Source organism: Polypterus senegalus, chromosome 16, assembly GCF_016835505.1.
Source record: "Polypterus senegalus isolate Bchr_013 chromosome 16, ASM1683550v1, whole genome shotgun sequence".
NCBI lineage: Eukaryota > Metazoa > Chordata > Cladistia > Polypteriformes > Polypteridae > Polypterus > Polypterus senegalus.
Window position 1 is genome coordinate 86,049,842 of NC_053169.1, and position 288,358 is coordinate 86,338,199.

General features: G+C 42.1%; 3 protein-coding genes across 11 annotated transcripts; 1 reads left to right on the forward strand and 2 right to left on the reverse strand.

Moving 5' to 3' along the window:
• The first annotated feature begins 7,388 nt into the window (after positions 1-7,388).
• On the forward strand, positions 7,389-135,138 carry crip3 (cysteine-rich protein 3). 2 transcript variants are annotated; one of them, XM_039738331.1, is made up of 9 exons: positions 7,389-7,560; positions 33,629-33,723; positions 73,851-73,908; positions 84,509-84,649; positions 98,810-98,884; positions 106,096-106,190; positions 118,775-118,832; positions 120,707-120,788; positions 133,699-133,809. In XM_039738331.1, exons 1-8 carry the CDS (start codon positions 7,518-7,520, stop codon positions 120,769-120,771), a joined length of 630 nt encoding a protein of 209 aa, XP_039594265.1. In that variant the 5' UTR covers positions 7,389-7,517; the 3' UTR covers positions 120,772-120,788; positions 133,699-133,809. The 2 variants fall into 2 exon arrangements, with proteins under 2 accessions (XP_039594265.1, XP_039594264.1); XM_039738330.1 differs by lacking the exon at positions 118,775-118,832 and having other exon boundaries at positions 7,390-7,560; positions 133,699-135,138.
• A 2,231-nt stretch (positions 135,139-137,369) lies between these two features.
• LOC120516891 (solute carrier family 22 member 7-like) lies at positions 137,370-194,311 on the reverse strand. 2 transcript variants are annotated; one of them, XM_039738890.1, is made up of 10 exons: positions 193,884-194,311; positions 182,053-182,156; positions 176,583-176,737; positions 168,995-169,163; positions 165,161-165,284; positions 158,922-159,031; positions 150,644-150,858; positions 145,583-145,691; positions 142,452-142,658; positions 137,370-137,472 (listed from the first exon to the last, which is right to left on the reverse strand). In XM_039738890.1, exons 1-10 carry the CDS (start codon positions 194,274-194,276, stop codon positions 137,397-137,399), a joined length of 1,662 nt encoding a protein of 553 aa, XP_039594824.1. In that variant the 5' UTR covers positions 194,277-194,311; the 3' UTR covers positions 137,370-137,396. The 2 variants fall into 2 exon arrangements, with proteins under 2 accessions (XP_039594824.1, XP_039594825.1); XM_039738891.1 differs by lacking the exons at positions 137,370-137,472; positions 145,583-145,691 and having other exon boundaries at positions 142,501-142,658.
• Positions 194,312-202,883: 8,572 nt separating this feature from the next.
• Positions 202,884-284,768, reverse strand: LOC120516746 (solute carrier family 22 member 7-like). Of its 7 annotated transcripts, none has more exons than XM_039738646.1 (12): positions 284,617-284,768; positions 277,613-277,673; positions 276,452-276,845; positions 267,199-267,302; positions 262,662-262,816; positions 249,365-249,533; positions 245,020-245,143; positions 244,814-244,923; positions 238,337-238,551; positions 233,838-233,946; positions 231,106-231,312; positions 225,842-227,459 (listed from the first exon to the last, which is right to left on the reverse strand). In XM_039738646.1, the coding sequence occupies exons 3-12, from the start codon at positions 276,812-276,814 to the stop codon at positions 227,381-227,383; spliced, it is 1,635 nt and encodes a 544-aa protein (XP_039594580.1). In that variant the 5' UTR covers positions 276,815-276,845; positions 277,613-277,673; positions 284,617-284,768; the 3' UTR covers positions 225,842-227,380. The 7 variants fall into 7 exon arrangements, with proteins under 7 accessions (XP_039594578.1, XP_039594580.1, XP_039594583.1 ...); XM_039738649.1 differs by lacking the exon at positions 284,617-284,768 and adding an exon at positions 283,328-283,428; XM_039738647.1 differs by lacking the exon at positions 284,617-284,768 and adding an exon at positions 283,187-283,299.
• Positions 284,769-288,358: the final 3,590 nt, after the last annotated feature.

Sequence of the window (288,358 nt, forward strand, 5' to 3'; positions counted from 1 at the left end):
TTATTTTGGTAACACTTTAGTTTAGACACTGCAAACAAGCATTTATTACTCGCTTACTCTTATGTAACAAGACCTTAACAAATGCTTCTTTTAGTCTTAATTATGGTTAGAAAGCATCAGTAGATAGGTTATTCATCTCTGTATGGTGTGCCCTATTGACATGGTGGTACTTTTTTTCAGACAATTACAGTAGTTTCTAGGACCCCAGGGTTTTTACAGCTTACACAGCTAGTTAAGTATCAAAGATAAACTGTAAATGTGCAAACAGCGTAGGGCAGGGGTCTCTGGTCACTAATGAAGAAAAGAATGAAAACGTGCAGCCACAGTAGCTCTCCACGACTGGAGTTGGAGACCCCTGGATTGTTTGCAGAGTTCCAGAGCACAAAGCTGTTGTTGAGAATTTAATAATGTCACAGTCCCTGCGCCTGTTTCAATCCTGTAAATGCCAGACGTGATTCAATTCTGTTGGGCCTTTGAGCAGGGCCATAAAACTGCAATTACTCCATCCTGGATATGATGTTAAACCTGCATCCAGCCCTACAAGCAGGTCCTCCATCTTACAGAGAGTGGCAAGATTGGCACTCCAGCCACTGTAAAAAAAAACTCCTACTGTTCCATTCCATTTGAACCAGTGTGGTGCTGAGTGGTCCTAACTTTGGATCCTGAGCTGGTTTGTCATGTGGTGGGAGCGGCAATGCTCTGTATCAGTGCATGTTCTCAGCAGTCCCTGGAAAGAAGCTATAGGTGGGCCTGGGGACACCTATAAGTGCCTTCATGAGGGAAGGAATGAGAACTGTTTGCAGCTGTTATGAGAAGGATCATGGGTGAAACAGGTCCCTCCATGTAAGATGTGCCTTGTGTAAATGTCCTTAACAGCTGGAAGTGGGACATATACACATACAGTATACCTATACGCATATATACTCAGCAAAAAAAGAAACATCCTCTGACTTTCAACTGTTTTTCCTTTCAGTAAACTTAATGTGTAAATATTTGTATGAACACTAAAAGAGTCAACACCATAAGACATAAACTAAAAATGTTTTACAATGTGTCCCTGAATGAAAGGAGGCTCAATCTCAAAAGTACCAGTCAGTATCTGGTGTGGCCACCAGCTGCTTGAAGTACTGCAGTGCATCTCCTCCTCATGGACTGGACCAGATTTGTCAGTTCTTGCTGTGAGATGTTACCCCACTCTTCCACCAAGGCACCTGCAAGTTCCTGGACATTTCTGGGGGGAATGGCCCTAGCCCTCACCCTGCGATCCAACATGTCCCAGACGTGCTCAATTCCTTCGACGATAAACACGAATCCGTCCATCACCCCTGATGAGACAAAACCGTGACTCATCAGTGAAGAGCACTTTTTGCCACTCCTGTCTGGTCCAGCGAAGGTGGGTTTGTGCCCTTAGGCGGCGTTGTTGCTGGTGATGTCTGGTAAGGACCTGCCTTATAACAGGCCTACAAGCCCTCAGTCCAGCCTCTCTCAGCCTATTGCGGACAGTCTGAGCACTGATGGAGGGATTGTGTGTTCCTGGTGTGACTCGGGCAGTTGTTGTGGCCATCCTGTACCTGTCACGCAGGTGTGATATTCGGATGTACCGATCCTGTGCAGGTGTTGTTACACGTGGTCTTCCACTGCGAGGATGATCAGCTGTCCTTCCTGTCTCCTGTCTGTAGCGCTGTCTTAGGCGTCTCACAGTGTGGACATGGCAATTTATTGCCCTAGCCACATCACCAGTCCTCATGCCTCCCTGCAGCATGCCTAATGCACGTTCACGCAGATGAGCAGGGACCCTGGGCATCTTTCACAGTCGGTAGACAAGTCTCTTTAGTGTCCTGCGTTTTTAGAACTGTGACCTTAAATGTCTACTTTCTGTAAGCTGTTAAGGTCTTAACGACCATTCCACAGGTGCATGTTAATTAATTGATTATGGTTAATTGAACATGCATGGAAAACATTGTTTAAACCCTTTACAATGAAGATCTGTAAAGTTATTTGGATTTTTAAAACATTATTGTTGAAATACACAGTCCTGAAAAAGGGACGTTTCTTTTTTTGCTGAGTATATATACTAGCTGTCCCCCACGTCGCCACCCACGTAGTACTGAAACAGAACAGACTTTAAAAATCAAGAAAAAAATTTTAAGAAAATGTAATTCTGGCCAAAAGGAAGGTAGGTATGCTCCAGCGTCAAACACTAGCACTGTACCTGGTCGTGTTCAGCTGTGACAGGAGAGTTCAATCTCAGAGGACTCATAATTTATCAAACTTTTTTCAAGCATTTTAAGCTTTTAAAAAGCTTTTTTAGCTTCTTTTTTGAGCTTTAGTGACCCCAGCATAGTAACAATGCCAGTCTAAACTCCATCCTAGTGATATTCCAATAAGTGTCTTCCTGTGTTGAGTCAAAAATATAAAAACAACAGGAAACAAAGGAAAAAACATAACCATACTTGTAAAAAAAACCCAAAAAAACCCAACCCTCATGATGCCCATTTCACGCTATCCCATTCTATGTCAAGGTTTAAATATTCCAGGATACTTTAGTTTGCTGGAGAACACGGGGAAAAAGCAACCAAGGTTACGCAGTAGTATTAAATGATTAGCAGCAGCAGTGAAGGAATGCTGAGACTTCTAGAAATTTGAGTTTGTTGTGCAAGTCAGCTTAAAAAAGCAAGAACACACAGAAACACTAATCAATACAGGCAGTAATGAGCAATTAAGGGAAAAAAAAATGACTCCCTGTGCAGTGACCGCTTGGAAGAAAACAACAAAATGCCTTAACCAGACCCCAAAAATGATCCATCTTTGCCTTAATTCTGTTATCAGTATATTCACATTCCTCTGCTAATTTGCTTTGCCTTTCATCCAGTAGATTGTGAGCATTTTTTCCAGATTGGACTAAGATCATAATCTTAAATTTAGAATAATCAGGTATTGAATTGCAAATATTCAGTTTAGTTTATATTCAGCTTTTCATAAAGTGTGTGACCAGTGGAATAATCTCTTACACCTGTCATGCCCACTGAGTTAAGATACAGTTTATCACTGTCCATGTTTCCAGTTTGACAAACATGTTAGATGTTTACACGTACATCTTCATCTCATCCTGTCACGGTTTTCTAAATTCATTTTTTTTATTTTATTAGGGGGTTATCTGGAGCCAGAAAGTCCCATCAAAGGATGAAAACATCCACGAACTGGGCTTCTTCATGTACACAGTTGTCATACATGTGTGCTCTTCAGGCTCTAATGATGTAAACGATATCACTATGAGTTGAGAGGGGCGTTGCCGCTAACTTTATCTTCTCTTTGCCCCGTAGCTCCAAGAAGACGACCAAGGAGGATGCCTAGCGCCACCCACAGTGCCCAGAGCTGGCACAGCCTTTTCCTCCCTGGATGCCATAAAAACGGGCGGTTCACGGAAGGTGGTGTTGCATTTTGACCATGCCTTCATTGAGGACAGAGCTCCTGCTGTTGGAGCACTGTTTTAAAAGTTCTGTGAGGCTGTCTAGAGCCAACCTGCCTTCCCTGGGTCTGTTTGCCCGGTCACAATATCCTCAAACACACACACAATGAGTCCCTAAAGAGAACAAGCATGTGTTTGCATAGGAGTAGAAATTGATCATTGCCACACACGTGCGCTTAGCAGGCAGCCAACAACCTCAGAGGTGAGTGAACAATCACAAGACAAGGGGGTAATATCGGGTATTAATGCCTCTCTCCTTTTTCCACCAGAATTACCAAAGAAAAACAATAAATTAATTCACTCACCGACAGTCCTGGATTCCCAAAATGGCTCCTCTTCCATTACATCATGTTTTGCCTTGGTAGAGTTCTCTATTACTCTGCTTTCCCCTTTTGTATTATTAACATGTAGCCTTTGTCAGAATGCCTCAAATCTCCCTGACTTACCACATTTATAAAGTATTGTACCATATAACTTCTCCCCACCTTCCCTTCTACATCTATAACTTCAGGCAATTAGGTTTAGTAAAAGACAAGCAGGAGTTAAGTTACACTTTAAATAATGTATTATTGATAATATTCATAAATAACAACAATATGCAAAGTACATTTGAATATTGCCAACCACACAACCTGATAAATGCTGATGTGTAGTTTCAGGCGGCACACAGACTTGTTAGTTACTTAAAATGTCTCAAGTTAAGTCCTTGTTTGTGGTCAGCTCTCTTCAGATCAGGCCACATGCCTGTCTCAATATGGCTGCCTAGCTATGCTCTTCATTGTGTTGTCCTTTTCAGTTTATGGTGTGAGATGGTCTTTCATCAGTTTGGTAAGAGAGAGAGAGAGAGAGTGGGGTAAAGCAAGCAAATGTGTATGTTTTCTGTCCAACCCCTAGAGCCAATAGGGCATCATGGTACTTAAAGACTTTTGATACAAGCCAGTTCCAAACAGCCATACTTCAGACTGATGGGGGGATAGAACACCTTCACAGCTGCCACCAAAACCATATATTAAGGTAAAGCTTGGCAGTTAGGCAACCTGCCTTTCCTGTGGGGCTTGAGAGACAGTCATGCAGAGAAAAATTTACCAAACTTGTTTGAGGTACTTCCCCCAACCCTGTCGTAAAATTACAAATTCCTTAAAGGGGTAATGTGTTCATAAACCATCAAACCATTGCTGTTATTATCTATAATGTAACACTAATAATAATAATAATAATAATAATAATAATTCTTTTTATTTATACAGGGCTTTTCTCGCTACTCAAAGCACTCAGCAATTGCAGGTTAAGGGCCTTGCTCAAGGGCCCAACAGAGCAGAGTCCCTATTGACATTTACAGGATTCGAACTGGCAGCCTTCCGATTGCCAGTGTAGATCCCTAGCCTCTGCCAATATTACATTGCTTTGTCTAAGTTACAAATAAAGACATCCAAAATATTTATCAACTTGTATGCAAAATTTCACATGACAATGAATCACTTCCGCCTCCGACTCCCAAAGGTAACGTCACTTCCGGATGCTCCCTGATGACAACCCTACCTGATGATGTCACTTCCACCAACATCACTTCTGTTTGACGTCACTTTCGATCACCTCACAATGACGTCACTTCCGGCCACACAGTCATGATGTAATTTCCATCATTTACTCCCTTCTATAAATACTCACCTTCAACCGCTCTGTATTATCAACTGTTAGGGTTTTGATCACTTTTTGCAATACAAATTTTCTCAAGATCGCCGGACATTATACGAGGATAATTCTCCAAATCTTTCTTTGTGTCTCTTGTGAGACTGATTTCCTACACCATGCAAACTTCTAACAGAAGGATTTGAGATAACAGCTCTCCATAAACCATGGCCATTTGCTTTCCATCTTTAATTGTCTTCATTTTATTTCATTTCAGGTTCTTGGGGAGCAGAACCTTATCAGGAGCATCACTTGCAAGGAAGGAGCTAATACTGCATGGCACTAGTCAACTGCCAGGCACACTCACTTGAGCCAACACTCACTAAAACTGTCTCAATTTGGAGTCCTCATTAGAGCTATCCTCAGTATTTTTAAAATATTGGAGAAAAATCAGAGCACCCTGCACAAAATTAATTCAGACAAATCAGTCAAAAGACAGGGACTATACCTGGATGTGGCATCAGGCAATAGTAGGTCACATTCACTTGAACACACACACAGCAACTGAAACCGCGCCAATTTAGACTCACCATTTCATCTGCCCTCAGTGTTTTGAAGACATGGAACTGGAACAAAATCAAAGGAGACACAGAATTCTTCACTTCCACACCTTATTTGGCCCGGGATTTGAAGACTGCCTCCTGGAGCTGTAAGGCAAGATTTTTAATTAATATTACATAAAAATGTATAATTATAATTTTTCCAATTCAGTTCTGATTATTAGCAGTCATCACACCACAAGACACTAGAACTCTGCACAGGCATTCAAGACACAAACAAATCAGATATTATATTACAGAAACCTTTAATCTACGATCCTCTAAAATGAAAAAGTAAGAAAACAAATAGATAAAAAATAAAATAATGAAATCAACAAATAAATGACATTGTCATATAAACAATATGTGCTGTGTATGCATATGATATAATAAGACAGGTATGAAGATAAAATGCATAAGGCACATTAAGACACTGCATATATACACAGGCAGATAGATAGATAGATAGATAGATAGATAGATAGAACTGCAAGGCACTATATGATAGACAGACAGATAGATAGATATGAAAGGCACTATATTATAGATAGATAGATAGAACTACAAGGCACTATATGACAGACAGAAGACAGACAGACAGACAGACAGACAGACAGACAGATAGATAGATAGATAGATAGATAGATAGATAGATAGATAGATAGATAGATAGATAATTTGTTCCCAGAGGTAAATTTGGCACTATGTGATAGATAGATAGATAGATAGATAGAGTTGCAAGGCACTATGTGATAGACAAAAGACAAATAGATAGATAGAACTACAAGGCACTATATGACAGACAGACAGACAGACAGATAGATAGAATTGCAATGCACTATAAGATAGATAGATAGATAGATAGATAGATAGATAGATAGATAGATAGATAGATAGATAGATAGATAGATAGATAGATATCTTGGTGCAATGGATACCAATGACAGCGTAGTCGTCTGCTGTAAAGCCTGGGGTTCAGGTCACTCTTCGTCGTCTCTATGCTAGCCATGGGCTCACTGAGTGCTCCGGTTTCGTGTCACATCCCAAAATACGTTCGGGTCATTCGAACAGACAGCTCTAAATTTACCTTGTATAAGTGAGTGTGCACTTTAATGTACTGGTGTCCCGTTTGGAGTTGGTTTCTGCTGCTGGTCTCGGTTAGTCTCGACTCTAAAGTGGATAAAGCAGGTCCGAGATATGAAAGAAATGACCGGATGATTTATTTCAAAATACATATCATAAATGAGAATCTTAAGAACTAATAAATTTGAGACAAAAGAGACAGATTAGATGTATATCGCAATGAGTTTAAGAAAAGCGCTGCAGTTAGTCGCAGCCTTTGGCTAATTTTACGGTCTTGTCGAATTATGTCTTTGTATTTTGTAATGCAATTATCACATGCACATAGAAAAAAATCTTGAAAAAACAATTATATGATAATACAAAACACTTCACATTACTATTGTTTCTTTCAGATGTGAGATGTGTGATATAAAGTACTCGTTTACTGTGTCTGTGTGTTTAGCGTCATGTCCCCTGCCTGAAATCAGGGGTTATCTGAACTGCATTCATAATTTCCCAGCGGACCGATCGATTGATCTAAAATCTGCATGAACGAGCGGGTTGACCAATGAGAAGTTCCGTTTCTTGGGGGAGGCGGTACTGTGCCGTTCTTTAAAGTTGAATAAGTTTCATCCGCAGCTCAGCAACTAGAGCAGTCAGGCTAGAGTGGAGCTTGAGGTAGCCAGGCAGGCAGTGAAAAGAAGCTCTAAGAGGAATTAAATTTTAAAAAGTGAATTGCAACTGAAAACTCGAGCAGGATGACCTCCAAGTGTCCTAAGTGCGAACAGCCGGTTTATTTTGGTAAGAATCGAGTCCGTTTCATCATTACTTTACGAATGCATTATTCACAACTTTTTTTTTTCCAATTTAGGATAGCAGTTGTAATTTTCTTCTATTCCAGGTAACATTGCAGTAAATGTTCGTTTTCGGTACGAAGTGTCCTGTGAACATTTTGCAGACACTCAATTACTTGATCCAAATGCAAAGTTCTCGGGTTTCGCCACCCTCCGAGTGACATGCTTATGTAAAGCCCAGGCGTCTGTGGATTTCACCTGGTTTTCTTTGTTTTTAATTGCTGTTCAGGATGTAATTACAACCCCCGTAGGATGTGGGAAACGAGTAGCAGACAGCGCCGCGCGTACTTCGGCGGTCAGCCCGTCTCTGTCTCTCGCACTCGACTCGCTTGGGCGCAGCGGTTTAACTCGTAAGATTACCTACAGCTTGGAAATCTCAGTTCGAATTTCCACGATCGGGTGTATGGATCGCGTGTCCCATGTTTGTTCAAATATAATTCTTGAAGGCTGTTCGTTTGCAGGACAAATATTTTGGAATCCGCAAAAAAGTGGATTCGAGCAAACCGTGTCTTTCATTCATACACCCATCCATCCATTTTCAAAACCTCTGAATCGACTTTACGCTGAAGTGCAGGGCATCCTGGAAAAAAGTTCAGGTAAACCCGGAGAGAATGTACAAAGTTTACACAGACTGTGTATCTGAGGAAGAAACGCAACGGTACTCGGAATATTCGCAAGTAAGCCAAGTGGAAAGTCGTGTCGGTTTGCCTGAACGTTAGACAACGGGTGCGTTTTGTGCTTTCCTTATTTATGGCAAATGATCTCACGTTATTTCATTAACACCCGTTACTGTGCAATCGGTGGCTACCCTACCAGAAAAGCCACATATAAAGAATTCTATGCTGAAATAGCGGTGTGTCTGTCAATAATTATAGGCACAGTTAAATCCATATTACGCAGGTTTTTTGCACTTAACCTCCCGCAAGGTTCGGTTCATATTGTTCAAATTAATTTGATGTTGTCTGGTTTTGGTTAATTTGCAAATGTATTAAATTGTGTGACTGTAAATGTTCAGATAATATTTTGGGTGCCTTGTAGGCGGTTTTAATTATGAAGCCGCGAGGCAAGCTCTTTAGTTTCCCGTTCCACAGTTATGGGTGACGTTTTTTCCAGTCCATGGCGACTTATTGATGTCATTTCACCGTTTCCGTTATTAATATGTCATAATTAAATCCGTCAAGCAAAAACATTTGAGAGCCATTGCAAAATGTGCAGCCTTTTAAGAAAAATGAATATCCACGCAAACTTTCCTCTATAGCGGGAGGTTAATAGTGTACCAAATACCAAAAAAAAAGTAATTTTGAGAACTTGTGTATTAAAGGATATTATCTGCTTTATTTTCAAATCTTTTCCTTCTAAAGTTCCGTTGGGTCCGATAGATTGGCACACTAGTTGTTGTAGGGTCTTTTATTTTAACCTGCCTCCTTTGTATGGGCGCAGAGGCTCTTGAAGACCTGGTACTGACTTGAATGAGTTGTGTTTAGTGGAGTATTTAAGCGTTTGTGTAAAAGTGAAAGATGATCATACGCAAACAACGTCACTGGTAAACATTACATGTCATTTCAGATGACCTGCCTAATCCAGACTAGGGTCCTACAGGGTGGGAGCCTGTCTCAGGTAGCAGAGGGCAAAAGGCAGTAAGAAACCCCAGACAGGGTGCCAGTCCATTTCAGGGCACACACACCAGTTAATTGTTGCCTATTCACCTAAACCGCACGGCTTTGGACAGTAGAAGGAAACCCACGCAAACCTGAGGAGAACATGCAGACTCCATGCAGGGAGGACCCGGGTGGCAAGACAGCAGTGTTACCACCCTGCCAGTGTGCTGCCCTTTTGTAAACCTTCAACTTGCTAATCAAAGGAAATTAAATAAAGCAAACGGTTTCTAAAATCTTTTTTACCTTTAGAAGTGGAGAGTCTGTTATGAGAAGAGCATAGATGTTTTGGATTTTTTTGTTAGAGATGCCTCAGGTGTACACATTTAAAGTACGCTGTTAGAGTTTGTCAGTACACTGTACTTGCATTTTCAGGCACTATTAAATGGTTGTTTTTTATTTTGATTCCAAATTGTTAGGCAGTATCGTACCAACAATGTCTTTCCTGTTGCCTGCTGTTCACAAAATATGTATTAATATGGCTACAGATTATCGACTGCCAGAATACAGCGTGAGGGGCTTTTCTGCATGTGGCTGTAATGTCCTCACAAAGGAATTCTGTAACCTCCTTGCAGGCTTAGCTTAACCTGTGAATTGTGTAGGCCAGTATTGTAAAATTTAATTTTGTTGTGTCCAGCAGTTTGATCCCTCTTTTTAATAGTCTTTAGGGAAAATGTGTATGATGATATTTAAGAAATAAATAGATAAGTTTACCAATCAGTTGATTTCGAAAATTTCCTTTCCTGCATTTAAATCTGTAGAGTCTTTTTGGACGGATGCTGGCCAAATTCCCCCAAAGCAACAGGCAGTCTGTTCTCACTCTGCTCTCAAAATATCACAATAAAAATGTTTCAAAAGGTCTGCACCCAGTGGAAAGCTGGCTTAAAAATAGTGCAAGTACAGTATGAATGCATCTACGGTTATGCTCCAATTGTTTGTCTCTTAGGGTGCTTCTTGCATTTATATTCTTTTTTTTTTATATGTGATTGTAAACCCAGATCAAGTTCAATGGGAGCAAGCAGGGTTGAGTACTGTTTGCTTTCCTTTGCTTGGATCAGTCAGCTTTATACTGTCGTAGCTGTGCTGACTGTGTAAGATGAATTGAACTGTAAGTAATCAACACAGACCTCAGCGTTAACGTTTGCAGTACACCCTACAATGCATATGTCTCGGTTATATGCCTTTTGATATAGGATTTATAAAAACAGTATTAATGTTTGTGATGCGCCATCTGTTGGAATGACAGATGCAATACTTTTGTCTCTGATGTTTGTCATTTGATATAGGATTCATAAAAAACTATTAATGTTTGTGATGCACCATCTGTTGGAATGACAGAAACATAGAAACCGGATAGACGCATGGAAACCTATAATTTTATTTAGGTGGTCCCTGCTTAATTTCAGTGAGAGAAGCTAAATTGCACTACTTTGCAAAGTGTAAAACATAAATGCAAATCAAATGTAAACCTATGAATGTATAGTTCTGGATAGGTTTTACCTCATTAAATTGTGTAAATTGTGATGAGGAAAGTAAATTAATGACACATAAGGTAATTAACAGAGTTGTTTGGAATGGGACAATGAAAAAGGAGAAACTGAATGTTTTCAAAGGAATTTCTATTTAAAGTCTCCAGATTACACAGAATTATCCGCATGTCCAACTAAGTAAATATGCTACTAACAAAATGCTTTATTAAATGTATGCTTTAAAATAACCAAATGCAATGTTTTCTGCAAGATTAATATCAAATTAGCCGGAGCAGTACACAGTTTAAAATTGAGGAGTTGTTAGTATGACTACGTGATCTTAAATGGCGATATAATGGTAAACAAATATTTTTTATTTATTTTTTTCCTCCTCTTTGGTCGATCAGCTGCATCTCATGTGGTGCTTCGAAGATTTAAAACCCTTAACAGCAGCTGTCCTACTCTTTGTCTTTTATTTCCAGCCCCGAGCGTGGATAAATCGCTTGGCACAAAGTCTCGTTTTGCGGGACGTGAGTTCATGATATTTTTTAGTTTATAATTTAAAAAATGGAAAAGAATCTAAAAATCTAACAACCTCACATTAAAGTTCCATAAATTCTGAAAAGAATGATACCAAACATATATATGTGTAGGTTTTAAAATAGGCCTGATTTTAAAGTGTGACAAAAATTGTCACATAAAATCGTTGCACCTTTAGGCTTATGATTTTATAGATCTAGAGTAGATAATTCACAGTATGTAAGTTTGAGTTTATAAATAGAAGCAATGTGAAATGAATAATATAACTAAGAGAGAGGCTAGGAGCACACGCCGATACAGCAGGGCATTGCCACATCCACCACATGACATACCAACTCGGGATCCCAGATTAGGACCCAAGTGCAGCCCTGCGACGGGTGACACCTCAGAACCCCACCAGTTCAGATGGAATGGTTTTTTTTTGATGGCTGGAGTGCCAATTCTGCCACCAACCCTCAGGTTATTCCGACACGCAGGGCTGGGTGTAGAGCAACATCATACCCAGGACGAATATAAACCAAGCTACTAAATATTCATCACCGTCTGTAGAATGGATAGTATTTTGAAATGGTTATCAGTTTAGAACTAAGGATCAAGTAACACTGTTTTCAGAAATTCATTCACAGCGAGTATTAAACATCTATTAAATCCATCCATTATCCAACCCGCTATATCCTAACTAACACCATGGGGGGGTCTGCTGGAGCCAATCCCAGCCAACACCGGGCGCAAGGCAAGAAATAAACCCCGGGAAGGGCGCCAGCCCACCACAGGGCACACACACACATGGGGTGAACATACAAACTCCACGCAGGGAGGACCCGGGAAGCGAACCCCGTCTCCTAACTGTGAGGCAGCAGCGCTACTGCGCCACTGTGCCACCCTCTATTAAATCTCGATTATAAATATATTGTGATAAGAAGCCTGTATATGAAGTGTTAAACTGTTCAATGCTTGAAATTCCTATTTGAGGTCATTTTTAAGATGGTTAGCTAGTGTACTAAATAGACATTTTGTATAAGTGTGATTGATTTGGCAGTATAAAGTTTGACTAGGGAACCCAAGAAACATCTCTGTATGTTTTTAACATTCTGTTGATTTTAAAATGCCATATAATTCACTTTAGAGTGCTTAACAATATATGAGAGTATTTGTGTTTTTATTTTTTAGATTTTAATTGAATCCCAAAATACATTTTTAGGTATTTACCACTATAGGTGCTTGTTTATGTTTGAGTCGATGCAGTCTAATGGCAGCGTGGCGCTTGCTCTGTTGTTCGAGTGTAATTATAACTTTGTGTTGGCAGTTGGGTGTGGCAGCGGTTAGTGCTGCTGCTTCTTCTCAGATTCAGTCCTCCCTCCTGGGTGTCTGGCCATTGTCTGTCTGTGTGGAGTTTGCTTATTTCTTGTCTGTCTGTTTGTGTGTGGGATGATTTTTTTTTTTTTTTTGGGAAGCCTACATTTAAAAATGAAGTTGGATTAACACCTTGCTGGGGTTTCGTTCTTGTCTTATACTCAGTGCTGCTTGGATGGGCAGCAGCTCCTGTGAATCTTAGGCATTCAGTTGTGATAAGAATGGACTGATTTTGACCTAAAGTACACAAATGTTATCGTATGAGTGCTGTCTGTTTTTGTTTTCTAGAGAACATTTTTTTTCTATGAGAAAGTAGAATTTATTAAAAAGGTAAAAATCCAGGAGGTGTTTGCAGTCAAAGGAACAAGAAATAGGACAGAGAAAGCTTGATGGTTTTATCCCAAGGTTGTAAATACCCATCACAAGACCTTTTTCCTTGCTCTTTTTAAATGCAGTAATTGCTTAAATCTTACAACTATTTCTATTGAAATCCATCCATTATCCAACCTGCTGTATCCTAACAAAGGGTCACAGGGGTGTGCTGGAGCCAATCCCAGCCAACACAGGGCATAAGGCAGAAAACAACACTGGGTAGGGCGCCAGCCCACCGCAGGTCACACACACACTCAGCACAATTTAGAATCGCCAATACACCCAACCTGCATGTCTTTGGATTGTGGGAGGAAACCCACGCAGACACGGGGAGAACATGCAAACTCCACACAGGGAGGACCAGAAAGCAAACCAGGGTCTCCTAACTGCGAGGCAGCAGAGCTACCCACTGCACCACCGTGCCGCCCTCTTGAAAACCACTGCAAATATAAGAAATGTTAAAGTTTAATAAATGAAGTTTCTTATAAGTGCATCCCTACTCCTTGGATATAGGAAAAAAAAAACAGACCAATTTTTAATTTTAAACATTTGAATTTGCCCTATTTTTCTACTATGCTAGAATTTATAAGGAGTGTAAATTTATATATTTTATTCAACTGTATCTTTTGCAGTTGCAATAATACCAATTGGGGCGGCACGGTGGCGCAGTGGTAGTGCTGCTGCCTCGCAGTGAGGAGACCTGTGTATCCGTATCATTTTTGTTAGTAGAAAGCTTCATGACTGCTGCTGTTACAATTGTCTGCTAATGGTAATTCAAGCACTGGGTTTATAGGTGTTTTTTTTGTCTTTGTTTTTCATTGAAATGAAAATTTTGTGTAAATGAACAATACAATATATTTTTGTATAGCCCAAAATCACACAAGAAGTGCCGCAATGGTCTTTAACAGGCTCTGCCTCTTGACAGCCCCCCAGCCTTGACTCTCTAAGAAGACAAGAAAAAACTCCCAAAAAAACCTAGTAGGGAAAAAATGGAAGAAACCTCAGGAAAGGCAGTTCAGGTAGGTAGGTTGGGCGTGCAGTGGGTGTCAAAAAGAAGGGGGTCAATAGAATACAATACACCGAACAGAACAAATACTCAATACAGTATCAAAATAAAAATTTTAGAAGAATGTAGCAGAATTTAACAGTAGATGATATCACATAATATGATTTGCAATCGGGCGGCATGGTGGCGCAGTGGTAGCGCTGCTGCCTCGCAGTTAGGAGACCTGAGTTCGCTTCCCGGGTCCTCCCTGCGTGGAGTTTGCATGTTCTCCCCGTGTCTGCGTGAGTTTCCTCCCACAGTCCAAAGACATGCAGGTTAGGTGCATTGGCAATTCTAAATTGTGCTGGGTGTGTGTGCCCTGCGGTGGGCTGGCACCCTGCCCAGGATTTGTTTCCTGCCTTGTGCCCTGTGCTGGCTGGGATTGGCTCCAGCAGACCCCCGTGACCCTGTAGTTAGGATATAGCAGGTTGGCTAATGGATGGATGGGTGGATAATATCAATCGCATTCAAGTTTTGCAAGACAGGGGACTGAGAGAATGCTGAGCAGAATGATGGATCTCTGAGAACTGCTGTTGTCATCACTGGAAACATAAGTGCCTGTCGGGCATTCATTCTGCTTTACTCGGTGGTTGCCTTCAAAAGTGTAGCGTCTGCTGTCATTTTATTGTTTTGTCTAGAATTAAAAGGATTCTGGCTGTCGTGTGACTAACTTCTGAATGTGAATGATTTAAAAGCCAATTTTAAGGAATGTTGAAAGGTGACTTGCATTTCGTCTCATTGTTGCATGTCCGCACATTAAGATCTTCTTCACCTAAGACATATTATTAGCTTTTGGTGGCGTCTTGCAAAAAAAGTTTAGTTTAAAAAAAAAAAAAAACAACTTTTTGAAACTCTTTTTACATGTTTTCCAAAATTGATTTCCAGTCATATTGTGAAGAACACATTTTTTTTTATGAATTTTGCAACTGTGCTATAGTATATTATTTTTGACGTGTCAAATCGAGCAGCTCTTATGAATAGAGCGCACGCGTAATGCAGTGATTCATTCAAGAATCTGCATTTGCAGAGTGCATTGAATAAGTTGGACTGTTTTTTTAAAATACAAAAGCATCCAAATGAGCCCAAACTTTTGTATTCTACTGTGAGGAACATGGATAACATGGCATGACTGTGGACAGAGCTGCTGCATCACAGGCCCACCCACCACTTGGTTTATTTGATTATTTTCTTGTATTGATATCAGTTCTCCAGAGACTTGTGTGGCTTTCTCCATGTGCCATAAACACTTGATCGATTGGCGACTCGATTGTTGGATCAGTACTAAAATTTTGACTTCAGTTTTGATACCAGTTTTCAGACCCCTGTACCGGTACCAAAATGGTTCTGAAGCAAATGATCGGTAACTCCAAACCTCAACACCCCATCTTACTCCAACCTCCCAATTGCTCCCCTCCTTGGCGTGCCACGCCATCGTGACGTACTGCTTCCCTGTTGATAGCTGTAAAGTCCTGATCATGTTGAACCTGCTGTAGGTCTCAGTCAGTCATTTTCCAACCCGCTATATCCTAACACAGGGTCACAGGGGGTCTGCTGGAGCCAGTCCCAGCCAGCATAGGATGCAAGGCAGGAACAAACCCTGGGCAGGGCACACGCACACACCAAGCACAATTTAGGACCGCCAATGCACCTAACCTGCATGTCTTTGGACTGTGGGAGGAAACCCACGCAGACACGGGGAGGCAACATGCAAACTCCACGCAGGGAGGACTCAGGAAGTGAACTCGGGCGCTGTAGATGTGTGGGTCGTAAAAACAAAACTACACGCTTTGATGTGATCGAAGTCTATGAAACAGAATTTTCTCTCAGCTGTAATAGCAACTGTCGGTTGTTGATCGTAAATGTGACGTGTGCTTCTGGTACCAAAAATCATGAAATGCGAGACACATCTATACAGTTGTCTGAGTGACGCTCGGGACTAACGCTTTTAAGGATTGTTTTTACAGCCCGAGTCATGCTTGGGTCTAACGCTAAGGAGGCTAAATGGTTTGGGGGTAGTGGGAGAGTCCTGCCCACTAGATCAATAGCATCAGTACAAACATAGGGCTTTCCATGTTTTATGAATACACATCAGTCTACTTTATGTCGATAAAATAATAATTTAGCATCTTCTTTTGGGTTACTACAACTGCTTCAACCTGAGAATGATCCCTGGGTCAGTGACTTCAGCATGGTCTCCGTTAGAGAAGGGGATTATCACTGGAAGTACAATTTCGGTGCTTTTGTTCACCTTGGCCTTGAACATGTGTTTCTATACATGAATAGAATGTAGCTCAAAGTCATTATATGTTGTCAAAGAGAAAGTTATAAGAAAAGAAAAAACAATAAGGTTAGGTAAGAATATTAGTGAATAAGTGGGGGGATATATATATATTATATTGTGAGATATGGCCGGCTGTTCATCCCAGCCAATACCCCCACGCCGCTAGATGGAGCCTTTCCAGCAGCCTGGAGGTGCCCCGAATTCCAGCATGGCATCGTGGATATTGGAGTTTTCCTTCACAGCCCTGCTGGATACCATGGGGGCCACAAGGGGACACTGCAGAGAGGCTCAGAGACTTTTATGTGCTCTATAAACCCGGAAGTACGTCATTTCCTCTGTCCCTGTGACCAGGATGTACTTCCGGGATGAAAAAGAAGAGCTTTTGATCTGACCCGGAAGTGCTGAGGGTTCAGAAACACTTCCGGGTCATGGACTATAAAGGACTCTGGGAAATCCCAGACGGACAAGTTGAGTCGGGTGGCAGGCGACAGCGCGTCTGGGAGAGTGGAGGATTGTTTTTTGTATTGGTTTATTGATTATTATATGAGTATTGTGGAGTGGAGGGTGCTTTGTACACATTATTATTATAATAAATCCATTATTTGGACTTTTATCTGGTGTCTGGCTTCTGGTCTAAGGGTTCAAAGTGAAAACAGCGCCCCTATCTGTCACAATATATAATATAAAATCCAACGTATGTCCGTCCACTTTTCATGAGAGAACTACTTGATGGATTTAGATCGGGTTTAGATCTGGTTAATTTTGCGTCTTCTCTCCTCGCGCTAAGTATCATAGTTTGCTTGCAGGAGAGATTTATTTGCACGAATCTGAGAGAGACGCAGAGGACTGAGGGGAGGGTGGTGGCGCCCTGCTCACTCACACGCCAGCCTGGGGGGCGTAACTTACATCCGTTTAGCTAGCGAATGAGAGAACTACTTAACGGATTTAAATCGGGGTTTTTTTCTATACTTTGCTTGAACATTCCGGTTAATTTTGTGACTTTGCTCATCATGCTAAGAATCACAGTTCGCTTGCAGGAGGCTGTGAAACATGGTGGTGGTAGTATCATGGTTTAGGCCTGTTTTGCTGCATCTGGGCCAGGATGGCTTGCCGTCATTGATGGAACAATGAATTCTGAATTATATCGGAGAATTCTAAAGGAAAATGTCAGGACATCTGTCCATGAACTGAATCTCAAGAGAAGGTGGGTCATGCAGCGAGACAACGACCCTAAGCACACAAGTCGTTCTACCAAAGAATGGTTAAAGAAGAATAAAGTGAATGTTTTGGAATGGCCAAGTCAAAGTCCTGACCTTAATCCAATTGAAATATTGTGGAAGAACCTGAAGTGAGCAGTTTATGTGAGGAAACCCACCAACATCCCAGAGTTGAAGCTGTTCTGTACGGAGGAATGATCAGAAGTTACCGGAAACGTTTAGTTGCAGTTATTTGGGGTCACACCAGATACTGAAAGTAAAGGTTCACATACTTTTGCCACTCACAAATATGTAATATTATATCATTTTCCTCAATAAATAAATGACCAAGTATAATATTTTGGTCTCATTTGTTTAACTGGTTTCTCTTTATCTACTTTTAGGACTTGAGTGAAAATCTGATGATGTTTTAGGTCATATTTATGCAGAAATATAGAAAATTCTAAAGGGTTCACAAACTTTCAAGTGCAACTGTAGAATAAAAGTAAGGTCCGATGGCCAGGGGGGACAGAAAAAAAAAAAAACTCCAGATGGCTGGAGAAAAAAACAAAATCTGCAGGGGTTCCAGGCCACGAGACCGCCCAGCCCCCTCTAGCCATTCTACCTAACATAAATGACCTCTATCAGTCTTCATTGTATTCAGGGTTCTCATGGAAGAACTTGATGATGACGGTCACGTGGACTTCATCAATGTAAGGACATCACGGTGCTTTGATTAGGTGCTGGTGGCGCAGGTCGCCACCCCAGAAAACCGGAAAAAGAACAGAAGAGAAAGTATGGGTTAGTATGAATTTTGAATATGAATAGCATGAATGATAATGCTAATTAATTGAATATACAGAGCATCAGAATTAAACTAAAGAGAATTGCATTTAAAATGAGCATTTGGGATAATTATTATTATTTTTTTTAAGATTATTGCAAGGAAATAATTTGATATACAACATGCAACTTGCAGGTAGTTAAATATTTAAAACCTGGCATTCTGGCAGACTACAAATTAGGGCCTTTGTATTCGTATTTGAATTTGTCATATATTCAAACATTTAAGGGTTAAGATTTTTTTTTAATTGAATTTTTAAAACGCATGTCTTGCTACTGTAGTAGAGGTAGACGAGCTGCGCAACATTGCAAGCTTGAAATGGCAAAGTCCTTGTTGGTAAAACGTCTGTTTGTATTTTTGGTGGGGAAAACGTCTGTTGTCAGGTGAATGTACATAAATGAACTGCCTTGGATGCTAAGGTTCTCATAGGGAGCAAAATGTATATGGGCCACAATTTTAAACCCTCATTGCACAATTAAGCATTTTAAAACATGCTAGACTTGTCTTTAGTGTCAGATGACAACTCTACAAGGGTTAGAAGTCATCTCCTAATTCATCACTGAGAACAGAAGACAGACAGACCGTACTCCTTATATATGTCATGTGCCATAGCCGAGTATTGAGTCTTCTGTTTCCACAATTTAATTTAAAAATTCCATTTTGACTGCATTTTGCTTAATTCAATAATTTCCCAAATATTGGTTTGTGTTTCTATAAAATGTGATGCACCTGTTGGTAATGCTTGGTCTGTACGTCCGCATGAAACGGTTTGGCACTGCTGGATCTTTTTTTTTTTTGTTTCAATGTGGTGCAATTTTATGCTACAGGGAAATTGGTCAGTATAGTTCAGTTTCCATTTAAATATCTCCCATAGGGCATGGTGTACACATTTATGAAATTTGAAAAACTCCCATTTTAAAAAGCTGTCTTTAAATTGCGGAATTATTCTGTGAAGTCTGAATTGCTAATTCATTTATCTTTTCATACTTACCTTGGGAGATGTTTTGCTCTTAATGACAAAATGCTTTCCTAATTCAAGCTAATCAAACGCTGGCAGAGACTCTCCGTCACATTGGTGATTTGTGTGACTCTCTGCTATAACCTGGTTTGTCCTGATGCTTGAAGTCCTAGCAAGCAAATGTGACGATCTTTGTAACTGTAAAATTAAATGCAAGCAAGGAAAGCAAAGTTGTTTAACTTATCCAGAAATGAATGAATGAAAGCCAGAGACCCACCCCTGCCCACTTATACTTTTAATCGTTCTATAAGATGTTGTAAGACGCTAGGGGTTAATGTCACCCCTCTAACCCTAATGGACAGACACACTGGACACAGGGTAATAGCACTCGCCGTCGTTTTGAAATGGTTCAGAAAGATTTGATTTGAGATGTAACAAGATTTAAGCTTTGAACAGAACTTTTCTTAAGAATTTTTTCTTTTTTTTGCTATTTTAATGCTGCTTCTTCTTAAACAGTGCCTCCAAAGCACCCAAACATACCAAACAAAAATATTTATAAATCAAATCTCTCCTCCACACCTCCCAGCAAGCTCTGTCACACTCCTCCTGACTCCGGCTCGCTTGCTGGGTTCCCATCAGTCCTTTAAATAGTCCTTAACCCGGTAGTGCTTCTGTTCTTCCGACCACATGCTGGCTGGCACTTCCGGGTCTAATGAAGAACTGACATTTTCTTCAGCCTGGAAGTACTCATCCTCGTGATCACCTCTATGGAAAGGATGAGTCCCCAGGTCCTTCAACGGCACCCAACAGGGCTGAGAAACCGAACTCCAAGTCCCAGGATGCCCTGCAGGAATCCCGGGCACCCTACACTCCAGGGAAGCTGCCATCTAGCGTTTTGGGGGAGGCAGTGTCAGCAAGTAGCTGCCTTTCCCCCCTCCTTCCATTTCAGAGGCGTCCCAGCTGGGTTGAGCTGCTGGCCGTCCATCACAATGTGCATAAACCTACTCATTATTTATTTTACATTAAAAATAACTTGAAGACCAAGTATACAGATCAAATTCCACAACAATCAAAGCTCACTCGGAAGTCCCCTGAAGGGTCTGCTGTGCGACATTTTGCTAACTTGGTACTTAATGGTTTGAACCCTTCACAAGAGCAGACAGATCATATTGCCTCTGTTGCACTGCGGAAGCTTCCCAAGCTAAAGTTGATTTTCTTTTGCACAATTTAATTCTTGTGTTTTGGTTTTGCGAGTGGGCATGAAGTTACAAGATCCAGAGTTTCAATCCTGGTGGGAGACTACCTGCAGAGGCATTTCCTGACATAGTTTACAACTGTTTTTGGAGTGTTATAAAAATCACTTGCTATGGCTACACTTATTTTTAAAATCTAACCAGAGAAGAGAGTGGGCTGTTAGAAAACACAATGAAAAATGTGGTATTGTCTAGCTCAAGACTTTGCTTTGTCTTAAAGGTGTTTTAATACCTTGACTGCACTTGGGTGTTTATAGTCTATTGTTAAGTGTCTGCAGATAATGACTAATGAAACTGAGATGACATAACTTCTGTCTGTGTCTGGTTTGTGGCCATGGGAAGAAAGAGAAATCCAAATACACCTCTGTCCGTTCAACAATTTTTAACTTGCTTATTACATTCTTCTTAAATTTAAAAAAAATGCTAGACTCTTAACAATGGGGAATGGTGACTGGTGAGCCAAGTAGTAATTAAGTCATTAATGGAAAATCTGATTGGTAAGTAAAGTAATTTGATCATTCATTCCTTCATTTTGAAAAGCCAATTATTCCAATATAGGGTTGTAGTGGAAACTGGATGAAACTGAACTTGACGTCCCTGAACAAGCTAAGGTTAATGAGATCTGCAGTATGCACTCAGTCATAAGCACTGATTATTCATTTTAGTCTGCATGCAGTAACTTTTCATATTTGTGGTCAGCAATACAGGAGCGCCGCAGGGGACTGTACTTTCTCTGGTCCTGTTCAGCCAACATACATCGGACTTCCAATACAACTCGGAGTCCTGCCACGTGCAAAAGTTCGCTGACGACACTACTATTGTGGGCTGCATCAGGAGTGGGCAGGAGGAGGAGTATAGGAACCTAATCAAGGACTTTGTTAAATGGTGTAACTCAAACCACTTACACCTGAACACCAGCAAGACCAAGGAGCTGGTGGTGGATTTTAGGAGACCCAGGCCCCTCATGGACCCCGTGATCATCGGAGGTGACTGTGTGCAGAGGGTGCAGACCTATAAATACCTGGGAGTGCAGCTGGATGATAAATTGGACTGGACTGCCAATACTGATGCTCTGTGTAAGAGAGGACAGAACTGACTATACTTCATTAGAAGGTTGGTGTCCTTCAACATCTGCAATAAGATGCAGCAGATGTTCTATCAGATGGTTGTGGTGAGCTGGGGAGGCAGCATAAAGAAGAAGGACGTCTCACGCCTGGACAAAGTGGTGAGGAAGGCAGGCTCTATTGTAGGCATGGAGCTGGACAGTTTAACATCAGTGGCAGAGCGACGGGCGCTGAGCAGATTCCTGTCAATCATGGAGAATCCACTGAACAGGATCATCTCCAGACAGAGGAGCAGCTTCAGTGACAGACTGCTGTCACCGTCCTGCTCCACTGACAGACTGAGGAGACCCCAATTCCACCCGGGGGGGTAAATGCTAACATTATTCAAAGTTATTGTCAGTTATACCTGCATTGTTATCACTCTTTAGTTTAATATTGTTTTTGTATCAGTATGCTGCTGCTGAAGTATGTGAATTTCCCCTTGGGATGAATAAAGTATCTGTCTATCTAGAGGCTTTGGAGAAGAATTACCTGAGATCTGGCCTTCACAATATCCCCTGAGACATGTTGCATAGTTAAAGTTCACGATGCAGCTAAACATTTTTGGTTATGAACTGTTAATTACTGTAAATCTACTCAAGTGCAGCTTTTCATTTAGATAGGGAGCCTTTGCTTTAGCGAAATGTATAGTTACAGGATGTGTTTTCTTATGTTCTAGAAATAGTAAACCTAAGGCAGCAGCAAATTGATCAGACTTTCTATAGCGGTTATTAATTTGTTCAAGGTAGAGGTAGCAAGTAAAGTCCGATTTGGACGGAATTACTTTGTTTATATAACTAATGGTCCTAGAGGGCCGCAGGGGCTACAGGTTTTCCTTCCAACTAGTTTCCTAATTACAGTTAGTCCCCAGGTTACAGACATACGACTTACGAACGAGGCCACAGCTGCGACGCATGCACCTCAGTAACTGCCGCTCCGTCATCTTTGGCCTGGGGATTGTGCAAGCCGTGGCTGGAGGGGGGCGATTTCGCTACTTGCGCAGTGTAGTGTCCCTTGGGCGGCAAGCGATGACCCGTGGTCCATAGTCACCGGGGCCACAGCTATCGCTCATGTGCAGGATGATGGTTCACAGCCCGCCCACTATGCCGCCACAGCTACTGCTGCTGACTGGATTCAGGCTGGAGCAGAGCGGAGGGGGGTGTTTCACTGCCCGCCCAGCACACACAGCTGGTAATACTGCAAGCGCTGACCCAGTTGTGGCTGAACGGAGGCCATTGAGGGTGAACGGGGTGGCGGGGGTAGCACTGCAGTGTGCCTCGGATGGCTGCCTGTTGAATTGGGGTTGGGCGATTCACTATCCGCCTTTGGCTGCATCATGTTCGTTCTTGGTGGGCGGACGCTGCAGGTAGCATACTGTAGTAGAGGTGGGTGAGTGATGAACTGGCCCTCGCCGCCCCCATTCATTCTCGGTAGCAATCCTGCTTGTACTGTTACACACATAGCTGGAGGTTGACTCTTGTCAGTACAACAGACGTGTTGACGACGGGTGCCTTCCTGCTGTGATAGCAGGTACAGTGCTGTGCAGAAGAGCTCATCCTAACCTTTTGTCTTCACCCTTCAAGAATGTCTCTGAAACACAAATCTGATGCAAGTGCTGGTGATACAGTAAAGAAGAGAAAAACCATCACCATTGAAAATAAAGTACAAATAATAAAAAGGTCAGAGAGAGGTGAAACTCCATCATTCATTGGCAGAGCACTTGGTTACAGTCGGTCAACAATAGCATTTATTAAAATAATGTACCTGTTCCGACTTACATACAAATTCAACTTAAATACAAACCTAGAGTCCCTATCTTGTACGTAACCCGGGGACTTCTTGTAGAACACAGGCCTAGCTGATAATGATCCTTGGTATTAACTCTGTTCTTTTGTTAGTGCTTTCACTCTTCCATTCCATTCTTCTTGCTTTCAATTCCAAGACATTTTTAAGATCTGTTTGAGTCGGGTTAGTTGTAGTTTGGGTGATGTACAGTCGGTGCTTGAAGTGGGGCAGAGATACAGCAGTGCTTCATGATGAAGTTTCTGCCTAGTTAATATGGGTACTGTCTGCTTGGACCACATTAGCAGCCCTTCAGTTAAAGGGTCCCTCAATCATGGTCCAGGAGGGCCACAGTGGCTGCATGTTTTCATTCCAGCCAGTTTCTTAATTATGACTCTGTTCTTGCTTATAATGAAATTTGGTATTTAACTCTATGCCTTCATTCATGAAAGACAAGTTGACATTGTAGATCAGAGGTCCTCAATTACGGTGCTGGAGGTCCACAGTGGCTGCAGGTTTTCGCTTCAACTACACTCTTAATTAGACCCCCTATGTTTACTACGAAAGCAACATGCTTTTTGGGATTAATTTGAGTTGTCCTGCCTGTTACAATTCAGAACCCTTAATTGCCCATTTTAGTTTTGAGCAGCTGCCTTTAACTTTTAATTATTTCCAGACATTAGTTAATAATGAAATACAGAAAAAACGCTAAACTAGCAGCTCTCCGGGTCACGTGCTTCCTTTTAAACGTTTGAATATGCGCCATGATGTATTCGTGCTAAAAATCTGCTTTAAAGTAAATGAGAGGGGAATTGGAAGGACCGTTACGTTTTAAATCTGTTCTGGTCCACAAAACACGCGGCTAATGTTCTCGGAGGAGGAAAATCGACAGTACAATTGAAATTTCTTTTGGATGAGTGAAAGCACTAAGGTCTTGTTTATACTTCACACTCAGAATGTGTATGCGCACACATCATGACTGCCACGCGTTCCCAGCGTTCATTTTGACGTGTTCTCTGAGCATGTCCTCAGAAATGAACGTGACGCGCGCGTGAGTTGCAGTACCAGCAAAAAGTCGAGGGTGTAGTATGATTAAAGTCGGAACATGACGTCTGAGTCTCTGTTTATTATCTACATGTGACAGAAAGCTGCTTTGAGGCTCCTACGGGATCGGTGTGTGCGCTTTGATGTTTGATGAATGGTTCGATGTGTTGAAGCAAAATGCCGACATACAGATGCATTCGTGGTGCTTTTATATTCAAGTGTCGCATATTCCCGATCGTAGTGACACGATACATTTTAAAAGTCTTACATACCATCTTTTTTTTTTTTTCTTTTGCAACTTCACAACAGCAACATAATACACAGCTCTGTATTTGATCGACAGAGAAAAACATTGAAGACACAGTGAAAAGGTGTATTTTGTGATTTAAAGTGGAAATTTTGGCTTTAATCTTGAAATGTCCACTTTAACCTCGTAGTTTACTTTATCATTAAAGCAGACCGTCGTAAACGTCATCCCGGTTTTTAATCGCTACGAGCTTCTGGGTCTTCCTCCTGACCTGACAGCAGCGGCAAGCAGCAATAGATCACCACACAGAACACATTAAATGTATGATATTCTAACTCTCTGCACATTTAGAATCTTTAGATTTATACTTGATATCACTTTCATGATGAAATGCATTGAAGTATGTACGTTACATTTTACAGATAAATCGGTAATTTCGTTTAAATCATGAATACTGTTAATAATTACATGGGGGTGACACGGTGGCAGAGTGGTAGCACTGCTGTCTCGCAGGGAGTCACATCGCTGGTATTCCCTGCCTGCAGTTTATATGTTTTCCTGCTGGGTTTCCTCAGTGTGCTCCGGTTTCCTTCCAAAGATATACAGATTTGGTGACACTAAAATGACGCCAGTGTATGTGAGTGCTTGTATTCACCTTGCGATGAGCTGTGGCCCCATCCAGGGATTGTTTCTGCTTCGTGCCCAGGGCTAACTGGAATGGACACATCCCTGGATTGATGGATTTAATCATTAAATCATGAAGTGACACTGAAGCAAATCATAAAAGATCAGGGTCGCGCTATAAGTCCGTGTCTTGCACCCCAAAACACGAGGCTGAGTCTCAGTACTTTAAGAAAACCAACTTTATTCAGCTTGAAACAGGAACGACACACTTATTTATTGTAGCGTGATCTGCCACTCTGCTATACACAGACACAGCAGTCAGGCTGCATCACCCATCGATATCTTTTCTGTTTGCTTTGGCGGAGAGACATGGAATATCTTTGAGCCAGCTGTTGCCCCGGCAACAGATAAACAGTCTTCCATAGACGAGAAGATCGAACTTCACTATGCTCTTCAGCGTGTCGTCCAGTTAGGGGAGGTCCCAAGAGAGTTTACAAACCTCACATTTTCTTGAATGAGTGCCACATTAATAGGAATGTTTCTTGAACGAGCATCTCTGAGCCACATAACTACTTTTTCGACGTCTTCAAATGAAGCAGTTCACATACGTTTGCAACCCGAGATTTCTTTTTTTTTGCTCGGCCTTTCAAGAAAGTTGACAGTGTTGTTTGTGAAATTCCGAATTCATTGGCAACGTTTTTTTTTTTCAATCGAGAGCTGTTATCGTTTTTTCATGTCTGCTGTTTCTATAGGAGGGTGACAATGAGTTAAATTCCAATGGATGTTGACGAGCAATAAGCAAAAGGTTTCACTGAAAACCGCAGGAAACAAAAAGGGCCAAAAAAAAAACAGTACGAGGAAAGTCTGAAGAAAGAAAAAAAAAAAAATTTACAGTGTTTGTGTTTGGGGATCGTTGTGCACAACTGAGCTGCAGCCACAGCACTAACTGCTTTGTGGATGATTCATTCAGGCATTTCAAGGTCTTTTGGGCACTTCATTATAATGAAAGTATCTGCTGAATGTACTTCGTAGTAACACGATTTCTATAGACTCGCGTTATATGGGGAAACTGTCATAAAAATACTTTGTTGTAATGAAAATTTCGTTGTAACGATATTCATTATAACGAAATTTTACCTGTAATCCATTACTGTGGCTTTCCGTTTGTCTGTCCAGGATTTTAAATCACCTGTAGCTCACAAACTGTTTGACTTACTGACCTGAAATTTGGTACACATATACTATGTGACGTCTACTATCCACTTTTGGGGCGAGGATTGACCTTCAAGGTTATTCCTCTTTTTATTTTATTTTACTGTAAAATCAACACTCGGCAGCAGGGCGGCCGTGCAGTGCATGTGTACGGGTGCCGTTCTCATTCCCTACCACTTTCACCGTCACTTCCTCTATTTCTTCATATCTTAAATCATTCTTGAGGCAGATGGAAGACTCAAGTGCCAACTTAAGTGAAAAAATAAAGAATATATACTAAGTAATTGCAACACAAACACCGACTTAATTAGTTTTTAATGTGAAAAGATGCCGACGAAGGAAGAAAAGTGGGCTGCTAGGGTGGAGAAAAGAAGAGCTGCTCAGGAAGCAGCAAGCGCATCAACCTCGTAATGCTCAAGTCAAGCTTATTCACAATGCACTGTTACTGGTATTACATTTTTTAGTCCTTACTCTCTTCTTTTTAATATGGTCTCTACAAAGTATTTGTATGATAAAACACTATCATTGTAACGGTTTTACACATTTTATTTATAACACACCTTTATTTCAAGTCTTTTCTAAGTAGTATTTAAACAAAGAGTGACTTGTTTACACTTGGTTATAAAGGAAGCTGCTTAGTGCATCGTTGACTGAATACTCCGTCTGTAATCTGATACCATTTTGCTTCCTTTACATTGAATTTTGTAACTGTTTATATTGCTGAAAGATTGTTTGTTTGTTCTGCGTTATCCTGGTATTTTGTAATTAGTCTCTAAAAGTCACAGACTCTCAGTTGTTCTTGAATGCACTTCCTGATTATAATCGCCAAAGAAGCCGTATCAAAGAGAGGGAGACGCCACTTGTATGGTTTAATACAAAAATACTTTTTATTTAACTTGAAAACTTCAATGACTATTTAAAAGTACACTAACAATCATTTGAAGTATTTTACTTTGTTTTGACATTAATAAGTATTTGTTTGCTGCTGTCGAGGAAAGTCTTAATTTGTCTGCCCCTGTTTTGTTGCTTTACTTCAAAATCTTCTTTTTTATATATTTATTTTATTTTTTAGGTTAAAAAAAAAAAAAATCCTGTCATATTTAAAAGAAAAATGTCAGATATTTTTCAGCCACCTAAATCAGAAAAACCTGGGATGTTATGGAAAAGGCCTAAAATGCAGGAATGGATGTATATTGACAAACGAAATGAAGTTGAACAAGCAAAATGTGAAATATCTTGGGTTCCTACTGTCTGCAATGAAATAAAAGTCAAAGTAAATGTAAGAATCGCTGCATTGTGTTGTGTTTTTGTTACTTTATTTTCCATACCATCTCAAATTTTTCTGTTTTGGGGTTGTAATAAAGCCAACCAAAAATGTATAACTGCAAATTATAGTCCTTCAAGTCAACCATTGTTTGTGAAAGGATAAAAGGAGTTGTGCTTAAACCATCTGCTTTTCATTTCTTCAGATTAGAACTTTATTTTGTTAATAGTATAGTGATAATCCTACTAGGACTAAGTTGTACTTGTTCAGCTGCATTTTATAAAGTCTGAAGTTGCAAAACATTCTACAAATGAACTCCTGCAGATGCTTATCAAGCATGTCCTGCCATTTTCTAACCTGCTTAATTCATACCCGGGGCATGATGGAGCCTATCTCAAGTAGCATAGGGTGCAAGGCAGGGACAGACCCTCGACAGAACACCAGTCCATTGCGCAGTGAATACCCATTCGGGCCAACGTAGAGTCGCCAATTCACTTAACCTCAACGTCTTTAGACAGTGGGAGGAAACCGGAGCAGACACAAGGAGAACATGCAGACTCCACACAGGGAGGATCTGGGACGTGAACTCTGGTCTGGCGATGCAGCAGTGCCATCACTACACCATGTGCCACCCTGCTTATCGAGCAGGAATTCAATAAAGCAGTCAGTCCTGGAGACCCCAAGTGGCTGCAGGTTTTTGTCCACATTGTTTTATTTTTAATTGGATGTTTAGCCTCATTAAGCAGGCCGCCGTTTTCCAGTTTCTATGTTTTGGAGTCAATTCAGAAATGAAAACACTACATTTTTATCAGAATTTCCTAAACGTTTATGTATGTTAAACGGATTACAAACACTTTGAAAGTCCAATTCCTTCTGACTCACCGGTACAAGATAAACCCCACATATGATAAACTGTTTGACTCCTCTTGAGGTCTAGGTATGCAGGAAGTGCAGGTTTTGACCCCACCACCCCATTGTTGGCCCACTAAACCCAAAAAATGCCTCCTTTTTTAGTCCATTTTTTCACAATATTTTGTGCAGGAAATATCTTGTGATAAAGATATTAAACCAATTGACGTTGTTCAGGCCAAATTAACCAATCCCGTTGGTTCGCTCCTTCATACGATATGAGGGGTCAAAGTTAGTCCTTTTCACAAAACCTTGAAAAAGTGCTGGTGGGTAATATAGGTTCGAATCTGAGGTTGCTGATCACAAATACTGTATGATGTAGTTTTTGATATTTGGTTCTTTTATTGCTTTTCCTAGCCCTCTAAGAGCCACTCGCAGAAGGGTTAAAAAATGACCAGTTTCAAACATAAGCACGTGGGGTATCATTTTGGGCAATTTCATGGTCGGTGATTACGAATACGGTGTTACCTTTCATTTTAGATCCTTTACTAGGGATCTGGCCCTCTGTTGTTGGGGGGGGGAAATGGACAAATTTCTATTATAATCGAGAATATTTCGACTTTAAATATTTGAATTGAAAAACATGTTTTGAAATTTCAAATATTTGACGCAACTATTCTCGTATTTTACATACTTCTGCTTCATGAAGTAAATCTATTTTATTTCTTATAAACACCCTGAATTAGGGTGGCTTTTGCTAACTTTTTTTTCTTTTTGATTTTAACCTGATTGTAAGATTTTCATCATTTTTTTAATTTTGCTTATCCAGGTGTCTCGAACTCTGGTCCTGGAGGGCCGCAGTGGCTGCACGTTTTCATTCTAACCCTTTTCTTAATTGGTGACCTGTTTTTGTAGCTAATTAACTTCTTTTACATTCGTTATAATTGACTTGTTTTTTAGGATTTCTTCCTCTGAATTTCTTCACTTCTTTACTTAAATGGGACCCAAAGAGAAATGAAATGTGAAGTGAGTGAGAACACAACAGAAGACCATCTAAGTTAGGGCCTCAAAATCCAACCAGTTGCTTAATTAGGCGTTGATTCTTGTTGTTAATTAAACCCGTTCTTTAATTCCATGGCTTGTTGCTGCTCTCGTTGTGCAATAGCAGACATTTCTGAAATTGTTGATTGTCTCTTTTCTAAGAGCTCTGTGAAAATGTTTTGTGGACCTGAGCAGATCAACATTCCTGTGACCTTCACCTTTCTTTATTTTCAGATATTGTATGATGGACACAGTTTTCTGGTCGTGTTTTGGCTCATTTTGTATCTCCTTATTGTTTTGACGCTAATTAAGGAAAAAAGAAACAATTAAGGGGTTTGAGCCTTCAAGAGCAAGTCAATTAAAATGAATTCAAAAGAAGTTAATTAGCAGCAAAAACAAGGCACTAATTAAGGAAAGGGTTAGAATGAAAACCTGCCACCACTGCGGCCCTCCAGGACTGGAGTTTGAGACCACTTGAGTAATCCATTTTTTTAATAATAAGCATGTTAGTGGCTCTGAAGCAGAAGTAGTTGTGGACTTTCAGTATTCTGCGTCCTTTACCTGGGTGTCTGCTGCCCCTGTCATTTGATTGTCCATATTAGAATGCAAGGCGTATGTTTTTCAAATTAACAGGAAACCCAAAAAGAGAGGTAAGCATTAAAGCTGAGCAAAAGTGCAAAGATGTCTAAATGTCTTATAAATGTAAAAAAAAAACTACTACTGTGCTTTCCTTTTCTTTTGGATTAGAAGTTGATAGTTCTTGATGTTATATGTCGGGAACGTTTCTAGCAGTTAGGTCTGTAAAAATTAGTAGAAAATGAGCTTAAAAAACGAAGTGAGTGAGTGCCTTCTGTACACCATTACTGGTTAGCATTTGCATTGCAAAAGAAAAATAAATCCAAATGTTATTTGTCTATCCATCCATCCATTATCCAACCGGCTAAATCCTAACTACAGGATCATGGGGGTCTGCTAGAGCCAGTCCCAGCCAACACAGGGTGCAAGGCAGGAAGAAATCCCGGGCAGGGCGCCAGCCCACCTCGGGGCACACACGGGACAATTTAGGATCGCCAGTGCCACCTAACCTGCATGTCTTTGGACTGTGGGAGGAAACCCACGCAGACACGGGGAGAACATGCAAACTCCACGCAGGGAGGACCCTGGAAGTGAACCCGGGTCTCCTTACTGCGAGGCAGCAGCGCCACCACTGTGCCACCGTGCTGCCCAATGCTATTTGTATCTTTTATTAATGATTTCAAGCTATGGATTTAATTTTTATTAAAGCCAGCATGGAGGCTAGTGAAGTCGACCAGCGTGGTTGGCCTCCCAGTGTAGGGTCACATTTATATATTTTTATGTATAATGTGTAAGACACCATCAATCAAATATCATTTATGATTTGATTCACAGATGCATCTCTATATACATGCAGTATGTGTGTCTAGAGTTGTATGTTTTGTGAATCAATATCATAATCAATATGTCAGTGGTGTGTATACTTGTTTGGTTTTTAAAGTTGATTAAGCACAATTGTGATGACGTGCTTCATAATTTTAATCAAATACTTTATGGCCATCTCCTTGGTTTTGTTACCATTTCTTTTGAGAATACAAGTCTATACTCCAGTATACCTTGGTGAGAATGCTATGGAGATGATTTGCCATTTTTTTAAATTTCTCGGAGTGCCTTTTCACTGATGACCTGAAGTGAACACCACGACGATTGGTCAGGAAGATTCACCAACAACTTTACTTCCTGAGATGTCTTTGGGAAAGGTGTGCTTTGGAATCTCCCCTCGCTGGCTACATTACAGTCTGGTGTGGCAGCAGTTTAGCATGGCACCATGAAGCACCACAAGCCCTGCAGTGGGTGGTGAAGGCAGCACAGGGTATTACTGCCACATAGTAGAGCTATGATTCGAACAAATCTGAAGTATGCTGCCTTAGAATGACAAATGGTATTAAAAATGTCGCCTCTTCAGCACAGTCCCATTTCACCTCACCTCTATAGTTCTGGCAGACCATTAGCACACGCACAACTAGATTAGTGACAGTTTTTACCCAGTGTCCATAAGACGACTTACTCAATAGCTACTCAAACTGACAAATGATGTATAAATATTTTGTGTGAATGTATATAATCTCTCTCTTTTAAAATCCAACATCTGTATGTCTGTCCGCTTTTCAAAAGAGAACTACTTAACGTTTTTTTTTTCTATAATTTGCTTGAACATTCCTGTTGATTTTGCGACTTCTCTCATCGCGCTAAGTATCAAAGTTCGCTTGCGGTGCCAATTTATTTGCACGAATCTGAGAGACACACAGGATGCTGAGGGGAGCCAGGCAGGGCCCTCCTCACTCATGTGCCAGCCTCGGGGCGTATCTTACATCTGCTTAGCTTTCGAACGAGAGAACTACTTAACGGATTTAGATCAGTTTTTTTTTTTTTTGTAGAATTTGCTTGAACATTCCGGTTGATTTTGCGACTTCTCTCATCGCGCCATTCGCTAGCAGGAGAGATTTATTCATGCTAATCCAAGAGAGAGGCTGTGGGCCGAGGGGAAGGGGAAGCGTGACGTCGGGAGTGGGGAGCCGGGCAGGGCACTTCTCACTCACGTGCCAGCCTCCGTTTGAGTCGGTCTACCTCTGTGTTTTTGGAGTGTACCTTGCCTCCGCTTAGCTAGCGACACCTGCGTGTTTATTGATTTTTAAAGTTTGTCCTGTTTCACTACTATGCGGGTGGTGCTACGGGGGATGGCTAGTATATATTATATATATTTTTTAAATATGTTGTGTTTTTCATTATTTTTCCCTCCGATATTGCTTTTAGTGTGGTGTTTTTTTTTTTTTAAAGCTGTATTAAAGTCACTAGTCTGTGCAAGTAACACATGCAAGTGAAGACTTCATTAAACTCTGTATAGGGCAGTCCAGATCTAATTATGCAATTTTTATTACCCTATAACTTAAGTTAATTACATAATAAAATCCCAAGACCATCGAGAAGTGTGCGAACTGACGACATGAAGAATCATCTTCACGCCGAACTGGAATCGTCCCCACAAAAATCGGTCATCCAGACGATTTGGATCTGCATAATTAGATCTGGACCACCGTGTACATGTTAATTGATAAAGTGGATGGGAACAATTTTGAATAAAACAACTACTTTTCAGCTCAGTATGTCTCGCCAGCTGTTACTTTATTGAAAACCAAGATAATTGTGATCCGATAATTTTAGAGGTATTGTGTTTTTGCTACATTTAATCTGGAAAATCCATCCATCCATCTTTATTCATTTTCTTCTTTCAGGATAAACGAGAGAATTGACATATATTAGCAGAAATATGTGCAATGCAGAAATTGGCAGAGGACATGGAGCAGACAGCAGCCAGACGTGTTCTTTCTCACTCACACATATAAACATTAACGGGCCAATTTAGACCTGCCCATCTATAGGGCATATTGTGTTTAGGTTGTTGGTGGAATCTGGAGTCATTAGGGGGCTCTCATGCAAACCTGGTAAAACCTGCCAGTACTACATTACACCTTGGCAAGGAGTGAGGGAAAGTTCAAATTATTTGCACTTCACTCTCTTAAAAAGGCTTGTCAGTACACTGTTTAAAGAGCTGGGTACCCCTCACTAAAGAGTGTGTGAAATGTGGGTTCCCCTTCCAAAATTAAATCTTAATGTTCAATTTAAAAACACATGTTTTTTATTGCAAAAACTTTCAAGAAAAGCCTTGTGTCAGTGAGAGTTTAAATGGTCGCTTATTCAGTTTACGGTTACTGTTACAGTAAGCTTCTTAGCATTGAATGCTGCAATTTTACTGGGATTTTTATAACTCCCTTTACTTAAAACATTTTACCATTTTCTCTTAATTTAGCTGAAAAGGTGAGCTCTCTTGGAAAGAACTGGCATCGTTTCTGTCTGAAATGTGAGCGCTGTTGCAAAACTTTGTCTCCGGGAAGCCATGCAGAGGTAAGAATATATTTATCGATATTTGATTTCCAAAGTGAGTGTAGCAGTCATGTCGCAAGGTTGGCTTGCTTGTGATTTATGAGTTACTAGCTGTGCTATCTGCCTAGGACGGGTTGAAATCTAAGTAATGACTGTAGACCTCAGCGCTAACATTTTCAGTACAGTGTGTACATTCAGTTGCTGTGTCTCTGCTACATAGCGTTTGGCAGAGGATTCGTAAAAGCAGGCCTAATGTTTGTGATGCGCCATCTGTAGGAGTCCTAGCAACTAGTCGGACACAGACTCGTAGACATTCGTCCTTCTATTAAGGTGGAATTATTTAGTGCAATGTTATTAAAAAGCAACTTTACGCGTATTACGGAAGTGTATGTCGAGAATAAAGTGAACGTGCAGATTTTATTCTCGACGTTTCCACTTTTATCTTGACGTTTGTCGAGATTAAAGTCGACATGTTGACCTTATTCTCTTAGTTAATTTTGTCATTAAAGTAGAACCTTGTAAACTTCATCTTACAATCAATGTTTAATTTACTAGATTTTCTCAAACCCCATCATAACTAATGTAGCTCATTAAATGCTTTGTGTTAAGTGTTCCCCGACCCATGTTAATCGATACGTGCTTCTTAAACGGACTTTCTCTCGCACTGAGAGGAGGCGAAGGCAGCGATCGCCACAAAGAATGCATTGTGAGGGACGGCCGGTGGTTCAGTCCGGCCAGGACGTCCCTGAAAGAAAAGAATGGAGAAAGGCAGCCTTTTCAGGGCAATGTATCCACCAGGACGCTAGGTGGCAGCTCCCATAGGCGGCAACGGTTCCCTGGATTCCCTCAAAGCATCCTGGGACGTGGAGTTCGTTTCCTCAACCCTGTTGGGTGCCGTGGGTGCCAAGAACCTAGGGACTCCTACTGTTAAGACAACCCAGAAGTACTTCGGAGTCACGAGGACGGAAGCCCGCAGTACTTCCGGGCTACTTGAGGAAGGATGATGTGGCGTTTAACCCGGGAGGAATACTTCCGGGTCATGGACTATTTAAAGGACTGGTGAAGACCCAGCAAAGAGAGCCGGAGTTGGGTGGTAGAGTGACGGTGCTGCTGGGAGCAGTGGAAGATTGTGATTATTGATTATTGTTTATTATAATTGTGATTGGAGAATTGTGGTGAGTGTGGTGCTTTGTGCACTGTAATTGAAGCAAAATATTAAAATTCTTCTTGGTGCTTTTTACAAGTGTGTCTTGGATGTCTGTCTGGTGGGTTTCACGGGGCAACAGCGACCCGTAGCGTCCGCAACATTAACTTCATGATATTCCTGCTCTCTGAACATTTAGAATGCTAAGATAATACTTTTAAATAACTTTCATGATGAAATGCATTAAAACATTTATTAAACATGGGCAGTGGCATGGCGGTAGTGCTGCTCCCTCGCAGCAAGGCGTCCCCAGGTGTACATGCAGTGTAGAGAAGCTTTATGGCAGGTGTGACGAGACTCCAAAAAGCTGTATGTATGAATGAGTATTACACAGGGTTTGGTACGTCAGATAGAGACAACAGTTCTGCAGTAAAGAAAGCCCACTCAGTAGAACATCCATTGATTTCTGTGTTCGTGTCTCTAACCACCAGCTCACAAACCCAACATTTACACAATATGTAAGTTAAACCTGTGCGATACCCATTCATACATCCGGCTTTTTGGAGCCTCGTCACATATGCCATAAAGGTTCTCTACACTGAACGTACACCTGGGGACCCCTTACTGCGAGGGAGCAGCACTATCGCCACGCCACCGTGCATGTTTAATACCTGCTTTAATACATTTGATCATGAAAATGATATCAAGTATTTATTTTAGCATTCTAAATATTTAGAGAGCAGGAATATCATGAAGTGAATGTATTCTGTGTGGCGATCACTGCCTGCGCCTCCTTTCAGTGCAAGAGCAAAGCAGTTTAAGAAGCACACAGCGATTTAACATGGGTTGTGAACACTTAACACAAAGCATTTAATGTGCTACAGTAGTTATGATGGGATTTGAGAAAATCTAGCAAATTAAACACTGATTTTAAAATGACGTTTATGACATGGCAAAGAAACTAGAGAGAGAAAAAAACAAGGGTTTAAAGTGGAAATGTTAACTTTAATCTCAACATACACTTTTTTTTTCTTTACTGTGTCCTTATATATGTATTTTTTTTTTCGTGCATATTGTGTGGTAAATGTGGTGTATAGAATCTATGAACAAACTAACAAATTACACAGAAAATGGATCCATGAAGCCATTCAGTATTTTGGAAATGCCAATTACTTTGCATGTATCAATCTTTAATAGTCTGGTGTTTCACAGAGGATTCTTGAAAGTGCTACAAGAGAGTTGATATTTTATTCTGGGTGCATCTCTGAACAGAAAATAAATGAAATGCCAATCCTCTCAGTTGATTTCAAGTTAAGCCGTCCTTCATGATTGGACTAACAGTGTAAACTGATTTGCTAAACTACTGTAGCAAAGGCTTATGTTCTGTCCTCAGAAATATTTGTAATAAAAGTGGTTTTCCATAAGGTTGGCTTGCATTAATTTAAGTTTCTAAGTGCTCCCACTCTCCCTCTCTACTCTGATTTTATAGGTTGGGTGGAGGAGCTGTTTGAGCTCTAATTGCTTTGTAAATGTCTTCTGTCTAGCAGGCTTGCAACATGTGAAACGCGAAGATCCCTTAATTGTTGCCGTGCTTGAATTCCACTCCAGCCATCAGACGTTGGGATTTCTTTATAAAGTTACAGCTGGCAGGAGGATGTGAATGTTGAGTTTTACTCCAAGGAGGCCCCTCAGATGACAGAATGATTGTAATCTTGGCTTCTAGCAAAACAGAGCCAATGTTGTGGTTCTACCCGCCAGCTCGTGTGCTTTTGTAGCAAAGATTATATCGTATGTGTGGATTATACAAAGATACAAAGCTATAGTTTATATGTAGGGTGTTTAAAAAGTTGTAGATAATGGTTAACAATCATGCTATTATACTTTAGAAAACGGCACTTGAGACCAGAATGCAATACATTTTGTTAGGAAATGTAACTGCAGACTATTAACAAACAAGCGCCCATCAGTTCAGTGGAACTGCTTTTAAATAAAACACATTGTATGACCTATACAGGTTTTTCCTTCAGCTTTATGAAGCATAACTTATAAATGATGTTAAAATATATATGAAATATGTTGTTTTTATTGTCACTTTTTCATTTTCTACTTTTAATACTTTAAATTTCATCTGTTCATTTTTTTTTTTCTCTTTATAATGACAGGAAGCACCAGGACTCTAAAGACTTCCTAGTGCTTCCTGTCTTGCTATATGGTTGTGAGACATGGACGCTATCCAGTGACCTGAGACGGAGACTGGACTACTTTGGTACTGTGTCTCTCCGGAAAATCCTTGGGTGCCGCTGATGTGACTTTGTGTTGCTCACGGAGTCTCGATTGAGGCACACTACCTGCATTGTGAGGAAGCGTCAGTTATGGCACTACGGCCATGTGGCACATTTCCCAGAGGGTGATCCGGATCGTAAGCTCCTCATTGTTGGCGACCTGAGTGGCTGGACCAGGCCAAGGGGTCGCCCACATAACACCTGGCTGCAGCAGATGGAGGGTCATTTTCGGAGGGTAGGACTGGACTGCATGTCTGCCTGGGGGTTGCCAACCGGGATCCTTAGTTGTTTCTCCATGTAGTGGGTGTGGCAATTCACCGTACCAGTGCATGCTCCCCAACTTGACTTGACTTTATAACCTGCTTATCCATTTGGAGTCATGGGGTGGTGATTCCTATCCTGACAGCATTGGTTTGAAGGCACGAATAGTCCCTGAGTGGGGCACCTGACTATTACAACTAATAAGCGTGCAGTCTCTTAATCGGGGCGGAAAAATTAGTGTGGCCATTTAACTTAATATGCACTTCTTTGGGAGGAAAAGCTACGGTAATCTCAGGAAACCCTATTTAAGCACACTTAAATGTACAATACTCTAGTTAGCCACTGAACCCAAGACCTTTTTGCTTTCAGGCGGTCTATAGATTATATTCCTGTCTTCAGTTTCAGTCTTTTTTAGAATATAATAATAAGCACTTTATTAGTGTGTTTAAACCAGTGCAGTGGAGTTTGAGTTGGAAGCAATTATTGAATTTGTGGAGTTGGAGTCGGTAAAAATGTACCAACTCCGACTCGGCCTTAATGGAAATTGTAATATAATGTGTAAATTCCTGATTTCATATTCAGCAAAACAATTTTTTTTATTCTTCCGGTCTTTTGATAAAAAAATATAGCTTCTTTTTTTAAATTTTGTATGTTTAGTCTTATGTTTAATGTTCCTCTGGGTCTGTAAGCCACAACAGCATTGCTACAGCCTTTAAACCCAAACTTTAACAGGTTAGGGTGCTAAAAAGGTAGCTGGATCATTCATGTTGGCAGTAATGAAGTGCCTTGTTTCTTGTATAATGTGTGCTTTCAATCAAAATAGTAAATACTAGCCAACCCGCGGCATACCATACGCAGCATAATCAGGATGGTTTTTTAATGATTTTTAAGCACAGGGAGAAAATTTACATTTGAAAAATCGGTAATGTAATAAATCAGCAAGAAAAGCAACATTGTAACAATGCACGGAACGAACCAACACACAATCGTCCGTGACTGAAAACTGGTGGACTGTAATCGCGCCTTCTCTTGCCAGACGGAGGGATGGGGGTGCACGGTGCGGAGTGTGGAACGGGAGGAGAGGAGAAGGACGTCCTTTCAGCTCCCTCCATCATGCTAGTCATGCTGATTTCTCGTTCAGTATTTACCGCCCGCTCATGTGCCCACCTCCAACTCGTCACTTGAATCGTTGGCTGCTTTTCTAAATATAATCCACCAAGACACCGGACCACGGTAGTAGCAAAGTGGGAGAGGGGTGTGTACAAAGGTTAGGGACGTAACCAGCGGGAGCATATGAGTCTCACTTAGTGGGAATTCCACGGTTTGCAGCCCGAATGGGGTTCAACGGCTTACCCACGCCTCTCTGCACCGGGTAGACACACGCTCAATGTCATGCATAATTATTTATTGAATGCTAAACACTTCTGGAAAGACACGGTTGTCTAAAACGGGTTGGTGTGAGAATACAACAGTAAGTGAATGAAAAGATGGAACTCTGGAGAGAGCAAAATACAACACAATAGTGAACCCGCGACATGACATTAACGCCACATAATTATTTATTGATGGTTGAACACTTCTGGAAAGACACAGTTGTCTAAAAAGGGAGGGTTTGAAGATACAACAGAAAGTGAATGAAAAGATGGAACTCTGGAGAGAGCAACATATAATTGTCCGTGAGTGAAGAAGACGCATGTTTGTCGCGGATGCGAATTGCTGTATGTAGCATGTAAAACAGTTTGCTATGGTGCATGCGGTCGTGCGTCGTAACCGAAAACTCGGTTTTTAAAGACTGCTTACTTCATTGTGTTTTAACCTCAGTTGTAAAGGATTGTTTTAAGGATCCCATGGGATACCCCTCGCAAACCGTTTTACACGCTGCATATGGCGACTCACCTCCGCGAGAAACTTGCCTCTATGAACAGTGAAGGTGGCTCGGAGGTACATGAGGCCTCTACGACAGACGAATATAAATGACACCGTTCTTTCTGTGTCGTCGCGCCCGAGTTGGTGGGCATGGCTCTGCGAGTTGTCGTCGTATCCAATGGTCTTGGAGTTGGTGGGCGTGGCTCCTCCCTGCGTGCGCCATAGGTGTCTTACTTGTCGGCGGCTTAGTAAATCCACGCCCCTTCCGGTGTGCTTTCCATGGGTGTCTTGCCTTAGTGAATTATATATATAGATATTAGTCTAATTACAAATCGAGGTGTTGGCAGTACCATAAAATGAGGAGTCAGAGTTGGAATCAAAGGTTTAGTGTACCAACTCCACAGCCCTGATTTCAGCTGTCAATATCGCTTAATAACAAAGGACACTGAAGTCTAAATATTTGCAGTGTACAAAAAGAACATACACTCGGGGTCACTCAATTTCAAAATATTCCAGTTAGTATTGTATGTGATGGTCGGGGCCTTGGATTTTGGCCACAGCTGTAAGCTGATATACAGTCGTCATGTTTTCACAGAGTGACATTTTTGTTGTGACCTTATTACTTCTATTATCCAAAGATGGATCTTTTTTGGTTAATTATTAAGCCTCAAGGAAGCCCTGTATGCATGCCGTGTAGGTGAATACATTGGAATGGGCTGACACTATCTCTGAGTTTTCTGAAACTACATTATCCAGTTCTAAGTTATCCTGGCAGCAACAGTTTAAAGAGGAAGAGGTGTCTGTCTGTTACTGGCTACTCACACCAGGTCAATTCTGAGTTGCCAGTCCATAAACACCATGGCTATAGAATGTGTGAATAAAGTGTAGCGCCTGAAGGCCATCTCTGCAAACATGAACAGTGAAAATGTAACACTCCCAACCCCCCCATACACCTTTGACATTACACTTCAGTCAGAGTTTATCAGGATAGGCTGCAACTTGCTCTCCCTGTGCTAGCGAAACAACAGCTACAGATCAAAATTCATTTTATTTGCTGAATGCTGAGCTAGCTGGCAGTTTGTGTTCACTTAAATGTAGGCCATGCTAGGGCATCATTTGTGAACACACTATAATATTATTACACTGACTGTAGCACGGTATTATTATTACAGTCTGGCATTCAGGTTTGCTTGTAATGTGTTGTAAAAATGGGTGCCTTTTCTGGTTGATGAGCCTTAATGTGTCAAGCGTAGCTCTAATCTGGCTTGCGTTTCATTTTCCTTAGCCTCTATAAAGAATCATTTAAATAAAAGTATTAATGTCAAAGATGTTTACAAAGATGAAGAATTATACATTTTCCCTTTTTTTTTTTTTAATAACTGCTATTTCAATGATAAAGTGTAAAGTTGCAGCAATGTCTAAGGAAATGACAGCCTATGCAGGTCAGCCTGATTTGGATTTCTTTCAAGAAGAACTTTATAATACATAAAGATAAACTTGCAATGAAGCAAGAACATGAAGGGAAAATAAAGCACATACACAATATCAGTTTATCTATCTAATATATCAAAAAATCCTGCAACGAGATGAGACTTTTTTTTTTTTTTTTTGTTTAAAGAGATTTTTTCAAGTCCCACGAGAGTAGACTCGGCCATAAGATTTTTTAAAGTCCTGCCCTCCTCTCAATCATATTCAGCCACACACTCGGTACTCTCTCACCTGTTATTCGTGTGAATGCTTTTGACAGACAGTTTTGCTCTCTCAGCCCTTATAAATTTTAACGTTTTCCTCACTTTTAAGTTCCCAATTAAAGAGGACGTATTATGTCCAAATCTTATTGAAGAATTTTATCACAAAGGATTATCAACAGAAAAAATGAGTACATGGGCAATCCTAGCACCGAGAAACGATGAAGTCAAACGAATTAACGCTAAAAATGTTGATTGGGTACACTGCAGATTGGTTAAATGCTGTGGCAGGAGGACCAGAGGAGGGCTTGTGCCTCCTCCAGACCGCGAGGGGGCGTCCATCCTGGTTATGTTGGGGGCTTCAGGTAAAGGGCTTGGAAGCCCAGCCCTGTAGGGGACCCCGATGCCGGAATATCCCGTGTGGGACCCGGTCGGGGCTGGAGCCCGGCCAGGATGCCCAGGAGGACCAGAGGGGGGCTTGTGCCTCCTCCATACCGCAAGGGGGCGATCGCCCTGGTTGTATTGGGGTGCCCAGGTGCCTGAGGAACCCTGGAGCCCAGCACTTCCGCCACACCAGGAAGTGCTGGGGGGAAGACGACAGGGGACACCCGGACGGCTTCGGGTGCGCAGCCGGCACTTCCGCCACACTGGGTTGTGGCCAGGACTGATTGCCGGGAAGCAGCTGGAGCCCATCCGGGTTCCCATTTAAGGGGCCGCCTCCCTCCAGTCGGTAGTGGATGTCGGGTGGAAGTGGACAGAGCTGGAGAGAGGACGGGAGGCGGTCAAGAGAGAAAGGCACAAAGGACTGTGTGGCCTGGACAGTGGGGGAATCGGTGCAAGAAGCACTGGGGTTTGTGGTGCACGTGACTTTCATTTTGTACATAGTGTAAATAAACAAGTGTGTGGTGGAACTATGTTGTCCGTCTGCCTGTGTCCGGGTCCCAGTTCACAATGCGTATTAGTAGAATTTGTTGAAACGTTTGGTGGTGATCGTGCAGAAGATGAAAACCTCAACTAACAATATCCCGAAGAATATCTATAACCGTTAAAATCGTCCGGTCTTCTACTGCATGAATTACTGTAGAAAGAAGGATGTATCCAAAAAAGGTAATGTAGTACATTTAACATTCGAAAACAAAGGAGATCTTGATATGCCATTCGTATTAGAATGTTAACAGATTCCCATTAGAATAGCTTTTGCAAAGACAATTAACAAATCATTCGAAAAAGTAGTTTTATATAATAGAGATAAAGAAACGAAATTCAGTCATGGGCAGTTATACGTTGCATTGTCACGATGAAAGTCCAAACACAAAATCAAAATTCAGTCCATTATGGACGAAAATGCATTTCAAAAAAGTTTTGCAGTAAACGTGTAAGTTTAAAATGGTATTTGCATGTTAATTTCAAAGCCAAACGGAACAAAATCATATTACGCAACGAATAAATCTAACACAACATGAAACACAATTTACTTTCAAATTATTACATTTTACTATTTTTTAATATGCTTACTTACTCGCTGTAATGTAAAATAGTTCTATTATGCACATGTAACAACTCCCATGAAAATAAAAATCTGTTTAAATTGTACATCCGTATCTCCATATGCGAGTGGCAGAAACGCAAAGAGGCTAGCGAGTAGTGCAGGCCCGGGGGTTGGCGAGCAAAGTGACCCCCTAATTTTAAAAGAGAAAAATAGATGCAAGATATTTTTTCCCCATAATTATTAATTGTATTTTGTACTAATGGTTTACTGTACTTCCAAAGTTCAATTAAAATGTATCCTTTTTTTTTATAAAAACTTTATTTGCATTAGGAAAAAGTTACCAGAAGCTGACTGGAGCACTCCCTAAGGTTATTTAACCCTTTAATTATTATTGCTATTGAAAAATAAACCATATTAATCCTTTTGAAAGCTGTGAATATACTGTAATATGTGTTGGAAACATCAGGTTAACAGTCTGATGTGTATATATCCTATAGAATTGTATATTTAAATGAATACATATTTTAAACCTGAAGGATTCCGAACCTAATTATTGTTTCATGGTACATCCCTGCAGAGGAGGATTGGACTCCACAGTGCCAAGTAAACCACAAACACTTCTCTCTGTCTGGCCCTGCCTTGACTGATGTCGAGTGTGTTCTGCATCCATATGTTCACCACCCATTTAGTACAAAGCACTTATCTTTCTCTCGTCCTCGTGCTAATGGCCCCTTGCATCCTGCCGATTCTCTAAGGGTGTACTCGCACAAGACATGTTTGTTCCATATTGTGCCCAAGTACAATTGTCCCCCCTCCCTACTCCCCTCGTTGGCCTGCACTCACACTGCACTTAACATACTGGGCCTGGACACCCTTTCATCATGGCCATGCGACTTTGTGTAAAGCCAAAACAGGATCTGAACACGGAGTGACAGCCTGCATGTCAAACTGATTTGGCTTATTTTGTGGTTGTTTTGGAGTTGTGTAGGGCAAGGATCAGAGATTTATTAAGTGTGCAATGAAAATTTTGCTGTTAATCGTGCTGCACAGAGGCAAAATGATGCGATTTGTAGCTTTTCTTGCCAACTACAATTCACATCCATCTGCATGAATAAGGGGTGAATACAAATCCTGCTTTTAACTCCAATGGTTTCAAATGAAATGAGAATTGTGCTATCTGACTTGTCTCATCATTGGCTTTGTGTATGTTTTCCGTGCTTGGGCACATTTAGTGATCACACTGTTCCCGAATCCTACTGAACCGGCACACATCTTCCAAGCAGGCCAGGGTACAGTACAGTTGACCCGGCACAGAGCAATCACACGAGTCAAACAAACTAGACTTTGGGGGGCTTACATGCAGACAAACATACTCGGGCGTGGAACATTGCTAGTGTAAATACACACTTAGACACCTCCCCCCCATCTCTGCATTGATGGGGGCACATATTAGATTCACACCTTGTGGCATGGATCGTGGACTATCTTACAGACAGACCTCAATATGTGCGTCTTGTGAACTGCAGGTCTGACATTGTGGTCAGCAACACAGGAGCGCCACAGGGGACTGTACTTTCTCCAGTCCTGTTCAATCTATATACATCAGACTTCCAATATGACTCGGAGTCCTGCCACGTGCAAAAGTTCGCTGACGACACTGCTATTGTGGGCTGCATCAGGAGTGGGCAGGAGGAGGAGTACAGAAAGTTAATCAAGGACTTTGTTAAATGGTGCGACTCAAACCACTTACACCTTAACACCAGCAAGACCAAGGAACTGGTGGTGGATTTTAGGAGGCCCAGGCCCCTCATGGACCCTGTGATCATCAGAGGTGACTGTGTGCAGAGGGTGCAGACCTATAAATATCTGGGAGTGCAGCTGGATGACAAATTGGACTGGACTGCCAATACTGATGCTCTATGTAGGAAAGCTCAGAGCAGACTTTACTTTCTGAGAAGGTTGGCATCCTTCAACATCTGCAGTAAGATGCTGCAGATGTTCTACCAGACGGTTGTGGCGAGTGCCCTCTTCTACGTGGTGGTGTGCTGGGGTGGCAGCATAAAGATGAAAGACGCCTCACGCCTGGACAAACTTGTTAAGAAGGCAGGCTCCATTGTAGGATTAAAGTTGGACAGTTTAACATCTGTGGCAGAGCGACGGGCACTAGGCAAACTCCTGTCAATCATGAATAATTCACTGCATCCACTGAACAGTGTCATCTCCAGGCAGAGGAGTAGCTTCAGTGACAGACTATATGCGACTCTTCAATTCCACCCGGGGGAGTAAATGCGAACATTAATTTTATTTTAATTCTTTTCATTTTTTATTACTATTTAATTTAATATTGTTTCTTTGTATCAGTATACTGCTACTGGATTATGTGAATTTCCCCTTGGGATTAATAAAGTATCTATCTATCTATCTATCTATCTATCTATCTATCTATCTATCTATCTATCTATCTATCTATCTATTCTTAGTGCTTGCCCTCCAGCAATTTGAGTGAACATAGTCGTATCTCACTTAGGTAGCATTTTCCCTGTTATTCTTAAATGAAGTATAAGTTTGTGTGTGTGTGTGTTTTATTTTCACTATCATGGCATACATTTGCTTTCCATTGAAACTTGCATTAAGTGAAACATCCATCCATCCATTATCCAACCTGCTATATCCTAACTACAGGGTCACGGGGGGTCTGCTGGAGCCAATCCCAGCCAACACAGGGTGCAAGCTAGGATAAGTGAAAAATTATTTATAAGTGAAACATTACTTATAATTATTTTATTATCATTATTATTTATTACTTCTAAACAAAAAACTCATGTCCACCCCCCACAGTGGCTTACAATTACAGTTTGTGGGACACTAGAACAGAGCGGAAGCAAATGCCTCAAAACCTGCAGAATAAAACATTAAAAATATAGGTGTCAGAGCGGTTCTTTAGAGCGATCCTTTGGGGAATCTTTTTTGGTTCCTAAAAGACCCAACCACCTAAAGGATCCTGAAGGAACCTTTCATTTATTTAGATCTGTAGCAGTCTCCACACAGTAAATGACCACGACTAGATGGTAACAGATTTGTGAAATGCCAATGGTTCCCGATTTTAAAAGGAGTTTTGCTGTGTACAGTCACTCACAGCTAAGTTTCTTAATCTTTTGGTGTTCTGCTAGGTAGCTACCAAACATTAAAGATTTCATTTTTCACTACATACCAGGACGTTTTTCAAAGCACAGAGCACTAACTTCATGTGCAAATGAAATGAAATATCAAGCAAATGGTTCAACGGAAAAACTGCACAACCCAGTAAAGAACCATAAAGTGTTGTTAAAGAGCCAGCATTTTCAAGAGTGTTTGTCAAATCTGAAGCTAAAAATGTTTCAGAGTATTGATTCATAGCAAGAAAAATGTGTATCCGTATCATTTTTGTTAGTAGCAAGCTTCATGACTGCTGCTGTTACAATTGTCTGCTAATGGTAATTCAACCACTTGGATTATAGGTGCCCTGTGTGGAGTCTGCATGTTCTCCCCGTGTCTGCGTGGGTTTCCTCCCACAATCCAAAGACATGCAGGTTAGGTGGATTGACGATTCTAAATTGGCCCTAGTGTGTGCTTGGTGTGTTTGTGTGTGTCCTGTGGTGGGTTGGCACCCTGCCCAGGATTGGTTCCTGCCTTGTGCCCTGTGTTGGCTGGGATTGGCTCCAGCAGACCCCCGTGACCCTGTATTTTAAAGGGCGGCACGGTGGCGCAGTGGTAGCGCTGCTGCCTCGCAGTTAGGAGACCCGGGTTCGCTTCCCGGGTCCTCCCTGCGTGGAGTTTGCATGTTCTCCCCGTGTCTGCGTGGGTTTCCTCCGGCGCCCGGTTTCCTCCCACAATCCAAAGACATGCAGGTTAGGTGGATTGGCGATTCTAAATTGGCCCTAGTGTGTGCTTGGTGTGTGGGTGTGTTTGTGTGTGTCCTGCGGTGGGTTGGCACCCTGCCCAGGATTGGTTCCTGCCTTGTGCCCTGTGTTGGCTGGGATTGGCTCCAGCAGACCCCCGTGACCCTGTATTCGGATTCAGCGGGTTAGACAATGGATGGATGGATGGATGGATTATAGGTGGTTTTTTTTTGTCTTTGTTTTTCATTGAAATGAAAATTTTGTGTAAATGAACAATACAACACAATACAATTTATTTTAGTATAGCCCAAAATCACACAAGAAGTGCCACAATGGTCTTTAACAGGCTCTGCCTCTTGACAGCCCCCCAGCCTTGACTCTCTAAGAAGACAAGAAAAAACTCCCAAAAAAAACCCAGTAGGGAAAAAATGGAAGAAACCTCAGGAAAGGCAGTTCAGGTAGGTAGGTTGGGTGTCAAAAAGAAGGGGGTCAATAGAATACAACACACCAAACAGAACAAATCCTCAATACAGTATAAAAATAAAAATTTTAGAAGAATGTAGCAGAATTTAACAGTAGATGATATCACATAATATGATTTGCAATCGGGCGGCACGGTGGCGCAGTGGTAGCGCTGCTGCCTCGCAGTTAGGAGGCCCGGGTTCGCTTCCCTGGTCCTCCCTGCGTGGAGTTTGCATGTTCTCCCCGTGTCTGCGTGGGTTTCCTCCCACAGTCCAAAGACATGCAGGCCTTGGTGTGTTTGTGTGTGTCCTGCGTTGGGTTGGCACCCTGCCTGGGATTGCTTCCTGCCTTGTGCCTTGTGTTGGCTGGGATTGGCTCCAGCAGACCCCCGTGACCCTGTGTTCGGATTCAGCGGGTTGGAAAATGGATGGATGGATTTGCAATCTTATGAACTACTAAAATGACAGTGTTCAGCCTTATGGCCGAATTTTATCTGAGAAACCTTTAAAAGATCGAAGGCAAGAGGAGGTAAAATAGACACAATTGTTTGTTTTTAATGAACTGATTTAAAATAATGTATTATGCCAAGCAGGTTGCAACATAATTTTGCAGATCACACATTCTCAAACAGCATCGGAGAAGAAGCAGTGAAAGACGGACGATCTCCTGTAGTGACACGGCCACTTTGTAAGTCGGAAGTTCTAGAGAAGCACAAAAAAAATATCGGAGCTCTTCAAACGCGGCAGGAAGGCTGAATAGAGCAGTGGTGCAGTGGTAGGGTTTCTTGGCATGGATCAAGTTGCAGTTTTCACAGTGGTGGGAGGGATTTGGACTCCAGCAGCCACTTGAGCACTTGGACTAGAAAGCTGATATTTGCAAGCTAAATTACTTCATGTAGACTGAAATCCAAAAAGACTTCCACAGAAGTAGAAATATTATGTTCCAAAAGTCCATTTAACTCGTGCACAGCCGCTTTCGTTTTTAGTTCCTCCAATTAACAGCAGTTGTTAGACAGAATTTTAAGTTAAAATTGTATTTCCTCCTTTGTTTTGTTTTCCGTAAAAATGCTCATTTGTCTTTGTGCTTCAGCAGTCTATTTAAGATGATTTTGTTAGGGCTATAAAGACCATATATTTTGTATTCTAGATTTGTATTATGTTTTGATTGTTACATGTGACGTCAAAACTGGAAATTATAAGGAACTAGTGTGGTCCCACACTTGTGCCTCCTCCACACCGCGAGGGGGCGTCCGTCCTGGTTTTGTTGGGAGCCACGGGTCGAGGGCATGGAAGCACTACCCTGTAGGGGCCCGTGGATACCGCCAGGCGGCGCCCCGATGCCGGTTTATCCCATGCAGTCGCCGGCCGGAACTGGAGCCCGGCCAGGACGCCTTGGAGGACGTGAGGAGGGCTTGTGCCTCCTCCACACCACGAGGGGGCGTCCGTCCTGGTTCTGTTGGGGACCACGGGTCAAGGGCATGGAAGCCCAGCCCTGTAGGGACCCGTGGACACCGCCAGGCGGCGCCCCGATGCCGGTTTACCCTGTGTGGTCTTTGGCCGGGGATGGAGCCCGGCCGGGACACCTTGGAAGACCGGAGGAGAGCGTGTACCTCCTCCAGACTGAGTGGGGGCGTCCGTCCTGGTTAGGCAGGGGGCCTCGGGTACAGGGCATGGAAGCCCAGCCCTGTAGGGACCCGTGGCCACCGCCAGGCAGCGCCCCGGTGCCTAATTATCCCGGGAGCCCGGCACTTCCGCCACACCAGGAAGTGCCGGGGGGAAGACTTTGTGTGGCGCCCGGAGAGCCGCCAGGAAAGCAGCCGACACTTCCGCCACGCTGGGGCGTGGCTAAGGAGAAGAGGCCGGAAACACCTGGGGCTCATCCGGGGCATTATTTAAGGGGCCGCCTCCCTCCAGTCATTTGGTGGAAGTCGGGAGGCAGAAGACGGAGCTGGAGAAAGGACAGGAGGCGGCTAGAGGAAAGGCACAGTGACTGTGGGCCCTGGACTTTTGGGGGATTCGGTGCTGAAGGCACTGGGGTATCGTGAGTGCACGTAACTTAAGAACTTGTATATATATTGTAAATAAACAGTGTGTGGTGCAAAATATGTTGTCCGTCTGTCTGTGCCGGGGCCAGCGTTCACACTAGCCAACCCGCGGCGTACCATACGCCACATAATCAGGCCGGTTTTTTAATGATTTTTAAGCACAGGGAGAAAATTAACATTTGAAAAATCGGTAATGTAATAAATAAGCAAGAAAAGCAACATTGTAACAATGCACGGAACGAACCAACACACAGTCGTCCGGGACTGAAAACTGGCAGACCGCCATCGCTCATGTGCCCACCTCCAACTCGTCACTTGAGTCGTTTACAAAAGCTCTCTAAATAAATAAATAAATAAATAAATACACAAATAAACGTTCTCACACACTTTGGTCTGCACAAACAAAATATTCAAAAGAGAGAAAATTTGCCTATACGTTTGTTCTCCTCTCTTGCTTAATGAATCTTAGCCTGAAGAGGTCTATTAATTTTTTTTCCCATTTAAGACTAGGGGACTTTGCCCCCTGCTTGCTTTGCTCGCCAATGTTACACGCCGTTGTGAAGAGGAGGGCTGAACGCACACCAAAGAGACGTGATCGCTCCTCCAAAACCCCTCTTAAACAGTGATACATTGGGAAACAAGTAACGGTTGTTTTGTTTTTTGTTTTTAGTTTTTATTTTTTAACATCCTCTTTGCTTCATCAGCCGCTGGTTTGCTGTTGCTGTGCCACATGATCTGCATTTCGTGCGGTGCTTCGAACGTGTAAAAGCCTGTACAGCACCTGAATATTCGATTTCTTTTCGCTGTTCCGTTATTTCACCGAGTAATATTTTCGGTTTGTTTGCACTAATGCGATCTTTACTCTCATTTTTTGAGACTCTGAATTTTCCTACTTCCATTTTCTCTAACCTGCTCTACATGTGTATTACGTTGACTTACTTCTGAAGGTTGTAAGTATGACGTGACTTGACCGTCTCGCAGGAAGTGAGTGTGTCTCTCTGTCTCTGTTCAAAAGATCTCCCTTCAAAAGATCACGTCTCGTATCATTCCAAGGTTTTTTTTTTTATAATAGAGAGATGTCTCACCTAAAAGTTTTTCAATGCTGTATCTGTCCTGGTGTCTACATACACACCGGGAACTCCAGTTTCTGTATTACATCTTGCTTGAAGGGGCTCGAGTTGCCTCAAAAGCTCACATATTGTAATCTTTTTTTAGTTAGCCAATAAAAGGGGTCATTTTACTTGACTTCCCAATACATTTATAATGTTACTGCAACAGAATCCTCGTATCCATCCTTATACAGTAAATGTACAATGTGAAGATATTGGAGTGAGAGTGATATCTAGCTGGACATTTGCAAAACTGGATCTGTGTAGGAGGCCTTTTTTCCCACATCCATAAACGCCTTTCCTTTATCTTACTGACGTTCATTCAGTGTATACTTCTGTCCTTCTCCTCATCCTGGAGCAATATTGTTCTACTGTATTTTTGTCCATTTTCTATGTGTTTAAACACTGCTCGTCTTTTACTGGGTTTTCTTCTTCCTTTCTGCTTTGAGCCTTGTTTCCATTGAAGCTACAGCCATTTTATTTACAGCCAGTTTCCGACATCTACCCCCTGCCATTATTGTTTATTTTAGTTGCTTGTCTTTTTTTACAATTGGTCAAATACTGGTTTTAATTTAGGAACTAACATATTTACTACTTCTTCTTCTTCATTTTTTTTTAGCAAAATAGCACTAGGGGAAACTTTTGTTTTTACCAAATTCAAGTCTTTCTTTTTGACTAGTCATGTTAACATTGTGTTTCAAAGATAGCACAATTTATAAATTATTTTAAACATTTGTGTTTAATTTCATAGTAGGGTAGACTTTTGAATAGGAAGTGTAACGGTTGTTTGATGGGATTAACCACATACCACCTCGCTTGTTTTTCATGGTGGATTTCGGTCTATTAGAGCTATTAGAAGTTAACATTTGTCAGTCAGTCAGTCATTATCCAACCTGCTATATCCTAACACAGGGTCACAGGGGTCTGCTGGTGTCAATCCCAGCCAACACAGGGTGCAAGGCAGGAACAAACCCCGGGCAGGGCGCACACACACACACACACACACACACACACACACACACACACACACACACACACACCTGGGACAATTTTAGGATTGCCAATGCACCTAACCTGCATGTCTTTGGACTGTGGGAGGAAACCCACACAGACACGGGGAGAACATGCAAACTCCACACAGGGTGGACCCAGAAAGTGAACCCAGGTCTCCGAACTGCGAGGCAGCAGCGCTACCCACTGTGCCACCGTGCCGCGTAAGGGAGGACAGAAAAAACAAAAAAAACTCCAGACGACTGGAGGAAAAAAAAAAAACTAAATCTGCAGGGGTTCCATGCCACGAGACCACCCAACTCCCTGTAGGGATTCAACCTAACATAAAACACATCACTTCTGGCCCCAGCCCTGAGGATGTCACTTCCGGTTCCTGTCTGATGACATCACTTCCTGTTTCCTACTCTTAAACCACCATGTTTGCCTGTTTACATTGTTCTTGTTCTGGACTGAAACCTTCATCATTGAACCACAATACGGGTGGCTGCCCCCAAACCTCTTTCAGTGTTGTGTGGAACTTATTACAATGGGTAAAGTAAAAGAAGATCTGAAGGAAAAGGGCTTGACTGGTGAGGAGGTGCACAAGACCGAGCAAGGCAGGAAACAAACTCCGGACAGTGCGCCAGCCCACCACAGGGCACACACACGCACACACTAGGGACAATTTTAGGATCGCCAATGCACCGAACCTGCATGTCTTTGGACTTTGGGAGGAAACCCACGCAGACTCGGGGAGAACATGCAAACTCCATGCAGGGAGTTACCCAGGTCTCCTAACTGCGAGGCATCAGCGCTACCTACTGCGCCACCGTGCCGCCCCGATAACATTTGTACTTGGGCTTTTTTTATTCCTTTTTTTTATTTTATTGAAGGTGGGTATTGTCTTGTTGAGGATGTTTATATAGCATAAAATAATCAATTGTAACTTGGAGATAAGAAGATTGTATCATTTTTGTGTGCAAAGGTGGCATCGTTTTTTGTACGGTAAAGAAAACAGATTGTGTATCATTACTGTAAAGAAAAGCAAATGGGAGGCCCCCATTTTTTAGAGAAGTTTAGACTTTTTTTCAATGTGCCATTTTGAGTGGGCCTTTTACCCTGGCATATCTTTTTCAGTCTTGTAATCTTGTAGCCATATGCATGCAGCATTTATGCAAGCGACACCAAGCAATTCAGTAAAGTTGTGTGCCGACAAACAAGCACAGTGATTAAATGCATGCAGGCGAAAATCTTTAAGATTGTTATCTAATCTCTGTAAAACTAGAGCTCGGTGTGAATTTCATTTGCAAAAGATGTGTTGAGTTGCATCTTTTATGTACTTCGAAAAAGCTGCTTCAGTTCGCGTCTGCCTAAATTAAGTTGACATTCCCTGTCTTTTTCTTAGCCAAAACACTCATTTTTGTTTTCATTTTTTAACCATGGATATATGTCGGTGATGTTGAGAGAGGGCTGACTGTTGAAGTACATTTGTCAGTACGTTCACAGGATGTTTAGTAAAGAAAAAAAAGACTGAGGTGATGTTGCTTTAAAGGTCTGAGGACAAGGCCTGCCCTTCTGAAATATGTGTAGAAATCATGTGCCCTTCTGAAAATGGCATTTTGCAGTCAAACTATCCGTCTGCCAGAAAACTTCATAAATGTGGACTCCCGATTTGGTTTTTGGCACAGAAGCCCTTTATTAAACCCACAACTGTTCGTTATTGTGGTTGAAGTGATGTCAAAAACAGAAATTGGGCAGGAAGGGTAGAGTAATGTCTGAGTTATCCTTTGCTCTCCACAAAGAGATGACTATATATGCAGAATGTGGTGTACAACAAAAGATGTCTACAAGTCTGAACTATTGTTTTCTAATTGATGTACTCGGGGAAGTCTGAGGGAGTACGGGGTACATTTTTTCCTTAGAGGACAAGGTAAATGGCAGTGAATACAAACTCTCTAGTTCATCTTATGGTGAAGCATTTAAGCATTTCTGTACTGGGGAGCAGTACACTATAGAGTATTTCCCACAGAAATCTGATATAGCTGTGGGGGCATCTCGATTTTGGGAGGGGGGGAAAGGGGATCGGGCCCAGGAAAATGGCATTGGCTTGGTTATATGATCATTTCTGTTATATTTTAGTGTTTAGTAGCTGAAGTACCCAGTGTTTCCTGTATACTGTAAATAAGCCGGAAAATACTTCCTTGTGGAAATTCAACTTTGCTAAACCCGCCCAGGATGATACAAAAAAAGATGTACTCTTAGACGAAAGCATAATCCAGTGAGACGATGTAGAAAGTAGAAACCTTTTTGTGTGGTGATAATAACAAAAACAATATTTAGTTATATTGCACATTTCCATACAAATGATGTAGCTCAAAGTGCTTTAGATAGATAGATAGATACTTTATTAATCCCAAGGAGAAATTCACATACTTCAACAGCAGCATACTGATAAAAAATATTAAATTAAAGAGTGATAACAATGCAGGTATAACAGACAATAACTTTGTATAATGTTAGCGTTTACCCCCCGGGTGGAATTGAAGAGTCGCATAGTGTGGGGTCTCCTCAGTCTGTCAGTGGAGCAGGATGGTGACAGCAGTTTGTCGCTGAAGCTGCTCCTCTGTCTGGATTCTCCATGATTGACAGGAGTCTGCTCAGCGCCCGTCGCTCTGCCACGGATGTCAAACTGTCCAGCTCCGTGCCTACAATAGAGCCTGCCTTCCTCACCACTTTGTCCAGACGTGAGGTGTCCCTCTTCTTTATGCTGCCTCCCCAGCTCACCACCGCGTAGAAGAGGGCGCTCGTCACAACCGTCTGGTAGAACATCTGCAGCATCTTATTGCAGATGTTGAAGGACGCCAGCCTTCTAAGGAAGTATAGTCAGCTCTGTCCTTTCTTACACAGAGCATCAGTATTGGTAGTCCAGTCCAATTTATCATCCAGCTGCACTCCCAGGTGTTTATAGGTCTGTACCCTCTGCACACAGTCACCTCTGATGATCACAGGGTCCATGAGAGGCCTGGTCCTCCTAAAATCCACCACTAGCTCCTTGGTTTTGCTGGTGTTCAGGTGTAAGTGGTTTGAGTCGCACCATTTAACAAAGTCCTTGATTAGCTTCCTATACTCCTGCTCCTGCCCACTCCTGATGCAGCCTATGATAGCAGTGTTGTCAGCAAACTTCTGCACGTGGCAGGACTCCGAGTTGTATTAGAAGTCTGATGTATGTTGGCTCAACAGGACCAGAGAAAGTACAGTCCCCTCCGGCGCTCCTGTGTTGCTGATCACAACGTCAGACCTGCAGTTCCCGAGACGCACATACTGAGGTCTGTCTGTAAGATAGTCCACGATCCATGCCACCAGGTGTGAATCTACTCCCATCTCAGTCAGCTTGTCTCTAAGGAGCAGAGGTTGGATGGTGTTGAAGGTGCTAGAGAAGTCCAGAAACATAATTCTTACAGCACCACTGCCTCTGTCCAAGTGGGAGAGGGGTCGGTGTAGCATATAGATGATGGCATCCTCCGCTCCCACCTTCTCCTGGTATGCGAACTGCAGAGGGTCGAGGGCGTGGCGGACCTGTGGCCTCAGGTGGTGAAGCAGCAGCCGCGCCATGGTCTTCACCTCATGTGACGTCAGGGCGACAGGCTGGAAGTTATTAGGGTCACTAGGACGTGATACCTTTACAGGATGAAGAAAGAGAAAAAAGACAAAATATAAAAATAAAATTAGGCAATACCAATTAACATAAAATAAAAGTAAGGTCCGATGGCCATGGAGGACAGAAAAAACAAAAAACTCCAGACGGCTGGAGGAAAAAAAAAAAAACGAAATCTGCAGGGGTTCCGAGGCCGCGAGACCACCCAGCCCCCTCTAGGCATTCTACCTAACATTAATGACCTTAAATCAGTCCTCATGGTTAAGGACTGATTCAGGCTCCACATGGAAGAACTTGATGATGACGGTCATGTGGACCTCAGGTCTTTAATCCATCAATGTAGGGACATCACAGTGCTTTGATCGGGTGGTGGTGGTGCAGATCGCCACTACAGAAAACTGGAAAAGAACAGCAGAGAAAGTAGGGGTTAGTATGGAATTCAGAGCCGCCATGAATAATAATGGTAATTAAATGCATATACAGAATATCAGGGTTACACTAAAATAAAGCTATGAGAAAGCCATCCACTGGCCATAGCGTATTCTTGCTGTCTGATTGGAATTGTAGTCTCTGCGTTGGCACTGCTTTGTTTGTTTATCCCCACCCCCCAATTTATAACCTTTTTCCACAATAGGACCTACTGTATATCCTGTATTTTAAGTCCTTCCAGTAGCTTCAGCATCCCAGTGATGCCCTCCATCGGCCATAGCGTATTACATTTTTATACTCGTAATTCGTAAATATTTTTAAAATAACATGCTTAAGGTATGCTTATCATTACTAATTTGAATGGTGCTAATCTGGGTAATATTTAAAAAAAATAGCTGGTAAAGTTGAATTTATTTCCCCCCCCCCAACAAAAATTGAATTAAAAAATTAAATAATTAACAATAAATACACCCAAAAAGGAATTTTCAATTAAAAAAAACTTTCTCTAATAGATAAATATCAAAGTTATAGCTGTGCAAATGACATTTATTCCAACATTGCTGCATTCCTACATTGATGGATTAAAGGCCAGAAGTCCACGTGACCGTCACCCTCAAGTCCTTCCATGAGAACCCTGAACACAATAAGGACTGACGGAGGTAATTTATGTTGGCTAGAATGTCTAGAGGGGCCTGGGTGGTCTTGTGGCCTTGGAACCCATGCAGATTTTATTTTTTCTCCAGCCATCTGGAGTTTTGTTTTGTTTTTTCTGTCCTCCCTGGTCATCGGACCTTACTTTTATTCTATGCTAATTAGTGTTCCCTTATTTTAATTCTTATTTATTTTGTCTTTTTTTCTCTTTCTTTATCATGTAAAGCACTTTGAGTTACATTATTTATATGAAATGTGCTATAGAAATAAAGGTGGTTGTTGTTGTTTGCAGGTGAGCAGTGTTTTCTTTCTTGTTATTAACACAATATGTGCATATCCAATGTTTTAATGGGTGTTGGAGGAGCAACGTTAAGATTAAATGATGAAACAAAGCTGTTACCGGATTCTACTTATATTGTTGTGAATTAAGAGGCTCTCCGCCACAAACAAAGAGTTGGGGAATGCCCCCGTCCCCATATATTGTCCAGTGGACAAAGCAAAGAAAATAGATGAAAAAAAATGATCAAAATACTTCAAAAAAGAAATTGACAAATGGAAACAGAAAAATGGCGTTTTTATACAGAAAAAAGATGGCTGGAGGAAATGATGGGGAAGGAGATGACGTCATAACGGGTATCGAACTGGTGCGATGTTATTGGTGTGATGGAAGTGGCATCATCAACGGGCGACCGGTAAGTGACGTTTTCATCTGGGATTGAGTGTGAAAGTGACGCTAGGTGGCCATCATGGGAATCCGGGAAATTGGTGTGGTGAGTGTATTGGATTGTTTTGTCGTCTTTTGGTCTGATGAAAAAGAGAGAGAGGTGTTTAGTACCATAAATCAACCCTTCATCTCGCAATGTTTCACTCCCCTCAGGGCTTGTTGACTGCCTCCTAAGCACACGTGTGTTACAATATATACAATATAATTATACGTATCTTAAAGCAGTGCGTTTTAAATCTGAGGTCGTGTGTTATACCGTCATAGTTTCTGAACTGCCTACATTGGCAAAGAGCTCACACAGAGCTGTGATGTTGTGCAAATGACGACAAGTCAATATCAAATAAAACAGAAATGTTGACCGCCCTTACTAAAAGTATATATGCATGGTGGTGTTGGACTGTCCTGTTACTGCTTGTATAATCACAGTTCTATAATGGATAAGACTGATTTTGTAAAACCAGATGTGATGGATTATTTGCAGAGACCTCAGCATTTCCTCGTCGCCCAAATGACATTTGTGATGTTTTTACTGAACAAATCACTTGATGTGAGAGTCTGCAGAGTAATAAATCAATAGCTTAACTGATTTATCAGTGCAGGATTATTGTGAAGGAATTCTGCGTATGAAATAAACAGGTATGTTCATACAGGGCACAAGACAATATACAGATAATAACATACACTATATATATATATATATCTATGAAGGTTGATTTTACACAAACCGCTAAAAAAACGGGTGGCACGGTGGTACAGTGGGTAGCGCTGCCGCCTCACAGTTAGGAGACCCGGTTTGCTTCCCGGGTCCTCCCTGTGTGGAGTTTGCATGTTCTCCTTGTGTCTGCGTGGGTTTCCTCCCACAGTCCAAAGACCATGCAGGTTAGGTGCATTGGTGATTCTAAATTGTTCCTCGTGTGTGTGTGAGTGTGCGCCCTGCGGTGGGCTGGAGCCCTGCCCGGGGTTTGTTTCCCACCTTGCACCCTGTGTTGCCTGGGATTGGCACCAGCAGACCCCTGTGACCCTGTAGTTAGGATTTGGCAGAATGGATGGATGCATGCTAAAAAACCCAAGTAGGCCATGAGCATTGCCATTAAATAATCAAATAAATAGATTTCTCTGTGCGCAGTTTTCATGCCATAAAATTCCAAAAGCATTAAGTGCAGTGTGAGAAATGATTTCGGTATTCTCATTATTAATCTTGTTAATCTAAACGTAGAAGCAGTCTGCTGCTTATTTTGTATGCACAGGAAATTTTGCTGTAAACCACAGGGCATAAACGGACAGTCGATGGTTTGACAAGCCCAGCAACAAAGCAAACCATATCCCTGGTTGTAATGTTTATCAGATCTGAACTCTAAGAATGGTTCTAGATCAGCATCTGAAATCACATTTTCCAGAACCATAAGAAAATAACAAATAAGGGAATCTCTCATTAAGGAAGAGTGTTTCATCCCTCAAGTACAGTTTTGGCCATCAGCAGAATCTACTACAAAGCAACATGATGCTGTTCTGGTGGCTCTTGGTGGCTCAAGACCCTAATTAGGCTTTACTAACTTTTTTACTTTGTCGATTTACCTGTAGATTAAAATTTGCTCTGTAGTCCGTTATGAGATCCAGATTCGCTTCCCAGGTCATCCCTGCGTGGAGTTTGCATGCTCTTCCTGTGTCTGCTCCGGTTTCCTCCCACAGTCCAAGGACAGGCAGGTTAGGTGCATTGGCAATTCTAAATTGTCCCTTGTGTGGGTGTGTTTGTGTGTTTGTGCCCTGCGGTGGGCTGGCGCCCTGCCCGGGATTTGTTTCCTGCCTTGCGCCAGTGTTGGCTGGGATTGGCTCCAGCAGTCCCCCGTGACCCTGTAGTTAGGATATAGCGGGTTGGATAATGGATGGATGGATAGTTTAGCCTCTAAACAAAAATGAAATAGTTAAGTGATTGTTGAAATAATAAAACAAATACCATCAAAACTTTTTGATGAACACGACACTGCAAAATGCATTTTAAATCGTGATGCAAGTGTTCAGAGTCGATGCATTCATTAAGGCAAGAGTTGATAGTTTTTTTTTTTTTCTTCCTGCCTTATTTATCAGATTGCTTAGATACCCTTTTTGCACTTTTCCGTTTGAGATTATGGAGATCAGGAGCTTTCATCTTGGTTCATTGGGTGTACGGCTCTTACTGACATCTTAACAATTGCAGAGACACAGTTGACTTAATGACTTGTGTTTGAATAGTGGAAGGAAGTGAGTTTCCTTTTGAAGCTCATTTCAACATTGGATTTCTCTTGGAAAGTCAAGCAGCGTTTTCTTTTTTTTTTTGTCAGCTTAACTCTACTGGATTGATGCTCTTTTAATGCGTATTTGTTTTCTTTGTAGACAAGCAAAAATAATTGACACTCTGAAGTGCTGCCATGTTTTGCAGTCCATTACTTTAGTGAGTGTGTATTGAAAGATTAACCAGTGGGGAAGAGAGTGCTGAAAATTAATTCATTTTTCTTGTTTAATGTCAAATACTTAATCATCCTATGGAACGTCAGACTGCAAAGAAGATCCTTCCTGGTAGTACGACAGACGTTAGTAGAGTTTCAGAAATGTTTCACTTGTTGCATAATTTCAATGTGAGATCGCAATACATTTCACAGCTCCGGTTCAGACAGTACTATTAGAATACCAGTAGGAGATGACTGACTGCATTTTTCAAGATTTTTCTTCCTTAGTAATTTCATCCTGGCAGGGTATAAATGTTTTTACTTATTTTGGCCATTAGTGGCTTGTAAGACTGATACGTTCCTTATGCTGACCATAGTTTTTCTCACAATGACGCAAATAAAATATTCTATCATAAATCAAAGTCTCTGTATATTTTTTTTTTCTCTTTAGGAATACAATTTTTTTATATTAATTGAAAAAGGATCTAATAAAATGCATTAAAATTCCTATTAACACGGCAAAATGTAGGAGAAGCAAATTCCTTTTAAACCTCTGCCTATTTCAGAGCAAATTGGACATATTTTGTACTTTTTGAAACAGTTTAAAATTTATATGTAGATAAAATATTGCAGCATAGCCTCCCACCATGGAAGAGCAATTACTCTTTACTACTAAAACCCTTCACCTTTTCTAGAGCTATATGACCTGCATTCTTCTTTTGTCGGTTATTTGGAGGTCTAGAAGTACAGCAGAATTATACGAGAAGCATTTGCTCTACTGGAAAATTCATTTTTTTATTTTTTGGAATTTGCATATTTAGCTTTGGTTTTGTTATCATTCCTAGGCTTTGATGATCTCCCTTTTAAATATACATTTATCTGTTTATTGAAAGGGAAATTCATTTCATGTTAAAATGTAGGAATGACATATTTATTAATGAATACTTCACTTAACCAAAACTAAAATATAGTCTACAATACTGCACGTGTGGTGGTAGAGTAGTCTTGAAGGCTGTTAAATGTTTTGAACAGTTTAAAGCCACAGGTAAGTAAGGAAAAGTCAAGTGCCAACTGTGGTCTGTCTTGTTCATGCTGGCTTATTTTACACTCATACCCATACAATCAGATCGGGACTCAGACTATGGATGCTATATATATATATATAGTCACACATGTGCGATTAGGAGGCAGTCAAAGAGCCTAAAGGTGAGTGAAACATCGCGAGATAGAGGGTTGTCACGTGGTACTTACCTGAATCTCTTTTGCCCAACAGAAAACTGGAAGAAAAATAACTCCTCCACTTCCGGATTCCAAAATGGCCGCGACGACGTCACTTCCGGTCCACCATGATGACGTCACTTCCGGCTCCATCAATTCACCTCACTTCCGTCCCATCCTGCCGACTACGCCAATGTGATGAGGATTCTTCTTTAAAAGAATGTTACACAAACAAAATAAAGTTTTGGGGACGGTCCCCATATATTGTCGTCCAGACAATCAAAGAAAAGCACGATTCAAAGTCTCAAAATAAAACAATGAACTATTTTCCTGAGTCAAAATGGCGACTTTATAGAGGGAAGGATTATGGGACAGGAAATGGTTGGCAAGAAGTGACGTTGAAAACGGGAACCGGAAACAACGTCATCAGGATGGGACGGAAGTGAGGTGAATTGATGGAGCCGGAAGTGACGTCATCATGGTGGGCCGGAAGTGACGATGTCGCGGCCATTTTGGAATCCGGAAGTGGAGGAGTTATTTTTCTTCCAGTTTTCTGTATTGCAAAAGAGATTCAGGTAAGTACCACGTGACAACCCTCTATCTCGCGATGTTTCACTCACCTTTAGGCTCTTTGACTGCCTCCTAATCGCACATGTGTGACTATATATATATATATATATACACACATACATCCATTATCCAACCTGCTATATCCGAAGTACATGGTCACGGGGGTCTGCTGGAGCCAATCCCAGCCAACACAGGGCACAAGGCAGGAAACAAACCCCGGGCATGGTGCCAGCCCACCACAGGGCGCGCGCACACACACTAGGGACAATTTAAAATCACCAGTGCACCTAACCTGCATGTCTTTGGACTGTGGGAGGAAAACCACACAGACACGGGGAGACAACATGCAAACTCCACGCAGGGAGGACCTGGGAAGCAAACCCGGGTCTCCTAACTGCGAGGCAGCAGCGCTACCACTGCACCACCGTGCCGCCTACATACATACATATATATGTGTGTGTGTGTGTGTGTGTGTGTGTGTGTGTATGTATGTATGTATGCCTGCATTGAAATTGAACTCGGGTGTGATACACCACAGTTAGGTTATTTTTTAACAAGGGGGCAATTACTTTTTCACACAGGGCCATGTAGGTTTGGATTTTTTTTCTCCCTAAATAATAAAAACCATCATTTAAAAACTGCATTTTGTGTTTACATGTCTTATATTTGACTAATGGTTAAATGTGTTTGATGATCAGAAACATTTTGTGTGACAAACATGCAAAAGAATAAGAAATCAGCAAGGGGGCAAATAGTTTTTCACACCACTGAATGTTTTAATTCCAAAATAGTAAGAATAAAAGTAGCTGACTTGTCAAAACGGTTGTCGGGGTCGAACCCGTGAAGTTTTGATTACACATATTGTGTATATATATATATGTGTGCGTGTGTGTTTATATAATATATGTACTCTTTGCATTATTTGACAGTAAACTATACTATGATCTGCTTCTCGTAACTGAGAGGGCGTGGCAGATGTTTGCCGGCCCATACAATCAGATCGGGACTCAGACTACGGATGCTATGAATGTAATTACTCCAATCTCCAGGCTGTCAAACGAGCCACACGCCGTGGCGCAGCGTAAAGGGGCTTCATCTCTGACGCTGACGTCCAAGGTTCGATCCCTGCAAGGGGTGCAGTGGAGTGTGTACGCCTGATGAGCCCAAATAAGGGGCGAAACACGTGTCACGTACTCTTTGCATTATTTGACAGTAAACTATGTAACATATATATTATTTAATTCCAGGAGAAATGTTGTAATCACCTGCTTGTTTCTTCAAAACATGTCTGATGCTGCAGATTTAAAGATCTTGCATTACGTTATTAGAAACTGAGTGTGAAAAAGAATGAATAAATATCCTAAAAAGGGGGTTTTATCCCCAGTAGGTATCAAAGTGTTTTGGAAAAGTGAAGTGTGAATGGAGCCTGTGAGCTGTGAGTGTGTTTAGGTCTCAGACCTTGGAATGCAGGCAGGGTGGCTGGAACTGTTATGCAGGACTCCTAATAGACTTCTTCTTTCACTTCGTAATAATATTCTGACAACGAGGTCCTTACATTTCTGTCGTGAAGTAATTTCCCTGACATACTGAATGGTTTGCTGTTTTGTTTGTTTGCTATATTCAAAAATGCTATAGTGCACACGGCAGAGGTGTTTTTAATTTTTGTCTCCGGTTTAGAAGGATCTGCATTAATGCCAGTGCATTATTTATGTTTTATTTGTTTTTTTGTGAGCATAGTGGCAGAGAGGCTTACAAAGTTTAATAAGAATCAAATTTCACTATGGAAAAAATGTTTAAAGTAGAAACCAGCTGTACTGTATATGTACATTAAAAAATGAAACTGAAGAGAAGAATTGGATAATGGTAAAGACCTCTATATTTAAAACCATTAATGATTAAATTGCTATAAATCTGATTAAATATTTAAGTCTTGAAAGTATTAATAACCTTAGAGCCTTGTATACTGCGGTGGGCTGGCGTCCTGCCCGGGGTTTGTTTCCTGCCTTGCGCCCTGTGTTGGCTGGGATTGGCTCCAGCAGACCCCCGTGACCCTGTAGTTAGGATATAGTGGGTTGGATAATGGATGGATGTTGTATGATTGCAAATTTAAGTAATCAGTTTCCATGTTTGCTAGGACGGTACATCATCCATCCAGGTTCAAGTTACACTTCTAACATTTTCTATTCTCTTCCTTAGACTTAATTACACTCTCTCTGTTATATGTACTGTATACCGTGAATGTGTGTATGTGTGTGTGTATTAAATTTCTTTCTCTGCTTCCTCTCTTTTCCTCTCACTAGTTTTTCTTGTCGCTTCCCCTAAAAGTGTAACTTTAGCTCCTTATGTTTTCCAAATGTTTTGGATTTGGGTACAGCCATTGAAACTACATTGACTTGTGTTGCAAATAATATTCAAACTATCCTCTGATATTGGAAATGCTATCATTATGATATGCTTTTTAGGTTTAAGTGTAGTTTTGCATACTTGTTTGCACTCATTTAACTGTAATAACTGGACACCTTTCTTATTTGATTCACTTCTTTATCAAAATATTTGCAATATATGCAGAACTATGAAGACACTTTCTTATTTTTGTCACTTCTTGATTATGGTGACCTTCAGAGTCCGGGTGTCGGTACCAGCTCCTTTCCCTTTTTTATATGTTGTCATTAGGTGATGTTATTTGGAAACAATATTGAGTTTTATTCAAATTTGGATGAGTGTCCATTAAAATTAGTGGTGTTACAGTTACAATGCATCATTAATTAAATACTTTAGATTGCGGTGCCCAACTCTGATCCAGGAGGGCCACACTGGCTACAGGTTTTCATTCTAACCATTTTCTTAATTAGTGACAGTTTTTACTGTTAATGAACTTCATTTATTTGATTTGCTAGTTAAAGATTTAAATTGGGGTGAGCAATGTCCTGAAGTTTTTGTTCCAACCCAATTGCTTCATGAGAAGTCATCTACTGCTGATGAAGCACTTATTGCTTGAGTGACATTTTCCTGCTTTGTTTATTTGTCTCACTTATTAAGATTTTGAACCATTAATTACTTATTGTCGTCTTAAACAGTTGCATTCACTGTTTTAAATTGCTCCTTTTTAGCAAATCTTGATCTAGCTTGTTTGCATTTACACCTGTGTTTATTCGTATTTGGTTTGATAAAGAACTCGGAAAGAAACTAAAGAGAAAGTGACAAACTGAAAATTACTCCTCTGTTTTAACTTTAAATCATTTAGATAATATCGTTGGAAAGGGAGAAAAAAAAATCTAAGATTTAAGAATGACCGACCATTGCAGAAATGAAGCACTAGCAAGTCATGATATTAACTAAGATCTTTTATTAGCCAGGATTGTTTCCTAATTAAGAAACTGGTTGGGAAACAAAAACCTGCAGCCACAGCAGCCCGCCAGGACTGACGTTGCTCACCTTTTGGTTTGGATGGTTGGAATTTAGGAAGAGAATCTCTTTTGAGTGGATGCAGTTATACAAATAATAAAGCAATACTAGCTCCTCTTAATTGAAGGGGCTTGAGTACTTTCATGGACGAATTCAGTCAATATTTAAGACCAAATATGATTAAACACAGATGTAAATGCACACAAGTTAGATAAAGATTTGCTAAAAAGGAGCAATTCAAAACCGTGAATGCAGCTGTTTAAGACGACAATAAATAATTAATGGTTTAAAATCTTAAAACTTAGTGATGTCGATGTAGCATTAAATCTTTATACACCTAGTAAAACCTGCTTCTTCCTTTACCAACATTGCAAAGTTAAGACAATCTGTTAATACACAGTATCTTAAAACTACTTTTATTTTTTATTCTTCATCAAACAGTGTACACTTTTGCAATGCATTCTTGTCATCTGTGTATTTTCTTGTACAATGGTCATCATGCCTAGGATGTTACTAGTATTAGCGTTCAACTCCCATTCCTAAATAACTTCAGGGCTTTCAGTAATGTACTTGTGTTGTGGGGAACAGCCCGGACACAGACAGGTAGACCTGGTTAAATGCACCACCCACGTTTATTTACAAGTCAGTGACACACACACACACACAACACACAACCCAGTCCCAGAGAACAAATCACCCCAAAAGTCCAGGCCTCACAATGCCTCTTCTGTCTTCTGGTCCACCTCTACTCCTCTCCTCCGAGCTCTGTCCTCTTCCACCCGACTCCAGCCATCGAATGGAGGGAGGCGGCCGCTTTTATCAGGTGCATCCCGATAATCCCCAGTGTGGCAGAAGTACTGGCTGCGCACCCGGAAGCACTCCGGGTGTCCCTGGTCTTCTTCCCCCCCGCCCCAGCACTTCCGGGTGTCGCGGAAGTGTTGAGGGCTAGGGCTCCTGAGGCATTCAGACTGCCCATGGCAGTGACCACGGGCCCCTATAGGGTTGAGCTTCTAAGCTCTGTTCCCGTGGTCCCCAAAGCCACCAGGGTGGTCGCCCCCACGTGGTCTGGAGGAGGCGTAAGCCCTCCTCCGGTCCTCCTAGGCGTCCTGGCTGGATACCATCCCCAGCCACTCGCCACACTGTGCAAATTGCAATTTCGGTATGTAGGCTTGCTTAAAACTTCATAGATAATCAAACTAAGCAGATCCCAGAGCTATGGCTTCCCTAACTGTTTACTGCTAAAATTAGTGAGACCACATCAGTTTCGGCACTGAATTTAATCCTCACAACTCTAATCTGGTATTGTGCACCATTGTCAGCGGTGGTTTAGGCTGTTCAAAGTCATTAATAGCAATTGTATTAATCACTTTGATTGACTGCTGCTGAAACCTTCCCGTTTCCTTTCTCTTCTCCATATCCTGCCATGTCACTGGCTGACAGAGGCATTTTCTTCTGTTTATTTTGCCCAGAATGGATATGTTGTAAGTGATCATGGTATTTGTTAAGATTCTTTGTTTGCAGAGTGCCGCATTGAGTCTGGATAGATGGTGGACAGAGGAGAGGTGGAATTTGGGACGATCATTTTTGAATTTGCAAACCTTGGAATATATATAAAAAAAAATGTTTGGGTGCTTTCTGTGTATATCTGTGTGCACATTGCAAGTTATCTCTGTTGATCCATCCATCCATCCATTTTCTAACCCGCTGAATCCGAATACAGGGTCACGGGGGTCTGCTGGAGCCAATCCCAGCCAACACAGGGCACAAGGCAGGAACCAATCCTGGGCAGGGTGCCAACCCACCGCAGGACACACACCCACACACCAAGCACACACTAGGCCAATTTTTAGAATCGCCAATCCACTTAACCTGCATTTTTTTTTTTTGGATTGTGGGAGGAAACCCACGCAGACACGGGGAGAACATGCAAACTCCACGCGAACCCGGGTCTCCTAACTGTGAGGCAGCAGTGCTACCACTGCGCCACCGTGCCGCCCATTCTCTGTTGATTGTAAATATAATGTTTTTAAACTTGCTATAAACTGTTCTATAATGCATTCATCTTATAAAAAGATGTGCGACTTTATAGGTGTAAATGTAATTTGATCCAATTTTTAATATGTTCGTTTGCAGCATTGTTTACTCTTTCATTGAAAATTTATTTTGGCTTGTATTGTTTAAATAAACACGTGCTGCATTGTACACTATACAAAATAAAAACTAACTCGGTTCTCTAAACTTAAAGTGGAGTTAAACGCGTCCTATTTATGTTTGTGTGTGCTTGATATTTAATTGGCATGCTGTCCTTCCTTCTTGAAATTTTTGATCAGTTTCTTTTTGCTAAGGACTATGATCTGTCATTCAGTTTGTTGGCAGATGCCATTTAATTCAAGAGACTTAAGGAGTTCAGGATATAAGAGCTCCTGGTATGCATTTTGTCGCCGATATGTTTCGTAATCGTCCCTACAACTTGTACACCTACGTCATCCTCTCTTTATTCAGGCCTCTCTCCACTTTTTGATACCACTGCACTGGCTTTTTAAGGGAGTACATGATTAATGTTCTATTTTGGCTACTTGAAGTGTAATGCCGCGTCAAGTGACAATGTGTGTGAGAGCGTGTACTGCAAACTACATAAACAGTAATTCAGAATATAACTGAAGTTCTGTTTTGCCTAATATTTTTTTTTTTGGTGGGGGTGGGATATTCTTAATTTATCTACACATGATGGAATGTGCAGAGCACATATGGAAACAATTTGCCAAAAATAGAAATGCATAAAGGAAGTATTTAAGAAGAATTTGGCTAGACTTTCCTAAAATACTGTTTTCACTATCCAAGTTGAACTCGCCCAACTTTCCTTTTAATAAAGAAAAAAAAAAAAATAAAGGTGGAGGGCAAAAATTACCCTGAGGGTTCAGATATGTAACGTCTCTACTTTCATACTTGTGAAGAATTTTAACTCCGTCAATGCATGTGATTAATACTTGGCAACTGAAATTTAGGAGTAGATCTTCCTTAGTCACCTTTTAAAACAACAGTGAATTGTTTTGAAAGTCACCTCATAGATAGATAGATACTTTATTGATCCCAAGGGGAAATTCCCATACTCCAGCAGCAGCATTACTGATAAAGAACAATATTAACCCTTTGAGGGCTGAATATTTTTTTCCAAAAACCAGTTTCTAAAAAGCAACGGTTTCACACAGAAATCAACATGAAACGTCTGTTGCTGTATGCTGTGGCTGCCAGTTTGCGAAGAATGTGCCGCAGGTTTGCTGCCAGGCTGTCTTTGTCTGCAGCGGTCACGGTCGCAGTGCATTGCAATGTGGTTTCTACCTCTTATCATTGTTAAGTGGCAGTTCTACCTGGTGAACACTGTCAGTACCACGATTAGCTGGGGACCAATCAGCTGAAGCTGGAACCTCACATTCGTTTTCGATCACTTGTATCAAATCAGAGTCCGATAAGTCATAGTCCAGTTCAGAGATAATAGGCAAAACGTTGTCTGCGGAGCGTTTCGCTTTACACATTTGCTTTGATCTCTCACCAGATGTCCGTACCATTTTTGCCATTGTTTGCGCCTTGCTACTCGCCAAAGCGCAGGAACTCTCGGTTAGACCAATGAATCTAACATTCCTTCAGACAACTTGAGTCCAACTAAAACATAACAGGTGGTTTTGTCACAGTTTACAGTTTGACAAAAGTCGAAATCAGCCCTGAAAGAGTTAAATTAAAGAGTGATAACAATGCAGGTAAAACGGACAATAACTTTGTATAATGTTAACTTTTCCCCCCTCTGGGTGGAATTGAAGAGTTCGCATAGTGTGGGGTCTCCTCAGTCTGTCAGTGGAGCAGGACGGTGACAGCAGTCTGTCGCTGAAGCTGCTTCTCTGTCTGGAGGTGATCCTGTTAATAAACTAGCAATGCATATATTTATAATATGGCCTTGATTATACACTGTTATATGCTGTAGGCCAGGGGTGTCGAACTCCAGGCCTGGAGGGCCACACTGGCTACAGGTTTTCATTCTAACCCTTTTCCTAATTAGTGACCAGTTTTCACTGCCAATTAAGTTCTCCTTTCATTTTAATAGCCCTGTTTTTAAGGATTCAGTCCTCTGAATTGATTCCTTTCTTCATTAAATGACAGCCGAACAGAAATGAGATGTCAAACGAGCTAAAGGATGACCAGCTAAACTGGGGCTTCAAACTCTAACCAATTTCACTCCAACCAGTTTCTCACTAAGAAGGCAATTCTTACTGTTAATTTAACCCGTTATTTAATTCCATGGCTTGTTGCTGCTCTCATTCTGCCTCAGCAGACATTTCCAAAACTGTTGATTTTCTGTTTTGTTTCCCTAAGAACACTGTCAAGATGTTCTGGTGACTTGAGAGATCAACCTTTCAGAGACCTTAACCTTTCTTTAATTTCAGATATTGTGTGATGGGACCTTGTTTCATGTCTCATTATTGTTTGGCTACTAATTAAAGGGAAAAGAGAAAACCGAGGGGCCCAAGTCAAGTGAATTAAAACTAAGGCAAAAGAAGTTAATTAGCAGCAAAAACTGGTCACTAATGAAGAAGATGGTTAGAATGAAAACCTGCAGCCACAGAAACTTTCTGTTCTTGCAGTTTGCAGTGAGCATGTTCATATGTTATAGAAAAAGACTTAAAGCTTCTAAAAACGTGTCACTTCAAAATAATATTACTCAAGTAGAAGTAAAAAGTAGTCCACCAAAAACTTACTCAAGTAAGAGTAAAAAAAGTACTTGGTGAAAAGACTACTCAAGGACTGAGTAACTGTTTGAACATAATAAATGATTTATTTTTTAGAAATGTTGTAATAAGACAGACAAAAATATAAAATAACTAGCAGAATACCCGTGCTTCGCAGCAGAGAAGTAGTGTGTTAAAGAAGTTATGAAAAAGAAAAGGAAAAATTTAAAAAATAACGTAACATAATTGTCAATGTAATTGTTTTGTGACCGTTATGAGTGTTGCTGTCATATCTATATCTATATCTAATATATATATATATCTTTAAACTATGCCCAATTGGCACTAAGGGGCCTAAATTGTGCCAAGAAAACATCCCCCACACCACCACCACCAGCCTGCACAGTGGTAACAAGGCATGAATGGATCCATGTTCTCATTCTGTACTCCAAATTCTGACTCTACCATTTGGATGTCTCAACAGAAATCGAGACTCATCAGACCAGGCAACATTTTTCCAGTCTTCAACTGTCCAATTTTGGTGAGCTTGTGCAAATTGTAGCCTCTTTTTCCTATTTGTTGTGGAGATGAGTGGTACCTGGTGGGGTCTTCTGCTGTTGTAGCCCATCCGCCTCAAGGTTGTGCGTGTTGTGGCTTCACAAATGCTTTGCTGCATACCTCGGTTGTAACGAGTGGTTATTTCAGTCAAAGTTGCTCTTCTATCAGCTTGAATCAGTCGGCCCATTCTCCTCTGACCTCTAGCATCAACAAGGCAACAGGACTGCCGCATACTGGATGTTTTTCCCTTTTCACACCGTTCTTTGTAAACCCTAGAAATGGTTGTGAGTGAAAATCCCAATAACTGAGCAGATTGTGAAATACTCAGACCGGCCCGTCTGGCACCAACAACCATGCCACGCTTAAAATTGCTTAAATCGCAACCGTGCTTTGTTTCCGAAGTAGCTGCACTCATGAATATGCTTGTATGTGTCACTCGCTCGCTTCTTATTGTTTCACTGCCTTCTCAATTATATAATGCATGTTTTCTTCAGCGCTTTTTGGAGCTCTTCCTGGTTTTCTACGTATCTGCGTTGATAGTCAGTTCACGTGATTACGTGGGCGGCGTGATGATGTCACACAAAACTCCGGCCCCCACGGCTTTCGAGCTCAACTCCATTACAGTATATGGAGAAAAATAGCTTCCATTTATGACCATTACGTGTAGAATTTCGAAATGAAACCTGTCCAACTTTTGTAAGGAAGCTGTAAGGAATGAGCCTGCCAAATTTCAGCCTTCTACCTACATGGAAAGTTGGAGAATTAGTGATGAGTCAGTGAGTGAGTGAGTGAGTGAGTCAGTGAGGGCTTTGCCTTTTATTAGTATAGATGTGCAAATTCTGCTGTTTCCAAATAATAAAATAAAAAAATGATTAAAAATAAATCACATCTTTACAAAATAAAGATGCACAAATAACGCAAAGTTCCAAATCTCAGTTTTTCACAACAAAGCTTTTGAAGCCGAAAACTACAGTAGGTAACATGCATGTCTGAACAGTGCAAACTACATTCAGTGACAAGATAACCTGTACACTGACAGTATAATACCGCGTATGCAAAAAAGTTTCAAATCCATAAAGCCATGTCGCTCTCTGTGGGCGCAATTGCATGACCGTGGGGAGTTAATGAGGTAGTTGGAGGGAGTCGCACCTGCATGTGCGGGTCCGATCATTCTCAATTGATTTATTGGCTTCCTGCGGCGTGTGATTAAGGCCCACGGAGACGGGAGTGTATATATATACAGTATACGGGTCAGCACAAAAAAGAAGGGGGAGTCAAAGAAAAGGAGAAAAGACATGAAAGGCAGGCTTGGGAACGACGATCTGGTTCTTGCAGTGAAGCTGTGACCGTTTAGCAGTGAACAGGAACCCCGCATAACTAAAAAGTCTCTCACAGGCTGCAAGACACAGGAAGTCTGTGTGTGGTCATGTGACTGCATGGCTATGTCTGATTGGTGAAACAGTCATATGCAGTAGATCCACTGCCAATTTCTCTCTTGCAAAAATATAGTTTAATGTATAAATTGGAAAAAAGTAATGAGTCGAGTGTTGCCCAGTGTAGTGGAGTACATCACAAATGTACTCAAGTAAAAGTAAAAAGTATGGTGTAGTAAAACAACTCTTAGAAGTACAATTTTTTTAAAAAGTTACTCAAGTAAATGTAACAGAGTAAATGTAACTCGTTACTACCCACCCCTGGATATACCATACTGGCTTTCTCCCTTTCAAGCACTTCTTGTCACTTCATTGCCTGCTACTGTACTTGAGCTCAATATTCCCTCTCACTGGAGCTGCATGTGCGCTTTACCAATCCAGCCAGAGCAGGCAGTATCTTTCTTATAATGAAAGGAATACATGTGATCGGCGGTGTACCACAAAATGAGACGATGGGGACGTTGGCAATGACGTGACGCTCACAGACAGTCTCCTTTTAAAATAGGAAAGTCTCACAGCAGTGGTTTGTTTTTGCATTTTTTCCTTCTTAAAACGACATTGACATGGATAGATATGCTGTTTTTCAATGTAGGTGTAATCTTAAGACACAAATCAATAATCAGTATCATTTTTGGCTTGAAAAATTGATATATTTGGTAAGCTTTAAGGCTTTTTTTATCACAATATGAATGTGGGGTTCCATAGAGTGCCATTGTAAGGTGCAAGAGCAGACAAAGTATTTTTCAAATTTGTTAAAAAATGCTTCACTTTACAACAAATTTACTGTAGCAAAGTAATATATACAATGATTGTGAAGAAATAACTTTGACTTGAAAAAAACAGAACCCACCCTTTAAACACCTCCTAAATGGCTGATATTTATTAAAAACTAGGGGGCTTTGCCCTCTGCTCACTTCGCTCTCCAACCCTCTGGCCAGCGCTATGCGATTCTGCTGCTCGCGTATGGGAATGTGGATGTACAATTTAAACAGATTTTAATTTTAATGTCTCTCTATTAAATTAAACAACTTGTTTGGCTCTGAGATTTGTTAATTGTCTTTGCAAAAGCTTGTGAGAGTCAGCCAGACTACAGGCAGACAGACAGACACCGGCAGTCCTGTAAACACACGTTTATTTAACTCTACACTGATTAAAGTCCCGCACAGCACACAGTGCTCCAACACCAAGCACCCTTTTATCCTCTGGCCTCTCAATGATCCTTTGGGCCGCCTTCTCTCCTCACTCTGAAGCTTTGTCTTCTTCCTCCCGGCTCCCGCTCTCTGACTAAAGGAAGGTGGCCCCTTTTATATTCACCCGGATGTGTTCCAGGTGCTCCCTGATGTCCTTCCAGCGGCACTTCCTGATGTGGCGGAAGTGCCACATGAGCACCAGGAAACACTCCGGGCGTCCCTGGAAGTTCCTCCGACAGCATCGCCAGATCTGGCAGAAGTGCAGACATCCCGGGTTCTGTGATGCTCAGGAGCCCCCAGGTGGTGGCCACAGGCCCCAATGGAGTTGAGCCTCCATGCTCCATTCCCGTGGCTCCAATACTAACCAGGGCGGTTTCCCCCTCGTGGCCCGGGGGATATATAGTCCACCTCCTGGTCCTTCCAGGCGTCCAGGCTGGGCATGACCCCCAGGCCACTCGCCACAAGCTATTCTAAAGGGAAACTATTAACGTTTTAATGCAAATGACATATTAAGATCTCCTTTGTTGTCTAATGTTATCCCCTGAAGATGTACTACATTACCTTCTTTCTACAGTAATTTGTGCGGTTGAAGACTGGATGTCTACGGGATATTGTAAGTTGATGTTTTCATCTTCTGCACGATCACCACCAACTGTTTCAGCATACGAGTCTGTTGATATACATTTAACCATTTTGCCGTGTTGCAGATCTGCATTTTTGGCATAAATTCATTTGTCTTCCTCATTTCTATGTGCTAGGATTGCCCTTGTACTCATTTTTTTCTGTTGGTAACCCTTCGTGATGAAATTCTTCTTCAATAAGATTTGGACATAATACTACTTTTTTTTAATTGAGAACTTAAAGTGAGGAAAACGTTAAAATTTATTAGAGCAGAGAGAGCAGGAACTGTGTCTGACAAAAGCATTCACACGAATGACAGGTGAGAGTACCGAGGTCATGTTTGAAAATGGTTGCTAAGAGGGCATGAGTTTTAAAAATATCCGGGCAATATTCTCGTCTTGTGGAACTTGAAAAAGTCTTTTCCAAAAAGTCTCATATCCTAAAAAGTCTTGTCTCTTTTTTATATAATAGAGAGATGTTATTAAGCTTTTGGTTAAAATAACCCCACAGATCATACCATGGATATATGAATATGAATTTCAGAGGTAATATGTAGCTAGAGAAGTGGTAGTCCATTAGACCCTCTGTAGTGGACAGCCATACAATGTGTGTGTGTGTGCAGCAGTGCAGATCTCCAAACAATGAAATATGAGCAAGTTGAAAAGTATTTACTGTATATCATCATTTTAAATCTTATTTTCCTTATTGTAAGAATTATTGACTTGTCAAAAGTTTGTATGTATGATTATTTAGCTTACTTTAAGAACTCTTGTCAAGTAAATTTTGCTTACACCATTGGCAGATTTTTTTACTAGATAAAAGCAAAACACCCCGCATTTAAAGTTTCTGTGTCTAGTTTTTGCATAGGCATTTTTTATAGTGACGCATGAAGATTAATTTATTAAACTTCACTGAAAAAGTCAAAGGGATTCTTTCTAGTACTAGCTTCTTTGGGAGCCCTTACATTTTTATTAATATACCTTAAGTGTTTGTTTGTGACATCCTAATGCTTTAAATCACTGAATGGCAACAAATATGAACATGTTTATGAAGGGTGCACTTTTATTATGTAATTAGTCTCGCATAACTCGGAGTTCTAGGCACATAGTAAAGTGCGCTACATATTTTAGACTGCATTTCTAAAGGTGCTATATAGGAGTAAAGAGCGCTGAGGTCTGACAAAATCATTAGCTGAGTGAAAATAAAAGGTTATTAACAGTATATGATTAAGAATTGAAAAGTCTTTTCTTATTACAAAAGCATTTTAGTCTTTAATTCAATTGGTTTTTTTTTTCCTGGTTATTGCACATTACTAAGCTGCTCTTTTTCTTCTGGTACAGCATGATGGGATGCCATACTGTCACAAGCCATGCTACGCAACCCTTTTTGGACCTAAAGGTATGTGTACAAAGCAGCAAGTTCCTTATTACACTAAATATAAGAGTAACACTTTTAGTTCATACCAGGAGATCCTAATTTGTTGGTTAATTGTTTGCAAGTTTATTTTTTGGTTTGCTTGTTTCTTTTTTCCCCCGTTTTCTTTAAAGGTTACAGTGGAACCTCTGGTCATGAACGTCTCTGAACACGTACAAATCGGGTTATGACCGAAAAGTTTGCCAAACTTTTGCATCTGTTCACGACCACACACAAGCCAGTTTCTCTTCCGTTTCGTACGCGCCGATGATTTCCGCACGTGTTCAGTCTTTCCCTGTACGTTGTTCTCGGTCAGACGTGCGTCCATTCGCTGTAAACTCTTTGTACTCTATTTCGTGTGCTTTTGCATTCATTTTGCAATTAACCTGCCTGCGCCACCACCACCTACTCAAAGCTTCATGATGCACCAACAATGATGGACGGATTAAAAGGCAGAAGTCTACGTGACCATCATCATCATCAAGTCCTTCCGTGAGAATCCTAAATCCAAAGAGGACTGTTTCATTTATGTTAGGTAGAATACCCAGAGGGGACTGGGCGGTCTCATGGTCTGGAATCCCTACAGATTTTATTTTTTTTCTCCAGCCGTCTGGAGTTTTTTTTTGTTTTTTCTGTGCCCCCTGGCCATTGGACCTTACTCTTGTTCGATGTTAATGTTGATTTATTTTGTTTTATAATTGTGTCTTTCATTTTTCTATTCTTTAATATGTAAAGCACTTTGAGCTACTGTTTGTATGAAAATGTGCTATAGAAATAAATGTTGTTGTTGTAACCTTGGCCTCTAAGCAAGTGAAGAGTGGTAGTGTTGGTGAGAAGAAAGGTTCGAAGAAAATTTAATTCGGAATTAAAGACAGAAAATATTGAAAGTATGAGCGTGGCGTTTGTGTTACTGATCTTGCCACCGAGTACAAGAAGTCAAAATCTATGATTCTACAGCAGAAAGAGGCCATTAAAGCAGCTGATGTTGCAAAAGGAGTTTCAGTGTTGACCAAGCAGAGGCCTCAAGAGCTGGACGATATGTGAAAACTGTTGCTAGTGTGGCTGAACGAGAAGCAACTTGCAGGGGATAGCGTAGGTGAGGCGATGTTATGCGAGAAAGCCAGGAAGATTCATGGCGATTGGCCGCAAAATTATCCTTCTACGAGTGGCTAGTTCTTCCTCCTCACTTCTTTCATGCCAGAACTCAACTCATGCAAGGTTAGTTTTCTTGGTTGTTTGTGGTTAGGTTTGTATAAATTACGGATTTTTCAAATGTTCATTTTTTTCCAAGTGCTTAAAACTCATTAAAATAAAAAAGTGTTTACAGCGAGCGGTTCGTAAGGCTGTAGCGTGAACTCCTGCAATGTTAGTTTTCTCTGTTCAAGATTTTCTCAGTGTTGTTCAGTGTTTTTACACTTAGTTTACTATTATACTGTGCATTCTATGGTATAATTAAATATTTTTGTACTTAAAAATCTTTAAAAAAAAAATATATTTGCATACTGTACAGTTCGTACGGTCCGGAATTGATTAATTGTATTTACATACAATCCTATGGGGGAAATTATTTTGGGTCACGACCAAATCGGGTTGCAAGTTTTGGAGCGAATTACGGTCGTGACTCGAGGTTCCACTGTATGTGTAACATTCTGATACCTGCTGCAAAACAGTACGGACTGCTTACTATTAATAATATGTCAACGTACCATGCTTATACTTCTAAACTGCATGCTGACAAACACAATTGATGATTCGTTATGTTTAAGCCTTCACAAAGCACTTCTATTTAATTGTATTTAATCTCAGACTCTGTTTTGCACAATCCCGTGCTTCATTAAGTGTATTCTCCCTTTGCTGTTATCAATATGTACTTTAAAATCCTTGAAGTGTTTTATCGAGGTCTGACTCCCCCCTCTCTTTCCTCTGGCTCTTTTAATTATTTGAGGTTAGAAATTTTATTCCAAGGATAATTGTTTTAATCATTAAATTCTTAAACATCATTTTTTGGTTTGCTTTTACTTTTAATGTCACAGTAACTGCTCATCAGCTTCACTTCTCACATGGTGATATTCATATGTCATGTCTGACCCAGTCAGTAGGATTGTGTGGTGACCTCAATGATGTAAAGGGTGTAATGAAACTTGCTTAAAATCCACATTTACTCATTATAGCTGCATAATTTGAAGAGGGACCGACTCTCCCAGCTTAAAACTTCATTCTGTGTCACGGGTAACCCATTTTATGATAGCTAGAGGTGACGCTCTCTAATAGAGTTGTGAGATTAACGTATACTGTCTTTTGAATGTTCACAATTTTTTTTAAATTAGAAAAATCTGTGAACAGTAGACGCCGCAGGAGCCCTTATTTGTATGTTTGCATTTTAAATTAAGGTCCTTGAAACACAAAACACACGAAAGGACTTCACATTCCATTTCAATGCTTATTTCTCAGTTTCTCTATTTCCGCATTTAAAGAGCTTATTTGCTGTACATTGTTAAAACCATTTACAGTTTAGTTATTTCGTTTAAGACATTTTATAAACAAACAGAAGTTTGACATTATTCCTACTCTGTCTTACCAATGTTACAACTTCTGTGTTTTTGTTCTTTTAGATTTTTGTTATCAGGGATTCCACATAGCACACAAAGGGGCATTGATAAAGGGCCTGCCCTATTTTACAGTACATATTATCTAGATTTCTATACTAATTATCTTTTTACATTTGATATCTTTTGTTTTAATCCAGTCTTGTGGAATATTTATAGTTTCTAAAACTCCATGTACATTGAATAATCACCTCATTATGTGTAATTGTCCTTCTTGCATAGTCTGTGAAAGTGTCATACATGTAGCCTATGCAGTTTAAAACATGGGGTTAATTGTGGAGTGGTGGCTCGGAGGCTAGAGATCTGCACTGGCAATCGGAAGGTTGCCGGTTCGAATCCCGTAAATGCCAAAAGGGACTCTTAACCTGCAATTGCTGAACACTTTGAGTAGTGAGAAAAGCGCTATATAAATGTAAAGACTTAACTGTGCATTCATTTCATAGGGAGAATTAAAATAACTAAAGAATTATGAAGTATACAATTATGACATGCTGTGTGACAGATAGGGGGCGCTATCACTCCCTTGAACCCTCGGATCAAACGTCAGACACCAGTTAAAAGTCCAAAAGTTGAATTTATTACAATAATAAAGTGCACAAAGCACCCTCCTCTCCACAATACTCATTAATAAACAATTCCACAATGCAATAAACAATCCTCCACTCTCCCAGACACCCTGCCACCCAGCTCAACTCGTTTGTCTGGGATTTCCCAGAGTCCTTTATAGTCCTTGACCCGTGATTTCCTCTCACTTCCGGGTCAAATCAAAACTTTTCTTTTTCATCCCGGAAGCACGTCATTTCCTCTGTCCATGTGACTAGGATTATAGGGCAAATACAAGTCTCTGAGCCTCCCTGCAGCGTCCCCTTGCGGCCCCCATTGTATCCAGCAGGGCTGTGAAGGAAAACTCCAATATCCATCCTGCTGGAATTCGGGACACCTCCATGCTGCCGGAAGAGCTCCATCTAGTGGCCGGCCATAGTCCACAGCTGGCATAAGTATCAGAAACCATGGCTGAGGCTTTCATTGGTATATTGATAATGGGGACACAATCCAAAAAGCATCCAGACTAAAACCCTCCATTACAGAAATGGATCATTGATGAGAACATCCAATGCAAATACTGTTTCTGCAGAAAAGGGACGAGACTGCAACAAGTCTGCTAAAGGATCAACACTAGAGAAGAAAGAGACCTGTTATAATGCACAATTCTTTAAAAATTGCCACAGATGTGATATGAAACTTGACAGCCAAGAGTTCTGCTTCCTTCACCAAAAATGTAGGCAGTTGTAGTGAACTCAGTCTTAGTCAGGAAGTCCAGAATCCAGTTACAGAGAGAGGTGTTCAGTCCCAGCAGGCTCAGCTTTTCCGTCAGCTGCTGCGGAATGATGGTGTTGAATGCTGAGCTGAAGTCAATAAACAGCATTCAAAAATATGTGTCCTTATTGTCCAGATGAGCGAGAGCCAGATGGAGAGTGGTGGCTATTGCATCATCTGTTGAATGGTTCCAGTGATAAACAAACTACAGGGGGTCCAGTGAGGGGGCAGCAGGGTTTTGATGTGCCTCATGACAAGCTTCTCGAAGCACTTCATGATGATGGATACGAGTGCAACGGGACAGTAGTCATTGAGGTTGGATACTTGTGACTTTTTTGGCAAGGGGACTATGGTGGTGGTTTTGAAGCAGATTGGGACGATGGCGGTGCTCAGGGAGATGTTGAAGATGTCAGTAAAAACATCTGCCAGTAGGTCTCTGCACATTCCCTTAGTACTCTCCCAGGAATATTGTCTGGTCCTGCAGCCTTCCGTGGGTTGAGTGTTCGTAGAGTATTTCTCACATTGACCACAGTCAGATTTAATGCCTGGTCGCTAGGAGGAGAGGTGGTCTTCCTCATCACCACGTTGTTCTGTGCTTCAAACCGTGCATAGAAGTTTTTCAGCACATCTGGAAGGGAGGCGTCACTGTCACAGGTGGGTGGTCTTGTCCTGTAATTAGTGATAGCCTGGACGACTTTCCACATGCTCTGTGCGTCTTTGTCATGTTGGAAGAGTCCATGGATTCTCTGGGCGTGTGCGCGCTTTGCTGCTCTGATGGTGTGGGATAGTTTGTCCCTCGCTGTTGTCAGGGCAATTTCGTCACCTTCCCTGAAGGCAGAGTCCCGGGTCCTCAGTAGCACACGCACTTCCTCTGTAATCCACGATTTCTGGTTGGGGTGTGCAGTGATGCACTTATTGATGTAGCTGGTCACTCATGACGTGTTGCTGTTGGTTGCAGTCTCTCTAAACATGTCCCAGTCCGTTCACTCAAAAGAGTCTTGAAGAGCAGAGCTGGCTTCTGCTGGCCAAGTTCACACCTGCTTCAGAACCAGTTTGGTGCGTCTGACGGGCGGTCTGTATGCTGGAATTAACGTGACAGAGATGTGATCTGAGTTTCCGAAGTGGGGGCGGGGCTTCGCCCAGTACGTGGCAGGGATGTTTGTATAAATAAGATCCAGGGTGTTCATCCCTCTCGTTGCAAAGTCCACAAACTGATGGAATTTAGGGAGCACTGACTTGAGATTCGCATGATTGAAATCTCCAGTGACAATAGCCAGTCCATCCAGGTGTGTGTTCTGTATGTCTGTGATGGCGCTGTACAGTTCCCAAAGCGCTTCCTTAGCATTAGTGCGCTTGTAGGTAAACTCTGATTATGTGGATGGTGGTGAATTCCCAAGGCAAATAAAAGGTCTACATTTAGCAATCACAAACTCCACTTGTGGTGAGCAGTAGCTAGAAACCAGCACAGAGTTACTGCACCATTCCGTGTTGATATAAACACACAGTCCACCACCGCAAGTCTTACCGCACAGAGTAGCATTTTCTGTCGGCCTGAAACGTGGCTAGCCCATCTAGCTGAATGGCGGCGTCCGGAACTCTGTCGCTGAGCCACGTCTCCATGAAAACGGACGCAATAGTCTCTAAACACATGCTGGGTAGTTCGGTGGAGTCGAGTGCAGTCCAATTTATTGTCCAGGGATCAGACATTAGAAAGTAATATGGATGGGAGCGCCGGCTGGCTAGGGTTAGCTTTTAGCCTAGCACGGACTCCCACTCGCTTTCCGCTTCTTCACGCGCCACTTCCTTGTGCCTCCCCTTCGGCACGTGGCATCAGGCAACGCCGGGGGCTGAAGGTCCAGTTCAGACTGAGGTCGCACAGTTTGTCCCGCAAATCATTCTTCGTTTTTATACAGTATGAATATCGGTAGCAGAGAAGCGTCTCACGTTGATATACATGGACACCAGTTGTTCTGATGTCCATGTACTACTGAAGAGCTGAAAACAAAATGACAAATACTACATAAAAACACTATTTTGGTCCGGAGAGGCCGTTGTGAGCTGCTGCCGCGCCGCCTTCCTCTTCACACCCTAATTGCATGTGCACAGTTGTGAAGGATGGCCAGCCATTTATCCCGGCCAGTACCCCCAAGCTGCCAGGTGGAGCCCTCCTTGCAGCGTGGAGGTCCCCAGAAGACCAGCAGGGCATCATGGACATTGGAGTTTTTATGCAAAGCCCTGCTGGATGCCGTGGGGGCCACAGGAGGGAGCTGCAGGGAGGACCGAGGGCTTCTTCATGCCCTGTGACCCGGAGGTTCGTCACAGGAAGAGCGACGGACTTCTGGGTTGAAGAAAAGGACTATTTACCCTGACCCGGAAAGAAATAGGACTTGTGGACTGTTGGACAGAAACACTTCCGGGTCAGGAGATATAAAAGGACTGTGGGAGCTCCCAGATGGCGAGCTGAGCTGGGTGAAAGGGTGGCAACGCGTCTGGGAGCTGGAGGATTGGTTTATTTGAGAATTGTTGATTTATATGAGGATTGTGGTGGAGAGTGTGCTTTGTGCACTGTGGAAGAAAAATAAAGTCAACATTTGGACTTTTACCTGGTGTCTGGAGTCGTGGACAGGGGTTCAAGGGAGCGAGAGCGCCCCCTATCGTTCACACAGTATATATATATTTTTTTTTGCCAGTTTTCTACCATTGTATCCCCTTACATAACACTTTTTACATAATTCTGTATTGAGTGTAATTAAGTAATCAGCTTCATATTAGTTGCTTGTAGAATTTGTTTGTTGCTAGCATGGTGATGGAGTGGTAGTGCTGCTACCTTGCAAGACTGGGATTCATGCCCCAGATGCTCCCAGTATTGAGTTTGCATGTTCTTCCCCATGAGTCTCCTCTGGGTGCTACAACTTCTTCCTGCGGTCCGAAGACATACAGGTTAGGTGGATTGGTGATGCTAAATTGCATAGGTCTGTGTGTGTTCATCCTGTGTTGGACTGGAGTTCCTGCTTTGTGGCTGATGCTTGCTGAGATATGTTGCAGCTTCCCTGTGACCCTGCTCTGGACAAGTGGTTTTGGAAAACAAATAGATGGAAAGTAATGAGACATGAATTTTTCAGGTGTGAAAACTAAACTCTTCCAAGTTATATTGATGAGTATTGATGGATGGACTTGGCTGTTTGAATTCTTCAACTAATTTAGACCAGTCACACATTAATTACATTATAGCAGTTACTAATTCAGGCTCTTACCAGAGACGTTCTACACCCATTAAAATTCAGAAACCCCTTTTCAGAAGAGGTACACGGCTATTTTTAGTGAATTTGTACTGAATCACAGTTAGAATTGTGTTGTCAAAATGAAGACAGTGGTTAAATCTTCTTGAATATGATGCATAAAAATGTTAATGAAATGTTGTAGTTTTATATAAACGTTTGTGCCCAGTTACCGTATGTCTAGACGAAGGTTAACACTGCATTGGTAGCAGTCATATCAATGAACAGGCCTTGTCTGGATATTTTTTTTTCTGATTTGGACAGCTTGCTATTACTGGAGAAGTCATGATTTCTGCTTCATATTAGGGGAATTCTTGAGAATGGCAGTCTGAAGCACAGCCAAATCAAGCACAATGAGCAAATGTATATAAGAAAAATTACAAAAAATGTAAAATATTTGAGTAGCTTAGTAAAGCTGCTGACCTAAACAGAACCCAATACGTGCAGCTCATTTGCAAACACAATGTGCAGCAGAAAACGGGAGTGAACTACAATTCCAAATGTGTGAATTCCATTTTTCCTGGTTAAATTTACTTGTAAATGGGGAATGACTGGTTCATTTATTACACAGAGCATAGGATATGACAGAAATTTACTCCAGAATCTATTTATATCTCTATATATAATCTTCATTTGGATCTTGATCTTTGTTTGTCCGCGAATGAATTAGAAGAAGAAGCACTAGATGGCAGTAGAGACAGCTAAAACATAGGCATTGCATTAAGAATCTCCTCCAGGCTTATACTACTGAAGACTGTAGTACGCCATTAACACCTCAAAACACAGACATTCAAACTAAACAAATTGTTGTGCTTTAAATTAACTAAAGAGATCTTCATTTAGATCTTGATCTTTGTCCGCGAATTCCACGCATGCGTAGACCACCTTCCAGTTTAGTACGTTGTTGTTACTCACGGATGTCAACAATGTGCCGGAATAACGAAAGGGTTGGTGGACAGAGTTACGCTGGTTAGCTCCTTAGGCCTGGTTAGAGAATGAGATTGCCGAAGATAAAAGGTACGTGCCTACGTAACATATGAATGAAAGAAAGACACGTGGGTAAAATGAATGACAACGTAACAGCACGTTCCGGAAATTATTATTGTTACGTTGTAGCCGGCGAGTGCTGCGCGTCTCCCAGTTGTACCGTGGCTTGCTCACATGTCAGTGAAGTGATCTCTATTTATGCTTTAAACAGCCTGGATACCCATGTGTCCCTCTTTTATAACCATTGCTCCGTGTATATTGCCTTACTCTTTGGATTGCCACAAAGCAACCTGCGAGATTGGAGAAAGGTTGAGAAGAGATCGTGAGAGGAAACGACAGCGTCGTGAAAACGAGACGGACTGTGAACGGACAGAAGCAGAAATGCTCCCACACCACCACATAATTTACGATTCGGACAGTGATTCCGAGTAGGCCGTTCCTATTGAATCAATGTCCAAGGGTTTTCTTTTGTAATTTTGTTTCCCTTATAAAAAATCATAATGCTGTGCGACGAAGGGCCCAGTTCACGACTGGCAGCCGCGTTTAAACAGGGAGCCCTTCACAGACAACTTTAATACGCGCAACGTAGTTGGGCGCACATGGCTAGTATATTATAATTTAACAACTTTGTACCACTATGGAAAAATACACAGTATTACGGAAAGTCGGATAATTGCAGTAAAGAGTTTTTTCATTTAAATAATGGGTGACATTGGTGGTGCCGTCGGTAAAACTGCAGTCCCACAGATCGAGTTTTAAACTTTGTGTGAGGTTTGCATGGTTGTGTCATGAATGGGTTTTCCTCTGGGTATACTACCTCCACTTTGCAAAAGCTTAATTTAACCTGTGACACAATAATAGTCCACAGATATAAAAAAGGTTTGGGGCAGCCACCCGTATATTATGGTTTGGCTGCTAATGGTTATTTTTAGGTTAGGTAAAAATGGTGTCTTTAAAGGCCGTGACCGGAAGTGACGTCTTCTGGACTGGAACCGGAAGGGACGTCGGCTGGATCCCCGGTGCCGGAAAGAGGCATCTTCAGGACCGGAAGTGACGTCATCCATGGCGCTGGACATGACTTCCTCAATGGCACCTGTACCAAAGTGACGTCATCAATGGTGCTGGTACTCAGTAGGATTTGCTGAGGATTGTCTGCAGAGGACAGAAAGAAAAAGTTCTTGCAGATCGCCATCTCCTGGTCTGACGTGGTACTACTATTATTTAAACCCTCTAGCTGCCTCCCATGTGTGACACCTGTGTGAGTATAGGGTGTGCATAAGTGTACAGTGGACCTGAACTGGATTAAGTGAACCTCACAATGTTACTTTTTTAATAGTCACCCCCGATTCTCAGCTTCATATCTGTGTATAAAAAATGAAGAGTAATTTTTGTTCAGAATATTGTTAATTTTCTGCCATTTGATTCCAAAATTTTTGAAAACTATCCTTGCCGTGTTTGTGATTCAAAAGGTAAATAAATGTTCTGTCCGTCAGCTTCTCTGCATTTAAACTAGCAGCCCTCAACCACGTGGTTTGTCTGCTCTGTGTAATTTAAATGTGCAAGACTGAATTATGCTTTAACGTTCTGGCTGTACTATGAAATTGGAATAATGTTGCAAAGGGTTAGGGTTAAGATTGTGGAATTGAATCCACATCCTATAGCAGTGGTCCTCAAGTTCAGGCCTGGTGCCCCTTATGGCTACAGGTTTTTGTTTTTGAAATAAATTTCACAGCGATTCACTTCTAACCTTTTTCAATGCATCTCATTTTTTTAATTAACTACCTATTTTTCTCTTATTTTGTATCTAGAAAAGTGCAGTAGTGTAAGATTTACATTTACAGTATATGTATTTTTGCTGTATGTTTCATTAATTAACTCGTAGTTTGTCATTTTTAAAACTTTTTCTATGGCGCTTGCTCTTGTAATTGTGTCTGACTATTGACAGTCAGTGATGAGCTCTGCAGACACCAGTACAAGCAACACATAATGCTAAAAGGTAGCTATTTCACTATTTATTTATTACCACTTTTATGCTTATAAGTAATATCTTGAATATCCAGGACATTAAAAAAGAACAAAATATTAAAGAGAAAAGAATCAATTCTTACCCATCTAACACACATCAATTCTTTCTTCATTCTGTAAATACTGTAATTTGCATGTACAATTTTTGTAATTTCTGAAAAGAAAAAAACAACATGAGCAAGCTGTGAGTTCCCAGTTTAAGTAAGGTCCGTCTAAAAGCAGAAACTGGTTGAGATGAAGCCACGGGAGCCCCAGGACTGAACTTGAGAACGATTGTCCTATGGCATGCACCTTGTGGTATGTTGTTACATTAGTGTGACTACTTTATGAATATGCTTATAGTTTGAACCTTTTCCAATAATATCAACACAGGAGTCAATATTGGAGGTGCAGGATGCTACATTTACGACACTCCACCATCCACGCCTGTGAGCAAATCAATGGAAAGCCCCAGTGGTAACTCTCCTACTACACCTTGGACAGCTAATCAGACGGTAAAAACACAGCAGAAAGGTATGTAGCCATGATCACAATCTGTGCTTTATGAGCCTATGTTTTTGGGATTAATAAAGTATCTATCTATAGATAATCGGTGATGCAAAATGGAAACTTCTCATTCTCGTATTAATAAATTGAAGTACAGCAGAAATTAAGGTTTTGTTAACAAGTATTCAGTTCAGTTTATGGATGTTACACATTTTTCTATAGGTGTTTTACTTTTCCATCTACATCCTAAAGGCATATGTGCATAATTCAAGACTCCAGATGGGTCTTGTGTGAACCAGTGTGAATGTGTACACCCGAGTCCTGCAGGTTTGGTTCCTACCTTGCTTGTAATGTTGCTAGGATTGTCTCTGGTTTCTGGTGTCCCTATAACTAAGTGGGGCCATCAAACAGGTGTACAATCATTAATAAATACGAAGGGAGACCCAAAAATAACCGGAAATATTTTTCAAATGTGTTGTGTTTAATTTTCCGTACAAACTACAATTAGTCTCCTTCAAAGTACTCTCCATTGGCGGAAATACACTTATCTAACCGATTGTTCCATTGTTCGAAACATTTTTTAAATTCGTCTGAATTAATGCCCATTAATGCTCTGGTCGTTTCTTGTTTTACCTCTTTGACGTCAGCAAAATGCCTTCCTTTCAAGTCTTTCTTTTTTTCATCTGAGGGAACAAAGAAATCACACGGAGCCTAATCCGGTGAGTAGGGTGGGTGGTTCAGGGTTGTCATACCGTTTCAATAACAATAGTTTCTGCAACGCTTTTTTCAAGAAGAAAACAAATTTTCACTGCCGTGCGTTGCTCACGATAATCGGCCATCGTAAAAAAACGACGCTTGCACAAAACTACTTTTACAAAATTCACTGAACACAAGCACAACCTTCCACACTGATGGCACTTGGCAGACTGACTTGTAAGGAGTGTAACTAGATCGCCCTAGCAGCCCAACCACGTACTACAAGTATCAACCTAACAACAACAAAATTCAAGTTATTTTTGGGTCCCCTCTCGTATGTGTGAAACACTCAGTTTTTTAACACAGGTTTCAAACAGTATTTTGTCATTATTTGTTATTTGTATGCTTCCTTGTATTGGATTAAAATGTAATCCATGTGACTATCGGTGGATGGACACACGTTATGATAGCTATATGACACCACTCCTAGTTTCCACCCTTTTTTTTTTTTTTTTCTCCTGATATTTCTTCCGAAAGCCAATTTATAAATACTTTATTAGATCCCATTCTGTGGTTTCCAGCACCTCGGATGAAGACCTCAGGAAGTCTAATATGGCTGCCTTCAGAAAGAGGAGATTTGTTCTGGACTAACTGTTGCCATAAGATCATCTTTCAAGGGGATTTTGGTATATTTAACTGCAGTATAACTGAGGTCAAAGAATAGCAAAACAAAATAAATTTAGTGTTGAGTTAGGGCTATTGCTAAACATAGTGAGCAATCACAACACAAAGACTGAGGCTTTAGACTGCTAAGTTGCATCTATAACTTTCAAATTAACAGGTCTGAAGGACAGAAATCAAAGAAATGTCTATAATTAGGCATCGAAGAAACAAAGATAAAGTTCTGATGACTGAAAGATGTCAGAGTACAGTATATAGTCTATTACTATATGATGAAGTGGTTTCTTGATTATGCCTAGAAGTAAAGTAGTTCTCTGGAAGGCCCATAAAGTTCTCCACTACTACTTTGTACTTTGAGGGCCTGTGGGTTCATCTGTTCTCCAAATTTAGACCTAGAACAGCTCAAGCCAGGAAGGCAATGACTCCTTCAGTGACAACAGCTCGGGAAGTGGAGCTACAGCTTCTTCTTTTGTACCATTGCAGATCTCAAGTTAACTCGGGAGACCTCATTTGTGATGACTTGAAACAAGTTCTTGAGGCTGTTCACTAGGCCAGTGACTCATTTACTCTGTAACGGCTTCTTCCAGGATCTTTCGGCCCTAAATTTATTTTGACCTCTTTGTTTCTTCTGGTGCAGATGTGTCCTTTGCTGCTTATTCTGTTTCGATTCAGCAAAAATTACTCTAAATTGCACAGCTCCTATAGAAAGGTCCAGTGACTGTCCTATGCTGATACCACACCGTTAAATTGTGTATGATCTTCTGCTGCCACTGTTAATTTGCCTTTCATTTGGACTTGTTTGCACAGTATATACTTGCACATTGTTGCATTACTGTTATGATAGACAATTGGGCCATCCTTTTAAACATTAAGAAATTTAGCAAAACTGATTATCTGTAGTGGGGGAAAGGATATCGCTTTCTTACTAGAATCCCGTCTGTTAGTTAAGACATATTTTTATGTGGAAGTAAGTACTGTTTGTTGCTTCTTCTTCTTCTGCAAGTGTGCATAAGTGCAGTGTGATCACTTTCAGGTTGTGCTACACTAGAATTGAATCACTTAGCTGTGAAACACTAGATTTGAAACGATTGGTTACGGAGCTGACAATGCTGGCAGATTTTCCTATTTGCCGATGGTAAGAGATGGAAGAAAAATTGCATTGAGCATCACTTACTCACCAACTCCATAATGACCTTCCGTCTTACAAAAGCTAAGCAACTACATTTACATTTCAGAGGTTTTGAATTAATCCTTGGCATCTGTGCTAAATTATATGAATCTATTGACTTGGTCCAATCTGAAAATTTGTATATGCTTTATATCTTTTCAACATGTATCATAATCTGAACCCAACCTGAACACTATCCTTCTCAATCTAGACATCACTATATTTTAGTTCACTTTAGATTGCTTCCTTGGCTACAAATGTACTAAGCACATAGCTGTCCTTGCGCAGCTTCATCTTGTTTAACACTCACCTTCTACTGCTCATTGGAAATTCACCACTTCACTTTTTCAGGGAACAATCTTTTAAATGGAATATATTTTATTTCTGTTATCTCACACTCTGTTGCTGATCCTGGCATTTATTAATTGGTCCGTTAAAGAGGCAATATGGGTCTTTACTCTTCACAATAAAGTTTCTGGAATGGTCCAGTGATATTTTCATAATGAAAATGAAAACTAGAAACAAAAATATTGTTTTTTGTTTTACAAGAACATGAACTGAAATTAAGGCATACAGAGAAACTAAAACTAAATAAAAATGAGTGATTTGTGAATGAACTAAAACAAGAATGAAAACTGACAAAAAACGAAAAAAAAACAGCAATAGCATTTTCGTTCAGTCTGGTTCAGTCGTGTAAAGGGGTTGTTTGTAAGTCATCCTGAGTGTTCAGTTACGTTGCGCTGTTCACTATGCGGTGATCTTGTAACTTGGGCTTACTACGGTCACATGTCACAACTTCCGTAAAGAACTGTTGTTTGTCGAGTACATTTGGCTCGTCAGGTAGAAGCAGTAAGCACTTGTGGTTGATGAAGGCGAGTTTTGCACAGATGTTTGCAGGTAGAAAGTGAGAAAGTAACGTGTGGAAATACTTTAATTACACTGCAGATGATAATAAAAGAAAATGTAGCATGCAAGAAGAAGAAAAGAGTCTCGGAGTTTCAGTGCAGGGCCAGCTGGATCAGCACTTAGTGTAATTCCAGGACTGTACTCCATACAGGGACATGCGGTCTCACCTGTCATCATGAAAAGTAAAAAAAAAAAAAAAATTGGTCTACTGGTATGTGCTATAAAATTGTTTTCTGTGTGATTCCATCCATCCCGCTGAATCCGAATAGGGTCACGGGGGCTGCTGGAGCCAATCTCAGCCAACACAGGGCATTCCAATAATTTTTATCATTTGTATAGTCAAAATCACTGAATTGGCACATTTCCTGTTCAAATACAGGGGAGAAACGGGAGGTGCAGCAGTGATGAGCCTCGCCTCACCTCGGACTGCGCTCTCCCCGACATACGGGGTTGATACATACAATCTGGCGCGTGCCTGTTGCTGTCTCTTTGTTTGTCACCGATCCAATGTCTGCAGACATGTTTATTATACACCCTGACTTTCCACAGTATGGCTAATATCTTTAATGAATGTGTGTGAGATATTTAGTCTTGCTGATCGGATATAAAACCGCAGTGAAAAGGCGTAAGGTCAGGCAGACAGTACCGTGTAGCCCTGAAGGGGGCGCTTGTGAGCCCAACAGGTGCTTGTTGCTACTGTTCTTCTATTCAGAGGCTCTTGCATTTAAATATGTGTAGGCCAGTATTTGTGGTCTTGCAACAGAAAAATAAAAAAACAAAAATTTTAAACACAGAACTAAATAAAAATAGTTGACTCCACTGAAAACTGGAACAAAATAAAAATTAATTTTATAAACTAAAAACTAAAACTACAATTAATATAAGAACTGAAATATCACTGGAGTGGTTGGGGCTTTTTCTAAATGGCAGAAGATCACCAAACTTCAACTGCGACTTTTTACTTTTAGAGAAAGCATGTCCAGGCTCTGAATTATAAATTACTTGGACTAGTTTGAAAATTATGCTGCTCCACAGAAGAATTTTAACATCCACAGCACGCTGACACATCCAGAGCTAAAGCCAGTAAATTATTGGCACTTAGACCTCAGGAGATGTGACTTTCTTGCTTGAGCTTTGGCTCTCAAACTCAAATCAGCACTTCTTACCAACTAATCTAGTATAATTAGTAATTTAATATTATTTGTTCTTAGCTATACATTTAGCTATGCATTTAAACTCCATTCAACAGGGAGGCCACCAAGTCCATATGCTTTCTAACTTAAACTTGTCTAGAAATTGTCTGTAGGCCTCCCTCCATTTACTGCGCACAGTTTAATCTTTTCCCATGCTTTTCTGAACATCTCCCATGTTGATGGTTGAAATGTCTAGTAAAAAAATAAACAGGGAAAAATTTAAAATTTTTGTGGAGCATAGAAGAAAGTATACAGACAGTTTCTAATAAAGCTTAATTATCATGGAAAGGGGCTATCCAGTAGACATTCTCACGCTCCCAAATAGCTCCTTGATAGATTCCATGACCAACTTAGTTTAAGCAGGCTTTGATCACAATGGGTGAGGGTCAATATTGTCTCCTACCAGCCTTTTTTTTTTTTTTTTTTAAACAATCCATTATCTGTCTTCCTTTTTCAAATTGTAAACTCGGGTATTTTATCCAGAAAAAAATTATTCCTCAATGACCTTTGGCATGAACAGACTCATCCTGAAACAGGGAAAGGACGCTTCTAAACGTTCAAATTACCACCTGATTTCCATGATGAACTCCAATGCCAGGTTGCTTACAAAGTGGATAAGATTACTTACCAGACACTTGAAATCAGTCATAAAAAACGCCAAATCGTTCCTTCCAATCAGACCAATTTCATTTATAGCCACCTTGCATCTGCTGGTTCCATGTTAATGGTCTGACACAGTGTATGTTAATGCGATCAAGACCTCCCCTTCAGTCCTTATTTACAAATTTAGTTGTCTTTCAACCTTTTCAAATTTAAAAAGGTATCAAGCAAGACTGTCCACTATCTTCTACACCATTTGATCACTGTTGAGGCGAAAGGCTAAGTTGAAAGTTCTAAACCTTTCTAGAATCCTTTTCCTAGCCTAATCTCTGCTATTGATTTTCTTTTTATTTAAATCCAAATCTTGCACACATCAGAATGCATGCCACTGTTATTTATATACTGTCAGCAAAATGACAAGCACATGATGTCCCCTGCAAGTCATGCTGCCTCCAGTGGGTATTATTGCTAACAACAAAGTGCCTGCCTCCATGGAACCAGGTGGTACCTATGAGGCAAAGATATTTTTAAATGGCTAAGTGGGGATATCACAAAAGTAATGGTGTTTATTAACATTAAGAAGAACTAAACCAATATTAAAAGAGCTATGATCTTCTCTCTTCCAACCTGTCTGTAGTCCGTCTACACCACGTATTCGGCTTTGCATAAAGCTGGGCACAGAACTTTACCACCATACTAGATTTAGAGAGATGACATCTGATCTTCTCTCCTTTTACCCAGTGTGGAGCCGACCTGGACACAGACAGGCGGACATGTTTTTCACCACCACACGTATTTATTATATAATTATTTCTTTCAATCATTTTCGTATTTGTAGGATGTGTTGTGTTCAAGTTACATTCCGTGTTTGTCAATCGTTGTAAAGATGACAGGTTTCATTCATCGATTCGTTTCTTACTGCATCAATAAACAGCTCGTCTTCTTCTTTATCTGAGACCTGACACACTGCATGCACGGGTTTTTTACGCTGTCTTCCTTTAGCGGGACATTGACTTTTTCCACCGTGTGCTTTGTTTCCGCAGTAGCTGCATTTATGAATATGCTTATCAGACGCTTCATATTTTTTGCTGCCTTTTCAATTGTGTAATTCGGTTTTTGTTCAGCGCTCTTTGGAACTGTTGCTTTTTATCTGTGCACTGTGTCAGTTCACGTGAGCCGCTCGGTGTACATGCATCGAAGGTTCCCAGCAGTGCTGGTGCCATCTCGTGCTATGTCTGTGGCTGTATTTAATGTTACCTTAGTCCTGGCACTTAAAACTTTCTCTCGCAGTTTCGCTGAGTTTGTGTCAAACACCACCCTGACCATCTCATCTTCCTCTCCATAAGCACAGTCCTTCACCCGTGAATATTTACCCGTGGCAGTTTGCTATTGGATTGCCGCTGACGGACGGCCTTCTATGGGCAGGCACTAAATTACAAACGCCAGCGGCAGCCTGTCTATGAACTTAATGTAAAGTGTAGGTTTACATCGTGCTTTGTTTCCGAAGTAGCAGAACTCATGAATATGGTTGTATATGTCACTCGCTCGCTTCTTATTGTTTCGCTGCCTTCTCAATTATATAATGCATGTTTTCTTCAGCGCTTTTTTGAGCTCTTCCTGGTTTTCTATGTACTGCGTGATTACGTGGAAGGCGTGATGATGTCACACGAAACTCCGCCCCCACGGCGTTCAAGCTCATCTCCATTACAGTAAATGGAGAAAACTGCTTCCAGTTATGACCATTACGCGTAGAATTTCGAAATGAAACCTGCCCAACTTTTGTAAGGAAGCTGTAAGGAATGAACCTGCCAAATTTCAGCCTTCCACCCACACGGGAAGTTGGAGAATTAGTGATGAGTAGTGAGTGAGTGAGTGAGTGAGTGAGTGAGTGAGTGAATGAGTGAGGGCTTTGCCTTTTATTAGTATAGATATACAATTATGAGCTGTCACTCAGACACAGAATAAAGTGCACAAACCCCAAACACACAGTCCTGGCCACTCAATGCCTTTTCTTCGGGCCGCCTCCACAATCTCTACTCCTGCCTCGTCCTTCTTCCACCCGACTCCAGCCTCGAATGAAGGGAGACGGCCCCTTTTATACATGACCCGGATGAGCTCCAGGTGCTTCCAACACTCCCCCGTTGGCCACGCCCCAGCGTGGTGGAAGTGCCGGCTGTTCTCCCGGCAGCTCTCCGGGTATCGTCCTTATTCTTCCCCCCAGCACTTCCTGGTGTGGCGGAAGTGCTGAGGTAACAGGTCCCTAAGGCATTGGGGCGCCTCCTGGCGGTGACCACGGGCCCCTACAGGGGGGGCTTCCATGCCCTCAACCCGTGGCCCCCAGAGCAACCAGGAAGGCGGCCCCCACGTGATCCAGGGTGGGCTTTGACCCTCTTCCGGTCCCTCACGGCGTCCCGGCCGGGTCGTTGCCCCTGGCATCCCTGACACCAGGGATACTCACTGTTTCTTTTTAATATGTCATGCTTCTTAAAACATCAATTATTTGCCAACCTACTTGGTTTAAGTTTTTAACCATGTGTGTGGCTACTAATCCCAAGTTCCTGGTACTTTTCTCCATATGTTTTAATGATGCCCCCATATTGTCCTTCAGCTTTTGATACTCTAGACCCGGGGTCTTCAACTCCAGTCCTGGAGAGCTACTGTGGCTGCAGGTTTTCATTCTAACTCTTTATTTTAATTTGTGACCAGTCTTTGCTGCTAATTAACTATTTCCTTTTATTTTAATGGACTTTTCTTGAGTCTCTGACTGCAGAATTGATTCTTTCTTCCTTAAATGGCACTTAAACATATAAATTTGATGTGAAGTGAGCCAACAGATGGCCAACTAAGTTGGGGCCTCAAACTCCAACCAACTTCACTTCATTCAGTTTCTTAATTTGAAGCCAGTCCTCGTTGCTAATTAAACCCGTTATTTAATTCCATGGCACTCAATCTGCCATGGCAGACATTTCCAAAACTGTTGATTTTCTTTTTTAAGAGCGCTGTCAAAATGTTTTGTGGACCTGAGCAGATTAACATTACTGAGGCCTTCACATTTTTTTATTTTCAGTTATCGTGTGATGGATGCAGGTTGTTGTTTGAGTTGGTTCATTTTGCGTCTTAATATTGTTTGGTTGCTACTTAAGGAAAAAATAAATAATTAAGGGGCCTGAGTCTTTTAAAATTAAGGGAAAGAGTTAATTAGCAGCAAAATCTGGTCACTAATTAAGAAAAGGGTTATAATGAAAACCTGTAGCCACAGTAGCTCCCCAGGACTGGAGTTGGAGCCCCCTGCTCTAGACTGTATCGTGGCCCTCTATGTTCTTCTTACGTCTACAGCACTGCTCCCTTGATCCCCTTGGGAGGTAGGGCAGCCAAGTTGGCATTGGTCTTTCATTTTAAATCCCATATGTGTCTCTCTTAACCACCGGACGTCTTCTGTTTCCAACCTGCTGTATCTTGACATCTGTAGGGATTAACGGTTCATCTGGTTTCAGTAATTAGTGGCTCTCTGCTCTTCACCAACTTGCTTCTCATTCTTTTTTAGTTTCTGCCCTGGTGGTGTGACTGCCACTCTCTGTCTTCATTACCATAGCATCTTTCTTATTTTTCTGTGTTATCTATCTCTTCTCTTTCTCTTCCAGTCTTTGATTTTCAAATGCCATATCAGATACCTGTGGAAAAAATTTTAACTGCATGTTTAATGTGTCTTAATCTATAGGCACATGCACATTTTTAAAATTGTTTTGGACTGAATCCATTAGATACTCCCTACAGCAGTTATGAGTTTAAAATAGAAATGAACAGTGGCAGTAAATGTTTAGCTAAATGAGTGAATGAGTCAGACCAGCACTTCACCAAGGAATTTTAATAGGCTAGTGACCCTCTGTGCTTCTTAAAATATTTTCTTTACAGCCCTTCCTCTTCAGTAACACTACCAGTAAAAATGTCTGGCTAAGACAATGACATTTAAAAGAAAAATGAAAAGGAGATCGTTCCTCCCCCACACTGTGACTCTTCACGTTAAAACGTTTAAACGTTAACATTATACAAAGTTATTGTTTGTTATACCTGCATGTTTTATCACTTTTTAATATTGTTTTTATCAGTATGCTGCTGCTGGAGTATGTGAATTTCCCGTTGGGATTAATAAAGTATCCTGTCTGTCTGTCTGTCTGTCATATAGTACCTTGCAGCTCTATCATATCATATCATATAGTTCCTTGCGGTTCTATCTATCTATCTATCTATCTATCTATCTATCTATCTATCTATCTATCTATCTATCTATCTATCATATAGTGCCTTACATCTATCTATCTATCTATCTATCTATCTATCATATAGTGCCTTACATCTATCTATCTATCTATCTATCATATAGTGCCTTACATCTATCTATCTATCTATCATATAGTGCCTTACATCTATCTATCTATCATATAGTGCCTTACATCTATCTATCTATCTAATTTTTGCTTTATGTAGTTTTAGATTGTAGTCCATTTCATCATAATGGCAGAGTGGTGGCTCTGAGGCTAGGGATCTGCACTGGCAAGCAGAAGGTTGCCGGTTCGAAACCCGTAAATGCCAAAAGGGACTCTGCTCTATTGGGCCCTTGAGCAAGGCCCTTAACCTGCAATTACAGAGCGCTTTGAGTAGTGTGAGAAAAGCGCTGTATAAATGCAAAGAATTATTATTATTATTATTATTATAATTTAAACTTTCTCCTGCTCAGTATGCTTTCTGATTATGTGTTGTCTGTCTGTCAGTTTTTGTGTTTGCATTTTCTTTTTGTTTTTTTTTTTTTTCCTGGATTCCTTTAAACACTGCAAAAAATGCATATGTAAAAACTAGACAAAAAAATTTAAATGGAAGTTTTTTTTTGATTTTATTTAGCAAAAAAATCTGCCAATGAGGTTATCAAAATTTACTTGACAAGATTTCTTAAAGTATGACAAATAATCATAAATACAAATTTTTTGACAAGTCAATAATTCTTACAATAAGGAAAGCAAAATTTAATGCCATGATGTACAGTAAATACAGTAAAACCTTGGAATGCGAGTAACTTGGTCTGCGAGAGTTTTGCAAGGCGAGCTAAAATTTTGAATAAATTTTAACTTGATAAACGAGCGAGGTCTTGCATTACGAGTAGTACGTAAACACTTTGTCCGCCGGGTGTCACGTGAGGATTATGGGTAATCGTCTCCCATGCTCGTTCTCAGTCGGCGTGCCTCACTCATAGTCCAACATCCGTATGCGCGTATACTGTTTACTATAGCATTATGACCAGGTGTGTGTGTGTGTGTTGTAACGTGCGAGTCTCTGTCATGCACCCCAAAACACGAGGCTGAGTGTCAGTACTTTAACAACACCAGCTTTATTCAGCGTGAAACAGGAGCAGCACGGTTATTTATTGCAATGGGATCTCCTATATGCAGACACCGCAATCAGGCAGAGTCGTGGCCAGGTTAGTGGCTAAGTAATCCTGTGCTCTTGCGTTTATAATGTTCCTTGTTCCTTGCGTCACCCATCGATGGCAGGCGCTTCTAGCTTGACCGTGATCTTTTCTGATTCACTTTAACGGCGAACTGCTACAGTGCTGGGAACCTGTGGTTGCTTCAGGACGCTCTTCCGCATGTTGTCCTGTTGGGGGTTCTCAAAAGAGTTTAGAATCCCTAAAGTACATAAAGCATTTTTTAAAATTTTGTGTCCAAGTGTAGTGACTTTTCAGGCAAAAGCAACTGTCATTCGATAGGTTTCTTGTTAAAGTTGCATAAAAAGAAAAAGATTCCAGTGAGCCAACAGATAGCAGGGATTCCATTAGTTAGAGTGAAAGTCGTCCTACACGATAACCCTCTTCCTCCTCCTCCTCCTCCTCCTCTCCTCTCTCTCGTCTCGCTCACACCAGCCACGATTCTTTTCAAAGGTAAAGTGCAGGTTAATTTGTTTTATGTATTTTTACTTTATATTTTGTACTTATCATTTTTTTATAAATATTTGTGGGTTGTGAAACAAATTATCTGAGTTTCCATTATTATTTCTTACTAGCAACTTGGCGCGTGCTACGCTGTGCGTTGGATGACCACAGTTGAAGGACTCGATCGTAAGGACCTCTCGTCGGGTGTCTCATTGACACGCTTTTGCCTCTTTCTTTCGCGATCACGGCGTAATCTGTCTTCTCTCTCTGTAGGGGTTTCAGTTGCCTTTCGTTGTGCGGCAGAGACGCGTCGTTGAGCTAATCTGTGTGAATGCTGAGTGTCCGTTTCTTGCAAGCGACTGTCACGCCTTTGCCTCTTTGCTTCGTGATCATGTTGTAATGTGTCATCTCTCGCAGCAGCAGGTTTAGTTGCGTTTCGTTTCGCCATTGTTCCGTAAGGTCTCCTCCGTACAAGTGCACATGGGTAGCTGAAGACGGAAAGGCATAGTGGGCATAGTGAAACACACGAATTGGTGACCAGGGGAACCATCCGACTCAGACGCGGGGCTCGAAATACTCAAGTGAACATGTTATTTATACATTTAATTTTTTTTTTTGTTATGAACTTCCCCAAAAGAGTTGATCCCTGTAAATAGTTAATAGTATATGAACAATATAATCTGTTGTAGTACGGGCACACCTCATAACCTGCATACACCACGTGTTTGGCTGTAACGCCAGCAGCGCAGTGGACGCTGTAAGGGTAGGTTGTGGTTTCTGTTTCTTTCGTGATTTTTTTATTTCATTTTATTGATTATTTAATAGGCACGGGGAGAAGACGTTAATGTGACGCTCTGTCTATTTCTTTACTTTTGTTTTGAAAAGATTTTCGGGAACAGGAAAAATAAAAGCAAAGGGGAAAGAACGGAGGGGGGTAAGCAGGTATTCTGAGAGGGGACGGACTGGGGCTTTTCTACAGGGCGGCTATACAGCCAAAAGGAACGCGGACCCGGACACCGCGCTGGGCTTTTATTATATAGATGGGGAAATTCGCTTTGATATACGAGTGCTTTGGATTACAAGCACGTTTCCAGAATGAATTATACTCACAAACTGAGGTTCCACTGGTACTTCTTTTACTTGCTTAGATTTCATTTTTTGCAGTGAAAGCAACACAGAAAATTTGGTTATCCTCATTGCTGATGCTTGAAATATATTACTTAACACTCCCTTCTTTTATAGAATTTATCTGTTGTAATAATACAGGATTATTCATTGACTGTCCCTTAAAATGTTTGGGCCAATGCTTACAAACAGATTTAAAAGTATTAAGATTACAAGAAGAAGAAAACAACTGGTCTTCTGCTCCTGAAATGTATGCAAGACATTTCCAGCTTCATTATTATTATCAGATAAATGTTAACATTTAACTGCAGGAAATGTTTAGCTGTAACTGGATTTCTATTATAAAATTGAGGTTAGCTCTGAGTTAGTCAACTTGCTTTTGTGCTGTATTGTTGTGTTGTCTTCTCCATATCTGGTAAATCAACAAACACAGAGTAGTTTCACTACAGATATTAATTTAAATAAATCTTTTGCTCCACAAAATTCCTTGTCTACTCTTTTTTGTAATGCAACTTTCATTCTGCAAAATGCAGATGAAAAGAAAAAGAAGCTAGAAAAACTTAGGCATTGACACAAAATAAGAGTCTTTTAGTTAAAAGGCCTTTTTTAATCTTATTTTTAAGTTGTAGTCAAACAGTTAAGAATATCACATGTTAATCCTAAGTAAACAGAAATTGTATTTCAATCCTATGTTTGTAGAAAATGTAAATTTGTATTTTTCCACTCCTTGTTGTACCCACTTTTCTAGTTTCGGTTCATAGAGAGAACTTGCCTATTAAGAAAAGACAGCAGCTAGCTTCACATGAGATGCCAATGTATTGTAGACATTGAAATGCCCAACTGTGAGCCATTGTCTTAAAATTTAACAGAATACCATTGAACTGTGGAAGGCAAGCTCACTCAATAGAGGGATTTAATACACTTCAAAGCACTACATACTGTACAACTGGGAACTGAGTCGGGACTCGGAGATGGCAGCAATATGTCGAAATAAAATGTTTGCTCATTACTTCATCTTTGTAAGATTTATTTATTTATTGCTAGTGTCTAATGTTGAATCAATCAAGGTTATAACTGCATAGTCTTACATAATAACCTTGATTCCAGGGTTGTAGCAGGTGAACTCTGTTCTATTGTCTTAAATTTTCAACCTTGGCTGCCATTCCTCATTTGCTAAATTATGTAAGAAGGGCTTGTTTTCAACTGTCATCATTGATCTATATTTAAGCCTTGCATCACTTTAAGGGAGGAACATTGTTTTATCTTTGCAAAAAAAAAAAAAATCTGCTAAAATGACATACCACTGTTTATGGACCCTGCAAAGAGGCATTTGAATCCTATATTGATACAGCACATGTACAAATTAGTGAATCGAGAGAGTCGGTGTCATCAGGAGCTATTGATAAGTACAGCTGTGTGTCAGCAGCATAGCTGTGGTAGCTCACGTTGTGCCCTGAGATAATCTGACCTAGCGGAAGCATGTAGATTGAGAAGAGCAGCGGACCCAGGATAGAGCGAACAAGAGAGAGAACATTAAGAGAGGAACATTGTTTTATCTTTGCAAAAAAAAAAAAAATCTGCTAAAATGACATACCACTGTTTATGGACCCTGCAAAGAGGCATTTGAATCCTATATTGATACAGCACATGTACAAATTGTAGCATTGCACCATAAAACAGGAAGGCTGAAACGTAGCGTATATGTAAATTTATCAAAATGGATATCTGAAATCTCCTCAAATATAAATATATTGACTCTTGAAATTGTACTTCATTTAAACTGATAGTGTACTGTACTCATTTATTCATATTACTTGTTATCACAGATGACTTTTCTTAATAAAGGTGGAGAGATTACAGTGTACCATTACTAAAAGAAGCAATTATTTTTATTTTAGCTGCTTCTGTACGTGTTAAGACTTTCGCTGGGGAAACCTCACTTTGCCCTGGCTGTGGAAAGGTAGTCTATTTTGGTAAGTAATGTAATGATGCATTGTTCTAACAAATTAGTTTTGAAAGTAATTTACTATTTTCTTTAAAGTGTATATTTTCAACATTATAGACCATACTGGTAATACTTTTTCGTTTTCCAGAGTTTAAGCTTATAATGCCTATATAAAGTATTCACCTCCTTGGATGTTATTATATTTTATTATTATACAGCATTGAATCATAGTGGATGTAATTTTATTTTTCCGTGAACAGATCTCTACAAAGTGGTCTAAATTAATCTCTCTACTGTATTATAAAAAATATAACAACCATTTGGTACGAGATGTGATCTTTTGAAGAGAGATCTGTGAGAGACAGAGAGACACTTTCATGTCCCATGAGACGGACAGGTCACGTCATACTTACAACCTTTGAAAGCAAGTCCCATGATACACATGCAGAGAAAGGTTAGAGATAATGGAAGTAGGAAAATTCGAAAGTCTCAAAAAAATGAGAGTAAAGCTCACATTTGCGCAAACAAATGGAAAATATTACTCTGAAATAACCGAACAGCGAAAAGAGATCAAATAGTGTTTGAGGATGTCTGGGGGGGTGAAGAGAGACAAGGCAGTGACTTTAAAACATTTGAAGCGCCGCACAAAATGCAGATCACACCGCACAGGAGCAGCAGCAAGCCAACAGCTGATTGAGCAAAGAGGAGGGGAAAAAAACTGTTATTTGATTCCCATTGTATCACCATTTAAGAGGGGTTTCAGAGGAGTGACTGCATCTCCTTGGGGTGCATTCAGCACCCCTCTTCACAATGGTGCGTAGCACTGAGCTAGTTACAAATATAAAACACATAAGTATCCACCCCCTTTATTATGACGCACCTTAAGCCGGAGTTATACTTCACACGACGTGACGCATGCTGCAGCAGACACTCCGGCTACACAAGCGTTGTAGTGTTTATACTTGCGCGTGTACTTTACGTAAATCTGGAGGAATCCACTAGGTGGCAGTGCGAGATATTATCACGGTGAGAATATGTTCGGCTTCTCTGTGTTGTGAATTGCCTAGAACACCCATTAAATTCCGATGACACCTTACCGCAATATCTCTGAAAAGGATGTTTATTGATTAAATCTATCAATCCAGGGATGTGTCCATTCCAGCAAGCACTGAGCACGAGTGAGAAACAATCCCTGATTGAGGCCTCAGCTCATCGCAAGGTGAATACAAGCACACACATACACTAGCGTCATTTTAGCGGCACTAAATCCCCAAATCTGCATATCTTTGGAATGAAACCGGATCACAGTGTGGAATACAAGCAGGAAATACCAGCAACGTAACTCCCTGCGAGACAGCAGTGCTACTACTCCGCCACTGTGACACCCCCATGTGGGTAATTATTAACAGTATTCATTTAAACGAAATTATATGTAAAATGTAACATACACACTTTAATGCATTTCATCATGAAAGTGATAAGAAGTATAAATCTAAAGATTCTAAATGTGCAGAGAGTTGGAATATCATACATTTAATTTGTTCTGTGTGGTGATCTACTGTATTGCTGCTTGCCGCTGCTGTCAGATCCAAGAAACTCGTAGCGATTAAAACCTGGGATGATGTTTACGATGGTCTGCATTAATGATAAAGTAAACTACGAGGTTAAAGTGGACATTTCAAGATTAAAGCTGAAATTTCCACTTTAATCACAAAATACAAATTTTCACCGTGTCCTTTATTTTTTTCTCAGTGGCTCAAATATACGCTATACATTATGTTGCTGTTATGAAGTTGCAAAAAAAGAGACTTTTAATATCTATCATCACATCATTATGTCCTTACGATCGGGAATATGCGACGCTTGAATATAAAAGGACCACGAATGCATCTGTATGTTGGCATTTTGCTTCACCACATCGAACCATTCATCAAACATCGAAGCGCGCACATCAGTCTCATAGGATCTGCGAAGGTTTCAGTCATATGTAGACAGTAAACAGAGACTCTGACGTCACGTTCCAACTTTTAGCACACTGCGCCCTCCGACTTTTTGCTGTTACTGCAATTTGCGCACGCATCGCATTAATTTCTGAGGACCTGCTCAGAGGACGCGTGAAATGAACGCTGGGAATGCGTGGCAGCCATGATGTGGGCACGTACGCGTTCTGAGCGTGAAGTATAAACCGGCCCTTAAATCTTCACTGGTGTGGCCAATTGGCTTCAGATGTTATTTCAATGGAGGTCACCTGTCTGAGGTTTCACGTGATTGTAGCTTAAATGCACTTCTGTATCTGAAAAGTCCAAGTCGGTATCATGCCCTAAATACAATGAAAACCAAAGAACACACAGCTCTGTCAAAAGGTGATTGAAAAGTACAGGTCAGGGGATGGAGAAAAGAAAATAGGCATGTTACTGGAAAGCCCATGAAGTCCAGTTAAATCAGCCATTAAGAAATGGAAACAATTTGGTACAGCTTATTTATGGACAAGGTTAACCATAAAAACTATGTGATCATGCAAGAATAAGACTAATAGAGGCCACCAGGAGACCAATGAGACCCGAACAAATAAACTACAGCAGCTAAGACACTGTGCATACACCAACTGTCACCTGGGTGCTTCACTAGTCGCAGTGTTCAGGGTGAGTGGCAGTGAGAAAGCCACCGTTTTTTTCTTTACAAAACACTAGGGGGTTCCGCCCCCTGCTTGCTTCACTCGCCAATCCCCGGGTTTGGTTAACCGGATATTTAGTTTGGCAGTTAGATTATTTTCATGGGTATTGTTACATATGCAGTTTTCATTTTTACATTGAAACTTCAGTAAAAACAATATTTGGAATTAACTTTTCTTCAAGATCGCATTGAATTTTGATTCCATGTTTGGACTTACATCGTGACAATGCAATGTATAACTGCCTATGAGTGAATACCGTTTCTTTCTCTCTAATAAATAAACCGACTTTTTTGAATGTTTGTCCCTGTGATTTGTTAATTGTCATAGCAAAAGCTATTCTCACGGGAAACTGTAAACCTTTTAATACTAATGGCATATCAAGATCTCCTTTTGTGTCTAATGTTATTCGTGGAAGATGTACTACATTACCTTTCTTATTGCCTGTTAAAATTTTACATGTTAGAATTGTTCGACCAATTTTTAATATAACTAATCTTGTCCCATTGCATAGTCCATCACTCATGCATAAATTATGCAATAACATCATGATACATGCTCCTTTCAACAGTAATTCTGCCGGTGGAAGACCGGACGGTGTTAACGGTTATAGATATTCTTTATGGTATTGTAAATTGATGTTTTCATCTTCCGCACCATCACCACCACCTGCTTCAGGAAAATCTATTGATACGCATTTAACCAATTTGCCGTGTAACCGATCGATAATTTTCGCGTTAATTCATAATCTTTAACTGGCTCTGCATGTGTATCGCGCCAATGTTTTTGAACATCATTCCTTATTTTCTGAATTTGCACATAGATTATTATTCTTTTTTGCATTCTTTTCTCTCCAACGTTTTTGGGTCTCTTTTCGACACGCTGCTCTTTCTTCTTCACTTAGTCGTTGATGTGTCATCTACAACGTATAAAATTATTGTCCTGATAAAATTTATATGAGTTGAGAGCGCAGGAAGTGTGTCTGCCAAAAGCATTCACACAACTGAGAGGTTAGATGACCCGGACTTGCTTCTAAAGGTTGTAAATATGATGTGACTTGAAAGAACTTCATGGGACTTCATTCCAAAAAGTCTCTTCAAAAAGTCACGTCTTGTCGCAAGATATTTTTATTATAATAGAGAAAAAAACGCTAGTGTTTGCCTGAAGACACACAGGAGACTCGAAGTCCAAAGGAAGATGGTTGGCACAAGCCAAACATTGCACCCTATCAGAAGCTCCCCGTCTCCACAGTGAAGCATTGTTGTGGCAGCCTCTTGCTGCAGACCCATGAAGGCCTCTAAGAGACAAAGAGAGAGAGGAAAAAGAAATGAATGCAGCAAAATACAAAGAACTACTGGAGTAAAACCTGAGGCAGTCCGCAGGAAACCTGCACTTTAGGAGATTTTGTTTTACAACAAGACAACAACAACATTTACTTCTATAGCACATTTTCATAAAAAACAATGAAGCTCCATGCACTTTACAAGATGACAAAAAGAAAAAACAAAAAAGATTAGGCAGCAATAATATTAAAGAAGAAGTAACAAAGAAAAAGGTTCTGTCCGATGGCTGGGAGGACAGTAAGAAAGAAAGAAAAAAAAAAAACACTCCAGTTAGGATCGAGAAGAAAATAATAAAATTTTCAGGGGTCCCAAGGCCAAGAAGACCAGCCAGCCTCCACTGGGAATTCTATTTAACACAAATGGTTGTAAATCGGTCCTTTTTGTTGTCAGGCTTCACATGATAGTATCTCATGACAACAACCCCAAAAATAAAGCCAAAGTTGGACAGAAATTGCTTAAAACAACATTAATGTTGTGTAGTGACTGAGTCAGAGACCAGATCTCTAAGAAATTAAGAATTGTGGCTGGACTTGAATAAGGTTTTTCACACTTGACCCCCATGACACCTGACAGAACTTGAGCAGTTCTGAAATACGAATGGGGCCAATCTACACAGACAGCAGGCTGTCATGGCTGACAATGTTACTAAGCTACTAAATACTGACTTGAAGGGGGGGTTTGTGTTTTATATTTGTAATTCATTTAACTTGCTTTGCAGAGACCTGATCAACATCGAAAAAGGCAAATTAAATCCACTCTAATTCGGTGTAATAAGAGTAAAATGTTGGAACTTCCAAGAGGGTGAATATTTTTTTTTTAGGTGTTGTAAATCATTACATCTGTCTTGCATTACTGATCTGCTTGGATTTCATTATTTAATCAGAATCTTTTGTATCAATTGTGCTTTATGAATGTCTTCATTTCTCTCCATCTCCAATCAAATGATCCCACTAAATTAGCATTACAGTAATTCAGACTTACCTTGATAGAAAGGAGCCAGAGCACACTGTACAGTGTCCATAAGATCAGCAGACTGACGTTTACTGAATATATCAATGAATAAATGAATTTCAGATTTTAATATCTTGATTTCAGTGCAGTTTAATAACTGATTTTAATGCAGTGTTCTTTTATTTGTTGTAAATTAAGTCTTACAATTAACTATAAACACACATACAGTGCATTCGGAAAGTATTCACAGCGCATCACTTTTTCCACATTTTGTTATGTTACAGCCTTATTCCAAAATGGATTAAATTCATTTTTTCCTCAGAATTCTACACACAATACCCCATAATGACAACGTGAAAAAAGTTTACTTGAGATTTTTGCAAATGTATTAAAAATAAAAAAACTGAGAAATCACATGTACATAAGTATTCACAGCCTTTGCTCAATACTTTGTCGATGCACCTTTGGCAGCAATTACAGCCTCAAGTCTTTTTGAATATGATGCCACAAGCTTGGCACACCTATCCTTGGCCAGTTTCGCCCATTCCTCTTTGCAGCACCTCTCAAGCCTCATCAGGTTGGATGGGAAGCGTCGGTGCACAGCCATTTTAAGATCTCTCCAGAGATGTTCAATCGGATTCAAGTCTGGGCTCTGGCTTGGCCACTTAAGGACATTCACAGAGTTGTCCTGAAGCCACTCCTTTGATATCTTGGCTGTGTGCTTAGGGTTGTTGTCCTGCTGAAAGATGAACCGTCGCCCCAGTCTGAGGTCAAGAGCGCTCTGGAGCAGGTTTTCATCCAGGATGTCTCTGTACATTGCTGCAGTCATCTTTCCCTTTATCCTGACTAGTCTCCTAGTTCCTGCCACTGAAAAACATCCCCACAGCATGATGCTGCCACCACCATGCTTCACTGTAGGGATGGTATTGGCCTGGTGATGAGCGGTGCCTGGTTTTCTCCAAACGTGACGCCTGGCATTCACACCAAAGAGTTCAATCTTTGTCTCATCAGACCAGAGAATTTTGTTTCTCATGCTCTGAGAGTCCTTCAGGTGCCGTTTGGCAAACTCTAGGCGGGCTGCCATGTGCCTTTTACTAAGGAGTGGCTTCCGTCTGGCCACTCTACCATACAGGCTTGACTGGTGGATTGCTGCAGAGATGGTTGTCCTTCTGGAAGGTTCTCCTCTCTCCACAGAGGACCTCTGGAGCTCTGACAGAGTGACCATCGGGTTCTTGGTTACCTCCCTGACTAAGGCCCTTCTGCCCCGATCGCTCAGTTTAGATTGCTGGCCAGCTCTAGGAAGAGTCCTGGTGGTTCTGAATTTCTTCCACTAACGGATGATGGAGGCCACTGTGCTCATTGGGACCTTCAAAGCAGCAGAAATGTTTCTGTAACCTTCCCCAGATTTGTGCCTTGAGACAATCCTGTCTCGGAGGTCTACAGACAATTCCTTTGACTTCATGCTTGGTTTGTGCTCTGACATGAACTGTCAACAGTGGGACCTTCTATAGACAGGTTTGTGCCTTTCCAAATCATGTCCAGTCAACTGAATTTACCACAGGTGGACTCCAATGCAGAAACATCTCAAGGATGATCAGGGGAAACAGGATGCATCTGAGCTCAATTTGGAGCTTCATGGCAAAGGCTGTGAATACTTATGTACATGTGCTTTCTCAGTTTTTTTATTTTTAATAAATTTGCAAAAATCTCAAGTAAACGTTTTTCACGTTGACATTATGGGGTGTTGTGTGTAGAATTCTGAGGAAAAAAATGAATTTAATCCATTTTGGAATAAGGCTGTAACATAACAAAATGTGGAAAAAGTGATGCGCTGTGAATACTTTCCGGATGCACTGAAGGTGAACAATCATTGTCAGCCTTGCGTGTCATTTTTTCTCTTTACTGTGTGTCACCAATTTGTGTCATCTGTGCTCATCCACACACGTCACATCACAACTTAACTCGGTTGTAGTCTGATTGACTTGCCTATAGTCCAGGTCTGCACCAGGTGAAGTTACAGCTGTGAGTTACAACACAGAACATCCATCACACTCAACCTCCACCCTGCAATCCCACTACCCGCACCACTCGTCTCTTGGTAAAAGTGTTTACATGTAATTTTTGATACTTTAAAGTTAACCTAGTATACCAGCTGAAGTATGTATATTTCATACAAATAAAAAGCTCATTGTTCTAAGACTATATTTTTCTGCTGATTTCCATTTTGAAAAATAGTAAAGCCCTTTTGTTTCTGTCTTTGCTTTACTTTAAAAGCTGAGAAGGTGATGTCCTTGGGTAGAAATTGGCACAGGCCGTGTCTTCGCTGTGAGAGATGCAAAAAGACGCTCACTCCAGGAGGTCATGCAGAGGTACGCAGTGTCTGAAATAAAAACATTTTAACATATACCCTTAAAAATAAGCAACTCGGAAATGTTAGTTTGTGCTTTACATTTTATTGATACTTTTTAAAAATATAGCTTTATTTGTTTTTTTAATGCTTGTACAATTTTATAAATTATAGATGGGATGATGTTTTGCATTTAATATTTTAAAAATTAAAATTAGAGTGTACATTATGGAAAAAAGTCAGTCAGTCAGTCATTATCCAACCCGTTATATCCTAACACAAGGTCACGGTTGGGTCTGCTGGAGCCAATCCCAGCCAACATAGGGCACAAGGCAGGAACAAACCCCGGGCACGGTGCCAGCCCACCACAGGGCACACCCACACACCAAGCACACACTAGGGACAATTTAGGATCGCCAATCCACCTAACCTGCATGTCTTTGGACTGTGGGAGGAAACCCACGCAGACACGGGGAGACAACATGCAAACTCCACGCAGGGAGGACCCGGGAAGTGAACCCAGGCCTCCATACTGCAAGGCAGCAGCGCTACCCACTGCGCCACCGTGCTATGGAAAAAAGTAATATTTCACATTGTCACAAAAATGATTTTGCCAAAACTGATAGGTAAATGCATTTCCTGGAAGATTTTGGTCCTGAGCATGGTCATATGAGTAGATGTTGTGCTGTGGAATCCTGTAAGAATGTATAACCTTTTTTATTTGAGGTTTGCAGTGGCTGTGTTTTTACTTTAAAATTCAGGCGCGTCCATACCAGATTTTTCCATCGTGTGCAGACGTCTCTGCAGTAATCATTAACTTGCCTGACTAATGATATCTGCCCCTGGTTGCTACTGACAAGTGAAACAAACATAGGAAGCCTGGTTCCTGATATCTTGTCTTTCTCAACTGGCATTGCATCATTGTGATAAAATACAGCCATATTGAATTTCATTTCTATAAACAAACATGAGTGTCTTGCTCATTAAAACAGTTTATTTATAAACTACCTAAATGGAAACCGCAACGCCTCAAGCTTAAAATCAAATGATTTTGAGAAGTAAGATGAATAAGCCACAATAACATGTGTGAGAGATGGCCGGCAGCTTATCCCAGCCAACACATCCAGGCCTCTAGATGGAGTCCTCCCTGCAGCATGAAGGTGCCCCAGATTCCCGCAGGGCATCATGGGAGATGGAGTTTGACTTCACAGCCCTGCTGGGTGCCGTGGGTGCCATCGGGTGATGCTGCAGGGAGACACAGGGATTTCTATTTTCCCTATACCCTGGAAGTACTCCCAAGTCACGGGGACGGAAGAACAGAAGTACTTCCGGGCTGAAGGAAAATTATAAATCTTCAACTGACCCGGAAGTGCTAGTGAATCACATGGACAGAAGGACAGGAGCGCTTCTGGGTCAAGGACTATATAAAGGACAATGGGAAACTCCGCAAACTGAGCCGGAGTTGGGTGATAGTGTGGAATCTTCAATTCCACCCGGGGGAGTAAATGCTAACATTAATTTTATTTTAATTTTTTTCATTTTTATTACTATTTAATTTAATATTGTTTCTTTGTATCAGTATACTGCTGCTGGATTATGTGAATTTCCCCTTGGGATTAATAAAGTATCTATCTATCTATCTCTCTAGTGTGACGGAGCTGCTGGGAGGAGAGGTGGATTATTGTTGGTATTAATATTGTTATTGATTTATGATTGTTTATTGGGGTGATTGGTGCATTGTGGAACAATCTTTCTTTATTTAAGAAAAAAATTAAAAAATATTATACCTGCTGTCTTGAACGCGTTTTGTCTGCGTGGTTTGAGGAGCAACAGCACCCCCGAGTGTCACACATGGAAAGAATATGCAGAATGCACACACTGCACAACTCAAACTGCACATTGCAAATCTGAGAGTGGCACTAACTGCGCACAGTTGGGGTTAGAAATGATTTTCTACATACAAACCTGTTTTATTCCGGACTGCGTTTCTTTGCAAAAGGAATATCACACTGCAATGGGAGAAGCGCATGTAGGCTTTCTTGGTGTCTTTTTTTCACATTTAGCGCAGTACTCCACTGAGAAAACCTTGAAATGCAAGCTCCGTTTAAAGCTTTTTGGGTTGTTTGGTTTTAAAATAATTTTCTATGCTGATATTCCTATGCCTGCCTGAGGAAGGGTGACGGATAAGCACAAATATGAAGAAACCCTTCCACAGCTATTTATTTCTTGCCTTAGGATCAAGTTGGCAAATGCCTAGTCAGTGAAGTATACAAGTTGATTTCAAGGATGGAGGATCAGACTGAGGAAGTGGAAGACAAATGTTCATAAAATAAAGAATGACATAACGGCTTATATAAACATACGACATTAGAATAAGTACAGAGCAGGACTTTACCAGTTTGCACACAAATAAGTTAATACAGTACTTGCATCCTCAGTGCATATTCTATCACTTTCCTTTTATTTAAAGAATATGAGGGTATTTCTGTACCCTGAAAATAGGAGGCCATTAGTATAACATTTATAGTTGGACTGATTTTTCCACCCCTTTTAACCACATACTATCTGTATGTAACAGCTGTGTGTGTTTTTTAAATTAGTTGTCATCTCTTGATCAGGTAGTAGCAGCCTCAGCTTGGTCATAATCTGTACCAGAGGTGGGTAATGTCGGCCCTGAAGAGCTGCAGGGGCTACAGGTTTTCATTCCAACCCGTGTGCTTAATTAGAAACCAATCCTTGCCAATCCCAGACCTTATTTAATTTTATGGCTTGTTGCTCTGCAATGTAAGGTTCTTATGTCGTAGGATATCCTCCAAATGATTTGATGCCTAAAATGGATCATTTTCAGTCTGTCACATTTGCTTTTAAGTGTTTTATTAAATCAAACAGTGTATGATGAACACACACAGATGTAAATGGAAACAAACTAGACGGAGAACTATTGGCTGCTTTGTCATTTACATCTTAATGTTATTAAGGAGCCATTAAAACAGTTTAAGATTGAAATAAGCAATTAAGGGTGGGGAACCTTAACAAGCGAGACCACTAAAATGAAGCATCAGAATGTCACTTGGACAATACGTGCTTCAGCAGCAATAATTAACCTCTCATTAAGAAACCTGCAGCCAGTGCGGCCCCCCAGGACAGACTATGCCCGCCCCTGACTTATACCATCAACTAAATAATCATTTCTGTATGCGCACATTTAAGATATGTCTTCTAAATTTTTATTGGACACTTAATCTATATAAAAGTGTCCAGTATCAAATCTAAATTGTTAGAAAAGACGCCATTTTTTTTAAACTCTATGTACTGTATGTAGCATTTGGAAATGAAGACCTCTCAAGTTGAAAACTTGAGCGAGTGTTGTAATCCTCTCTAAACTGCATGGCACTGCTCACTTAGCAATTACATTTTTAATAAAACGTGTGTTTGGGTGATGGATATAAAGTAGAACTTAAGTGAAGGTTAATACAACAACATTTATTTATATGGCACATTTTCATACAAAAAGTAGCTCAAAGCGCTTTACATACTGAAGAAAAGAAAAATAAAAGACAAAATAAGAAATTAAAATAAGACAACATTAGTGAACATAGAAAAGGAGTAAGGTCCGATGGCCAGGGTGGACAGAAAAAAACTCCAGACAGCTGGAGAAAAAAAATAAAATCTGCAGGGGTTCCAGGCCTCTACCTAACATAAATGAAATAGTCCTGTATTAATCCTCATTCATCTAGTATGTAGTTAGTGCAGAGTCTGTTGTCTAATTAGGTTTGCAATAATTTTAAACCTGCACTTCTAACTGTGATATCCCTACGTTGATGGATTAAAGGCCAGAAGCCCACATGACCATCATCATCAAGTCCCTGGTCATCGGACCTTCCTTTTATTCTATGTTAATTAGTGTTCCCTAATTTTAATTATTTATTTTCTCTTTTTTCTCTTTCTTCATCATGTAAAGCACTTTGAGCTACATCATTTGTATGAAAATGTGCTATAGAAATAAATGTTGTTGTAGCCATTTACATTTTCCCATACAGACAGTGACTTGCCTCTTTGTCTTTCCTGATTTTACGTAGTTAGGTTTTCTAGTTTATAAGGTGTGTCGCACTCAACCTTTGGTGTTTTATGTTCTGATCTTATTGAGCTAGCTACGGTTTTTGTAAGTTTGGCGGTGCCCCTTAGCTTGCTCTGACTGTACCGTTCCAAAAACATGTTTAACATGAATAGTACAAACTTATGTCTTTCCTCTCTTCAGACCCACCTCACAGCCAGATGCATTTTATCTGCGGGTGCATGAAGGTGGGTGTTCTGTAACTTCAAAGCTTCTCCTACAAAGATGTACTGGGAATACCTACTGTATTTAGGCTGTATAAGTTTATAGACTCAATGGTTAACTTCACAGAATTGCTACAAAATAAATAATAAAGTGGTGAATATCTTCCAATAAAAAGACATGAATTCTGTACTGCCAAAAAAAAGTAAAAATTGTTAACAACACAAAATGTACTTTGATTGGGTGCAGAAATACAAGGAACGCTGAACCTCATAGTAAGACAGTGTAGCTGCCTAAACTTGTTCACTCCAAGCCTACTTTAGTAGAATAGCTAAGGCTTGTTATTTATGATAAATCCTAATACGTTATTACGTATTATGAAACACTGAAGTTGTCTTGGCTTAGAATGTCTTGGGTTATACAGCTTTATTTGTCTCTGCTTAATGTGTTTGTGTGTTTTTATATATAAAAAGATTCTTCATGATCCTATTAAGGAAGTGATTTGGTGGGTGTGGGCAGCACAAGGGTCATTAAACTTCCTGTTATTATCTTCTCAAACATCTTGTTTAATTATATTTCTCAGTAGTGCCTTTATTCTGCCGTGTTAGAAATTTCTAGTATTGTAGTTTTCCTTTCCCTCAATTCTCTCTAAAGGAAACTCTCTATTGATGGAAAATGTTGAATTTTGACTGGAACATGTTCTTCCTTTTATTTATTTTAATGAACCCAAAATTTTACGATTAAACACATGTCAGTGTAAACAGTGGCTGAAGTTGGGGGGACAAGAGGTGGCAGTACTCCCTGTTTTGCCCTCTTCATCCTCCTCCCGCAAATATGTTGTTGTAATTGCAATGCTGATATTACAGTTTGTAAGGAGACCAGAGGGGATTAAGCTGGGATCTCCCAGAAGGTCTGAAAGCGTGCTAATATAAATTAACTATTTCAGAGAGCTTCTGGGGTGCAGTTTGCTGGGATTCCCCTTGGAAATGTGAAAGCTTATTAATGGGACAAATTTCCACTCTAAATACGGGTTGGTAGTGGGATGTGTGTTATGGGAAGTGCCAGCACATACTCATTTGTACTCCGTACCGGCAGTTAAAGTATCAGCCCACTTCTAGCACTTGGTATAAAGAGAACCATATTAGCTGTTGTTTTTTCTTTATATCTCATGTTAAATTGTCAGCTGGTTGCTTAATAATAAGCTATGAAGTAATCTGAATCTGAACAGCAAATGATCTTGAAGTGTTTTTCACTAGCACTCTAACTTAGGAAGTGGCTGAAATTGGACCTAGTGGTCCCTCCAGCAGGTGAGTTTTACACCCCACCCCAGGTTAATTATGTATGTATGTATGTATGTATAATAAACGTCACAAAGTACAAAATAAAGATTTGGGGACCGTCCCCGTATATTGTCGTCAGACAATAAGAAAATGAAATGATTCAAAGCCTTGTAAAAAAGTACAATGAACTGTTTTCAAAATGGCGGTTATATAGGAAGCAAAACACATGTGGCAGGAAACGGTTTGCAATGTGGTGATGTGGCAACAGGATCCAGAAGTGAGGTGTTTTGTGGGGGCCGGAAGTGACATCATCGTGGCCATTTTGGAACCCGGAAGTTGCCGACCTGCACCGCGAGTTCGTGGACACGAGAGAGAGCATCTGCATTGGCTTGCAAGGAACCTCTACGATAAAGGTTGTAACTCCAAGAACCACCTAGTGATGCGGTTGTTCCAAGACTAACGATGAACATCCACTGCAGAGCTGCATGATCCGTCACCAGAGTAAACTCGCGTCCCAATAGGTAGTACCTTAAAGATGTGATAGCCCATTTGATCTCCAAGGCTTCTCGCTCAACCGCAGCATACTTGGTCTCCCGTTCCAACAATTTCCAGCTAAGGTACATAACGGGGTGTTCAGCACTGTTGACGCATTGGCTCAGCACGGCACCCAATCCTGTGGCCAATGCATCGGTCTGGATAGTAAAAGGAACAAAAAAATCAGGAGACTTTAATACAGGTGCTGACGTAAGGGCCAATTTTAAGTCACAGAACGCTTTGTCAACCGAATCGTCCCATACCACTTTTATTGGCGCACTTTTCTTTGTTAGATTAGATAAGGGCGAAGCAATTTCAGAGAAATGCGGTACAAAACGGCGATAGTAACCCGCCAACCCTAAAAATGCCTGTACCTGCCGCTTATTCATCGGACGGGGCCAATTCATGATGGCATCAATTTTATTACATTGCAGTTTAACAATATCCCCACCCACCACGTAGCCTAAATATTTGGCTTCTCTTAAACCGAAGAAACATTTCTTCGGATTAATACGAAGCCCTGCTGATGCTAGTGTGGAGAGCACTGTTTTAACCTGCGATACATGATCCTTCCATGTGCCGGAATAAATGACAACATCATCCAAGTAGGCGGCACTATAGGAATTGTGGGGCCGTAGCAGTGTGTCTACCAGACGTTGAAAAGTAGCTGGTGCCCCGTGCAAACCAAAAGGAAGGACCCTGCATTGCCATTGTCCACTGGGTGTACTAAAAGCATTTTTCTCTTTAGCGGAGTCTGTTAAGGGAACTTGCCAATACTCTTTAGTCATGTCAAGAGTAGTTGGGAATCGAGCGTTCCCTAACCGATCAAGTAAATCATCCACTCACGGCATGGGATACGCATCAAATTTAGAGACCTGATTAAGTCGTCGGAAGTCATTGCAGAACCTCCACGAGCCATCAGGTTTAGAAACTAAGACAATTGGACTAGACCAAGGGCTATAACTTTCTTCAATAACCCCTAGATCTAGCATTCGTCTAATTTCCAACTCCACTTCCGCTTTCTTTGCCTCCGGGAGCCTGTAAGGTCTCTCTCTGACAATCACTCCAGGGTCCGTAATGATGTCATGAACAATCAACGCAGTACGTCCTGGTATCTCGTCCACAACTTTAGGGACAGACAGGATCGCCCGTTCGAGATCTTGTCTTTGCTCAGGTGTCAAATCAGGACTAAAATTAAGATGTACACATGACGTGAAAAGCGAACTATGCTGTCCGGAGGAGGGATCAATGTCCCTGTCCTTCCACGGTTACAGCAGATTAATGTGATATACACGCTTCACTCAGTCAACGATTAGGTTGTTTAACCAAATAGTCCACGAGTCCTTTTCTTTCTTTATTTCATAGGGCCTTGCCAATGTGCTAACAATTTTGAATGGGAGGTTGGGACGAGCACCATTACACGATCACCCGGGACCGAACCCCCGAATGGTGGTGTTTCTATTATAATAACAAGACTGCGCTGCTTGTGCTTTTTCCAAATTGTCTTTTAGAATTGGTCTAATTTTCTCAAGTCTATCGTAATTGCGCGATATATTCAAGAATGTTTGAAGTAGGGAAGACCTCCTCTTCCCATCCTTCTTTTAACATATCCAAAAGCCCTCTGGGTAGTCTCCCATACAATAATTCAAAAGGAGAAAAACCTGTAGAGGCCTGCGGGACTTCCCAGTAAGCAAACAAAACAAGGGGAAGTAACTAATCCCAGTTTCTTCCATCCTCAGCAACTACCTTACGTAACATCTGTTTTAAGGTTTGATTAAAACGTTCTACCAGCCCGTCAGTTTGGGGATGATAGACTGACGTTTTCAGATGTTTTATACGGAGTAATTTAGCGATTTCCCTGAACGTCTCTGACGTGAAAGGAATCCCTTGGTCTGTTAAAACCTCTTTGGGGATCCCAACATGAGCGAATATCCCTACTAACTCCCGTGCGATGTTTTTAGTATTAGCTGAGCGCAATGGAACAGCTTCTGGAAAGCACAACTAATACCAGAATATATTTAAATCCTTTTAACGAGGGTTCCAAGGGTCCTACGAGATTGATTCTGACTCTTTCAAGTGGAATATCAATAAGGGGAAGGGGAACAAGAGGAGCTCGAGTCCTTCTTAGAATCTGGCGAAGTTGACACTCCGGACAAGAAGCGCAAAATCGCTGGACCTCTTCATTTATTCCCGGCCAATAAAATCTGAGTTTTATCCTCTCAAAAGTTTTTTCGGAGCCTAAATGGGCTCCTAGAAGGTGAGCATGTGCTAACTCGAACACTTTTCGCTGAAACGTGCGTGGGATTAACAACGATGCTCGCACTTCGCTCCCGTGATCTGCCACTCTATATAATAATTCAATTTTAATAACAAAGAACGGCGTCGGTGGCATGGGATCCAAAGTTTTATAACCCTCGGTGGATACTATAGCATTCCTGGCAAATTTTAAGGAATCATCGTTCCACTGTTCTCTTTTAAATGACGAAGGTGTTAAAAGGAATTGGGAAATTAAAGTTTGAATTGGGTCTTGCGTGACCTCAAGGGGAGGGGCTTCTGCCTCCACGTCCTCCACGTTAACTGTATTAGCTTTCTTCAGATTGGGTGCTAGTATCAGCCCGTGCTACTGTGGGACATGGCGTGGAGGCAGTCGGATCAATATTTTCCATTACTAAACCTACATGTTTCTTTGGTACAGTTAGGTTTTTGCCGCTGGTAATTTCACTCCAATCGCTACAAAGTATGACTGGAAACAGGGGATCCGGTAATACAGCCATAGCTTTGCTCGTCAGGATACTATTTACTGTCACTACACATCTGGCTGTCTTATAATACCAGATATCCCCATGAATACATTTAAGACTAGTTTTGATCTTAGTCCATTGTTGTGGTAAAACGAAACGGGCAGCAACAATAGAAATGTTGCTCCCAGAATCAAACATAGCCCTTACCTTTCTGCCATTTATAATAACTGCACCTGTATAAGGAAGAGACAAAGGGTTATTCACTGTGGCACAATACTTTTCTCCCTTCACCAACGAACAATCCATGGGCTCATATGTACAGATGTCCAATCTCCCCACACTTGAAACAGCAGGGGGGATTAGCTGGTCTGTCCCTTCTACGGACGGCAGGTTCGGGAGCTTGTCAGGGTGTCTCAGGAGCGAGAGAACCGTTCTGATCGCCCCAATTTTCAAGCCGCCCAATGACGCTCCGCGATCTTTATTAGAGTATCCATATCCTTGAAGGTATGCTTCCGGACCTGCTGGGCAATATGTTCAGGGAGGGCGTGCACAAAGGTCTCACACGCAAGTAGCTTGGCCATTTTATGGAAATCATTTATGTCAGGCCATAGCCAACGACAGACCTTTCCCCAGGCTTCGAAGCCCTGGGTTCTTAGTGGCCTCTCTGGGTCAAACTGCCACTCCCTCCATTCTCTTGCCTGCTGCCCCAGGGATGCGCGTAGCGTTGAATACTTCTGCTTTTAGAGCGTCATAATCAGCAGCCTGCTCCTCAGTTAAATCATAATAAGCCCTTTGCGCCGTACCTTTCAGGTAGGGAGCCAGTTGGTTCACCCACTCCGACCTCGGCCATGCGTTCCGCTTAGCGGTACGTTTGAAGATCAAAAAATAAGTTTCAGTGTCATCCGATTCCGTTAAAGTTGTCAGAGCAATGGGTGGTGACCAAGCGACCTCCGTCCGTATTCTTGCTGCAGCACGAGCCTCCGATTCTGCTAACTGGGTCCTCGTCTCTCCCATTTGAATTTTTAAAGTTTGTAGATCTCCCATTATGGTGGAGAGAACTGTATTTAGGTCCTGTTCCTCAAACATACTGGAACAAAGATCTTGCCGGCTACAATTGTGATCAAATAAACGTCACAAAGTACAAAATAAAGATTTGGGAACCGTCCCTGTATATTGTCGTCAGACAATAAGAAAATTAAATGATTCAAAGCCTTGGAGAGAGGAAAAAAAAAAAAAAAAGTACAATGAACTGTTTTCAAAATGGCGGTTATATAGGAAGCAAAACACATGTGACAGGAAACGGTTGGCAATGTGGTGATGTGGCAACAGGATCCGGAAGTGAGGTGTTTTTTGGGGGCCGGAAGTGACATCATCAGTGGTGGCGGAAGTGACGTTATCACAGCCATTTTGGAACCCGGAAGTTGCAGTATTATTTTCCTTCTTGTTTTCTGTTGATGAGAGAAAAGAGTTCAGGTAAGTACCACGTGACAACCCCTTATATTGCAATGTTTTACTCACCTTTAGGCTCTTTGACTGCCTCCTAATCACCCATGTGTGACAGTATGTATGTATGTCTGTCTGTCTGTCTGTCTGTCTGTATGTCTGTCCCGCGCTTCGCAGCAGAGAAGTAGTGTGTTAAAGAAGTTATGAAAAGGAAACATTTTAAAAATAACGTAACATGATTGTCAATGTAATAGTTTTGTTGCTGTCATCAAGGATTTGATTATCATTAATTCTTTCAATCAGGTTCATATTAGGAGGCTGTGTTGTGTTCAAGTTATATTCCGTGTTTGTCAACCATTGTAAAGATAACAGGTTTCATTCATCGAATGGTTCACTACCCAAATCAGTACTCGTGAATCTAAGATGTTGAACAGGCATTCCCGGTATTAAGTTGTGGATTTGCCTGCGAATATTTAGCAGTAGCGTGTCTATGAACGTAATTTAACCTTTCCCAGTCCTGCAAAGTCAGTTCATGTGAGCCACTCCGAGTACATGCATCGAAGCTTCTCAGCTGTGCTTGTGTTATCTCGTGCGATCTCGCAATGTCCACGGCTTTATTTAATGTTCGCTCAGACCCGGCACTTAAAAGTTGTATCTCGCGAATATCGTATTCGTCTTAGGCATGACAAACGCCAGCAGCAACGTGTCTATGAACCTAATTTAAAGTTAAGCTTTACACCTTGCTTTCCTAGTGATATGTGTACAAAGGCTTGTTCAGCGTCCGTGGGTTTCCGCAGTAGCTGCACTTATGAATATGCTAAGCACAGTCCTTCACCCACGAATATTTACCTTATATGGGCAGGCAGTCAATTACATGGGAGGTGTGATGATTCGGAACGCAACTCCGCCTCACACGGCGACCGAGCTGCAGGCTATGGCCGTATATGTGTATGTAAGTTGGATTCAGTTATGACCGTTACACGTAGAATTTTGAAATGAAACCTGCTTAACTTTTTTGTAAGTAAGCTGTAAGTAATGAGCCTTCCAAATTTCAGCCTTCTACCTACACGGGAAGTTGGAGAATTAGTGATGAGTCAGTCAGTCAGTCACTGAGGGCTTTGCCTTTTATTAGTATAGATATATAGAGAGATACATGCATTTTATTTATATATATCCATATATATATATATATATATATATATATATATATATATATATGTATGTATGAAATCCAACATCTATCTGTCTTCTTTTCATGAGAGAACAAAATTTGATCTTTTTTTTTTTTTTTTTTTTTTCTATAATTTGCTTGAACATTCTGGTTGATTTTGCAACTTTTCTCATCGCACGAAGTACCATAGTTCGCTTGTGGTACCGATTTATTTGTGCAAATCCAAGAGAGACGCAGCGCTCCGAGGGCAGGCGGAGCCCTCCTCACTCATGTGCCAGCCTCGAGGTGCACCTTACCTACGCTTAGCTAGCGAATGAGAGAACTATTTAACGGATTTAGATTGGGTTTTTTTCTATAATTTGCTTGAACATTCCGGTTCATTTTGCGACCTCTCTCATTGTGCTAAGTATCATAGTTCCCTTCCGGTCCCGATTTCTTCACACAAATCCGGGAGACGCACAGTGGGCTGAGGGGAGGGAGGCAAGGCCGCACCCTCCTCACTTACATTCCAGCCTCGGGGCGTTCCTTACCTCTGCTTAACTAGCGAATGAGAGAACTACTTAACGGATTTACTGTAGATTGTGTTTTTTATATTCTATAATTTGCTTGAAAAATCCGGTTGATTTTGCAACTTCTCACATCAGGCTAAGAATCATAGTTCGCTTGCAGGAGAGATTTATTTGCATAAATCCAAGACAGAGGCTGCGGGCCGAGGGGAGTGGGAAGTGTGACGTCAGGAAAGGCGCTCCTCACTGTCCTGTTTCACTTCTACACGGGTAGAGCTGCAGGGGATGGCTAGTACTTAATATAGGAGTGTTTTATTTGTGCTTGGCTAAGGATATGAGAGTATTTGTAGATTATATGATGTGTGGCATTGATTACTATGATATTTCACCTGGATCAAAATGAAAAAATAAAAACCCTGAAAGTCACCAGTTTAGTACACTAGTAGACTATACCATTTTAATTACAAAATGAGTGTTATATTCATTATAATATTATATTTTAATATAACTAAAAATAATGTGGGTAATACAAATACGAAACATTTTTGTTTTCATTATCAGTAGCAGTGTGTAAATATGTATAAACAGGTATTTGTAAAAAGAAAATGGAAGTACTTTACTACTGGTTTTTCTTTCCCCTCCTTTTTCTCTACAGCATGATGAAAAACCATATTGCCATGTTCCCTGCTATGGATATCTCTTTGGGCCGAAAGGTATTCACATTTTTTTTTTCTCCAAAAAACACTAGATTGCTTTTTTCACAGTAGTTTACAATTACAAAGACGTTATTTTTCACTCAAGTCAAACCATTCTGTACTGTTTCTGGATGAAAGCTTTAAACGTTTTGTACAGTACTGTATTTATGGAGTTTTTTTTTTTTTTGTCCTTTATTGTCCACAACAACAGTAATACTGATCTGTTAGACAGTTTCTTTAATTCAACCACGCATGCACTGCAGCGGTCCCAGACTGCATGTGACGAGAGTCGAGAGATGGCTGGTGCATTCAACAAGGAGAGACGGCACCACAAGTAGCTGCTGCAAAGTTAGGACAGTGGAGGATGGCTTTAAAGCTGTTAACGTTGGCCTGTCCAAAATGCAGGAAATGCCAGCATTGATAATGGATGGATAGTAAACAGAATGCTGGATGAGTTACTAAATGAACTGCTTCTAAATAAATGCCCCAATTATGTTATGCGGGTCTTAAGGAATGCCACCTATGGCAATGTGTACATGCAGGTCACGGAGAAGACATTTATTTTATACTTAACATTGACTTTAAATGAAATATTAAATGTTTATCTACACATTAAAATTAAACATGAGTAAATGAATGTTCTCAGTCCCTGCAAACTCAACTCAGTATTGATTACCAGTTGCTCCCAACAGCCAGCCTTCTTTTTATTGGGAATGTTACCTGCCTTGTCTGCACACAGTAGTCTGCTGCTGCCACCTATCTCTTTTTTTTCCCCGTGTGCTGTCTTTTAATGTTTTTCAGCAAAATGCAGGCAGTCCAGGGTAACAAAATAGTTTAAATGTAAAGAGTAGAGTGGTGATGCAGTATATGGAACCCCTTAAATCTTAGCCACACATATCCCTTCTTTAGGAGCCTTTTTAATTATAACTATAATAGATAAAAATGGGGTGGCGCAGTTGCAGTACTGCTGCTTCACAGTTAGGAGGCCCGGGTTCGATTCCCGGGTCCTCCCTGTGTGGAGTTTGCATGTTCTCCTCGTGTCTGCGTGGGTTTCCTCCCACAGTCCAACGACATGCAGGTTAGGTGGATTGGCGATTCTAAATTGTCCCAGTGTGTGTGCCATGTGGTGGGCTGGCGCCCTGCCCGGGGTTTGTTTCCTGCCTTGCACCCTGTGTTGGCTGGGATTGGCTCCGGCAGACCCCCATGACCCTGTAGTTAGGATATGGCGGGTTGGAGGATGGATGGATGGATAGATAAAGATGTACCAGATATATCCTGTTGTGAACTAATAATCATATTGTGAATTTTCTGTAGCATTATACTGCAGTGGAGAATCTGATGGATGTCACCAGTTTACCTTAACTCAATAGCAGAAAAATGCTCTTCAATATGACTGCCATTACATAGAAATAATTTATTATATTGTTTTTGTTTTTTAAGTTTATGGTTTAAGATGGCTAACTGCTTTTTACAGTTTTTTATGAATTTTGCCCAATAGGGAGTAAGTGATAATTATGACAAAAATGTTGTTATTTTTCTTCCTAAATGATTTTACAGTAGCGTATATGTGTGAGAAAATGGGTTCTGTTTGACTCAAAATCCTACTTGCATTGCTTGATGCTTTTCCATTTTATAGAGTTAGTCATTTAAATGTCCCCTTACTTCTTTCTTCTAATGTGATTTTTAGAATGACGTTGAGTTCTGCCAGCTCAAGACCTGCATTTAAAGTACTGCATTAGTGTTGGTTTCTTCTCTCGTGACCACACACAAGGAATGTTTTGTCTTTAGCACCGCTTCATTGCGTTTTAGTTAACATCCACCATACAATGTTAAGTAAAGGGCACACAATTCAAATGAAATAATGCATTCACATTCATTCTTTTCTGCTGCAGGTGTCAACATTGGAGAGGTTGGGTGTTATATTTATGATAACCACAATGAACAACTTCTTTTGTAATGGACACGATTGCCAAGGTATGTTACCAATGTTTCATTTTTCTATTGGATAATGATAATGTATCATTCTTCAAAATATATAATTTTAAAATCTCATGGAAAATGCAAGAATACACTAAGTTATTCATATTGTTTTTCTGGCTGTGCTGCTTTGCATCAGTAATACAGGCTAAATCTGGGTGCTGTAATGTGATTCAAATTAATGTATGTTAGGGGAGTGTGCTCAATGTTTGGAATTTAAATGGTTTTCCTCTTAAAACACAGGTATTTAAGAGGCCGATTGTTTGGCAGTTGGTTTCATGAAAGAAAGAAAATGTAAACCAAGTGCAGGTCCCATGTAACTAAATAGAAATATTTTGCTTTTGCATGCAGGAGCCCAAATGAAAAGTTCAGCTCTTAGAATGCTATATACCTGTTTATAGCTGAACTTGACTAAAGTTTCGTTAAACCAGTTTCTGTTTTTATTTGCCGCTGTATATAGTGCAATAGAGGATCAGCAATAAGGATCATAAATCTGATTCAGAAATATTTTACCTTGATTTTGTACTGGTGATGGATATATGAAATTGTACAGCATCCTAAACTGACTGTGAGATTCATTTAGAAAATTGGAAGTGACCATGAAGAGCCTGCACACTGCATTTCTAGTATTGCTGTTCAAAACTACCATTACCACCTTTTTCTTTCGGCTGCTCCCGTTAGGGGTCACCACAGCGGATCAACTTCTTCCATATCTTTCTGTCCTCTGCATCTTGTTCTGTTACACCCATCACCTACATGTCCTCTCTCACCACATCCATAAACCTTCTTTTAGGCCTTCCTCTTTTCCTCTTCCCTGGCAGCTCTATCCTTAGCATCCTTCTCCCAATATACTCAGCATCTCTCCTCTGCACATGTCCAAACCAATGCAATCTCGCCTCTCTGACTTTGACTCTCAACCATCCAACTTGAGCTGACCCTCTAATGTACTCATTTCTAATCCTGTCCATCCTCGTCACACCCAATGCCAATCTTAGCACCTTTAACTCTGCCACCTCCAGCTCTGTCTCCTGCTTTCTGGTCAGTGCCACCGTCTCCAATCCATATAACATAGCTGGTCTCACTACCGTCCTGTAGACCTTCCCTTTCACTCTTGCTGATACCCATCTGTCACAAATCACTCCTGACACTCTCTTCTCCACCCATTCCACCCTGTCTGCACTCTCTTTTTCACTTCTCTGCCACAATCTCCATTACTCTGTACCGTTGATCCCAAGTATTTAAACTCATCCACCTTCGCCAACTCTACTCCCTGCATCCTCACCATTCCACATGCCCTCCCTCCCTCTCATTAACACACATGTATTCCCTGTTGTTCCTACTGATCTTCATTCCTCTCCTTTCCAGAGCCTCTCCAGGGTCTCCTCAACCTGCTCCCTACTATCGCTACAGATCACAATGTCATCAGCAAACATCAAAGTCCACGAGGACTCCTGTCTAATCTCATCTGTCAACCTGTGCATCACCATTTCAAATAAGAAAGGACTCCGAGCCGATCCCTGATGTAATCCCACCTCTGTCACTCCTACCGCAGACCTCACCACGGTCACACTTCTCTCGTACATATCCTGTACAACTCTTACGTACTTGTCTGCCACTCCCGACTTCCTCATACAATACCACAACTCCTTTCGAGGCACCCTGTCATATGCTTTCTCCAGGTCCACAAAGACGCAATGCAACTCCTTCTGGCCTTCTCTAAACTTCTTCATCAACATCCTCAGAGCAAACATCACATCTGTGGTGCTCTTTCTACCATTAACTACCATTACCGTTGGCAGAAAAATGCTGAAATATTGAACAGTGCCTTTTGGTGTGACTGCTAGAGACTGTTTTCAATTTAACCATAAAGTGCAAATAAAAACTGTGCAGCTCGTGTGTTGTGTTTTTGGTGTATAAAAAAGTGACCCCTTTGTTTTTACACAGTAACCATTTTATTCCCTCCTGAAATTTTGGAATGAACACTCCATGCTAACTATTGTATGAAAGCTAATATATTTTTAAATTAATTTTTATAAATCTCAGAGTTGCAGTCCCACAGCTACACACATCATTATACATGGCACAGTTAATTCTAGTATCACAATGTTAAGTCACTTTGCTTTGTTTAATTTTCAGTGAAACATTTTTTTTCTTCGTTAGTCTGTCAGCAATTTCAAGAGTGGCTTAAAGCCTGGGCCTTGATTGCCTTGAGGTGGCTTTGACGAAATTCCTATCCGTGTCCCTGCCTCAGTGCCCTAGAGCTCAGGCTCAACATGCAGAAGCAGATTCCTGCTGTGTTTTACAAGAGCCATTTCAGCCAGTTGTCCAATAGCTGCTTATAACGCCCTCATTTCACACCAACCTGTCAAGAACCAACTTTCTCCACACTTGGAAAAGAACAGTTCCAGAATACAGATTTTTTTTTTTCCCGTTTTAAAGCAGCCTTGTACCACAATACAAAACAATACTGAAATATAAATTCACTTTGTACCTCAAAATAAACTGTTCAAAAAAATTAAAGAAACACTTTGAAAACGCATCAGATCTCAATGGGAAAAAAAATCCTGCTGGCTATCTCTACTGCTATGGACTGGTATGGTAATGTGTTAGGAACGAAAAGGATGGCACATCGTTTGATGGAAATGAAAATGATCAACCTACAGAGGGCTGAATTCAAAGAAATGAAAATGATGCGGCAGGCATGTCTATTTTTTCCCAAATTTCATTGCAGCAACTCCAAATCATACTCGGTAGTTTGTATGGCCCTCACGTGCTTGTATGCATGCCTGACAACATTGAGGTGCATGTTCGTAATGAAACGATGGACGGTGTTCTGTAGGATCTCCTCCCAGATCTGGACGAGGGCATCACTGAGATCCTGGACTGTCTGAGGTGCAGCCTGGTGGTGTCAGATGGATCGAAACATAATGTCACACCCAGAGGTGTTCTATTGGATTGAGGTCAGAAGAGTGAGCGTGGGAGCCAGACAATGGTATCAATTCCTTCATCCTCCAGGAACTGCCTGCATTCTCTTGTCACATGAGGCCGGGAATGTTTGTGCACCAGGAGGAACCCAGAACCCACTGCACCAGTATAGGGTCTGACAATGGGTCCAAGGATTTCATCCTGATACCTAATGCCAGTCAAGGTGCCGTTGGCTAGCCTGTAGAGGTCTGTGCGTACCTTCGTGGATATGCCTTCCCAGACCATCACTGACCCACCGCCAAACAGGTCATGCTGAACGATGTTACAGGCAGCATAACGTTCTCCATGACTTCCCCAGACCCTTTCACGTCTGTCACATGTGCTCAGGGGGAACCTGCTTTCATCTGTGAAAACCGCTGGGCGCTAGTGGTGGACCTGCCAATTCTGGTATTCTATGCCAAATGCCAGTTGAGCTCCACTGTGCCGGGCAGTGAGCACAGGGCCCACTAGAAGATGTCGGGCCCTCAGGCCCCCCTCATGAAGTCTGTTTCTGATTGTTTGGTCAGAGACATTCACACCAGTGCCCTGCTGGAGGTTATTTTGTAGGCTCTGGCAGTACTCGCCCTGTTCCTCCTTTCCCAAAGGAGCAGATACCGGTGGGTCTTGCTGATGGGTTAAGGGCCTTCTACGAGGGGCCCTGTCCATCTCTCTTAGAGTAACTGCCTGTCTCCTGGAATCTCCTCCATGCCCTTGAGACTGTGCAGGGAGACACAGCAAACCTTCTGGCAATGGCACGTATTGATGTGCCATCCTGGAGAAGTTGGACTATCTGTGCCAGCTCTGTAGGGTCCAGGTATTGCCTCATGCTACCAGTGGTGACACTGACCGTAGCCAAATGCAAAAGGAGTGACAAAACAGATGAGGAGGGAAAAATGTCAGTGGCCTCCACCTGTTAAACCATTCATTCCTGTTTTGGGGGTCGTCTCATTGTGGCCCCTCTAGTGCACCAAAGCAGCTGAAACTAATTAACAAGCCCCTTTGGTGCTTCACTGACCAGATCAATAAATCACAAGTTTCACTGACTTGATGCTATACTCGGATCAAAAAGTGTTCCTTTAATTTTTGTGAGCAGTATATTTTCTCTCAGTCTAAAATGAAAATGTTATGTTAGTTTCTTAAATGTAATGCCATTTCCAAAGTGTTAACTTGACGCCTGGAACATAATGGGGGAAAAAAGTAAAAGAATGTTGCTGGGTAACATGACTTGTTCTGTTTGAGAGTTAAAATTGTTACATATTAATTTAATGCACTAATTTGTGTGTTTATATTGTAAACATTCTTCATCCCAGAATGTTGAGTCTACTTTCAACTTTCCGTCTAGATCAAATTAATTTATAGATTGTTAGATATGAGGGACTTATTATGAATGAAAAAAATTCTCACTAAATATCATAAATCATTTTTGTGTGCTTATTTACTATTTATTCTATTCCTGGACCCAATTACAAGTCGGCAGAATGAGTGTGGCAGCATAGGATCAACAGTAGGAACTAAACCCGGACAGGGCAACACTATGGAGAACTCTCCCTCACTCATTCATCCAGGCCCATTTTATCTGTGTGGAGGTGTTTTTTCCCTGGGAATTTTTATTTTAGATTTTTGGAAGAATGATCACACTTTACATAGACAGTGAGATTCACACTTCCTATTATGGCACTGTTTAATATTATAAAGTTCATGCTAACCATTTTGTTAAATTCCTTGCACCTGTGAAGGTGATGGTGATAATAGCAGGCCTAAATCGGATTTCCTTTTCTCTAGCAACAACAGGAGGCCCTGGAGGATTCCTGGGCCAATTGTAATGTTATATATCCAGCATGTCCTCCAGAACCTGCATGCAGTGGGCTTCTGCACAGCACATTTTCAGCAGAACATGTCTAGCATACGTCCTTACCATTATACCTATCACCACAACTAAGAAGAGTCATGGCAGCTCAGTAGTTAATTTTACTAACTCCCACCATGTGGAGACCTCACTCCACTCCTACAGCACTTTCCATTAAGACATTCCAGGAAATGTGGCTATTAGCCGTATCTAAATAAACAAAACTGTAAGGGGTGATGGGAGTTTGAGAATTTTGCATATTCATGCTAGAACAAAAATGTGGCTTAATGTTTAACAACTTGGATGGTGTCTGCATTGTACTGCTTCTTTGATCATAAGCACGACTGATGGATGAATGATGGGCCGGGGGCTAAGGAGTGTAATTTCTCTAGTAAACTGAACACATCCTTCAGGTTCTGCTTTAATAAAAAAATCATCGCCCTAGTGTGCCCACAAAATATTTTCTCTCCGTCCATCTTTCAGTATTTTAAGGTGTATTATGCCCTGTCTGTACAAATGAATGCGAGTACATTTGGTTTATGAGTTCCTTATGTATGGTATGCTTAATCTATTTATGAATGGTCTCCTCCTTTATTGAAGCTGCGTGTTTGTCCCTCCTAAAATTATTCTAAGCTGCCTGCTGCCAACCAAACCAATCTGAATTGTCAAATGGTTTGCCATAACATCTTTGAGGCCATTAAGGTAGGCATTTTCCACAATGACCTCTTTCTTCATTAATGACTGTTACCTATTTCTTATCTAGCTTAGCCAACTTAGCCAAGTCTGAAAACCATGAAGTGTGCCATGAATGCCTTAGTCTTTGCCCTGTCAACTGTTCTTGCCACTGACTTTTATAACCATGTCCTAGGATTACTTTTGTGATAGACATCAACAATCTTGGTAGTTACATAGACATCAAAAATATTGGTAGCTGCATCAGTTAGTCAAGGCAGTAGGCGTTTTTGAAAAAGGGAGTTTAACATGCTTGGTGTGTTTGTGTGTGTTGGGAATGCCAATGGAAATGCCTTCAAGTGAGCCAATGTGTCTACCCTATTCTGCCTGTCCAGTTCATTTCACCAGCAAGTGGAAATGCACTCCATCTCTGGCCCTCTTGTCACTCGATTATCCTGAATATGTGGCATGGTGTCTGATGACACGACCAGGGTACTCTGGCAACAGCTATAAACAACATCCATAGGATCGGTCCATGACTAATACAGAAGATCAGTAATTTTAGGGTCTTGGCACAATGATGCCACTCTCCATCTAGGACTAGAAAGTACTGCTCTTTTAAGCAAAAAAATCAGTGTGGCACCTAAGCTGATTGAAGTTGACAAATGTGAACAATATTCTTTAAAAGCTTCGTCGTCTTTACCTCCAGTGAAGTCTCTTTCCATGTTTTCAAAACCAAGGTCATCCGACTCTGTCCTCCTTTTGCCTGTCACTTTTATTTCCCTGCTCTTGGCTCTCACTTTTTACCCTTGTGGGTGGTGAGCTCTTATGGCAGCTCTAGTGAGGAGTCCTAGGATCACTGTTGTGGAGGAGTTTCGCTTTTTTATTGTAAGAGCTTATATGGAGGAAAATATTTTATTTGCATAGGTTCTCACCTCCTGCCCATTTTTGTGAGGTTAATCCGCCTGGATTATGGGAATTCTGAAAAACAGTTTCAAGGATCTCGATAGTGTGCTAGGAAAGTTCACCATATTAAGGCTTATAACCATTGCCTTTTTATAAAACTGTAGTGGTCCGGTGCCGCTAAGATTCACACCGTCAATAGGACTGTGATTTATTTATTTTTTCAGTGGGGACACCCAGGAATCCCCCTGGCCTTGGCCTGATCTGCACACACTCAGAGACAGAGACACGAATCAAATAAATGAATGAACAATATATTAAATGGAAAACCCAATACAAACAACAACAATCAGACAGACCTTCTGTTTCCCCTGTGGCGATACTATTTTAACATAACAATGAACCACAACAATAAATACTCACGACAGTGTCCTTATAAATTAGTTTTGGTGTGAAGATGACAATCCCGGGAACAGCTTCCGTAACAAGGAAAGTAAACTGCCCTACCGGGTAGTCCTGAGCGGTGAGGTGTGAGAGTTGTCCAGGAGCGATCATTTTGAAGACTCGCAACGACTAATTCACCATTATAGACACGACAGTCAGGCACGAGACAGTCCATTTTCCTAATGGGAAACGAACCAGGGCACAATTGACTTTTCAGTAGACACGTCAGACAGGTTACACAAAAACACAGATCTCCCGTTGCTCCGCCGGAACCCCTTTTCAACCTCCCCGCTGGCCTTTCTCATCCCCAGCAGCCCCTGATCCCACTTGCCGTCATCCAATGAGGGCGATCCCCTTTGGGCTGCTGGGAAATGGAATTCTTCCCATGGTAGCACTGCTAAAAAACAAAACATAGCGGGAAGAATGATGGGATACTGCCAGTAAACAAAGTACAAGTCTTCATTGATTTATAAAGCCAAACTGCTTGTTCAGTCTTTTTTTTTTTAAATGTACTTATTACAGTTGCTATCAAAGTTATTCACCTTTAGGATGTTTTCACATTTTACTCTTTCTCTTACTTATTACTGAATCAGAGCGGATTCAATTTCGGCGTTTTTGACACCAATCAGCAGAAAAGACTTTTTAATATCAAGCAGATCTCCGCAAAGTGACCTACATTGATTACAAATATAAAATGCAAAATAGTTGATCGCATAACAATTCACTTTTTTTATTGTGACACACCTAAATTTTTATTGGTGCAGCCAATTTGTTTTAGAAGTCAAATCATTAGTTCAGTGGAGGTCACTGATCTGGGGTTTCGGTTGACCGTAGTATAAATGCACCTTATCTGGAAGGTCCCACTTGTGGCAAGTCAATGTGGTGGTCTAATCTACACAATGAAGTCAAAAGAACATTCCAAGTATCTTTGTAAAAAAGGTGATTGAGAAGCACAAATCAGGGGATGGAGACAAGAAAGTATCCAAGTTACTGAATATCCCTTAGAGTCCAGTTAAATCAGTCATTAAGAAACTCAGAGTATGACAAAGCTGTAAGTCTGCTAGAGCAGGGCTGTCCACAAAAACTGAGTGACCATGCAAGAAAACAACCAGTGAGAGAGGCCACCAAAAGACCTCTGAGAACTTTGAAGGCCAAAATGGGAGAGTCTGTGCAGACAAGAACGGTTCCCCTGATAAGTAACAAATGATTATGATACCTTGGGTGGACTGAAGTCTGCTGGAAAAGTATTTTATGGTCTGATGAGAATAAAATTGAGCTTTTTGACCATCACACTAACTGACGTGCAAGAAAACTTGATGAGAGAACATGCATATATTTACAGCAATTGACTCATCCACACACAACAATTGGGGAAATTGGGAAATGTAACCAAACCAGCTAAGTAACAACTCATAAACATAATTCATATCACCACGCTATATAATGTACATTGACATAACAAACATGTTTAACCTCAAAAGTGATGAATGTGATGTACAGACTCTATTGTAGTTGCCTTTTAAGAAGACCAATGCAGAGTATCTGGACTGAAGAACTTACTTGGGTTGTCCTCTTTTTATACTGGCTACGTGCTGACACTTCTCAGGATTAGAATCCAATGCAATCACTTGTCAATAATTGCATTAAGTAAAAACACAGATGTTATTCACTCCCTGCATACAGAAAGCTATGAATCTTGGGTGATACCTGAAGACTTTGCACATGGTCAAATGCAAAGGGAACAAGCTTTTAGGGACCCATGATGATGACTGACTTGTGAGTTGATTTAGGCTTCTCAGAGCCATTCTGTGTGCTGAGTTGGCCCTGGAATTAGAAAGACAGACTGCATAAAATCAGGTTTTACCCGTTCATATTCAGATTTTAACAACGATTGGCGTTCTGGTAACAGGTGCTTACCATAGAGAACTGGCCGCCAAGTCAGGAATATCTTGGCCAAGCTTCTTCTCCATCCTGCACATAAACTGACTAACAAAACCCTACATTCCATTTCTGTTTGGTGTAGCTGTATAGGCCAACAGAAAAAGCTGATCTCCAGCAGTACCCGGTTATTCTAACATAATCAGTGCACTCGCATTGCAATAAGGGCACCTAGTGAGAATGAAACTGCTTTTGTTAACTGTAAGCGGTTACATTCCGTTAATCTGTAATTGAGATGAGACTGACAAATGTCATGGCTTGGTGGCCAAGGTCAACCCATGATTTATTTATTTTGAGGCAAAGCAGCATTGACAGGCAAGTTACTGGTAGTTCTGTATTTGATGGCTGGTTTTTTGGAAAGATAACTGACTAAACTCTGTTTTTCATATGGCCTATACTATTTATTGTAACAGGAATAGTATCATTGCATTTGTCAGATGATAGTGGCTACCCGCTAAAACACTGGCTCTTTACGCCTTTCCAATTGCTTCACATGCTCGTTCGTACTTAGTTGCGGATCAAACCGTAGGACTCCTCAGATGCAGATGGCAGTGTCTAGATGAGTCTGGTGGAAGGCTGCTCTACCAGCCAACAAATGTCTGCAGCACCCTGATTGCATGTGATGTGCTACATAATATGGACCGCATAATAATCTTACACCCCCAGACCTCATTGATATGGAGCCAGATGACCCCAGTCCGTACCCATATGCTGAGGTGACTACCCTTCCTGCTGTGAGCCAGTGCGAGGATGTGATGCATCGTTTGAAAAGAGCAAATAGGTGCACAGGAATATTTTCTAATAAGATCTTTTAATGACTCGCTTATTTCTATTCGTACCCCCAACCAACTTCCCCAATATCCCAGCTCACTTCTTGAATGGGTATGAGTGTGTCTGTTTGTGTTGTGGAATTCCTCCTCCTCCAGACCACGAGGGACAAACGCCCTGTTGTGGGGACCATGGGAACAGAGGTTAGAAGCTCAACCCTATAGGGGCCTGTTGTCACGGCCAGGGGGCGCCCGAATGCCTGAGGAGCCCTAGCCCTCAGCACTTCCGCCACACCCGGAAGTGCTGGGGGGAAGAAGACTAGGGACATCCGGAGTGCTTCCGGGTGCACAGCTGGCACTTCCGCCACACCTGGGAGGGCCGACGGAAGGTTATCGGGAGGCACCTGGAGCTCGTCTGGGCGAGCATAAAAGGTGCCGCCTCCCGTTCATTCGGGGGATGGAGTCGGAAGTGTAGAAGGACAAGCTTGAAGGAGAGGAGTGGAGGCGGTGAAAAAGGCATTCGGTTGAGAGGCTTGGACTTTGGGGGTGTTTTGGGTTGTGTGCTGTGTGTTTCCACTGAAAAAGTATAATAAACGTGTGTTGGGTTTTGTACCTATGGTGTCTTCCTGTCTGTGACCGGGCTGCTTCCCACAGTGTCTGCAGCACTGTATCTGTGAGAACTTGGCCACTGCTGGACGCGCTCATGACACCTTGAGAAGGTGTTTGATCCGAGAATCCACTAGGACCAGTTACACTGTGGCTCTTTCACTAGCACCCGTGACCATCTCTTAGTGTGACATTCATGATAAAGGTTGTCATTAAAAATCTGTCAACAGTATATATTGCAGTAGTGCGGTTATATCACTCAAAGGCATATGCTAAGTGTTTTACCAGATTCCTCTGCAGCTGTCACATCTGATAGGATGCTGCTGTGACAGTAGGGGGCAGTAGTGCACCCTTGAACCCTCAGGTACAACTCCAGACACCAGGTAAAAGTCCAGAACCTTTTTATTTTGTTCTTCCGTGCACCAAGCACCCTCCACACTACTCATACAATAAACTCTATCAATAAACACTCCTCCTCGCCCAGACACTTAGCCACCCTTCCTCCCAGTTCAGCTCGGTGTCTGGACTGAGGCACCGTCCTTTTATAGCCCCTGACCCGGAGGTATTCCTGTCCCGACAGTCCATAGTTCCTTACTCCTTCCGGGTCAGGGCAATCAGTCCTTTTCTTTAACCCGGGAGCACGTCGTTCCTTCCTGTCATGTGACCCTGACGTACTCCCGGGTCATAGGGCATAAAAGAACCCATAAGCCCCCCTACAGCGACTCCTGGTGGCCCCCAAGGTATCCAGCAGGGTTGTGTTAAACACTACAAAGTCCATAAGGCCCTGCTGGACCTCGGGGCATGGTCCTGCTGTCGGGAGAGCTCCTCCTGGCGGCCTGGGGGTGTGAACCGGCATGGGAAGCCGGCAATCCTCCACACTGCATAATAAGGCATATCTGATTAGAGATATCATTTGTAGATTGAAATCTGAGAATGTAGATATTTGCTTTTTCCCCCCTCCTGTTGCACTCACACTCTCCCAGTGATGAACGATTCATTTCGCTGCTTTTACCTTGAGGCCAGACATTTTTTTTTTTAAATAATATTAAATATGGTCGGCTGCTTGTTGGTGAAATTTACGTTTAGGCCACCCAATAAGGGTTCTGTTGTGCCTCTGCTAAATCTGTCTCACAGTCTTCAAAGTTTTTCTTTTTGCCAATCTTCTGTGTTCCCACTGTCTTGCCTCGCATGTAAATCTGTTCATTTTATATTATAGCCTGTAGGCCTCGAAACCTTTGACACAACAAATAGTTTTATTTCATACCAGTAACGGCGGACTGCACGTTAACGAGCAGTGAATACACATTCCTAGTTTAAATCCTCATTCTCTGTACGTTTAGCGTTCATTTGCTCAGAGGTTGATGCGCTTGCTCCTTCCTGAGCAGATCTTCTTTTCTCCACCTTAGCGGCCCGCTTCTTCTCTTCTTCCGTCGGCATCTTTTCACGTTAAAACTGATTAAGTCAGTGTTTGTGTTGCAATCAATTAGTACGTTTTTCTTAATTTTTCACTTAAGCTGGCACTTAAATGTTCAATCTGCCTCCAGCATGATTTACAGTAAGATATGAAGAGGTAGGGCAAGTGACGGCGAAGGTGATAGGGAATGAGAACGGCGCCTGTATGCATGTGCCGCATGGCCACCCTGCTGGCTGCTGCCGAGAGTTGATTCTACAATAAAATAAAATAAAAAGAGCAATAAAAATCATCACCACGAAAGCGGACAGTAGAGGTCACGTAGTATATGTGTACCAAATGTCAGGTCAATAGTTCAAACGGTTTGTGAGCTACAGGTGATTTAAGCTCATGGACAGACAAACGGACAGCCATGGTAGCGTATAATATGAGAGGATATACCTTGGACAGGTTTCTCTTTTTCACCACAGTCCACAATTATAAGACAAGTCTCCTTCCGTCCACTCCTCCGAGGGGAGCTTAGTTCAGCTCCTCTCCCAACTCTGACTCCCCAAGTCTATGGACATGGGCCCTTTTACCCGGGAGTACCTCTGGCATCATGGAAGAAGCACTCTCTTGTCAAGTGGGAGCCCCTAAAAGTAGGGACAGTGCTACTATGCAGCTCCCCCTGTTGGCACCCTCGGAGCCCAGCAGTACTACTCCATGGGACTGCAATTCCCAGCATGTCTTGTAGGCACATGAATGGGTATACTGGCCCAGGGGTGCAGCCACCCAGCGTGTCAGGGGAGCACACAGTCCATCCATCCATTATGCTAGCCCCCTGCCAAGTGAGGGTATGGGAGTTTATCCTGGCCAGGAAGTCAGCCCACCCCTGCCATCTGTCACAATATGTATGAGGTTGACTAGCATGGCCCATATTTGGATGTTTCAGGGGGGCAACAGGGCAAGTCTCAAGGCACGTACTGTATATGTGCACACATCTACAAGATGATTGGGATTTATGAAGGGTAAATCATGTACAGAGATGTGTACATCAGGTTTTATAAATCATATTTTTGGTGTATGCATTTTCCTTTTTTAACGTACACCAGTGTCAAGTAAAACAGATTAAATGCAATTAAAAATATGAAAACTTCCAAGGGCTTTATACTTGTTGAAGACACGCTATGTACTGTAATATTACTAAGTATTGGTGTAATAGAGGGTATGAATACTTGTTTCTCGTTTAAAAGTTAATTCTTTCATGGTGCAAGACCAGTAACAAGCATTAGTAAATGTATTGGAACTTTCTCTTTGTGTTCTGTCACCTTCTTTGGACCCGAATCTTTCACTTAACATTAAATTGTTGTCTTGCAGGTGCATGTGTAGCACTGGGAAGAAGACTAAAATACAACCGGAACGAATGCTACTGCTCTGACAAAAAACGGAAAGCCTACGACAATTTCATTTTTATTATTTCTTAACTTTAAGTTCATCAGGTCACGTTCTTGTTAAAGGATTAGAATGACAAAGTCCTTGAGTAAGGCAGTGCCACTGTAGAGTGAGTGCATAGCTTCATTTTTCATTTAATAATTTTATTTTGTTCATATTTGTTAATAAAGTAGTCCTAGACTATCTATATGTGCAGGTTAAATATTATAACGTGGGTTTTTTGTCCTCTGTATTGTCATACTTTGTGTGTGTGCAGTGTGTTTTGTTTTTTTTTATTAATTGGAAATTCAGAAAAAATAAAACTGTTTAATGCTATTTTTGTATTTGTTACAAAGGGTAGAAAAAGTGAGAATATTTAATGTAATATTTCTTAAACGGCACTGAGGATTGAGAATTAAATTGCCCACCGAATTCATGAAAAGAGCTCCACATCTGGGCTGCACTGCTGATGTTCAGGTCTCTGTGCTTCTTGACTAAACCCCCCAACCTGAAGCCCTGTAGTCGTCAATATATGAAAAAGTGAGAAGCAAATGTGCTACTCACGCCTGCGATGCCTAAATTCGTTTCCAAACTAGACAAGCCTTTGAGATGCAGTATTACCTTGGCAAACTTCATTTGCTATATAATCCTTCAGGTAGAGTCCATGTCACCCATCACAGCTGGGTTGTGCATTTCCAGTTTCAAAAGTGTCGAAAACGACACGGTTAACTGTTCTTGAATTGCTCACATTTGGTTTGTGGTTCTACTGACTTGTGACATTTGCTAGTCGTCTTTTTAGGGTGGGATTTCCCAAATGTGTTTATGTCTAGTTTGTATCATTTGTTTGATTCTTTTCAGGCTGCTGTGAGTGTAGTTATGTGGTTTTATTCTTTCATTTAGGGTACATGTATTAAAAGTAAAACGAATTGCTGTTAAAAAGCAATAGTGCAAATTGTTACGTAAAGAATTAAAATTATTTTTGTAGGTTAGTTCACCACTTTGCAGACTGCAAGATTTTATAATCAATGTTTTGAAGTCTCTTCTGTATTAAACTGCCCATTTCCTGTATATAGTACTCTGAATATTTCAAAGGCATCTGATGTTTTCTGAATGTTTAATACTGTTTTAAGTTTATGTATCAGTTTTGTTAAAACTTCAAATCACATTGAGATAACTTAGAATGTAAGCGTTGAGTGACTGTAAACTAATGTATTACTTTTTATTTTCCAGTTTGCATAATAGTATTTGCCAAAGGTTTGACAGTATTTAAGTTTTAATTGTTTAAAGCCCTGTCATGATGTTTATATTCCTTTTCATGGAGCTGAAATGTCTCTAAAATCTTACATCAGGTGCTCGATTCTTAAAATAAAAATGGTGTGACAAACATCTGTTGAGTTGTTTTTGGTAAAGTAACTCATTTTCATTTTCCGTTATCCAGGACTTGATTTGGATGTGCAGTTTCTTGTTCTTGTGCATTTTGCGTTTTATTTAAAAATACAGTCCGTGTCATCAAAGATTACACCTCGTATTTAATAGCTTGGTATCGTGCTTCCGAAGTGTGCGGCTACGCTTCAGGTGAGTTCACAAAGACCAGACATAAGGTCTAAGAATGTCATTTTGTTTTGTGTACAGCTTCCTGGCTATTTGTACAAAGGACTGTGTTGTGGCCTGGCTGTTAAATAAGTTATTTTTTATTACAATGATTACTCCTGGATGTGCTGTGGATTGAGTTTTAATCCTAATGATTGTGTGCCATCACCTAGTTTAGCATTTTTAAATCTTTCTTTTTAGTGTTTATATATTGAATTCTGTTTTTTTAACTTTTAAAGTGGATTAACGTGTATTTAAATTTAATTAGTGTGGCAAATTAAAATGAGCACACTGTTCTTATTTCTGCTCATGGCCAAGAAAGGAGAAAACCACAGCTGCTGAACATAAACTGGGAGTATCCTTTCTAATTAACTTCTAAGCTCTATGAAAGCTTAGCACCCCACGGAAATAAAAAGCATCTTAGGCATCACAAAAATGAGCAAAGGAGGAAAAAAAAAAAGCCCATATGCTGGCCATTAACTAGACGTTCAGAAGGAAAGCAGAACTGTCTATCGAACAGGAAATAACTTAGCAAGTAATGGATTTCGGGGCAGTCATTCATTTGTCAACTGCTGATGTGCGATGTTTTCAGGATTACCATGTGGTGCACAAATCAAGGATTGTGAGAATGAGTTACAGGCGTCTGTTTTTTAGGCAACGTTTAAAAACAGGAAATGCTCCATTAGGTTAAGGCTGCTGCGTGTTATATGGAGAGCTGTCCCTCGAGCGTCTGAGTGTGTGTGCTCGTGTACTGTATTTACTAGTTTCTTTTTAACCATTTGCTTTAGTTTCATCCTCACGATCTTTGGTGTAACTGTTATAAGGATTAATATGCATCAGTATATTCATCATAAACTAGCTGTCCCCTGCGTAGTAGTGAAACAGGACAAACTTTAAAAATCAATTCAAATAAATGTAATTTTTATTGAGAAGAATTTCTATTGATAGCTATCATAACCCAGGGCTTCTTGATATACAGTACAATATTTTTGGTTTTGCTATCGGGCGAGAATGTAGCTGTGATCTCTTTGCCAAAAATGTAAAAAGTTGTCAAGGTATCTCTGGCCAAGTGGAAGGTAGGTGCGCTCCAACGTCAAACGTTGCCATTGTATCTGATAATGTTGAGCTCTGATGGGAGAGCTTCCCCTGCTTGGGGAGAAGAGCACGTGGCCGTGATACCTCTGCCAATGAGCAGCTACCCTCTAAAACACACATAGCTGTGATCTGTCTCAAAAACATCAAACATTACTCTTTAACAATCTCTAGATGATAATGTCTGCTGAACAAACCGGTATCGATAGCTAAGCGGAGGCAAGGTTCACTCCAACACATGGCGAGAGGTAGAGCTACTGGAATAGTGGCTGGCGTGTGAGTGAAGAGGGCCCCACCCCTCTCCTCGGCCTGCAGCCTCTCTTTCAGATTTGCGCGACTAAATCGGGACCGCAAGCAAACAATAATACTTCGCGTGATGCGAGAAGTCGCAAAATCAACCGGAATGTTCAAGAAAATTATAGAACAGAACCAGATCTAAATCCATTAAGTAGTTCTCTCATTCGCTAGCTAAGCGGAGTCAAGGTGCACTCCAACACATGGCGAAAGGTAGAGCTACTGGAATGGAGGCTGGCGTGTGAGTGAAGAGGGCCCCCGCCCCTCTCCTCGGCCTGCAGCCTCTCTTTCAGATTTGCGCGACTAAATCGGGACCGCAAGCAAACTATGATACTTCGCGTGATGCGAGAAGTCGCAAAATCAACCGGAATGTTCAAGAAAATTATAGAAAAAAAAACTATCTAAATCCGTTAAGTAGTTCTCTCATTCGCTAGCTAAGAGGAGGTAAGGAACACTCCGATACTGGTGCGTGAGTGAAGAGGGCCCTGCACCCCTTCCCTCTGCCCGCTGCATGTCTCTCGGATTCGCAGCAACTAAATCGGTACCACAATATATATATTATATATATATATATATATATATATATATATATATATATATATATATATAAAAAATAGAGAGAGAAATTATAATACGTTTTGTTATGTTTTGAAAAATTTTATTAACACTTAATTTTGCTTGAAGTCACAGTTCAGGGGTTTCAGTGCAATGACATCTTGTTCTGTTGATTCAGTCGAGACTTTCCTGTGATAGAAAATAAAAGGTAGATGTTAAGTGCAGTCAACAGTTGCCTACTGCAGGAGTACACCAAGTACAATCTGCTTTGAGGCATAAACATACAACCTGTCCAAAAACAACCTTGCAGCATCGCTTAGAAGTCTGGTCTGTAGGTTACAGTCAGGCTACAAGTGCTAGGATAAGAAGGATCCCTACAAAATGTGATGTATATACGAGAGGTTATTTGATTTATCATCAGCTCATCCAAAATTGCATGCATGAATTCTAGGGTACACCCTCCATACACCTTTATCGTAAGAGCATCCCTTATCTACGATGGAGCGTTTGATCAGAAGAAAATATGAAGCTGGTTTTAAATGAAAAGTCGTTGAAGTGGGAAAAGAAATTGGTAACTGTGCTGCTGCAACAAAATTTGACGTGTCTGAGAAACTGATATGAGATTGGAGGAAGCAAGAAGATGTAAAAAAAAAAAAATTTTAAGTGTCGTATTTTTGAATGGGCGTATAAGTCGGTGTCTTATTTTATGATCAATTTTCCGGGTTTCAAGACCCGACTTATTCGCGAGTATATACAGTATGGTATCTGACAAAGGTTTCTGGTGGGCATCTATGGTGACCAACACTGGAGATCAGCAAACCATGTCAAAAACCTCCATAAAAAGATTTCTGGTTACTCTACATGTCATTTCATCAGTTGTATGCTCAGTAAGGTTCTAAAGACATGTATTTTTACTAAAATATTGTTAAAGGAACTAACTACTTCTGGAAAATGCTTCTCAGAACTAAAACAGCACACGCTCAACCACAACTGTCATTCTCATTCGTTGCTCACGAGTCCAGCCTAATGAGAGCTTATTCATTGGCTAACATTGCGCTACACGTGAAATCACCAGTGGAAAGTTCACTAAAAGACTAAAACAACTAAAGACTAAGAGATTAAAAATAGAAGTAAGAATATCACCAGGATTTGTGGACTTCTGAGATATTTAAACAAGCAGAAGATCAGTTCAGCCATATAGCTTCATAAACTGCCAGTAAATAATGTTGAGGTTCATGGATGTGAATATAAATCTAACCCTTCAGACACTCTTCCGAAATGTCTTAGCACTGTCCATGTTTGCTCGAAAGCACTTTCAGGAAGTGGTTTATTTAACATTTCAGTAAACTTGCATGTGTTTGGTACCGCAATATACCTTCCCACTGGATGACTTGACATGTGGGTTTCATATAATGACTCACGTGAGACTTTTTGTGTACTTTTTGATACTCTTTGTTGTCCTCTACCGTTGGTCACCAAAGATGCCTCTTCTGTTAAAAAGTTTATCTCCATTTTGTATGAAAACATGAGATTACGATTTTTTTTTCTTGCCCAGCACTACAATTTACATGGGGCAAGTAGTATATAAAATGTGTGTGTGTGTGTGTGTGTGTGTGTGTGTGTGTGTGTGTATCCATCCATCCATTTTCCAACCCGCTGAATCCGAACACAGGGTCACGGGGGTCTGCTGGTGCCAATCCCAGTCAACACAGGGCACGAACCAATCCCGAGCAGGACACACACAAACACATACCAAGCACACACTAGGGCCAATTTAGAATCGCCAATCCACCTAACCTGCATGTCTTTGGACTGTGGGAGTAAACCGGAGTGCCCAGAGGAAACCCACGCATGCAAACTCCACACTGGGAGGACCTGGGAAGCGAACCCCGGTCTCCTAACTGCATGGCAGCATCGCTACCACTGCGCCACCATGCCCCCATATATATATATATATATATATATATATATATATATATATATATATATATATATATATATATATATATATATATATATATATATATATATATATATATATATAGATAGATAGATAGATATAGAAATAAATATATATATATATATATATATATATATATATATATATATATATATGTAGTGGCAGACCGGAACCCCTTTACTCTATATTCAGCCATGGACTGTGCAATACCTCCTCCTGGACGCTAATTGGCCGCGCCCCCCCCCCCCCACCGAGCGGTGCCTCGGTTTCCCGCGGGGCTCCATGGGAATTAGAGTTGGGTGCAGCCTTTTTGGGTCCTGCAGGCACCACCAAGGGGTACTGCAGCTGGGACTCCTGAGCCCGTATGGGCAGCGTATTCACCACATCTGGAAGTGCAGCCGGAACTCGGTGATCAACCACCTGCAGCACTTCTGGGTGGACTATAAAAGGGGCCAGCGGCCACCACTCAATGGCCAGAGTTGGGAGGAGGACGAGGTTGCCTGAGAGGAGTGGTGGAGGAAGAAATAGAGTGCTTTGTGGTGTGTTTAATTTGGTGTTTGTGCACTTGGGACTGTGTTGTGCTTGTGGGGATTACGGGGAAGACGTGCCCCACAGGTGAAGATAAATAAAAGTTTATTTATTTTGCACGTGCCTCTGTGTCCATCTGTGTCGGGTCAGGCACCCATATAGCACCTTATGTTACTATATATAGATACAGTACAGGCCAAAAGTTTGGACACACCTCCTCATTCAATGTGTTTTCTTTATTTTCATGACTGAAGGCATCAAAACTATGAATGAACACATGTGGAGTTATGTACTTAACAAAAAAAGGTGAAATAACTGAAAACATGTTTTATATTCTAGTTTCTTCAAAATAGCCACCCTTTGTTCTGATTACTGCTTTGCACACTCTTGGCATTCTCTCGATGAGCTTCAACAGGTAGTCACCTGAAATGGTTTTCACTTCACAGGTGTGCCTTATCAGGGTTATTTAGTGGAATTTCTGGCTTTATCAATGGGGTTGGGACCAGCAGTTGTGTTGTGCAGAAGTCAGGTTAGTTGGACGATCATTTATTTTTCAACAGGACAATGACCCCAAACACACCTCCAGGCTGTGTAAGGGCTATTTGACCAAGAAGGAGAGTGATGGAGTGCTGTAAATGGTCATGAAAATAAAGAAAACACATTGAATGAGGAGATGTGTCCAAACTTTTGGCCTGTACTGTGTGTGTGTATATATATATATATATATATATATATATATATATATATATATATATATATATATATATATATATATATATATATACACTGCTCACAAAAATTAAAGGAACACTTTAAAGAAACACATTAGATACATCAGATCTCAATATGAAGTTGGATATCTATACAAATAACAACAGGGCAATGTCTTAGGAACAAAAGGATGCCAAGTCTTTTAATGGAAATAAAAGTTTTCTGCCTACAGAGGGCTCAATTGTGTAGACACCCTAAAATCAGAGTGAAATGAAGATGTGGCAGGCTAGTCCATTTTTCAAAAACTTAATTTCTGCTACTCAAAATGCTTTTCAGTATCTTGTGTGGCCCCACGAGCTTGTATGCATGCTTGACAACGTCAGGGCATGCTCCTAATGAGACGACGGATGGTGTCTTGTGGCATTTCCTCCCAGATCTGTATGAGGGCATCCCTGAGCTGTTGTACAGTCTGAGGAGCAACCTGGCGCCTAATGGACCGAAACATAATGTCCCACAGATGTTCTATTGGGTTTAAGTCAGGGGATCGTGAAGGCCATTCAATTGTTTCAATTCCTTCATCCTCCAGGTACTGCCTGCATACTCTTGCCACATGAGGCGGGCATTGTCGTGCATTAGGAGGAAACCAGGACCTACTGCACCAGCGTAGGGTCTGACAATGGGTCCAAGGATTTCATCCTGATACCTAATGGCAGTCAAGGTGTCTTTGTCTAGCTTGTAGAAGTCTGTGCGTCCCCCATGGATATGCCTCCCCAGACCATCACTGACCCACCACCAAACTGGTCATGCCGAATGATGTTACAGACAGCATAACATTCTCCATGGCTTCTGCAGACCCTTCAACGTCTGTCACATGTGCTCAGGGTGAACCTGCTCTCATCTGTGAAAAACACAGGGTGCCATTGGTGGACCTGACAATTCTGGTATTCTATGGTAAATGCCGATCGAGCTCCACTGCGCTGGGTTGTGAGCACAGGGCCCACTAGAGGACGTTGGGCCCTCAGACCACCTCAAGAAGTCTGTTTCTGATTGTTTGGTCAGAGACATTCACACCAGTGGCCTGCTGGAGGTCATTTTGTAGAGCTCTGGAAATGCTCATCCTGTTTGTCCTTGTCCAAAGGAGCAGATACCAGTCCTGCTGATGGGTTAAGGACCTTCTATGGTCCTGTCCAGCTCTCCTAGACTAACTGCCTGTCTCCTGAATCTCCTCCATGCCCTTGAGACAGTGCTGGGAGACACAGCAAACCTTCTGGCAATGACACGTATTGATGTGCCATCCTGGAGAAGTTGGATTTCCTGTGCAACCTCTGTAGGGTCCAGGTTTCGCCTCATGCTACCAGTAGTTACACTGACCATAGCGAAATGCAAAACTAGTGAAAAAAAGTCAGAAAAGATGAGGAGGGAAAAATGTCAGTGGCTTCCACCTGTTAAACCATTCCTGTTTTGGGGGTCATCTCATTGTTGCCCCTCTAGTGCATCTGTTGTTAATTTCATTAACAGCAAAGCAGCTGAAACTGATTAACAACCCCCTGTGCTACTTAACTGACCAAATCAATATCCCACAAGTTTTATTGACTTGATGCTATACTCTGATTAAAAAGTGTTCCTTTAATTTTTTTGAGCAGTATATATATATATTATATAAATTTTTTTTTTTTTTTGGTTAGCAAGTTCCTTTATGTCTTCATTTTCACTTGTACAAAAATAAACCCAACACGTGTATAAGAATTACTCTGTTAACATACCATTAGACTCGTGTGCCAGCTAATGTAGGCTTTCAGGTATATTTTTTTGTCTGTTTTGCTTAAATGTATTTGCAAGGTACAGTGAATTTTAGTTTTAAATGCTTTCTTGAAGAGGTTTAGTTAGGATCTGATTCCCATGTTGAATGTTTACAAAGTGGTTTTCCTCTTTTTTTCAAAGAAAGATTCAGTTTGTAATATTATCTTACCTTGTTTGTTCAACATCCTCAATTGTTTCAGGCAATCTGATATTTTGGGTTTCTGGTAGGAGGAAGGCTACGAGTGCAGATAAGACGGCAATGGAGGAGAATACGATGGGGGGGAGTAACCTCCAGACATCTTCCAGCAGTATCACCAGAGGAGCCACTGCGACTCCCAGGCGCGCCATAAAGGAAGTGAAGCCCATTCCATTTTGCCTGAAAAAACAGTAGCATTAAAATACTTTTTGTTGTTAAAATTAATTGATTGGGCTTATGTCCATCTTACTGTATATCGAGCTGACCCTTCAGTATGTTGTGTAAAGCAGATCTCAGTAAATTGTCATTATGAAAACATGTCAGAAGGGTAAATCAAGTCCACAGATATAGAATAAGAAGTACACTTACTGACATTCCACTCTCTTTGTTGGACATCTTTTAGCATTTTTGGACTATTTTTCTATTCTACATATTTAATTCTATTTAAATAATTGTCTTCTGTTGCTGTTCTCTTGCATGTTTTTTCTTAATAGAGTAATAAAGAAGCACCCTGCTTCAATTAGACATGTTTAACCCTTACAATGACTTTGGGTCAAATTTGACACCAGTTTTGTGTTTGAAATCGGTAAAAGCACCTTACATGTTATCAGTTAATTCATTAAAAACACCCGAAATATAATCTGATCTAAAAGTTATGGTAAGGGGGTATCCAAATTGGATTAAAGAAAAAAGGACCTGTAAGGCACAGCATTGGGTCAGAATATTAGGATATTGTAATAACAAATACGAGCGAGAAAACTAATTTGACAAATAATACCTTCGTTTTTTTGTTTTTTTTTTCATTTTTAAAATAAACTTTGACTTCAGTTTAGTTTGTGTAAGAGTAGGGTGAGAAATCCTAAAGAGTGAGAGTCTTTATTCATCAAGCAGTTCCATTTATAGTCACTAAATATAACATACAGCCATCGTAACACAGTCTGACGAGCGTGACTCTGCGTGTGAATCTAAACGGACTTCATGGGAAGGGTTCCTGCATCGGCTCCCAATATGGACTCTCCTGTGCTCAAAGTAGCTGGATGTTTTATGTGTAAGCACAACATTTAAAACTAAATCCACAGTTTATTAAGGATCGTGACCTCTCTAACCGATAGCAGGACTTGCAAGTTAGGAACTTTGTCAAAAGTAAACCGCTTAACCACCTTCACCTTCCATTGTTTTTTGATTATCCCCAAAGAAGTGCTGGCCAGTTTTGAGAAGTCATTATTTCTAGATTCTACCTTCAAATTTAAAATAAATTTATTCCTGGATGAAAGGGGGCGTGGAGATGCCACATGGGTTGGGCAGGCATCCTGGCCAGGAGAGGGAGCACACTTGAAAGGAAGGATGGGAAAGGGTGGACAGACCACCCATTTATTCCCCCCCAGCACACTAGATGGCAGCAGCCCTGGTTATCGTGGCCCAGCGAGAAGTCAGCAGGGTATGCCAGGAAATGTAATCTGGCAGGGCAGCCCTGATGGGGTCATAAGGGTACAGCAAGAGGGCGCATCCTACAGTAATGGAGTTCTGTGTGACCCGGAAGTACTTCCTTCGGGGCAATCGCCCTGGCGCCTGAAGTACTCCCAGGTCTGTAATAAAAGGGACCGCACTCCCTTAATCCAGGCGAGTCGGAGCTGGGAGGTAGAGTGGCAACACTTGACTGGAGGAGGGCAGTGCGGTGATGGAGAACATTATTGTGAGGAGAAAAATTATTGTGATATATTTGAAAGGATATATTTGAAAGGAAGTTGATTAATAAATTAACCTTTATTTGAACCCGGGACTGTGCTTGTGTGTTCGTGGTGGGGTTTGGGCTTGCTGACGCCCGGGGGTTGTGTATGGCATTCTATAAACTGATGTCTGTATTAATTATAAGATTGTGTCATTGACTGAATTATTTTACGTTCTCTCACATAAATAAAAAACGTAGAGTGCTTATTAACTTGAGAAGGGCACCCTTGTGATTCCTGCAAGAGCTGTGATCTCCTGCCAGTGCTCAGTGAATTTTCACCATACAGTAATGAGAAACTGGAGAAATATGGTGCTTGTTTAGGGGTCTTCGGATTCCTGTCATTACAACACAGCCTAAATGATCTCTTATAATGTTAAAGTGATCCAAATGAACGCTTCACATATTAATTTAACATTGGCAAATTTCCCCGTGAAGGACGTTTTTAATTAGCTTTGATACAAAACCAAACGGGCAGAAGAACAAAAGAAAATCTGATAAAGGAGAGACAGTTCAGTCAGCCAGACTCCGTGGGTTAGCGAATAGCTAAGCTGTCCTAGTGTCTCATCCAGATTCTTCTTAGAGGTTGTCAAGGTCTCTGCTTCAGATCCATGTCTTAGTAGTTTTGTTCCAGAATCCCGCAGTTCTTTTGAGTGCAGACGTGCTTCCCAGCTTCAGTCCTAAATGCACTAATCTTGTATGTAAAATGGCACTCCAAAAAGTAGCAGGTTTCTGGCTAATGCTGCGTCATTGCTGCCTTAATAATGTATCCTGCTAATAAAATTTCACTTTAAAAAGGACCCCAAGTCACCTCTTCCATAATAATCTGTGTGCTGTTGTATCTTTTTTCCCTGTAGGTGTTTTACATTTGGAGCACAGACAGGTTAAGTGACTTGCTCAAGGGCACACCGCAAGTAAGATCTGAGGATTGAACCTGCTGCCTTCTCAGATATCTTCTCATTTTCTTAGCTATTAGACGACACTGCATCCCAAATTAGAAATAAAATCATCTTCGGTCAGTTTATATAATCTGCAGGCATGGATAAGATGGAGATAAGCTCCACTAGCATCATTCTGTCAATTGTTGTATGTCTGTAATACTACGTTGTTGTACCGTGTTAGCCATTATGGATGTGGTGAGAAGTTAAGCAAAATGATCCCTTTTATTGGCTAACTAAAAAGATGACAATATGTGAGCTTTCGGGCAACTCGGGCCCCTTCTTCAGGCAAAATGTATTCAGAAAGGTTGCCTCGAAAGCTCACATATTGTCATCTTTTTAGTTAGCCAATAAAAGGGATAATTTTGCTTAACTTCGCAGTACACTCTGTCAATTTTAAAAAATGAACATTTTTAGAAGACAGCCCACCAGTGTCTCACCTGATAACTGTAGGAAAGAGCTCCGTTGTGTAAAGAAAGACAATACTAAAGGAAGCCTCGGAAAAAAACTTGCCAAGTATTGCTATGACGGTGCGAGTAATCTGCTTGCCTAAAAGAGAGATGTGTGTATAAGTATAATGTTCAGTAATATACATCCCATTTAAAAACATACATTTCTTTTCATCTCTATACTTATAAAATGAAATGCAATTTTCTTTATATTTTGTCTGTCCGTGTCATTTATTTTCTTCCCTAAAATATTTGAGAGGTTTGTATCCCAGGTTCATGATCTAAGATTTTAAAGGTTAAGGCAAAGAGAAGTTTTCATATAATGCAAGGATTAGAAATGAACCCCAAAAAATATATAAGCTTTTTTGTGACCTGTACCAAGGTTATTATAGTTTTGCCTTTTTATATTAATTTTTATTTCCATATTTTTTCTGACCTTACTTGCAAATTCAGTTTCGTTTTAGTTCTCCTTCATCATATATATTTAATTTTTATTTAGTTTTTATTTCACATAGACATTTCTATTTTATTTTTATATCTATTAGTTTCAGTTTTAATAATTATGGTATGATTAAAGAGCTACTACTGCGGTGGGTTGGCACCCTGCCCAGGATTGGTTCCTGCCTTGTGCCCTGTGTTGGCTGGGATTGGCTCCAGCAGACCCCCGTGACCCTGTATTCGGATTCAGCGGGTTAGAAAATGGATGGATGGATGGATAAAGAGCTACTATGGAGTTTAGTTTTGTGTCACAATCGGACAGAACTGTACACTTAACGGGTTAGGATATGAGTTTAAAAGCTTAATACACATACATTGTTTACTATCTGGTTTTGTTTTTGTCTGATAAAAACAAGCAGAATCAAAACCAGATACTGAATATGAACAATTTTATACAATTTTGATTTTTAAAATATTTTCTATGTCCATTTATGCTGAACAAATGTGTGCTGATTGTTGACACTTTTTATCTTTTCCTTTTATTGCCCAGAATAGGCCAATTTGTAATGAAATTTAGGTGAATTTTAAGGTTTGAGGGTTTTTTTTCTTTCTTACTCTAAATGTCTGCGCCACACAACATATCCTGCTTCAAGATAATGTGCTTATAATAAATGCCTTCAATATTGCATTCAAAAATTTCCCATGCTGGGCTTTTTATTTTCTGCCAGCCTTATTGATCTCTGATTCCATCTCAGGCACATACAAGTTATATTATGTACTAGGCTGACCCGCTTTTTAAGGCGACCGACTTTTAAGTTGACCACTTCTTAAGGCAATTCAATATGTAGAGCAATTTGATATTTTATAAAAACTCATTAATTTGGTTATATTGCATTTGAGCGGTATTACTTTAATACTCGTAGTTTCTGTTATTTTTGTGATGAAATCTAAACTTTTTTTCTATATTGAGGTCGCCCTTTTGAACCCCCCTGATATTTACTACTGTGGTGTTATGGGTCCACAGCTCACTGAGCAAAGGCCATTTTTAAATAATCGCCGCACCCGAGACGACTTCGTGAGGAGGGGCGATGTTGTAGCGAGCCGTGGGGCAGTCGTCGATGTGGGCGTTTCTCACCGTGTGCACAGGTGAGGAACTGCCCACATTTGTGATTGCTCCCGTGGCTAAAGCTACAGCTGTGATGGCCCCTCGCGTTATAAAAAAGCGCAAGTCGGTTGAAGGGGGTGAAAGGAAACGATCGGAGAGAAAAAGGAAAGGAAAGAGGACGGAGGTTACAGGGAGCGAGGAAGCATGCGGAGCAAGAGAGACGGACAGGCGGTGCGTGCGTGTGGTGAGCGCACGATCGAGGGCAGCTGTAGGGAAGCTGGGTGTTAGGCCAACACCCAGACGTTTGAGTTGATGTTGCTCCCGCTGAGTGATCAGGTAGCGGGAGTGCCTAGAGGAAAGCGACGAGCCGCAGAAGGCCACGGAAAGGCAGCGGAAGTCGGGAGGCTTGGTGGTGGAGTCCCCAATGTGTGCGTCCTGGTCATTGGTGGACATCAAGTCTCGGGGACTGGGATGAGAGCCAAACCGAAGCCAGGGATCGGGAGGTCTCCAGTCTCGCGAAAGTGTAAGAGGAGGGCAGCTGCAGAGAGCGTCTTGCCTGCTGCTAAGCCCAAACGGGATAAGCAGGTGAGACGCTAACAGAAACGTTACACCGGATTTGTTGTTTTTAAGATTGCTTCCTAAAGAAGATTTTACCTCTCGTTTTAAAGGATTGTTTTTTCTATTTATTGGTTTTAACCTCCACGTTCTTTTTATGGATTATTTATTTAATGAAGAACTTTGAAACTGCACTGTTTATTTTGTTGACTGTTTTTAAATAAAAGCACTCTTTTCACTTTTAACCATCCCCTTGTTCAGATGCTCAATTATTTGCCTTCACTGACTAGCTCACTCGGTTTCATTATCGACGGTGTTGGGTTCAAGGGTTCCCAAACAGCCATGGGAGAGTGGAGCCAGAACCCACATTGTCACAACTACGCGGTGAGGCATTTGTACTCCATCAACATTATTTCCAGAGACATAATTTTGTCTATTTTTCCAGCGCATCACGACAAAAGCAAGGGAATGGTGGGAGCACCAGAACTCTGCTCACATCATGTCGCTTCGTACCGCAAGCTGCAAGTAGTAAGTCTGTGAAAAGCGGAATAACGCTACGCTTTCCACTCACGGGACGGAAGGACAATCCTGACCGCTTTTATATAGTAAGAAAGAAGAAGAAGATATCACACAGTCTGGAGTAGAAAATCATCTTTTACCTGGAAAAACGAAACTACAAATCCCATTGTGCATTGCAAAATGTGTGAAACTCCGCACCTGCGTAACACTCAAGGGATGGAAGGACAATCCCGACCGCTTTTATATAAAAGGATTTTGCCACCTGCAGCAGGGATGTCTTACCAGCATTGTAGGCCCCCTGGGGAAAAACAGTGCACTGGGGCCCCCATACCTACACAACCACTGACAGGAATAAAAATGTAAATGGTCAATTAAATTAAACATTATTATTGTATCGGTACTTCCAACAAAATCAGTGTTTAAACATTAAAAATACAGTACAGCAAAAATTAATCAACACAAATGTTTGAACAATATAACATGAGCCTTGAAAAACACAAAAATGTCAACCTATAAATGATATTCAATTGGTAAAACATACAGACGGGGATGGCACAGTATGAAATTACTATGAATTACTTATTATTAATCAAGTGTTCAACAAAAATATTTGCAAAATTTCTTTGCGGAGAATAGAATTGAAGTGACATTAACGTATATATGCTTTTACATTACGTAGTGCGTGAGATTAGTATACATACAGGCAGGTGAGGTTGCAGAGGTGACCGTGATACTAAATCAGAGACTAATGCCAATGTCAACTTGTAACACAATAACATATTTATAGTTTAGTATGGTATTTATTTATTGACAGCAAGTCAAAACATACATAGATTAGCATGGGGTCCCTAAGCTTGTGGGGACCCTGAACAACTGCCCAGCATGCCCATGCGTTAAGACAGCCCTAACCTGCAGGCCTGAAAAGATATCAAACATCAGAAAATAGATTCTACTGTGTTCTGACAGGTGTGATCATGAAAATCATGGGGGCTTAGGAAGGACAGGACTCTTAGGCTTGAATCAGAGTGCAGACCCCACCTAGCTCTACTGAGGGAAACCAAGAAAAACAAGCCTCTAGTGTAAAGGTGAGGGGCGGTGAGACTTGAATAGCCCATCATAAGAACAGAAAACCCATAATGAGCAGAGCAAGAGCAGGTAATAGGAGTACGGACAGCCACAAAACGACAGAGACAGCATCTGAGATTAAGTATAATATCTAAACCTGTTTATCCAGAGCAGAATTGCAGGAAACCTGGAGCCTCCCCTAGCAGGTTTGGATGCATACCCGGTATGCAATATGTAAGATATGGCTGATGTTAAGAACAAAAAGAATATGATATGAAAAGAATAATCTATTTTGAGAGAGAGAGAGAGAAAAATTGAATAAAAAAGGGGGACAAATATTTTAAAGTATAATTCTGCTACTGGATTATTTTCACAATATTATCAGGCTGTGAATAGAAACTAAAAAAAAGAAAAATTAATATATACAATAAATTCAAAAACACATTAGTAGGTTTAGTTTTTCACCAGTTGCCTACCTACCTGTAGTTTAGTAGAGACATTGCCAACTCAGTAATTTTACAAGGTTTGTATTGCTATGTTGTTAAATGACTTTTTAAAAGCAAAAGTGATTGGTCAGTAACAATACGGTGATCTTGTATGAGGACTGCCAGTCTCTCGATCAGTGCCGTCTTATTTTCAGAAAGGATTTCTCCTCTGCGAAGTGGCAGGTGAATTATCGTCAACTGAGAAACAGGCAGTCATAAACTGAAACGTTACTCACTCGTGACTTTTCTGTCCATGCAGTAAAAGTTGTTTGACCGGCACATTCCAATTTCAGGCGTTTGAATTACATCTTGATATAAAACAAGCACAAAGAAAAGCAGCACAGTAAATCGCTTTCTATTTCACACACTTTACACGCCCGTGTTCAGCTTGCTCTGTCGCCGCACGTGCTGTGTGAACATCCGCCCTCCATCACCAGCCGCCGTTCACTCGATGAATATGTGCGGGCAGCTCGTGATGGATGACTTTCTGTTTTAGAGTTACAAGTTACAAGGGATAAAGACTAACGGCAAGAATATTCATTGAAAAATCGGAAACTATAAATGTTTTTAGTATATTATTATTTTGTTTTGGTTAGTCTTTCCAGCTACTTTTAATAGTTTCGTTTAATTTTGTTAATTTTATTTCACTTTGCAGAAATGTTTTTTTCATAATAGTTTCAGTTTTGATTTTAGTTTTCGTTAACTATAATAACCTTGGACTGTACCTACTTCTAGCACAAAATTCCAGAGCTTTTCAGAGTTTCACATTAAGTGAGGAACTTGAAATCCTGTCTGGTCGATGTCCATACCAGCTGCTATCGTCAAGTGAGTGAGTCATATAAGACAGAACTATTTATAAGAAATGAAAACCGGAGAAGTTCTTACCTGTGGGGATGAACATATTAATGGCAATACATGTTCCAGTGAAAATCAGGGTCCATGCTTGACATCGCCTTCTGCCAATCCGGTCCAGTATGAGGTACACAAAGCATTTTGAGGGGACTTCAATAGCACCGTAGATGAATTGCGTCATGTAAATGCTCACACCCAGACCGCTAATGTTTAGACTCAATCCATAATACGTAAAGGCCACACCAAACCTAGACAAAAAAAAAAAGTTTATATTAGACATTTATGGTAGTAGGATGTTCTACCGTGTTAGCCGTAATGGTTGTAATGAGAAGTCGTGCAAAAATGACACATTTTATTGATGAACTGAACAGATTGCAATATGCCAGCTTCCAAGGCTTCTTCAGGCAATTTGTAATCAGACATTAGACATCTAAAAAATATGTTAACTGACAGTTATGATGGTGTACTGAGTTAAAAACTACAAAACAGTTAAAATGCAGGTGCTTATTTAATTGGGGTGGGGGGGCCAAACAGCCCTGAATGGGATGCCAGTCCATTACATGGCACATATCCTCCCACTTGTTCACACAACGAACTGAGACTTTCCAGTTAACTTATACAGTGCATGTAGAAAGAATCCAGACCCCTTTACCATCTCCATTCCTTGTTGTGTTGCAGATTTAATTTTAAATGAATAAATCTGCCATTTTTGCTCAATCATTTACATCAGTGGTCTGAAAACTCTGGTCCTGGAGGGCCGAAGAGGCTGCAGGTTTTCATTGTAAACCTTTTCTTAATTAGTGACCTGCTTGTGCAGCTAATTTAACTTCTTTTGAATTCCTTTTAATTGACTTGCTCTTGAAGATTCAGACCCCTCCATTGTTTTTTTTTTTTCCTTAATTAGCAGCCAAACAAGAATGAGATACAAAAGGAGCCAAAGCATGACCAGCAAACGGTGTCCATCATACAATATCTGAAACTAAAGAAAGGTGAAGGTCTCAGGAATGTTGATCTGCTCAGGTCCACAAAACATTTGAACAGAGCTCTTAGGAAAGAGACCATCAACAATTTCGGAAATGTCTGCCAATGCACAACGGGAGCAGCAACAAGCCATGGAATTAAAGAACGGGATTAATGGGATTAAGCAACTGGTTGGAGTTTGAGGCCCTGACTTAGCTGGTCTTCTGTTGGCTCCCTCACTTCACATTTTATTTCTGTTTAAGGAAAGAAATGAAGCAATTCAGAGGAGCGATGAAGAAATTCAGGGGAACAAATCTTAAAAAATAAGTCAATTAAAATGAAAGGAAAAGGAGTTACCGTATTTACGCGTGTACCATACACACATTTTTTCCCGAAAATTAGCTTTAGAAAAACAGGTGCACGTCATACACGAGGAAATGTAATTCTGTTAAGATTACTTCTTCTGCTTGGGCTCACTCGCTCGCTCTCTCTCTCTCTTGCTCACTTGCTCGCACACTCGCTCTCTTGCTCACACACTCTCACGCTCTCTCTCTCGCTTGCTTGTGCTCTCGCGCTCTCTCTCTAAACGCTTCCTATACAATCACAACGTACATCGTACTCGGGGCAAAACGATTTCCCTGATTTTCTTTGTAAAAACAAGGGTGCACGTCTTACACGAGAGCACGTGGTACACAAGTAAATACGGTAATTAGCAGCAAAAAACAGGTCACTAATTAAGAAAAGGGTTCCTCCAGGACTGGAGTTTGAGACCCCTGATTTACACTCAATAACCCATAATGACCAAGTGAAGATGTGCTTTCAGAAAGGTTTGCAAATGTATTAAAAATCAAAAACTGAAATCCCTCGTTTGTCGGCCCCATTGCTGTGGCACTCAGTTGTGCTCAGGTGTCTCCCGTTTGCATTGGTGGTCCTTAAGATGGTTCTAGAACTTGACTGGAGTCCACCTGTGGCAAACTGATTTGACTGGACATCGTTTAGAAAGGCACACACGTGTATGTGTATATGAGGTCCGTTAATTTACACTGCATGTCAGGACAAACAAAGGCAAGACGTCCTAGGATCTCTGTCTATGGACCTTCACAATCAAATTGTGGTACGGCGTACACAATTCTTTATCCAATAACCCATCCATCCATCCATTTTCTAACCCGCTGAATCCGAACACAGGGTCACGGGGGTCTGCTGGAGCCAATCCTAGCCAACACAGGGCACAATGCAGGAACCAATCCTGGGCAGGGTGCCAACCCACAGCAGTATCCAATAACCGAGAACGACAAAGTGAAAAAGTGTTTTCAGAAAGGTTTGCAAATTTCATAAACTGGAATCTCTCATTCATGAAAGTATGCAGACCTTCAATTTAGCACTTTTGTGGAAGTTCTTTTGATAGTTGTTACATCTTTGAGTCTTCCAGTGCAAGTCTCCACAAGCTTTAGAATGCCTGGATTTGGGTAGTTCATCCCAATTTTCTTGGCAGATCCTCTCAAGGTCTGTTAGATCGGATGGGTTTCATATTTTTCTGACAAGTTGTTCTCATTTAATTTGGGTGAATCATCATCTTCATGCACTCAACTAAAATATGGGATCCCACAAGGTTCTTGGGCCAATTCTGTTTTCGTCATACATGCCTCCTCTGGGCTGGATTTTTTCCACAGCTTTGCGGATGATACCCAAATTTATGTGCTGCTTAGAAGCAACTCTCTGGGGTCTCTTTTGGCTTGCTTGGATGATGTAAAGAGCTGGATGTTGTTAAATTTTCTCGACTGAGATTGTATGGTTTAGTCCATCCAGTGTGTCTGTCTCTAACCTAACCCCTCTAGCGAAACACTGCAAGACATCTCCAAAATGTCGACAATAGTCTTAAACTGGATAAGTAGCTATGTGTGACAGATGGCCGGGGCCCATACCTGGCTGGGATGCCCTTTTACCACATCTGCCAGGGTGACAAGGGTGGGAAGCCCAGTATCACCCAGTGGATGCTAGATGGCAGCCTCCCTGGGTTGTAGCGGTGCCTCGGACTCCCCCGGGGCTTCATGGGGGTTTCCGCAGGCGCCGCCAGGGGGTGCTGCAGCAGGAGCTGCTGGCCCCTTTTGGGCACTGGTTTCACCTTACCTGGATGTGCAGCCGGATGTCGCCAATCAAGCACCTGGAGCACTTCCAGGTACCCAATAAAAGGGAGCCAGCGACCACCACTCAGCTACCAGAGTCAGGTGGAAGGAGGACAAAGCTTGCTGAGGAGGAGGAGGAGTGGTGGTGGAAGAGAGAAGAAGAGTGTGTGGGACTGTGTTGTGGCTGGAGGGATTACGGGGAAGACGTGCCCTCCAGCTGAAGAAAAATAAACAGTTTATTGGTTTTACATGTGCCTCCGTGTCAATCTGTGTCGGGTCGAGCGCAATATATAGCACCTTTTCTTACACGTTATAGGAAGCTGTTTTTTCAATAATTTCAATAACCAAGCCTTTTCTTTGTTGTGCTGATTTGTGCTCTTGTTTCGTCCCACCTTGACTACTGTAATTCATTGTACAGTGGTGTCGGTCAATCTCTTCTCTCTATGCCTGCAGTTGTTCTAACACTCTGCTGCGAGTCTCTGCGTCACATAAGCGCGAGCAAAACTCTCCTATTTTGGCTTCACTCCGTCGGCTTCTCGTCAGTCTTAGAATTGATTTTAAAATTTTATTGCCTACTTTTAAATGCTTAAACGGTGTGGCCCCGGCCTATCTGTCTCACCTCATGTCTTTTATACCCCCTTCTCGATCCCTGAGATGGCCTAACAAGTTGCTGCTGTCTTTACCACGGTCAAGGCGAAAGAAACGGGAGGCATCGAGTTTTTGGGGTGACTGGTCCTCCGGTCTTGAACCGCCTACCGCTTCAGATAAGAGCAACTGTCCATTTTTAAATCCTTGCTGAAAACACATTTTTTCTCTTTGGCTTTTTGCCGCTCATGAAGTGGTTTTTTTTACGTGTTGCAGATTATTTGTGAATTGCTTTTTGTTTTTCGGAAACTTTTTGAAGTTTATTTAATAATCTTTGATTTTAATTTCCTACTATCGTGAACAGCACTTCTGTGGCCTTAAGTGTGCTCTGTAAATAAATTTTGACTTGGGAAGTGTCGCTAAAGTGCCATCTTCACATCTCACCACAGATGTTATTTAGGCTTGGCTGGGCCGCTCGAGCATAGTCAGAGACTTGTCCTTTAGCCACTCCACCATTATCTGGGCCGTATGCTTCAGGGCATTGTCATGATGACAGGTGAAATGTCGCCCATGTCTGAGCTCACATAGACTCTGGAGAAGGTTGTTTTTCAAGGGTCTCTCTGTGCCTTCATCCTCCTCTCAATTTGGACTCCTTGACCCCGTTGTTAGGAAGCATCCCCCCTATATAGTATGATGCTGCCATCACCATACTTCACCGTGTGGATGGTATTAGGCAGAAGATGAGCAGTGCCTGGCCTTCATTGGACAAAGTACTTTGAGTTCTGCCCAAAGGGTTTTCGTTTTTGTCTAATCAGACCAGAGAATCTTCCTCTTTATGCTCTCAGAGTCCTTTCAATTCCTTTTACACCGGAGTGTCTGCCGTCTAGCCACTCTCCCATAAACACCTGGCTGATGTAGTGTTGTTGGGATGTTCACCCTTCCAACAGATTTTCCCGTCTCAACAGAGAACTTATGAAGTTGGGCGTTTGGACATCTCCCTGACCAAGGTCCTTTTCACCCAGCTAGTCAGTGTGGCCAGATGGCAAACTCTGAGAAGAATCCTGGTGGTCCCAAACTTCTTTCATTTCACAATTATTGAGACCACTGTGCTCCTGGGGGCACTTAAAGTTTTAGAAGTGCTTGTATAGCCTTGCCCTGATCTAAGCCTCGCCACAGATTGAAATGGTCTACAGCACGTTCATTTGACTTCTTGGCTTGGTGTTTGTTCCAACATGCAGTGTGGCATTGTGGGACCTTGAATACACAAGTGTGTGCCTTTCTAACCGGTGACCAATCGATTCAGTTAGACACAGGTGGACTCCAATCAAATTCCAGACACACCTCAAGAGTCATTAAAGCAAACGGGAGACCCCTGACCACAATTTGGAGTGTCACAGCAAAGAGTCTAAATCATGGGTGTCGAAATCGGGTTCTGGTGGGCCGCAGCGGCTGCAGGTTTTCATTCTAACCATCTTCTTAATTAGTCACCATTTTTTGCTGTTAATTAACTTCTTTTTCCTTAATTTTAATTAACTTGACTCAGGCCCCGTTGCTGTTTCTTTTTCCTCAGTTTAGCGGCCAAACAATAATGAGACACAAAACAAGCCGCCACGTGGTCAGCTCACCTGTGCCCATCACACAATATCTGAAAATGAAGATAGGTGTAGGTCTCAATTTACCAAAACATTTTGATGGTTTTCTTGCGGGAAAAAATAGAAAATCAGCAGTTTTGAAAATGTCTGCTTTAGCAGAATGAGAGCAGCAACAAGCCATGGAATTAAGTAACGAGTTTAATTAACAGTAAGAATCGGCTTCTTGCTTGTTCTCTGCATACTGTGTTCACAGTCAGTTCACGTGAGCCGCTCGGAGTTCATGCATCGAAGGTTCTCAGCTGTGCTATCTCGTGCGATCTTGCGATGTCCACGGCTTTATTTAATGTTAGCTCAGACCCGGCACTTAAAAGTTTCTCTCGCACTTTCGCTGAGTTTGTGCCAAACACCACCCTGACCATCTTATCCTCATTTGCATAAGCACAGTCCTTCAGAAGCAATTTTAACTCTGTTACAAAGTGATCAAAAGTCTCGTTTATACCCTGCGTCTTCTCACTAAACTTGTATCTCGCGAGGCATACAACTACGTGGGAGGCGTGGTGATGGGTGACACAACTCCGCCTCACACGGCGACCGAGCTGCAGGCTATGGCCGTATATATGTACGTAAGTAGGATTCAGTTATGACCATTACGCATAGAATTTCGAAATGAAACCTGCCTAACTTTTGTAAGTAAGCTGTAAGAAATGAGCCTGCCAAATTTCAGCCTTCTACCTACACTGGAAGTTGGACCCTAAGCCTAAAAGTGTAACAATTTTGTGCAACGATTTTATGTGACCTTTTTATGTCATGTGACACTCTTTTATATCAGCAGCAAGCCGATCGAGCAAAGAGGAGGTGGGAAAAAAAAAAAAAAAATATTTGTTTCCCATTGTATCACCGTTTAAAGGGGGTTTCGGAAGATTGACCGCATTCATCCCTCCTCTTCACAACGCAAGCGGCAGAGACGTGAAGTGACTGGCAAGCAAGCGAGCAGGGAGAACCCCCTAGTACTTCTATAAATGCAAGATTTCAGTTTTGGTTTATTAATAAACTAGGATGCTCCGCCCCCTGCTCGCTTCACTCTCCCACCCCCGTGTTTGGTTTACCGGATTTACAATTTAAACAGATTGTTAGTTTCATGGGAATTGTTACATATGCATTATTTTCACTTTTATTTTAAAACTTTTGTAAAAATAATAATTGTCCTTTATTTCTGGCCCCGGGTGTGGTTAAATCTTTCTCGCAGGACATATAGCGCTGCTCGTGTTGTGCAGGAGGGGGCGGCTGAACGCGTGTTAAGGAGAAGCGGTCGGCTCATCTGCTGGCTTGCTGCTGCGGATGAGCTGCGTGTCCATCATTTCAAAGCCTGCACAGCAGCTGTCCTTTTGCCACTTCGTGTTTCTGCCGCTCGCGTTGTTGGGTGGGGGCTGAACGCACGCTAAGGAGAAGCGGTCAGATCATCTGCTGGCTTGCTGCTGCTGGCGAGCTGCGTGTTCTGCTTGTCTATCGTCGGTTGTTTTAAGAACAGGGAGCACATGAAGTGTGTCTACCAAAAGCATTCCAACAACTGCTAGGTTAGATGTCCGTGAACTTGTTTTAAATGTTGTCTCACCGCTTGGTTTTGCAGGACGTCAAATTGTCTTCCGAGAAGATCACGTCTCGTCTCCCTAGTCTCCTCTTTTTTTTATAATAAAGAGATATATAATTATTAATATATATTATATATCAAGTTATTATTGTATATTATTAAGTGTTATCAAGTCACGTTATCATGCGTGGGAAATGCTTTTATTCAAAGACACTTACCAGATCAACTTCTGACACAGATATTTATACTGTGGTGCACACACATGGTTAAGTGGCTGCTCGGGGTCACACAGCAAGTCATCGGTGGGCGACTTGTGAGATTTAAAGTCCAATGCCTTAATCTCTATTAATAATTCAGATTTAGTATCAAAGGGTGCTTGGACATATTCTGGCAGCATCATGTGCAAGGTAGGTTGCTGGGCACACTTGCAGTGACACCTATGTGCCATCTGCCAATCAATCTGACCTGTGCGTTTTTTAGGTATGGGAGGAAAACCCAGTGGGAGAGCGTTGTATAACAGCGGCCCAACATGTCGACCAAATCATTTCAAGTCAAATCCAAACGTAATAATTAATCCTTGGCACAAAAGTTAAGCCAAGCAAAAGCCGCAATCCCCTTAACAAATCAGCAATCCAAGGACATGCGCTCCGGTCAAATGGCAGATCTGGGGGGGCTGCATGCGCGTCGGCGGGTCTCGTTTTTAGCTGGCTCTCCCACTGCTGCTGCTCCTCACTTCCCTGAAGCGGACCCTGCGGGTTATGAAGATGAATGGCTGGACAGATGTAATACAAATGGCGGCAAGTTAGTGACAAAGAGCAGATACATTTTTAATAAGGCTCATTCTCCTCGGACAGCTAAATGCTGTTATTTATTTATGAGTGAAGGCCTGCCGAGCAGAGCGCCTGGAGATCAGAATAAAGGAAGGCAGGAAGTAGACGGCTGGTAAATCTCCTTTTCTTGTAGCCATTATTCCTTTTCTTCTTTTTCTAATGTGATCGATTTTGCTGTTGTAGTTTAACGTAAATTAACCTTTTTGGAGTTGTGGCTGACATGTCACAAAGCATTGCAAAACTGTACTTACTTTGAAATATTTCTGGGACAGTTTTGCTTCCTTGAGAAATAAATGAACTGCTTGGTTCATTTATTGAACCTGCTTAGGGGGTCCTTGGGGATAGCATGAGGACCAAAGCAGCAGACCTGGTCAGAGTGCTAATCCACTGCAGCCCCCATCCCCGCTCCCACTCAAAGTCAGCCAGTTTGGAGTGGCCTGTTAATAAAGGCTGCACGCCTTTGTGACGGGCGAGAGGAAACTGGAGCAACGAGAAGAACACGAGAAGAACGGGCAAACGGCCCACCAAGAGTCCCCAAATCATCCTGAAGCGCCTGTCTTCATCCTGGACAGCACAGTCATTGATTCACGTTTCCTTTCTTGTGAGAAATACAGAAGCTGGGATTCCTACCACACAATTCCTGTACATGCAGAGATCCTCCTTAGCTTTGGAGTTCTGACTAAATCCCAGTAGGTGTAATTCTTGGATTTTTCCTCCAGTTTCACAACTGTAGCCAGCATCTAAAAAACAGCAAGTGGACAGAGTTGTTTATAGTGCGCAATCTGTGAGCACAAGAACTTCAAATGAAATCATTTGCTACAAGCGTAACATGGCTGCTGTGTCTTCATCCATCCATTATCCAACCCGCTATATCCTAATTACAGGGTCACAGGGGTCTGCTGGAGCCAATCCCAGCCAACACAGGGCGCAAGGCAGGAAACAAACCCCAGGCAGGGCGCCAGCCCACCGCAGGGCACACACACACACACACACCAAGCACACACTAGGGACCATCACCAATGCACCTAACCTGCATGTCTTTGGACTGTGGGAGGAAACCAATGGGGAGAACATGCAAACTCCACGCAGGGAGGACCCGGGAAGTGAACCCGGGTCTCCTAACTGTGGGGCAGCAGCACTACCCACTGCGCCACCATGCCACCCGCTGCTGAGTCTTGACAGAGATTTTCAATTTCAAAACTTTTGAAGGTGTTATCAGTTACCTGTGCTCCCAGCCAGGGCCGTCTTAACGTCTGGGCATAGTGGGCACTGGCCTGGACCCCCGGGAGCATAAGGGCCCACAATGTTTCTGTTTTGCTATCAAAACAGGGGGGCCCAGTGCACTACTTTGCCCAGGGGCCTATGATGGTAGTAAAATGGCCCACTGCCCCATTTAAACCTTTTTCATTTAAAATATTACAAAGTGATTTACAATAGGCTGCTATTGTGTAACAGCTCCCCCTAGTGACTACAACACATATAGCTTCTTAGCTTGCAGTCTATTGATCCACAACTCATAGGGTCCTTATTGTCACATGTACAGGGTACAGTGAATCCTTCCTTGCACGTGCTAATCAACACGCAGCATGCTGTCAATCTCTGGCTCCTTGATCTGTGTGTGTTTTTATAAATAAAATAAATGGAGGGTCAAACCCAATCTGCCCCCAGTTCTCATTTACGGTGAAGGTGTGGAGATGGTGAGGACATATAAGCACCTCAGGGTGCATCTGAATGACAGGCTTGATAGGAATACCAACACAGAGACAAGAAGGCTCAGAGTCGCCTCCGTTTCCTGAGGAGCTTGAGGTTGTTTGGTGTATGCAGGCCACTCTTACATGTTTTCTGCCAGTCTGTGGTGGCCAATGCCATCTTCTATGTGGTGCTGGGGAAATGACATTAGTGCAGGTGATGGCAACAGACTAAACAAACTCATTTAAAAGGCTTAGGAGTCTGGCAGGACTCACTGGAGGAAGTGGTGCAACAGAACAGGCCACTCAGGAAGAAGCCGACGACTCTTACCCCCCGTGTGAGGTCTTAGCTAAACGGAGGAGCACCTTCAGTTACACACTAAGACCACTGCATTGCTTCACCCCACGACCAAGGTGGTCTTGTTCCCTGGGTGCTGCCTGATACTGAGCTGGTGAAGCAGAGAGACAATGAGGCTGTGTGTGACAAACTGTGCCAGTGACTGACATCCTGCACTGTGACATGGTAACTGGTGAGTATGCGCAAATCTACTGACTTTACGCTACACTTTAATGCCTACACTTTAATTTACGTAGAGATAATTCTTGTTATATGTGTTGTTGTACCTTGTTAGCATACTTACGTTTATCATAATTCCTGTTATACCTGTATGTAAGTCTGTCTAGGCCAGGACGCCTCCACGCTGGGAAGACCAGGGGAGCAAGCATGGATGGAGCGTTACCTCTCTTGGGATGCTAGATGGTAAACCCCCTGGGTTATAGTGGTGTGTCGGACTCCCGCAGGGCTTCGTGGCAGTTGGAGTTCGATAGCCTTGTAGGGATCTGCAGGCGCTGTCAGGGGGTGCTGCAGAAACAGTTGCTGAGTCTTTATGGGCAGTTCTTCTGCCAGACCTGGAAGTGCTGCCGGAAATGCGTAAGCAAACACCTGGAGCACTTCTGGGTGAACTATAAAGTATAAGGGACCAGCAGACACCACTAGGGGAGCCAGAGTTGGGAGGAGGGAAACAAAGCTTGATGGAGAGGAGTAGAGGAGAAAGAAAGAGAGAAGAAGAAGTATTGGTTTGGTGGTGCTCATTGGGACTGTGTTGTGTCTGTGTGAACAGGGAAGGCATTACCAACAGGCGAAGAGAAATAAAACATTTTGTTTATTTTATATGTGTGCCTGTGTCGGGTTAGGCGTTTATATAGCGCCTTTTTGTTACACTATCTATCTATTATAAAGTGCATTTTCTATCTGTCCATTTATCATATAGTGCCTTGCAGTTCTATCTATCTATCTATCTATCTATCTATCTATCTATCTATCTATCTATCTATCTATCTATCTATCTATCTATCTATCGTCACAGATGTCCGGGGACACTGCCTGGCCAGGACGCCTGGATTGTCCCCGACTTGGGCAATACTTCTCCTCAGCCACGAGAGGGCAGCCGCCCGGGTCTATTTGGGGGCCCCAAGGACGGAGCTGGGACGCTCGTGAGAGGACGTGGCCACCACCAGGGGGCGCCCGGACAGTGAGGGAATCCTGGATGGCAGCACTTCCGCCACACCAGGAAGTGCTGCTGGAAATAATTTCATGAAGACCCTGAGTGCTTCCAGGTGCTTTCCTGACACTTCCGCCACACCAGGTAGTGACATCAGGGAGAGCACCTGGGGGTCATCCGGGTCATAATAAAAGGGTCCGCCTCCTTCCAGTAGACGAGCCAGAGTTGAGAGGAAGGGACGAAGCTTGTGAGGAGGAGAGAGGAGGTCAAAAGAGAGAGAGAAAGAGAAAGAAGAAGACAGTGGAGAGAATTGGTGCTTGAGGACATTGTGGAAAGATTTAAAATAAAAAGAAGTGTGTTTTGGACATCCTGGTGTCGGTCTGTCTGTGTCTGGGGGTACGCTTTCCACACTATCTATCTATCTATCTATCTATCTATCTATCTATCTATCTATCTATCTATCTATCTATCTATCTATCTATCTATCTATCTATCTATCTATCTATCTATCTATCTATCTATCTATCTATCTATCTATCTATCTATCTATCTATCTATTGTAAGTGCCCAAGAGGAAGAACAAGCATCCTAGCTGGGATGGAGGATAATTTCTGACAAGAGGCCAGAATGGAAGGACAGGTGAGCCTGCTGGCTGGATGAGGAACCCACTTCTTGCCCGCCTGGAGTAATATAATTGATGGAACAGTATAAGCCAGAGGCCAGGAGCAGTTCCATCCCCCAAACGACAGGTGGCAGTGGTCCTCCCATGGCGTCCCAGTTTGGACACCCACAGGTTTACACGGGAATTGGAATCCAGAAGTGCAATCCTGGGTGCCATTAGAGGGTCCTGTTGAGGGAGGATCTCCCTGGTTTCTGTGTGACCCAAAAGTGCTTCCAAGATGGCACCCTGTAGCACCGGAAGGATTTCCAGGTCTGGCTAAAAATGAGCCCTTCCACCTAACATCAGGGAGTCCGGAGGCAGCAAGTGACACACTTGGAGGATGGAAGGAGGAGGACATTGTCAGGATGGTGAATTGCATGTTGATCTTTGCGCAGGTGTTAATTGAAAAGGTGTGGTGGAGAAATAATTCCTTTTTATTTAAACTCTGAATCATGTTGGGCATTACTGTGTCTGTGGTATGAGGGCTCAGTGGCGCCTCCTTGTGGTTACGCTATCTATCTAAAGGTTGCATTTATAAGGATCTTTAAGCATTTTGTTCACATTCTGATCATTTACGTAAGAAATATTGTTATGCACAGCAAGTTAGAAAAACACCCCAATGTGTATTTATAAAATTTATCAGGAAATGCGGAAGTGTCATGGAAAGGAGGACAGAGGTTTTGAAGTAAACTAGTAATCCTCACTGGTCCTGGCCCACTGACAAGGTCCAGTCCATTAAGAACAATCTTAGATGCCCCCCATGGTGAGCTTGACAGGCATGAATGCAACACGAGACTGGACCCTGCACACCACAGCACGTGCCTCCCTAACATGAGCCTTTCCAGAGTCTACCCAGGATTAGTTCAGTCATCCTCCGCCCTCAGCCACATACAACGGGGAAAGTAGGGACTGAACGCGTCGACGTTTATCTCAGTTAATATATTTTTAATGGGGCTATCAACATGAAGATTTTCACCAGATGTCGGTAGCAACCCAAGTAATCCACACATACAAAGAGATCAAACCAAATAAGCTCGTAAATTCTGTGTAATAAAGTGGAATGACACAGGGAAGAAGTACATTTTATGTCAATAGCCCCATTAGAAGCGTATTTACTGAGAAAAACGTTAACGCGCTCAATACTTACTTTCCCCGCTGTATATCTCAGCCAGTCATGTGACTGGGGTTCAAATTCATGTTTTAATTTTTTTTTTATGTATTCATTTTATTTATTTATTCTTTTTTGCTATTGATTGTGTTTATGTTTCAATGCCACATGATATACAGGCTCCATGTATGCTGTCGTCAGGACCCACTGTCCACCTATAAATCTGGAGGGTCTCCCACAGTTCCTGGCCATCCACAGTGAATGTGCTGTGGACTTGGTGAGTTTGTGCATCTTTTGCTGTGCTTTGTGCTTTTTTGTAAAACTCTGGATGTTTTTCAGTCGGCTGTTCTGTGTTTTGGCCTTGCTGTTGGAATCTAATTTGGGACGTGTTTGCTTGGGATTGCCTGGGTGTTACAGAGAGTTCCATTTTGTCTTTTGTGCCTTTGGGCATTTTATGAAGATCCTCTGGAGCCCTTTTTGTATATCTTGGGAATGTTTGGCAGGATTTGCCCCTTTAGTTGGCATTTTTAGAAGTGCATATTCGGGGTGATACCCCCTTGAAACACGAGAGGGCAAACCCAGTGGCGTAGCTAGGGGTGGGCAGAGGGGACAGTCTGCCCCGGGCAGCACATTTTTGGGGGTGGCATTATTGGCCAAAAAGCTCAGTACAAGCCGTGTATAAGCAGTAGGGTTCAGAAAAATATCACTCATGAATGAAAAAAGTAAAATTCTCTGATTTTTATCCACAATTGCTTTAAAAATAATTTTCAGACTATCCTTCTGCGACGGTCTCAGACACAGCAGCGGAAATTTATGAGGAAACGACAAAAATAAACATAAAAATTACACCGATAATAATTTCTAGGGAGTTAAACAATTTATAATTTCGTTTCGTTATCAATCAGAATGTGTTCTTGCTCTGCGCAGAAAACATCCCCACCTATCACTTGTTGTACACGACACTGGTTCTGGTTTTCGCAGCGTAATTATATTGAACTAATAATTAGAAGACGTCTTATCAGTGCGTCAGAATTATTGCTGTTTCTCTATATATGAATAAATCTATGCAAAATGTATCTTAATATTTCTCTATACGTCATTTTAATTTTCTATTTAAATAGGTTAACATATTCAGATGTTTTGGAGGGCGGTAAATTGAAGCCCCGTCCCGCACCGAGCGGCACGAACTCGAGCTACGCCACTGATTTGGAGCTTAGAAGTTGGACCCTGCTGGGGCCCGTGGCCTCCACCAGGGGACGCCTGGACAGTTCCAGAGCCCTGGCATGCAGCACTTCTGCTGGAAGAGGATCTGAGAGCACCTGGAGCACTTCCGGGTGCCCTATTAAAGTGGCCGCCTCACTCCATTCGAGGAGCCAGAGTCGGGAGGAGGAGGGCAAAGCTTGCTAGGAGATGAGTGGAGGTGACGGAGATGGAGAGGAGGAAGAAGGGACTGAGCACTACGGCTGTGAATAATTGTGTACTGTGCTCTGAAGTGGGGAGCGGGAAATTGAGCTGCCCCGTGAAGAAATAAACCGTGTGTCTCTGTGCCTGTCTGGGTCCGGGTTTGGGGTAGCTGAACGGCCCTGCTATACCACAATAGTTTCATGCTTTGGGACTCCTAGTTCATGACAGCATTGTGGTTTTGCCCTCGACCACACTGGGCACTGTTCTTAAATTGCTGGACCAATATGTGACAGCATGTTCTGCGTTGGACTGAAGTCCTAAAGGTTGTTCTCAGCCTTTTGCTCGATGCTGCCATGATTGTTTCGTAAGGAGGCTTCCAAAACAGGTAGAAGGATCGACACCCTCACTGTCATAAATGTACAAAAACTATATCCAGATATCTCTACATGACATGACTTCTTTTTCTACATATAAGATCTACCGTATATGAATTATGTATGCATTACCTCAGGAGTTATTCTGGATCTGAAATTCTTCCCCTTGTTGACTTGTGTACATTTTATGAGGCATTTGTGGGCCTCGTTCATCTTGCCATTCACCAGGTACCATCTTCCGGATTCAGGAATCCAGCTGTTAAAATAAGTGGAGAACATATTCAGTGACTACGGTTTCTTTGCTGTTCCTCATTGTCCTAAACTGTACTCCTGTGTCTAGTTAGACAGTGCCAAGGAGCTCTTGAATTTATTGCTCGTGAACAATTAAACACAAGTAAGGTCTGTAAATGTTGGATGTCTAGGGTGTTGACTCCAGAACTGAATCGGTGTTCTAGGGAGAGTCCTGACCTAATGAGTTTGAACTCGGAGAACCGTAAGAAGTTTTTCGTAACTCTGGATGAAATGTGGATACAACACATGGCCCAGAGTCTAAACAGCAACTGAAGCAATGGGAGCAAACAAAGAAGAACATCAGGGTCCAAAGCCAGTATTAGGGAGATCACATGCAAACGTTTTTATGATAGCGAGGGTGCAGTCCATACTGATTACATGCCTTGGAAGGCACCCATAACTGGATTAGTTTTATGCTCATTTCTGTTGTTGCTTGTGGTAGCTGATTTTGAAAAATTTTGGAGAAAATCAGTCAACCATACACCTTTCAATTTCACAAACAGTGTCCCCCATTTACATTGCATGGGCTGCAAAACTTGCTCTTTGAAATTGTGGATTTAATGAAATGCTGCATTCAACCTGTTCTCCAGATTGGGCCCCACGTTATTAATACATCTGAAGGGGGACATGCTGTGATAATGATGAAGTCTCCCGGAAAGCTACTATGGAGCGGACGGTCAAGTAAGGCGGACTGTTTTATTTGAATGGCATGGAAGAGTTCCATGAATGTTCACAGAGACCATGTTGAAAAATAAGGTTCATGTGTTTTTTTTTTTTTTTATCTCGGTGGCATTTTTATTAACCCTGTGTGTCTCTTAGACGCGGAGTACTTTGTAAAGACGGTTAAGCCTGAGTGTCTCTCGGGCTCAAGTATCTCACGATAAGCCCGAATAATGCCCAGGACAGTATTCTGTTGCCCCTCGTGTTTAAAATGACTATATACTGCTACAGTTTTTTTTATGGTAACTCATCAATATTCATGAATGGGGTGGAGCCTTCACCCAAAAAACACAATGGCATGTTGTCATGCTTCAGTCAGCATTTTCCCTCTGGCTGGGGTCGTGTCTTGGATCTCTTTTGTCTAATTTTATTTCAGTTATTTTATTTATTATTTACGAGGGGGTACCCAAAAATAACCGGAATCTGTACCTGGTGCAAAATCTAGACTTAGTTGCGAATTTTGCCGCTAGTTGTAACGTAAGTACGCCAAGTGGCGTTGCTCTGTATTGTTCATATGCCATTCCGTGTCAGTTTTTCTTGGTGCTTATTAAACATGTTCTGCGATTTTTGTGATGGGTGATTATAAAGAACAGCGAGTCTGCGTTTTAAATTTTATTTTCTCTTAGGGAAAGCAGCTGCTGAAACTGTAGTGATGCTTGAAACTGCTTTTAAAGAGGGAGCTTTAAGTTGAAAACACAGGCCTGCGAGTGGTTTCCGCGTTTCAAACAAGGGGAAATGTCACTCAATCTTTGCTCCGTGCGACTTTTTCTTGTTCCCACAGATGACAAAAAGAACTCAAAGTAAAGCATTTTTGTACTGTGGAGGAAGTCAAAGAAAAATCGCTGCAGGTATTAAACAACGTTCCTCTTCAGGGATACAAAAATGTTTCCACCAGTGGGAAAACTGTTGGGACAAGTGCATTCATTCACATGAAGAGAGCACTTTGAAGGAGACTAAAGTTTGATTAACAATTTTTTTTTTCTCAATTCCGGTTATTTTTAGGTTACCCCCCCCCGTATGTTTTTGTTTGTAAGTTATGTCCTTTGTGCTTTGTGGGTGGGGCCACCTGCCCATCACTGCCAGGAATGGCCCTCCAGCCTATATAAGGGGTGGCCTCCCATAGTTCCTGGTGGTTCACTGAACGCACTGAGAGTGGAGTGTTTTCTTGTGTTTCTGTGCTTTTCCTATTGCTTTGTGATTTTCTTGGATTTTTGAACCCTTGCTCTGTTTTCAACCTTGCCTCTGGATTTCGTATTGGGACTGTGTTTATTGATATTTTTGAACCTCTGCTCCATTTCATGACCACGATTTTTCCCAGTTGTACTGGGACTTGGTTCTCTGTGGATCACCTTGCCTATTCAGGCAAATCCTTGTGCATTTCAGAGCCTTTTGAAAATAAACCTTTTATATAAAATTGTCTGACCTTTGGGTTTCTAGTCAGGGTTTTCGGTGGTGTTTTCTCCTCCACTAGTGGGTAACTTTTAAAAGTATTTAGTACCTGTGCCTTCAGGACTCAAACATCTAAACAAGAAGCTGTAAAGCCAGTTTTAGAACAAACTGAAACTGAACCATCAAGCGATAGTGACGACAATGTGAACTGGTCACCAGACATTGACACGGATAGTGAAGCTGATGGTACAACTGAACCGCCATGATATGTCTGGTGATTTCAGTTGTGTAACGTTGCAGTATGTATGCGTCAAAAATGCAAAGAGATTGTGATGGAGTGCAAGGTACAGAAAGATATTAGCCTCCTAAGCTCTGTTCACAACGCAGCAATTGTCAATGTTCACGTCAGAGGAAATTTGGAAGTCACTAAGCCTTGTGCTATGGTAGCTTACAATGACACGACGAGTGGCGTCCACTACGTGGATGAGGCCCTCACATTCAATAGAAAAAAAAATATAAGAAAAGTACGTAAAGAACTGTGATGATAGTGAAACCGGCTATGTATTTGTGACTATTTTAAACCATATCACGTAAAGGACATGTACTAAATCTGCATCAGTGCACCAGTGGACACTCGACATACCTTTTTCTACTGTATTTATGTTCACATTTCGGTATTTACATGTTTCTGTTACACATAACATTTTTTGCTTTGCACCCAAATCATCATTAAATCATCGAAGCTTTAGATTCGTCCAAAATTTCAATGTCATATTTTCAATGGATCTTAAAGTTTTAGGGTCCCCTGATACCAATAACATCGATATCTCGATGATGGACGTGTGTGTCACAGTTTCTTGAGGACAGTCTTGAGCCAACACGGCTTAACAGAAAAATACGAAATTCGAAACTTGCCTATTATGAGATGAACATATGCTTATTAATTTTTGAGCCAAGAGAAAGAGGCACTCTAGAGGAACCCTCAAGTACCCTAATTCTGTAGTTAATTATGAATTCTTCTCATCAATTGCTATCGTAGTGACCTATTTTCTAATCAAAAAGATCAGCATCAGAGTGGTAAATAATTACTGAAATGTTAGTGAATCGTTGATCCCTAAGTCTACTGACTCCCACGTCTGAATTTTTTTCTTAGTGAAAAAAATTCACCGTTTTTGGTTCCGCGGGTAATCCTGACGCTGAGGCGTTTTTCTTCACTATTCATACATTCTCAAACCTGCTTAATCCATTTCAGGATTGTAGAAGTCTGCTTAATGTTAGGAGCTGTGCAAAAGAACCTTAGCAGCCAGGAGGCTTTTATACATATTAAACTCTGAAAATGCTGAAGTGTTGCTAACCGTTAGAGTACTTCAGTATCTTTGATAGATGACTTCATTTTAAGTCATTTTTACTTGTTCTCTAGATGGGTGATCTGATTCAAACAAGATATCATACTTCATAGTTTGCTAACTTGTAAATTATTCTTTACAATGAAATCCTCAAAATCAATAAAATATATATATATATATATATATTTTATATATAAAAAAAGTATTTTTGCATTCTTACCACCAAATGACACAGGCTATCAAAAGAGGAAACGTGACAGCCAAGAGAAGCCATCTCCAGTCTCGGATGAGGTAGGCAATTAGTGCTAGAAGAACACAACCAGTGGTCCAGGCCATACTGCCAAAGACACCAACCAGAGTTCTGTGTTTAATATCAACCCATTCAATACCTGAAAGACAGTTCAGAAGGACTGATACAAAGTATATCATCATGTCGTACACTACACAGTCAGCCATTCATTTGCGAAGCCTGCATTTCTGTTTCAGGGTGCTGACTGAGGAACGCAAAGCAGAAAGCAGTCCAAGATGGGGAGCCAGTTAATCACAGGGAGCACACACACACCCACATACACGCTCACTCTGTGCCTTACTGAACTACAGTCTGTACCCTGAAGGTGTTTTATCTCCTGGTTGGCCTGAAAGCACCTGGACATTCCCAGGGTGAGCTGAAGAACATTGTTGAAGGTTGGGTAGCTTCTCCTTCAGCCTGACGTGTTGCTACCATGGCCCTCATCAGGTGAAGTGAACTATGGACTCAAGAAGATGGCAGCAGTGACTCTATGCACGACTGCAATCAGATCATTTTGTGACTAGTTAAGAGTTCTAGAATGGCAATCTATCAATTCTAGAAAGTAAATGAGGTAGTCAATCCATCGTAATACATGACATCGAGAAGGATCTGAGCTGTCACCCTCTGCTACGTCTGAACTTTTCTTGTCACTGACTCAGGTCACCACTTCAGTTGAGGCATTTTCCTCACACACACCTTAGGTTTTTATTTAAGGGAATTATTATTGCACATAATATGTACTGCTTTTCCTTTATCTATTTTTACCATTACATGAAAAATGGTTGAATTGCCACGATGATTCAGAACAAAAAACATTAAAAACACATTAACATTATCAAAAAAAATTTAAAAAAATTAATAATTAACATTATCAAAAAACATTAAAGAAAAACACATTAAAACTATCAAACAAAAATTAATAACACTTTCACATTATCAAAAAAAAAAACCCATTAATAACACATTCACATTCTCCAGCCTACTTAAACCAGTTCAAGGTTGGACAGGCCAGAGCTTCGCCCGGCGGCATTGGTGGGCAAGGCAGGAAACAACCCTGGATGGGGCACGGGTCCATTGTATATACTGATACCATATATTATATTTGTGTTTAATAAACATAAACCAGTTACAGTATCTGCTGTAGTGTATACACAAATAATATCAAACTGTTTAAGATATTTTATGCAATAATACCCTGATTTAACTTTTGATACGCTAATTAGTGTCTGCGAATAGGCCATCCAGACAACCTAAAGCCTTAGGCCCGAGAAAAGAGAAGACACCAAACAAACGGGCCAACAAATAGATGATTACGTTTGCACTTTGGCTGCCTACCTTCCCTTTTTTCCAATTGGGTTTTTTTTATTAATGTGTTGCTGGAGGCCGCAGCATCGTTCAGAGCACAAGTGAGTTCTGCTTCAGTGTTTAATTATTTGTGGTTTCAAAAGCCAGAGAGAAGGCAGGAAGAGAGCTATTTTTGAAACGTTTCAACTCCAATTACTCTGCTTAGTAATATGTGACATGTACTCTACATACACTATATTGCCAAAAATACTGGGACCCCCCTCCAAATCATTGAATTCAGGTGTTCCAATCACTTCCATGGCCACAGGTGTATAAACTGTAGGCATGCAGATGGCTTCTGCAAGCATCTGCGAAAGAAGGAGTCACTCTCAGGAGCTCCGTGAATTCAAGCGTGGTACCGTGATAGGATGCCACCTGTGCAGGTAGTCCATTTGTGAAATTTCCTCACTACTGAATATTCCACGGTCAGCTGTTAGTGGTGTTATAACAAAGTGGAAGCAATTGGGAACAACAGCAATTCAGCCACGAAGTGTTAAGCCACGTGAGCGGAGACAGCGCATACTGAGGTGTGCAGAAGTCATCAACTTTCTGCAGGGTCAATAGCTACAGACCTCCAAAAGCTCAAGAACAGTGCGTAGAAAGAGAGAGCTTCATGGAATGGGTTTCCATGGCCGAGCAGCAGCATCCAAATCTTACATCACCAATTTCAATGCAAAGCGTTGGATGCAGTGGTGTAAAGCCCACCGCCGCTGGTCTCTAGAGCAGTGCCGATGTCTCCACTTGAGTGACGAATCACGCAATCTGATGGACGAGTCTGGCCAGGAGAACGGTACTTGCCTGACTGCATTGCGCCAAGTGTAAAGTTTGGTGGAGGGGGGATTATGATGTGGGGTTGTTTTTGGCCCCTTATTTCGAGTGACAGGAACTCTTAGTGCTTCAGTATACAAAGCCATTTTGGACAATTCCATGCTTATGTGGGAACAGTTTGGGGATGGCAACATGACTGCACACACACCAGTGCACAAAGCAAGATCTATAAAGAAATGGATGATCGAGTTTGGTGTGGAGGAACTTGACTGACATACACAGAGCCCTGACCTCAACCTGACAGAACACCTTTGGGATGAATTTGGAGTGGAGACTGAGCGAGCCAGGCCTTCTCTGGTCCAACATCAGTGCCTGACCTCACAAATGCTCTCCTGGAAGAATCGTCAAAAATTCCCATAAACACACTCCTACAACTTGTGGCAAGCCTTCCCGGAAGAGTTGAAACTGGTATAGCTGCAAAGGGTGGGCCAACATCAATTTTAAAGTCAACACTTTTGGCAATGTAGTGTATTTCTACCACTGCTTCTAACAGGCCTAATCTACGTTATGGAGAGTCCGTTGATCATCTTCATAAGGAATTAATCCAAGCATATCATAGTCATGTCCACTCCTTGTCCCCATGAGTTATCACCTCACAGCCCCAAGCACTTTCCTTGTTGACTCTAAAATGGCTTCGGCATGTCCTGTGAAGGTCTGGTGTCCACCTTATGGTTGTTTCCCTTCTTCTTCCAGTACTGTCAGCATAGGATCACCACCATCACCCCCAATGGTTCCAGAATGATCAGATGTTTCAATAGGCAGGGTAATAAGTGTTAATATGTCACTGTGATCTGTGCAGATATATCTTATAAATCTTCTTTTTCCTAGTCACAGCTGACACAGAGTCAGATTAAGCCCAGGGTTCCCCCATATTGAACTGCTAGGCAAGCAGATTGGAGCAAATGGGAAGTGTGCAGATGCCGTGTACTATTTCTGTTTTTTATACAGCCTCCAGTTAATCCAAAATGCGGCTGCAAAAATTATTACAAGAACAAGAAAATACGAACACGTAACTCCAGTTCTTAAATCCTTACACTGGCTCCCGGTTAAGTTTAGGGCAGATTTCAAAATCCTCCTTTTAACATATAAAGCATTAAATGGCCAAGGTCCGGCTTACTTGTCTGAACTTATCATGACTTATAAACCTGAGCGCACATTAAGGTCTCAAGATGTCGGTCTACTTAGGATTCCAAGGATTAATAAAATAACAGTGGGAGGTCGAGCTTTTAGTTACAGGACCCCCTAAACTGTGGACTGGTCTGCCTGCTACTATAAGAGATGCCCCTTCGGTCTCAGCTTTTAAATCCCGGCTGAAGACTCACAAAGTTCAGTTTAGCAAATCCTGACTAGAGCTGCTGATTAACTGTACAGACTGCATCTCTGTTGTTAGCCATTAGCACTAAAACATGAATAACATGACAGTTATAATTGAATACTAACCCTCACCTATTCTGTTTCTCTTCTCGGTACTCAAATGTGGCACTTGGTGCCCACGGCCCACCTGCCAAGTTGTTTTGCCTGCCTATGGTAAAGTCATCCCTGATGGAGGATTGCAGGAATCATGGGAAAGAGGGGTCCTTTCATTGGATTGGCTGGCCCAGCACTGCTTTTAGCCGTGGAATGGCCAAATTGAGGAGGCAGCTTGATGGATGAGGTCTCCAGGACTCTAAAAATATCCAAATCTTATTATATAATATCATCTACTGTTAAATTCTGCTCCGTACTTCTAAAATTTTTATTATTATGCTGTATTTGTTCGGTTCTGTGTATTGTGTTGTATTGACCCCCTTCTTTTGACACCCACTGCACGCCCAGCCTACCTGGAAAGGGGTCTCTCTTTGAACTGCCTTTCCCGAGGTTTTTTCCATTTTCCCTACAATGTGGGAGATTTTTTCTTGTCTTCTCAGAGAGTCAAGGCTGGGGGGATGTCAAGAGGCAGGGCCTGTTAAAGCCCATTGCGGCACTTCCTGTGTGATTTTGAGCTATACAAAAATAAACTGTATTGTGTATTGTATTGTATTGTATTTCTGTGTATTTAAGTCATCATGGAACTCTATCCTTGTTTAAGCACCGTTGCCTTGTTTGGAAGTGCATGTTCACCTAAGGGAGGCCCTGCATGTGAAGAAAGAGTATAAGGACTTGAATCATTGCCCGGCACACCTTTTGAAGCCGACGGGCAGATGGGAGATAATGTCATCTGATCACGAAAATACCTTCCACTGCCCCGACGAACATCGAAAGACTCAACACATCGGGCCCTGTGCTTTAGTGGGTCCACAGCTCAAGTCAAAAAGGCTACTTTTTAAATAAATAATCGGTGCACTCGTGGCTTAAAGAGGGGGCGTGGTAGTGTGGCCGGAGTGGGTCCCGGGTGATTAGTGATGTGGATGGTCCTCGCTTAAGTGCACAGGTGAGGAGTTGTCCGCATCTGTAATTGTTGCCGGGAGCTGCTAATTGCCACACCTGAACGACGTCCCCGTAATAAATAATAGAAGCGCGAGGCAGATGGGAGAGGAGAGAAAAAGAGAGGAGAGAAGAAAAGAACAGGAACGGAGGTTAATGGAGAAATCGGTGGTAGGAAGGAGAAAGCCGGTGCAGGAGAGCGAGAGCAGGCTCGTGAAAGTTTGATGCAGCTGGTTGAAGAGCCCCGAAGGAGTGTTTGGCCAAGCGGTCGTGCCAGCTGAGCAGTGTTGAGGAGCTGAAGTGACCGGCAGAGGGGTCGACCGGCCAATGATGGAAGCGGAGTCGAGGAGGCTTTGGGCGAGTTGAGCCCCAGCGTGAGCGCCCTGGCTGCTGGGGAAGGAACCCAAGTCTCGGTCCGGCTGGAGCCCAACATGGCTGGGGATTGGAGGGCTACTGGACCAGAATTTGAAGGGAGCTGCATTTTACTGGTAAGGCCCGTAGGGGAGAAGCAGGGGAGCCGTCAGTAAGGAAAAAGTAAGCACCAGAGTTTTAAGAAAGACTGCCTCCAGCCATTGTTTTTAACCTCATTTTCCTATTGTGTTTTTAACCTCCACAGTTTGCTTGTTTTTATTGGATTATTCATTTGAAGATTTCTGAGACACTGCACTATTTATTTGGACACTTTGATTTTGTTGATTTTTAATAAAAGCACTTTGCACTTTTTGCACCATCCCCTTGCTTCATGGTTGATGTCTTCACTGCCTAGCTCATCGGTGACATTACCGACGGTGTTGGGTTCGAGGGCTCCCAGAAGTAAGATGGGAGGATGGAGCAGAACCCGCATTGTCACAGGCCGCCACTTCCGGACTGGGTTTTGTCATTGGCTTCCTTCGTCTGTTGCAGCATAAGCCGACATTAAACAAAGCTAACTTATTTCTCTTGCGTGATTTCTTACCGACATATCTCTTTTATTTTCTATCTGTATAGATTTAGGTTATGTAACATGCCGTAATCACGAAAGACCTCATTCCCAGGGAGTCCTGGACACAGGCAGGCAGAGTGTTGGAGCAGTTAAGGCTTTGGACTTCAAACCCTGAGGCTGTGGGTTCAGATCCCACTACTGACACCAGTGTGTGACCATAAGCAAGTCACTTAACCTGCCGGTGCTCCAATTGGAACACCAAACGAAATGGAACTAATTGTACCCTAAATGTTGTAAGTTGCCTTAGTCAATGGTGTCAGCCAAATAAGTCAATGAATAGTGGTGAGGGGTACACCAAGTTGATTGATTTGTCCGTATTTCTATTTAAATACACTCTTAGAGGGCGGCGCCATGTAGCATTATGGCTCTGTAGCAGGCGTGGACCATATAAGAGCCAGCCTGGCACTAGCCCACCGGGTCACAACAGAGGGCATGTTATGGTTGGGATATAAAGAGGACAAAAATAACTTAATATATGAAAAATAGACCCTAAACATGTTTTATGTTTTTCAAAAATGAAAATACTTGGGCTGTACATCACTGGTCAGATCTTCCCTCATGATTTACTAGAAAATGGCTGCATCATTTCTATGCCTGACACCTCCCACGTGACCGAGAAGTTTTAGGTCAGTTATCAAGGATAGAAAGTTGTGACTGTTCCCCCTTAATTAGAAATACCCTCGTGTGATTTGTTGGGCCACTCGCTTAGCTATGATTACCAGCGACATTCTCCCTTCTGCTGCCTGCTCTTTTTCTCTCTTGATCCAGAGAAACATTTGCTAGCAGAACTGGTGTGTGCCTGATACCATTGTGGCCAAGCAGAGCTTCTCTATTGGCGCTTTTCCACTGCATAGTACGGCACGACACGGTTCAGTTCAGCTCACTTTTGGGGCGTTTTCCACTGGGAACAGTACCTGGTACCTGATCCTTTTTTTAGTACCACCTCAGCCGAGGTTCCAAGCGCGCCGAACCGTTACCAAAGCGTGGCGTGTAAACTCTGCTGGTCACTGATTGGCGGAGAAAATCGTCATTACTGCGTCACTGGCTATTCTTTTCTTTAAAGGTACACACACGCGGAAGTTTGTGTCCCGTCTCTCCATCGCTGGACGCAGTTTGTTGCATAAGTGGATGAATGTTTCTTCAGACATTAAAGTTCTCCAGCCACTGAGTGTTTGTAAAACCGGGAACAATCACATCCCACCACTCTGAATCACGGTTAAATGTCCAAACAGATGGTCTGTTGCGGCGACTTTTTTGCAAAATGTGGAAGATCTGTAATATACAGAATCAGCATTTTAATGTTACACTGGCAGTTAAGTTCATTTTATGCTTTGCAACAGTGATAAAAGTTAGCTAGTGATGTGCTTTTTTTAGATGCTTACCCTTACGCGTCGTCGAGCTAAAGTGTTGTCGTTGTCTGCTTGTTGTTGTAAAAGTTCCACGGTGTCACGGCAGTAGAGGCGGCGCAACTATAACGACACGTGAATAATCCCGCCCACTCTAAAGCGGTACTAAACTGCAGTCGAAACGCAAACCGAGCCGAACTGAGCCGAACCAAGGTGAGCTGTACTGAACCGTGCTGTGCCGTACTATGCAGTGCCATTTGATAACCAAGAATGAAACTTAAAGCATCTCCTGCCTTACCACTCCATCGTGGCAGCAGCTGGAGCTCACCCACCTCCATCGGTGCCAGTCCACAGCCCACAGGAAGGGATTTGCCTTGCACCACAAAAATATTTTTCAGCCAAATGGTAGACGTTTAAGTTCTTAGAGTTCAGGATATGGAAGGATGCTGTGGTCCACCTTGTTTCATTAAAGGCCATCCACTCTCAGGTTCCTGGCTTCGCTCCTGCTCTGCACACGTGACGTTACTACAGGAACTACTACCATTGTTTTATATCTTTTAGTTTTGTGATCAGACATTTCTTAGTTGATTTTATAAAATTTAACATCTGTACTTACACAAGACAATCGAGATGATCGATATTCCAACAAACGACATTCCAGTCAGAAACCTCAAGATGACAAACATCACGTAGGAGACTGAGAATGCACTGGCCAGTCCAAATATAAATGAGAGTATGTAGGAAACTAAAAGCATCGTCTTTCTTCCAAATCTGAAAGAAAAATGACATAATCAGAGTATGAGCATAAATGCAATCAATAAAACACACTGTCGCATACGTGCGCACGGGAGGCTGTTAAAGGGCTTGAATGAGGGCAATTCCATGCCAGACCAGGGGGTGGCAGAGTGTACCAACCCTTTCTCTTTTTCCACTGCAGGCCAATTACAGGATATCCTGCCTGGTTCTGAGGACACCACTTCCTTTTCTGGCCCTGATGACATCATTTCCAATCCTGGGCCTGATGACATCACTTCCTGTCCTCCCCTTTAAAACTGCCATCTTTGCCTCATCAAGACAGTTCTGTCCTGGACTCAAATCTGTACACAAAACCTAACACTTTTGTGACCAGGAAATAATACAAGGGTGGCTGCCCCAACTTCTTTTGTGGCACACTTGTCTCTCCTTTGACAACATTAACAAGAGCGATTAAAGATTTGAGGGTGAGACTGGTGCAGTGATGGGCAGCCATTGAAGACCCATTAAAGGCGACTTCCCATATCCATTTGAAGATCTTTCTATAATAGTGCAATTACGGATGGCAGAATTTTACAGCTGGCAAATATTTTTATTACAAACCTCATAAACAATACATGCAGGTTCGCATCACACTGAAATTGATGGCTTGTGTGTGAAGCTGAGATGGACAAATACATCTCGGCATGTCATTAGTAGCCGGTGGTTTCATAAAGTGAGTGATTTGGAAACAAGAAAAGGAATGAAATGTCAAAATAACACAAAAAACTTAAAATGGAGTAGTGAAGTAATGAATGAATGGACATCCCTGTATGTAATGATTTAGGACTGATTAAAGGTCTTACAAATTAATGAAATGATTGGCTCCTAATGAAGGAACTGGTTTATGTGACTACCTAATTAAAACACGACTAAAAAATAGGTAAAGAAAGCACAATATGATACATAGAAAGAGGAGATGGTATCATGTCATTCTGTGCCCCACTTAGATCAGACCAGGGTCATGGGAGGTTTGGGTGGTGGGTCAGGCTGGAGCTTATCATAGCTAGCGTAGGGCATAAGACAGGAACAAACCCTGACAAGATGCCAGTCCAGTCTTAGGGCAAACACAACACACACACACACACACTAGGGCCAATTTACTGTGACCAATTCACCTAACCTGTATGTCATTGGGAGGAAACTGGAAACCCACACAGACCACTGTGCCACCAGAGATATGATCATTGATAGAATAATAGACAAATAAAGAAAGGAACTATATAAAGATGAGATTATATCATAGAGTTATAGATAGATGTGAATGACACTTTATCATAGAAAGAGAGATAGAAAATGCATTATATAATAGAGAGATTAGATAGAAGCTTGAGGTTGTTTGGTGTATGCAGGCCACTCTTACATGTTTTCTGCCAGTCTGTGGTGGCCAATGCCATCTTCTATGTGGTAGTGTGCTGAGGAAATCAGATGATGACAACAGACTAAAGAAACTCATTTAAAAGGCTTAGGAGTCTGGCAGGACTCACTGGAGGAAGTGGTGCAACAGAACAGGCCACTCAGGAAGAAGCCGACGACTTGTGAGGTCTTAGCTAAACGGAGGAGCACCTTCAGTTACACACTAAGACCACTGCATTGCTTCACCCCATGGCCAAGGTGGTCTTGTTCCCTGGGTGTATCCTGTTACTGAGCTGGTCAAGCAGAGAGACAATGAGGCTGTGTGTGACAAACTGTGCCAGTGACTGACATTCTGCATTGTGACATTGTAACTGGTGAGTATGCGCAAATCTACTGACTTTACGCTGCACTTTAATGCCTACACTTTGTTAATTTACTTATAGATAATTCTTGTTATATGTGTAGATGTAACTTGTTAGCATACTTAAGTTTATCGTAATTCCTGTTATACCTGTATGTAAGTCTATCTATCTATCTATCTATCTATCTATCTATCTATCTATCTATCTATCTATCTATCTATCTATCTATCTATCTATCTATCTATCTATCTATCTATCTATCTATCTATCATTGATAGCATAATAGACCAATAAAGAAAGAAACTATATAAAGACAAGACAAGATATCATAGAGTCATTGATAGATGTGAAAGACACTTTATGATAGATAGATAGGAAATGTCATTTATGATGAAGATACCATATGAATAACAGATGGGCAGACAGACTGAAGACATGGAGACTGTACCATGATACAAAACTTTGTGGATTTTATATTATAATTATCAGACTTATTGCAGCTGTTCAAACATAATATACTCTCTCTCTCTCTCTCTCTCTCTCTCTCTCTCTCTCTCTCTCTCTCTCTCTCTCTCTATATATATATATATATATATATATATATATATATATATATATATATATATATATATATACTGTGGTCCCCAGCCGGGGCTGGATGTCGAACCGCGGCACCTCGTTAGCGCAGCAGCAGCTGGGAGGGCTGCTGAGAGGGAGACGCTGCAACCTGAAGAGCCAGCATGCCGCCGCACTGGGGAGGAAAGAGCCAAAATGGCCACGGGCCGGATGTCCCGCCCGCTGACAGGCACGGGATTGGCCGGTGTGTCTTGTGTGCCCGCCAATGACTATACAGAGGCGGTACCAAGGAATGCCAGTCTCGTGCTGAGGAGAGACCCGATTGGGCCAGAGGGAGTGGCCCACAGGAGGCAGGCGACGAGTGGCGCTGATCGACAGGTAAGCCCACTGGCGTCTGTCTCTCTGTTTTCGCCAGCGGCTTGGCGCGAGCCGGAGGGATCCCTTCGGCCCTCCGAGTCGCCTTTGTTACAGCTGCTGGGTACTATCGTCGTCCGGTTGGAGCAGCTGAGGGGGAAGGCAGTCGCGTCGGGAGAGATGCCGAGTAGGACGGAGGATCAGCGCGACGCTGGAGCCTTTGGCCGACGGAGTACCGCGGGGAAGGTAAGTCTTGCCGTCTCCGTAAAGCATGAGGGGGGTTTTGCCGAACACGGCCGTGACTGTGTAAAGGAAGACCAGCTTCGAGTAGGCAAATCCCCAACAGCGGACGTGGCGGTGCAGACGGCCGACAGAGCGAGGAGAGCGAGTACGCAGGAGCTGGCAGGACAGGGGCTGATGAGTGCCCTGGGTCCTAGCGCCTGCGCTCCAAGCCCGCGGCAGTCTCCCGTCACTCTGCAGGGACGCAGACAGGGTTGGATTTGAGCTGTTGCCATGCTCAGACCCAGACCATCAAGGCGTCCAAGAGGAGAAGGAGGAACCGAGGGGTGAATGCCGGTTCCTCCGATAGGAGGGGATGTCTCGCTGGGTGCGAGCATCCGGAGGAAGGCTGTCCTCTGCGGAGGCAGAGGGAATCCCCTGGGCGGCTGGGCGAGCCGCCTGTGAGAGCGGTCCCGCTGACAGCACGAGGACGGGCATGGAACCTGCGGCGGAAGAGCCAACCAGGCAAGTCGGGGGCTATCGGAAGGGGGGTGAGCACTGCCGGTACAGAGACCGACAGGACGCTCGGGGTGAGTGTCCAGGCAGTGCTTCTGGACCTCCCTTTTCTCTTTTTACAGGCCCGAAGCCCCGACGAGCGCTGGGACCGACGCCGTGTGGAACCCGCCCTCCTAGAACGGGCCGCTTCGCGGGAGAGAGTGGCACAGACCAGAGGGGTGCGTCGGCGCTGGAGGGGGTGCCGTGTTGGACCCTGGGGACATAGTAGGACCCTCTCTGGGGACGTGCTGCCCTTTCGGGGAGTGTCGCTCGGACCCACGTGTCTTCGCTAGCGGTGGGGCACTGTGGTCCCCGGACGGGCTCCCAGGAGGACCGGAGGAGGGCTTGTGCCTCCTCCAGACCATGAGGGGGCGTCCGTCCTGGTTATGTTGGGGGCCTCGGGTAAAGGGCTTGGAAGCCCAGCCCTGTAGGGACCGGTGGCCACCGCCAGGCGGCGTCCCAGTACCTGAATATCCCGGGAGCCCAGCACTTCCGCCACACCAGGACATCAGGACACACATATATATAAGCCATTTACCTGTATGATGTAATATTGTATACTAGCCAACCCGTGGTGTACCATACGCCACATAATCAGGCTGGTTTTTTAATGATTTTTAAGCACAGGGAGAAAATTAACATTTGAAAAATCGGTAATGTAATAAATCAGCAAGAAAAGCAACATTGTAACAATGCACGGAACGAACCAACACACAATCGCCCGTGACTGAAAACTGGCGGACCGCCATCCCTCACGTGCCCACCTCCAACTCGTCACTTGAGTCGTTGTCATCTTTGCACAGTCCAGATGCACCTGTGATTCACGTAGACATTCCGTGTTCCTGCAGGAACATCTAAGAAGACGCATGTTTGTCGCGGATGCGAATTGCTGTATGTAGCGTGTAAAACAGTTTTCTATTGTGCATGCGGTCGTGCGTCGTAACCGAAAACTCAGTTTCTAAAGACTGCTTACTTCATTGTATTTTAACCTCAGTTGTAAAGGAATTCTTTAAGGATCCCATGGGATACCCCTCGCAAACCATTTTACACGCTGCATATGGCGATTCACCTTCACGAGAAACTTGACTCTATGAACAGTGAAGGTGGCTCGGAGGTGCCAGGAGTTGGTGGGCGTGGCTAGTTCCTGCGTGCGCCATAGGTGTCTTACTTGTCAGGGGCTCAGTGAATCCACGCCCCTTCCGGTGTGCTTTCCATGGTTGTCTTGCCTTAGTGAATTATATATATAGATTTTAAAAAAAGTAAAAAATAGCATTATAAAGCAAAATTAAAATTTTAAAGAGAGGAGGTAACCAGTCCCACAAACAGCTAATCTGCCTGATACTCCTTGCAATCTCTCTCGTCTTTCTCTCTCTATCTATCTATCTATCTATCTATCTATCTATCTATCTATCTATCTATCTATCTATCTATCTATCTATCTATCTATATATATATATATATATATATATATATATATATCTGTTTTTCCATCTAGCTTTTTATTTACCTAAAGAGCTTATCTAAAAGTAAAAAATAAAATAGCTAAAGGATCAGACTTTTTGTTTTTAATATTTGATTTGACATTCTGTGCACTGATGATCAAGTATAATTTTAAGCTTTGACATTGCATGAATATATTTATCTATCTATCTATACATGCAGTACCATGAAGATCTGGCAGTGTGCAGTACAGTACATAATAAACATAATAATTAGAAAGATTAGAGCAAAAGGGTGCAGGAACACTAAGCTTCATGCCTAAGTGGTAGAGGTTTGTTCTTCTGACCATTGCAGTTCACCTGTAAGACTTGGTAGGTAACATTGTACTGACTTTAAATTCCAAATCATTTATAAGATATTCTATTTCTTTACTTGTCTGAAAGGTAGCCGAATACTACCGCTCCCAACATGACACCAATGAAAAAGAAAGTGGCAGTTGCTTGATTGAGGCCTTTCTTGTCACAAACCAAGTCCCACTAAAAAACAAAAGAACAAAATGAAACAATTATTTGCATGTATAGCTAAGCAACCTTTTTTTATGTTACAGATATTTAAAAGAAATAGATTAAAATACCAGAAGTAAAGGTTTCCATTGAACTGCTTCTCTAACAATTTCATTCAGCTCAAGTTGGCCCAGTACTGAATTTTTATCCCTCAACCGATGCTGCTCTTACTATGGTTAATGTAAATAGCACCATGAAAAAATTAAATGTGCTCTATGTGTTTTTAAATGCAGTTCATCCATCTAAGACTTTGCTAAATCCATTTCGCCCTGCTGAGGATCATGGAGATTAGATCCATGTGTCTGAGCTCAATTCAAGTTGTGGGCTGTAAGAGTTAAGCCTGGCATCACTGGCTACGAGGCGTAAGACAGCCAATACATCGTCGGGCACATTTGCTTTTAAATCCAACTGCACTCTGACTGAGCCAATTTAGAGCTGTCAGTTACCCCGATAATAATTGTGCTTTGATATACAGTGGTACCTCGGTATACGTCCGCTTTGGAATACACTAATCCCTCGCTATATCGCGCTTCGACTTTCGCGGATTCACTCTATCGCGGATTTTAAATGTAAGCACATCTAAATATATATCACAGATTTTTCGCTGGTTCGCGGATTTCTGCAGACACTGTGTCTTTTAATTTATGCTACACGCTTCCTCAGTTTGTTTGCCCTGTTGATTTCATACAAGGGACGCTATTGGCGGATGGCTTAGAAGCTACCCAATTAGAGCACGTATTACATATTAACTAAAACTCCTCAATGCTATAAGATATGCATCCCGCGCGGAGCTTGATTGTTTGCTTGTCTCTGCCTCTCTCTACCCCTCTCTGACATTCCCTGCGCCTGACGGAGGTGCTGTGAGCAGAGGTGCTGTTTGCACAGAAGCTGTTTGCCTAGTGGATACGGACGCACCTCTAAGAAATGCCGGCCGCTTTATAGCAGTGCTTCCAAAAACACACGTATTGATTTTTTGATTGTTTGCTTTAATCTCGCTTTCTCTCTCTCTCTCTCTGACGTTCTCTGCGCCTGACGGAGGAGATGTGAGCAGAGGGGCTGTTTGCACAGAGGCTGTTTGCTTAGAAGATACTAACGCTCCTCTAAAAAATGCCGCGGCAAACTTAAAAGCACACGTTTTGATTTTTTGATTGTTTGCTTTTTTTTGCGAGCCTCTCTCTCTCTCTATCTCTCCCTCTGTAATTCTCTGCTCCTGAAGAGAAGAAGATCTATTTGCATTCTTTTAATTGTGAGAAAGAACTGTCATCTCTGTCTTGTCATGGAGCACAGTTTAAACTTTTGACTAAAATGTGTTATTTCATGTCTAGAGGGCTCTAATAATGTTAACAGTGTGGGAGAGTTTCTAAGGGCTTAAAATATATAAAAATAACCATACAAACATATGGTTTCTACTTCGCGGATTTTCACCTATCGTGGGGGGTTCTGGAACGCAACCCTCGCGATCGAGGAGGGATTACTGTAAGTCCAACTTGGTATACGTCCTGTTTGGGCGCGAAACATTTTGCTTGGTATACGACCTTTGTTTGGAATACGACTCGCATACTAGAACACCGCACGCTACCCTTGTTTACCTCTCTCGAGACAAAGCCATGACTGCCCACAAGTGTCAGTACGCCAGTTGCTAGCATTTAGTGAACAACCCGCGCTTTAACTCTCTGTGAATTTTCACGTGATTTTGTGTTTTTTTCGCGTAAATTTGAATTGATTGTTGAAAGTATGAAGGTGACATGCGTATCCGGGACATGGCTGCTGCATACATTATGCCTAGAACGACAGTATCTACGACTGTGAAAAACAAAGACGTTATTAAAAAGTAAAGTGAGGTTAAATTTTCATTTATTTCATCTAATTGCTTTTGTATTTATGTATATTAGTAATAAGCAGTGTTTAAATTATTTTATACAACCCCATCAATGTATAATATGCCAATAATAATAGTTTTTTTCATGGGAACGGATTAATCATTTTCCCTTTATTTCTTATGGGGAAAAATTTGTTTAGTATATGTCCTGTTTAGTATAAGTCCAACAATCTGGAACAAATTAAGGAAATATACCAAGGTACCATTGTATTATATATCTCTCTATTATATAAAAAAATCTTGGGATGAGACGAGACCCGTTCAGAGAGACAAGATGCGACTTTTTCAGAGAGATACTTTCAAATCCCGCAAGACGAGTCTTTGTGCCAAGAGATTTAATCACGCCTGGGGCCGGAAATAAAAGACAAAGTGTAGATGACAAAGTAGAATGTCATAAAGAATTCAAAAACGTTGGTGCGATACACATGCAGAGCAGGTTAGAGATAATGGAAGTAGGAAAATTCAGAAGTCTCATAAAAATGATAGTAAAGCTCACATTAGCGCAAACAAATAGAAAATATTACTCTGAAATAACCGAACAGCGAAAAGAGATCAAATAGTGTTTGAGGATGTCTGGGGGGTGAAGAAAGACAAGGCAGTGACTTTAAAACATTTGAAGCGCCGCACAAAATGCAGATCACACCGCACAGGAGCAGCAGCAAGCCAACAGCTGATTGAGCAAAGAGGAGGGAAAAAAAAACTGTTATTTGATTCCCATTGTATCACCATTTAAGAGGGGTTTCAGAGGAGTGACTGCATCTCCTTGGGGTGCGTTCAGCACCCCTCTTCACAATGGCGCGTAGCAACAATAACGGAAATTATTACTCGGTGAAATAATGGAACAGCGAAGAGATTGAATAGTGATTCTTCCCAATGAAGAGGTCTATCCGTGAGAATTAAAAGATTTGTTGTTTGGTGAAATTAAAATCCACATATGCTGTCATGCTTGGGTCACAGAGTTGCACAGATACACAGGAGATTTTAGAGACAGAGACGTTATTCAAACACTTCAAACAAACATAAGTCTCTTTCAGGAGTGAATCGAGCTCCGTGTGTAGTCGGAGGGGTCAGTTCTCTCTCTCAATTAAAAGAATAGAAAATCTTCCTCTTCATAGGGGCGTGCCTCGTGAGCAGAGAATGTCTTGGGGAGAAGAGAGACAAGGCAGTGAGACAAAAGGACAGCTGCTGTACAGGCTTTTAAATGTTCGAAGTGCCGCGTGGCATGGCAGCAGCAGCTGATCGAGCAAACAGGAGGTTAAAAAAACCTGTATTTGTTTCCCATTGTATCACTGTTTAAGAAGGGGTATCGGAGGAGCGATCGGGTATCCTTGGGGTGCATTCGGCCTCCTTGCTTACAACAGCGTGTAGCGCAGGCTGGCTGGTTGGCGAGCAAAACCACCTTTTACAGCAAGCAGTGGCCAATCCTGGCAGTGCTCATCATAATTAGGATTTAGTCCTGGTTAGACTGGCAGCCCATGGCTGGGCACACTGGGTCCACCTGGAGTCATCCAGTATGAATGTGGGGGAGGACGACACAGCAGCAAAGGGAGGCCACGCAAACGTCACACAGGCAGTGACCAGTCCAGAAATCGAACCAAAGTGCTTAGAGCTGTCCTGGCTTTTTATTGTATTATAAACTTAAACATACTGTGAAGGACAGCCGGGTCCCATGCCAGGCAGGGACGCCCCTGCTGCTTATGTTCCGGGGGAGCCGCCATGGACAGTCCAGTACCTCCCCCGGGATGCTTGGTGGCAGCCTCCCTGGCCGACGGTGTTTTCCCAACCACCCGCAGGGCTCCATGGGAGATGGAGTCCTCCACAGCTTGGTTGGGGCCCGGCGTGGCCGCTAGGGGGAGCTGCCTGCTTCCCATAGCCCGGCTGGACGAGCCTGCAGCCCCACCCGGAAGTGCAATTAGGACCAGGTGGTTAATCACCCGGAACACTTCCGGGTGGGCTATAAAAGGGCCCAGCCACCACCACTCGGGGAGCCAGAGTTGGGAGGAAGAAGGAGAATTGTGGTTTGCTGTGAGTTTGAGCTTTGGGACTGTGTTTGGGCTGTGTGGCACGGGGAAGACGTGTCACACAGCTGAAGAAAAAATAAAGCCTGTGCGTTTTCGTACACGTGCCTCTGCGTGGTCTGTGCCGGGTCGGACGCTATATAGCGCCTTTTACAATACAAATGAGTACAAATCAAACTGTAAACATAAGACATGTCAATTAATAAGCAGACCTATGTGGACATCAATTCAGAGGTCCCTCCCAAGAGATTCTGAACTGCTGCACATATAACTGCCAGAGCTGGGGGTCCCACTGATCCTCACACAGATCATTCAAGAAGCGCAAGGCTGAATAAAATGAGAGCAAGTCAAGTGATTTCGAGCATTAAACTAGGGCTAACTCAGCAGCAACTGTGCCCAAAGAGAGCAGACTGTGCTCACCTTGAAAACACAGAGTGCTGAGAAAACAAACCAGTATAGTAAAGAAGCTGGAAAATTAAAAAAACAAGTCCTATTATAATCTGTAGTCTATCCTGGTAGCCCTGGGTGCAAGGTGGGGAACAACTCTGGATGGAGGCGCAGGTTCTGAGAAGGGCATCATCCATGCAGAGCAAATGTAGAATGTGTCCAACTAACTGAACTGACCGTATGCAAGAGGAAAATGAAAAAAAGGTTCATTCCGTGGTGAAAAAATAAATCCCGTAGAAGGTTAGAAACACCATAAGGGGGCCACTCAGATGTACTTTCATGTTGATTACAACAACAACATTTATTTCTGTAGCGCATTTTCATAAAAACAATGCAGCTCAAAGTGCTTTACATGATGAAAAAAGAGGAAAAAAGACCAAATAAATAATTAAAATTAGGGAACACTAATTAACATAGAATAATTGTAAGGTCCGATGGGCAGGGAGGACAGAAAAAATGAAAAAAAAAAAAAAAGCTCCAAAAAAAATAAAATCTGCAGGGGTTCCGAGGCCACGAGACCACCCAGCCCCCTCTAGGCGTTCTACCTGACATAAATGACCTCAATCAGTCCTCATGGTATTCAGGGTTCGCATGGACAAACTTGATGATGATGGTCATGTGGACTTCTGGCCTGTAATCCATCAATGTAAGGACATCACGGTGCTTTGATCAGGTGGTGGTGGCGCAGTCTCCTTAAACAGTGTCATTAAACTTTTTAAATATGGTAGTTTGGGATCTAATTCACAAAGAAGGTGAAGATATAAAGAAATGACAAATGTATTGGTTTAACAGCAAAAGTATTCCAAGTGCTGAGCCAGACACTGGTCATGAAGGAGGAACAGGTCCTAATATGAAGCTCTAAATGTATCAATCAAATCAGATACAATCTTTATTCAGTATCTTTGGTAACGCAGTTGTTCAATTTTTTTTTCTAATTAATTTATGAAGAGAAGGAGACATGGATGTTTAGAAGGGACTTTCCCACCCCTCTTAGGTAGGCTTCTGCTTCCATCCCTGAGTGAGTGTGGGTAGAGCACTTTGTGGCTGGGTGGTACCCAGCCGGGACGCCCAAGAGGACCGAAGGAGGGCTCACGCCTCCTCCAGACCGCCCTGGTTGCTGTGGGGATCACGGGTACAGAGCTTTGAAGCTCAACCCTGTAGGGGCCCGTGGTCACCACCAGGGGGCGCCCCAATGCCTGGAGAACCCTGGACCTCAGCACTTCTGCCACACCAGGAAGTGGTGGGGGGAAGAGGAGCAGGGACACCCGGAGTGCTTCCGGGGATGCAGCTGGCACTTCCGCCACACTGGGGCGTGTCGGTGGAAGATTACCAGAGCACACCTGGAGCACATCCGGGGGACAATTAAAGGGGCCGCCTCCCTTCATTCAGGGCTGGAGTCGGGTGGAAGAGGACGAGGTCTGGGAGAGGAAAGAGGCGACCTGAAGAGAGGAAAGGCAGTGTGTGTTGGCCTGGACTTGTGGGGTGATTGGCGCTGCAGCACTGGGTTGTGCACTTTAATAATTGTAAATAGTGTAAATAAACGTGTGTTGGGTGACTACAAACGATGTCCGTCTGTCTGTGCCCGGACTATTTCCCACAACTTACAGGGCCGGACTGAGAAGCTTATTCAAGTCTAACCCTGGACACACAATACACATAAGTTTTCTTGTACAGGCACAAACTCAAAAAAACTAACAAACACCATTTTGTCTTGGAATTTTCTTTATGAATTAGGAGACAGTAGCTTCAGCTTTTACACATACATGCATACATTTCACTCTTAAATATTAGTCTCAATACAACCTCTGATAAAATGTGGAACAACACTTCATAAATGTAAACACTTTGTAAAGAAATAAACCATGTAGTTCTATAATATTGATATCAAAACAGATGTGCAAAAAAGTACTGAACCACAAAAAGTAGTTGTCAGTGGAATTCCCAGTGCATAGATTATGTTTGCAGTTTCAACTGGGAGTCTGGAATCTCAACAGCCGAGCCAATGTCGTGTCCGCCGGGTGGTGATGCTGAATACTCGTCCACAACAGGCCCGTCGCGACAAGGCAGGCAAACCAAGCAATTGCTTGGGGCACCGAGACAACGACTGGTTAAGAATAAAATGCAGCGACAAACTGTGTGAGCGCCCCATTGATAGTGAATGCAGTAAAGTGCAATGACACTGTTATCGGGATCCCCCTCAAGGGGGCCCCCCTCGCTGACAGCAGCCAGCCAACCACGCGATCTCTGCTGCCGGCAAAATACAAAACTTCCTCGGCAGTCATGAAGCGGTATTATGCTTCAGGAAGCCAAAAAAGAAAGAAGAGAAAGGAAGAGGAGGATATGAAAAAACAAGACAGTGGTAAGTGATAAATTACACACATAAAATAGCTCGACTTGTCTGGTACAAATGGTGCAATTTTGCAGCAGGTAGGCTAGCAGAAATATGTTTACTGTACTTGTGCTTTTAAGTTTGCCGCGGCATTTTTTAGAGGAGCATCAGTATCTTCTAAGCAAACAGCCCCTCTGCTCACAGCCCCTCCGTCAGGCGCAGAGAATGTCAGAGAGGGTGAGATAGAGGCAGAGACAAGCAAACAATCAAGTTCCGCGCGGGATGCATATCTTATAGCATTGAGGAGTTTTAGTTAATATGTAATACGTGCTCTGATTGGGTAGCTTCTAAGCCATCCGCCAATAGCGTCCCTTGTATGAAATCAACTGGGCAAACAAACTGAGGAAGCGTGTAGCATAAATTAAAAGACCCATGTCCGCAGAAATCCGCGAACCAGCGAAAAATCCGTCATATGTATTTAGATATGCTTACATTTAAAATCCGCGATAGAGTGAAGCCGCGAAAGTCGAAGCGCGATATAGCGAGGGATTACTGTATGTATCATACATAAATGACATGACATTGCTATAGCTTTGTAATAGGTTTTGATGAAAGTGGCATAGCATGCTATACTAACTATTCCACTGTGATAATCTATTTAGGAAAACCACACAATAAATTCTGTGCATCAAACATTAGCTTGGGATGTTTTTAAGCATTGGTAGTCGACTCACAGCACTACTAATAATTAGTAAACATTTAATTATAATTTCATTGTTTGTTAACAGTAAAAAGTTTATTTATATAGCACATTTCATACACAATGGCAATTCAAAGTGCTTTACATAGAAGAAATTAAAATAATAAAAAGAAATAAGAATAATTAAAACAGTTTAGAAAAATAAAATAAAATACAGTACAGTCGGACGAACAGCTGCACAGTGCTCATTCAGTAAATGCATAGCTAAAGACTAAAGATTAATTAACTGTCAATTTACCTTCTATTAATGATTGATTTTTCAGTTCTCTCAAACATGTGTAATATGTTAATGTGAGTATGTATGTGTGTGTGTGTTTTTAAGTATGTTGGATTTAGTTATTGTGCACTTTTTTAATGTATATTTGATTTTATGGTACAGTGGTGTTTTTTGCAAATGTTCAATTGTTGAAAATGTTCCAATTTTATGCACTTTATATGCAACAGCAGTATTTGCACTGTAAACCTTTCTTATTTATATAAAGTGTGAGTGAATTTAAACTGTATGGCTATGCTGTGGTTCCTTTGCGTGCGTGCGTGCGTGCGGGGGGCCTCCATGTCCATTTTGCTTGGGGCCCCCAAATTCCTTCAAACGGCCCTGGTCCACAAAGTATAAAGTGTTGGTCAAAAACGACCACTTTGAATTTCTTCAATAGACAAAAGACTCAAAAAATGTCTCAGTGCCACTGTCACACAGGAAGAAGTAACTACCCACCAGGCCAGGGTGTGTGCTAAACCTACGTCTGTTATCTCTGCAGGCCAAATACGGGAAAACCTGATTTAACATCAATGACATCACTTACGGTTACGGCGCCGAGACTGACGTCCCCTAATAATAATGTTTTATTTATGTAGCGCCTTTCATACACTCTAGTCAGGTCCAGTAAAGTCAAGTCGAGGATACAGGGCGCAGTGCATTGCCGTACCCACCACCACACGACAAAACAACTCAGGATTCTGGTTGGCAACCCCACGGTCAGACACGCGGTCCAGTACCACCCTCCGGAAATGACCGTCTATCTGCCACAGCCAGGTGTTACATGGCTGACCCCTTGGCCTGGTCAACAATGAGGATCCTGCGAGTTGGATCACCCCCTGGGAAACGCGCCACATGGTCGTAGTGCCATAACTGACGCTCCCTCACAATGCAGGCAATGTGCTTCATTCAAGTCAAACCAATGGTACCAAAGGAGTCCAGTCTCGTCTCAGGTTACTGGATAGCGTTCATATCTCACAACCATGTAGCAAGAACAGGAAGCACCAGGACTCTAAAGACTTGGACGTTCGTCCTTTTGTATAAGATATCGGGAGTGCCACACATCCCTTTACCTCATGACCCCTCATGTTCTCCTAATCCGTCTACTGACTTCATAGGAAGAGTCACCAGAGACATGAATGTCACTCTCAAGGTAAGTAAACCTCTCAACAAGGTCGACACTCTCTCTGCAAACTGATATACTGCTGATGGCCGTGCCCAACAGGTCATTAAATATAATAATAATAATAATAATGTTTTATTGCATGCACTCTAGGACACTTTACAATTCAATAAACACATTAACTAGACAATAGAAATTACATACAAGAAAATGAATAATACTCATTGAAGAGATGTGTTTTTAACAGGAGTTTGAAATTAATAATAGATTTTTCCTCTGAAGGCAGAGAGGAAGAGAATTCCAAATTTTAGGGGCAATCACACTGAAAGCTCTTCCACCCATAGTTTAGATAGATGCTTTATTAATCCGAAGGGGAAATTCACAATTACTAACCTGTATTTTGGTAAAGTGAGTAACTTAGCGTCTGATGATCGTAATGCACGGGCAGGAGTGTAAAGAAGCAGCAGCTCAGACAGATAATGAGGGGCTAAACCATGAAGGGCTTTAAAGGTGAGGAGAATAATTTTATATTTGATTCTTGAAGAAACTGGTAACCAATGTAAATCATAGAGGAGAGGAGTGATGTGAGCAGATTTTTTAGTGTGTGTAAGTAGACGAGCAGCAGCAATTCTGAACATATTGTAAGCTATTGATATATTTAGTCAGGAGGCCATAAAACAGTGTATTGCAATAGTCTAGATGGGTAGTGATGAAAGCGTGAATGAGTGACTCAGTATCTTTCACACTGAGGAAAGAATGGAGATGAGCAATGTTGCGAAAGATGAAGAAAAGCTGTCCGTCTGAGCTAATGTGTGGTTGAAAAATAAGAAGCTGATCAAAGGTGACACCCAAAGTATAGACTGATGCTAAAGGTTCAACCAGGAGCCCATCGACATCACTTCCTGTTCCGGCGCCAAGAACAACATCACTTCCTGTTCTGGCCTCAGATGACATCACTTCCGGGTCGGTCTGGAACTCAACATATGCACATCTCTTTTGCAGCCAGGGACAATATACGGGTGGCTGCCCCAAACCTTTTTTCGTATGTTGAGACTCATTCTTTCACACCACAGAATTCTGCCAAACATTTTTTAAAGAATGCATTTAGTAAATGTTCAGTCTCTCTCTCTCGTCACAGCGCTAAGGTTTAACTGTCGGAGCGTGAGAGACGCTCTTTAAAAATGTTAAAATAAAGTAAAAACAAGACACGTTCATTAGTAAACTTATTATGTGATAAAGAACGACAGGTACATTAAAAAACACAAATCATTCCACTCACATACGTGTTTCATGAATAAAAACATTAAATAAAACATTTCGTGTTGCCCGTTCAGTCAATCCGAGGGAGAAAGGAAAACAAAAAAAAGTTCAAAATGTGAACATACACTACACTTCATTAAACTTTGAAACAAAAATAAAACTAAATAAATACACAGTAAGTAACACATACCAAAACCCATACAACATCCAAATATAACTCAACGTATATTAGAAACGTTTAAACAATCTTCATATATAGCTTTAATCACCAAAGCACCAGACACGCACCTCTCATCCTGGCGCTCCTGTTTAACTGTCAAAGCGCGAGACGCATATAAAGTCAAAACTTGACTTGAACACAAAACAAGAAATCCTCCAACGTTAAACCGAGAGGATTTGTGCCCAGTACAGAGCACTAACGCCTGCCCGTTTTCCAGTCTAATAACGTTATATAATTTCACCATTAGTTTATTTCACTGGTTGCTCTGAATGCCAGGCCAGTAGGCCACCTGATTGTAGACGTACCACGTGTGTCTCTTTCCCCCCAAAACTATTTACCAGAACAGCAGTGTGTTAGCTTGTGTCCGACAAATGTGGTGAAATGCTCTGCGAGAGCTGAACCTGACAAGCCCTGCCTGAGGGGCCACTGGATTATTTGAAGATGTCTCCTTATTTGCGTTACATGATCCTAAAACACTTTCAGTTTTGGATGCGCACACAGGTGCAAACCACCATGTAAGCAAGAAAGACTGCATACAACGAGAAAGCAGCAAAGGCCAAGATTTAAACAGACAAAGCCTACCTGAGCTTGATGTTAAGAAAACCTAATGCAGTGGTGGTCACTGAGGAAGAGGAAGATGGAAGGCTGCTTTATTACGGAGTTTGGATGTTGTGCCCGTGCTCGCATGAGGTCTCCTCTCTCAGACCCCAAGATGTTACCTGTGATCCATTGGCAGTCTATGGGCTTCTGTTTAGATTAGAGTTTGTGCGTCTTCTGCCTTGCCATGGTATCTGCATCATCTCAGAATTGGGAATGTGGGCTTCTTCAGAGCCCTGGGTTTACATGACTTGGTTCCTGCTTGTTTTTCATGGACCTGTGTGTGTGTTTTCCTCCTGGTACTCCTGTTTTCCTCCTCTTTTATCTCAAAGAAACATGTTAGATTAACTAGGCAACCCCTGATATACTGGCAAGTGTGGGTGTACGTGTGAGGCGACCCTGCAGCAAGGCCATCTAAACATATGGGCACAATCAGCACTGGTGCGCATGGTCCCAGGAGCTTAGGGGACCCATGATGTTTCTGATGCCTGTGTATGTTTCTGTTTTGCTATCAGAAGAGGGGCCCAGGCGCCCTACTTTGCCCATTGGCCTATGATGCTGTTAAGATGGCCCTGCCGTGCAGTGGTCTGGTGCCCAGTCTAGATTTGGTTATTTATCTTCTGCCCACTGACCCTTAAGCAGATTAATCAGGTTTGATTATCGATGTACAGAATCTGACAAACCATTAAGTTTAATAAAACCTTGAATAAATAAAACCAACTCCATGTGCCCAAACCTCATAATAACTTTAACTAAATCAGCTGCAGGGCTGACCCATCATTTTGTCTCGTTAGCGCTCATGAGTTGTGGTTACCTCAGTTGCTATGGTTGAGGAGAACTTGGATGTGTCATAAGTCCACCCATAGTGACAGTCAGTAATGGTGGCGGAGGATGCATTTTCAGCCTCAGAGGAGATGTTCTTAAGAAGAGCAAACTGTGGTTCCAAGAACATCTTGCAGGAGCTGACTGACCCGCTGGGCTCTAAAGGGATATGGACAACCGTCTTCTGGTCTTCAGTGAGGTTTCCAAAGATGCTGTCATTTTCTTTAGCCAAGAAATTGCAGCGGTGAGAAGGTATTGCTGCAATAAAATTGTTCAGCAGAAAATGCCAGGGGGTAATTATGCCAGGCAGATTAATAAGAATAACAATGCAAATCTGGAATCTCCCAAAACCTCCAGTTTCATCAAGTAGATTTTCATATTTCATCTTCTTCTCGTTAGTTTAAATGAAGACCTGGAAGCGGTTTGCTGTGCAGTAGAATCATTGAGCATTTTACATTTTGTTTTAAATGGGGTGTAGTCTTATTGGACTTTGAGTTCTTTTAGCACTCAATCACTAAAATCTAAGAAGTGGCTTATTTTTAACCAAATGAGATGCATTTTATTAAAAAAAATGAAAGTTCATATTAACTGAAAGAAGACTTTGGCATTGTCCAAATGTTGAGTAACTCACTGAAAAAGTCACTCATAACTGACTCCTAGAATGGAATAAAGTATCAAACGTGAAGTGTTCTGCTCAGGTCAGCTAAGATTTGTCATCATTTTTTTATCTTTATAACTTAAAAGTATTAATGTAGGCAGGCTTAAAGTTCATAACTCCATTCATTCATCAGCAAAGCTTCTTAATTCAGGTCATGGTGTCAGAGCCCACCCTGGAAACATCAGGCGCAAAGCAGGAAGTAATCTTGGACTGTGTGCCCCCAATAAATACAGTGCCCCTTAGAAAGAAGAAAAATCTAACAAACTGGCATTTACTTACCAACGGGGCAAGTTGTGTGTGCCGTCTTCATTTGTACGCCATGGTCAGCCACCAGACCACCTGCACTTCAGATCTGCTCATCCACCTGAAGCTAAGCATGTTCAGGTCCTCCCAGGACTTGGATGGGAGACCATCTAAGAAAAGCTTGGGTTGCTGCTACAAGAAGTGTTGGTGGGGCCAGCAGGGTGCGCTTACGCTGTGGTCTGAATGTGGATGCCAATGCCGTGATGGGGACACTGTGCTGTAAAAATGGTGCCGTCCTTCAGATGAGATATAAAACTGAGGTCCTGACTCTCTGGGCATCCTTTGTAAAGAGTAGAGTGTATCCTGATGTCCTGGCTAAATTGCCCACTATAGCCTGGTCATTCTGGCCCATGTGACAGTAGAGGGCGCTGTCGCTCCTCTAACCCGACAGACAGACATCCGGGACACCAGGTAAAATTACTAAAAGGCATTTTAATTCCTTTTTCTTTCTTATAAATAGTGCCTCTAAGCTCCCAAGCCACCATGCACAGGCAAATAACAATAATAAATACAATAATTATACCTCCCAGCAACCTCTGTCTTCTGCCTCCCACCTTACAGAAGCACTTCCGGGTGAAGGATTGTTGTCCTTCCGTCCCCGTGATTTGCCAGCACTTCCAGGTCAGATGGAGAACTTGCATTTTCTTCAGCCCAGAAGTACTCTGGGACCTCCGTCCCCATGACTTTGGAGTACTTCCGGGCTATGTAGAAAGTAGAGACTCCCAGGTCTCCCTGCAGCGTCTCCTGGTGGCACCCACGGTACCCAGCAGGCTCGTGAAGCCAAATTTCCAGATCCCATGGTGCCCTGCGGGAGTCCGGGGCACCGCTATGCTGCAGGTAAGCCGCCATCTAGCATCCTGGGGGAGGCAGTGTCCCAAAGTAGCTGGCTTCCCCCATCCTTCCATTCTTTGGGCGTGCCAGCTGGGTTGAGCTGCTAGCCATCCATCACTCCCCTTAATCATCCCCTGTCTCTAATTGGCTGTCTCTCCTAACAGCTAACAGCGAATGTGTGGTGAGCATTCTGGTGCAAGAATGGTTTCTGTCAAATCCTTCAGGTGGATGCTACACATTGGTGGTGACTGAAGTGGCACCCCACTAACTGAAGCGCTTTGAGTAGTAAGAAAACCACAATATAAATGTAAAGAATTATTACTCTTATTATGGTGGGAGGGAAGCACAGCAGACCAGGCACCCCTGCCCAGAAAACTACACACATAACAATAAAAGATCCAGACAAGATAGATGAGCTGAGCGTTAAGGGAATATCCCAGAAAGACTGGAAAATGAAAGAGTAGTCTAATGGTTAAACTGAAGAAGTGTACACATGAGGTGAATCGCAGTTATAAGTAAAAAAAATTGAATTGTAACAGCAGAATTAAGTGATGTATATGCTGTGATCTAAATTTTTGAATCCCTTAAACACATTTTATGTATTTTTTTTCTTTTGATCTAATTACAATATTTTATCATTAACTGACGACAGTATATTTATGGAAGGCTAGCTGTGCTACCCGTCTAAGAGGGGTTGGTATCAAAGTAACCAACATTGAGCTCAGCAGTATCATTTGCTGTGCACCTTTTGTTGGAATGCATTTTCTAATGCATGTAGTAATAAAATGCATTGCATTTGTCATTCCAACAGATGGTGCATCGCAAACATTTGTAGTAATAAAATGCATTGCATTTGCTGTTTCAACAGATGGTGCTTCAATAACATTTTTAGTAATAATATACATTACTACAGGTGTTTGTGATGTGCTTTACAGCAAATAGACCCAGGTTCACAGCTTGGGTCCTCCCTGCATGGAGTTTGCATGTTCGCCCCATGTCTGCATGGTTTTCCTCCTGGGGCTCTAAATTCCTCCCGCTGTCCAAAGACATACTGGGTAGGTGAACTGATGATGTTACATTGGCCCTGTTGTGTGTCATGTGTGGGGGGTGTCTGTGTATGTGTGTGTTCGCCCAGCGATGGTCTGGCACCCTGTCTAAGGTTTGTTCCTGACTTGCACCCTATGCTAGTTTGGATAGGCTCCAGCACCCCCACCATGACCGTTTTTTTGTTTTGAGCAGGATAGAAAATGACATGACATGTTTGTGATGTGCCATCTGTTGGAATGGTAGAAACACAGTAACTGCAATGAAACACAGATACACAGACACTTGTCCTTTTATCCATCCATCCATTTTCTAACCCGCTGAATCCGAATACAGGGTCACGGGGGTCTGCTGGAGCCAATCCCAGACAACACAGGGCACAAGGCAGGAACCAGTCCCGGGCAGGGTGCCAACCCACCGCAGTGTCCTTTTATTAAGGTGGATTATCAATTCCAAAATTAAATGCAATACAATGGTTTAACTAATTTACAATGAAATGCATATACAAGTGCCACATTTAAGTTTAGCACGATTTTATTAAAAACATGATCATCTGCTTTTCACTATGGCACATGATTTTCTGATGTGACCACCAGGGGGCACCTCGTTGCCCTGACTTCAGACACACCTAACCCACAGACAGTTCCAAGTACTTTTAATTAAAAATGTATTAATAACAATACCTTTTCCAGCCTTCGAACCAATAATACAGCAGACGCCAATTCATTTGTCTTTTTCTGTCCTCCTCCTCAACCATTGTCTCGCTCCCTCCCGACTCCGGCTCACCTTTTAGGAGTGAGACGGCTTCTTTTATGCCTGTCCCAGAAGTACTCCTAGGGTTGCGGTGTTACATAGCAGAAGCACCTCCAGGTCAGACAGAACATGGAGAGTTACTCCTAATAGTGACCCCTGGTGGCACCCAAGGACCCCGACAGGGTTGCCCTTCAAAATTCCAATTCCCAGACCACCCTACGGGTGTCCATACTGGGACTGCGTCAGAGAAGCACTGCCCCGTTTTATACTGAGAAACGAATTGTCCATCAATTATTTGCTTGTCCCGACTGGGATAGGAATCTACCATCCACCCAGCCGGGTTGCACCTCCTTTCCTTCTGGCCAAGTAAGGGTTCATCTTCCACCCCCGGATTGTTGAAATATCTCTGACGACTTTTAACCGTGTCATGTTTGCTGTAGATGCACATCGCCATCTTGGCAGAGAGGACAGATGACTGGCTGGCGATGCTACAAAGTTGCTGGTATGGATGAGCCGAAGCGCACCTTGTTCCCCGCTCCTATGTGACAGTATGAAAATCGGCACTTAAACGGCCTGTTTGTGGATAAAACCTGAAAGAATCTGTCATGTTAGTGTGCATTGGCTTGGCTGGTTTCTTTATTCCTGACCTTTACCTCTGAATTTTTTTCTGATTTGGTTTGCGTGAAAGCTGGGATGGATATTGTGGTTTGCGACCTTTGCTAGGAATTCTGATGACTCTTCTTCCACATGACTCTCGTTCAGGCATAAGAGTTTGCAAATCTGCTCATTTGTACTTCTTCATGGCCATGCTCTTTGTTTCTTACTACACTCTCTTACTAGGCATGTGACCATCATTGTGTGACATCAGAATGTATTTTCTGTTTCAAAATGTCATGAAGTCACAGATTGGATGGATTGAAGGCACTTTGAAAAGAAGTTCATTTGTTCAGGATGAGGCTCTCTAGAACGTCTACTCAGGAGCTGCCCTCATGATCTAGAATATAAAAAACACAACTAAGCCACAGAAAAAGGAAAAGGACATAAATATACTGTACTCTACACTGTACTGTAGTAACAGAAAATGAGTGTAAAAACATTCCTTACCGTTATTCCTTCTGATCTCTTTACAATGTCTAATTTCACTTCCATTGTGATGGGTTTTCTCTTCTTCGAAGCACTGCCATCTGAAGACTCTGACTTTCGTTTAGGAGTCATGATAAGGGCCACAAAGTCACCAAACAAAGCAACACACATGGAACACTTCCTCCGTGTGCAACCATTGGAGTTTGCCAACTCCCTCACTCATACGCTGCGTTACTGCGTATTCTTCCAAAGCGTGCAACCAAAACTAGTTTGCCCATGCAGTCCGTAAGTACGACGCTAACGGCGTAAGCCGAAACACTCATGTCTCAATGTTTTTAAGTTTTTATGAGTAAGCGTTGTAAACTCAAAACATCCTATGTCGGGACAGATAATTCAAAATGAACTTAATGAGTGCCCGGGGAGGAAGCATTGAATTGCCAGATAACCGTGGGTAGAAGAGACCCCCAGAGGTGCTTCTTAGCGCAGTGTAATGGAATGAGCCCGTGACTAGAAGACCCCCAAGAGAGAGAGCACCTCCTGGAGGGGATGGAGGGGAATTTTCATGATGGCATCTGTGAAAAAAAAAATGAACTGCTTGCAAGCTGACAAAGCCGCTTTGCTACAAGGCAGGTTATTCACACAGGCGTCTGTCATAAGACAGGGTGCAGTAAGCTGACCGAAGACAACTTCCTTCTTTAGGAACACGTCTGATAGACACAGGAAAGATGATCTTTCCTTCTTTAGGGTTGATATGACAAGAAAAAAAAATAAGAACAAATGGCCCATTAGCTAATAAAATAAAAATGCTTAAGTAAATTATATTATGGTTTTTGATTAAGTAAGGGGAAGGGGGAGGAATAAGAAATTATAAAAAGCCAATCGAAAAGTGGAACTTTGCTCTTCTGCCTTGCAACGTAGAATCCATGTACTCATCTGTGACTAAAAATCTAATTGATTGAATTATTCCTGTCTTCCTCAGAGGGGTTTCTTCGACAACACATCCAGTTTTGACACCATCCTCTTTCCCACAGCAGCTTCCATATGGAAAACGAACAGTCTGAAGCGGGAACGTGGATTGTAATGTGATTAAAAATATCGAGAAGAAATTACGTGGCAGTTTTTAAGGCCATCTGTTAAAGTGACTTCTTTGGTGGGATAATTAAGGCAAGGAAATTCAGGTAGTTGTCACGACAAGAGTGGCACACCTTCATTAAATACAATCAGTCCTTCACTCCAGGTTCTGGGAATCAGAAGAAACACCTCCAAGTGATGATCTCTTGATGATCTAGCCATATGACTCCATTGATGCTGGGGTACAAGGATTCTGAAGAGACTGGCGTTTACTCCTCTCTCCTTTCTTATTACCTTGCATGCACTGCTTACAGAACAGATTGATTGGAAATATTAGGCAACTCTGAAAAGATAACTAACCTTTGCAAGCTGCCAAGCTAAGCACACTGTATTCAATTCAAATTTCTGATCAAATCACACCATTCTGGTGGCACGGTAGCGCAGTGGGTAGCGCTGCTGCCTCACAGTTAGGAGACCCAGGTTCACTTCCCAGGTCCTCCCTGCGTGGAGTTTGCATGTTGTCTCCCCGTGTCTGCGTGGGTTTCCTCCCACAGTCCAAAGACATGCAGGTTAGGTGCATTCTAAATTGTCCGTGGTGTGTGTGGGTGTGTGTGCTGGCGCCCTTCCCTGGGTTTGTTTCCTGCCTTGCGCCCTTTGTGGGCTGGGATTGGCTCCAGTAGACCCCTGGGCATATAACGGGTTGGATAATGGATGGATGGATAACACCATTCTGTGATGAGCTGCCAGCATGGCACAAAATTAGAAATACAGTGTAGTTATCAATGGCTTTCCCAATGCATACCCAATTCTTAGGTATTGTTTTCCAATTTTCTATCAGATTCTCGTTGTAATTACTTACCTAGAAAACCGCTGCTTTTTGTAGCTTCTACAAGCCTGTTTCTGGCTGATGGCGCTAACTGTTTAATGAAAGAAGTCCAGTTAAGACTGGGCTGTATGCTGTTACATGAACACCTCCTTAACGGCTTTCATCTGTTCATAAGAGCTTTTCTTCTTATGGTACACCTACAGTATTTTAGATCAATTCTATAAAAGAAAAATAAGAAAAAGTCACCTGTATGGTTTGTATTTAAATATGGAAAAATGTTACAGAACGCTGAGTTATAGGGGTAGATGAATGTCTCATCGGTGCCTCATTTTCAGCCACTCTTCCATATAAGATCTGCTGTTGCATATTAACTTTAATGTTATGCTGGTCCTGATCCAAAATTGCTGTTCTTGTATAACAATCATTTACCAACGTAACTCATTTTTCCTCTACTTGTAAACTTTCAGTTCTAATTAGTAATTCAAGTTCCATTGCTGGCAGCACAATGGCACCAGATGTGGGGTGGGGATAAAGCCTCCCAGTGCTTACGGGTCCTTTCCTGCAGCGTCTGCATGTTCTTCTTTTGTTTGTGTGGGACAGAAGCGGTGTGGCGAAACTGTTTGAGTGGGTGTCGTGGGTCAGTGACTTTGGAGTGCCTATTCAGACAGTGGGGCCATGCAGGGATCTTTATGGTGCGTCTGAATCTTTGGTTGAAGAAGCAGGAGGTGGCGGAGGATTGTCAGCTCCACCACCTCTGACAGCACTCAAGTGTCTTATTAACTCACAGGAATGAGCTGCTCTTCTTCTTCTTCTTCTTTCGGCTGCTCCCGTTAAGGGTTGCCACAGCGGATCATCTTCTTCCATATCTTTCTGTCCTCGTCATCATGATCTGTTACACCCGTCACATGCATGTCCTCTCTTACCACATCCATAAACCTTCTCTTAGGCCTTCCTCTTTTCCTCTTGCTTGGCAGCTCTATCTTTAGCATCCTTCTCCCAATATACCCAGCCTCTCTCCTCTGCACATGTCCAAACCAACGCAATCTCTCCTCTCTGACTTTGTCTCCCAACCGTCCCACCTGAGCTGACCCTCTAATGTCCTCATTTCTAATCCTGTCCATCCTCATCACACCCAATGCAGATCTTAGCATCTTTAACTCTACCGCCTCCAGCTCTATCTCCTGCTTTCTGGTCAGTGCCACCGTCTCCAGCCCATATAACATAGCTGGTCTCACTACCGTCCTGTAGACCTTCCCTTTCACTCTTGCTGATACCCGTCTGTCACACATCACTCCCGACACTCTTCTCCACCCATTCCACCCTGCCTGCGCTCTCTTCTTCACCTCTGTTCCACAGTCCCCATTGCTCTGTACTGTTGATCCCAAGTATTTAAACTCATCCACCTTTGTCAACTCTACTCCTTGCATCTTCACCATTCCACTGACCTCCCTCTCATTTACACACATGTATTCTGTCTTCTTCCTACTGACCTTCATTCCTCTCCTCTCTAGAGCATATCCACCTCTCCAGGGTCTCCTCAACCTTCTCCCTACTATCGCTACAGATCACAATGTCATCATCAAACATCACAGTCCACAGGGACTCCTGTCTAATCTCGTCTATCAACCTGTCCACCACCATTGCAAATAAGAAAGGGCTCAGACCTGATCCCTGATGTAATTCCACCTCCGTCGCTCCTAACACAGACCACACCACTGTCACACTTCCCTCGTACATATCCTGTACAACTCTTATGTACTTCTCTGCCACTCCCGACTTCCTCATACAATACCACAGCTCCTCTCGAGGTACCCTGTCATATGCTTTCTCCAGGTCTAATTCTGCCTATTTCAATGTCTCACTTCACATGGGCTCAAATGGGATTATTTGGCTTTCCAGATTGACAACACATCAATTGAAGAAGAATATTTAATTCAGTTTTATAGTATTGTCCGAGCACTTCTCTTCTCCTAGTGTCCTTTCTCTCTCTTCCACTTTAACAGCCTTTTTTCCCCTAAAAGTACAGCAGAGTAGCTAATCCTATCAAACAAAGCCTTATAGTAGCTTCCCAATAACCCTGCAGTAGACTTATAATGAGGACACTTGGTTTTGTGATTTGTTTGGTGTAGCCGATTCCTTCTAAAATGTGGGCACTGAACAAGTGGACTTTGCTGTATTGTCTAGAGAGCGCTTCGCCTAATGGGAGGGCACAGATTTAATCAGGGCTCTCTTTCTGGAGTGTATTAGTGGCAACCCCACCTGTATTAGCACTCTGAACACATAAAGCAGTGGTTTCCATGTTAATGCTGTGTCACACAGCAAATTAAAACAAGAAAAGAGCTGGGGCACCTCCATGATGAACCTCATTTAATTTAGGACTTAAAAAGAAAAACTCAAAGATCAATGGTCACAATTGGATGATACAAATGTTTTGCCTTGTCGCTTTCAAAAGATAGGAGCTCCATCTTCTGTCCTCACGGGTTCAACAATAAACACCCTCGTCCGGTGGTTGGCAGGTGTATATATTGTGGAATCTGGAAGAGAGAGGCAGGACTTCTAGGGAAATGAGGGTAGTGATGATTCGGAGAGTTTCTTGGAACTGTGGAGGAAAGACGAGGATATGTTAGCATTGCGCCCCCTTATGACATGCTTACCTTATTAGAGCTCCGAAAGAGTTCTCTAAGTACTAATATCTGACAGCTGTTAATGCTTCCTGAGAAAAATAAATTATAGATTTGTCAAAATAAGGAGTTCAGAGAATTTTATTTTAAGCTTGAATTGAAATTTCATAGGGATTGTTTCTCTTTGAATCTGTGCTGAGATTAGATATCAAAAAATATCCTGCTCAAAAAAATTAAAGGAACACTTTATAGTGAGAGTATAGCATCAAGTCAATGAAACCTGTGGGCTATTGGTCTGGTCAGTGAAGTAGCAGAGGGGCTTGTTAATCAGTTTCAGCTGCTTTGATGCACTAGAGGGGCAACAATGAGACGACCCCCAAAACAGGAATGAATGGTTTAAGAGGTGGAGGCCACTGACATTTTTCCCTCCTCATCTGTTTCTTCACTTGTTTTGCATTTGGCTACGGTCAGTGTCACTACTGGTAGCACAAAGCGATACCTGGACCCTACAGAGGTGGCACAGGTAGTCCAACTTCTCAAGGATGGCACAGCAATATGTGTCATTGCCAGAAGGTTTGCTGTGTCTCACAGCACAGTCTCAAGGGCATGGAGGAGATTTCAGGAGACAGGCAGTTTGGGCAAGGAGGAGCAGGATGAGCACTGCCAGAGCCCTACAAAATGACCTCCAGTAGGCCACTGGTGTGAATGTCTCCGACCAAACAATCCGAAACAGACTTCATGAGGGTGGCCTGAGGGCCCAACATCCTCTAGTGGGCACTGTGCTCACTGCCCGGCACCATGGAGCTCGATTGGCATTTGCCATCGAATACCAGAATTGGCAAGTCCACCACTGGCACCCTGTGCTTTTCACAGATGAGAGCAGGTTCACCCTGAGCACATGTGACAGACGTGAAAGGGTCTGGAGAAGCCATGGAGAACGTTATGCTGCCTGTAACATCGTTCAGCATGACTGGTTTGGTGGTGGGTCAGTCTGGTCTGGGGAGGCATATTCATGGAGGGACACACAGACCTAGACAGGCTAGACAACGGCACCTTGACTGCCATTCGGTATCGGGATGAAATTCTTGGATCTACTGTCAGACCCTACGCTGGTGCAGTGGATCCTGGGTTCCTCCTGGTGTACGACAATGCCCAGCGTCATGTGGCGAGAGTATGCAGGCAGTTCCTGGATGAGGAAGGAATTGATACCATTGACTGGCCCCCATGCTCACTCACCTGACCTCAATCCAATAGAACACTTCTGGATGTGACTTTGTTTCAGTCCATCTGACGCCACCAGGTTGTACGTCAGACTGTCCAGGAGCTCATTGATGGCCTAGTCCAGATCTGGGACGAGATCCCCCAGGACACCATCTGTCATCTCATTAGGACGTTGTCAAGCATGCATACAAGTGCGTGGGGACCAAAAAAACTACTGAGTACAATTTGGAGTTGCTGCAATGAAATATCTGCAGAAAGGATGAGCCTGCCTGCCGCATCATTTTTTCCCTTTGATTTTCAGGTTGTCTGAATTCAGCCCTCTGTAGGTTGATCATTTTCATTTCCATCAAACAATGTGCCATCCTGTTGTTCCTAACACATTAACATATCAGTCCATATCAGTAGAGAGAGCCTGCAGGATTTTTTTTTTCCCATTTAGATCTGATGTGTTTTCAAAGTGTTCCTTTAATTTTTTGAGCAGTTTATGTTCTTTAGGCACAAAGTTTAACTTCTGCGCTTCACTCAGGAACAAGTATCTTCCTTGCATAAGAGCTGAAATTGAATGATTAACAATAAATTGAAGCAACACAGTATCTCATTACTAATATCATTGAACAAATGAATAGCAAAAAGACGACACTGAGGAAATGCAGGTGCTAGCCCAATTAAATTTATATAATAAAACACTAAGGTTTGAATGTTCAGTCCTTCAGAGAAATCTGGTTGGTCAGTTTGGCTTTGGCGGCACAACAAAAGTTGAATTGCGAGTGTGAGACACATGAAGTGGAGTAACGGTGCACGCTGAGAGAGTCGCCTTCATCGACAGCAAGTATAAAACCGGACAGGAGGTGAGAAAGAAGATAATAACAGCGTCTGGTACAAGACCATGCTCAAGAAAAGGAGCGCCAATGAAGAGACGTTCACACATGAAAATATAGTGGAAAGGCGCTGAAAGTACCTGTAGGGCGAAAGATAGCAAATACTTTTAAATTATTCTAATAGCTAGGTGGTCATCTCTTATGCGCAGGAAAAAAAGCCACTCTTCTCTGGGAGAGGACGATGACCTCTAATCCCTTTTTTATCAGGAAGCAAAGGGTTTTCAGAAGTACGGCAATGTTCAAAATGGTGTATCTTATAGATCAGTCCAGGGGCAACTCCCATTTGTAATAAATATACACTCACCTAAAGCATCATTAGGACCACCATACTAATACGGTGTTTGACCCCCTTTCGCCTTCAGAACTGCCTTAATTCTACGTAGCATTGATTCAACAAGGTGCTGAAAGCATTCTTTAGAAATGTTGGCCCATATTGATAGGATAGCATCTTGCAGTTGATGGAGATTTGTGGGATGCACATCCAGGGCACGAAGCTCCCGTTCCACCACATCCCAAAGATGCTCTATTGGGTTGAGATCTGGTGACTGTGGGGGCCATTTTAGTACAGTGAACTCATTGTCATGTTCAAGAAACCAATTTGAAATGATTCGAGCTTTGTGACATGGTGCATTATCCTGCTGGAAGTAGCCATCAGAGGATGGGTACATGGTGGTCATGAAGGGATGGACATGGTCAGAAACAATGCTCAGGTAGCCCGTGGCATTTAAACGATGCCCAATTGGCACTAAGGGGCCTAAAGTGTGCCAAGAAAACATCCCCCACACCATTACACCACCACCACCACCACCAGCCTGCACAGTGGTAACAAGGCATGATGGATCCATGTTCTCATTCTGTTTACGCCAAATTCTGACTCTACCATTTGAATGTCTCAACAGAAATCGAGACTCATCAGACCAGGCAACATTTTTCCAGTCTTCAACTGTCCAATTTTGGTGAGCTCGTGCAAATTGTAGCCTTTTTTTCCTATTTGTAGTGGAGATGAGTGGTACCCGGTGGGGTCTTCTGCTGTTGTAGCCCATCCGCCTCAAGGTTGTGCATGTTGTGGCTTCACAAATGCTTTGCTGCATACCTCGGTTGTAACGAGTGGTTATTTCAGTCAAAGTTGCTCTTCTATCAGCTTGAATCAGTCGGCCCATTCTCCTCTGACCTCTAGCATCAACAAGGCATTTTCGCCCACAGGACTGCCGCATACTGGATGTTTTTCCCTTTTCACACCATTCTTTGTAAACCCTAGAAATGGTTGTGCGTGAAAATCCCAGTAACTGAGCAGATTGTGAAATACTCAGACAGGCCTGTCTGGCACCAACAACCATGCCACGCTCAAAATTGCTTAAATCACCTTTCTTTGCCATTCTGACATTCAGTTTGGAGTTCAGGAGATTGTCTTGACCAGGACCACACCCCTAAATGCATTGAAGCAACTGCCATGTGATTGGTTGATTAGATAATCGCATTAATGAGAAATTGAACAGGTGTTCCTAGTAATACTTTAGGTGAGTGTATATATGTGTATATATATATATATATATATATATATATATATATAAACAATTTGTATAGGAAAATAAATAATAATAATTGCAGATAATATTAAAGGTAGATGAATGACATATCATATCAGCATGGAGCAGCGTACTTACCTAGATGCACATCAATGCACCATCATGCATATTAGTTTATTTTATCTACAGGCAAGCACACAATGCAGAAAGCCCAACCTTTGCCATTCTCATGCAATCCTCTTTTCATTTTTCTTGTTTTGTACATGTGAGACTGAGCACATACACACTGAAGCACCATGGATGGATGTCTTCAAGGTTAGGTCTGTTTCACATGCATCTTTATTACTGCAATTATTATGCTTGCCATACTAATTGGCAAAGTAGGCATTGTACTACCAGAACAGCCACAATACTCAAGAATATTTCCGCACATCACAGAAAATGACACCGAGGACCTTTATGTTAAACACAAAATGGCAAGCAGATGTAAACGGAATCTACACAAGAAAACAAAAACTTAAGTGTGTTATCATCTTTTAAAAATGTGCATCAGCACACAACAAACACATGGAAAATGAACATGTGCTTAGGTACATTCAACATACTGTATAATCTTATACAAATCAGCAGTTTTGCAACTGATTCCACCAGGCTGTCTAGAAGAACTAAATACTACAACAGCAAGGGGTAGAATTAACTAAGTCTCAGGTAGTTGTTCTGATTTAGGCTGAAAACTGATCCTTCATAACCTTTTTTTTTTAAGATACACCGTATTGTGTACAGTTGTCGCTGTCATTTCCCTCGTTTCTAGGGGTGGGATCTCTGGGGTCGTGACATTGAATTAATCAACAACCAGCATAAAAGGTCAGCCTTTCTCTAGGAACCTTATCCAATCTGCAGATAAAATCATTCATTTCATTTTGATCTATTGTGTGTTTTCTCTTGTATTGCCTGGTATAAACTTATTGCCTGTTATATGACCTTGACTTTGCCTCTTGTCTTGGTTACAGTTGCTACTTTTTATCCATCCATCCTCTTCTGCTTATCCAAGGTCGGGTCGCGGGGGCAGCAGCTTAAACAGAGAGGCCCAGACTTCCCTCTCCCCGGCCACTTCTTCCAGCTCTTCCGGGGGAATCCCTATGGCGTTCCCAGGCCAGCCGAGAAAAATAGTCCCTCCAGCATGTCCTGGCTCTTCCCCAGGTCCTCCTCCCAGTTAGACGTGCCCTGCACACCTCACCAGGGAGGCGTCCAGAAGGCATCCTGATCAGAAGCCACCTCGTCTGACTCCTCTCGATGCGGAGAAGCAGCGGCTCTACTCTGAGCTCCTCCTGGATGACTGAGCTTCTCACCCTATCTTTAAGGGAAAGCCCAGACACTCTGCGGAGGAAACTCATTTCAGCCGCTTGTATTCTCGATCTCGTTCTTTCGGTCACCACCCATAGCTCATGACCAAAGGTGAGGGTAGGAATGTAGATCGACTGGTAAACTGAGAGCTTTGCCTTACGGCTCAGCTCCTTTTTCACCCTGACAGACCCATGCAGAGCCCGCATCACTGCGAATGCCGCACCGATCCGCCTGTCGATCTCACGGTCCATTCTTCCCTCACTCGTGAACAAGACCCCAAGATACTTGAACTCCTCCATTTGGAGCAAGATCTCGACTCCAACCCTTAGAGGGCACTCCACCCTTTTCTGGCTGAGGACCATGGTCTTGGATTTGGAGGTGCTGATTCCCATCCCAGCCGCTTCACACTCAGCTGCGAACTGATCCAGAGAGCTGAAGATCCCGGCCTGATGAAGCAAACAGGACAACATTATCTGCAAAAAGCAGTGACCCAATCCTGAATCCACTACACCGGACCCCTTCAACACCCTGGCTGCACCTAGAAATTCTGTCCATAAAAGTTATGAACAGAATCGGTGACAAAGGGCACCTCCTCGAGCTGCCACCATATCGTGGTGGAGGGGTTTGCATGTCCCAATGATCCTAGGAGCTCTGTTGTCCGGGGCTTTATGCCCCTGGTAGGGCCACCTAAGAAAAACTGGTCCTAGGTGAGGGATGAGACAAAGAGCGGTCCAGCAAACCTTCTATGATGAATGAAAACTTTGGACACCGTTTTCCCTCAAGCAGACATGGGTCACTGGGGCCCCCCTCTGGAGGTGGGGCTTGATGGTGAGCGCCTGGTGGCCGGGCCTGCACCCATGGGACATGGCCGGGCACAGCCCGAAGAGGCAACGTGAGTCCCCCTTCCCATGGGCTCACCACCTTTGGGAGGGGCCAAGGAGGTCGGGTGCAGTGTGAGTTGGGTGGTGGCTGAAGGCGGGGACCTTGGCGGTCCGATCCTCGGTTACAGAAGCTGGCACTACTTTTTATTTTCATTTATTTTGTTTGCCTTTTGCCTGCATTTCCCAGTTTACTCACAAAATCAGTTCTTCTGTTTTCCTGGCAGTAGTACCCTCTTATACCCTGAGCTGACTGGAACTGTCAGAGTGATCATTTAAAACTTCTTTTGCAATAGCATACAGGTGAACTATGCCACACACCGACACAAACAATACTTCATTTATAAGCGACAGGTGTCGACTTCACACTCCTAGTAATGAAATTGTTAAAATATTTATGATTGACTTTTAATCTGGTATGAAATCATATGTGCGGTGTTTCATAAACTGTCACAAGTAATTATTCTGTATAAATAATACCCAAGTGTGAAAGGACCTGACCAATAGATTTCGACCAATGCGATGAGCCAACCCACCGAACGAGCAAACGTAAGCTACAGGCTGAAAACTGGAAACAGCGCTACACCACTCTTCTGATTTTTCATGTGCTATTGCATATCACTTCACAAAACAACAGCAAATGCCTACAAGTGACACATCGGTACTTACAGCAGATTCTCCTGATCAAAGCAAGTCCAAGCACATTATTGTACGATGCATTAGTAATGAGGTATCCTCCAAATAAAAGGGGACAAGATGCCACCTATGGCAAGTACACCTCACGTTTCTGGGTCATTAGCTCAGACTCAGTGGGTCACACACTTGCAAATCTCATACCGTTGGATGGCAGTGCTTGTGACATCTCCAACGATACGTAAATGTCCATGCATGGACATAATGAGACATATCTAGGGGTGTGCGGAATGAAAAAAATAAGAGTATTTGAAGCAGGAGCAAACAATGTAAATAGTTTGATGTGTAGGTGCGGGCTACTTGGGTGTATCAGAGTATTAGGGGATGGGGTTCAGAGGTTTTATATGATTCACTGCTTTAAGTGCATTAAAATTGTTCTGACCTGGATCCCTGTCTGGAGAGGCTTTGAATTAGAATTAGAATTAGAACAATCTGGACGAGAACAGGCCATTCAGCCCAACAAAGCTCGCCAGTCCTATCCACTTGTTTCCTCCAAGAAAACATCAAGTCGAGTTTTGAAAGTCCCTAACGTCTTACTGTCTACCACACTACTTGGTAGCTTATTCCAAGTGTCTATCGTTCTTTGTGTAAAGAAAAACTTCCTAATGTTTGTGCGAAATTTACCCTTAACAAGTTTCCAACTGTGTCCCCGTGTTCTTGATGAACTCATTTTAAAATACAAGTCTCGATCCACTGGACTAATTCCCTTCATAATTTTAAACACTTCAATCATGTCACCTCTTAATCTTCCTTTGCTTAAACTGTAAAGGCTCAGCTCTTTTAATCTTTCCTCATAATTCAACCCCTGTAGACCTGGAATCAGCCTAGTCGCTCTTCTCTGGACCTTTTCTAGTGCTGCTATGTCCTTTTTGTAACCTGGAGACCAAAACTACACACAGTACTCAAGATGAGGCCTCACCAGTGCGTTATAAAGGTTGAGCAGAACCTCCTGTGACTTGTACTCCACAGATCAAGGCGCTATATAACCTAACGTTCTGTTAGCCTTCTTAATGGCTTCTGAACACTGTTTGGAAGTTGATAGCTTGGAGTCCACTATGACTCCTAAATCCTTCTCATAAGGTGTACTCTCGATTTTCTGACCGCCCATTGTGTATTCAAACCTAATATTTTTACTCCCTATGTGTAATACTTTACACATTTTGGATAGTGAAGGGGACCCATGGTGCCATATGTTGAAACTATTTAGTTCTTTGTGTTATCAACATGAAGGTTTTTACAGTTGGTATGTCTGAGGATGCCAGATAGGTGGAAAAAACTGCCCTGGCATTACTTGTACATGAGATATACTGTATCAGAAAACAAGGAAGGTTTAAATTTTACACAAACACAAATTCTGTAACCTTTGAGAAGTTATCTGTTAGATGCTAGCTTTATTTTTTTTTAATAATAAGGCTTTATTTTGGTGTACCCCCCTCAGGCAGAGATTGCTGAAAAACGTTTCTAGGGTGTAAAGGTATGTTTCAGAGTATGCCACCCTGTGAATACAAGCTAAACAGCACCTTAGGATGTAATTACACAAAGGTGGATTTGAAATTCCTCTCACAAGCAGTGTGCAGAAGGAGCTAACACCCTCAATGGGGTACAAGTTGAGAGCTTAAGAGAATGAGACACGTGTACAGCCACATGAGGATACTGTTTGCAGCTTTTAAGTGCATTCTTGGAGAATAAATTGATTGGAATTCACTCTGAAAGTAGTGCCGATCCTGCTGTCTAGGGTGTGGTGCTCTAAAGAGATGTGAATAGAAATACATCACTAGCCTAAACAAAGCTCAAGACACACCAAAAGGAAGTCAAAATGACAAGTTCCTCACATAAGCTGACTCCACCTGTCCTAAATGTGGGTGACACATTCAAAGTCTTTAGCAAAACACATCTTATCTTTGGATGAGCACTACTTACAGAGATACTACAATTAATGAATAAGTTAAATACTTTAAGAAAAAGACTGATCATGTTATATCTCTGTCTCCATTTTGTAAAGTCCTTGCAACATGGAATAGTATACTGAAAAATAATACAAAAAGAAACATAGAAATGAACCTTACAATGACAGTCAATCAAGGTATGATTCCTGCCTTGTACCCAGTTGTACCAGGAGAGGCTCCAGCACCTGGCTACCCTTAATTGGTTAAACGGGGTATGATAAATGTGCTAGATTTGGGGGCTTGGGAGAGAGAAGGAGAACAAAGCTATTTCTTATTTATCCTTCCTACCCCAATAACTTAAGTACCAACTTAACAAAAGGCTCCTGGCCCATAACACCTGGCAACAATATGAAATCTAGGTCAAAGCTATCATATGCAAAAATGTACTACCTTAACTTAAAGACTACAAAATGTCAACAAAAGTTCAGAAGCAATGTTTTTATGACCCAACAGTAGACTTTGTGAGCTGGAATGTCAAAGGTCTCAATCATGAATTAAAGAGAAAGAAAGTATTCACTAACTTAACAGGTTTAAATGCCAAGATAGCATTTTTAGAGGAGACTCACATAATAAGTAATGACCAGTTTCTGTTGCAAAGAAATTGGATTTTTCACTCCAGCTATACAAAGAAAACTAGGGATGTGGGAATCTTAATACACAGAACAATTTCATTTGAACGAGTGAAGTTCAAATAGTTTCGGCACTTTAATATTTTCATTGGAAACGGTGAAGGCGAGAAGAGTAGTAAGTGGGCATTAAAAAGTTGCTACGACACTGGGAAAATTGCATGGCAAACAAAGATGACTATGTATGAGGTGAATTAAAAAAAAAGTGCAGAAACTTTTTGAATGTCCCTTGTAGTATCAGTTATAGTATCTGATCCTGATGGGTGATATGTCAGGGTCATGGGTAATTTATTTAATACTAAAGTGATTCTGTTTAATATTTGTGCACCTAATGTGGATGATAGAGATTTCATCTAAAATGTATTTGTATCAATATCCCAATGTGAACACTCATAAAATTATAATGGCTGGAGATTTTAATTGTGCTTTAAATCCAGACCTTGATAGGTCGTCTGCTGCAGTGGTGATAACATCTAATACTGAAAAAATAATTACATAGTTTGTAATGGATCATAACTTATCAGACCCGTGGAGTTTTTTTTAATTAAACTTAAAAGCATATATCCCCCTTCTCACCATTGTTACTCAAGAACTATGATTATTTATTCATAGACGATCATTTTTTACTCATTATCAAATCGTGTAAGTAACACTATTGTTACCTCTGACCATGGAGCTTAAATCACTATGCCTAATACACTCACCTCATAGCTGGCATATTAACCCCTGTTATTAGCTGATCAGAACTGTACAGATTTCATATCCAAGCAAAATTATTATTTTTTTAGAGATAAGCGCATATTCAGAGATCTTTGCATGAATACTCTAGGAAATGCTGAGGGCATTTTTAAGAGGACAGATTATTTTATATCTTTCTCAGAAAACTGATTTGGAAGCCAAGAAGGTCTGAGAGCTAATCAATGAAATTATCAGAACAGATCAAGAATCTGCTAGGTCTCCACATAAGGCACTTTATTGGGAAATAAAGGTTTTGCAATCAGAACTTAACCTCTCAACAACAAAATAAGTGGAACGGCTCATCTTTAAATTGTGACATCATTACTATGAACATGGAGAGAAGGCCAATCAGATCTTGGCTCGACAAAACCACAAGCAGGAAGTTCACAGTGCAATAACAGTAATTACCAACACAGACTGAGATAAAATCATTGAACATAAAAATATAACCCACAGATTTAGAGAGTGTTATAAGTCCTTATATTCTACCCAGTTTAAAGAAGATAAGCCATGCTAGATTTGTTAATGTGAGGTGGGCTGATTTGGGCCTCACTGTTCCAGTTTCTAGGAAATCTGCATGTTCTTTTGGAGTTCTCTTGGGCTGTCAGTGGGTGTGAGATGTTTAATAAATCCTCTCTAAGATGTCTGTGTTCAACCCTCAGAGTTCATATTGGCTCTCTCTGGGCATTCCATAATCATAGACTTCATGGCTGAGTGGGGCTAAAACATATCCCAGCAGAACTGAGATTAAGGCAGGAGCCAAGATGGATGAAATGCCAGCCCAGTGCATGGCTTGTTCGCGTATTTTATAGTTGCCAGTTTTATGCGATTGGCACCTCTTTTGAATGTGAAAGGAAATCAGGGGTCTCATTTGTAAAACTTTGCTTGGATTTGAGCATGAATGTAAATGTAAATGTAAATGGCCTGTATTTGATATAGCGCCTAACTAGAGTTCAAGAACCCCCCTAGGCGCTTTACAACACAACAGTCATTCACCCATTCACACACACATTCATACGTTGGTGATGATAAGCTACTATGTAGCCACAGCTGCCCTGGGGCACACTGACAGAAGTGAGGCTGCCGAACACTGGCGCCACCAATCCTTCCGACCACCACCAGCAGGTAGGTTAAAGTATGCAAATGCCAAGAAACAGGGAAATACTCATTCCACATAAAATCAGATTTATAAACCCTGTGTATGTACATTTCAATACAACTCACGCCTTATAAATCATAATTCTATAAATGTGTGTACGTGAATGGACCTTTAACCCTGCCCAGTTACCACCCTATAACAACCTTATATGGAGTATGCTAATCAGCCTCATACATATGCTATGCACAATGCTGCAAAACTTCATTGGCTGGTAGAGCACCTGACACACCAAGTAGTGTGAGACAGAAGTTCTCGTCTATATTAGGTGCATGCAAAGAAAGTTTAAAGTGTTTGCAAACCAAATACATGCAATACACTACATTTGAGTTTATTATTGAATTTTGCACATAATAATGTGATTGTCTGTGATTAATCGCAGACAATCATGCAATAAATCGTAATTAATAGTTTTAATCGTTGCCCGGCACTAATAAAAACACATTCTTCCATCAAGATTTCTTTTATAAATCACGACTCTTGCATTGTGAAGAAAACAAAGAGACAAAGATTAAGATCTTGGGAGTCCACCGCATATAATGTAGTAGCAGCCAAATATCAAACTTCAAACTGAGTAGTCGCAAAGGACTGAGCTGAACATCGACTGCCTAATAGAGTGAAGGCTGAGGGTTTTATAGGTGAAGGACAGGAAGGGGTGGGATCTCAGGCCGAAATGACATCTGCAAGATCGTGTGATGTAGCAGTGGAAGTGGGCGGAGTCTTAGCTGGGTCTTTCTCATGGTGGTCCATGGAAGAGGGAGAAAAGGCATTAGTACTGTTCATCAACCCCTGGCTCTGCATCTTACTCGAAGTTAAGCCCTCAGACGGCTTCCCATGCGCACATGTGTGACAGCATGAAGAGTTGTGTATACGCATGTCATGCCTCTTTTGTAATAAATCTGACCCCTGGAGAAACTGCTCAGGAATATTGCAGGCACATGCAAACTCCACAAAGGTCTGGAGTTGATCTCAAGTCCCTGGTGATATACACTGCGAAGTTTATAATTGATCGCCTTGAAATGAGTTTTATGACTGTAATCATTCTGATTGGTACGACAGAGAGCTTTTTACTGCTGCATGTGTGATGCATGTCAGCTCAAGGCCAGGCACCGAACCCTCGTCCGTGGAGTGGACGTGTGAGGCGGCAGCACTAACCGCTGTGCCGTCATGTTTATTGCAGGCCTTAAATGCCAAGAACTGCAAGGCCGAAATGATTAAGTCTGCAGCTTATCATTTTTTGCTATAAACTGTTTATAAAAAATGGCACGTTAAACAAAATTAAGAGTGCACATTTTTTTAAATATTTGCATGAAAATTATTTTCTTGACAAAAACAACTGAAACATTTTAACAAAGGAAGAAAGAATTCTAATGATTTACCTTTAAAGGTTAAATCAGTGAGTGATGTGATCTGCACACACTAGTTAAGTAGGCCTAATATGTGGACTGCCCTGTAAAAGCCGCTGTAATGATTAACATGGCTAGAAGAAGGTGTTCACTGGGTCTCCCTGTTTTACTGCTGCTGGCCGCCTGTCAACATGAAGGACTGCTCCGGCTCCGGCTGTGGCCGCATGTTCCTATATAAATGTTTGCCAGCACATGCTGAGAGGTAAATGTCCTGAGGGCGATTGGCTTCGTTTCCACAATTTCATTCTTGTCAGCTCAGTGGGTATAAAAGGGAGCTGAGCACACCCTACTGTTTCTCTTGGAAAGCACACACATTGTGCCTTTCACTACTTTTCCGAAATTCAAAATGAACATAAAATGTAGCACAAGACCTCAGCAATCAGTCATTATTCCCATTACTTGATGTTTCACAGTTGTAGAGACACAGCGTTTGCAAGTTGAATGCGATCTGTAGATTTTTATTTTGTTCTGTTAGGCAGGAAACTCTGTTGAGACTCTTTAGATCTTCACTGAGACGAAGCTGAAAGGTCGTATTACGTTAAACTCACCTCAGAATTCCTCATTTGACACTGATTGATTTATTCTATCAAAACAGTATAATCTTAAACTTACAAAAAGTGTTATCACACCCTGGTATGTTGACACTCTGATGGATTTTTTAACGTGCTTGTCCATGTGGCACACTGGGTAAGGACTCTGTTGCACAATTCCTGACTTGCGGGAGTAGTGTCCAGCTGCAGTCAGGACGGTTTTAGGCCTCGGACAGATCTGAGCACTTTAGACATTATGAGGTCCATAAATTTTTTTGTATGTCATTTATAACCCCCAGAAACAATTACAAGTACAAGAACAGGCTGGAGCGAAAAAAGTCACAATTATTTATTATGTATTATAGATAAAACCTTAGAAGGCTGGCGTCCTTCAACATCTGCAATAAGATGCTGCAGATGTTCCATCAGACGGTTGTGGCGAGCGGCCTCTTCTACGCGGTGGTGAGCTGGGGAGGCAGCATAAAGAAGAGGGACGCCTCACGCCTGGACAAACTGGTGAGGAAGGCAGGCTCTATTGTAGGCACGGAGCTGGACAGTTTGACATCCGTGGCAGAGCGACGGGCACTGAGCAGACTCCTGTCAATCATGGAGAATCCACTGCATCCACTGAATAGGATCATCTCCAGACAGAGGAGCAGCTTCAGCGACAGACTGCTGTCACCATCCTGCTCCACTGACAGACTGAGGAGACCCCACACTATGCGACTCTTCAATTCCACCCGGGGGGTAAATGTTAATATTATACAAAGTTATTGTCTGTTATACCTGCATTGTTCTCACTCTTTAATTTAATATTGTTTTTATCAGTATGCTGCTGCTGGAGTATATGAATATCCCCTTGGGATTAATAAAGTATCTATCTATCTATCTATCTATCTATCTATCTATCTATCTATCTATCTATCTATCTATCTATCTATCTATCTATCTATCTATCTATCTATCTATCTATCTATCTATCTATCTATCTATCTATCTATCTATCTATCTATCTATCTATCTATCATACAACCTAGTTAAAGTGAAGTATCTAATATGCTTGGATTTCCAGGTGGCTGTCTCTCTTAGTCTCTGGTCCTGCTTTGTCCAGCATGACCCCCTAATCAGACATCCCTGCTTAGGGCAGCAGAAATGACCATTGCTTAGGATGGAAAATGGCAGACCGAGAGCACAACCTTCTACATGGATGAAACAGGTATGCCGTGCCTTTGTCTAAGCCCTTAATTTAAGTCCAGTCTTGCCGTCCTTGACACACCTCTTGTAAGAATGGGAGTGTGCAATTCCCAATGACTTCACTCGGGCAGATTCAGCACCTCACACTCATTTTCTCCAGTTACAAAGGAGACAAAAGTAGTTTCATGTTATTTTCTATTTCGGCATTCCATCCAGTGCTGGTTACTACCCTGTGCCCAAAATGCCAGGAAAAAAATTGGATCCAAAGGATGGATGGAGGCCTTTTTAAACACTGAGCTATTTAATTAGGTAGAGTCTTTGGCTTAAATTCATGCTTATTATTATTTGCTCATTTATTTATCAGAGCAGACTATACTTTCTGAGAAGGTTGGCATCCTTCAACATCTGCAGTAAGATGCTGCAGATGTTCTACCAGACGGTTGTGGCGAGTGCCCTCTTCTACGCGGTGGTGTGCTGGGGTGGCAGCATAAAGATGAAAGACGCCTCACGCCTGGACAAACTTGTTAAGAAGGCAGGCTCCATTGTAGGATTAAAGTTGGACAGTTTAACATCTGTGGCAGAGCGACGGGCGCTAAGCAAACTCCTGTCAATCACGAAGAATCCACTGCATCCACTGAACAGGATCATCTCCAGACAGAGGAGTAGCTTCAGTGACAGACTGCTGTCACCGTCCTGCTCCACTGACAGACTAAAGAGATCGTTCCTCCCCCACACTATGCGACTCTTCAATTCCACCTGGGGGAGTAAATGGCGAACATTAATTTTATTTTAATTTTTTTTCATTTTTATTACTATTTAATTTAATATTGTTTCTTTGTATCAGTATACTGCTGCTGGATTATGTGAATTTCCCCTTGGGATTATTAAAGTATCTATCTATCTTATTTTTCTTATTTTTCAAAAAAGGATAAACCTACATTTTCTATGGAAGTAAAAAAGAACCCACACACACACAGAGACACACATACAAAGATATATTTAGTGTTCTTTTGGGGTGAAGTGCTGCACGGACACATCTAAACGGTTTCATTGTTGTTCACAGTGGCAGAACATCTAAGACTGGAGACATTCCAGCCACGTCCAACTTTCATGGCCTTATTGTTAAAGCTGTGAGCCGAACATTTAGAACCAACAGTATACTAGTATATTAATAAAGACAGACACAAGTGCAGCAATTATCAAACTTCCATCATTTTATATGTATAACAAGTTCCAGCAGTAATGTGCGCCTTAATACCAAGGTGCAGGCACGTCACACATTTAGTGCAATTATTTGTAACATTAAACAGACCTTATATTTAGTCTTAAATTCTTGCATATACATAACAAATGTACATTAAATTGAAGAGCGGAGTGGGGAGTCCCCCATATCCAGTTGTTTGTATACTGGATTTTGAGTGGATTGACACACTGCTGCCCCCCAAAACCCTTTGACCCCCTAAATGGGCTGGTTTTACTGTACTTTGAAAGTGATTCGGGCACAGAGGGAAGGTGTTTTTGCATGTGGACTTGTTGAAGTAAGTTGTCATTTTATAGCAGTGAAATGTCAGACTATGACGATGACAATCCTTTTAGACTCATTGCTGCATTCCCAGTTTCCCATTTTTGCGCATTTATAGACTATCGATATGGCCCTCAATAAGCTGTGTTTTATGATTAGGATGGTGATGGCACACTCTTGGTTTTTTTTTTTCTTTTTCTTATGGGCACTTTGTAGTAGTTTGTATGTCAGCGGCCATGATATTTATGTCTGTAGCTAGTCTCACGACCACATGTGCAGGACTTCACCATGTATTCTGCGTTGAAAGGTGCAGCCTAATAAGGGCTTCATCCATGTGTTAGATTCACTTTGGTAACAAAACGCATGTCTTTTGTAGTTTAGACAGTGTAAGAACATTTTTACGTGAGGTCTTTCAAATTTGGTTCTCATTGGTCATTACTTTTGACATTCCTCTGGTATTCTTACTGTGTTGTTCTTGTCCTCATCTCTGTTCTGTTCTACCCTTTGGAATATCTCATGGCATTACAGTGGTGCAGCTCGAGTTCGTGCCGCTCTTTCAATTTGCCGCCCTCCAACATATCAGAATATGTTAAACCATTTAAATAGAAAATTAAAATGACGTATAGAGAAAAATTAAGACAAATTTTTCATAGATTTATTCATATATAAAGAAACAGCAATCATTTTTTATATATATTTATAAGCATCAACTAGACAAGAATATACTATATAGACACACTGATAAGCCGTGTTCTGATTATTAGTTTAATATAATTACGCTACGAAAACCAGAACCAGTGTAGTGTACAAGTGATAGGTGGGGATGTTTTCTGCGCAGAGCAAGAACGCATTCGGATTGATAATGAAACGAAATTATAAACTGTAAATTAGTTGTTTATCTTCCTACACTGCAAAAAATGTATATGCAAAAACTAGACAACAAAAACTTTAACTGAGAGTTGTTTTGCTTTTATTTAGCAAAAAAATCTGCCAATGGGATAAGCAAATTTATTTGACAAGATTTCTCAAAACATGCTAAATAATCTGTATAAATAATTCACTAAGGCAAGACAACCATGGAAAGCACGCCGGAAGGGGCGTGGATTCACTAAGCCACCGACATGTGAGACACCTATGGCGCACGCAGGAAGGAGCCACGCCCGCCAACTCCAAGACCATTGGATATGACGACAACTCGCAGAGCCACGCCCACCAACTCAGATGTGACGGCACAGAAAAAATGGCGTCGTTTATATTCGTCTGTTGTAGAGGTCACATGCAGCTCCGACCCACGCTGACTGTTCATAGAGGCATGTTTCTCGCGGAGGTGAATCGCCATATGCAGCGTGTAAAACGGTTTGCAAGGGGTATCCCATGGGATCCTTAAAACATTCCTTCACAACTGAGGTTAAAACACAATGAAGTAAGCAGTCTTTAAAAATCGAGTTTTCGGTTACGCCGCACGACCGCGTGCACCCTGGCAAACTGTTTTACACGCTACATACAGCAATTCACTTCCGCGACAAGCATGCGTCTTCTTAGATACTCTTGCACTTTGTACACACCCACCTCGCTACCTGTGCCTGTGTTTCATTACCGTCTCACTTGCTTCACCAATGCAGGCCCTGCAACAGTCGAGACGCTCTCTCAGCAGCTGAACTTCTCTGTGCCTGACCGGTTCACACAGAGGCACCACACGACGCGGCAGGACTATCTAAGAAGAGGCATGTTTGTCACGGATGTAAATCACTGTATGCAGCGTGTAAAACAGTTTGCGAGGGGTATTCCATGGTCTTACTGTTGGTGGTCGAGTCTCTGTTAGTTGCTCTTACGAGCGGGCACATGACCAGGCAGTGTGTGTGCTTCGAGAGCGTGGGTGGACGCGACAGCACCATCTAAGAAGATTCATATTTGTCGCGGATGTGAATCGCTGTGTGCAGCATGTACAACGCTGTATTGTATGTTGCCCTCTCCAGAGTTATATCTTTTCATTCACCTATAGTCGTATACACAATGAAGTAACCAGTCTTTAAAAACCGAGTTTTTGGTTACGACGCACGACCGCGTGACCATAACAAACTGTTTTACACGCTACATACAGCAATTTGCACCCACGACAAACATGCATCTTCTTAGATGCTCCTGCACTTTGTACACACCCCCCTCCCACCTCGCTACTACCGTGGTCGGGTGTCTTGGTGGATTATATATAGAAAGGCAGCCAAAACCGCACAGAGCAATGAAAAGTCTACGTGAGTCACAGGTGCATCTGGACTGTGCAAAGATGACAACGACTCGAGTGACGAGTTAGAGGTGGGCAGTGCATACTGGACGAGAAATCAGCAGACTAGCATGACGGAGGGAGCGGGGTGGATGTCCTTCTCCTCTCTTCCCGTTCCACCCTCCGCCTGAGCGCCGAACGGACGATTGTGTGTTGGTTCGTTCCGTGCATTGTTACAATGTTGCTTTTCTTGCTGATTTATTACATTACCAATTTTTTAAATGTTAATTTTCTCCCTGTGCTTAAAAATCATTAAAAAAACGACCGTATGGTACGCCGCGGGTTGGCTAGTTGTAAATACAAGTTTTTTGACAAGTCAATAATTCTCACAATAAGAAAAAAAAGATTTAACATCATGATATAAGTACTTTTCACTTGCTTAGATTTCATTTTTTGCAGTGTAGAAATTATTATCGGTGTAATTTTTTTTATTTTTGTTATTGCCTCATAAATTTCAACTGCTGTGTCTGATGCCGTCACAGGAAGACAGTCTGAACATCACTTTTCAAGCATTTGTGGTTAAAAATCAGAGAATTTGACCAATTTCATTCAAGAGTGATATTTTTCCGAACCCTGCTGCTTACACACGAATTGTACTGAGCCTTTTGGCCAATAATGCTGCCCCCAAATATGTGCCACCCGGGGCGGACTGCCCCCCCCCTTCTATGCCACTGTGGCATTAGAGGAAGCAGAATGCGTTTCCAACACGACTTTGTTAAGATCTTTATAGTTTCATTCACTATGCCATCAATAAACATTTTTGGAAAGTTGGCCCTGGTCTGACTCTTCTTGTCTGTCTTGTTTTGTGCTATCTCACCATTTTCTCAGGGATTTTAACACATAGCTTTACAAACCTAAATATACAAATGAGGAGCTTTAACAAGCATAAGAAAATGAGCGACACAGATTTGAAGAGCCAAAAGAAGGAAGCTAAGCACCCTGAGGCAAGACTTCGAACTTAAAGTTATCACGAGTGCCAGAAGAGGTTTGCCAGGCACTGCAAATGTGGGATTTCTTTAAGATTACACACATTTTCAAACCATTTTAACAGAAAGACAATATTCTTCTAAACAGCTACAGACACATTTGTGGTTTAGTGCTGTTTATTTAATTTTTTTATATAAAAATTCCATCCACAACGGTCACTGTGAACACACCAGGGAAGAGGAATGAATTTTACTTTCGGAAAAATAGTGCAAAGAATCTGTGACAATTTATGAATTTCAATTATTTTTGTTTTCATAATAGAAAACTTTACTGTTTCAACGAGGATATACAGCGAGGAAAATAAGTATGGAACACATCCGTCAATGTTTTTTCTCAGTAAATATATTTCTAATGGGCCTATTGACATGGAATTTACACCAGACGTCGGTAACAACCCAAGTAATCCACGCATACAAAGTAATCGAAACAAATAAGTCCAGAAATTATGTGTAATAAAGTGGATTTGCAGAAGGAAAGTATTGAACACGTGAAGAAAGGGAGGTGCAAACAGACATGGAAAGCCACAAATCCAGCTGAAATCTGTCAGTATTTAGAAAGCAATCCTGTCCCCAATCAGTGCAAATTAATATCAGCTGGTTTATTCCTATTAGATGACCTAAAAAGGTTTCTCATTACTAAGGTGTGTGGTCCCCGGCCGGGCTCCCAGGAGGACGTGAGGAGGGCTTGTGCCTCCTCCAGACCGCGAGAGTGCGTCCGTCCTGGAACTGTTGGGGGCCACGGGTCGAGGGCATGGAAGCCCTACCCTGTAGGGGCCCTTGGTCACTGTCAGGCGGCGCCCCGATGCCGGTTTATCCTGTGTGGTCCTCGGCCGGGGCTGGAGCACGGCCGGGACTCCTTGGAGGACCAGAGGAGGGCGTGTGTCTCCTCCAGACCGAGTGGGGGCGTCCGTCCTGGTTATGCAGGGGGCCTCGGGTAGGGGGCTTTGAAGCCCAGCCCTGTAGGGACCCGTGGCCACCGCCAGGCGGCGCCCCAGTGCCTGATTGTCCCTGGAGCCCAGCACTTCCGCCACACCAGGAAGTGCTGGGGGGAAGACTTTGTGTGGCGCCCGGAGAGCTGCCAGGAGGACAGCCGACACTTCCGCCACGCTGGGGCGTGGCTAAGGACGGGATACTGGGAACACCTGGGGCTCATCCGGGAGCATTACATAAGGGGCCGCCTCCCTCCAGTGTGCAAGTGGAAGTCGGGTGGAAGAGGACTGAGCGAGAGGAAGGACTGGAGGTGGCCAGGAGAAAAGAGGCACAGGACTGTGTGGCCTGGACTTGGGGAAATCGGTGCTGAAGGCACTGGGGTTGTGAGTGCACATATTCATAATTGTAAATAGTGTAAATAAACAGTGTGTGGGTTGAAAAAATGTTGTCCGTCTGTGTGTGTCCGGGCCAGTGTTCACAGGTGTCACACAAGAAGTAAGGGATATTGTACCTCAAAGATTTATTACCACCTTACATTCAAAGTCAAACTAGGCGAAGTCGGGCTCTCACAAGCACACTGACAGTATGCATTGCTTTGAGGTTTTTTGCAAGCGGCAATTTTTTTATATATTGTAGGCAATATGGAAAATCTATCTAAAAATGCAGTTTGCCAGGCAATTCGTAAAGTCTGTTTGGCTCTGAAATATATCCTTCGGGTTTTCATAGTGTTTCCTGGACACCTGCATCTGCATACAATAAAAGAAGCATTTCACGCCATTGCAGGTAGGTAATACACGGGCAAAAACACCCACAGTTCCATAAAGAATCTCACAATTAGCCTAACCTTCTCATTACCCAGGATTTCCAAATGTGTTTGGGGCACATGGGATTGATCAGAGTGGAGTTTGATCAAACATTATTTAGAAAATGTACCTCTCCTCCTGAAGAATAATCAGACACAGTGTCTTCATCAAATATTTGACCTTCATCAATATCTCGTTAGTCAGGCACAAGTTCTAGGGATATGACATTCCCTGCAACTGACCTAACAAAAAAAGAGGGCTATATGGAACATACCTATGGCACACATTGAGGACAAATATATGCAATGACCATCCTTTACCTGAAATGAAGTGACCACTGCATCCTGCCACTGGTTCTGAGGAGGAGCTTCCCCCTGGAATGCCCTCAGAAACAGGGCGAAGGGCATTTTGCTGGAGAGCCAACTCTTCTGCAGGGGTTGGGTCTGGACCGCGTGGACCTCTAGCTGTTTTTTGCTTGTCTGCCTTCTTATTAGCTTTAAAATTAATGTTTTTTTATATTATATATGATTATTTATGTCAACAATTCTTTAAATAGTTATATACCAATATTTACCAGTTTGAAGTATATTCTTGTACTTCACTTTAACCTGTTCCCATGTTCTCCTTGTGCTCACGTTTGATCTGGAATTATGACATATTAAATAATAATTAATCTGACACGTAGGAAATGAAAAGCTGCATTCAGTAAGTACAATGCACACTACTTAGCGTTTAATTCGTCGCCCACTTTTTGCCAGCCGTCTTTTCTGGTTTGGGCTGCTTTTGCAGTGTTATCCTTTGTGCATATTAAATCTTGAAATTCTTCATATCCTTCGAGTGACAGGTCCTGCTCTGCTTGTGTGAAAAAACGCGCCCGTTCTTTTGTCATTTTGTTGCAGCCTATCAAAGACTTGCTGATCATGTTTTCTAGACTCGATATATGTGGACTTTTCAATCAGCACGGGCGCGCGCAATCATCTCGGATGATTAGATCCAGCTAGACTAATCTACTACACGGCTGCATTTGAAAAACCGACTTATACCAGATGAGTTTCACCGGCATTAACTCATCCAAGATGAGGCATCTGATCTGAGATGATTTAAGAGACGTACGGAAAATACACCCCTGGAATTCGCAGGTCCAGTTGTTACAAGGAAAACAATAAGTAATACACTCAACTGTGAAGACCTCTACGCACGCTCACCATGCAAGACTCCACTGCTGAAGAAAAAGCACGTTGAAGCTCATTTAAAACATTTAGACAAGTCAATGAAATACTGTGAGGATATAGTCTGGTCAGAGGAGACCAAAGTTAAACTCTTTGGATGTCATTGCACACACCATGTTTGGAGGAGAAATGGCACTGCACATCACCCTAAAAACGCCATAGCAGCAGTGAAGTTTGGAGGTGGAACATCATGGCGTGGGGCTGTTTTTCAGCATATGGTACTGGCAGAGGGTTCACCGACAAAAGCGCGATAGACATATGTGCCCTGACAAAACCGCGACGGACAAATGAGTGCCGACAAACCCACTAACTGGTTTTCAACAAAATCGCGGTTGAGGCCAAGAGAGTGGGACGCGTACGTGCGCATTATGTACACATTATGTGCTAGGTTATAACTGTTATAACTGCTGATGGCATGCCGCGAACAAATAACTCAGTCGAGGGTTGGCATAACGCGTGGTATACAAAGCGGAATTACCAGCAGTCAGGCAGCCAGCAAGTCTAAATGCGCTCAACTATCAAGACGTCTTGCTGGAATTCTTCCTACATATGCAGGGCGTGATCTTCAGGACTATCTGCGGGCCGTGCTGATGGCACGCAGCGTCTCATAATATTAACTTCTAAAATAAACATTATTATATATGCTTTAAACTAGTAATTCATATTTAATGAAACTTTCACGATTTTGTCGGTGCGATTTTGTCTGCGCGATTTTGATGCCCTGTTTTAATCGGCGCTATTTTGTCGGCGCTCATATGTCTATCGCGCAAATGTCAGGTCACTCTGCAGACCTCATATAATTGAAGGAAGGATGAATGGAGGAATTTACCAGGACATTCTTGATAAGACGATGATTCCAAACACACAGCCAAGGAAACTCTCATTTGGTTTCAGAGAAAGAAAATAAAGCTGTTAGAATGGCCCAGTCAATCAGCCGACATTAGAATCCAATTGAAAAATCTATGGAAAGAATTGAAGATCAGAGTTCATCGAAGAGGCCACTGGAACCTTCAAGATTTGAAGACACTTTGTGTGGAAGAATGGGTCAAAATTACACCTGAGCAATGCATGTGACTCGTTCCTTCATACAGGAGGCGTCTTGAAGCTGTCATTGCTAACAAAGGGTTTTCTACTAAGTATTAAATACATTTCAGTAAAAAGTTCAAAACTTTTTCCCGGTATCATCCCACTTTATTAAACATAATTTATGGACTTATTTGTTTTGATTTCTTTGTATGTGTGGATTACTTGGGTTGTTACTGACATCTGGTGAAAATTTCATGTCATTAGCCCCATTAGAAATATATTTTCTGAGAAAAACGTTGATATGTTCAATACTTACTTTCCCTGCTGTAAGCAGGTTATTTATGTAGATATATGTTGATAGATTTTTTAAGGCTTTTGTTTTCATGTTTGTTTTGGGTGATTTCTAGACTCCATATGCACAGTTTTTGAAATTTTTGAGGTGAGACACAAAAATAACCGGGCTGGGCTTGGGACTTTTCCTGTGTTGTATTTGTGCCTGGAGGTCGGCCAGATGTGAATCATAGAACTTTATCCCCTCCTACGTGCCTTCTCAAACCACTGACCGGCTCGATATATCCTGTGAATAGCCTAATTAATGTTGGCACGACACTCACTACACAAGTTGCTGCGATAATGTCAGGTGAAAAAAATCAAACAGCGAATCAACATCAAATTTCTCACAAATTTTCTCTTTTTCCATAAAGCACTTTTTGACTGACAAAAACATTCCTGTTCTCGATCATCCTCCCTATTCGTCTGATTTAGCTCCCTGTGATTTTTACTTGTTCCCAAAAGTCAAAAGTGACCTGAAGGGAACACAAGCAAGATGAAGAGCCTCTAGCAAGAAGACTTCCAGCACTGTTTCAATCAAAGGAAGATACGTATGGAGAGGTGTAGAGATCGGGAGGGAGGCAGAGTATAGAGAAGGTGACAATGTTTAGAATGTTGTAACTCATTAATTTTTTTTAACTATTTTTGTGTCTCACCTCAAATTAAAAAAAACAAAAAACTTCACTTTAAGGACCCAATTTACTGCCCCAAATTAATGCAACCCCTGATTGTGAAAAAGTAACTAACTTGAAAGATTCCAAACATGTGGAATATCAGTTATAAAAAGATTAAAGGAGTTCAAGGTGGCACATACAAATATATAAAATGCTTTTCTCTGGTGAAGTTAATATTATTAAAGCACTGGGGATCGAATCAGTAGCTGTTTTGTTTAAAGTTCATCCTGTAACTATGATGGATGATTGCTACCATAACCGGGAGCCAACGGAGATGATGGGAGGTACCAAATTCATCATGATGGCAGCCATTGTGGTATAAGCACCATAAACTTGAAGGTGAAGAGGCCTTCTTTCTCGCCAATGTTCTTCCTCTCAGTTGTCACAGTAATTCAGACTGGATGACTGAATTCATGGGAATTCCATTGATCTCTTCCTGAATATCCTGATCCACTTTGTGCCTGAAAATGAACGATAACAGACTCACTTCTTGTTATTCCAAATTCATTTATAGCACCACATCTCCAAAAGGGACTGCTGTTAAGAACAAGTTGATAATGTTTGGTTTAGGTTATTGAGAACAATTACCATTAATAAAACTAAACATTACCAGGAAAGACAACCAGGAGATGACATGTATCTGTGTAAATAATGAAAAGAATATAAAAAGCATGAATGGTGTGAAGGGCAGCCTATGTCCTTACCTTGCCAGGACTAACTTAAGATTAAAGGACTGGGGGAAAGAGCATGAATGGGGCATTATCTCCCTAGGCGTGCTAGATGGCAGCAAGCCCAGGTTTGAATCCCTGCATGGGTGCCCACAGGGCATTTTGGGTATTGTAGTCCTGGGGGACAACCTTGCAGGGCTGCCTGGGGCCCGCCAGGGGGAGCATAGGGCTCCAACCTACCCCAGAAGTGCTTCGGGGCAGCAGTATCATGTCACCGGAAGCACTCCTGCACATTACATACAAGGAGGTGCCTGACTCACAAGGAGAAGTCAGAGTCGGGTGGAAGGTGAACAAAGCTTGTGTGGAGGACAGAGTAAGACAAAGAAAGTTAAAGAGTTATTGTGTGCTATATAATGCTTGTTGTATTTGTGGCTGTGGTGGTGGTAAACACTTACATAGAAGAGTTTACCCACAAATAAAGACTGTTTTTGCTTTCACATTGTATCTGTGCCTGTTTGTATTGGGTGTTTGGGGAGCAGGACCACCCCCGATGTCCACAATGGTTAAATATATATACTGTATAAGTAGGGGGGCCGGAGGGTGTGTTCCAGCTATAGAGGGATCATACTCCTTAGCCACCCTGGAACAGTCTATTCGGGGGTCCTGGAGAGGAGGGTCCGTCAGACAGTCGAATCTCGGATTCAGGAGGAACAGTGTGGTTTTCGTCCTGGTCGCGGATCAGTGGACCAGCTCTACACTCTTGGCAGAGTCCTGGAGGGTGCTTTGGAGTTTGCCCAGCCAGTCTACATGTGTTTTGTGGACTTGGAAAAGGCATTCGACCGTGTCCCTCAGGGAATCCCTGTGGGGGGTGCTCAGAGAGTATGGGGTACTGGACCCCCTGATAAGGTCTGTTCAGTCCCTGTACAACCGGTCTCAGAGCTTGGTCCACATTGCCGGCAGTAAGTCGAACTCGTTTCCGGTGAAAGTTGGACTCCACCAGGGCTGCCCTTTTTCACCGATTCTGTTCCTAACTTTTATGGACAGAATTTCTAGGTGCAGCCAGGGCATTGAGGGGGTCCAGTTTAGTGGACTCAGGATTGGGTCACTGCTTTTTGCAGATGATGTTGTCCTGTTTGCTTCATCAGGCCGTGATCTTCAGCTCTCTCTGGATCAGTTTGCAGCCAAGTGTGAAGCGGCTGGGATGGGAATCAGCACCTCCAAATCTGAGACCATGGTCCTCAGCCAGAAAAGGGTGGAGTGCCCTCTCAGGGTTCGGAGTGAGAACCTGCCTCAAGTGGAGAAGTTCAAGTATCTCGGGGTCTTGTTCACAAGTGAGGGAAGAATGGAGCGTGAGATTGACATGCGGATCGGATCGGTGCGGTGTTCGCAGTGATGCGGGCTCTGCATGGGTCTGTCGTGGTGAAAAAGGAGCTGAGCCGTAAGGCAAAGCTCTCAATTTACCAGTCGATCTACGTTCCTACCCTCACCTATGATCATGAGCTATGGGTACTGACCGAAAGAACGAGATCGCGAATACAAGTGGCTGAAATGCGTTTCCTCCACAGGGTGTCTGGGCTTTACCTTAAAGATAGGATGAGAAGCTCAGTCATCTGGGAGGGTCTCAGAGTAAAGCCGCTGCTTCTCCGCATCGAGAGGAGTCAGATGAGGTGGCTTCTGATCAGGATGCCTCCTGGACGCCTCCCTGGGGAGGTGTTCTGGGCATGTCCAACCGGGAGGAGGCTACGTCTCCCGGCTGGCCTGGGAACGCCTTGGGATTCTCCCGGAAGAGCTTGAAGAAGTGGCTGGGGAGAGGGAAGTCTGGGCCTCTCTGCTCAAGCTGCTGCCCCCATGACCTGATCTCGGATAAGTGGAAGAGGATGGATGGACGGATGGATATATTTTCACATTGTGATCAACAAGGGGCACCACAGAGCCCCAAACCTCAGACACAAATGCATCCAGTTTAGGTTAAAATACAAATTTTCATTAGACGACATTCCTTTGTACAGAAATATAAACCTTTCTTCTCTCTGCTACATCTCCCAGATGAGTGTTGCTTGTCTCCTCTCCCGACTCTGACTTGTCTGGTTAAGACAGTGCTGTTCCTTTTAGTAAAGACCCTGGACTACAGCTATTGCCAGGGCATTGCCTGTTGGAAGTACTTCTGGGCCCTATGGAAGTCCCATGAAGTTGGGACTGTAATTCCCTGCAGCATTCCTTCCGAACATTCCCAAGGGTCCTACCATCTAGCAGGTTGGGGGGGCATACAGCCTTGATACAGAGCTTCCCCTGATCACTCCATTGTATTTGCCTAATGGCTGGTTAAGGGAATGGAGCCAGTCCTGGCAGGGATGCCAGCCCATGCGCGTTGTCCATTACGACACACACCTATACAGTACATATAGTGGATATACCGAACAAGAGGCAGCACATTGTAACTTCGTCCAAGAGTTTGAAATATCAGAATAGGAGGCTTTATTGCATAAATCCCACAAGGGATGATCAGACATAAAGACTGTTATTAAACCAGTGAAAGGCAACCTTTTTCGAGTTGCGGCACACTAAGTCCAAAAATTTTCTTTCGCGGCACACCTGAGGGACTGCCCATAAATAAAGTTGTGACGAGAATAAACTATGTATGAATTTTTCTAGATAAAGTTTAACTAAAATTACCGTAAATAAAAAGCGAGTGATAATCGTTGAGAATTAAATTACAAGGAAGTATCGAATGCTTGCGTCACAACAAAATGTTTTTCACCACAAAGAACTGGAAAAGGTCACTGAGTTTACAAAGTTTACTGTGTTGATCAGCGGTGTCAGAGCGAAAATAAGGTTAATTTTTCTATAGTATTACTCAGACGATTAAGTGGTGAGAGCTGCAGCTACAGCGATACTCTCTCGTCGGCAGGAGCCAAAATGTAGCGTTCGTATTTTCTCGTTCTATATTTGCTCCGCCTTCTTCTATCCGTACAGTGAGCGAGATCTTCTAACAACGAGACTTTTTAAGTCTCACGAGATGTGTTTTTGACACCGCTGGTGTTGATATTATGGTGAATGGTGAACAGCGAAAATTTTAACTTGCATTCAAAATAAATACATTTGTTTATTCAACAATCTGCTTAACCGTTATCTGTTTTTCCCAACATAAAATATATTTTTTTAAACATTGTCTTTTTAATCAACCAAAAGTTCAAAAACACTAGCAATTTTAAATATTTTACAAAAGTTTTCGCGGCGCCCCTAGAAAATTCCACGGCGCTTAAACCATTACTTGAAAGAACGTAGTGACACACAGTGTTCTGGTGTCCAGGTTAACCTGGGTATGGAGCGTTCGCATCTTGGTGCCCAATCAGTCCTTAAATTAGCCCTGCAGGTTCAGTTCAAAAGAATGAAGCAGTGAAGGAGCATTAAAAAATAAAGCAAGGTTTGCATTTCTTACTTGTCTTGTTCCACATCCGCTACTGTCTCTGGCAATCGGAAATTGTGAGTTTCAGAAAGAAGAAACGTTGTACATCCACACAAAATGGCAGCAGTAGAAAAAATGGCAGAAGGCAAGGAGGACCATATATCTTCTAGAATTATGACCAGAGGGGCTAAAGAAACTCCCATACGGCCCATAAACGAGGTATAGCCTAGGCCGCTTTGTCTGTCAAAAATAAAAAGGACATGAAGAAAATATCAGCAGCAAGTAAGGAGTTATTTTCTGTTTGTTCCATGTTCTGTTGTATAGACTGCCTCATTTGGTGTACAGTTTCCTTCTGTCACCCCTTCCTTCAGGTTTTGTAGATTAGCATAGCCCTGTTTGGTGTAGCTCATGATCATTACTAATAAACTTAAAAAAGTAGAACACACCAACATTAGGAGGATTTATAAAATCATTCAGGGGAGCCACAGGACTCCTAAATTGGAGCCGCACAAATTCAAACAAACCCTCTGCAGTGAGAATGCAGTTTTCTCATAACCAGACTCCTGAAGAGGCACCGGCTTTGCAAGTGTAGTAGGCAGGATGCACCAAAACAGCACTGGCTGTTTAATGTTAGCATTAATATTTTGTGCTTAGGCCTGCTGCATACTTCATAAAACAAGTATAAGGTGCCACACAACTGAAAAGGGAAGGTGAGATTCCTGTCATATGTAAAATCTTATATATAAATGTTTACGTGTGGAATTGTGTGTGTCTATCCGGCCCGGTAGTGAGAGGTGGACTTGGGGTAAGAGCTCCGCATCCAAGGAAACAGAAAACTCGCTTAGCTGCTTATAACATAAGTGAGGCGAGCACGTCAGCAACGTCAGAAGAAAGACAAAGTCACTTAGCCGATAACATCGGCAAAACCATATCTCTTTTATTTTTCCTCCCGCCGCTAATGCAGAAGCGATGCGAGCATGTCTGTAAAATGAATCCTCCTAGGAGAGAGACGCCCTTTCAATTACCTGACATCTCTACATTTCAATTTTTTTTCTGACAATTTCAATAGTTTGTAGGACCCTGTGCTGGCTTACAGAGCTAGTATTTTATATTTTTTCCAGCTAGCATATTTTTCTGATTTTTATTAGTAAATGCAGATTCTGATGTACTACTGCTATCTAAACATGCAACTGTAGGGTGTAAGCACCATGGTGGATGGGCTGGTATCCCAGCTGGGATGGAAGGCGAATCCTTGCCTGGCCAGGAAGCCATAATGCAAGGAGACCATGAGAGGAGGTGTAACTCGGCTGGGTTGTTATCACAGTAGGGGGGAAAGATTAATGGATGGACTGGGGAGGTTGTTTGTCAAGAGCAGTCCCTCCCCAAGTACAACGTATGCCAGTGCTCCACTAGCGTGGACCTGGCATGGACACACATAGGGATCCATGGGATTCGTAGCTCTGAGGGACCACCCTGTTGGGGTCCTTGGGTGCCACCAGAGGGCAGGGTGCTGCAGGGACAAGGGCTCCCTATTTCATAGGGGCTTCCATCTGCTTTGCCCTGGCACCAGAAGTACTCCCAGGTCTAACATAAAAGGAAGCTATGCAGCCTCTTCCTGTCGGGAGGCAGAGGGTAAAGATCACCTGGAGGTGAAGAAAGAGATATTGGCCATTAAGGATTGTGGTGTGGACTGTGAAAGATGTGTTTTGTGAATGTCTGGTGTGGTTGTGCCTAGGGTTTGGGGGCTCTGTGCTGCCCCCAGGATGACTCAAATATACCAAGACAGTCCCGGGGCAAATGTCTCTTTATGCTTCTGAGGCTTTCTAACATGTGTGTTGCATTCAGATTGATAAAGTCAAAAGTCATGTCAGCCAGCCTGATGAGCCACAGTGTGCTTGTACTGCTTTCACCGCCGTGCATAAACATGCCTGTTACAGCTGACATTTAATCTCATTTTATTGCATTTTTAGTCTGCGTGTTTCAATACACCTTAACATTGGATCTGAAATGTTCACACCAGGCCTAAAGGCAAACTCAACAAAGTTCATGGGCAGTGGGAGCCAAGGTGACTACAGTCAGCACACTAGGCAAAGGGGGACTCCCCCGTAAATATGGACCATGGTTTGGGCTGCAAAAGAGCTCAAACAATTAACATGTCACGTGTTTAAAGCAGCATTCACTTATCCTCCTTTTGTAACGCACACGAGTCGGACTGATTCGACCGTGAAGACATCTCAAAGAGCTTTCTACTCCTACTGATTGGGGGTACAGTGATGGCTGCAGTCCACTGCTGCTTAAGCAGAACTCTTACATTGACTTTCACAAAGTGCCCCCCTTGTACTAAGACAGGTCACTCTGATTGAGGAATGCAGAAAAGAGGGTCATTAATGGAAAAGGAACAAATGAGGCCAGAGGAAAAGAAAGTCAGTTTGTTGTGTTATTTATTTTTTTTGGCCATGAATACGGGGTAAAGACACAGATCTCCATTACCTGGGTCATCAACATATATCACCTTGTTTAAATCTGTCCACTTTGGACATAAAAAGAAATCGACATAAGGTAATTCAAATTCATTTCCTGTAGGGTGAGGATGTGAGCCTCCATATTGGTGAAAATAATAAAACAGAAAAACCAGAATCACAAGCACAGAATGCGTTCTGTTTTGCTGACCAATAGTGTCATGGCTGTTTCTGGGGGGATTTGTGTCACCAGCTTTCTCTGTGCTTTGTTCTCCTACAGTCCATGTCAACAGTCAGCCTTCTCACCTGAGTACAGTAGGGAAAAGCTCCGCTGTATACAGAAAGGCAATAGTAAAGGAAGCTTCGGAGAAACCCTTCCCAAGAACGGCAATGAAAGTGCGAATCCATCCTTGTTCTGCGAATAAAAAAAAAAAAAGTGTGGAGTCGAGGTTCAAGCAGCAGCGAAGCAACATTTAGTTCTTGATGATCATGAGTGCCAAAGAATATTCAATAGCCACTTATCTTATATATAAAACTCGTGGAAAAGTTGCTAGGTCCTTGCTAGGGTCGACCTCAATAGGATCCGTGATCACTTGCTCACCTACCAGCGACTGGAACAGTCTGATTTAATGCCTAACAAGTCAACCATCAACCGCATCCTGGCACTGAGGGTTCTCATAGAGTGCAAACGTGAATATCGGCAGAGTTTTCGCAAAGCGTTCGACTCAGTTGATCGAGCTGCCCTGTGGGACATCCTGAGGATTCGCAGGATCCCCTCGAGGTTGCTGGATATCGTGGCCGGCCTGTACACTGGTACTGTGAGTGCTGTGCAGAGTGGAGGGAGGACCTCTGCGTTTTTCCCAGTTGATTCTGGGGTTTGTCAGTGGTGTGTTCTGCTCCTACTCTGTTCAATGCTTGTATGGACTGGGTGGTGTTTAAGGTCGTGGGCTTCAGCGGCTGTGGGGCGTCTGTTGGTGAAGAAAGATTCACGGATCTTAACTTTGCTGACGATGCTGTGATCTTCGCAGAGTCAGTGAAGGTTCTGATTGGGGCTCTCGAGAGACACAGCGAGGAGTCTGAGTGTCTGGGCTTGCGAGTGTCCTGATAAAAACCAGTAGCCAGGCCTTTAATGACCACTTGGGCACGGCCAATAGCAGTGTGTCTGTTTGCGGAGAGAGTGTTGACTTTGTTGAGAGGTTAACTTCCCTCGGTAGCGACATTCATGTCTCTGGTGACTCTTCCTGTGAAGTCAATAGACGGACTGGGAGAATATGTGGGGTCATGAGGTCGCTGGGAAGGGGTGTGTAGCGCTCCCAATATCTATGCAAAAGGACGAAGGTCCAAGTCTTTAGAGTCCTGGTGCTTCCTGTCTTGCTATATGGTTGCGAGACATGAATGCTATCGAGTGACCTGAGATGAAGACTGGACTCCTTTGGTACTGCGTCTTTCCGGAAAATCCTTGGGTACTGTTGGTTTGACTTTAAGTTGCTCATGGAGTCCCGAATGAGGCGCATGACCTGTATTGTGAGGGAGCGTCAGTTACGGCACTACGGCCATGTAGCGCGTTTACCCGAGGGTGATCCGGCTAATAAGATCCTCATTGTTGGGGACCCAAATGGCTGGACTAGGCCAAGGGGTCGCCCATGTAACACCTGGCTGCGGCAGATAGAGGGTCATTTCCGGAGGGTGGGACTGGACCGCGTGTCTGCCTGGGGGGTTGCCAACCGGGATCCTGAACTGTTTCGATTTGTAGTGGGTGCGGCAACACACTACACCAGTGCATGCTTCCCAACTTGACTTGACTTGACTTGTGAAAGTGTGTGTGCCTGTCTGTCTGGCCCAGAAGTGCGAGGCTACAGCATGAAGCTCAAAGAGCCGGCAAGGCGGCCCCAAGTCAACGAGTCAGAAGAAGAAAGACGTACGAGGCTACAGCATAAAGCTGAAAGAAAGCGACTCTGTCGCCAAAGTGAAACCGCCAAGGAAAGACAAATGAAAGAGAAACTCGCTTAGCTGCTGATAGACAAGAGGACGTGCTTACACAGCTAGTTAGGTATAAATGCATGCAGCCAGCCTGATGAGCCACAGTGTGCTCGTACTGCTTTGACCGCTGTGCATTAACATGTCTGCTTCGTCCTGAGGCCTGTTACAGCTGACATTTAATCTCATTTTATTGCATTTTTAGTCTGCGTGTTTCAATACACCTTAACATTGCAACGACACAGCTCTACTGCTCCACTCGTGATTGACGGTGCAGTCAGAAAGTATTCAGACCAGTTCACTTTTTACACATTTTCGTATGGTGCAGCCTTCGGCTAAAATCATTGAAATTCTTTTTTACCTTCATCAAGCAACACTCAATACCCCAGAATGACAAAGCGAAAGCAAGATTTTGGACATTTTAGCAAATTTATTAAAAATGAAAAGCTGAAATATTACATTGACACAAGTATTCAGACCTTTTACTTGCTGCTTAGCTGAAGCACCTGTGGCGGCGACTCCAGCCTATAATGATCTTGGGTGTGACATGACAAGCTTTGCACACCTGGATTTGCGGATTTTCTGCACTTCTACCCCACAGGCTCTCTCTAGCAGTTAAAGGCTGGATGGAGTCAGTGGACAGTAATTTGCGGGTCTCATCAGAGATGTTTGATTGGGTGCAAGTCTATGCTTTGCCTAGGTCACTTGAGGACATTCCCAGAATTGTCCCTAAACCGCTCCTGTGGTTAGGGTCATTGTCCTCTGGGAAGGTGAACCTTTGGTGCAGTCTGAGGTCCAGAGCTCTCTAGAGCAGGTTTTCACTGCCTAGTCTCCCAGCTCCTCTTGCAACCCTAAAGCATGATGCTGCCACCACCATTATTCAACTTTGTGAAATGTATTGCGTAGGTGATGAGTGGTGCCTCGTTTCCTCAGGACATGATACTAATCTTGGTTTCATCTGACTAGGGAATCTTGTTTCTTACAGTCTGAGAGTCCTTTAGGTGCCTTTTTTCAAGCTCCAAGTAGGCTGTCATGTGTCTTTTACTGAGGAGAAGCTTCCGTTTGGCAACTCTGTCATAAAGCCCAGATCACTGGAGTGTTGCAATGATGGATGTTCTTCTGGAAGTTTTTTTTTTAAAGCTCCACATAAGTTCTCTGGAGCTCAGTCAGAGTGACCATCAGGTTCTAGGCTACCTCTCTTACCAAGGTCCTTCTACCAGGATTGCTCAGTTTGGAAGAGTTGGGTTGTTGCAAACTTCTTCCATTTAAGAATTATGTAGGGGAACCATCAATGCTGCAGAAACCTTTTGTAGCCTTCTCCACCTACATCTGTACCACCACACAATCCTGTCTGACCTCATGGCTTGGTTGTTCAATCACATTGTCAACTGTGGGACCTTCAATAGACAGATGTGGGCCATTCTAATCCTGTCTAATCAACTGAATTGACCATGGGTCTACTCCAAACCAGCCATTGAAATATCTCAATGATGAATACTTGCATCAATGTGATATTTAATTTTTGTTTTTTATTTTTAATAAGTTTGGACGGTTCAGAGACAAATGTTGGATGGTTGGTTGGGAGACAAAGTCAGAGAGGCAAGATTGTGTTGGTTTGGATATGTGCAGAGGAGAGATGCTGGGTATTTTGGGAGAAGGATGTTAAGGATAGAGCTGCCAGGGAACAGGAAAAGAGGAAGGCCTAAGAGAAGATTTCTGGATGTGGTGAGAGAGGACATGCAGGTGATGGAGCAAGATGGCGAGGACAGGAAGATATGGAAGAAGATGATCTGCTGTGGCGACTCCTAACGGTAAGTTTGAAAAAAAAATCATAAAATTCTGTTTTCACTTTTTCATTCTGGGATATTAAGTGTTGCAAGATAAGAGGAAAAAATAATTTAAATGATTTTAGTGTAACATAGCAAAATGTGAAAAAAATGAAGAGGCCAGAGTACTTTTTGAATGCACTTTACCGTATATATTTTTTCTACAGGATTCTTGGCTCATGCTTCACTACAATAATGGCCAACAGTGAGCTGTCCAGACTGACAGTCTTTCTTTCCAGTGTTCATCCCATTATTATTTCATATGTGCATTGTGGGTAGGGGGGTCCCATCAAAATGCAAAAAGGAGAGGCAAACCATGGAGAAAAACCCTGGCCACTCAAGAAACCTGACATAACAGATTTAGTAACAAAAATCAATCCAAACAAGCAAAAAAAAAAAAAATTAAGATTAAATTCTAACCAAAAGATAATAACTAAACACCAACAGGGAGAAAATATCAAGAAAATGTTGTGGTAAAAAAAAAAATAAAAATGAAAAATTCTCAAAGAGGAAAAAATGAAAAAACAAAACATATAGGTATCAAAATAGAAAAGAGAAAAAGAAGAGAAAGGAGAAAAATAAAAATACAAAACTAAACATAACTGAAAAAGCATACCCTACAAAATGGCAGACCTTTAAATCAATAAAAGCACATCTCAAAAAGACACAAAAAGGCAAAATCCAAGAATAACTAAGTTAGTGTGAAATCCAAAATCCAAACTCTTAAACCAATGAATGACACCAAAAATTCAGAAAGCTGGAAACTGGCACACTAAATACATCTCAAGGGCATTGCATCTCAAATGTTGTAAGTCACGTTGCATAAAGGCATCAGCCAAATAATAAGTAATAATAATATATCAGGCATACTCTTCATGAATCCTCAGCCGTACAGGATGACTCTTAACACTCATAAGGAAAACCCTGAAATATCCTGACCCTGTAGAACTTTATAAAGTTATCAGGAGTGCAGGATATGTAATTTCAAATTTGGTTCCTTACCTGCAGGAATCAGCGTGTTTAGTCCAATTAATATGCCAGTTATAATAAGAGACCAAGCTTGACCTTTTCTTCTCCCTATTTTGTTCAACGCGAAATAAGTGGCACATTTTGCAGGAACCTCAATGGCGCCATAGATGAACTGAGTGAGATATATATTCACTCCAAAGCCAGATATCTTTAGGCTGATTCCATAATAAGACAATGCGACACCAAACCTGTGAAAACATAGCAGACACTGTGTTTAACACATTGGAAGGAGGCAATCGTTACGTTAATTGGAGTGAAAAAAACCAAAACTTGATAACATCTTTGTCCATTAATTCATGTTTTGATGCATTTTCATTTCACGGTCACTAAGAGTTAAAAAAGAGAAACTGCCCTAAATACTCATTATCCAGTGCAAAGACACACTCACATACTGTGAGTTAAACATGTCCCGATGGCATCATGGGGGCAAAGGTAGGTGCCAACCCTGGGTCTTTATGATATGTCAAATTGACCAAGTCTGATGCTTGCATTTTTGGTTATAAATTATTATAACTGCTGTAAATTAAAGTTTTGTGGTTGGTTAGTTGACCTGCACAAAAGTACGTCTTTGTCTGAAAAAAGAAAAAAAGACGCAGCAGTGTAGACAAGGCTTTGGGAGTAATACTCTTTGCTTTCTACCACAAAAAGATTACAAGCCCAAAAAACTCTTTTCAGACTTGAGTTTCAGGTTTCATGATTTCAAAATCACATGAAGCATTAACTTGATGTGTCAAATATGCAAAACTGTATGATGAAGTCCATTGTCTCCATCATGACTAATTGCAAGTTTCCATTGAAGGTGGTGTGAAATAGACGCTATATAGTGCCTGACCTGACTTGTCACTGAGGCACAACAAAAGACTTTTATTTCTTTCTTCAGCTGGAGGGCACGTCTTCCCTGTGAACCCTCCAGCCACAACACAGTCCCAAGCACAGTAAACAAACCACAACCCTTCTCTCTTTCACCAACACTCCTCCACAGCTTTGTCCTCCTTCCACCTGACTCTGGCTGCTGAGTGGTGGTCGCTGGTAGTGATGGGTCGTTCTTGAACGATTCGTTCATTTTGAACGAATCTTTAATGTGACTCGAGAACAACGAGTCGTCTCGTGGGAGTGATTCGTTCAGTCGCGCATGCGCATTTGCGCAACTTCCTATAGTTTCTGTATTGGAATTGATTCACTTCTTTCGAGTCTTCGGGTTTTGCGAGTCGTTTGTTCATCACGTGACAGCCCCATAAGCTTAACCAACTCAGTCTGAGCCGGAAAGAGAATTGAACGAAAAATGATTCGTTCATTTTGCTGAACGAGACTCAAAGGTCCGAGTCGGTAAAATGATCCGAACTTCCCATCACTAGTCGCTGGCTCCCTTTTATCAGTGTTATAATCAGTTTGTTATAATATTAAGTTTATTGTCACTGTCTCTATGCACACTGTTATGGATCCATTCATACAGGCAGACCAAGTATGGTACACAGGGACTAGGCTGTATTTAGAAACCATTCGCCTAGCAGTCTGTAGAATGGGACAAACTGCAGTGTGAACATTGTGCTCTTGTTGGAAGTGGGGTTTAAGTTTGCTGTCCTTGTTTGGAGACCAGAGAGGGGCATTGTACTATTCCTGAGATGAAACTGAATCCTTACTTTCCTTGTTTGGAGACCAGAGAGGGCCCTGCACGTGGAGAAGACAGTATAAATACATGGAACAAGCAGTCAAACCGTTTTTATTATGTCATCCGTCCAGAAAACCATTTCAGTGTGGTGACGAAAGATGGTAGACTGCGTAGATCAAGACTCCCACACCTTTGATAGAGTCTGTCATAAGCTTCCCGTCTGTAACCGCGTAAAACTGTCAGTAAAGTAAGCTAAAGTATATCTTTTTCACATGTGATTTTTGTACCGCCGTAATCACGATGGGAGGGATATCACCTTTTCTGTCATATTTCTATATTTTTCGGTTGCCGCAATTTCAAAAGAACACATTTCCGTAGAGCTAATGCCTCCTAAGTTAACAATCAGGCAATATCCGGAAGCACTTCTGGGTAAGGCGAAACCAGTGCCCAAAAGGGGCCAGCCGCTCCTGTTGAAGCACCCCCTGGCGGTACCTGCGGAACTCCACAGAGCTGTACAGAACCCCCATGAAGCCCTGGGGGAGTCTGAGACACCGCTGCAACCCAGGGAGGCTGCCATCTAGTGTCCAGGGGGAGATACTGGGCTTCCTCCCCAGTCCCCCTGGCAGATGTGGTGAAGAGGCGCCCCGGCCATCTGTCACAGTGGTTAAATATTTTGAACCAGTGCTGCTGACATCTAAAATAGATTCCTGTCTTGCATCTGATTTTTATGAAACAGACCTGGGCCCTGGGACCCCAAAACGAATTAGGCAGGTTCAACAGTAGATGCATGTGTGAGTGAAGTTCTTCATAAATCAGTCTGGAGTAAGTGCCTGTCCAGTACGTGAGGCTCTACTCCTGTGCTACAACGGCAACAGTCAATTGAATAAAAGGAAAATCTCTCCTCGCTTCACCAATACACACCGGTGGTGAGGGTTTTGGCATGAAAATTGAGGAGGGGCCATGTGGACCTGGAAGAGAGACACAGGGTCATCCTGAGATGCCGTACAGAGGGTATGTGTGCTTGCATGAATGAGAGAGACAGGGAGAGAGGAGGAGATGTTCAAGCACATAAAGAGCAGCACTTACTAGACCCGCTCCTCTGCTTAAATCCATTGATTTGGATATATGGCCACCAGCACTCTCCAGACGGAGCCTTTGTTGAATGGGCTCAGCTCAGAGTGCAGTTGGTGTTACCTCTCGCCCTAAGTGAGGGGTCGGCAGTGTCACCAACGGTGTGACTGTTCAGGCAGGGTACCGGCATAGAAGAAACTGTGGAAAATCAGAGTGGCAGCAGTGGAATTGGAGGACAGGCAAAGAAGAAAACAGCCAGCAGTAAACCTTATGTGAGGAAGTAAGGTGGGGACATGATGGATTAGGCTACCAGCTCCAGTGAGGATATCAGCTGAATAATGCCATGAAAAAAAATCACACAAAATGAAGATCTAGCAACATAATGTCATACAATACAAGCACCAATGAACAGTATTAAAACTTCAGGAACTCAACACCAAAAGCAGAAACGCAAATAAATATTGATAAGTTTCCAACTTTTGCTCAATCGGCTGAGTGCTCAATTCTATTGTGCTTAAGTGATCGACATGGTTCATGATGATTATGAACAGCAGCAAGATGTTCACGTTCGCAGACATTTTAAAATGTCACAAAAACTTGGCCAATCGGTTCCTGAGAAATGGCAGTAGCCTTCAAACCCAAAGATGGAAATGAAAGGTTCAGGTTGCAAGTGTGCCCACGCGAGGAAGGGGAGTACAGCAGAAACACTGCCGGCCTTGCAAAATCAGACACAAAGGAAGATTTCACATACAGTGGAACCTCGGGTCGCGACCGTAATTCGTTCCAAAACTCTGGTCGCAACCTGATTTGGTTGTGACCTGAAGTAATTTCCCCCATAGGATTGTATGTAAATACAATTAATCCGTTCTGGACCATACAAGCTGTATGCAAATATATTTCTTTTAAAGATTTTTAAGCGCAAAAAATAGTTAATTATACCATAGAATGCACAGTGTAATAGTAAACTAAATGTAAAAACATTGAATAACATAGAGAAAACCTTGAACAGAGAAAACTAACATTGCAGGAGTTCACACTACAGCCTTATGATCCGCTCTCTGTAAACACTTTTTTTTAACGAGTTTTAAGCACAGGGAAAAAAATGAACATTTGAAAAATCCGTAATTTATACAAAAACTAACCATAAACAACCAAGAAAACTAACCTTGCATGAGTCGAGTTCTGGCATGAAGGAAGTGAGGAGGAACTGGGTGGAGAGAAGATTACAGTTTTGAGGTAAAGTCTGACCAAGAATAATGTACTGTACAGGGAGAGGCTGAACACGTGCGGAAATCACCGGCGAGTATGAACCGGAAGGGAAACGAAATAGAGCACAAAGAGTGCACAGTGAATGCACAGGGAGAGACTGAACACGTACGGAAATCATCGACGCATACGAACCGGAAGGGAAACTGGCTTGTTCGTCACCTGAGTGTGTGGTCATGAGAAGATGCAAAAGTTTGGCAAACTTTTTGGTCGTAACCCGATTTGTACGTGTTCCGAGATGTTCGTGACCTGAGGTTCCACTGTACTCCAAAAAGAAATATTTTTCTCAAAAAAAAAATGCTTTGATCGTATCATGAAAAATTGGGACAATATTATTATGACGACTAAAGGCCACATCAAATTACATGACTTTTTAAGTGTTTTTCTGTTGTATCCTTCATTATATAATCTTATAAAGAGTCGGAGGCAGTCTGCTCTGAGCTCCCGTGAAGCCAGTCGCATAATGTGACGTACCCAGCGACTCACAACACAACCCGATTCATTTTATCTTTAGTTGTAAAGGTGAGCTCTGCGTACATTAGAGCTGACAACCAATCAGTGCTCATCTGGAAGTACAATTCATATAATGCAGCCACGAGTAATAAGGAACCCGGGTGTCTTGGACCTCACAAACTGAAGAGAAGATGATCTGTCTGATGTTTTATGTCTAATGCACCATGACAGTATGGGGGGAAAGAAATAAAAAAAGGGCTGAACTTGACATGCCTGTTAACCCTTCATCAGCTCTTGTTAGTCAGCACGCCACTGGTTGTCACAAAAAGTAGTGTTCAGGACAGTACTGGAAAGTTGGCACACTTGTCGGTAAACGTGTGCATGTCCAGCAACTATCCGTCATTTAAATTGACATGGTGTGACAATGTGATCAGTAACTGTAGTCGGTCGCCATGTCTGACTTACCCCATGACTGGAAGTCATGTAATGTGACATTGGCTAAAGCTGTGCTTGCATTAAACATTTAACAATATGCTAAACAAAAGAGAATTTACAACTTATTTAATTATTGCAAAACAACGCCATCTTCTGGGAGATTGGTGGAATTGCTCCACTTGCCCTGAACTTCGCGAGATCACTGCAAATCAGCAGAAGTTTTACGTCATCTTAAAATGAATGTAAGTGAGGGCTGGCCTCGGTATGGTAAGCTGGTGCAGGAAATGCGATGAGATAAAATCTAAAAGGCAGTAGACATGATCTGATGTCTGGTCGCTATTAACTCCACAGTCGCACAACTATCCTGTTGTGAACGCCTAATTCCAGGTGATATGGAATTAAGAAATCACTCCAAATGCAATCTGAACTTAGAAAGGACTTTAATTCCTGTTGCTGTGGTCTGTAAACAAAGTTAAATACATATGCTAAGTCACAACGTTACATACAAGTTATAAAAGATAGCCCGGCCACAGACAGACATGACACCAGATGTCCCCAACACACACGGTTTATTTATAATTTCTATTTACAGATTTTCTATTAGTCCTTTCCTTCACTACTCTTTAGCCACCTCCACTCCCCTCTTGCAGGCTCCGTTTTCCCCCTCCCGACTCCGGCTCTCCGAATGGAGTGAGGCGGCCCCTTTTATCCCGCCTCGGATGTGTTCCAGGTGTTCTGTGATGGTCTTCTGGCAGCACTTCCTGGTGTGGCGGAAGTGCTGCCCTTGCACCCGGAAGCACTCTGGGCGTACAAAGTTCCTGGTTTGGCAGCACTTCCTGGTGTGCCGGAAGTGCTGTCCTCCAGGGCTCTGGAATCATCCTGGTGATGGCCACGGACCCCCACAGGGTTGCGCTTCCCAGCTTCGTATCAGTGGCCCCAGGGATGGAATCCAGTGGGGCTGCCCTCTTGTGCCCAGGGGAGATATTGCACCTCTCCCGGTCTTTCCCTGCTCCTGGCGTCCTGGTGGGGCAAGGTCCCTGGTCGTCTGCCACAAAGTATACATTTTAACTATGCTGCACATCTAACATTTGAACCCTTTTATATTAAATTATTTAGAATGAACTTACTTTTCCGCAAGGATGCACAACATTAATGGCTCAGGTAATATGAGAAAAGGACAAACTGATATTAAAACGTGCAGTAGGTAAACAAAGTAACAGAACAGTAACTTTCACCTGGAAGTATGTAAGAATAAGTTCCACAAGTGCTTTCTAATATTCTGCCATTAGAGGTCGCCATTTAGCCTGGCAAATGACTTTCTAACAATGAACTTTAGCAGTCTTTAAAGAGCATCAACATTCCTACAGCCAAGCAGACGCCAAGCAGCAGTCTGTATGAAATACGAATCCATAAAATGGGGCCATGCTTAAAATGATAGCATCTTAACTACTTCTAATTTTTAAATGAATGAAGTAGATGTTTACATTTCAATGTTTTAAATATTGCAGTTGAACAAAGTATAAGAGCATTGTGCTCATTTATGGGATAAAAACATCTGCATTTATAAAATAGGCGCTTGTGCCCACTTTAAACTCCACTACTAACCTGCTACTCACCATACGATTCCAGAACAAAACACAAGTCTTCTCATCTTGGGGGTCTTCACCAGGTGCACATAAGAATAGTTTTGGATGGAATCTTCTGCAAAGGTTATTTTGCTTACGGTCTGTAGAAAAAAAACAGAAATCTTCAATTAGGTAACGTCCTCCAGATTTTGTGTTTTTTATTACAAGGACGACAGCATGCTGCAGTTCATCCATACCTCTGTGGTAAGGCTTGATGCAAACTGGTGCTTCCCATTCATTTTTGCACAATTTAAAAGTTGCTTATGGGCTTTTGTTATCTGCCGATTGGTCACTTGCCATCTCACTGACTCTGGGATCCACCTGCGACACAAGTAAGACCTCGGGTCAGCAGTCTACACAATATCCGCTGAGCAAAGTCTCTGATGAAGCACTTACAAAGTCTAATTGGTGTAACCTTAGTGTTGTTTTCTATAGATAGATACTTTATTAACCCCAAGGGGAAATTCACATACTCCAGCAGCATCATACTGATAAAAAACAAAATTAAATTAAAGAATGATAAAAATACAGGTATAACAGACAATAACTTTGTATAATGTTAACGTTTACCCCCCCGGGTGGAACTGAAGAGTTCGCATAGTGTGGGGTCTCCTCAGTCTGTCAGTGGAGCAGGATGGTGACAGCAGTCTGTCACTGAAGCTGCTCCTCTGTCTGGAGATGATCCTGGTCAGTGGATGCAGTGGATTCTCCATGACTGACGGGAGCCTCCTTAGCGGTCGTCTCTCTGCCACGGATGTCAGAGCGATATAATGCGATTCAAAAAGAAAATTCATATTTAAGAGTAAGATCAAAATACAAACATTAATAAGTGGCAACAATGTAAATTGTGGAATGTTATATGAAGGAGCTCCATGCTGACAGACCCCCAGTCAACTGTGAGCTTCTCCTCAGCTCTTCTGTGGCTTTTGCATTGGTAGAGCATGCTGGGTAGATGCTCACAGCATATCTCTGAGACCCCTAGGGTGAACTCTTGCATTTTGATGAGTGCTAGGTAGACCACGAGGTGTCCATGAGGAAGGTTATTCAACTCCATTATTTGAACTGGGCCTTATAAAGCTGCGCATGGTGTAGTGGCAGGGAGGGGCTGTTAGGGGGCAGCATCGCTCCATTTCCATCATTACTAATGTGGCATGTTTGACCCACTCAGTTGACTCTTTTTTAAAGGGTCCATCTCCAAAGCATTTTGAAGTGATAGAGATGTGGAAGGTATGTGACGGGGGAATTGAAGGTGAAGAAAATGTGCTGGTTGTGTTCTGCTGAAAGTAAATGGTGTCCTGTAACATGGTGGTCCTTTATTCACGGTGGATTCAGAGAGTATTCGGGCACACTTGATTGTGTTGTAGATGTCATTTTATATAAATAATTGTGACATTTTTGCTCATCAATCTACACTCAATAATCCATAATGACAGAGTGAAGACTTGTTTTAAGAAAGACTTGTACATTTTTCAAAAATCAAAAACTGAAATATCTCATATATAGAAAAAATTGTGGTCAGATGCATCCTGTTTGATTTAAATATCCTTGAGAAGTGTCTACAACTTGATTGGAGTCCACCTGTGTCAAACTGAATTGATTGGAGATTGGTTACAAAGGCACTCACCTGTGTATGTGAGGTCCCACAATTCACACTGCATGTCAGTACAAAAGCCAAGCCAAGAAGTCCAAGGAAGGCTCCTTAGAACTCCATTATCAAATTGTGATGAGGCATCGGTCAGGGCAAGTGGATAAAAGCATCTGTAAAGCTTTGAGTGTTTCCAGGAGGACAGTGGCCTCCATTATTGTGAAATGGAAGAGGTTTGGAAGCCCCAGGACTCTTATTAGATCGTACCATCTGGCCAAACTGAGTAACCAGTGTCAAAAAGGCAAGGGTTGGCTGGCATCCTGGCCAGAATAGATGGTTCCCTACCTGTCTGGGGTGCTTTGGTAATGAAAGGGTGGAAGGAGACCACCATCTGGGGCCATGTGCTCCCCCAGTCCAACAGATGGCAGCAGCTCTCTGGTGGGTCTCCCATAGCCACACCTGCAGGACTTTTTGGAAACTGGAGTTCCAATGGGCAGCCCTGCTGGGTCTCGTGGGATGCAATGTGTTAGTACAGGAAATACTCTGGAAACCACTCCTCACCACTCAAAGAGTCAGAATCAGGTGGAAGAGGACGAAGTTCACTGAGGAGGAGTGGAGAGAGAGAAGGAAAGAAGAGAGAAATGACAAGGCAAGAGTTTATTGTGTTCAACAAACAAACCTGTATATCTGAGGCATTTGCACAATCATGTTTGCACCTGGGACTTGTGTTTGTATTATTGTGTTTGGGTGTTGCAATGCCCCCTACTGGTCACACTGGGCAAGAAGGACTTGATCAGGTAGGCAACCAAGAACCCAATGGCCACTCAAAAAGAGCTTCAGAAGTCCTCTGCTGACTTGGGAGAACCTGTTGAAAGGGCAAACATCTCAACAGCACTATTAAGTAAAAGGCACACGACAGCCCGTTTGAAGTTTGCCAAACAACAATTTAAAGAAAGGAAAAATATTCTATTGAACTCTTTGGGCAGAACTCCAAGCACCGTATCTGCTGTAGACCAGGCACCTGCCTAACATACCATCTCTATGGTGGTGGCAACATCATACTATGGAGGTGCATCATAGTGGCAGAGACAGGCAGCTTTCTCAGAACTGACGGATGGATGAATGCAGCCAAATTCAAAGAGGTCCTTGAAGAAAACCTCCTTTAAAATGCACACCACCTCAGACTGGGCGACCGTTCACATTTCACAACAACAATGAGCCAAAGCATACAAACAAAACAAAGCTGGAGTGACTTCAGGACAAGCCTCTCATGGTCCCTGAGTGGTCCAGACTTAAACCTCCTAGAACGTCTGTGAAGAGACCTGAAGATGGCAGTTTCCGATGCTTCACATCCAGTCTAATGGACCTTAAGAGGATCTGCCAAGTAGAATGAGATAAGTTGCCCAAGTCCAGGTGTGCAGATCGTGTAGAGACTTACCCAAGAAGCCTCAAAGCTATAATTGCTGCCAGAAAATATTGTATGAAGTATCTCAATAATTCCATGAATTAGAGATGTCAGTTTTTGATTTTTAATAAATTTGCAAATCTTTATGAAAACGTGTTTTTACTTTGTCATTATTGATTACTAGTTGTGTAAGCCTGTGTTGTAAAAAGCATGGGGTCCTAGAAACTATTGAAATTGTCGGAAAAAAAATTGAAATATAGAGATATCAGATAATTGAAAGGAACTACTCTGGGCCTCTCTCTCCTAGGAGGATTCGTTTTGCCGACGTGCTTACATCACTTGTGCATTAGCGGTAAGCGGCTTTGGCTTTCTTCGGAGGTTTTGTTTTGATGACGTGCTGGACTTGCTTGTGAATCCTTGGAGGTGGAACCCTTATCCCGACTCTACCTCTCACTTCCAGGCCGGACAGACACACACACTTCCACGCATAGATTTTTTTATTGACAATTGGGTTCAGATTGATGGGCAAATATGTCATATTTATGCATTTCAAGTTAAACCAACAACACAAAGCATGCAGAAAGTTAAAAGTCTGAATACTTTATAATTATATATATATATATAAAGTGAGCGTGGAAACGAGCGTACGCAACATTTTTAGTGCATCCGCACTGTTTATACGTGAGGCCCTTTGTCTGTATGTCTGGCTTCAGTCTTTTTGGAGGTTTCACTGGCTCTGAACCAGCAGGTGGCACAGGTGTATAAACTATAGTACACAAGAAAAAACCAAAACACCGGGACCCCCTGTGTCACATTTTTGGGATTCAAAATAGTCTGTTTAGTCTGTGTAGTCAAGGGAACAACAATGCAAGATTTAGTCCAGATGAGTCAAAAGGTGTAGGATTGTATAGGAAGCAGACAGATATTCTGTTTAATACATGAAGATGCAGTCGTTGGTAATTTAAAGGTGGTTCTCATAGCATTTTAGGAAACATGCTATACACCATTTTTAATATTTTCTGCAGTATATATTATTTTCTGCATTTCAGTGGTTTAACTCGAAGAGCATAATTATTGGTGTTAGGACTCATGGTACAAAAAATGTTCTTCTACACAGATCCCATTTTCTCCCAGTTTCTGAAATTGGTTTTGCAGGATTTTGACTTTGGAGGTTTAAGTTTTATTTATTATTAAATTAATATTTTTTTCTGTTTGTGGAAGCTCACCATGTTGCCATTTTGTTTTTGTGAGGGCACCATCAGGTGTGTCTTTTTCTAGGAACAGTTACGTGATAATGCTACGAAAGCGGTCGGCAGAGAATTGTTGTCAATGAAGATTGTGGGTACTTGTGTGTTCAAAGTCTTGCATTCTCAGTCTTCTAATCTTCTGCTAAGGTGTTTGACCACATTTCTCTCTTGGTCTTTTAATACTCTTTTGCCCTTGTGGTGTGCCACTTTGTGCAGTCATGGCAAAATAATTGGTGATTTAGAAGGGAAAAGGGGCACAGAGTAAAACAATGTCATCAGGACACAGCAGTCATTACTCAACTCACCACCAGGAGATTATAGCAAGAATGCAAGGCGATGTGACGGCAAGCAGCAGATGCCGCCAGTCTCTGATGAAATATGCCACCAAGGCTAGGAGCATGCTGCCCATGGTCCAGGAAAGCCCAATAATTGTCCCGGTGAAAGTGCGATGCTTGACATCAATCCACTCCAGACCTTCATAAAAAAGGAGGAAAGCTTGTTGGTGAAAACTTTATCTGACAGATATAAAACCACATTTAACATATAAACAAGTATTCTTCATTCATCTTTCTATAAGATATTTCATGGTGTGATGGATGACAGTGCCATTACCCAGCTTGGACACCTACCTAATTGAAGGACAGGGGCAGGTGACTTACGAAGGGTGCCATCTTGTCCGAACTGCTGTCTGACAGCCTCCCTGGGTTGCAACGGTGCCTCAGATTCCCACAGGGCTTTATTGGAATTACTATTTGTTAGCACAGCCCTGTAGGGTTCTGTGGATGCCACCGGGGAAACTGTGGAAGATTCTGAGCCCTATCTTAGGCCTCCCCACACCTGGGAGTAATTCCAGATCTCCATAACGAGCCACCTGGAATTCTCCCGGGTGTGGCTTTAAAGAAGCGGGCTGCCCCACAGAAAGGAGGAGGTGGATGAAGCTTGCCTATAAGGCATGGAGAAGGAAGGGGGCTGCAAGGCTCTGGAGGAAAGGGACAGAGTTATTGCAATGCTTGTGACTGTGGGTATCAGTCTTTGGAGACTCTTCTGGGTTCCTTTCCCTAAATGAAGGGGTCTTTTGTTGGACGGAAGTGGTTTCTCTGCCTGTTTGTGTTGGGTCGGGGTGGCAGGTGCGTGCCTGGTGGTTCACAATGGATAAGGTTTTTTTTTATATGTGGTTATTTATAGGATGGTGGACCTAAGTTTAACTACTTAAAATCATCAAAAAAAACTAGAACTGTCTCTGGTCTCAGGATTACCATCAGTTTGACCTACTGTATCATACAGCCTAGAGATTAGTTTTAAGGAGGTGAGAAACATCAAGAATCACAACTCTGTCTATAAGCAGCCAGTTTGGCACTGTCATAAAATATATTTCAGGGGTTCAAACCTAAAATGAATCCTCCTGTCGGTACAACTATGGCTTCAAACCAGACTTCATGAATAATAACAGGGCCGGGATTTGGGCCCAGAACTCGGAGACCACTGCACTGGACCAGAGTTTTAGTCATTTCAGAGATCTCAGGTCTAGGACCCCTTTAGCTGGCCTTCATTCCCACCATCACATTTCTACATGGCTTAGCTGAATACTTTTTTTCCAGTTTAGAAAGACGAATCGCATTTAAATACAAGAACACAACAAATACATGACCTAAATTAATAAAAACACAGCACTGTGGTATAGCGAGTCCACGGCTCAGAAGAAAAGCCCAGCTTTTAAATAGTGTGATGGACAGCCAGCAGCTCAACCCGGCCGGGACGTCCCCGGAATAGAAGGATGGGGGAAGGCAGCTACTTGCCGACACTGCTTCCCCCAAGACACTAGATGGCAGCTTCCCTGGAGTGCAGTGGTACCCCGGATTCCCACAGGGCACTATGGGACATGGAATTCGGATACACAGCCCTGCTGGGTGCTGTGGGTGCCACCAGGAGGAACTGTCAAAGGACCTGGTGACTTATTCTTTCAGTATAGCCCGGAAGTACGAGGTAATCACGAGGATGGAAGCCCCTAAGTACTTCCAGGCTGAAGATAATCCCTGTTCTGTATTACACCAGGAAGTGCCAGCCAGTCACGTGGTAGGAAGGACAGAAGCACTTCCAGGTAAAGGACTATATAAAGGACTAGTGGAGACCCAGCAGGAGAGCCGGAGTTGGGAGGGAGCGTGACAGTGCTGCTGGAAGGAGAGGAGGAGAATTATTGTGTTGTTATTATTGACTTTGTATGGTGGCGAAGGTGCTTCAAGACGCCACTATTAGAAGAAAAGGAATAAAAGATCCTTTTGGTGCTTTTACCTGGTATCTTGGGCGTTTGTCTATCGGGTTTGAGGAGCGACAGCGCCCTCTAGTGTCACAATAGATAATCGCTGCACTTGTGGCTTATAGAGGGGGCGTGGTAGTGTGGCCAGAGTGGTTCTCAGCCACTTCTAGGTGCGGGCGTTTGCTTGCTTAAGTGCACAGGTGAAGCATCGTCCACATCTGTAATTGATGCCAGGAACTGCTAATTGCCACACCTGAGCCACGTCCCCATTATATATAGTAGGAACACGAGTGTGGAGGGGAAAGAGAAAGAGGATTGGAGTGAACGGAGGTTAGGAGGAGGAAGACGTTCAAGGCTGGAGAAATAAAGAGCCGGTGCGAGCGTGGGTGACCTGGGCATTGAACGAGAGAGAGTGAGCGATCGAGAGCAGACTCGCTGGTATTTTGCAGGCAGCTGGAAATAGAGCCCCCTAGAAAGGGTGTTTGGCCGACACTCGGTGGGGCTAAAGGAAGCAGTTGCTCCAGCTGAATGATCAAGGAGCTGGAGTGACCCAGAAGGTGGTTAGCTCGCTCCATAAGGCCATGGTAGGCAGCAGGAGCCAGGAAGGCTTAGAAGAGTGAACCCCAGTGTGAGCGTCATGGCCATTGGGGAACCGAAGTCTCGGTCTGACGGAGCCAGCGACTGAAAGGTAACTGGACGTGAAGAAGGACAGCTGCAAATGGGGTGACTTCCCTGGTGCAAAGCTTGGATAGGAGAAGAAGGGGAGCTGCCAGTAGAAAGAAGGCACCGGGTTTTGTTTTTAAAAGGACTGCTTCCAACCATTGTTTTAATCTCGGTTTTTAAAGGATCTATTTTGGATTTTAACCTCCTCTTTTTCACTGGTTTTTAGTGGATTATTTATTTATGGACCTTTTGATTGCACTTCACTTTAGACACTGTTTTTGCTTTTGATTGTTTTTAATAAAAGCACGTCTGCACTTTGCACCATCCCCTTGCTTCATTGTGTCTTCACTGTCCAGCTCATCTGGTGACATTACCGACAGTGTCGGGTTCAAAAGCTCCCAAAAATAAGATGGGATCATAGAGAAGAACCTGCATCGTCACAAGCATGTTTTATCCATCATTCAGTTCCTCACATTTGTCTTTCTCCCTGGTGCCATGGAATCCAGCAGTTTGCTCTCCCCCGAGTTTATAGATTCCATCAACATAAAGGTTTTTCATTTAACAAGTGGAAGAAACTCACATAAATATAGGGAGAACATGCAACCTCAGCACTGAAGGCCAAGAATTAAACTAGATCCAAGTGCTGAAATTCCACTTAATATCATTTGCATTCAAACAATCCTGAATTAAACCAGGAGTCATGTTTCTGATAATAATCGTTCATTACATTTCAACAAAATCAGCATTTCAATAAAGCACACTCCATCCATCCATTTCTCAACCCGCTTATCCTGTTTATGGTCTTGGTGCCAGTCCCAGTCACTGGGATGGGATACACCAGTCATCTCAAGGCACAGTCATGTTCATTCATATTTTTTTGTTCTTTATTTCACCTTATACGATTTCTCATATTAGGAATTTGTTAGTTTTCGCATACCCCTTGGGGTCAGAGTGCAGGGTCAGCCATTTTACAGCGCCCTGGAGCAATTGCAGGTTAAGGGCCTTTCTCAAGGGCACAGCAGAGTAGGATCTCTTTTGGCAGTGACGGGGATTCGAACCGGCAACCTTTGGGATATCAGCACAGATCCTTAGCCTCGGAGCCACCTCTCCGCCGTAATGGACCACTTTAGAGCCGTCAGTTTACACACCAATGTTGGAAGGAAGTCAGAGTATCTAGGCAGAGAGGCAGAGCACAAGCAAAAGCGAATAACGAGAGAGAGACCCCAAAACGTATGACCCTGTAGCGGACATATCAGTGGGTCCTGAACAACTCAAAAACGGGTTCAACAAGGTGTTACAAATCCAGGTAATTAAACTAACTATTGGCACTGCTGCACAGGTATGGGAGACATTTTCTGCAAAAGGGGAAATGAAAATTAAAATTATAAAATGAAAACACAATTTCTCTTTTGCAATTTCTGTTTTAAACTTCTACATGCAATAATGCTGCAAAAATTAAAAATAAATTTAAATACATTTTTGGAATGATATGTTTAATACTTTATAGAATGGTCTGAAAATTGATTCTAGTTTGTTTATGTTTCTCTCTTTGTGTTTAAGAATGTGAAATTAATGAATAGATAATACAGTTCATATTTGTTACTCGTATATTTCTCATTGAGGTAGATTAAAAAAAATCTTAGAAATGATGGAAAAAGAAGCATAAATTAAATGAAAATTGAAGACTATAGAAGGTCTTCATAGTGAATAAAATAATCATTACCATATCACCTTATTTTAAACAGTGTCACAGACGCGTGACTAGGAGGGAGCTGAAGCGACCAAGTGAAGGTAACTGAATGCCAGGCCAGGGGGTGGCGGGATACACTAAACCTAATTCTGTTATCTCTGCAGACCAAATACGGGAAGTCCAGTCTGATTCCACATTGCCGGTGTCACTTCCGGTTCTGGCACCAAGGGCAATGTCACTTCCAGTTCTGGCACTTAGATGATGTAACTTCCAGTCTGGACCTTTTAAAGACGCCATCTATCCTGCATAATGTCAGTTCAATTCAGAACTCAAACCAATGCACATGAGTGCTTTATCGAAACCCCATTGCAGCCAGGGACAATATGTGTGTGGCTGCCCCAAACCTTTTTGTGTGTGTCGAGGCAGTTCATTTTACAACAGTTATAACAATAAAGTCCAATCGAGTCGTCGATCAGCTGCAGGGATGGAGGAGGAGGTGCTGAAAACTGTCGAGAGGTAAATTATATAAAACTGCAATAAATGCAAATTATGACGTAGTAAAGGCTCATTTTCGGTATGTTAAATATTGTAATTAAATAGCATGTTAATTACTTTAGAATTACAATTATGTGTTTTGTGGGATGGTTTTGCTGTGAAACTCACAGTATGGAGGTGAAATGACCAAAATCACGTGAATTAAATACAATTGAATTGGAAATATTCTATTAATTGAAGTGGCTACAGCTGAAGGACAAGGAATTTTGGGAAGTCAAGCTGCAAAGCCACCCATTGACCTGCACTATTTACATGCTGTGTCGGACAGCTGGCAGATTATCCCGGCCGAGATGCCCCTGTGATGGAAGGATGGGGGAAGGCAGCTTTTCCTGGTCACTGCCTCCCCCAAACTCCTAGATGGCAGCTTCCCTGGGATCTGGTGGTGCCCCAGGTTCCCGCAGGGCATTTTGATACTTGGAGTTCGGTTGCACAGCCCTGTTGGGTGCTGTGGGTGCCGCCAGGGGGAGTTGGAAAGGAACAGAAGGACTCGTGCCGTATATATAGCCCGGAAGTACTCCCAGGTCACAAGGAGGGGAATCCCGAAGTACTTCCGGGCTGAAGAAAAATCCAAGTCCCCATCTGACCAGGAAGTGCTAACAAGTCACGTGAGTGGAGGAACAGAAGCGCTTCCGGGTCAAGAACCATGTAAAGGACTGGTGGAGCAAGAGAGCCGGAGTTGGGAGGGAGTGTGACAGAGCTTGCTGACGGAGGTGGAGGAGAGTATTGTGTTTAAGTATTGTGAATTTATTTGTGTTTAATGTGGCCAGGGTGTTTGGATGCACTATATCAGAAGAAGAAGAAATTAAATTACTTCTTAGTGCTCTAAACTTGTGTCCAGTGTGTTTGTCTGCTGGAGAAAAGGTGAGCAATAAGTGCCACCAAGCGTCCACACATTTACAATGCTGAGAACTTGAAAATGAAAATGCAAAGTGGAAAATGTAATTCTCCAACCAGCAGGTGGCGCCAGTGCTTATTTGTCTTTACTTTTCATTTTTGCAGCTTCATTGCAGTTCAGGCTGAAAATGACATCGCAAAAGTTGTTGTTTAATTTTTTTAACATTTTTGCAGCATTCCTGTGTGTAGACTTTGAAAATGAAATTGCAAAAGAGAGACTGCATTTTTATTTTATAATTTTTATTTTCATTTATTTTTTTTTTGTTGAAAATATCTCCCATATATGAACATTCCTTGAACTTGCTCATAGCCAGTAAATATGCAGGTCACTTAAGAGGAGCAGTAAGCGGTCAGACAGCCCCCTGTGCCAGCCGTATTGAACATTGACCTGACGAGTTATGGAGTCTGGTATACTGTACTGTGGCTCAGCTGTAGTTCGAGGAGACACAGCAGAGGCTCACACTCCCAGGGATCTGGCCTGGTCACCATTTGCAGAAGAGTTTTGTATGAGCCTGTCCAGTGGTGGGCTGGGTTGGTTCCAGTCTGCTGAGCAATGCTACTAGAATAGACTTCAATGTCTATGTCTCGATTGTATTCCATACTGTCTATTAATGTCAGGTCCCAGGATTTTAAAGGCAGGTCCTGTGACCAGGATTCCCTTGTTTTGTGAGTTTGCATGTTTCCCCATAAATCTATGGGATAAAATGCCACAAAGAAATTAGCTCTGCTGTCAATGTGTGAGTGCAGCCTGTGATGGACCTGCACCTCATGCAAGTTTGATTTCTACCATGAAGCCCTTAGCACCAGGGTAGGTGCAAACTCCATGTCACAGAGTATTAGAAAAAGCATGTTTGATGAGGAGTATCAAAAGCACACACGACACATGGAGCAGAACATAAGGGTCTGCTCACGATGGAGAGAGAGGCAAAGAAGGGGCTCAATATGGCTTGAGAAAGCATAGCAAGAGCAGCACAGTCCTCAAGGCTAAAGAAGTTAAAACCAGAATTAAAATTCCACTCTCGGTTCACTGTACATGTTGATTGCATGAGCCTGGAGTCTATCCCAGTAGCATATGGTGTAAGGTGGGAGGCATACCCAGTCCACCACAGGCCATACGAGGTGAGACACAAAAATAACCGGACTGGGCTTGGGGCTTTCCTGGAAAACCGTCTGGATGTCGGCCGGACATGAATCATAGAGCTATATCCCTCCTACATGCCCTCTCAAACCACCGACCTGCTAAGTATATCCTGTGAATAGCCCAGTCAATGTTTGCAGAACAATCGCTACACGAGTTGCCGCTATAATGTTGGGTGAAAAAATCGAACAGCGAATCAACATCAAATTTCTCACGAAATTGAACAAAATGGCCATAGAAACTTATGAAATAATAAAAACAGTTTACGGTGATAGTTTGTCTCACACACAAGTTTTTGAGTGGCACAAACGTTTCAAGGAAGGACAAGTAAATATGAAAGACGTGCAATGCCCAGGTCACCCACGCTCGTCTCGGACGGATGAAAACATCAAAACGGTGAATCAGATTGTTTGAAATTCCGTAATGCAGTTTTTGACTGACAAAAATATTGCTGTCCTTGATCATCCTCCCTATTCGCCCGATTTAGCTCCCTGTGAGTTTTACTTGTTCCAGAAAATCAAAAGTGACCTGAAGGGAACACATGTTTCTTCAATGGATGAAGTGAAGACAGAAACGTATGGAGCGGGTTGTTTATAGAAGGTGACAATGTTTAGAATGCTGTAATTCAGTGTTTCTCAACCTTTAAGTATTTGCGACCCGAGTTTTCATAACAGTTTTAATCGCGCCCCCCCTAACATTTCTTTGAAATGTAGATACATATTTTATTATACCTACTTAACTTTTATCGACATTTATCTAACTCTATATTTATTGTTCTAGTATCAGAATGTAGTTTAAGTTAATTTGTTTTGGTTTCAACAGATGTTTTTTTCACATTTTTCTTGTTGTCTTTTTTTCACATCTTCGCGTCCCCCTAGGGGGGCCCGCCCCACAGGTTGAGAACCACTGCTGTAATTTATCTATAAATACTCCCAGTGTGCCCCTGGGTGAGTCACTCATATGAAGCCCGTTTAGTTTCACCAAAGCTGCACATTTTCGGGGTGTGGGGAGAGAGTGGAATTGTGGAAGAAAGTCAAATACAGTAGTTATTTAGGATAAAGCATTTTGATATGCTTTCCATATTAAAATATAGCATCCATCTTAGAAGTATAAAAGGGTTAATAGGTGTTAGAAACCTTCGGGAAACAAGATAAAGGTCAAGTGAACAACAAAGACTACACTGTAAAAAAAAAAAATGTTAAATTTACGGTGAAAAACTGGCAGCTGGGGTGGCCAGGATTTTACCGTAAAAAAGAAGGTAACAATGTTTTTTGGTCTACGGTACACTTTAAAAAATAATGTTAAATTTACGGTAAAATACTGGTAGCTGGGTTGCCAATATTTTACTGTAATAAATAAGGTGACAATATTTTTAGGTCTACAGTACAATTTTGTAGTAAAAACTTTTTGGTCTTTGCAACAAACTCCAACAGAAGGGAATGTTTAACCATAACCAGAAATTCATGTTGTGTAATAAATATAACAATCAATAAACAATATGTACTGGCAGGGTCAAATCACTATGTAGTAGTGATGGGTCGTTCTTGAATGAGTCATTCATTTTAAACGAATCTTTAATGTGACTCGGGAAGAACGAGTCGTCTCGTGGGAGTGAGTTGTTCAGTCGCACATGCGCATTTGCGCAACTTCCTATAGTTTCTGTATTGGAATTGATTCACTTCTTTCGAGTCTTCGGGTTTTGCGAGTCGTTCGTTCATCACGTGACAGCCCCATAAGCTTAACCAACTCAGTCTGAGCCGGAAACAGAATTGATTAGTTCATATCTCGAGTCTTTGGGTTCGAGTCGTTCGTTCATCACATGACAGCCCCATAAGCTTAACCTATGCAGTCTGAGCCAGAAACAGAATTGAACAAAATGACTCGAAAAATGATTCGTTCATTTTGCTGAACGAGACTCAGAGGTCCAAGTCGGTAAAATGATCCAAATTTCCCATCACTAGTACGTAGTTTCCATCAGTTAGTTAACAGCAACCAATAGCAAACATCTGCCATTTAATTAGACACATTAAAACCAATTCAATGTTCAAAGAAATTACAGCGCTTGCCTGGTAGGGAAGTAAATTTTTCTCTTTTGTGGTGTATGGTGTCCTACTTATCGAATACAACCCACCATAAATCAGCTTCCATAACCTCAAAAATCCTTCAGCACGTGGGGAAAAATAAGTCTGCTAACTTAGGTGAAGTTTTTTTTCCCTACTATTCAAAGGTATGCTGTTCACCAGGAACAATATTGTAAAAAGGGGCGTGTCCTTATGCAAATATCGTAGCCGGTTTTACTGAAACAGTGATTTACCGTTTTACATTTTACGGTTGTTTACCTTCGTTATTTAACAGTTTTACACTGTAAAATTAACAGATTTTTTTCAGTATAACTGTAATGCATCAATAAACGGTATTTAGCATATTTTGAAGGTAGAAAAATATTGATTTTACAGAACTTGGCTGTAAAAAATAATGAAATTTATTGTTTAAGATATACAGGTAATTTTTAGCAGAACATAAGGTAACTTTCCTTTTTTTCAGAAAAGGTCATTTACCTTCACCATTTACAGCATTTGTACCGTTAAATTTACCGACATTTTTTACAGTGTAGGATGTACCAGAAGCAGGCTGATGTAATACACCAAATGGATGATTAAGAAATCGGCAGATTTCCTGTAAACTATAAAACTGGACGGTTGTCACATATGTGGAGATCTAAACTAGGAGATTTTGAAGAACAAGGATATGATGGAGAAAGACTTTTATTTAGGATGGTTATGCTCTGTGCTGAACACCTCATGTCGTCTAACCAATCAGAGTATGAAATATATGCCTCGATTGACACTGTATGCACATTCAATAGTTTATAAAATGAACGTCTACCTTTTGTTTGTGTGACCATGCTGTAACAGACTGCTTGTGTGGTGAGTGTTCCTCCTTCATAACGAAATATTAAAATGACACATAGAACAATTCTTCTCCTGCCTGGCTTCTAATAGTAAAAGGTTCTAACTTTAAGACATGATTTCTTGTTTTATTATATCTTCAAATTTGAATATATGTGGACAACAGTGACCAAGATGGGACTGGAACCCAGGCTGCTGAAACAGTGAGGTAGCAGTACCAATCATTGCCCTGCCACACTTCCCCTGACTGCAAGCAATCTGGAGAGGACACAAGAGCAGTAGCAGGTCGAAGGGGTTAAAGTTGCTTTTAAATTTCGGAAGACACAGCCAGCGGTCTTGTGAAGATGTGTCTCTGCAGAGCCAAGATAATTTTTTCCAGCTGAAGTAATGAACTCGAGTCCTTGGCTTAATGTGTTTGGGAAGCCTGCGTCCAGCTGAACTGAATTGCACGTGTGGTAAATGAGGCCAGGAGCGTCGGATTGGGGTGGGGGGCTGAGTCCAGTTTTGCCAAGAGGAATTGCGCTGGGCACAAGAACAAAAGGTTCTGCTGCTGGAGGGGATTCAGCTTCACCGCATGTATGTATGCCCGTATGTTAGGCTTGCCAGCATCATAGGCCCCCAGGCAAAGTAGTGCGCTGAGACCCCTGTTTTGATAGCAACACAGAAACATACATAGGTATCAGTAACCTTGTGGGCCTCTGTGCTCCTGGGGCTCCCCAGCCTGTGCCCATACTGCACGTTAAGACGTCTGTGCCTGTGAAATGAGCGGTCACAGAGCACGGCCACTGCAATTAGGAGCAACATGGCCCTTCCTGACTTTGTCTCTGAAAGACTCATTTTGAAACTTTTTACCAGAAATATTAAAGAAGATGTACATTTTTGCCCATCATCTAAAGGTGTGCGTTTATATCGAGTGACGTGACGTGGGCTACCGTCCTACTCATGGGTGGTTCCCGCCGTATGCTCAGTGCTATGAGAGGACAGGGTAGGCATTCGAGTATTGATTTGAAGTAAATTTCATAAATAAAAGTGCTGTTTAGACTTTGTGAACAATTATTCACAATAAACTTCTAACTACGTCCAATAAAAGTCAATAATGAGAAACAAAAGTTATATGAAACAGTGAAAAAATTCAAAAGGAATGAGAAAAAGGAAAATAATGTAGACAAATAATGGGCAAATGTTACAATACTTAATAGAGCAAATAACAACTATTTATAATTCTATAATTCTTTGAGTAGATGTCTATGAACAAATAGGCCATTATAAGTTTTATGCTGTGGGGGCAACCAGGCCTTGTGGTCCAACAGTAACGAACGAGTTCAATAACATCCTGAGAAGGTAAGCAGCCCTGTGTATGCGTGAAATGTTCACAGACACTGAGCCGTACAGGGAGAGTGGGGCTCTTTATCATGCTTGACGTATTTTGTGAAAATAAAAACCTTTATTGTGCACCTAGGACTTACTAGTAGTAGACCCGAGTCATGAGGTCACTGGAAAGGGGTGTGTGGCGCTCCCATTATCTGTGCAAAAGGGCAAAGGTCCAAGTCTTTAGAGTCCTGGTGCTTCCTGTCTTGCTATACGGTTGCAAGACATGGATGCTATCCAGTGACCTGAGACGAGGACTGGACTCCTTCGGTACTGTGTCTCTTCAGTTGGGTACCGCTGGTTTGACTTTATGTTATTCACAGAGTCCCGAATGAGGCACACGATCTGCATTATGAGGGAGCGTCACTTACGGCACTACGGCCATGTGGTGCGATTGCCACAGGATGATCCGGCTCACAGGACCCTCATTATTGAGGACCAGAGTGACTGGACCAGGCCAAGGGGATGCCCACATAACACCTGGCTGCAGCAGATAGAGGGTCATTTCCGGAGTGTGGGACTGAACTGCGTGTCTGCCTGGGGGGTTACAAACCGGGATCCCAAGCTGTTTCATCGTGTGGTGGACACGGCAACTCGCCATACCAGTGCATGCTTCCCAACCTGACCTGACCTGATCTGACTGAGTAGTGTGGTGTGCCTGGAGTTTTGGGGCTCAGTGGCACCCCCTGTCTTTTACACAGGAATTTCAAAATAAATTGGGGAACCAAAGCACTGGAGCGAACCAAAAATCAAAATCAAAGGCAAAGAAAATATCACTTGGCCTATGGAGAATCGAAATGAACTAATACTTAAGATTGCTGTTTATTTTTTATCCAACTGAAGGATAATCTCGACTCGTGCCACGGCCGTATTTATACTAGAGGTTCCTGTGATGTCACAGTCACAAGACAGGTGATTCACGTCATGTAAATAATAAACAGGAAAAAGAAAATAATTCTGCGGTGGGCTGGCGCCCCGTCCGGGGTTTGTTTCCTGCCTTGCACCCTGTGTTGGCTGGGTTTGGCTCCAGCAGACCCCCATGACCCTGTAGTTAGGATATAGTGGGTTGGATAATGGATGGATGGATGAATGGATAAAATAATTTCAAATCTTTCCCAAACAAGGTTCAAACACTAAAACCTACAGAAATAAATATCTGCTGTTAAAAGTAGTTTTAAAGGAGCAATTAAAGACACTCAGTCCAACTTTTCTTTGTGTCTTATTAGAAATGAAGCCGGCTTCTCAACTTCCCGCTCCACGTCTCACCTTTTTTAGTTCCATGTCACCATTGCTTGGCAGTGGTAAGTATACAATGGAGTAGTTGTGTATTCTCTTTGGGCTCCCTTATCTGCCTACTTTGATGTTTCATTTAGTTCCTGCTCCAAAAGAAAGTGAACAAGCTGACCTGTCAAGTTCTAAAAAATGTGAACTTTGTTTGGAAAGCCTTTATGATCATCGCTAAGTTCAATGGATGACAATAAGAAACAAACAGCTGAGTGGGAGATAAAATGGCCAGGCTGTACAAGAATTTTCAATGTGCACAAACGGCTTTTTGTTTGTAAGGCCTCTCCGGTAAGAAGCGTGCAGGACACGTGCCAGGTAAGCACTGGGTGACTTTTTATTTAAGCCGTTCAAGTCCATGAATGGCCACCGATGTTAGGAGTCCTGCTGTCACAAAAAGGCGATGGTCACTTATGAATGAGTCTGTCTGTATTTAACAGCACAATAATATAGACGTGCCATCTTTGCTGAAGTTTCTCCTCCATGCCACTAGCAATCTTTCTAAATATGGTGTTCGACTTTATAAAGTGCCACGAAATGACAAAGCTACTCTGTTTCTCATTATATGTATTTGTATTTCTTGCGTTAGTTCAAAATATCTCCACTCCCAGCTCAAGGCCTGGTCCTCAGTGGTTCGTTGTTTTGTAATAGAGCTTCTGCTTCTTGTTTATAGAAATATCAGGATTTCTAGTGTGTGGAGTGAATTCATATTTAGTGACATTCACTGGACGGATGGCATGGTGGCGCACGACTCCTGGGACCATATTCTTAATCTTATTCGTATGTAAATAAAAAGAAAGAGTGAGACTGCAAAGTGTGTACTACTAAAAATAAAAATAATATTACCTACTTAGAACTATGCAAATGATCGACATGCCAGTCAAGGCCACGCCACACAGGGTCCTGGTTACTGCAAACATCACGTAGGAAACTGAGAAGGCAGACATCGTCCCAAAAATCGCAGAAGCAACAAGCGACACCAGGAGCATCGCCTTCCGTCCAAACCTTTTAAGAGAAGACATTTGAAGAAAAGATTTAGTAACATATACCATGTAGGCTGGTACTTTATACTCATACAGACATCTCATTTCTGTTGTCACAATGCTGGCTGAGTGGTCTCTACAGTTGGGGTCCTCAAGTTGGTTTTGCACTCCAATTTGCCTACATCAGTACCTTTTGAATGATATTTTTACTTGGGTACTTTCTCAAAGTGCTCATGTCATGGAAGAACTGTTAAAATAAAGAAATAACAGGCAAACAATAAGCTATCACCTTTTACACGCCACTGGCTAATAAAATGAAAGGGAATGGCTTAAGAAGAAAATGTGCTTGACATGATTTGAGGTTTTTTTTTGGGGGCAGTTTGTCTGACAACAAAAGTATAAAACGCACATAGGTGAACAACTGGCTCTGCACTCACGCCATACACACTACTACACTCTCTGCTGTACCATCCTTATAAACTGAAGTCATTTTAGTGCACAAAGCGTACTCGAAACAAACATACTCTACTTGAATCTGGCTTCCTTCAGCTTGCCACTGTCTAGACATTTATATTTATTCACTTAGCAACTTACAAATGATTACATCGCACTAACATTTTCCATGGAAGTCCCACAAATGAATTTTGAGGAGAATGGAAGACATCTTGTTGTTTGCTTTTCAAGGTGATGCTTGAAGTTGAAAATCTAAAGCGACACCAGGATTAGTTAGCTCAAGCACTGCTCGGGTTTTTCTTATACATTATGTCCTCTTCCCCTTTAGTATTTTAGCCCTGTTGGTCCACTCCACAGTCCATCTCACTTTTTGCCTGTCCAGCCTGATGTTTTATTGGCGTCATGTCCAGCCTTGCATTTTGGCTTTTTCGTGGTTCACTCGTGTCTGCGGTCGAGTTCCTTTCAGTTTAATATCTGACAGGCTACCCCATCTGGGGTTATCTGCTGTATCTGCTGGGCCAAAAAATGTATAAACATTTCAACAAAAGAAAAACCTGCATTCAAGTTGTGATATTAAATTTACACAGATATCAAGGGGTGAATTGAAGTCACTTTTGACAGAGCAATACGGCATAGCTATGATTGCGCAGGCCATGGCAGCAGAGATCCGGGCTGTTAAGGTCCAGGTCGGGCAATAGCTGAGGTACAAAACCAGGCAGGTGTTCTCCTCCAACAGGAACGACTGTTGAGGCTGTCCAAGATATCACTTTCGTTGCACCCAGATGATGACATTGAGACCGACTTCTGTGTTTGAACACACCACTACTTGTCATCACCAGGTGAATATGGATTGGGCGCACATACCAGCACCATCCTTGAGAGGACTGGTTCAGCCGGCCTATTATGACCTTGATCAGCAGGTTGTTGCCGATTATGACTAACTTAAAGCCAAGGTTCTGTTGAGGTACTATGTCAGTCCAGACCATCAAGTGAGGCCTTGTGTTTGTAAAACTCGTATTTAATATATAAGGAGTGTCCTCCAGCATTCCAAGTTAGTGGCCTACTCTTTTCACTCTTTTACAGCTCTAAAATGGTGGACAGTAATGTAATTAGAATATAAGTTTAATATGTCACTGTGGTCTGTGCAAATATTTTAAATCTGCTTTTCTTTTCTTCTCAAATGTACAACTAACACAAAGCCAGATTTTGTACAAAGGCCCAGCATTTAGAACTGCTGGGCAAGCATCTTAAGACAAAGACAAGTTAAGGACAACTGCAAATTGGACCTTCTTTTTTTCTTGTTTGGAATGGCATGATTTACCTAAGTAGGGGCCTGCACATGGAGAAAGGGTATTAAGCCTTGGAACATTGCCCGGCACACCTCTGAAGCCGACGGATGGATGGAAGATAACGTCATCCGATCCTGAAAATCCTTCCAGCGCAGCGACGAAAATGGCAGACTCTACACATCGGGCCCCCACTACTCGAAAGGACTTGTCATGGATTCGTCGTCTGTTATGCCGTGTAAACCGCCATTAAAGAAAGCTCAATTATATCTCTTATATCAGCGGTTCTCAAACTTTCGTATTTCACGCCCCCCCTTTTCTACCTGGAATAATTCTGCGCCCCCTGCATAATATAAGATAAATGAGAATAACCCATGATACAAACTAACAAAGGTGTGATACTCGTGCGGTGTCGCGGTATCCTATCATTTTTACTTCCATAAGATTTGCATGTGTTCGGCTAACTTCAATGAAATATTTGCAATTTATTTTTTTTTAAAGTGCTTTAATAACTGTTCAAATTCCTTGTGTGGTTTTTGGTAGTAATTCTAATCCAAAAAACAAAGAATAAATTATTTATTCTTATTTAATTATTTTTTTATGAAAAGAAATGATTAAATATGTTTTCAGTTTTAAAAATCTCGTAAACGAGGACACCGATGAAATCAATCTGCGCGAGACGAACGTATTTTCGTCTGACAAATATTATACCGCTGTTAGTTGTATCATGAAAATAACCCAATACGCAGTAAATTATTTAACTCAATTTGGCAATATTGGCTTCGCTGCCAATGTGGTGCAGTCGCACCGCATTATGACCTGATCTACTGTTACTCGAATGTTCGCGACAGATACAGATACGTCTTGAATTTTCTGGATTGAAAATACGCGACTATAAAAGCAACAGCAGCGGCGCCGCTCATCAGTTAGTCATTAGATCTATGCCTTAGAAATGTTTTATTTTAATTTTAGTTATAATGCATTTGTTGTGATTATTTAGTATGCTTGCAAATTTAAATCTGAAATAAAAATGCCCCCTTGTACAGCTTCAGCGCTCCCCCAGGGGGGCGTGCCTCACAGTTTGAGAACTGCTGTCCTATGTAATTTCTTACCTCCATATCAATACAGGAGGGGTATCGCCTTTTTATATTATATCTATTGTCAGGGATGCCCGGGGCAACGACCCGGCCGGGACGCCTTGAGGGACCGGAAGAGGGTCTATGCCCGCCCTGGATCACGTGGGGGCCGCCATCCTGGTTGCTTTGGGGGCCACGGGTAGAGGGCTTGGAAGCCCAACCCTGTAGGGACCCGTGGTCACCGCCAGGGGGCGCCCCAATGCCTTGGGGACCCTGGACCTCAGCACTTCCGTCACACCAGGAAGTGCTGGGGAGGAAGAGGAGCAGGGACACCCGGAGAGCTTCCAGGAGAACAGCCGCACTTCCGCCACACTGGGGCCTGACCAGGGAGGAGTGCCGGGAAACACCTGGAGCCCATCTAGGATGAAATAAAAGGGGCCGTCTCCCTTCATTCGAGGCTGGAGTCGGGTGGAGGCAGGACAAGGCAAGAGAGAGAGAGTGGAGGCGGCCCGAAGAGAAGGCGTTGAGTGGCCAGGACTTTGTGGGGGTTTGTGTGCACGGACTTTGTTCTGTAAATAGTTGTAAATAAACGTGTGGTGGTGAATTAACAACATGTCTGCCTGTCTGTGCCGGGGCCGTGTATATAGTTTTGGGTTATGTATGTAACATGCCACAATTACAAAAGAGCTTATTCCAACAAGGGAGCTAGCGCCCCCTGCTGGATACAAGCGATGAATGCTTTGTTTCTTAATTTAGATGGGATGTTCTACAAACAGGACATTAGAAACAAATGAATCTCACGTTGGTAACAATATCCTGACAGAAAGGAAAAGAAATGGGGTGGAATGCTGCCGCGCATCTTCACATTTCTCTTAATTTGACAGAATCACAAGTCACCCTAACTTGCACATCATGGGATGTGGGAGGAAACTAAAGAACTGCAGTTAACTTACATGGACATGGGAGAATGTGCAGATTTCTCACAGACAGGAAGTGAGCTGGGCGTTGAACTTGTGCCCCTCAAGTTGCCAGAATTTTCCATTAAACAAAGTGTAATGCCCACTTATTCCAGTAGGTCTGCACTTATTTCATTAAGGCAGTGCTCCTCAAGCTTTATGGCCCTGTGACCCAGTTTTGCCTTTTTTAAATTCATTGACTACCCAATATCAGTCAAAGCAAACTGCCCCCTTTTTGAAATGAGTGTAATCAGTCGAGCAGGATGGAGTCGTTCCTCTTCATGAAACCAGCTCACTTAGAAACCAAGAACCATATTGTGCAGTGCTATCGATTGTTTAGGCAACCTATTTGTGATCCAGCAATGGCAAACCGTGACCCACCAGTGGCAACCCACAAGTTAGTGGTGGAGAAAGAATTGTACTAAGAAAATGAATCTAAAGCCAACATGTCCTGCTGAATGGCTTCTTTGTTATAATGAGAGTTGTAGAAGAAAAATGAAAGCATTTTTTTTTTAATTTCAGAAGGCATTTGAAAAAAATGTATGGATACCTTAGCATCCAGAGAACACCCAGCCTGCAAATAGTGAAGTACAGACAAGAGCAGGAAAACAAACAGAACAAGAAGGAACATACTTATCTGAGCAATATCCAAAAATGATCGCTCCCAGGGTGACGCCAATGAAGAAGTACGTTGCCAGGACCTGATTCTGTGTTTTATTATCACACACCAAATCCCACTGCCAACAAAAAGGAGAGAATCACACTGAACGACTTTAGAAATAATAGCAGAGGCCAACAATCAGAGTCAGGCTCTCTTATGTGGGGCAGTTGATGATCTGGTTTCTTTTTATTGCTGACACCAATAAAACTCACGTAAACATTTTAATTTTAAATTGGAGAAGGAGAGACATTGCAAGATGACCTAATGCCTTTGTTTTTAATTTGTTATGATATTCAGTCTCCATAACTCTGAACAGGATTAAGAGAGTTAAATAATGGATTAATGGACGGATGGTATATTGGGTTTAAAGGTTAACAGAGAATGTGTGGGAAAGAGCTGGCACCAATGGTGGTTTTACTGCCACCAAACATAACAGGCTGCCCAGAATAACAGCAATTCAGGGCTGCTTTAGTAAACTGGCACCAGGCAGAAGCTGCCACTACTTCGTCTCAACTCATCATAATGGTGTTCCCGACCCATTGTAGTGCTCTAGCCAGGGTTTCATCACTAGCTTAGTCTTCTTCTTCTTCTCCTTTTATTTAATCTACTTGTTTAGATGTGGATATTATTTTGTAAATTTTGTTATTTATTGTATTTTGTTTTTCTCTTTTATGTTTTATATAATTCAATAATATTATCCTATGTTGTAATTGGTACTCTGTTCTGTTTATGTTGAGCCTAAGGGGACGGGGCCTCCGTAATGCTGTAGCTGTGGGGCTGTCCCAAGCCTCAGTGCTGACATGGTGACATTAGTGTATACTTTTGTTTATCAGCTCCCTTTCATGGATCACATCATTGTAAGTGCTTCTTTCTGAATATTGTTTTGTTTACGGAACTCTGGCTTTAATTCGGATTAAGATTCTAGATGACGGAATAGCTTTGTTCTCTTTTCAGGTTTGCCTTTTTAAGCATTTCCCTTTTGACACAGTTTTGCTTTTATTTTTGGTTCTGAATTTTCGAAAACAAAATCTTTAAATAGATGAAAAAATCATTGTTGTGTAATTTTTGGCCAGGGCTTTTCACGGTTAACCTCTCCCTTTCTTAGCTATGAGTTTTAAAAGCTTTACCTATTTATCTTCAGGCTTATGGAAGCTGATTATGGAGTTAGGAGCCAGGTTGTTTCACTAGAGCTCTGAGGCCCAAATTTGTTTTTTAAAGCCTGCTATCAGTTTAGTGAGATGACAAATCACCCACAATCGCTGCACAGTTCACATATGGGAGGAAGAGTAGACACCTTCTTGAGACCCAGGCCTTTGAAGTCTCAGTGTACTATTTACATTTTTTTAGAAGATCAATCAATCAATCAACATTTATTTATATAGCACATATTCATACAAAAAAATGTAGCTCAAAGTGCTTTACAAAATGAATAGAAAAATAGAAGACACAATAAAAAATAAACATAAGTCAACATTAATTAACATAGAATAAGTAAGGTCCGATGGCCAGGGTGGACAGAAAAAACAAAAAAAAAGCTGGAGAAAAAAAATAAAATAAAATAAAAAAAAAAAAGATGTGGTTTCAATTTTTTTATATTAATCTGTAGTCATCAGTCAGTCATCGTCCAACCCACTATATCCTAACACAGGGTCACAGGGGTCTGCTGGAGCCAATCCCAGCCAGCACAGGGTGCAAGGCAGAACTGCACCACCGTGCCACCCCATTAATCTGTACACATTTGAAATATTTTTTAATAATATTCTTATTTTTTTCTGGTTGCTGACCTTCCCTTGTTTGTCTCACTTACAACCCTAACCCAAAACGTGCCATATTTGCAGATCCCAGAAAAGAACATTTTCAAGTCCTTCAGGATGAGCATCATCTGTGCTCATTTCACACAGGGGTGCACTTCTATTTGCAGCCACCAGAGGGCACTACAGTATACCAGGCTTTTTATTATGTAATGGCTACCCTGGCAATAATCAGGGGGCTCATGTGAACTGACCTAGCACGGGGTTTAAATGTGTCACAGAGGCAGGGCATTGGACTGGCAGGGCACAAAGAGGTAACAGAGTTAAGAAGACAGAAGGTGAAGTAATAAAGTGTCCAGATAGATGAGAAAGTGGAGAAGCCACCCTGCATTTTCAGGAGTTGATAGGAGCCAATAGATGTAAGCCCAGAGAGGGTTATTGTTATGTATCTGTTTGTGCTGTGATTTGCATTCTCCATTTGTTTGTCCATTCTCTGTGCTGTTTTCTTTTGACTTGGCACCTCTCTGGATTACAACAAGAGCCTCCATATCATTTATTCACAACAGATGGCACAGCTTAATGGTCCTGTGGTTAGCACTGCTGCCTCACAGGCCCAAGGCTCAGGGTTTAACTCAAGCTTTCTTCAGGTACTTCAGGGTCCATCTGTATAAAGATTTGTGGGCCATGTTATTTGGCGACTCTAAACTGATCCCATATGAGGGAGTTGGGGTCTTTACATGACACTGCTATTGTGGGCTGCATCAGGAGTGGGCAGGAGGAGGAGTATAGGAAACTAATCAAGGACTTTGTTAAATGGTGTGACTCAAACCACTTACACCTTAACACCAGCAAGACCAAGGAGCTGGTGGTGGATTTTAGGAGGCCCAGGCCCCTCATGGACCCCGTGATCATCAGAGGTGACTGTGCACAGGGTGCAGACCTATAAATACCTGGGAGTGCAGCTGGATGACAAATTGGACTGGACTGCCAATACTGATGCTCTATGTAAGAAAGCTCAGAGCAGGCTATACTTTCTGAGAAGGTTGGCGTCCTTCAACATCTGCAGTAAGATGCTGCAGATGTTCTACCAGACGGTTGTGGCGAGTGCCCTCTTCTATGCGGTGGTGTGCTGGGGTGGCAGCATAAAGATGAAAGACGCCTCACGCCTGGACAAACTTGTTAAGAAGGCAGGCTCTATTGTAGGATTAAAGTTGGACAGTTTAACATCTGTGGCAGAGCGACGGGCACTAGGCAAACTCCTGTCAATCATGGAGAATCCACTGCATCCACTGAACAGGATCATCTCCAGACAGAGGAGTAGCTTCAGTGACAGACTTTTGTCACTGTCCTGCTCCACTGACAGACTGAGGAGACCCCACACTATGCGACTCTTCAATTCCACCCGGGGGAGTAAATGCGAACATTAATTTTATTTTAATTCTTTTCATTTTTATTACTATTTAATTTAATATTGTTTCTTTGTATCAGTATATTGCTGCTGGATTATGTGAATTTCCCCTTGGGATTAATAAAGTATCTATCTATCTATCTATCTATCTATCTATCTATCTATCTATCTATCTATCTATCTATCTATCTATCTATCTATCTATCTATCTATCTATCTATCTATCTATCTATCTACATGATTGTGCCCTGTGATTAACTGGGGCAGACCCTGCCTTGCATATCATTTCAACGGGACAGAGTCCAGCTTCCCACGAGAGAGAGAGAGAGACGTTAGGAGCACACGCTGATACAGCGCATTGCCGCACCTACCACATGACAAACCAACTCAGGATCCCAGATTAGGACCTGAGTGCGGCCCTCCGACGGGTGACACCTCAGCACCACACTAGTTCAGATGGAGTAACTGAAATGCATGGATAAGGGACAGAGCCAGCATGTGGGGTAAGGTTATGAGTGAGTGACACTGGGCAGCTTTGGTAAGGGAGGCAATTTTTTATGTTATGAAATATAAATACAAAATTGTTAAATGAGAATAGCTTAATAATAATAATAATTCTATTGGCTCCAGCAGACCACCGTGACCCTGTAGTTAGGATATAGCGGGTTGGATAATGGAGGGAGGGATGGATAATAATTCTTTGCATTTATATAGCACTTTTCTCACTACTCAAAGCGCTCAGCAATGGCAGGTTAAAGGCCTTGCTCTTTTGGCATTTATGGAATTTGAACCGGCAACCTTCCGATTGCCAGTGCAGATCCTTTGCCTCAGAGCCACCACTCCGCCTACACATCCATGCCTTATTTGTATACGACCTTTTGAAATCTTTTCATAACGCAGTTCATAACACCTTGCCAACAAAGAGTTTTCGAAAGTAACAGCAGTACATGTCTGTCCAGGGTATTGATGTTCATTGTCCTGCTTTCCTGCATGCACTTCAGATCAGGTCTTCCACCTGAAGTTAAATATGTTCAGGCCCGGCCAGTACTTGGATGGGAGACCATCTAGGAAAATATTGGGTTGCTGCTGGAGGATGTGTTCAATAGGCCACCGGGGGCTACTTACCCTGTGGCCTGAATGTGGATCCCAATGCCCCAGTGCAGTGCTGTAAAAATGGCGCTGTCCTTCAGATGAGATGCAAAGCTGAGGTCCTGACACTCTGTGGTCATAAAACACCCCTGGGCATCCTCTGTAAAGAGTATTGTATACCCTTATGTCCTGGCTAAATTGTCCACCTCGCCCTAGACATTCTGGCCCCCTGATCTTCCCCTGTACCTAATTGGCTAACTATCTCCCTCACCACTTCACTACCTAACAGCTAATATATGGTGATTAGTGTACTGGCGCATTAATGGCTGCCGTCGCATCATACAGGTGGGTGCTACACATTAGTGGTGGTTGAAGTGGCACCCCTCTGACCAAGCACTTTGAGTAGCAAGAAAAATGCTATGTAAAGGTAAGTTGTGGTGGTAAAAATGAGTTGAGAAGCTCAAACCAACTGTGTTTGGCTTTACAGCCCAGAGAGGCCCCATCCAGACTGCAGTTTAAAGTGTGATTTAAATCCAATATGGCCGTCAACTGATGTCTACCCTGAATCTGCAAAGTTAAGGAAAACGAATTCATCCGACAGCTGCGACCTAATAAATAACCGTGAATACCAGCTCCATGCTGGCTTCAAATTGTTTGCAGTGCAGGCATCTGTGAAGTGTTCAGCTCCTGAAAGCGAGCGCTCAAAGGTGTCTGCAAGACTTGTTCAGAAAAGAGCGCATTTGAGGCGTCATATGACAGAAAACTTATCGCAACTGGGCAATATTGGCAGATTTTTTTTCCTTTTGCATTTCACATTTCAGTAAAAAGATGAAATTTTATTCACATAAGTAAAAAAAAATATATATTTTTGAATAGCGAAATAAACAAGTGTAAGCTTGGGTAGCTCTTTATTTAACCTGCCAGCATGATGATGACAGCATCATTAAAATGTTTACTATGCAATCCCATAAACTGTAACCTTATAAATTATATTTAGGCCATTGATCTGGGCTGACCAATCTAATATAATCATAATATTCAATGAAATTGAAATATAAAAAGTGTAATGATCAACATTTACACATGATTACTGTTTCCCACATTCTCACTGAAGTACGTAAATAATGCAATATCACCATCCAGGCAATGTAGGCCATCAGCTTTCTGGCTGTAGAGAACTTCTAGTCTGCCAGGAGCAGGCCCGCACCTTTGGGGGGGACAACCATGATACTTGTCAGGGGCCCGACCTTTTTCGAGTTTTTTTTTTCTCGTTAGGTCCTTCATTATCAAGAAGGGGCGCGTCGACGTCATAGAGCGGTCGCCGGTGGGTACGATCTCGGATCTAGCTGCTTTGAGTTTGAACTCCATTTCCATCATTCGTCAAACCGTGGGAAAAATGCAAGACCGACAGCTTCAGCGGCATTCTCATAAAGGCTGTCCCGTGTGCGTCATCAAGATAACATATGCAAGTCGGAATGAGTGCCGGTGGCGTTGCGGCAATGTTTATGTTTAGTCTCCACCTTTTGCCTTCGCGAATCGCGGAGGTTACTCATTCAATGCTGCGACTTTCAAAGATTGTGGTAACAGTTGTCTTGATTTACTAAACTTGATATTTGAGCTTGGACTTGAAGGCATATATCCAGAACTATGCGTAGCGTTGAGGATATTTTGTTGTCTCTCTTTTGCCCTGTCTCTGTGGCACAAGGGGATAGATCATTCAGCAAACTTGCAATTATAAATAATCAGAGGCTGAATGGTCTCGCAACGTTATCCATTGAACATGAACTTGCAAATACCATAAGCTTTCATAAAGTCCATCCATCCATCGTCTAACCCGCTGAACCCGAATACAGGGTCACGGGGGTCTGCTGGAGCCAATCCCAGCCAACACAGGGCACAAGGCAGGAACCAATCCCGGGCAGGGTGCCAACCCACCGCAGGACACACACAAACACACCCACACACCAAGCACACACTAGGGCCAATTTAGAATCGCCAATCCACCTAACCTGCATGGCTTTGGACCGTGAGAGGAAACCCACGCAGACACGGGGAGACAACATGCAAACTCCACGCAGGGAGGACCCGGGAAGCGAACCCGGGTCTCCTAACTGCGAGGCAGCAGCGCTACCACTGCGCCACTGCGCCACCGTGCCGCCCCTTTCATAAAGTCATTGATGATTTTTCAAATATTAAAATTAGAAAATGGTCAGCAAAGCGTTAAGGGATTAACCCACCAGCCAGTAACTGCTGATTACCATGATGTTTACACAATATGGAGAGATATTTTATATTCAGAATGAGTTTTTCAGAATAAACTCTTCCTAGTTAACCATTGACTTTGAAAACCCTTCGTCAAAAACCAGGTTTTCGAAATTAAGTGCCGTTTTAAAATATACGCACATATTTGAAACACGAAAGGGGCCCGAACTCTGTCAGCTGCCCGGGGCCCAGAATTTCCTAGGTGTGGGCCTGCCAGGAGCATAATCATCTGTCACAACAGAGGACAGTATTTGCAGAGTTATAGTGCAGGTTTTAATATAAGCTCACTTAAGAGAGGCTTAGACTTTGATTTAAATCAGCCTTAATAATCAGCCTTTAGTTGCAATCCTGCTGCCGTCATTTAGTTTTATTTTGCGGTGTCTGTGTGTCCTATGCTACACCAGTTTGATAACGTTGATGAGTATTGCTGTTACTGTTGTATTATTATTTATTTTGAAGCGTTTCATTTTGTGCCCAGCCCCACCATTGTTTATGATAAACTGGCCACCATGTCGCTCAGTATGTCCACTGCAGGGAGTGACAGCAGCCACTAAGTTACAACAGCACATGGACTGACAGGGACAGGCAGCTTGTCCATTCTAGAGGCACTGAACAAAAATCCTATAAAAAATACTTTAAATAAATTGTACATTTTCACAGTAAAAAAAATTGATACAGGTAATACTACGAATATTTATTTCCACATTTAAGCTGTGTTTTATCTGTCAATATCAATTGTTTCAGTGTACAGGAATATTTAATGGCCGCACTGTCATAAATTCACAATCATGCTGTTTTAGAACAGTGAATGCTTGTAAAACAGATAGTGTCAGGGATGCCAGGAGGGACCGGAAGAGGGTCAGAGCCCTGCCTGGATCACGTGGGGTTTGCCTTCCGGGTTGCTTTGGGGTCCACGGGTCAAGGGCATGGAAGCCTTTCCCCTGTAGGGGCCCGTGGTCACCGCCAGGAGGCGCCCGATGTCTTGGAGACTTGTTGCCCCAGCACTTCCGCCACACCAGGAAGTGCTGGGGGGAAGACCTTTGGTGTTACCCGGAGGGCTGTCAGGAGGACAGCCGGCACTTCCGCCACGCTGGGGCGTGGCCAACGGAGGAATGCCGGGAACACCTGCTGCTCATCCGGGCACTCTATAAAAGGGGCCGTCCTTCATACATTCGAGGCTGGAGTCGGGTGGAAGTAGGACAAGGCAGGAGCAGAGAGGATGAAGGCGGCCTGAAGCAAGGCATAGTGAGGCCAGGACTTTGGGAAGGGGTTTGTGCACTTGTGTGGGTCTGTGTGACCAAAGGACTGGGGTCTTTGTGACCAAACAATTGTATATAGTGTAAATAAACGTGTGGTGGTTTGTGCAAAACAAGATGTCTGCCTGTCTGTGCCCGGGTGCCGTTGACAATAGATAGATAGATAGATAGATACTTTATTAATCCCAAGGGGAAATTCACATAATCCAGCAGCAGTATACTGATATAAAAAACAATATTAAATGAAATAGTAATAAAAATGAAAAAATACACATATAGGCCAGATCTAATTATGCAATTTTCATTACGCTATAACTTATTACGTTTATTACATAGAAAATCCCGGACCATCGAGAAGTGTGCAAACTGACAACATGAAGAATCGTCTTTTTGCCGAACTGGAATCATAGTCAAATCAAATCAAATCAAAGTCATCCAGACGATCTGGATCTGCATAATTAGATCTGGACCACCCTGTAGATATACTGTATGTGATCTGAAAATATTGTAGCTGGCCTGTTACCTCCAGTATGGTCATCTGAGCTTCAGACATTTTCTTAGCAGTTAAATGATTGGCAGCACAGCCATCACTCATTTATCTGTTAGGTTGTGCAACATTTCTCTTACAGTGCAAAGCCTCCCAAAATGTGTACGCTTGTTTGGAACATGTGAGTGAATTAATCAGGAATGTTAATGATTTAGAAAGAAAAAAGCACTTTGTGTGTCAGAGCAAGCTGGAGAAATGCTGATAAAAGAAAGAACATACAGCCAGTGTCGAGAAAAACAAGTGGAAGTAGCTGAAGATGTTGATTGGAGCTGCTATGAAAACTTCAGAGAAGTTGTGAATGCAACTGACGTCAGTGAGCTGCTGGCCAAATATGAGCTGAACGGGACAAGTGAGTTAGGACGTCAGAGACAGGCAATGGCACAGAGGGAGACCAGTCGGTACAATGTCCTGTGCTGTTTGTTTTAAAATGTGTAAATAATGTCATGTGTCTGTATCACTCAGAAAAAAGGGGAAAACCTCAAAATCTACCAAAAACTGAGCTAATGCTTCTGATACAAATAGAGGTGATAGGAAGATAAGGAGATAACACTTAAAGATAGATAGATAGATGGAAATGAAAGGCACTATATTATAGATAGATGGAAATGAAAGGCACTATATTATAGATAGATGGAAATGAAAGGTATTATATTATAGATAGATAGATGGAAATGAAAGGCATTATATTATAGATAGATAGATGGAAATGGAAGGCACTATATGATAGAGAGATAGACAGATGGAAATGAAAGGCGCTATATGGTAGATAGATTCAGGCACTATATTTAGGCAGGTTAAAGGCACTATATGGTATATAGATACTGCATATGTCATTACTTTTACTCAGTTTTGCCCTAATTTTTTTTTTTTCAGATTACCGAACATTGACGTTTTCATTTAGTATGCTCTTACCTCAGTCGCTGTGGTGGATGTCATTTGGCTTTTATCGTACACCCATCCATACTGGCAAGGAAGAAGTGCTGAGGGTCCTTCAGAGGTGTTAGTGGACTGCTGTGGCAAGAAGGCTCTGCAGGAGCTAAGAGAGCCGTCGGCTTCTCTCGGGATGCTTCCCTTCAGCTTCTCCGCGTCCGTGTAGAAGGTGCTTGCATTCTCTGATGGGTAAAGTGCACAGCGATGGGATGGCACCGCCGAGATGAAGTTGTGTAGAAGAAAATGGAAGGGCAGAATGATTCTTGGGATACAAAGCAGAAGGACAATCCTCAGCTGGAACCAAGAGAATCCACCCACCTCAGAAAGGAGCTCTTCGAACCTCATGGTGGCCTGAGTTGATCTGTGAAGCAGACGGCTGCAGGAGAGATTCAAGTACGTGGGAGTGAGTCATGTGAGGGGGCTGCCTTGTGTTTAATTTGTTACTTTTACTTAATGTAGAAGGCCCTGTTGCACTCTTTCACCGATGTACAGTTTTTGTTCAGTCATGTGGTAGAAAATGTTAGGAAACAGTCCCTCCATTGTGCCTTACGGTTTTAACAAAGAACTAGCCAAATACGTGTATCAATAGAGAAAAGTCACTTAAAACTGGAGCAGTCAGTGGCACTGAGAGTTTAATAGCACCTTATCTTACATTACTTTAATACATTTCAATATCAAAAAAGAGTGTGTAATATGGGGGGTCAAAGGAAAAAATGGACAAAGTTAATTAGAAACATAAAAATGTAAATGTAAGTTTAACTGCAGGCCATGTGGTTTAGAATACTGTGACAGTTATTTAGGTATAAACAATAGTGTAATGTTATCATCCGTCCATCCATCTTCCAAACTTACAGTAATCTGAGCAGGGATGTGAGGCAGCTGGAGCCCATCCCAGCGAGCATAGAACACAAGGCAGGAACAATCACTGGACAGAGTGCTAGTGCTTCACAGGGTGAACACACACACACACACTCTCACTAAGTTACCGTGGGAACTGGATCACCTGCAGACACCATGCCGGGAGGACCTGGGACATGAAACCCAACTTCCTTGCCAAGAGGCAGCAGCGCTACCACCTCACCACCCTATTTTATGTCATTTAAGTAATAAATTAATACCCATAAAGGAAAGTTCAGCACAAACCTTGCCAGGATGTGAGTGAGCGGATTTCCCTCGATCAGATGGAATCCGAATTTACTTGCACCTGTGACAAAAAGTGGGTGCCCATTAAAGAAATTCAAGAAACACAAGTGAGCCACATGTTGGATAGCAAATGGCTACAACTCCAGGGCTCCTGTTAAGACAGCCTAAGGATTCGTTTGATTCATTTATATATTTGAAGGCTGGCTGTTACAGGTGAGAAGTCCAGCGCATCCCTCTGATCATATCACAGGTATTGGATTTAATAATTCATACATTATTTTGTGTACATATGTGTATGTACATAATTAATTATATATTTAAATTGATGATAATTCATATGACATTGTCCTGTTTCACTACACAGAGCATGATAACACATAATCAAAGTAGGGTGTTACGCTGCAGAATAACAAGTGAATCAGAATTGTGCAACTCACTCTTGAGTAATGATTTATTCGTGAATCAAATGAACGAGAATCATGTAACTCATTCTTGGGTAATGATTCGCTTACAAACGAAATGAACGAGAATCATGTGACTCATTCTTGGTTAATGATTCGCTTACAAACGAAATGAACGAGAATCATGTGACTCGTTCTTGGGTAATGACTCAGTTTGAACTCAAAAGAACCAGTAAATGACATATGGCACTCTCAGCTCCTGCAGGGCGTTCTTGCCAGTGTAGTCAGTGAGCTGTAAATAAGTGTGTGTTACAGTAAAGTAGAAAGCAAATAATTGTTAGAAATTAGAATATTTTTATGAGCTTCAGTTTTGTTGACTGTAGAAAGGGACATAAACATATTAGTTTTTGTATCGTTTATATATAAATTTTAAAACAATTCTATTAATGATTTTTCTATACAAAAGAAAGCACTTGGTACATTCTAATATGAATGGGTTGTTACTTTATTGTACTTGTATGATGAATCTGACACTCATCAGTGGCAGAGTTCTTGATTGCTGATATTAATATAGTTTGAAGTTTAAAGAATCATAAGTCAAGACTCATGATTCACGGGGTTCTTGCACATGTGCTTTAAACATCTACCAGCGTGAGTGAAATGAAAGACTGACGACATCACGCAGGACACATGTGACTTAGCACTCCCGTCGAGCTCCACTGAATCGATTTGTCCATGCTCACGAATCAAGTTCTATGAATCACTGAAAAGAGTCATTCAGAAAGAACAAATTGTCTGCAAATCGACCATCACTAGTCGACATTCACTGTTGTACTGACTGCACAGGGCGAGAGCAGTTTAAAGCAAGATGGAATCAGAAGATCAATTGTAATTGTGAAAGAAAGCCAAGGCCACAGCCAGAAGGGTAGGAATTAAATAGGTCAGGACATGAGACAAAATCGTACATTGGGAAATGTAGGAAAAAAGTCAATCATCAGAACGTTACACTTCAACTAAACCAAAATGCATGACATTACATCAAAGCTAAAGAACAGAAAAGAATTCATTACCAAGGATATCTCTCTAATATAATAAAAAAAATCTTAGGACAAGACGTGACTTTTTGAAGAGACTTTTTGGAAGGAGGCTATTACCATGAGATTCTTTCAGGTCATGCCATACTTACAACTATTTTCAAACAAGACCACGGTCATCCGTTGCATTCCGGCACTTAACCTGGACAGACACCAATCCATTAAAGGGCTTACTTATGAACACACACCACACACTTGCGAAGACCCAGTTTAGAATCACCCACTCATCTAAATATGGCAGCGAGAAATGATGGGGTCCAATGAATTAACGCAAAAATTGTCGATCAGTTACACAGCAAATTGATCATTGTATCAAGAGACTATGCTGAAGCTGTTGGTGGTGATCGTGTGGAAGATGAAAACATCAATTTACAATATATTAACACCATCCTGTCTTCCACCAGCCAAATTACTGTTGAAAGAAGGATGTACTGTATCGTACTTTTACTGCGTAATTTATGCATGAGTGATGGGCTATGCAATAGGACAAGATTAGTTGTATTCAAAATTGGTCGAACAATTCTAACGTAAAATTTTAACAGGCGACAAGAAAGGTAATGTAGTACATATTCCGCGGATAACATTAAACACCAAAGGAGATCTTGATATGCCATTCGTATTAAAACGTTTACAGTTTACCATTAGAATAGCTTTTGCTATGACAATTAACAAATCACGGGGACAAACATTCGAAAAAGTCAGTTTATTTATTAGAGAGAAAAAAACGGTATTCACTCACGGGCAGTTATACGTCGTGTTATCACGATGTAAGTCCAAACACGGAATCAAAATTCAATGCGATATTGATGAAAAGTTAATTCCAAATGCTGTTTTAATTGAAGTTTTAAAGTAAAAGTGAAAATAATGCATATGTAACAATGCCCATGAAAATAAAAATCTCTTTAAATTGTATATCTGGTTAACCAAACCCAGGGGTTGGCAAGCGAAGCCCCCTATAGTCTTAACAATAAAATCGTGAGCATTTTTTTTTATTTATTCACTTATTCACAAACTTGAACGGTTAGGAAGTATAAGACTTGACCTGTATACGGTCACAGTAAAGATGTCACACGTCACACTCTCCTGATTGTCTTTCTTCAGAATAGCCGGGCAATCCTGCATCACAAACAGCAAACACTAGCAGGAGCCATTATTTAAAAAAAAAACAGAGCCATGAGGAGACAAACTTCAATGCTGTTTAATTCTTTGACCATTAATACCCAGATGAAGGTGGTACTCAAAGTAGGGCATTGATTTTGAAATGCAAAGATCAGCAGTGGTCTTGTTAACCTGATCCAACAGACAGCAAGCTTCTGTTTACGAAGAACCATCTGCAGTCAGAAAGACTTCTTCATAAAACCCTGTCAGACATATAAATGCATGTCACGTGTTCAGAGAGCACATTACACACTTTAAGTATAAACATAACCTGATGCAAGGAAAAATCCTTTCAGTAATGTGAGATCTTACATTGGCATTCAAAGACCTCCATGGATGAGTGGTAAAAGTGAACAATATGTTGCCGTAAGTGCCGTGTGTGCCCTCTCTTATGCACAGTCATGGCAATCCTGTGCGAGTTGGTGTAAGTTTGGAAGAACTGGCAGCTATGAAAATGCAAAATAAGAATTTGAAGTAAATGGTGTGTCCCATTCCATCAAAAGGACTGCCGTTAAGAAAGATGATAACGAAATGTCACCGAAGGTGCAGATTTCAATACTTAAAACAACAGAATCAACAAATCTGCCGAACAACACCAGCAGGTACACAGACAAGGCAGCACATCTAAACGAATAACTGAAGTGAGTTCACATTACTATCTAACTGGCAATGCACACATCATACCAGATGTGGACCAATCAGGCTGGCACCGCCAGCTGAACCTGTCACAGACAAGCATGGGACACAAGTTCAAGGCACACACTAGTTTATTATTTTCTTTTTCCTCGTGGGAAACGTCTTCCCCGTTTCCCACAGGCACAACACAGTCCAAAGCACAGCACAAACACAATACTTTCTTTTCAGTTTCTCTTTTACTTCTCATTTCCACTACTCTGGTCAAGCTTTGTCGTCCTCCTCCCGACTCTGGCTCCTTGAGTAGTGGCTGCTGGCTCCTTTAATAAGGCACCCAGAAGTGCTCCAGGTGCTTGATGACTCAGAAGAACTGTCCATAAGGGCTCAGCAGCTCCTGCTGCAGCACCCCCTGGCAGTGCCTGTGAATCCCAACAGGGCTGCACCAAACTCCAACTCCCATAAAGCCCTGTGGCAGTCCAAGGCACCGCAGGGGGGTTGCCATCTGGTGTCCTTGGGGGAGGTAACACTCTGGCCACACTTGATCGCTCAGTCTTCCCAGTGTGGAGGCGTCCCGGCCAGGCAAGTGCCCCGGCCGCAGCCCACACAGAATAGAGCCGCAGTGTTTCAACATGCTGTATACCCACAGACCACGATGATTATCTAGTGACTGCTTGCTGTTGTTATGCCACACTGTGAAGCAGTAGTTCAAATGACAGAAAGATATCTTAGCAGACAGAGGCACGTCTCAGATTTGAGCTGAACCCGTCACAGACAAGTAGCTGCAGTGGTCTGTGGTCTGTCACGACGTTCATTATAATATAGAAATGAGTCATTAGGCTTCAGTTACCTTGTGTGCTACTGAGCTCCTGAAACGGTAACAGCAATTTTAGCTTTTTATTTTCTCTCAGTGTTGTTTTTTTATTCAGTATCTTTGCTGTCCCCTTGAAACCCCAACAGTGGTTTAAAACACATGGACTGGAGGAATTGCCATGGGTCTTTTAGGAAGAGCCCTGTCAGTGTGACCTATGCAGAGGTGGATTTCTCTGCAACTCACTACACACTTTTTAACAGGAAGTCCCCCAGTTGTGTGCTCTCATTTGAGAATCGCTTCTGGCCCCACGAGACTACCAGTCTACTTCAGCCTACAAATCATTTGCACGATTTTTTTTTAAAATAGTGTACGATAAAAGAATGACCTGACATGGCAGAATGAAATACTTACAAGCCAAGGCATTAAAAAAGATCTGAATTGGTTTCTAATTAAGCAGTCGGGTTGGAACAGAAATCCTGCTGCCGCTCTGACCCTCCAGGACAAACTTTGTCTGCTGTTGCTCTACACCAGGGGTCCTCAATCACAGTCTTGGAGGGCCGCAGTGGCTGTAGGTTTTTTTTCTAATCTGGCTGCTTAATTAGAAAGCAATTCTCGTCAATAATTTAATTTCATGGCTGGTTAGTGCTTTAACTCTGCTATGTCAGCTCATTCTTATATCCTAGATTTTCTTCCCCTTTCTAAGGATATCATCCAAATAATTTGAAGGCTAAAATGAAGGAGTAATTCTCAGTCCTTCACTTTTTTCTCTTCACTTTCCTTCCAATTATTTAATTACACCAAATAGTGCATGATAAATACATACAAGTGTAAATGGTAACAAGCTAAATGGAGAAATGCATGTTATTGCTAATTAGGAGCAGTTAAAGACCAAGGATACAGTGGTTTAAGACTAAAATAAGCAATAAGGGTTCAAAATCTTAACGAGCGAGACAACTAAAGTGAAGCAGAAGTGTTACTTGAGCAGTAAGTGCTTCTTATTAAGCAACTGGGTTGGAGCAAAAACCTGCAGCCACTGAGGCCATTCAGGACCGTGATTGAGGACCCCTGCTCTATACTTTTGTGGCTCTTTTTTGTTTAGTGACTTTCTTACCAACCGGCTCCAGACTGTGAGACTCGGCCCCCACCACTCCTCCATTCACACACTGAACACCGGAACCCCACAAGGCTGGGTGCTGAGCCCCCTCCTGTACTGTCTCTACACCTACAACTGCAGTCTGGCCCACAACAACAACCTCATCGTCAAGTTTGCTGACGACACCACAGTGGTCGGACTCATCTCAAAGGGAGATGAGGCAGCTTACAGAGAGGAGGTCCTGAAGTTGGAAGCCTGGTGTTCAAAGAACAATCTGGCTCTGAACACCAGGAAAACCAAGGAGATCATTATCGACTTCAGGAGGTACAGCACTGACTTAGCTCCCCTTTACATCAACGGCGAGTGTGTGGAGAGGGTCCATACCTTCTGGTTTCTCGCCATCCTTATCTAGGCTGACATCTCCCGGACAGACAACATCACAGCAGTCATCAAGAAGGCACAGCAGCAGTTACACTTCCTGAGGGTCCTCAGAAAGCACAACCTGGACTCCAACCTGTTACTGACCTTCTACCGCTCATCCATCGAGAGCCTGCTGACGTATTCTATCACAGTTACGGCAGCTGCACTATGGCAGACAGGGAGAGGCTTCAGAGAGTAGTAAAGGCAGCACAGAAGATCATCGGGTGCCCTCAACCCTCCCTGATGGACATTTACACCTTCCGCTGCCTCAGCAGAGCAAAAAACATCATCAAGGACAGCTCCCACCCTGGCTCTGATCTGTTTGACCTGTTGCCCTCAGGGAGGCGCTACAGGTGCAGCACAACAAGGACAAACAGACTCAAGAACAGTTTTTTCCCAAAAGCCATAACCGTTCTAAACTCACATATGCACTGACTACACAGTCTAACCCCCCAACCCCTGGACTTCCTTCTATCCATCAACTGTGCAATATCCAATATCTAAATGGTACTGATAATCAGTGTGCAATATCTGTATACTGTACAATATCATTACTCTCAGGGTCCAACATCCACTACTCACTGCACATGATCATCATTATTGTGCAATATTTAAATAATGTGCAATAACCCAATAATGCAGTAGTTATTATTCTTTCCATACGTATATGTATATAGCGTTGCAGAACTTTTTTGCAACTTTTTGCACCATTTGTTTATTTACTTGTTGTGTCCTACATATATGTCTGCACTGAAGGAGCTGTTTTTAATCTCATTGTACATGTGTATAGTGACAATAAAAAGGCATTCTCATTCTCAATGTGGCCCCTGTGTGAAAACTCAGTGCCTCACAAACAGACCCCAAACAGAATGGTGCTATGATGATCTGACCAAAATCAATTTGGCATTTGCAAAAACAAAACAACAGTAAACAATCCAAAGCTGAACCATAGTAAATAGTTAATAAAATTAGAAGTTGTTAAATAAAAATGACAAATACTGCAGTAATCATACATAAAAAAAAACAAACCGCCATATATACTAATGGAATCCTAACAAATTTCCAGTGAAGCTTACCTTCATGTCTTTAGGATGTTTGAAGAAAATCAGAGCACCTGGAGAATAATGGGCACGGGCACAGGGGGGCGCTGTGCAGACTTGATGTACTGAGGACTGAGAACATACTGGGACTCAGAACCCCACATTCTGGGGCTGTGGGACAGCAAAGCTAGACAGTGCCCCACTGTGCCACCGCAGTCTGGCTTAAACCACACATAAACCCTAAGATGCAAGTGCATTGCTCTTCAGTGCCACTGTGGTAAGGTGATACAAACAAAATTACTTTAGAAATGAATGGCATGCCCCGATCTCCTCAATGTCTCATTTTTCAGATACCTGCTCGAGATGTGCGATGTCGTCCCTTGTGTGCCGCTCTGCTGCTATGTATTTCATGGAGGATTAGCAGACATGCCAGGTTAGCGCATACCAGGGCAGCACAAGCTGCTTGGCAGACTAAATACCTGCTCCCTGCAGAGAGAAGTCATGCTTGCCAGCTAGGTCACCAAATATTTTTCTTTCTCTGGTTGATAGCTTTTTTTTGTTTGCTTGCTCAGTCCCAAAGGTTCATTTTATATCAACAAAAAGACTGTGTAATAATTAACACAATCTGATCCTGTAAAACCAATTCACTATTTCTTCTATTTGCCAGTATGCTTCAAAAATGATGACAGTTTGGTCAAGTGATGAGCTCTGCTGCACTACGACCCCAAGGCCTGGGGTTCTTTCTGTGCGGAGTCTCCTTGTTCTCCTCCTGTCCACCTGACTTCTCCTTATTTCCTCCAATGCATGTTAGGTTAATTGTCCCTGTATGAATGTGCCCAGTAATGGTCTGGCATATTATCCAGGATAAGTACAGCCTTGACCTCATTGCAGCTGGGATAGGTTATGGTACTCCATGAAATAGGTTGGCTTGAAAAATGGATGAATGGATAACCTTATATTACTTTGTAAAAGTCCCACCTGTTAATAATCCGCTATATAAATTAAATGTATTATAATATAATCAATTAAAAAATATATAAATCAAAAAAGAAAATTATTATTCAAGTGGATAAGAAGCACCTGTGCTGTAGTGCAGCTCTCATGTGCTTGGATAGCATGTCTCAGTAGCAGTAGGAAGGAGAAAGAATTACAAGCCAGCGGCTTCTGTTTTTCTAGAATGAGACAAAGTGATGTTTTTTGCAGATGTTCTTATTTAATCTTGTCAGCTTTATACTCCAGTGAGATTTGGACAACCTTCAGAACTGGGAGATTACTCTGGGAAAAAAAGGGCAGGTTAATGTAGAAAAGTGTAAAGTGCTACATGTTGAAAAATGGAACTTCACTTATAAATACAAGATAGCAGACACTGAGCTACAGGCAGCAACCTCTGAAGAGGATTTAGGGGTTTGTGTTGACAGAATATTTCATCATCAAAGCAATGCGCAGAAGCGACTAAATAGGCAAATAGATAGATAGATAGATAGATAGATAGATAGATAGATACAGTAGATAGATACTTTATTAATCCCAAGGGCAAATTCACAAATAAAATGTTTGATTATCCATCCATCCATTATCCAACGTGCTATATCCTAACTACAGGATCACAAGGATCTGCTGGAGCCAATACCAGCCAACACAGGGCGCAAGGCAGGAAACAAACCCCAGGCAGGGCACGCACACACACACACACCAAGCACACACCAGGGACAATTTAGGATCACCAGTGCACCTAACCTGCACGTCTTTGGACTGTGGGAGGAAACCGGAGTACCCGGAGGAAACCATATCATAAAAATGCTGAGACTGCATCTTTAGTATTGTGTGCAGTTCTGGTCACTGCGGTACAAGAAAAGACACAGCAGCACTTAAAGCCGTGCAGAAGAGAGGAACCTATTCTGACAGGCTCAGAGAATTTAAACCTGTTTAGTCTCGAACAGAGGAAACTGCGTGTGGACCCAATCTGGGTTAGGCTCAAGCTTTATAACACACTGGTGAGGCCTCATCTGGAGTACTGAGTGCAGTTTTGGTCTCCAGGCTACAAAAAGGACATAGCAGCTCTAGAAAAGGTCCAGAGAAGAGCGATGAGGCTGATTCCAGGGCTACAGGGGATGAGTTATGAAGAAAGATTAAGAGAGCTGAGCCTTTACAGTTTAAGCAAAAGGAGATTAAGAGGAAACGTGACTGAAGTGTTTAAAATTATGAAGGGAATTAGTCCAGTGGATTGAGACGGTGACTTTAAAATGAGTTCACCAAGAACACGGGGACACTGGGAACTCATTAAGGGTAAATTTCGTATGAAACATTTGGGGTTTTTTCTTCACTTAGAATATGCTACCAAGCAGTGTGGTAGACAGTCAGATTTTAGGGACTTTCACAACTCAACCTGATGTTATTTTGAAGAATTACATGGATAGTCCTGGTGAGCTTCGTCAAGCTGAATGGCCTGTTCTTGTGTAATGTTGTGATGTTCAAAATCCTCAAAGGCAGAATTCTTTCAACTCAATGGTGAATCTCATACTCAAGGACACCAGTAGAAACAGGGGCAGATGTACCATTGTGGTGTTCTGGGTGTGTGCCCTGGGGCCTGTGACGGCTAGGGGGCTTTTCATGATATAGCATCTGTGCGCCAAGATGCTCAAGCTGGAATCCCCCGACGCAGTGAAAAAAAAAAACAAGAATGGAAATGATCAAGAAGAGATGAAGCGATCAAGAAATATTACACTTTATTAAACAACCAGTGTCTGTATGCTGCATTGTTAAAAGTATGATCAGCTTTTTGTTAGGGGAGCCTGTTGGGGTCTTAATCCAGCCTTGAGTGGAAATTAAAGGGACGTGCATTTAATTCCGAATCCAGGAAGCACTTCTTTATACAAAAAGTAGTAGGACTCTGGAACAGACTGCTGAGACATGGAGTTGAAGCAGAGAGCTTGACAACCATTAAGAGGAATTGGGATGAGATGTGAGGACAGCATAGCTATTAGCTGAACAAACAGGCTTATCTGGCTGAATGATCTCCTCTCGTTTGTCAAATTTCTTATCTACTTATGTTTTTATGTGAGAGCTGGCTGTGCTACCCTTCTAAGATGGACTGAAATCTAAATAATCAATGTAGACCACAGCGTTAATGTTGTACACCATTTGGTATGAGATTCAATTAAAGCATTGTCAATGTTTGTGATATGCCATCTGTTGGAATGAAAGATGCAGTGTATTTTATTACTAAAAATGATTGTGATGTGCCATCCTTTGGAATGACAGAGATATAGCAACCAGATGGACACACACACAGACGCCTCTCCTTATATTAAGGTGGATAAAGAAAGTTTTAACTCACTTAGTTAACTGTAGTAGGATATACAGTAGTGCGTTCAAAATCTGGATCCAAAAACTGCACCGTAATGTTTCTCCACTACAAAATGAAGACTATAAATGACAGTGGATTTTGCTCTTGGCTTCTATAACATCTTCAATTAAAATGCTTGCCACGTTCATCCTTTCTCCATCAGTACCTGCTTTTATAAGATCTCGTGCTCAAGAGGACTTTGATCCTTGGCAGACTCCTCTGTATTAATCATTACACTCTTCACTTTGGTCAAGACATCAGCTGATTGTAATGCAAATTGTTTGATTTTTCTTTAAAATGCAAAGTAATTTGGCTTGAAACCATGTGGCATAAGGAATTTGCTCAGTCTTTCACAGATTTAACAAAATTATCTTCACGTGGGGTATCTTTTGAAACAAAGCAAGTCTTTCTCAGTAGGAGGTTATGGGGAAGATCTTAATAACCTCAAAGAAAGCATTATTTAAACTAATTTCACAGTGACTCTCATAACATATACAGAGGAGAACGAACGAGCGGGGTCCACTGAGCTGGCCATCTCCACATTCCCAGGAGGCGTCTTTTTACATGAGCGCTAATTCAGCTCTGTTGCTCCTACTGTCTGAGTTAAAGCATGGCCAAGTTGAGATCACCCAAATATTTGAGTGAAAATGAACAACAGAAGACACAATCCAGAGTTAGACGAAGGCATTGGTGGGAATGGACATGGGTCAAAACCACAACTCTTATGTTCCCTTTAATGGAGGCTTCAAA

Bases quoted from the DNA above. Each gene is read 5' to 3' on its own strand.
- crip3 (XM_039738330.1), top strand. From the start codon at position 7,518: ATGACCTCCAAGTGTCCTAAGTGCGAACAGCCGGTTTATTTTG. The intron at 106,191-120,706 runs GTACGCAGTGTC...TTTCTGCTGCAG, and splicing joins CTCCAGGAGGTCATGCAGAG to GTGTCAACATTGGAGAGGTT. The intron at 120,789-133,698 runs GTATGTTACCAA...GTTGTCTTGCAG, and splicing joins TAATGGACACGATTGCCAAG to GTGCATGTGTAGCACTGGGA.
- LOC120516891 (XM_039738890.1), bottom strand. From the start codon at position 194,276: ATGAAATATGAAAATCTACTTGATGAAACTGGAGGTTTTGGGAGATTC. The intron at 169,164-176,582 runs GTAAGTACAGAT...ACTGTCTTTCAG, and splicing joins GATCATCTCGATTGTCTTGT to GTATTGAATGGGTTGATATT. The intron at 165,285-168,994 runs GTAAGAATGCAA...TTATTTTAACAG, and splicing joins ATAGCCTGTGTCATTTGGTG to CTGGATTCCTGAATCCGGAA.
- LOC120516746 (XM_039738643.1), bottom strand. The intron at 262,817-267,198 runs GTATGTTCCTTC...TTCTCTTAAAAG, and splicing joins TTTGGATATTGCTCAGATAA to GTTTGGACGGAAGGCGATGC. The intron at 244,924-245,019 runs GTATGGATGAAC...TTTTTTCTACAG, and splicing joins CATCAAGCCTTACCACAGAG to ACCGTAAGCAAAATAACCTT.